This window comes from Neofelis nebulosa, chromosome 11 (assembly GCF_028018385.1).
Source record: "Neofelis nebulosa isolate mNeoNeb1 chromosome 11, mNeoNeb1.pri, whole genome shotgun sequence".
NCBI classification, from domain to species: Eukaryota; Metazoa; Chordata; class Mammalia; order Carnivora; family Felidae; genus Neofelis; species Neofelis nebulosa.
Window position 1 is genome coordinate 85,613,955 of NC_080792.1, and position 243,718 is coordinate 85,857,672.

The window sequence follows — 243,718 nt, forward strand, 5'->3', positions numbered from 1 at the left end:
CTTGACCACCCTCCTCAGATTCAATAATTTGCCATCATGACTCAGAACTTGGAAGCGCCTTACTTGAATTTATTGTAAAGGATACAACTCAGCCAAATGGAGGAAGTCTATAGCACAAGGTAAGGGTGGGGAGTAGCATGGAGTTTGCATGTCCTCTCCAACACTGACGTGTTCACCAACCCAGAAGTTCATCAAACCTTATAACCCCAGCTTCGAACCCCAGGCCCCGGCCCACTACCCCCATTCCCTCCCTGCCTTAAGTCTGGGTAGGGCTGAAAGTTCCCACCTTATAATCAGTCGGGCTTTCTGGTGGTTCGTCCCTTCTTGAGGCTGGGGTCTCATCCTGTAAGTCACCTCATCAGTGTAAACTCAGGTATGATCTAAAGGAGCTTCTTAGCAATAAAAAAAGATACCCCTACCACTTGGGAAATTCAATGGGCTTTAAGAGCTCTGTGTTAGGAATCGGGGACAGAGACCAGATCTGTCTATGTGCTCTACCACACCCCCCATGTCAAAATGTGCAGCTTAGTCACACCTGCCAAATCCCTTTTGCCAAATGAAGTAACCTACAAGGGGGGCGGGCATTAGGCCATGGACACACTTTGGGGCCATTATTCAGCCTACATCACCTCCCAAGCTGTAGTGACCAAGGTCTAGGGCCCGATTCCCAGTGTTGGCGGCTCTAGTAAGCGTGGTACCGAGTTTGGTGCTGCTCTTCCGTGTGTAATTCAAAAAAAATAGTGTCAAGGTACAAATGACATGTAAGGACAGACAATAATGCTCTGGCTTTCCCCATTGTACAAGTATACATTATACAAGTATAAAATGGGAATTTCTGGGGCGCCTAGGTGGCAAAGTGTCTGACCATGTGGTTCCTGAGCCCACGTCGGGCTCTGTGCTGACAGCTCAGAGCCTGGGACCTGCTTTGGATTCTGTGTCTCTCTCTCTGCCCCTACCCCACTTGGGTGTTCTCTCTCTTTCTCAACAATAACACGTTTAAATAAAATGGGAATTTCTTTGGGGAAAAGGTGTGGAATAATACATTCAAAAAATAACCATTGAGTGCAGGTCAATTGGAAACTAGAGGTTAAAGTCAGAGCTTTGGGGATCAAAGGACTTCGTTTTGAATCCTTGTTTTGCTGCTTATTCACTTACCTTTCAGATGATCACAATAGCAAATACTGTGGTCCTGAGTATGTGCCAAGCAGTTAAAGTATGTACTTCTGTAGAATTACTTTATTGTGGTAAAATATATGTAACAACATGTACTATCTTAAACTTTTCTAAATGTACAGTTCGTGTTGTGCAACCATTACCAGCATCCATCTCCAGACGTTTTTGTCATTCTAAACTGAAGTCCTGTGCGACTCCCCTTTCCCTCTCCCCCAGCCTCGGTAACCTCTATTCTACCTGTTCTCTCTATATTAGACGGAGATACAGATATAGATTGGGTATAGAATACTATGAATATCATGAATACAGAGGATACTATGTAGCTCATATAAGTGGAATCACACAGTATTTGTGTCTGGATTATCTCACTTTGCATAATTTCTTCAAGGTTCATCCATGTTCTAGCCGGTGTCAGAACTTCATCCCTTTTTATGGCTGAATCATATTTCTTTGTGTGGGTATATTGCCTTTTGTTGACTCATTCACCTATGGATGCACATTTGGGTTGTTTCTCCCTTTTGGCAACTGTGAATAAAGCTATTGTGGCCATTGACATACAGATACTACTCAAGTGCCTGCTTTCAATCATGTTTGAAATTGCTTGGGGGCCCCTGGCTGACTCAGTCAGTAAAGCATGCAACTCTTGATCTCAGGGTCATGAGTTTGAGTCCCACATTGGGTGTCAAGGTTATAAAAATTCTGAAGATTATGGGCTGCTTGGGTGGCTCAGTCGTTTAAGTGTCCAACTTTGGCTCAGGTCATGATCTCACGGTTCATGGGTTTAAGCCCAGCATCGGGCTCTGGGCTGACAGCCCAGAGCCAGGAGCCTGCCTCAGATTCTGTCTCCCTCTCTCTTTGCCCCTCCCTGACTTGTGCTCTGTCTTTCAAAAATAAACATTTAAAAAAATTTTTTTTAAGTTTATTTATTTTGAGAGAGAGAGAGCACATAGGCTGGGGAGGGGCAGAGAGGAGAGACAGAATTCCAAGCAGGCTCCACGCCATCAGTGCAGAGCCCAACGTGGGGCTCCAACCCACACACTGAGATCATGGCCTGAGCCGAGATCAAGAGTCGGACGCTTAACTGACTGCGCTACCCTGGCGCCCCCCCCAAAAAAAGTTATTTTAAACAGTACCTTTAAAAAAGCGTGGGCACTTGGCTGTTTCAGTCCATGGAGCATGTTACTCTTGATCTCTGGGTTATGAGTTTAAGCCCTATGCTGGGTGTAGAGATTAGTTAAAATCTTACGCGGGGGCCTGGGTGGCTTAGTCCATTAAATATCCAACTCTTGGTTTTAGTTCATATCATGAGCTCATGGTTTGTGAGATCGAGCCCCATGTTGGGCTTTGCGTTGACAATCTTAAGAAAAAGTGGAATTGCTTGATTGTATGGTAATGATGTTTAATTTTTTGAGGGACCACCATACTGCTTTCCACATTAAGAGCTGTACTTTTTACATCCTGGGCACCTGGGTGGCTGACTTCGGCTTGGGTCATGAACTCATGGTTTGTGAGTTTAAGCCCTGCATTGGGCTCAGTGCTGTCAGCACAGAGCCTTCTTTGTTTCCTCTGTCTCCCTCTCTCTGTGCCCCTTCACCCCCTCTCTCTCAAAAAAATAAACATTAAAAATACCATTTAAAATTTTTCTTAAAGGGGCGCCTGGGTGGCTCAGTCGGTTAAGCGGCCGACTTCGGCTCAGGTCATGATCTCATGGTCTGTGAGTTCGAGCCCCGCGTCGGGCTCTGTGCTGACAGCTCAGAGCCTGGAGCCTGTTTCAGATTCTGTGTCTCCCTCTCTCTGACCCTCCCCCGTTCATGCTCTGTCTCAAAAATAAATAAATAAATAAATAAATAAATAAATAAATAAATAAATAAATAAAATTTTTCTTAAAAAGATACATTTAAAAAAAATTTTTTTAACATTTATTTATTTTTGAGACAGAGAGAGACAGAGTATGAACGGAGGAGGGTCCAAGAGAGAGGGAGACACAATCTGAAACAGGCTCCAGGCTCTGAGCTGTCAGCACAGAGCCCGACGCGGGGCTCAAACTCACGGACAGCAAGATCATGACCTGAGCCAAAGTCGGATGCTTAACCGACTGAGCCACCCAGGCGCCCCAAAGATACATACTTTTAACTCCCTTACTACCACTATAGGAAGCAGGTTCTTGTATTTTTCACTATCACTCCTATTTTACAGATGGGAAGACTAAGGTGCAAAGAGGTTAAGTAACTCCTCCAAATGGGATTTGAACCTGGATTGTCTGGCCCTTGGACCCATGCTCTTAACCATGTCCTCTGCTGCCCCTCAGATGATTAAAGCAGAACCTTGTTTCAATTAATTTCCCTACATGTGGACTGCCCTACAAAAGATGACTCGGAATTAATTCATTTAGTGATTTTCTTCTTACTTTATTTTTATTTTCCTTAATTTTTTAATGTTTATTCATTTTTGAGAGAGAGAGAGAGAGAAAGTGGGCCTGACGTGGGGCTGGAACTCAGAAAGCGTGAGATCATGACTTGAGCCGAAGTCCGATGCCTGATCGACTAAACCACCCAGGTGCCTCTAGTGATTCTCCGACTGTGTATTAAGCCCGGACTATGTGCCAAGCACTGTGGTAGACATAATGTGTCTTACAGTCTAGCCAGGGAGACCAGCATCTACGTTTGCATTGGTCATTATTTAATTGCAGTTAACTAGTCCTAAGAGGTATAGTGTGGAAAGACGTTGAGAAAGAGGTGAACTTGTGATGTTTGGGGAGGCCAGGGGAGTTCTCTGTGAGGTCGTGAGATCTGAAGGATGAGGAGTTTGACAAGCTTCCCAGGTGAGGAAGTGCATCTAGGCTAGGGGACAGCAAGTGCCAAGGCCAAGCAGTAGGAACAACGACACAATTGGTAAAGAAATTGAAAGAAGCCGGGGTGACCTTCTTAGATCACAATGGACACTGAGAAGAGGTGAAGAAGCAGCCGAGAGGCGGGGGCATAGGGAGCGGGTAGCGCATGCAAGCCGTAAAACCACCTTACAAATGAATGCGTGAAGTCTTTTGCACAGCATCTTCAGATTCAGCACTAAGAACCTTTATGGAGCAACAACTTTATTCTAAGCACCACGCCAGGCACTCAGGATTTAGGGATTAACCAAAAAACAAATGTCCGTATTGTTAGTGGTTACAATAAAAAGCATGTGTTTCACCCCTCCAGGGTCCGTGGGTAGGCTGTGGGTTGGCTGAACTTCGGGGCTGGGATCTGGAGGGCTCAGCTCCAGGCTAGGGGCTGGTGGCTCAGTTCTGCCACATGTCTCATTTGGGGACCAGCAACTCCCAAAGCGGGTGCCAATGGACACAAAGACATTTTAACCTCTGCTCATCTGCTAAAACTCCATTGGCTGAAGCATGTCACATGGCCAGGACCTCAGTGGGGAGGGGAGATCTATTTGACCTGCTCTGATGGGAAGTTTGGGGAAATTGCCCTATTAGTCTCCTGGGGCGGCGGTGACAAAGCAGCACAGACTGGGCGGTTTAAAACAACAGAAATCCAGTCCCACGGTTCAGGAGGCTGGCAGTGCAAATTTAGAGTGTCAGCAGGGTTATTTCCTTCTGGTGATCCTTGGCGTTCCTTGGCTCCTAGATGCATCACTCCGATCTCTGTCTCTGTGTCTCTGTCCAAATTTCCCTCTTATGAGGACACCAGTCTTTGGATTGGTGTCGAAATCTAGCATAACATCATTCTGACTTGATTATATCTGTAATGTAACCTATTTTCAGAGAAGGAAACATTCACAAATTCTGGATGGACATGAATTTGGAGGGAACACTCTTCCAACTAGTACAGTCTCATAACAAAGGGCATGGCTGTATAATTTTAATAAAGGGAGAAAGTGAAGAATTGAGAAGACACTTTCCAATCCACCACGGGACTACAGCAAAAGCCCAGAGAAGGGAATGATGATGATATCTAGTCTGTGAACTATGAGTATTTTAGTTCAGTGGGTAGAGGGGGGGTGAGGACCATGAGAACTGATGCTGTAGCCCAACAAGAGCTTGATCCTGAGGATTCTGTGGGGCAACAGAGGAAGTCAAGAGAGATCAGGATTTTAGAGCCAGAGGATAATCATATTTGCATTTTAAAAATCTTCTGTATGGACATGGGTCTAGAGGACATGAGGGAAAACTAAAATATGTTAGTAAATGGACGGTTGCAGGAATCTGACCAACTAAGTGATTTTTAATTTTTTTGATGTTTATTATTTGAGAAAGAGACAGAGAGCAAGCAGGGGAGGGGCAGAGAGAGAGGGAGACACAGAATCGGAAGCAGGCTCCAGGCTCAGAGCTGCCAGCACAGAACCCGTTGCGGGACTCCAACCCACAGACCGTGAGATCATGACCTGAGCTGAAGTCGGCCGCCTAACCAACTGAGCCCCCCAGGAGCCCCCCAACGTAGTGATTTTTAACTCATTAGAACCTCCGAAGTGACTTTTTACGGGAAAGAAACTTGCTGACACAAAAATAAGTAACTTCCAGGGCACAAGCTTGAATTACACTAAAATTGTGGGGAATAAAAACCCCCACCGGTGTGACTCTGGAATCCTAATGCTGCTTCAGAGCGAATTCCTTCGTAACAAGGATATTGAAGAGAAAATACCCTTATGCTCATCAGACACAACTGTTTTCAAGTTACTAGGTGCATATCTAGTTCCTATGGATGTATGTAAGTTTCTACATGCATCTGATTTTCTTCATAGAATACTATTTCATGAATATTTTATATTGCTGTCAAAACTTCAAATTTATTCTTTTCAATGGCTGCATACTATTTTATTTTAAATGTACATTATTATCTCACTTCTTAGATTTTACACATGCTATTCTGAAGGCTTGGAAAACTCTACTGCTACCCTTCCCCTGACTACAGTCCTCACTTTTGGTCAGTTTTTGAGCCTCCACATTAATGACATTTGGGGGTTGCATGCAAATGTCAACATGAAGGGGGGAACTGTTCTGTGCATTCTAGAATGTTTAGCCGCATCTCTGGCCTCTATTCACTAGACGTCAGTAGCATTCAACCCCTTCATGATGAAAAAACTCATCCAGGCATTGCCAAATGTCCCCCGGTAGGCAAAAATCACGTAGGTTCTCCACGGTTGAGAACCACTGCTTTAGATCTCCTGCTGGCCCCCAAGTCTCACCCCAAATATGAATCAGGTGTCTCTGCTCTATGTGCTCTACTCCCCCCCCCCCCCCCCCCCCCACAGATAGGACTTCTTGCACTCAGGGAATACTGAATTAATGAAAACATAGAGTGCTTGCTTTTCCTTTTGTGAAAACTCTACGATTGTGTCTTCTGCTCGCTTTTCCTTTGTGTGTGTGTGTGGGGGGGGTACCATTTCTTCCTCTAAGTTTTTGCAGCAGGGGAGATTTTTGCAAATTGGCAAGTCAGATTTTTTTTTTTAATTCTTTTTTTCAACGTTTTTTATTTATTTTTGGGACAGAGAGAGACAGAGCATGAACGGGGGAGGGGCAGAGAGAGAGGGAGACACAGAATCGGAAACAGGCTCCAGGCTCCGAGCCGTCAGCCCAGAGCCTGACGCGGGGCTCGAACTCCCGGACCGCGAGATCGTGACCTGGCTGAAGTCGGACGCTTAACCGACTGCGCCACCCAGGCGCCCCTTTTTTTTTTTTTTTTAATGTTTATTTCTGAGACAGAGAGACGGAGCATGAGTGGGGGAGGGGCAGAGAGAGAGGGAGACACAGAATCCCAAGCAGGCTCCAGGGCCTGTGTCAGCACAGAGCCTGATGCCGGGCTGGAACTCACAAACCGTGAGATCATGACCTGAGCCAAAATTGGACGCTCAGCCGACTGAGCCACCCAGGCGCCCCGGCAAGTCAGATTTTTAAATTCCGGCGCAGCAAGGCCTCTGGTGCCCACAGGGGGGCGCGAGAGGACACAGCAACTTTCAGAGCTCCAAGGTGCTTGATTTTACCAATGAGAGCTGCACCCAATGCTGCCTCATCTTTGGGCTTTTCATCAACGTGGAGGCTGGGTAATTCAAAGGAGCGCCAAGGAGAATTTCTCCCTCTCCGTTTTCAAATACATCTTTCATCCGATTTCCTTTCCCTGCCGCTTCATAGACCCACCCCTGATCTGAAATAATCTTCCTTGAATAAAAAAAAAAAAAAAAAAAAAAAAAAGGAAAAAGAAAAAAAGAACAAGATCTACCAGATCATTTGAAAAAAAAAAAAAAGATTTTAAGTAGGTGTATGTTTCCTCTTTGAGACTCTGATTAGTGAGATGGAAATAATCAATCTCCCCCACAGTTTCTGTCAGTGTGTGTGTCTATTTAGCAGATGTGTGCATGTGTTTTTTCCCTTGGTGCTTTGAAAAACCTTAAAAATTAACATGGATGCTTTGTTTAAAGCTATTTCAAGCTTTATTAAGGCTTTTCAAGGACCACTTATCTTCACTCCACACTCGCATTTTGTGAGCCCAGTAAGGATTACAGGCTCATTTTAGACAGTCAGCTGGTACAGAAAAGCCAGCAGAAGGGAGAGATACTGCAAAATCCCAGAGGGGCCCCAGCTTGAGCTGAGGCCAGTGAACATCACGTCAGCAGCTGGGGCAGCAGGGAGATGGTCTTCATCAACAAGCTTGCTCTCTCTTGGGGAGATGCTTCCCAAGAGAAACTGAGGTCCAACCTACCAACACTATTTTTCCTGCTTTCTCATGCTGCTTGTTTGCTTCCAACTTAGGGTTGCCCAGTCAACACCTTCTCTTTTCTTCCCATCTCGATACCTCAACCTCATTTTTGAATGGAAGAATGGAAAGGACAATTCCAAAGAAAAGAAATCATAAACCATAAGCCTTTTTTTCTATGAGCCTATGAATGGATGTTTCCTGTGTGCATAGGTGTGTGTGTGTGTGTGTGTGTGTGCGTGTGTGTGTGTGTGTGTGTGTGTGTGTGTGTGTGTTGTCTTGACTAAATTTGGATTCTTTGCACCCGGGCTTCCAGCATAGAGTTCTTTTGACCGGGGACTTTCTTTGTCTTTCTGACCATTCTAGAAATTCCCAGTAAATGGTCTTTTTCCAGAGGGGGTTCTATAAATATTAATTCATCAGCTGCCTCATCATGGTACGGTGGCAGGCATGCAGTCCTATGACTAATTAATTACTGTTGCTAAAATATTAAATAACTATTCATTATGCAGTCTAAAGACTTTCAGCCCTGGGTATGTGCTGTTTTCATTAATTAGGGTGAAGGACAATAGTTTCTGGGCATCTTGACTCCTCATCTTGAAATATAAAAATAAGAGCAGGAGAATGTTTCTCTGAGCTACACCAATGGTTATTTAGATTCTAAAACCCGAGCATTTAAAAAATGGTGATGGTTGGCATTAGGTTGGGAAGTTGTAAGCAAAGGAAAAGAAGTGCTTTCTTTACAGCCAAAATAAGGAAGCTGGGATCGTAGAATGAGACAGACCTGGGTTCACATCTGAGCTTTGATAGTCATTGGTTGTCAGACATTGAGCAAAGTACCCAGTGGAGCTTTGGTGTCCCAACTGGAAGAGAGGACAATAATACTCCCTCTCTCCTAGGGTTGTTGTGAAATGTCATTTTATTCCATTGGCCTGTGTCATTGTTTTCATGGCACTGATCTGCTCTGAACTGCTGGACTTAGTATTTCTTTGCTCCTTGTCTGTCTCCCTCACTAGATCGTCGTCTTCCTTGAGAGAAGACTTTTCCGCCTTAGCACAATGTCTGTTATACAGCAGGAATCAAGAAATATTTGTTGAAAGAATAAGAGAAGCATGGCCATCTTTCTGTGGAATATCTTTGACATACGTTATTAGAACTGTCCAGCTCTCTGAGAGCAGGGAGTCCATTTTTCCTGTATTATTTCAGGGATTCAGATATAGCTCCATTCTATATGCTTCCCAGGATTTGACATCTACTAGAGGCTCAACAAATGCTTGTGGAATAAGTATCATAAAATTGAAATTTAACATTAGAAGAGGCGTGAGATTGTTGTTAACAGTGCCGTGAATAAGAATTATTTGTTTAGGAGGGAGGCAGTGCAGGATGGAGCCTGCTGTAGGTTCAAATCTTGATTCTGCCAATTCCTAGGCAGGTGCAAGTCACTTAATTCTGAGCTTCAGTTCTTGTACAATGGGCTGTTCATGAATCATCTGAAGGGTGTTATGGTGGATAAATGAATAGAAGTATTCTGATTCCTAGGTGTTCAATAGCTTGTTTTAAAATTTTTTTTTTTTGCGTTTCTCAAATGTAATACATGCTCTAGGAAGAAAACTGGGAAAACATTCCAAAGCACAAACCATAGGTCCCCCAGTCAGTGCATTGCTGAAATTTACCCATATGTTATCAGGCATGATATCCTCCAGTCTTTTATTCTGTATCTACAGTCATACATGCTGTGTCATTTTAAAAATGCAATTGTAGGGGCACCTAGGTGGCTCAGTTAAGTGGCCGACTTTGGCTCAGGTCATGATCTCCTGGTTCATGAGTTTGAGCCCTGCATCAAGCTCTGTGCTGACAGCTCAGAGCCTGGAGCCTGCTTTAGTTTCTGTCTCCCTTTTTCTCTGCCCCTCCCCCACTCGCACTCTGTCCCTCTCTCTCAAAAATAAATTTAAAAAAAATTTTAAAAAAATGCAATGGTACATAGACATAGTTAAATTCCAAATTTTCCTTACTATTTTAGCCTGATTTTTTCCATTTAGCAATACATTGTAAACATTCACTTGCATTAATATTTTTCACAAATATTATTCTGAATGGCTTCATAATATTTCATCTTACGGATATACCATTATTATGGTTAACCGTTTCCATATTGTTGCATGTTTAGACTGGTTATAATTTTTTCTCTCATAAACAATACGGACCTGTCCATCCCTGTGTGTGCATCCTTGACAATGGGTCTGATTATTTCCTTGGAACAACTTCCTCATAGCTGAATTGCTGGATCAAAGGGAATGCACCTTAATGTCCTTGTGACTCATTTGCTTATTTATTCTTTATGAAAACTACTTTTCAGAGCAGTTTTAGGTTCACAGCAAAATTGAGAGGAAGGGACAGAGATTTTCCACATACTCCCTGCCTGCACACATGCATAGCTTCCTTTATCTTCAATATCCCCCACCAGATGGTACATTTGTTGCAGGTGAGGAACCCACACTGACACATTATCATTCCCAAAGTCCATAGTTTCCATTATGGCTTGCTCTTGGTGGTGTACATTCTATGCATTCGGACAAATGAATAATGACATGTATCCATCATTTCGGTATCAAAGTATTTTCACTGCCTTAAAAATCCTCCACACTCTGCCTATTCATCCACACCCCAAAACCTCGGCAACCACTGATCTTTTTACTGTCTCCACAGTTCTGCCTTTTCCAGAATGTCCTATGGTTGGAATCACATACTATGTCACCTTTTCGGATTGGCTTCTTTCACTTAGTAATATGCCTTGAAGTCTCCTCCATGTCTTTTCGCTGCTTGATGGTCATTTCTTTTTAGCTCTGAATGATATCCCATTCCCTGGATGCTACTGAAGAGCATCCTGGTTACTTCCAAGTTTGGGAAATTATGAATAAAGCTGCTAGAAACATCTGTGTGCATGGTTGTTTTTTTTTTTTTTTTTAATGTTTATTTATTTTGAGAGAGAGAAAGAGAGGGAGAGAGAGAGAGCGCAGGCCGGGGAGGGGCAGAGAGATAGAAGGAGACACAGAATCTGAAACAGGCTCCAAGCAGTCAGCACAGAGTTCGAGGCTGGGATCGAACCCGCCAACCGGGAGATCATGATCAGAGCCAAAGTTGGCGGCTTAACCGACTGAACCACTTAGGCACCTCTATTTTCATCAGGTTTTGAGTGCTTATTGTTTCCTAGACATTTTAGTAACTATGAAGTACCTACTGTGAGGCTCTCCCAAGTGCTTGTGAACAAGCGTGCACCGTGCCGGATTTGTGCACGTATCTCATTTAAATGTGAAAGCAGGGGCGCCTGGGTGGCTCAGTCGGGTTGGGTCCGACTTCAGCTCAGGTCACGATCTCGCGGTCCGTGGGTTCGAGCCCCGCGTCGGGCTCTGGGCTGATGGCTCAGAGCCTGGAGCCTGCTTCCGATTCTGTGTCTCCCTCTCTCTTTGCCCCTCCCCCATTCATGCTCTGTCTCTCTCTGTCTCAAAAATAAATAAACGTTAAAAAAAAATTAAAAAAAAAATAAAAGTAAATGTGAAAGCAGCAGGGAGTGAACCGCTATGTTCTGCCCAGGCTGGGGGCTCTGGCCCCTGCAAGGGGTGCACACCTGAGTAGGGAGAGGAGGGGAGGCGGCGGCTTCTCCCGGCGGACAGCAGACCCAGGGCGCCCCCAAACGGCTAGGGGTAGAGGAGGCAGGGAAGGTCAGTCGGAGGGCAGGACCGAGCCAGAGGCGAAGCACCGGTCCTGCAGACCTGAGAGCCCCTGGCGGCCCGGAGTGGGCGGGGCCAGGCGGGTGGGCGGAGCCTGTATTGTCCGCTCCGCAGGGCATGCCGGGAGCCCCGCCCCCAACATGGCGTCTCACTGACAGTTGGCTGCCGAGCGGCAGAGGCGGGTCCTGCTCCTCAGGGCGGCGGCGGTGGCGGCGGGGCTGGGGTCTCCGGGGCCGGGGGTGGGGGGGGATGGCGGATCGGACCGCCTAGGGCGGAGCTGCACAGGCGAGGCGGCGAGCGGGGCGCTGCAGGCGGGCGCGGCGGCTGCTGCTATGGACTGGTGATCTCGGCGGCTCCTGCTCGCATCTCTCCCGGGCCGGGCGGCTGCTCCTCACCGCCAAGCCCTCACCCGGGGCCATGGGCTCATCGGCGGCCGCGGCGGCTGCGGCGGCGGCGGCCGCGGACTCTGCGCAGTGGCTCTCGGTGAAGGAGGAGACCATCTTCCTGCACGACGGGCTGATCCGGGTCACCGACCTGGCCGAGCTGCCCAGCGAGATCCTCGGGGCCCCGGAGGCCGCCGACACCGACCTGGAGGTGAGCGAGGCTGCTCCCCGGCCTCGGCCAGCAGATTAGCCCACCCGCCCCGCGTCCCCGCGATCGGGGCCGTCGTCACACCTCTGCCTCACCCCGACCCCGAGGTCCCCCGAAGGCTGCCCCCGGCAGGTGTGTGGGCGCGGGGCGGACAGGTGGGGGGCCGCGGCCGCAGGTCCGCAGCCCGCCCGCCTCCCTGCCGCCTCGGGGCCTCAAGCCCGCCGGGGACTGCGTTTGTGGCTTCATTCGGAACGTTCCGACACCCAGCGTTTTATTAGACTGTCACCCGGCACGGCCTTCACGCTCTGGAGGAGCCACCGGCGCCTCCCCGGCTCGCTCTGTCCCCTCCCCCACGGACCCCCCAGACTCACACCCAGGGCACACCCAGGTTGCTTAGCTCTGGGGACATTTTAATTTTAACGCTGTACACCTCGCCCTTTTTCATTCCCAGTTCTGTGTGGATTTTTTTTTCTCCCGGGGGAGGTTGGTGGCAGCTGTCGGTCCGTGATGGGCAATCCAGCAACTTGTCTGTGCCGTGCCTCGGATTGACACGGGGCCTTTGTCAGGGAAGCGGGCGGTGTGGACCGCGAGGGTGATGCTTCAGGGGCCCTACGGTGCGCTCTCCGCAAAGGGTCACGGGCGCTTTAGGCCTCAAGGCCTTTTTTTTTTTTTTTTTTTTTTTTTTTTTGTGAGCTCGAGGGTCGCCGAGAAGCCGAGGCTTACGGGCCGTGGCAGGTGCAAAAGCAAATCTCCGCAATTGTGATGTCGGGTTTGGGGGCAGAAGGAAACCAAATATGCTCGGTTGATGAGAACTTTCCACCGACTTCACTTGGTTTCGTGTTCGCCCAGAGGTGAGAATACTGGCTGTATCGTTTCATCGAGGCCAGCCGATGCTGACGCTTGCACCCCCTCCACTTTGCGGGATGATATTTTGATGTGTAGGTAGCACCGGGGGGTTCATGAAATTCTTAGTGTCGCAAGGAGGACTTTCTGGGGTAGGGCGCGTAGGGCGCGGGGAGGATGGCCTTGTCTTCTGGCTAAAAACGGAATGTGAGGAATCTTGTGTTTTGCGGTTTTGCATGCACTTTGGCTTGCAGCACAAGGAACGTTTATAGAAATGGATTAAAACCCATTACTGTGGGTTTCTGGAAACGGGTAGCGATCAGATCGCGTTGGCCAAGACGCTTGGGCGTGCTTGAGATGCGAGTGCTTTCCCCTGTGTTTTGTGTCTGGATTTGAGCTGGAGCCTGCAGCATTCCCATTGTGAACTCTTAATTGACTTCCTGGCCACCGAAAAGGGAAGATAACAAGTTGGTAGGGAATTCCTAACATGAAATCGTAGTTTTATTATGCCTCATTTGGGCCTATTCTAGAAAAAGGAAGCGTCTGAGTGTCTTATGGGCTTGAAAACTCAAAGGGCATTATGCTATGATGGTGGAATCTTTTTATTTAATTGACTTTGTTGTATCTGAAATGTGGGAAGTGGATGCTCTTTGTTCCTTAGAGACTAAGTTCACAGATCCTACAATTTTATACGTAATGTAATTTATTTATTTTCAGTATTAAGAAGGTAGGAGTAGTTAAAAATACCTAAGCTATTAAGTTGGCTTTCCTAAGATGTTTACTGCATAAATGTATTGAGTATTTGTCAGCTGTTTCCACAGAAGAATGATCTTCAAGAAAGAACCTCTCTGGCTTGGTGAATTTTAAAACACTCTTAAAGAAAATGTAGGTTCTGACCTCTCAGAAACCAGTATGTGTATGGGTGATAAATATTTATGGCTGTCAGTGGTGAAGAACTTTTTTCATTTCTTTCCACGTTATATGGGCTATATAGTATCAGTAGAAATGGATAGCTAAGAATGTTTTTGTGGCTATTAGATTTGTGTTTGTGTGGGCGTATTCGCATTTAGTTATTTAATGACAATCCTAAACGTATCCTGTGTGTCAAACATCATCTTATTAAGTTCCCCAAAGGATCCTGGTAGTTAAATACTGTTACCCGTTGTAACAACTATAAATGTTACACCCACCGTACAGATGAGGCAAGTAAACGCAGAGTGTGTATGTGACTTGCTCAACATCCCCCACGCAGAGCCAGGGCATTAACCCAGGTCTGTTGGTCTCCAACACATCTGCTTCTTATCATAATGTTCTGCTGTTTATCCATGCAGTAGGATACTCATATTTGTAATTATTTAAAATTTCATAACTGGCTAAAGATAGAGTAGTAAACAGGTATCTTTATTCCCTTTCTTTTTTTTTTTTTAAATTTTTTTTAAGTTTATTTATTTTTCACAGAGAGAGAGAGAGAGAGAGAGAGAGAGCATGAACGGGGGAGGGTCAGAGAGAGGGAGACACAGAATCCGAAGCAGGCTCCAGGCTCTGAGCCCTCAGCACAGAGCCCAACATGGGGCTTGAACTCACAGACTGCGAGATCATGACCTGAGCCGAAGTCGGACGCTCAACCAACTGAGCCACCCAGGTGCCCCTCTTTATTCCCTTTCTAGTAATGTGTTCTTTTTCATATTTGAGGAAGCTTAGAAGTTCATCACCTTTTTAAAAACTGACTTTTGAAATGCTGCCACCCCTGCGAAGTCTTCCAAGCCTCTCCTTCCAGTGGACACCTGGCTAACCAGTGGCCATATTTCCACAGGGTTTTCTAGTGACATAGAGTCCTTCAGGTGACAGTTTCGGATCATGACAAATTTGGATTAAGCTGACAAATTTATGGGGAGCCCCGGTGGCTCAGTCAGCTGAGTGTCTGACTTTGGATTTTGGTGCAGGTCGTGATCTCACAGTTTGTGAGATCAAGCCCCTTGTTGGGCTCTGTGTGGACATCACTGAGCCTGCTTGGGATTCTCTGGTTCCCCCCACGCCCCACCACCTTTCTTCTCAGAAATAATTAAAAAAACAAACATTTAAGCCAACAAATTTATGATTGGCAAACTTAATGCATACGTGTGTAGTAACTACAGTAGAGTCTCAGAACCTTGCAACAAGAAGGGACCTTGGAGATAAGTGCTTCCCTCATTTTAGAGAGAAGTTATCTGAGATCAGGAGAGGCTATGACTTGGTAGTGAAGCTAGTTATGGCAGGGCAGACGTGTAGATCTTGGCTTTCCTGCCTTTGAATTCCACTGTTCCTTTCACTGTGTAAGTGCTGCTCAAAGTTAAATGTCAATTTCAAAAAAGAACCCATGCTACGGAGTAGATCAACATTGACTTAGCATTTTAATTTAAGCAAGAGCACAACATTTGAATTAAAATTTCTTCCTAGTTAATTCTAAACAGAAGTTTAGAATTTTTTTTTTTAAGTTTATTTATTATTATTATTTTTTTGGTAATCTCTACACCCAAGGGCAGGTTTGAACTCATGACCTTGAGATCAATGCTCTTCCAACTGAGCCAGCCAGGCCCCCCAGCATTTATTTTTGAAATCAACACATAGAGTGTAATCAACAAATTTCTTCTTCAAGTATTTGTAGAATTCAGCAGTGGGTGGGGCCCACTGTCCTGGGTGTTGAGGACACAGCAGAGGATAAAATAAAATCTTTGTCTTTAAAAAAACTTTTATTTTAGTGGGAGGATATAGACAATAACCAGTAATCAAACACATATTATGTATATGTAATATGTCAAATGATAAGTGCTGTGGAGACAAGTATAGGTGGGTAGGAGGAATGGGGAGGAATAGGGAAGAATGGGGGGAAGGGCTCTGTTTCATGTAGGATGGGCAGGACAGGAAAGCACAAGATGGCATTCAAGCAGCGACCTGAAGGAGGAGAGAGTGTACCATATGGCTCCTGGGGAAAGTACATCCTAGACAGAGGACAGCAGGAGCCAAGTCCCTCAGAGGGAAGCATCCTTGGCATCCTTAGTTTGGTGCTCTGAGCCCAGGAAGCCAAGGGGAAGAGGAGAGTGATAGGAGACGGAGAGCTTGGGATGCAGATCCAGTAGGGCTCGTAGATGAGGACTTTGAATCCATTGCCGTGTATCAGAAATGCAGAGTGAGGTTTCTTCGGGTGTTTAAAATAGCTACCTGTGTTTATTTTAATTTTATGTTGTTGGCAGAAAGTGAAAGCATGTAGGAAATAATGTTTTTAAGTGTGAAATAAACATAAATTGAAGAAATTCTTAAGAACTTAAAAATGACAACTCGAATATTGCATTTTGCATTACGTTTCATAGAACGTTAGTCTTTTTGTTTTTTTAAGGGCATTTACAAGAAAAAAAGCAATAGCTTATTTGTGGAAGTTCCAAAAGATTTCTGCTTCCTATCTCATTTTCCTTATAAACTCCAGTGGGGGCAGGCATCGCATATATGGATGTTGACAGGGAAGCTAATTGACTTTCCCAAATTGGCCAAGATATTTTATACTCTACAGTTGAGATTAATTTTGAACTCAGGCATTTTGGTTAGTGTTATGGATTTTTCACTCTGTTTATAAGGACCCACCCCATACGTGCATACTCACACCAATTCAGAAGACTTGAACATGAATGTTCATGGCAACTTTATTTGTGTTTGCCCAAAACTGGAAAAAACAATCTAAACATCCACCAAAAGGTGAATGGATAAACAAATGCGATTTATACTGAGTGGAAGAAGCTAGACGAACAGGAATTCATATTGTAAGATTCCACTTATATGAAATTCTAGAAAATGCAGACTCATTTATAGTGATAGGAAGCAGGTCAGTGGTTGCCTGGGGATGAAGGTGGGTTGGAAGGGATGGGAAAAGGGGTTATAAAAGAGCACGAGGAAACTTTTGGGTGATGGATATGCTCCCTGTTTTGATTATGGTGATGGATTTATGGTTGTATATATACATATGTCAAAACTCATCAAAGTGTACATTTTAATTGTATGCAGTTTACTGTATGCCTGTTTGATCTCACTAAAACAAACAAACAAACAAACAAACAAACTCCACACAAGCCCAGTATGCTTTACTGATACTATCTAGGAAATGAACCAAGGCTCAGGAGGATTTTTTGTTTGTTGTTTTACTGAGTAAGGGAGGAGTTGATCATCTGGAATAAGTTAAGGCTTTTTTTTTTTTTTTAATGTTTGTTTATTTTATTTTATTTTATTATTTTTTTTTTTTAATTTTTTTTTTTCAACGTTTTTTATTTATTTTTGGGACAGAGAGAGACAGAGCATGAACGGGGGAGGGGCAGAGAGAGAGGGAGACACAGAATCAGAAACAGGCTCCAGGCTCCGAGCCATCAGCCCAGAGCCTGACGCGGGGCTCGAACTCACGGACCGCGAGATCGTGACCTGGCTGAAGTCGGACGCTTAACCGACTGCGCCACCCAGGCGCCCCAATGTTTGTTTATTTTAGAGAGAGAGAGAGAGAGAGTGAGCAGGGGAGGAGCAGAGAGAGAGGGAGACACAGAATCAGAAGCAGGTTCTAGTCTCAGCTGTCAGTACAGATCCTGACATGGGGCTCGAACCCACAAACCATGAGATCATGACCTGAGCCAAAGTCAAGACACTCAACTGACTGAGCCACCCAGATGCCCTGGAATAAGTTAAGGCTCTGAATACTTAGGATACACTCACATGAAACCTTTGAGATGATAATTTAGATTTATAAATGTTGATGTCTTCTCCTAGGAAGATACCACCACCGTTTTTATCTTTTGGTCAGAATCCTTTGGAAGGGGCTTTTGTACTTTTATAGAATTCCAAATTCTCAATTGGGAAGAGTTATAGAATAAGTGAATAAAACTACCTTTGCTCACCAGTAGAATTAATTACCATGTAATTAATGAGCACTGAAAGAAGAGGGGCGCCCCGTCGGTTAAGTGTCCGACTTCAGCTCAGGTCACGATCTCACGGCTTGTGAGTTGAAGCCCTGCACAGAGCCTGCTTCGGATCCTCTGTCTGCTTCTCTCTATGCCCCTCCCTGCCCCCAAATAAATAAACTTAAGAAAGAAAGGAAGGAAGGAAGGAAGGAAGGAAGGAAGGAAGGAAGGAAGGAAGGAAGGAAGGAAGGAAGGAAGGAAGGAAGGAAGGAAGGAAGAAAGAAAGAAAGAAAGAAAGAAAGAAAGAAAGAAAGAAAGAAAGAAAGAAAGAAAGAAAGAAAGAAAGAAAGAAAGAAAGAAAGAAAGAAAGAAAGAAAGAAAGAAAAGCACTGGAAGAAGAGCTGGTGAGCTTGGACAAATGGCTCAAGCAGCTCTCGGTTTGGCTGGCTAGCTATAAAGTTAGAATGAGGTACCTGAGGACTGTGGGAGGCAGAATTACCTAGAGGTCAAAGTCAGGTTTGAAGAGTCAGACTGGGACTGAAGTTCCAGCTCTGCCCCTTACCGGCTGTGTGACTTTGGGCAAATGCCACGCCTTTAGTAATCCCTGGTTTCTTCTTCCACTGCAACTTCTCTGTCATCATTGTCCCCACCTCTACTTACCACCCTGACCACAGTGTCAGCCTGTTGTGTGCCAGGCTCTGTGCCAAGCACTTGACACCCATGATCTCATTCAGCACTCACAAAAACCTTCTAAGGTTGTTACTATTGTTACCCTTACTTTACAAATGAGGAGACAGGGGCACAGAAATGAAGCAGCTTGACAAAGGTCATACAGTGAGTAGCAAAGCTGGTCTGACTCTAGCCCAGGGTCCAGGCTTTAGAATCATGTTTAACTGTCTCATCGTCTGTAAGAGGAGAGCAATAACAGGGCTAACGTAAGGACCAGATAAGGAGGGATGTGCTTATTTATATACTTACAGTGCATGAACTGCCTTTATAAGGTGCTACATTGTTGGAAAGTTATTGCATATTCAGTCAGCTGAGCATTGTATGTGAAAGCAAAACTGTGCCTTCAACAGGATTTTATTTTCTTGTAGTGGATAGTGGAGATGGTGGGGTTTTTGTGTGTGTATGATCCCTCTGGAATTTTCTTCCTTCCCAATTGTTTGCAGTATGGCTAGGCAGATGAGATAACATTTCAGTTTTCCTCCAATTGTATGTCTAAGCTCTTGCTAAATAAATCAGTTTTGATTATTATCTGTCTTCTTGGCCTCCATATTGACTGTCACAAAATGCCACCTGTTGGCCAGGGCTACTGGGTGGATTGTCATGCACCTGTTCTTTCCCAACTAATAAGTTACCTGTGGTGATAATTATGAAAGGCATGTCAAGTCCTGAAAGGGCCCCATGCTTTCTCCTCCCTCCCCTTTTTCCATCTTGTTTTACAACGGTACTTGTGGGATGAACACAAGGAGTGAGGTCTGCTTCCTAAGATGTTTAGTCAATAGTTCTAGACAAATGTAAATAACAGCAGGTGATCAACTATGGGACAAATGCATAGTTACTTCAAAAGGAGAGAAGGCTGCGGATATTATATAACTACTACTTTGATCTTGAATTTTTTAACACAATTTATGTATCCATCAAACAATCTTTTTAATTTAAATTTAAATTAAGAATTTTTTTCAATTAAAAAAATTTAAAACGGAGGTGCCTGGGTGGCTCAGTCAGCTAAGCTTCTGACTCTTTTTTTGTTTTTTTTAAAAAAAAATTTTTTTTCTCAGAAAGTGGTAGTTTCTTTTTTTTTTTTTTTAATGTTTATTTATTTTTGGGACAGAGAGAGACAGAGTGCAAGTGTGGGAGGGGCAGAGAGAGAGAGGGAGACACAGAATCTGAAACAGGCTCCAGGCTCTGAGCTCTCAGCATAGAGCCCGACGCAGGGCTCGAACCCACGAACTGTGAGATCATGACCTGAGCGGAAGTCAGATGCTTAACCGACTGAGCCACCCAGGCGCCCCCCCCCGCCAAAAATTTTTTTTTTTACATTTTATTTATTTTGGAGAAAGAGAGAGAGAGAGACAGAGCACAAGTGGGGGAGGGGCAGAGAGAGTGAGAGGGAGACACAGAGTCTGAAGCAGGCTCCAGGCTCCAAGTTGTCAGCCCAGAGCCCCACCCGGGGCTCGAACTCACAAACCATGAGATCATGACCTTAGCCGAAGTCAGTTGCTTAACGGACTGAGGCGCCCAGGTGCCCTATCTTTTTTTTTTTTTTTTTTTTTTAATGTTTATTTATTTTTGAGAGAGAGAGAGACAGAGCATCAGTGGGGGAGGGGGAGAGAGAGAGGGAGACACAGAATCTGAAGCAGGCTCCAGGCTCTGAGCTGTCAGCACAGAACCCGGCACGGGGCTCAAACCCATGAACTGCAAGATCATGACCTGAGCTGAAGTCAGAAGCTTAACCGACTGAACCACCCAGGCACTCCAAGCATCTGACTCTTGATTTCAGCTCAGGTCATGATCTCATGGTCGTGAGATTGAGCCCTGAGTTGGGCTCTGCACTGAGTGTGGACCCTGCTTGGGATTCTCTCTCTCCTCTCTCTCTCTGCCCTCTCTCAAAATAAATAAACATTAAAAATTTATTATTATTATTTGTTTATTAAAAAAAATTTTAATGTTTGTTTATTTTGAGAGACAGAGACAGAGCATGAGCAGGGGAGGAGCAGAGAAGAGAGGGAGACACAGAATCTGAAGCAGGCTCCAGGCTCGGAGCTGTCAGCACAGAGCCCGATGGGAGGCTCGAACTCACAAACCGTGAGATCATGACCTGAGCTGAAGTCGGACCCTTAACCGACTGAGCCACTCAGACGCCCCCTTCCCAAAATTTTTTAAATGAATACATGAATACATCCTCATAAAAAGTAGAAAAACAGGGGTGCCTGGTGCCTCAGTCAGTTAAGCATTCAACTTTTTAAAAAAATTTTTGTAACATTTATTTATTATTACCATTTTTTAAATGTTTATTTATAATTAAGAGACAGAGAGAGACAGAGCATGGGAGGGGCAGAGAGAGGGGAAGACGCAGAATCCAAAGCAGGCCCCAGGCTCTGAGCTGTCAGCACAGAGCCTCACGTGGGGATCGAACCCACGAACCGTGAGATGGTGACCTGAGGTGAAGTCAGTCACTTACCTGACTAAGCCACCCATGTGCCCCTCGTTTTGTAACTTTTTAAACTAAATGGTATGTTTTAACCTTCCTATATCTCTCTTTATAGATCTACCACATTTTTTTTTTTTTTTTACCTCGTTTTTCTTTTTTTTTTTTTTAAATTTTTTTTTTTTCAACGTTTTTATTTTTTTTTTTTGGGACAGAGAGAGACAGAGCATGAACGGGGGAGGGGCAGAGAGAGAGGGAGACACAGAATCGGAAGCAGGCTCCAGGCTCCGAGCCATCAGCCCAGAGCCTGACGCGGGGCTCGAACTCACGGACCGCGAGATCGTGACCTGGCTGAAGTCGGACGCTTAACCGACTGCGCCACCCAGGCGCCCCTCGTTTTTCTTTTTTTTTAAGTGCTGCTTGGGACTCCCGAAATACTGGTTTATTTAGCCATTCCCCGATTGATGGGTGTATTCGCTTCCTGTTGCTATACTAACAAATCATCGCAAACTTAGTGGCTTAAAACAACACAAATTTATTCTTACATTTACTCTTACGTTTCTGGAAACTGAAGTCCAGAATGAGTCGCACCGGGTTCAAGTCCGCTGCTGGTACGTCTGGTTCCTTCTGCGGGTTCTAGGGGAGAATCTGTTCCCTGGCCTCGGCCACAACTTCCAGTGGCTCCTTCCTCCGTCTTCAGAGTGTGTCAGTCTGGTCTCTGGCCTGTCATCACAGGTCTTGTTTGATGGGCTCCTCCAGCATCCCTTTTGTAAGGACCTTTGGAGTCCCCTTCCCCCGCAGATAATCCAGGGTAATCTCTCCATCTCAAGATCCTTAATTTAATCACATTTGCAGAATCCCTTTTGCCGTCCAACATCACGTTTACGGGTTCTGGGGATTAGGACTTAAATATCTCGGTAGGGAGCATTATTCAGGTTACCACAATGGGTATTTGGTTGTTGTTAGTTTTTCACTATGAAAATTGGTCCTTCAGTACCTATCTTGCGTGTCTGTTGTGCACATGTTGGAATATTTCTCTCGAGTGGCTCCTGAGAAGTAGAATTGCTGGGTCATAGGTGACCATTTTAAGTTTTATTTATTTATCTTTTTAATTTTTTTTTTTAACGTTTATTTATTTTTGAGACAGGGAGAGACAGCATGAACGGGGGAGGGTCTGAGAGAGAGGGAGACACAGAATCTGAAACAGGCTCCAGGCTCTGAGCTGTCAGCACAGAGCCCGACGCGGGGCTCGAACTCACGGACGGCGAGATCGTGACCTGAGCCGAAGTTGGATGCTTAACCGACTGAGCCACCCAGGCGCCCCTTTTTTAAGTTTTAATAGATATTGCCAAATTGCTTTCCAAAGTGACTGTTTTGGTTTATACTCCTGAGTGACAGTGTTTGTTAGGACCCCTTTTCCTTACACCCTCATAGAGATTATTTTAGAACTCATGGATTTGCTTGATTTTATTATTTGCTTAAGCCAATGGCTTTTGCTCTGTAAGAGGAAGCCAGTAGATGTAATTGGGTACCTGGGAATGCATGCTGAACCATGGTCAGCTGAAAGAAGCCAGAGTATTCTGTTAGTGCTGCCTCACTGTTATCCCTTCGCTTCAGAGGACCTCTCTTGTGGCTTGATCTTCCTTGTCTTCTGACATCCACTCATTTTGGTCAGTAATCCAGTTAATCAGACCATGTCCATATTTAGGCAGGGCAGAGCAACTTCTTATTTTGATGATCTGGGGATGCTGCCAGAGGCCAGCATTGCCAGGGAGCTGCCCGCTCTGGGAAGAGACACCCTGGCCCCTGAAGTGTGTTCTTAGTGCATGGTAGTTGTTAGGTAGACTGTTTCGACTCAGATTGTCTTAAAATTTTCTTTTATGTGCAGATACTTCTCTCTCCTTTTCTTTTTTTTAAACTGTATGAAAAGGGGCTCCTGGGTGGCTCAGTCGGTTGTGTCTGACTTCGGCTCAGGTCATGATCTCATGGCTCATGGGTTTGAGCCCCATATTGGGCTCTGTGCTGACAGCTCAGAGCCTGGAGCCTGCTTCAGATTCCGTGTCTCCCTCTGTCTGCCCCTCCGCTGCTTGGATTGTCTCTCTCTCTCTTTCTCAAAAATAAATAAACATTAAAAATTTTAAAAATAAATAAACTATGAAAAATACTTGATATTAACTTTTAATTTAATTTCATTAATTGATTGTATTTTTATGTTATGCAAAACTTTTTTGCTTGCAAAGAAGTAAAAAATGAGTGTTGTAAACAGAGAAACACCCATATGTGTAAAAGAGAAAAGAAGTATCCTTTGATTGTACTATCCAAAAATAGTCATATTAATTAATATTTTACTATTTCCTTCAGTTCACATTTTTATATAAAAACAAAAGTGAGATTATATACTATACACAGTTTTGTATCCTTTAATCACTTATTGGGAGCAATTTTGTCAAATTAGACTTAAAAACATACATTTTTTCTGTGTATTTACTTTTTACTGAATTTGTTAATGTTACAGAGTTCTTGCACTCCCAAACTGTGGCTGAGAATTTAGAGAAAGAAATGATACATGGACAGCCTCACCCACCCATCATATAGTATATTAAAACTTGATTCATGTACATTTTTATAATTTCAAAATAAAAACATAATTTTTGGGGGGCGCTTGGGTGGCTCAGTTGGTTGAGCCTCCCACTTTGGCTCAGGTCATGATCTCACGGTTCATGGGTTCGAGCCCTGCGTCGGGCTCTGTGCTGACAGCTCAGAGCCTGGAGCCTGCTTTGGATTCTGTGTCTCCCTCTCTCTGTGCACCGTCCCTGCTCATGCTCTGTCTCTCTCTCCCTCGAGAATAAATAAAACATTAAAAAAAAATTTTTTTTTAAACATAATTTTTTTTTAGGGGCACCTGGGTGGCTCAGTTGGTTAAGTGTCCAACTTCAGCTCAGGTCATGGTCTCATGGTTTATGAGTTCAAGCCTTGCATCGCGGAACCTGACTGGGATTCTCATTCTCTCCCTCTCTCTCTCAAAATAAATAAATAAACTTAAAAATAAAAACTTTATTTATTTATTTATTGATTATTGTTATTTTTTAAAGTAATCTTTACACCCAACGTGGGGCTTGAACACATGATCCTGAGATCAAGAGTTGAATGTTTTACCAACTGAGCTAGCCAGGTGCTGCCTAAAGACATAATTTTTAATGGCTACATAGTAATTTATAAACATAATTTTTAGTGGCTACATAGTAATTTATTGATGTACTATAGTTGTCTTGTACCTTACTGCTTTCTCCTTACATCTGCTATTTTTTTTAAGTTTATTTATTTATTTATTTATTTAATCTCTACACCTATTGTGGAGCTTGAACTCACGACCCTGATCAAGAGTGATCAAGAGTCACATGTTCTTCCAGCTGAGCCAGCCAGGCTCCCCACATCTGTTATTAAAAAAAATTTTTTTTAATGTTTATTTTTATTTTATTTATTTTTAAATTTTAAAAATGTTTTATTTATTTCTGAGAGACAGAGAGAGAGAGAGAGAGAGAGAGACAGAATATGAGTGGGGGAGAGGCAGAGAGAAAGGGAGACATCCCATGAAGCAGGCTCCAGGTTCTGAACTGTTACCACAGAGCCCAACGTGGGGCTTGAACCTGTGAACCACGAGATCATGATCTGAGCCAAAGTCGGACGCTTGACCCACTGAGCCACCCAGTTGCCCCTAATGTTTATTTATTTTTGAGAGAGAGAGACAGACAGACAGAGCACTAGTGGGGAAGGGACAGAGAGAGGGAGACACAGAATTGGAAGTAGGCCCTAGGCTCTAAGCTGTCAGCACAGAGCCCAGTGCGGGACTTGCACCCACGAACTGCGAGATCATGACCAGAGCCGAAGTCGGAGGCTTAATCAACTGAGCCACCCAGGAGCCCCAGCCACATCTGTTATTTTAAAGATAATTCCAGGGGCACTAGACTGGCTCAGTTGGCTAAGTGTCTGACTCTTCATTTCAGCTCAGTTCATGGTTTCATGTTTTGTGAGATAGAGCCGCACCTTGGATGATTCCAGCTTATAGGAGGCCAAAATTTTTTAGTGTTTATTGTTATTTGTTTGGTAAAGTTTGGTAAATGATACATTTGTAGTAATTATTAGTGTGTTTCTGCGATCCATTACTACAGACAGTTTATAATTTAAGGGGATTTTTATAGTGCTGTATGATTCCTCTCCCGATAATGTTGAATGTTTCTGTGGAGCTTTGAGTTTATAAAGTGCTATTAAGAATAATTGTAGACTAATTAATGTTCCATGATGGGACACTTGGGGTGGACACGCTTGAATCCCTCGTGTTTCTACTGAAACCTGCGGTTGGCTGAATTACTAGGTCATAGCACAGTTTGTAGCAATTTTAGATTAACAACAAGGAGATGCGTAATTTGCAAACCATTTTATGCAAATTGTAGGTTTAGTAATGCTGATAACTACAGATGCATCGTTCAAGTAGTGGTTTTACACCAACAAAATATTAACGTTTAGCGTGTATTTGTAATGGATCTTTCCTGTGTTTAGTATTTTGGCTTTGTGCTTTGTAGTTTGCATTACTGATTTCAAAAGAGCACTAATATAATAGATGTAACCATTTACAAGACAGGATAGAAAATCTGGACCTCCTATCTCTGTTCACATGGTTGCTTTTCTTACTGTTGAAATGAAATAATTAAGAATGTTAAAGGAAAAGCTGTGTCAACATATTTTCATCGGAACAGTGGTAGATAATAGAAGAAATGAAGTATTCTTGATTCTGATTCCTTTGTGATTATCTAGTTGCGGTGTAGCTCAACAATAACCACTGGTTTATTTCATGGAGAGAGGAGCAAATGATGAAAAGTAAAAATACATATGGGGGACTTTGGAGGAAGCATTTTTGGATGAGCTTATAATAAAAAAAAAGTTTTCCTTTCCCTCAGGGGTTCTGAACCTGAAAATAGAATCCGGGCACCATCTATAAGAGTGCAGGGGTCTGTTAAGTAGGATGGGGAAAACTGTATCTTTATTTACTCATACCTAAGGTGAAATTCAGCATTCTCTTCAAATATGAATGTAGTCAACGAACCCCAGTGGTACTGAGAGAACCTGTAACTTTGTACAACTAACACAAATCATAGCTATTTTCATATCACATTATAGATGTTGAACATATCTTGAAATATTGTTTATGCTCACCATCACTTAGAAATTATGGTAAATTGGGGCGCCTGGGTGGCTTATTCGGTTAAACATCGGACTGTTGACTTCAGCTCAGGTCAGGATCTCACTGTTCGTGAGTTTGAGCCCCACGTCAGGCTCTGCGCTGGGCCTGGAGTCTGCTTAAAATTCTCTCTCTCTCTCTTTAGTATTTTTTTGGTAGAAAATGTTATCCTACAAATTTTTCTATTACTTACTGTCTGCAAGCTATTAACTAGTAGTAGTTCTCTTGGATAATCTGATTTTTGCCCATTTGCCTAACACGTGTCATTAAGGAAGCTGTTTTTTAAGAAAATAACATATCTGCTAAAAAAATGACAAGACATTCTTTTGAAATAGAACAGGTTTTTTTCCCACCATATTTTGGGTTTTCCCCCCTTGTCTGGGGAGAACGTTTGTCGGCTGAAGTTATGTGAATAAAAATTCATTAAATAAAACTCATTAATATGCTTTATATCAGGATCTTACACTGCTAGTAAAGAACTATTTTTTGAAAAGTGTATTTATCTATTTGGGGTGCAGAGGGGTAGGGAGAGGGAGGGGGCAGAGAGAGAGAGAGAGAGAGAGAGAGAGAGAGAGAGAATCCCAAGCAGGCTCTGTGCTCCCTCACAAATCGGATCCTGAGATCGTGACCTGAGCTGAGATCAAGAGTTGGATGCTTAACTGACTGAGCCACCCAGGTGCCCCTCTTTTTATGTTTTTAAATATAACTACTGGAAAATATTAAATTCCACTTATGTCTAACCTATTTCTATCGGACGGTACTTCTTTATACAGAGGTCAGCAAACTATGACCATACCTTAGGGTCACATCCAGCGGTCTCTTTTTTTGTTTCATTTTTAAAAAATATTTATTTATTTTGAGAGAGAGCGTGAGCAGGGGAGGGGCAGAGAGAGAAGGAGAGAGAGAATTCTAAGCAGGCTCTTCACTGTCAGTGCAGAGCCCAGTGCAGGGCTCAGTCCTACCAATCGTGAGATGGTGACCTGAGCCAAAATCAAGAGTCAGACACTCAACCGACAGAACCACCCAGGTACTCCAGTAGTCTGTTTTTATAAATAAAGTTTTATTGAGACAAAACCAGTTCATTAGTTTACATATGGTCTGTCTTCATGCCACCGTGCAGAGATGAATGGTCGTGACAGAGACCTTATGACCAGCAAGCCTTCTGGGGATTTTCAATTATACGCTTTTCATTTCATCCTTTCAGTGGTTCTGTGAAGCAGTAGAGGAGATATTATTTTAGGAAAAAAAGGCTTTGAGAAGCCCAGTCATTTGTCCAAGGTCATGCAATTAGGTAGTCCTAGGGTTAGGAATCTAGTTCTGAGTGATTTTCTACTCTACCTCTGCTATTTAGGTAGCACTTGAGTTTGATAACGTGTTATCTCTGAGACAGTAGTTAATGGCTATTATTTTAAATAAGAGCTACACAGCCAGGTCTACAGGCTGCCAGAGTAATCTTCCTAAAGCACAGTTACATTGACTTTTTGCCCAGACCGTCTATGGCTTCCAATTTCCTGCAACTAAAGTAATAATTCAAGGTAGCTATGATTTGGTTCCATTCTACCTTTCCAACCTTTTATCTCATTACTCTCTGTCTCCCCAGGAACCATATATTTCACAAGCTCACTTTCTAAAGATTTTTTTTTTTTTATAACATTTTTTATTTATTTTTGGGACAGAGAGAGACAGAGCATGAACGGGGGAGGGGCAGAGAGAGAGGGAGACACAGAATCGGAAACAGGCTTCAGGCTCCGAGCCATCAGCCCAGAGCCTGACGCGGGGCTCGAACTCACGGACCGCGAGATCGTGACCTGGCTGAAGTCGGACGCTTAACCGACTGCGCCACCCAGGTGCCCCCACAAGCTCACTTTCTATATTCTCTCCTACACAGTCTTGGCTTATGAGGTCCTGTCGCTCTGGGAAACCCCAACTCCAACTTTTACAACCCTACTCTATTCTTCAAGATGCAGATCAAATGCCACTCCTCCACGAAACTTTCATGGTGCCTACAGTTAGAAGCTGTCACCCTCTCTCTGTATTTCTGTAGCACTGCCTTATAAAGTCATGTATTTGTTTGCTTGATCTCTCTTACTACATTATAATCTCTTGGAGGGCAGCTACTTCATAGTATACATCATGGTGTACCTACTAATATAGTTCAAACATTAGATGTGGATTGAACTGAATGCTAGAAAGGGTATTTAGAACAAATTTGAAAGGGTGAGATTTAATAATACCATGTGTTGAGGATACAGGTTAATGGAGAATAAGAATAGGTAATTGTTTTTGATGAACTAAAATAGTGTAGGTAAGACTTTAGGAATTTTAATTGCAGTTATGCTTTGCAATTTATTTTTTGTTCATTTGTTTTTTATGCTTTGCACTTGAGATACGAAGAATGTTGTTAATGCTGGAATAGGGATAAGCAACATGGAGTTAAAACCTTTGAATTTGTATACAGCCTAACAAATTTTGCATACAGAATAATGAATTCCTGAGGGATTTTTGAAAACAGCTACAATAGATAGAGTTAATTGCAAATACCTTGTTTTGATCATCATTCTAAAAATCTTATGAATTTGGATGAATATTTGTTTAACTTAGTTGTTTTATGGTTAGGTAGTGAACTTGAGCACTATTTGTTTTTAAGATCTTATTTTTAAGTAACCTCTGCAACCCAGCATGGGGCTTGAACTCACAACCCCGAGTTCAAGAGTTGCATACTCTACCCACCAAGCCAGCCGGGTGCCCTGAACTTGAGCATTATTATATTTATTTTGAACATTTCCATGTAGAGATTTTTTTCTCCAGAGATTCCAGTGAACTATGTCCATTTACCAGCTTTTATTGAATGACAGTGCTTGAAGACTGGAACTGTTACAAAGTTATTTTATGTAATTTAGTAAAATCTAGTTACTGATTAGCATAATAAGGCTGTTAGGCATAATTTATTTAAAACATTATAAAGCAATCTATAGGGGTGCCTGGATGGTCAGTCGGTTGAGCGTTGACTTTGACACAGGTCATGATCTCACAGTTCTTGAGTTTGAGCCCTGCATCAAGCTCTACCCTAGCAGCACAGAGCCCATTCAGATCCTCTGTCCCCCTTTCTCTCTGCCCCTTCCCTGCTGGTTCTCTCTCTCTTTCTCTCAAAATAAATAAATCAACTTTAAAAAAATTATAAAGTACTTTAAAAATTTTTAATTAAAATGTTGGAATTTTAGAAAATTTCAGGACATCTGCCTGACTCATTTGGTAGAGTATGCCACTTGATCTCAGGGTTGTGAGTTCGAGCCCCACATTGGATGTAGAGATTACTTAAAAATGAAATCTTTTAACAAAGAATTTTAGAAAATTTGCGAGACATAAGAACACGAAGAAGAAAATAAAATCACTTGTATTACTACCACCTACAGATAAGTATAGTTCATATTTTCCTCCAGACATTTTTGTATGCATGTACCCTTACAGACATCTTCTAGGCATTTAGGTTCATTGTGTATACATTTTGTGCCTTGTCCTTTTTACTTAACCTTGATGTTATTTGGGGGGCATTTCTCCATTCTCAATATGGTTGCGAATATAGTTTTTTATACCTGCATAGAATTAAAGTCTGCATGGCATTTCATTATATGAATGTGCCACGATTTATTTGTCCAATCCTCTCTTTGGGTAGTTAGTCAATTCTGTTGAAAAGTTTTAAAAGTTAGAGAAATAGCCTTTATAAATAGTGAGACTCTTCTCTTTCAAGTAGGCCACACGTATATAACCATCTAGGGTTATTTGCCATAAGTCAGAATGTGAGCCTTCAGAACTGTGCTCTAACTGTATGCAATGATAGCAGTGTTTGTTCATTTTTATATGCATAAAGTTCATATTTCCTGTCATGTAATAGAATGCATAAATTATATGTGTGGTCTGTGGTTTCAAGGGGTGCTTTATTTAATTAAAACTTTTAGGAGAGCAACACATGGTTCAAGATTTCAAAGGTTGAAAAGGAGATTCAGGGAGTGCCTGGGTGGCTCAGTCAGCTAAGTTCTGGGTAAGGGACCAACTCTTGATTTTGGCTCAGGTCATGATCTCATGGTTTATGGGATTAAGCCCTGTGTCAGGTGTGCTGAGCACAGAGCCTACTTAGCATGTGTGTTCTCTCTCTCTCTCTCTCTCTCTCTCTGTCTCTCTCTCTCACATACACACACACTTAAATTTTTAAAAATTAAGAAAAAAAAAAGAAAGAAAATAAATTCAGGGAAAGGTCTTCCTAGCTTTGTCTCCTCAGCAGCAGCCAGGGTAGTGAGCTGGTCTGTGTCCCTCAGAGGTGTCCAAGCAGATGCCCAGCAGATCCGCCTCTGACCTCGACTTCTGCTGTGTCCCCTTCTTCCCTTCATTCCGCTGCAGCCACCTTGGCCTTCTGGTGTTTGTCATGAATCAGGCTGGCAGGGCCCAAAGGTTCCCTGCCTCAGGGCCTTTGTTTGTCTCCCTGGACAGAATAAGCCTCCATAAGGCAACAGTCCACACAGGGGATGGTATTTTTGAAACTTTTAAAGTATGAAATAATCGGAAACTTGACGTGTTAGAAAACAAAAACAGCCATATTGCCAATGGCAGCTTTAGTTCTCTTAGCAGACCAGTGGGAAAGCTTTGAAATGACTCAAATAATGAATCCTTTTAGATGCATAGTTATATGCTTAGCACAGTTCTACAGAGTACAGATCGATACTTCGAGTACCACGTTTAAGGAAACAGAGGACTTTTAGTCCAAAGGTTCTCTGGTTGCAAGACTGTGTGGTAATTCTACATAATTGGGTGGGTGGGGGCATCCAGTGATAACTAGAACAGTTCTCCCAAATTCTGATCCTACAGATTTAGCTTTCTCTAAGTAGTTCCATTTGGTGCTGAAATGTCACCCTTCCTGCTTCTGGAGTTAAACAGATACTTACACGATAAACAAATACATGTTTTGCACAGGACTGGTTTTTATTATTATTTTTTTAGGTTTATTTATTTTGAGAGAGAGAGAGTGAGCGCGCGCGTACGTGCGCACGCGCGCGCGCACACACACACACACACACACACACACACACAGCAGAGCGGGGGAGGGGCAGAGAGAGGGAGAGAGAGAATCCCAAGCACTGTCACCTGGGAGACTGGTGCGGGGCTTGGTCCTTGAACGGTGAGTTCATGACCTGAGCTGAAACCAAGAGTTGGATGCTTAACCAACTGAGCCACCCAGGTGCCTGGGACAGGACTTTTTTTGTTTTGTTTTGTTTTGTTTTTGAATGTTTATTTATCTTGAGAGAGAGAGAGGGCAGAAGCAGGGGACGGTCAGAGAGAGAGGAGCAAGAGAATCCCAAGCAGGCTTTGTGCTGTTAGCACGGAGCCCGATGTGGAGCTCCATCTCCCGAACCATGAGATTGTGACCTGAGCCGAAACCGAGTAGGATGCTTAACCGACTGAACCACCCAGGTGCCCCAGGACTGGTTTTTAAAAGCGTATCAAATGCTATAATTATATGGCACTTTCTTGGCCTATTGTTTTTAGAATATCTGCATGTTACCCTGTGGGGCCATACAGAATATGGTACCCTTTGGGATTTAAAGAAGGAAAGTATACTGAGCGCGGTGTTAGATAAATAAACTGGAACCTCAAAATGCAGGAGCCTTCAGAGGATGTGTGGACACAGAGCGAGCCGTGTGGTTAATCTTTTTGGCTTTGGCATTGACACATCGAGCCAACTTTTAGCCCAGCTCTGCCACCTGTCAGAACTTCCACTTCTTGGTTATAAGATATTTTAAGCTCTTTTTCATGACTTAGACTTAATTATCACTATGTGTGATTTTCAGAAACTGATTGGTAAGACAACTGCACCTCCACCCTGAGTGCTGAGTGCGCCCAAGTGAATGTTCTTGCGGTTGGCATTTTCTCCCTCCTGCCCGCCCACAACTCCTCACCCTTGGGGTCCGCCTCCCGGTTAAATTCTCATTCCTTTCCTCTGAGCTTACTCTCCTGTCTTTCAGTCACTCCATGGGTGTGACAAAAATGGCTGTCCTTAGGCAACCAGTCATGTCACATCTTCAGCATTCAGAATCTTACAGTTTGTGGGGCTGAAAGGATCTTAGTATCATTTAATCCAGCTTTTTTTCAGAGGTCCTTTAACCTATTGTGGTCAGTACTAAACGATGGAGGCTTTAAAAGTACTTTGGAAAATAAATAGGTTGCATATAGAGCAGTGCTACTCACAGTTTGGTCTGCATACCATGAGCCCATAATGACAAGAGAAGTACAGAAATTGAGAGTGAGGCATTTAGAAACATAACAGTTTGGCGGGCTGATTTTGCATCTGTTGAACACAGTAAACTTGGGACTTGTAGTTTGTGTCTTTTTTTTTTTTTCTTCACATTATTTTTGTAGTAACTTTTTAATTGTATTTTACAAAAGATTTGTTCTGCAGTGGATTAGAAAACAACAACAACAGCAACCTGGTTCTTTACCTCAGACAGTTTGAGAAGCACTGATATAGGATATTTAACACAGTGTTTGGCACATAGTAGGCCCTCAAGAACCAACAGCTTGCTCATGTCTTCAGAGTGTGCATTTACTTTGGGTAAGGATGCGAGAAATCTGAGTAGCAGGTAAAGGAAATATTATTTTATAGAAATGAGGTGATTAAAATTGGTCGAGCTGTTTTTCAAATACAAGTAATGCAGTTTTTCCTTTTTAAACGTAGCCTGTACATGGAAGAGAGATTTATACATAGTAGAAAGCTAATTTATATTTGCACTGATTCTTGGAGACACTTTATAACATTTAACGTGCTACCCATACCCTCAGCTCTGCAAAGTTGGGGGAACTTAAACTCTGGTAGCTAGCCATATCCATGAATATTTGACTATATTATAGCAGTGCTTATATATTATCTTCTTGGCTAAGAAGAGGGAAAGATCTGTTGAAAAGCACTCAGGTTTTGTCAGCTTCCTCATGTCACTCAGCATCTGGAAGGCACGTGGTTGTATTATTACTTGGCATTCCCATTTTAACGCAGTTGAGTGCCACATGCAGCGGCCCTTCACTTTCAGCAATCCGTGGCTATTCTTTGCAACTAGATTAGCGTGTCCTGTTTTTTTTAACTGAATCCAATGTAGTTGAGCTTATATATGACACAATAAATACAGACTGTCAGAAGCAGTTAGCTTACCGTGGTGTTTACAGGTTTAAGGGACATGTTTTTCATACTACTCAAGATCATGAAATTGCCACTCCTTGTTTAAGGATAAAGGTCATTGCCTGGGGTGCCTGGGTGGCTGAGTTCATTAAGTGTCCGAGTCTTGGTTTTGGCTCAGGTTGTGATCTTCAGGTTCGTGAGATTGAGCCCCATGTCCTGCTCTGCACTGACAGTGTGGAACCTTCTTGGGACTCTCTATCTCTCTCTGCTCCTTCCCCACTAGTGAGCATGCTTTCTCTCTCTCTTAAAAGAAATAAATGAACATTAAAAAAAAAAAAAAAAAAAGAAAGGTCATTGAGCCAGGTGACTTTCCTGAAATGCCACCCCTTTGAAAATTCTGTCTATAAAGTTTACTTATTTGTTTATTTTGAGAATCAGTGCAGAGCCCAACTCAGGGCTTGATCCCATGAACTGTGAGATCATGACCTGAGCCAAAATCGAGTCAGGTGCTTAACCGATCGAACCACCCAGGTGTCCCTAAAACTTCTGTTTATCATCAAAGAATCCTTAGAAACAAGGTCCTTTTGAGTTGGTGGATTTCATTTTGGCAGGTTTAAAACATTATTTGAATGTTAAGGAACCTGAATGAATTGCTTTTTGCTTGGGGATATCGTCTACCTTTTTGTGATACCATTACACATAATGTAATGGGATAAATCTTTGTCCTTATAATTAAAAGAAACGACACGTTATATTTTTTAAAAATCCACGTGGAATATCCCTAATCTGCTTATTTAGATATAGGATAAATATTTTCTCTGTAGGGCAGGATTCCTTTGTTTTGAGCTTCATTTTTATTTGTACAGGGCTCAAATTCTTTATAATTTTTTTTCTTTAATTTTTTTTTTTAACCTTTATTTATTTTTGAGACAGAGAGAGACAGAGCATGAACGGGGGAGGGTCAGAGAGAGAGGGAGACACAGAATCTGAAACAGGCCCCAGGCTCTGAGCTGTCAGCACAGAGACCGACGCGGGGCTCGAACCCACAGACTTGTGAGATCATGACCCGAGCTGAAGTCGGATGCTCAACCGACTGAGCCACCCAGGCACCCCTCTTTATAATTTTTTAAAGTAAGCTCTGTGCTCATCATGGGGCTGGAGCTCACGACCTGGGTCGCATGCTCTAGCAACTGAGTCAGCCAGGCGCCCCAAGGCTTAAATTCTTAACATCTGAGAAGTTTGAAACTGAACCAAGATTTGACATAACCAGCATATATCATGGTTGAAGAGTAAGGAGCTTTGCAGTGATGACTGAGAATAATAAGCTATTCAAAGTGTTGCTCCTTGGTTTTAATAGGACCACTTAATTTATACAGTCAGGTTTCCCCCTCTTTCTGTCTCCTTTAGGAGCCAGGCTGAAGAACTTCAGAAAAAAGAACCGCTATTATTAATCCTTTCTGAGTGCATATTACATTTTGGCAAATGCTGGCTGATGAGATTAAAATTACCCTCCTGCACTTTAAAAGTTACATTTCTGTAATCATGTTAGCAAGCAGGTGGGTCCTAGGGGGACAGGAAATGAAGATTCTTTTAGCCAACTTTTCAAAGTTTAGAATTTATTTCGGGATTTTGCTTTGACGCATGAAAGGATCTAGTCGTAGTTTCTTAAAATAACTCAGTTTATCTATGTTCGGCAGTCACTGTTGAAACCCAAGGAAGAGCCACATTTTGGAAAATAAGGAAGACAAGTAAAGAAACTGGCACTCTTTTGATGTTTTTTTTTTTTTTTTCTGAGAGAGATGATAAAAACTAAGTAGTATGTAGGTGGGTTAATAATCTCAGAGCCTCTTCTCTCAGGTAGCATGTTTAGAATTTGGGGAAACAGTACAGGTTTGATGAAATATCCATGAACTTAGGTACCCAGTAAGAATCCTTCACTTGTTCTTAAGTTGCCCCTTGACTGTAAGGAAGCCATGTGTGCCTCCTTGGAACTGTAGAACCGTCAAGATAGCATTCCTAGAGAGGTCAGCAGAGTTTTAACCTGATAATGGTGGCTGCTGGTCAGGGAGCTCTCCAGTTGGGTTCTTAGTTCTTAGGAAATCCTTCTGCTTATTTCCATAGGGTTGTCCTTCTGGGCTAAGGACAGACTTAGTCTGGTCTGGGCTAAGGCAAGGACTTTGTCCTTGTTTTGGATGTTTGTTAAGATGAAAACAGTGATGCTTCCAGCCTTTGGGCGACTTGAGTTCCGGTAGGATTTCTGAAGTTTTCTTCCTTGCACATAAGGTCTTAATCATGACCCTTGCATGTTTCTGCTGTTGAGTTTTTGAGGATCAATTAGAATTATGCTCTGTGTGTTTAAAACTCAGATTGAGAGTTGAAACAGAAAGGTTCTCCTCTGCTTTCTGTATTTTCAAGTGCCTGAATAGAGCAGAGAAAATTTTTGTTACATGTCTGTGTTATGGCCAAATCCCTGGGGGGCTCTGTGTATTTCAGTAGAGATGACCTGTATGAAGTTCAGCTCTGTACTGGGTTGGGTCATACCCGCCCCCACTGCCTGTTTTCCCTCTGCATCCCTAGCTTAGAAATGTGTTTCTTTTTTTGTTTGTTTGTTTGTTTGTTTTGTTTAATTACAAATTTTTTTTATTTTGTTTTATTTTATATTTGAGAGAGAGAGACAGAGTGTAAGAGGGGGAGGGGCAGAGAGAGAGGGAGACACAGAATCCGAAGCAGGCTTCAGGCTCCCAGCTGTCAGCACAGAGCCCGACGAGAGGCTCGGACTCTGAACTGTGAGATCATGACCTGAGCCGAAGTCAGATGCTCTGCCGACTGAGCCACCCAGGCGCCCCTTAATTAAAAATAATAATAATAATAATAATGTTTATTTATTTTTGAGAGAGAGACAGAGAGACATAACATGAGCAGAGGAGGGGTAGGAAGAGAGGAAGACAGAATCTGAAGCAGGCTGCAGGCTCTGAGCTGTCAGCACAGAGCCTGATGTGGGGTTCCAACTCACAAACCACGAGATCATGACCTGAGCCAAAGTCGGACACTTAACCAACTGAGCCACCCAGGCACCCCCCCCCCCCTTAATTTTGTTTAATGTTTATCCACTTTCTGAGAGAGAGACAGAGTGCAAGTGGGTGAGGGGCATAGAGAGAGGGAGACACAGAATCCAAAGCAGGCTCCAGGCTCTGAGCTGTCAGTACAGAGTCCAATGCGGGGCTTGAACCCACGAACCTCAAGATCATGACCTGAGCCGAAGTCGGTCTCTTAACCAGCGGAGTCACCCAGGTGCCCCCTTAGAAATGTTTTTTTTTTTTTTTTAAATTTTTTTTTAAATGTTTATTTATTTTTGAGACAGAGAGAGACAGAGCATGAACGGGGGAGGGTCAGAGAGAGAGGGAGACACAGAATCCGAAACAGGCTCCAGGCTCTGAGCTGTCAGCACAGAGCCCGACGCGGGGCTCGAACTCACAAACCACGAGATCATGACCTGAGCCGAAGTCGGAGGCTTAACCGACTGAGCCACCCAGGCGCCCCACCTTAGAAATGTTTTTAATAGCCATGAGGGAGGCTAGGTGATGCTAACGTTTTAGTGACTTTTAAAGCCAGCTTGTCCAACTTGCCTTTGTATCTGAGTGATTATAGCTAGTTTTTTTTGCCTGTCTAGGATTTGAAATGTTAGTGAAATAGACATGAAACCTTTTCTGAGAAATCTCTAGCTTCCCCGTCCTTATAGGATTATAATGATAGTCACTTCCTTCTTAGTTTCTAAAATAAATTCACACACAATCCAGTTTATCTAAAAATATACCTTCAAACTAACATTAATATTAGATGGGTTTTTAGATCTATAAAAGATGTGGTTCTAGCCAGAAAATGTTAGATGTGCTTTTTCATAGTAGAGCCCAGTTTCTTTACTCTGAAAGGGAAATGAAGTTTCAGTCTTCTGAGAAGGTGAAGAAAAATCCAGTTTTATGGTAGAAGCAATTTGGTGTTGTAAACTAGACAAATAGAGCTTTCTTCCTTCAAAAACCCTCTGCTTATAAAGGGTTTGCTATAAAAATTGAGCAAAGTGGGGCGCCTGGGTGGCTCAGTCGGTTAAGCCTCCGACTTCAGCTCAGGTCACGATCTCACGGTCCGTGGGTTCGAGCCCCGCATCGGGCTCTGGGCTGATGGCCCAGAGCCTGGAGCCTGCTTCCGATTCTGTGTCTCCCTCTCTCTCTGCCCCTACCCCGTTCATGCTCTGTCTCTCTCTCTGTCTCAAAAATAAATAAACGTTAAAAAAAAATTTTTTTTTTTTTAAATTGAGCAAAGCTTTTGGGGTGCCTGGCTGGTTCAGTTGGTAGAACCTGTGACTCTTGATCTTCGGGTTGTGAGTTCAACTCCATGTTAGACATAGAATTTACTTAAAAAAATAAATTGAGCAAAGCTTTTATTTTTTAAAAATTTTTATTTATTTTTTAAATTTATTTATTTATTTTTTAAATTTTTGAGCAAGAGAGAGAAAGCACGTGTGCACGTGTGCAGGAGGGGAGGGGCAGAGAGAGAGAGAGAGGGGGGGGCGGACAGAGGATCCAAAGCAGGCTCTGTACTGACAGCACAGAGCCCAATGTAGGGCTCAAACTCATCAACTGTGAGATCATGACCTGAAGTAGGACGCTAACTGACTGAGCCACCCGGGCACTCTGAGCAAAGCTTTTAGACCACAGTAAGGAAAAGCAGAGCTCTTATGTAAAGATGCCTCACTTCATGAAGAAAAAAAAGCATAGAAAAAGACTGTCTAGATTAAAGAAAAGACAGGAGGCCTCAAAGCATGGTGGAAGGGACATCACAGCTACCTAGCTTCTCATACTATTGATTAGATTCTTATTTATCAAATTGTGTTCTTGGATATTTATGAGAGACTTTCGCAGGTAGGTTAAGTTTCTGCAGCAAGGAACCATCAAAGATGTTTGGTTCTTAGTATTTGATTACAAAATGTTAAATGTTCCCAAAGTGTGTGTTTTTCTCCCATTCTTTTTTTTTTTTTAATGTTTGTTTATTTTTGAGAGACAGAGAGAGTTGAGCAGGGGAGGGGCAGAGAGGGAAACACAGAATCTGAAGCAGGCTCCAGGCTCTGAGGCGTCAGCACAGAGCCTGATGTGGGGTCTGAACCCATGAACCATGAGCTCATGCATGACCTTAGCCCAAGTTGTGGACACTTATCTGACTGAGCCACCCAGGTGCCCCATTTTCTACCCTTTCTTTGCTCATTACACATCCTATTTGAATCTCACAACATAGTCCAAAAAGTGGAACTTTGAATATATTTTTATGTTTTCATTTTTTTCAAGATTTTGTTTTAAGTAATCTCTACACCCAACTTGGGGCTCAAACTTGCAACCCCGAGGCCAAGAGTCCTACACTCCACTGACTGAGACAGCCAGGTGCCCCTGAATGTATTTTTTATAATTAAAGTGCATCTAAACGAATTTTGTTTTGGTGAATTTTATAAAACCTACCTCAAAGTAATGGGGAAGAGATAAGTATTCTTGCCCTGAATCGTAGCTGGGCAGCTCAGAGATTTCTGATGGCCGTTTACTCTCGTCCTTTCCTCAGAGTCTCTTGCTCTGTCTTACACATTTGCATGGATGCAGAAAGAAATGGAGAAAAGAGCAGCTTTGAATATAGCCTTACCACAAGATGTAGTTTCTGTGCAGACAGAAACTGTATCTCTATATCTCTATATCATGTACAAACAAAAATAACATCGCCAGCAGCTTCACAATAAAGTCTACCCAAAGAGCACATTTTTGTGTGTCATCTAATATTTAGTAATTCACTTGTCAGACATATTTTTTTTCTTTGATGTTTCTGTTCCGAGCCTCCTGTTCTCAGCTTTTCCATTACTTAGGAGGGCTATGAAGAAGAATATGTTTAAATGGTTGATTTCAACTCCTAGGTTAGCAAGGGTTGTACATACCTAGTGATCTTATTTTGCATTATTCTTTTTACTTTTTTCCGTGTTTTTACTTTCAAGGGACGTAATGGGACACAAACTAAACCGATGTCTTATGTTTACTGATGTTATGTCTTATGTTATTTCCCGTCTCCAAGTCATATTGCAACTATGACATAGACCCCGACATATTTTAAGTGAGGCATTCTGTAAAATCAAAACCAAAAAGCTTCTTGATGGGGAAAGTTCTCAATTTCTTCATAATTGCATGCGCATTTGTGAATGAGGGCTCCTTGGTCTTCTTACTACCTGCAGTGTGGTACGTGTGCTGAATATTTGTCAAGTCGAACTAAAGCAATAATGTATGAGAGAATGGGCATGCGGGGCATGTACCTTATTCGTTCACATTTCTGCGAGGTAACTAGGTATGGGTCATTCTGTGTTTTTAAGACTAGGAAAAGTGAGGAACAGAACGATTAGTGGCCGACATGCCTTGGATTAGAATTTCTGCCTCTTAAACACACTGAACGGTATTTTATCTGCTAAGCTACATTACTAAGTAGGTGCATATGTCCCCGGTAATGGTATCTTTCTCGCCCATTGGCCCAATTTAAGCCAGGCAGGGTAGTATAAAAGCTATGTACAAATACTGTTACGAGCTTTCATGATTTATCTGTAGCTTTAACAGGGAAAAAACCCCCAACTAAATACACTACATTAAACCTTTTACTTTTACCCCCTTGCCTAGAAGTGTCTGTTTATTAAAGAACGAGATTCATTTGTATCTATCCAGCCACTACAGATAGTTTATAGACAGATCTGGAAATCTCCATAGTTGTCTTCGTTGGGGTATTTGTCTAAATGCTTCTCTTTCCCAAAGGACTCACCTGGGTTTTCACTATTAAAAGATTATTTAAATTGGTTACCTAGGGAAGATCTCCACGGTGTTGTGAGCAATATTCCGAGAGAGCAGAAGGAGGACCAGCTGTGTGCCCTTATCTGTGTCTCGGCAGACACTAAACAAACTCCACCCTGGCGTGTTTGGTGCGAGCGATAGCGTCAGAGCTGATGCTGAGGCCTGTCCTTCGTGGACGGAGGACCTCCCTTCAGTAAACTTGGATTACTTTGGATGCAAGAGATTTGAATTCTTTGGAAACACTAATAAAGGAGGCAGGAGGGGCGTGCACAGCGGGCTCCTTGATGCATCTGCACAGAAAGCTAGGTACAGATCTCTCAGGTCTGCAGGGTAGAGAATACAAACCCTTACCCATGCTGAGTGGTGGCTGGAATAGGAAATGAGGTGGCCGATGAATGAAGGTGATGATTTATGTTGCTGCTCACACTCAGTTGGATTTCCGACACAGAATCGAGCTCCTGCTTAGGGAGACTAACAGGCCCTTAATGTAGGTAAGCCACAACTTAGCGTTTGGTTCTAATCGACTGAGCTAGCCATGGGAGCCAAAAGAACTGACCCAGCCCTCTCACTGAAAGGTCTCATAACCAGGAGAACAAAGGGTGGTGTAATGTGTGGCCAAAAGGACTGTCTGTGGAGAATACAAATGGAGAGTGTGTGTTGCTGGCAGCCTTAAGCTTTTAAAATTGAATTATTAAAAAAGAAATTGAAGGGGTGCCTGGGTGGCCCAGTCGGTTGAGCGTCCGACTTTGGCTCAGGTCGTGATCTCGCGGTTCATGAGTTCGAGCCCCGCGTCGGGCTCTGTGCTGCTGACAGCTAGGAGCCCGGAGCCTGCTTCGGATTCTGTGTCTCCCTCTCCCTCTGCCCCTCCCCTGATCATGCTCTGTCTCCCTCTGTCTCAAAAAAAAAAAAAAAAAAAAAAAAACAACATTAAAAATTTTTTTTTTTAAATTGAATTATTTTTGATTATGATGAAAATAAAGCCTTAGTCACTTGAGGGACACTATAAAGAAGTTTGATTCCTTTGAAACCTAGAAAAAGGAATTCATCCAAGAACACTAAAGCATAAAGTTTATTAGGTAAAAATATACCGAGAGATTGGGGAGACTTCTTTTACCTCACTGGCTTCATATCCTTAATAGAGAAAAACAAAATAGGTACTTTAACCGTCCAAGAAGCAAATTCTGGAATTTGGAGGCTTATGGGAATATGACAGTACTGCTCCCCAAATCAGCAAAACCAAAAAAAGGAAAGTGACACAAAAGGTCATTTCTTCTAATAACATATGTTGTTTCCTCAGAAATGATTATGACCTTCCTCCTTTTAATAGTGAGAACGATGTGTTTATCTTGGGTTTTGAGTCTAATAAGACATCTGATACTGAAAGAAAAAGTGCCGTATTTTTGTTTCCAATGGTCTTTCCAAAAAAATATAAATATTTTCAGAAATAGGAAATTATTTGAGGTATTCCCATCATTCTATTGCATTCTAGAATTAGGTAGGCTCCTTTAATCAAGTTTGTTTTTTCTCTTTTGCTCTCAGCCCTTACCAAATATAAAATTCTCCTACACTTGCTCGCCCATTTTTTACTCCGTAACACTCCAGGCGCTGTTTCCAGGAAAAGGTTAAAATTAAGAATAATGGATTTCCTGCTGACCACCATGTTTGTACTGCCACAGCTGAATTCTGGGCCAATTTCCTTTGCCATCTGTTCCCAGCGTGGAGAAGTTGAGATTCATATAACAACGAGAGAGAAGCGAAGCTGGATGTTTCATCTGACTTCTACGCCCAGAAGCATGGCTTATCTTTGCCAATTAGACTCTTCGCTGGTGAATAACTTGACATGGAAATATCACGTGGCAAATCTTTAAAATGTTGATCTTACAGTTTCCTGCTAGGCCTCTCTATGTGTAATTTTTTAAAAAGTACTGAAAGTATTTTATTTTGTTTTGTAGCCTCCTTTATTTATGATGAAAATAAAGCCTTAGTCACTTGAGGGACACTATAAAGAAGTTTGATTCCTTTGAAACCTAGAAAAAGGAATTCATCCAAGAACACTAAAGCATAAAGTTTATTAGGTAAAAATATACCGATTTTCCCCCATGATATTCTATACCCCCTATCCCATTCAAAGGCAATTTGTGTTTAGTTGACCCTACCTGGGAAAAAAAAAAAAAAAAAAAAGTTAAAAATCAACCATAACCCTCCACTGTTAAGATTTTGGAACGTGTTCCACTCTTCTCCCCCTTCTATAAATACACAGTATATATACACACATGTATTTATATGTAAAACATACATGTGCACACTTAAAAACCAGGATTATGCTCTTCCTAACATTTTAATACATACAAGTTTTAAGTTTTTGATCCATAGTTCTGTTTGATACAGCGTTCAAGGAGCATCACAAAACCTATTTCAGCGGTGCCTGGGTGGCTCAGTCAGTTAGGCGTCTGACTTCAGCTCAGGTCATGATCTCCGTGAGTTGGAGCTCCGCGTCTGTGCTGACAGGTCAGAGCCTGGAGCCTGATTCGGATTCTGTGTCTCATTCTCTCTCTGCCCCTCCCCCACTTGTGCTCTGTCTCTCAAAAATAAACAAACGTTAGAAAAAAATTATTTCAAGGACATAGAGAATCTGGTTGGTAGCTTATTTTTCTCAATCATAAATTTGATCAGTTCCTTAACTGTTGCTTTAGAGATTGCTTACAAAAGCAGGTAACAGGGCCACTGAGATAAAATATATGGTCCTCCTAATGTATCTCCGTGTAGAACATTGTGTTAATCTAGTTTATTTTATTTTTTTAATTTTTAATTTTATTTACTTAAGTAATCTCTACATCCAGTGCGGGGCTTGAACTCACAACCCTGAGATCAAGAGATGTATGCTCCTCCAACTGAGCCAGCCAGGCACCCCAATCTGGTTTATGTCTTAATGTCAAAGCAATCAACTTTTCTCTGGGCAACAGTGCTTTGAATAAATTAAAAAAAAAAATGCTTTTCCATCTGCAGTTAGAATGCTTGGTGTTTAAAACTTTCGACCTTTATGTTCACTGTGCTCCAACATTTTATCTCTGTCCAAACTAAGAAGGAACTGTTTCTGCTCAAGCCCGGGCAAGGACTTGGCAGAGCCAATAAGGTGATAGCCTGTAACAGCTCCAGCAGGGAATTCTGTGTATTGCCCTGTTGTACGTCATCCATATAAACGGAATATGTTCATAGTTCGTATGGCAAGCAGTTGGCATGCAAGCTCGTAAGTCTCTGGCCAGCACACGGTCCATATGTTCGAAATCAGCGACTCTTAACACCTGCCGTGGGGCCCCCCCTCCTTCTGCCCTGAGCATCGTTGCCTCAGGAAACCACTGTGACTGGGGAGAGTGTGATTTATCTCTCAGCTATGTTGGAATCGAAGGAAACTCGGGGATCGTAGCCCAAGTCCTATCCACTAGGAGTCCGACAGTATTCCTAATATCAGTATGCATATTGATGGCTGGTGGTAGGTGACTGAAGTGTAAGTAAATTCCTCAAATTTACCTGGCTTTGTACTTCAGTCACTGGGGCGTTCCCAGTCCCAGAGTTTCCGTTTTCAGGGCACCTTGGCAGATGCCAGCTCATTTATCTTCAGAGATTCTTTGCAGCTTTATTGAAGTACAACTGACAAACAAGAGATTTTAAAATTTAACGTCTGTCCCCCCGCCGTGAGAAAAGAAATACATATTTTATCTAATAAATGTATATATTTATGGAAAAAGAAACTGAGGTATGAGGAATTTGGATTATAAACTGTAATGCAAGGATTATAAACTATAGTCAGGAGGCCAAGTTCAATCCACAGATAGTTTTTGTTAGGCACGTAGAGTTTTCAGAAATACTTTAATTTGAATGTCTTTAGGAGGGATCTGCACTGTCCAGTTTGCTGTGGACCTTACCATTCGTTGTGTGTGAAATACTAATCTGAATAACTGATGACCTCTTTCTACTAGGAAAGTGCTTATTTAGGAATATGAATCCCTTGTCTCCTTTTCTCCTGTTTTCAAAAGAGAATGACCAAGTGGGGCTGTTACTGGCTACCCACACCCCCTGGCCATCGAGTTTGTGATGGCAAATAAGCCACCAGTGACTCTCAGAGCCATTGTGGGGGCTCTAGAAATTCAGAACTCTGGCAGCCTCAGCACAAAAGCTTTATCTCCTGTTTCATGTTATAAACTGGTCATTTTTCTCTCTTGGAAACCCAAGAATACCTTCAACCATTTTCTTTCTTTCTTTCTTTTTTTTTTTTTTTGGAGAGTACAGTATCTGGCATTTCATCCTAGTAATTTTATGCAAATTTTAGGCTTCATCCTAAACAAAAAGTTTGGGTGGCAGTAGAGGGTGGACAGGGTTTTTCAAGTCATACTTGATAAAAATTAACTGGGATGCCTATTACATGTACAGATTCTCAGGACCTCTGATGGAAGGTGCAGGGGCAGTGTGTGTTTCTAACTGGCGCTCAGGGTGACTCAGCATGTCTGGGAAACACGGTGGTGTGGTTCAGAAAGTGGGCTCTGAGGGGCGCCTGGGTGGCGCAGTCGGTTAAGCGTCCGACTTCAGCCAGGTCACGATCTCGCGGTCCGTGAGTTCGAGCCCCGCGTCAGGCTCTGGGCTGATGGCTCGGAGCCTGGAGCCTGTTTCCGATTCTGTGTCTCCCTCTCTCTCTGCCCCTCCCCCGTTCATGCTCTGTCTCTCTCTGTCCCAAAAATAAATAATAAAAAAAAAACGTTGAAAAAAAAAGAAAGTGGGCTCTGAGCTTAGAGACTACCTTTTAATGCCAGTTCACCATTTTCTGATGACAAGACCTTGGCCACTGGCTTAATCTGCTACACCAGCAATTTCCTCATCTGTAAAATGGGGACAGTATTACTATTTACCTATCGAATGCTATGATTAGGGACTGTATAGTAAATGGGAGCTTTTTAGCCCCGTTTCTAGCACATAAACCTTTGGTAAATGTAGTTGCCTCACCACCAGACTTCCTGTGAGCTCTTGACCTACAGCTTTCTAGAGCCTTCAGGAAAGACTATGTGCTTTCTGTTTGTTCTAAAATAACTTCTTACAAAATAATATACGTTCTACGGAGAAGATTTGAAAAAGCAAAAGGAAGAAAAATACAAATTACTTGTACTCCATTATTTTATGAATTTACTTCTAGTCTCCGTAGACAGGTGTTAGAATGTGATTAATATATAGTTAGTAATTTTCTTTTGTGAAATAATTGTACTTGAATTGCTTATTTTGCTATTTACATTTGTGTCTCTTATATTAAGGTATTTTTTTTTTTTTTGACTTGGTTAGTTTTTGTCCGTTTTTATAGATGTGGTTTAGAGTCTTTTTTAAAAGATTTTATTTAGGGGCGCCTGGGTGGCGCAGTCGGTTAAGCGTCCAACTTCAGCCAGGTCACGATCTCGCGGTCCGTGAGTTCGAGCCCCGCGTCAGGCTCTGGGCTGATGGCTCGGAGCCTGGAGCCTGCTTCCGATTGTGTGTCTCCCTCTCTCTCTGCCCCTCCCCCGTTCATGCTCTGTCTCTCTCTGTCCCAAAAATAAATAAAAACGTGGAAAATTAAAAAAAAAAAAAGATTTTATTTATTTATTTTAAGTTTATTTATTTTGAGAGAGCGAGGGAGCAGGGGAGGGGCAGAGAGAGAGGCCGAGAGAGAGAATCCCAAGCAGGCTCCGCATCGTCAGTGCAGAGCCTGGTGTGGAGCTCACACTCATGAACCATGAGATCATGACCTGAGCTGAAATCAAGAGTCAGATGCTTACCTGACTGAGCCACGCAGGCGCCCCCTTTTAAGGTTTTATTTTTAAGTAATCTCTACACCTAAGATGAGGCTCAAACTTACAATCCTGAGATTGTCATTTTTGTTTGCAGTCTCTTTTCCATTAGTACCTATGGGCCTCTGCTGTGTTGAGCTGTTTATGAACTAGTTAAGTTGGTTTTATTTATTTTTTTTTATTTTTTTTCAACATTTTTAATTTATTTTTGGGACAGAGAGAGACAGAGCATGAACGGGGGAGGGGCAGAGAGAGAGAGGGAGACACAGAATCGGAAACAGGCTCCAGGCTCCGAGCCATCAGCTCAGAGCCTGACGCGGGGCTCAAACTCACGGACCGCGAGATCGTGACCTGGCTGAAGTCGGACGCTTAACCGACTGCGCCACCCAGGCGCCCCAGTTGGTTTTAGAATTTATGTCTGAACCACAGATACTGCTGGCTTGTTTAGTTTCTTACGGTGTGGCTGTTTACTTGGCTGAATTTTGTGCTTAACATAGTCCAAGCTGTTTCAGAAATCCCAGGACCAGTTATAATATAGCCTGGCAGTTTTTGGCCTACAGCTTCAGACGACATTGTAGGATATTTCCACGGTGGTTGTTGATTTTCCTCCTTAAATCCATTGAAAGTTGGGAATGCTTTAGAGTTAAAAAATTTATGTTTTCCCAAGAGTGACAATTTTAAGTAAATGGGAGTCAGAATTTATTACAAACATTGGTTAAGTCATTCTACAGACTTGCCTCAGAAGGCCTTGTGAAGAGAGATCTAGAATTCACATTCAGGCCTGTTCAAATCCGGTCCCGCTGCCTTCCTGCCACAGTTGGCCCCCTGCAGGCATGTTCTGAATCCTTTAGTAACAAAGCCTGAAGATGCCACTACAGAATATATGTAGTAATCATCTTTCAACATCAATGCTATATGCATGTTTCCGCGACTTGTTTTTTCCTACTCGTATCTTAGAGCTTGATTCATGTGTGTATATACATGAATTGTATGTATATAAGTATGAATTATACGTACCTATATTATATCTATATGAATTGCTTAGTCTCATTCTTGTATTTAGCCCTTCTGTTGATAGACATTTTAGGTTGATTTCAATTTTTCTTTAATAAAACAATATTCGGTATCTTTGTACACCAGACGTTTCTAAATCTTCACAAGCACTTATCAACACTTCATACATCAGAAACCACATCATAAATGAAGCTTGTTGAACTGAATTTGGAGAATACTGTTTTATTTTATTTATTTGTAAATAGAATTCAGTAGTACTTGTCAAGTTTTAGTGTTGTCAAAAATTTTGAGAGAATGTCAGTATGACTAGCTACCTATGTGGTGGTCTGGGACATCAAAAATACGAGTTGAACCCTTTTAAAACAAATCCATATAGCAAAAATATTTTTAAGTTTTAGTTGGTGGGTGGGTGCCTGGGTGGCTCGGTCGATTAAGTGTCTGACTCTTGATTTTGGTTCAGGTTATGATCTTAACGGTTCGTGAGATTGAGCCCCGTATCAGGCTCTGCACTGACAGCGTGGAGCCTGTTTGGGATTCTCTCTCTTGTCTCTGTCTCTCTGCTCCTCTCCCGCTCACGTGTGCACGCTCTCTCTCTCTCAAATAAATAAGCTTAAAGTCTTAGTTGGTGGAATTTATTTTGTTTTATATACAAATACAGCACATTTCCAGTGCAATTAAAAAATTGATATATTTTTGGAGGTTATTTTGGAGGATATATTTTGGAGGATATATTTTGGAGGTAGTTTTAAGAGTTTTAATGAAATTATAAAATTACAGTTATAGATTTTGGAAAAAAAGAAGGAATCTCATCTTTCCTTTTAGCAGTGACCGCTGGGTAATATACAGTGTTGTAAGTTAAATGTGCATCAGTGTGGTGAATTACAGTGGTTTTGAAATAACTTTCTAAGATGTAAAGTGTTTTGATTGTGCTTCATGCTGCATTTTGTTTGTTGTCTGTTACATGGCTTACTAAAGAATGAATTCCTTGGGTAAAAAAATCATATTGGAAAGAGAAATTGAACTTTACATATGTTGTGACATTTCAGAACATAGGTATAACATGGTATAATTTGGTATATATGGCTTTGGCAGCAAAAATAGTAAAAAAAATCTCACAAGTAACTTCAGACTGTTGAAATCCATAGTGTGCTATGTCTTTTTCATTGTTGTAGAATATTTTCATGGGTTCATCCTGTATCATTTCTAGGCAGGGACTTTATGACTCAGAAGTGAAAGTAAAATCAGCACAAAGAGGGGGAATTGTATGTATTTTGCTTTAGTAATTGATAAAACTCTTAGAAATTTATTCTATTAAAATTTTTTTTTAAGTTTATTTATTTCTGAGAGAGAGACAGAGACAGAGACAGAGCATGAGAGGGAGAGGAGCAGAGGGAGAGAGGGAGACAGAATCTGAAGCAGGCTTCAGGCTCTGAGCGGTCAGCGCACAGCTAGATGTGGGGCCCGAACTCGTGAACCGCGAGATCATGACCTGAGCCAAAGTCAGACGCTTAACCAACTGAGCCACTCAGGCTCCCCAAAACTCTTAGAAATTTAAAATCATGGTTCCAGATCAAGGCCATAACAAGTAGATGGTTTTTTTCCTTGTTTTTCTGATCATGGGACAGGACGAGTAGCTTTCCCATGAATCTTGTGTATTTCAGATATCAAAAAGTAAAACCATAGGTTAAATATCCATTCAGGCTTTCTAAAGTCCAAATGAGAGGAAAATGTATGAACAAAACTTTGGGATTGATAGTCATAGGTCATTATTTTGGATGAGCGATGTGTTGATATGTGTTAATTTCGTCAGAAAGTTTTGTTTTAGATGTAAATACATTTTAACCAGGAGTTTCTGGATTTACCCCTGATTTGCTAAGATAGGAGATGAATATCTAAGTATTTATATGGTTAAGCTCTGTGTTACCTTCTTTCTAATGGTTTATCCATATATTCCTTGTTCCCTGCCCCCAACAACATATTAAGTCTTAGCTAGAAAAGGTGCATTTAATTTTAGCTATTTGGTTAGTTTTTCTGAACATTTGTTCTTTGCAGACTGAGAGAGACAGATGGATTTGAATCCTAAAGCGGAGTCTTTTGATTTAGTACAAGAAATAACCAGTAAAGTGATAGACAAGGTTTCCAGGCAGTTTTAATTAGTCAGGCACAGCTGTGAGCAGGAATTGACGAGAAGGGCAAGACGCAGTGGCACAAAAGACACAGCCTTTCTCGCGTTTCTTAGACGTACACTTAGTGGTCAGCCATGGTCATTGGTAATTTTTATTGAGTAGTCACTTGGTGCATATTCACATTTTAGCCCAACGTAGCGGACAGTTACAGGCCATGGTTTAGAATTAATCTCTGATCTTATCATCAGAGTTTGAATAACACTGATTCCAGCTTTCTTGTTGATGTTGACCACAGGAAGATGAGGTCAGGAGTCTCAGATAGCAGTGCTGACCTGGCAGTGTGTTTGGAAGTGGTGCCTCATTGTATCTGCTGCTTTTGGTTGTTTTGTTTGTTGGAGGGTGGGGGGAGATGTAGGTGTACTATTAGGTAGCATTGTTGGTCATTTGCTCATTCAATAAATATTTATTGAGCACTTATTATGTGCCAGAATATGTGCATGGGATACACATTAGGGGAACAGAATAGACAAAGTTGTATGGATGAAATTTGAATAAATTTGAAAAAGTTCTTTTTTTTTTTTAAATTTCAGATAATACTAACTAATGCTATTGAGTGCTTACTGCATGCCAGGTGCTGTACTCTGTGCCTGATTTCTGGAGAAACAATTAAAAATGTACTGAGATTTTAGGGTAGAAGATATGAATGAATCTAAGTGTACAATCTATCAGAATTCTTCTGGTACATATAATCATCTGTAAAACTGGTATTTTAAGTGAGCATATGATTAGAATCCCTTCTGTGCACAGTTCTGAGGATCAGCAGATTTTGCCAACTGGGACTTTCTGTATCCCTTATGGGAGAGTTCATCGTCACACTTAATGTCAGGTGGCAGTAGTTAGCTTATTATCGCAGGCGCTCAAATCAAGTGGTTACTGTAGAACAGGGTTTCTCCATCGAGGTCAGGTGATTCTCGGGTGTGGGGCCTTCCCTATGTATTGTAGGCTATTCAGCAGCCCCCACCGGATACCAGTAGTGCCTCTATACTTAGAACAGCCAAAAATGTGTGTAGGCATTGCCAGATGTCCCCTGGGAGGCGGTCTCTACCCAGCTCCCTCCTCTCCCCTCCCTTAAGTCTCTGCATTAGGAGCTAGTTTCCCTAAACAATCAGCAGCTCCTTCCAGAGGCAGAGAGAACTCCAGCATCACCCAAAGCTTAGTTTGTGTATCAGCTCACACTGTTCCTAAACATGTGAAGCACTTGGGCCCCTCACACCTTATGCTGCGGTACTCTCGTTATGCAATGATGCCATCTCTGGGGAAACCGATAAGTGTTTATCAGCAGTGGGGGTAATGATCTTGGTCTGCTTTTCGGGGCTGCAATAATAAGGAAGTACAACATTTTTTATTAAATATATATTAAAATATATTCATTTTGGGTAGAGCTTTTGAATATATAAATAAAACAATTTTAATGTATGTTATTCTGTAATCTTACCACTCAAGAAATGGGTCCATACTGGTATCTTTAAAGCCCCCTGCATGCACTACAATTCAGCCCTTCCTCTCTCCTACATAGGAGGCTACTATCCTGAATTCTGTGTTTCTTTTTCTTCCTTCCTTCCTTCCTTCCTTCCTTCCTTCCTTCCTTCCTTCCTTCCTTCCTTCCTTTCTTTCTCTCTTTCTTTTTCCTTTCCTTTCCTTTCCTTTCCTTTCCTTTCCTTTCCTTTCCTTTCCTTTCCTTTCCTTTCATCAGGGTAACCTCCGGATTTTATTGTCTTCATAATATAACAAAATAGGAAGCTTAGACCTGGATGAGTCAGCCCTTCATCTTCTTATCTCCTCCCAGTTCAGAAAGGCTTGCCTCTCTTAACAGCCATCATTCTCTTAGACCTGCAGGTGGACTCAGCACATCCAAGCCTCGGACAGGCTTCGTTGCCAGTTTAGCCTTTTTCTGGAAAATCGGCTTACTGTGCCCACCACAGCCACTCTGCTCCCTGTTGTAATGCTGCTTTCCCTGGGCGCGAAGAGAACCTTTGCCTTTCTTGTACTCTGTCACTTTGTGGGGCTGGTGCCTACCACACTCTTACAGAAAGTCCAGTGGGTTTTAGGAACCATTCACCACGTTTCTGAGAGGGCTAGAGCATTGTCTTTTGCTTTTCTTTCTTTCTTTTTTTTTTTTTTTAAATTTTTAACGTTATTTATTTTTTGAGAGAGAGACAGAACATGAGTGGGGGAGGGGGAGAGAGAGAGAGAGAGAGAGAGAGAGAGAGAGAGAGACAGAATCCAAAGCAGGATCCAGGCTCCAAGCTGTCAGCACAGAGCCTGATGCGGGGTTTGAACTCACGAACTGCGAGATCATGACGAGCTGAAGTTGGACACTCAGCCAACTGAGCCCCCCCAGGTACCCCTGTCTTTTGCTTTTCTTTATTGTTTTATCATACGTGCGCAACCCTAAACATGATAGAGCTTAGTTATCTTGTGTTTTAAGACCTTATAAATGCAGTTGCCGTATGTATTTTTTTGGTGGCTTTTTTCTTGGCTCCACATGTATGATGATTCTTCTGTGTTGATGTGTGTAGCTGTTGATGTGTGTAAACTGCTTTTAATTTTCACTGCTGCCTAATTAAATGACATTTAACTCTTGTTGATGGATATTTGAGTTTTTTCCAGTTTTGTTGTTACGTTGCTGTGAATATTCTCATTCTTGTCACCTGGTATTCATGTGTAAGAATTTCGGAGGTGGATTGCTGGATTGTGGGCTATATGCATATAGTAGGCTGGATGATAGGTAGCCTCTAAAGGAGGCTAATCTCTGGCACCTGTAAATGTTACTTCTTACGGGGAGAGGTGCTCTGCGATGTCATTATGTTAAGGGTTTTGAGCTGGGTAGATTTTCCTAGCTTTTCAGGTGGGCTCTAAGTGCAGTCACAAGCCTCCTCGTGAGAGGAGAGGCCAAGGGAGATTGCCCAGGGAATAAAAGGAGACCATGTGCGCGCAGAGGGAGCGATGCGGCTACAGCCGAGGAGCGCCAGCAGCCGTCCGAAGGTGGAAGAACCAAGAAACAGATGCCCTGCTAGAGCCTCTCGCGGGAGTGTGGCCCTGCCAGCACCTTGAATTTGGCCTCGTGGTAGCGTGGGCCTTCAGAACTGTGAGCCGATAAATATCTGTTGTTTTAGGCCACTGGTTTGCAGTGATTTGTTAGCACCGCCTTGGGAAACGAAGACGATGCGTTTTCAGTTTAACTGGATGATGCCAGTTTTTCTCGAAGGTGTTTGTGCTAATGTATATTCCCACTGGAAGCGTCTAAGAATTCCTGTTTCACATTCTGGTCAGCATTCGGTACTATTGCACTGTACTGGTGGGAGGTTTCACTGAGCAATTCTGTAAAACCTGGGACAATTTCCCCCTCCCGCCGCTCCCCCAAACCTAGTAAAAATCTTGAAACCTTTAGTTCAGTAGTTAAAAACACTGAGTGCATTAATAAGGGGAAAATGTTGATGTTAAATGATAATGAAGTTGAGGGGTTTGGTTAAACTTCTAAATCTGCTGTAGACAATGTGGTCGTCTGTTCTTGTCTCCTCTCCTAACCAGTAAGGATCTTCTGTACACACTTTTCCTTCTCTAGAAAAGAATCCAGTGATTCTTTGGCACTCCTTGCATGAACTGGCATACTCTTGAGTTTCTGTTTGGTTTATTTCTATTTTTACTCTGTTTCATTTTACAGAATCCTTTTGGCTAAACATAGATTGGTAAAATAGTATTTTGGGGGACAGGCAGTAACCATAACCTACCTACTCGATAAGCAGTATATTTGTGCATATGTTTTGTTTAAAACACTTTTTTATTTTTTTAAAAAAAAATTTTTTTTCAACGTTTTTTATTTATTTTTGGGACAGAGAGAGACAGAGCATGAACGGGGGAGGGGCAGAGAGAGAGGGAGACACAGAATCGAAGACAGGCTCCAGGCTCCGAGCCATCAGCCCAGAGCCTGACGCGGGGCTCGAACTCACATCACAGATCGCGAGATCGTGACCTGGCTGAAGTCGGATGCTTAACCGACTGCGCCACCCAGGTGCCCCTAAAACACTTTTTTAAAAAAATGTTTATTTTTGAGAGAAAGAGCACGAGCAGGGGAGGGGCAGAGACAGGTGGACACAGAATATGGACAAGGCTCCAGGATCTGAGGGACTCGAACTCACAAATGCAAGATCATGCCTTGAGCCGAAGTTGGACCCTGAGCCGACTGAGCCCTCCCAGGTGCCCCGGTGCATATATTTTGAAGGAACAGATGTTAGTCATCAATTCCAGAATACATATTACAACTTTGTTTCGTGAAGTATATTATTTGGTGATAAACCTATTGTTCATAGAAACAATAATTGTACCTTAGAGGTGAATTGCATTTGACACTGTAAATAGAATTTAAAAATGTATTTTCTGGGGCCCCTGGGTGGCTCAGTCGGTTAAACATCTGACTTCGGCTCAGGTCATGATCTCATGGTCTGTGAGTTCGAGCCCCGCGTCGGGCTCTGTGCTGACAGCTCAGAGCCTGGAGCCTGTTTCAGATTCTGTGTCTCCCTCTCTCTCTGCTCCTCCCCTGTTCATGCTCTGTCTCTCTCTGTCTCAAAAATAAATAAACATTTAAAAAAATGTATTTTCTCATTTGATTAATTTGTTTTCTGTTTTTCTTAAGGGTAAGTATATAAGCTGATGTGTTAGGAAAGTGAATTAATAGCTGTTTGTAAACAGTTTTGAGGGTCTGAAGAAAAACTTTCTACTAGCAAAATTAAGTGGTGAATTAAGGTGATTTAGCTAGATCTGTTTTAAAAGACTGCTTGTTTGAATAGAGTCCTAGCGTTGGAAGAAGAAATCTTTGTCATTTACAAGGACTATAACAAAGGGCCTTCCGGTTTCTTCCTGATTATGGCTAACGATGGGCTTCTTACAACCTCTGTAAGAGGTTTTAGTTTTGACAGCCTTTATTATTATTTTTTGGTTTCATTTATTTCAGTAATCTCTGTGCCCCACATGGGGCTCAAACTCATGACCCCGAGATCAAGAGTCCCATTCTCTTCTGACTGAGCCAGCCAGGCACATCTTGATAGCTTTAAAAAACACACAAAAAAACAACAGAGGCATCTGGGTGGCTCATTTGGTTAAGGGTCCCGCTCCTGATTTCCAATCAGGTCATGATCTAACGGTGGCGGGATTGAGTCCTGCATCAGGCTCTGCACTGACATTGCAGAGTTCGGTCTCTACCTCCCCGTTCCCCGTCCCCCCCCCCCCCCCCACTCTCTGTCAAAATAAGTAAACATTAGAAAACCTTATAAAACATTTGGAAAATGGCAAAAAAAACCCAATAGAATTGCATCATGGATCCCTGTATATCCATCACCAACTTGAACGATTTTCAACTCCTGGCCAATCTTGTTTCAGCTATAACTGCTACCTGCTTATCTCTTTCCTGCATTATTTTGAAATCCATGACCTATCACTTTTTAACATCGTGTTTTATTCGTTTCATGTGTACAATACAGCGATTCAACCATTCCATACATTACCTGGTGTTCATCACAAGTGCAATCTGTAATCCCCGTCACCTAGTTCAGCCATTCCCCCACCCACCTCCCCTCTGGTAACCATCAGTTCTCTAGTTTCTTGATTTCCCTTTACTCATTTTCTCTTTCCTTTTTTTATTAAAAATTTCTTTAATTTTAATGTTTTTAAAAATTTACATCCAAATTAGTTAGCCTATAGTGCAACAATGATTTCAGGAGTAGATCCCTTAGTGCCCCTTACCCATTTAGCCCATCCCCCCCCACCCCCGTTACCCTCTATCTGTTCTCCATATTTTAGTCTTGTCTGTTTTGTCCCCCTCCCTGTTTTTATATTATTGTTTCCCTTCCCTTATGTTCATCTGTTTTGTCTCTTAAAAAGTCCTCATTTGAGTGAAGTCCTATGACTTTGGTCTTTCTCTGGCTAATTTCACTTAGCATGATACCCTCCAGTTCCATCCACATTATTGCAAACGGCAGGATTTCATTCTTCTTGATTGCGGAGTAATACTCCATTGTGTGTATGTATATGTGTGTATACACACACCACATCTTCTTTATCCATTCATCCAATGATGATCATTTGGGCTCTTTCCATACTTTGGCTATTGTGGATAGTGCTGCTATAAACATTGGGGTGCACGCGTGCCTTCGAAACAGCACACCTGTATCCCTTGGATAAATACCTAGTAGTGCAATTGCTGGGTCATAGGGTAGTTCCAGTTTTATTTTTTTGAGGAACCTCCATACCGTTTTCCAGAGTGGCTGCACGAGCTTGCATTGCCACCAACAATGCAAAAGAGATCCTCTTTCTCCACATCCTTGCCAACATCTGTTGTTGCCTGAGTCGTTAATGTTAGCCATTCTGACAGGTGTGAGGTGGTATCTCACTGTGGTTTTGATTTGTATTTCCCTGATGATGAGTGATGTGGAGCATTTTTTCATGTGTCCGTTGGCCATCTGGATGTCTTCTTGGGAAAAGTGTCTATTCATATCTTTTGCCTGTTTCTTCACTGGATTATTTGTTTTTTGGGTGTGGAGTTTGATAAGTTCTTTATAGATTTTTGGATACTAACCCTTTATCTGATATGTCATCTGCAAATCTCTTCTCCCATTCTGTCGGTTGCCTTTCAGTTTTTCAGTTTTGTCCTTTTTTTTTTTTTTTTTTTTTTTTTAAAATTTTTTAACATTTGTTATTGAGAGACAGAGTGTGAGCAGGGGAGGGGCAGAGAGAGAGGGAGGCACAGAATCGGAAGCAGGCTCCGGGCTCCGAGCTGTCAGCACAGAGCCCGACGCGGGGCTCGAACTCACGGACTGCGAGATCATGACCTGAGCTGAAGTCAGCCACTCAACCGACTGAGCCACCCAGGTGCCTGCCCTCGTTTGCTTCGTTTCTTAAATTCCACAGGAGTGAAATCATATGGTATTTGTCTTTCTCTGACTTGTTTGACTTAGCATTCTACTCTCTGGCTCCATTCATGTCCTTCCAAATGGCAGGATTTCATTCTTTTTTTTATGGCTGAGTAATAGTCCAGTGTGTGTGTGTGTGTGTGTGTGTGTGTGTGTATATACACACACCATATCTTCTTTTCTCGTTAATCAGTTAGTGGACCCTTCAGCTGCTTCCATAATTTGGCTCTTGCTAAATAATGCTGCTATAAACATAGGGGTATCCTTTTCAATTATTGTTTTTGTATTCTTTGGATAAATACCCTGTACTGTGGTTGCTAGCTCATAGGGTAGTTCTATTTTTAACTTTTTGAGGGACCTCCATACTGTCTTCCACGGTGGCTGTACCAGTTTGAATTCCTACTAGCAGTGCACAAGGGTTCCTTTTTCTCATCTTTGCTGACACCTGTTGTTTCTTGTGTTGATTTTTGGGCATTCTGACAGGTGTAAGGTGAGGTCTCATTGTAGTTCTGTTTTGCATTTCCCTGATGGTTAAGTGATAAGTATCTTGTGTGTGTTGACCATCTGTATGTCGTCTTTGGAGAAATGTCTGTTCATGTCTACTGTCTGCTTTTGATTTTTAAAAAACTTTTAAGTTTTTAAATTTTTTAAATGTTTATTTTGGGGGGGGGGGTAGAGGCAGAGAGAAAGAGAGACAGAATCCTGAGCAGCCTCTGCACTTTCAGTGCAAAGCCTGACGTGGGCTCGAACCCACAAACCGTGAGATTGTGACCTGAGCCAAAACTGAACCAGCTAAGACACCCAGGTGCCCTTCTACTGTCCGTTTTTTGTTTTGGGGGGGGGGTGTTTCATAAGCTCTTTGTATATATTTGTGTATTTGAGGTACTAATCCTTTATTGGATGTCATTTGCAAAAATCTTATTCCGTAGGTTGCCTTTTAGTTCTGTTGATTGTTTCCTTCATTGTGCAGAGAAGCTTTATTTTGATGTAGTCCCAATAGTTTGTAATTGCTATAGAGAAGTTGCTACTGTCAGTGACAAAGAAGTTATTGCCTGTGTTAGCTTCTAGGGTTTTATGGTATCAGGTCTCCCATCACATTTAGGTCTTTCATCCGTTCTGAATTTATTTTTGTGTAGGACATAAGAAAGTGTCCAGTTTCTTTCTTTTGAATGTTGCCGTCTAGTTTTCCCGACATCATTTGTTGAAGAGACTGTCTTTTTCCTTTGTATATTTCCTGCTTTGTCAAGGTGAATTGACCATATAGTTATGTGTTTATTTGGGCTTTTTCTATTCAGTTTCATTGACATGTATGTCTGTTTTTGTGCCAGCACCATACCATTTTGAATCCTACAGTTTTGTAATATAACTTAAAGTCAGGAATTGTGATGCCTCCAGCTTTTCCTTTTCAAGATTGCTTTGGATATTTGGGGTCTTTTGTCATTCCATACAAATCTTAGAATTGTTCTAGTTCTGTGAAAAATGAGGTTGCTATTTTGATAGGAATTGAATTAAATGTATAGATTGCTTTGCATTGTAGAGGACTTTCAACAATATTTGCTCTTCAAATCCATGAGCATGGAATGTCTTTCTGTGACCTATCATTTTATTCATAAATACTTCAATATATATCTAAAAGATCAAGACTCCTTTAAAAAATCCTAACATAATAGTATCTTTAAAAATTAACCATTCCTGGGGTGACTGGGTGGCTCAGTTGGTTAAGCAACCGACTTCAGATCAGGTCATGATCTCACAGTTTGTGAGCTCGAGCCCCGCGTCGGGCTCTGTACTGACAGCTTGGAGTCTGGAGCCTGCTTCGGATTCTGTGTCTCCCTCTCTCTCTGCCCCTCTCTCTCTCTGCCCCTCCCCTGCTCATGCTCTGTTTCTCTCTGTCTCAAAAATTAAAAAAAAAAATGAAGAAAAAAATTAACCATTCCTTAAAATTACATAGGCAGTGTTCAAATTTCCTTTTTTTTTTTTTTTTTTTAAATGTTTTCGAGAGGGAGAGAGGGGGACAGAGAGGGACAGGATCCAAGCAGGCTGTGCTGTGTGAGCACGGAGCCTGATGTGGGGCTCAAACTCCTGAACTGTAAGATCATGATCTCCGCTGAAGTCGGACCCTTAACCAACTGAGCCACCCAGGCACCCCTCCAATTGTCTTAGAATTGTTAATATTTTTTTAAAGGTTGTTTGAGGATCTAAATAAGACACACCGAGATTGATTGATACCTTTTAAACTGTTTCCTTTCTCCCCACCTCTGGCCTTCTGGTTTGTTGACAAAATTTTGTTCTTCTGGAGCATGGTTTGATCAGATTCAAGTCTGATTGTTGTCTTTGTTTTTTTTTTTTTTTTTTTTTTTTTTTTGCAAGACTGCTTCTCAGGTGGTGGTGTATGTTTTTATCAGTAGGCCTATGATGTCTGCTGCTTTGTTGTGATGTTTGCAGCTACTAAAGCCCTGTGCCTAGATCTTTTAAATCGAGATCGCAAAATCGTGCCGGTCTGTCATACCTGCATACTTTGATTAGTCGTAACGCTTATGTAAAGGGAAGTTTTCTTTCCTCAACGGTTTGCTCATCTAGGTGTACGGTTCATATGAGAAAGGCAGGACACCTGTTTGAATCTTTCCTTGTATTAACCACTTTTCAAAACGAGTTGGCTTACCAACATCCTCCAATGGTGATTTCTTTTTCATAATATAAGCTTGTGGGTTTAAATGTATTTTGATGTGTTTGTCCGTTGGAGTTACTGTTTTTGACATGGCAAAATTGCTGTTTCACAAAACGTACTGTTTTTCCAAAGACAGGCGAATGATCAGTAAGCCCATGGGATGTTTAACATCATTAACCGTCAGGGAGGGCAAATCAAAAGCACGTGAGTTACCGTTTCACACCCACTTGGATGGCTCTAATCAAAAGACAGATAATAACAAGTGTTAGCAATGATGTGGAGAGACTGAAATCTTCATACATTGCTGCTGGAAATTTAAAAGGTGCAGCCACTTTGGAGAACAGTTGAGCGGTTCCCCCATAGGGTAAAAACAGAGTTACCATAGGACTCAGTGGTTTTTCTGTTGGGTAAATAACCCCAAGGGATGAAAACGTACGTCTGCACAAAAACTTGAATGTTCATAGCAGCGTTATTCATAACCTCCCAAAAGTAGAACTCCAATGTCCAATCAATGAATGGATAAATATGTGATCTATGCATAGAATGGAATATTCAGTAAACCAGAACGAAGTGCTCATGTATGCTACAACATAGACCAATCTCAAAAACATGATACTAAGTGACTTACGCAAAATAACACGCGTAGTAGCATTCCACTTACATTTAATGCGAAGAATATGTAAATCTAGACAGTAGGTTAGTGATGGCCGAGGCCTAAGTAAGATTTGGGAAAAGAGGAGAGATTGCTACTGGGTACAGAGTTTCTTTTGGAGGTGTTGGAAGGGTTCTAAAATTGTGCTAATGACTATAGGACTCTGAATATACTAAAAGCCATTGACTTTTGCACCTTAAGTGTATAACTTTTATGATGTGAATTATAAACCTTCTATAAAATTTTTTTTAAAAACTACCCAGAATTACACAGAGCCTGCTTCAGATGTAGGTTCCAGGGCACATCCTAGACTTCTTGAAATGGTCTTTGTAGGTGGATCCCAAGAATCTTTAAGATACATTTTTTTTTTTTTTTTTTTTTTTTTTTTTTTTAACGTTTTGAGAGCGAGAGACTGAGTGCAAGTGGGGAAGGGGTGGAGAGCAAGAGGGAGACACAGACTCTGAAACAGGCTCTAGGCTCTGAGCTGTCAGCACAGAGCCCGAGGTGGGTCACAAACTCACGGACCGTGAGATCGTGACCTGAGCTGAAGTTGAACGCTTCACCGAGTCACCCAAGTGCCACCACCCATCCCCCAACCCCCAAGAATCTTTGTTTTAAGTATATCCAGGAATTGTGATCCACGCTCTTCAAATTATTATCCAAGTTCTTTGTTATGCTGTGCATCCCAGTAACTTCCTTTCTCTGCTGCCTCTGGAGCAGCAAAGTCTTCCTCTTCCACCTGACAGCCCTTCAGTTTTATGAACGCTGCTCCCCATTCCAACTCCTCCCTTGTAGGCCACACACCCCTGCTTCCTTAACCATTTCTCATGACATGATTGCCAGAGTAGTCCAATCACCCTCTTCTGGACCCCTACTAGTCTGTTAATGACCTCTTAAAATGAGGTGCCCTGAATTGAACGGGATGTTCCAGTTAAAGTTTGACCATTGCAGAATATAAATGAGATTATTACCTCCCTTGCTCCTGACCCTGGCATTCTACTAATGCATTTTAAGATTGCATTAGCTTTTTTAAAACGGTGTTGGCTCAAATGAAGCACGTGTTTCATTCCATACCTCCCTTACCCCACCGCCAACACTCCCAGCTTTCATCTGGTCCGGTTTTTTCTTTCAGGGTAATGTGGAAAAATTCCCTTTCTTGGTGGTGATGTGGTCTAAAATAAGGACATCCTAACAATTGTTCAGTAGTTGCAACCTTTCAGAGTGCTCCCTGAACATTTGTTTCCATCTTAACTGTGTAAATGGAGGCAGGCGTTGCCCTCATTTTTAGAGATGCAGAAATACAGACTGAGTGAGTTAAAGTAAAATCCCTAAGGGGAAATTGTCATTTGTGGAGTCTGGGCTGGAACCTGGATTCCCTAACAGTAGGAGATCTTGGCTGCCCATTGCTTTCACTGGTGGAGTTATACACACACACACACACCCACCCCCACCCATGGGTTCCATCCCCAGGTATTCTGAATTAATCTGACTGGATTGGGGCCCACTCATTAGTATTGTTTTGAAAGCTCTCATGGGGAGGCTTGATGGGTTGGCTCAGTTGGGTGGCTCAGTTGAGCGGCCAACTTTGCCCAGGTCGTGATCTCATGCATGACTCGTGAGTTCAAGCCCTATGTCGGGCTCTATACTGACAGCTCAGAGCCTGGAGCCTGCTTCAGATTCATTCATTCACTCATTCTCTCTCTCTCTCTCTCTCTCTCTCTCAAAAAAAATTTTTTCTCAAAGCAATTGTAATGTGCGGCCAGGGTTGAGAACAACGACCCTAACTCGTATTCTGGTGTCCCCTCTTCTCATCACACGTATATTCTTCATCTGATGAAAAAGCTCTTATGTGGAAGAGGAAGAATTCTTTTCCATTTCTCCAGAAGGCAGACTTATAATCAGTCCAACCGAGCAAGGGTTACTCAGATGTACAGTGGGAATCAGATGTACCTCCTAAAAGAATTATTCTTGGAATTCATGTATCTTCCCATTAATTTGGCAAATGTTTACGTGCCACTGTGCTAAGCTCTGGTGGTACAAACGTGAATAAGATCTGGTTTCCCCCTGGTGCACCAGGTCGGCTCAGTAGGTTAAGTGGCCAACTCTAGGTTTCAGCTCAAGTCCTTCTCCCCTAGTTTGTGAGTTCAAGCCCTGAATTGGGCTTCGTGCTGAGGGCATGTCTCTCTTCCTCTCTCTGCTCCTTTCCCTCCCTCGTGTGTGTGTATGTGCATGTACACACTCTGTCAAAATAATAAAAACTTAAAAAAAAAATTTTTCCCCTTTAGTACTCAGCTCGTTGAAAGAGAGAGACTGTAAATAACCCACATTATAGTCCTGTGGTGTTACACATATTGGAGTTACATAATTTCCTTTAATTTGATACATTTTCTATATTTAAGAACAGTGATTTTTTTTTTTCCTCTTACTAAAATATATGCTGAGTGTTTGAATAGATCACGGTATGGTAGTCTTTAAGTATGTGATGCAATCAGTTAACAAAGCTCATCTCTTCAGAGATCTTTTTCTTTAGTCCTAACAAATGAATCATTGATCCATTCCTATTGAAACGGCAGATGCATTTTTCCTTCTAGCTTATAGCTGATCCTCTGATAGAGGTATGTACCAGACCTGGTGGACACACATGGAAGCTCATTCTGGAAAGGGGGGGTGGGGGGCGGGGAAAGAGTAAGGAAATCAGATTTTTTCAAAAGCAGGTGACTGAGCTGAATTTTGAAAAGTAGGACCTAGCCCGATGGGGTGAATATTCAGGCAACAAAAGCAGGCAGATGAAAAAAAAAAAAATAGGACCCTGGTCATGGGGAAATGACAAAAGATGAGGAGAAAATCAGGCAGGGCCAGGTCGAGAGAGAACTTTCATGCAAGAATTGGAACCATGATTCCTTAGATCCTGCGTCCTCACCATTCTTTGTTGTTGTTGTTTGTTTATTTAAGTTCTCTCTATCCCCAACATGGGGCTCAAACTCATGACCCTGAGATCAAGAGTCGCGTGCTCTTCTGACTGAGCCAGGCGGGCTCCCTGAATCTTCACAGTTCTGATAATCTCGCCGTCCACAGCAGGAGTGTGAAGATGTGGGGGGAAATCACTGGAGCAGGTTCTACAGGGCTGATCCAAAGCGGAACAACCTGGAAACCAGGCAGGGCCCATTCTAGTTTTGTCACCAAGCTAGGGGCTAAAACTTCTAAATTAAAGCATGCAGCTTAATCGCGTTATCCATTAAAGACCCTTTTTACAAATAGATGTTGAAAGAATTTGAACATGTGTGTTTCTAGGACCGGATGGGGATGTGCAGATTTGGGGTCTAATGTAATCGATAAGTGATCCGCTTTTGATTTAGGCTTTTGTATTAGAGCTAGAATTCCATCCTTCCATCCACAATTCGTTTACTTGGTCCACTTGAGATCTTCTATTCTGTGAATTGCCGTATGCAATTATGCAATTCAGTTTGGCCATGATTGCCATCTTCATAATGTGAAAGACGGGAAAACTTACAGAAGGACTTAAAAATTCACCCTAACATTGGAGAGGGTTTCCGTATTCCATTGCCTTTCCTGAAAAGTTCTGTGTTGAGTTTGCAAGACCAGCCAGTTGATCCGCTTTGAAATAACAACCCGGGTATAAAGTCCTTTTTATGCTGACAGGTACATCTAATGAATTGGTTAATGTAGCCGATCAGGGAGTATAGTAATTCATCTGTTTGGAGCTTGAGTGATCCTGAGTTTCAGTGTATGTGCTGCCAAGGCAGGCACAGTCCTGAGTTTTAAGTATCCTTTCTTTTCGGAGAGTGAAAGGTTTTATTGTTCATTCATAGCTCCCAGTATCTGCAGTGTCTTCCCTGTCCCACTACTCAGTCTTCCCTCCTAACCAGGAATCTAACCAGCCCCTACATTACTTGCTGCCAAAGTGCAACAGATGGAACTAGTCAGCTGATGGTTTTCGTGATTTTTTTTTTTTTTGTCAGATGTCCCCCAAATTTTAAATATATCAGTTGTCACCATTTGTTTGACTACCAGTTATTTAAAAATAGCGTTTGCTTTAGAAAAATCACCCCTGTAGTTATGATTGCTTAAATATGAACTCTTGAACTTATCACTGTTTTGGTTTTGTTTGTTTGTTTGTTTTAATGTTTATTTTTGAGAGAAAGACACAGAGATGGAGAGTGAGCAGGGGGGGAGGTGCAGAGAGGAGGACACAGAATCTGAAGCAGGCTCCAGGCTCTGAGCTGTCGGTACAGAGCCCGGTGTGCAGCTCAAACTGAAGGGCTGCGAGATTGTGACCTGAGCTGAAGTTGGATACTTAACTGACTGAGCCACCCAGGCACCCCTGTTTCTTTTTCTTTCTCTTTTTCCCCCCCACTATTTTTAACAGAAAACCCATGCTTATTACCACAAATACTAATGACATTTTAAATTGAACAAGCGTGTTTTACATAGTCCTAATTATAGGGTATATATAATTAGTTTTTTTTAATGTTTATTTTTGAGACAGATTGTGAGTGGGGGAGAGGCAGAGAGAAAGAGGGAGACAGACTCCGAAGTAGGCTCCAGGCTCCGAGCTGTCGGCACAGAGCCCAATGTGGGGCTCGAACTCCTGAACTGCAAGATCATGACCCGAGCCGAAGTCAGATGTTTAACCGACTGAGCCACCCAGGCGCCCCAGGGCATATATAATTCTTACACTGCTTTTTGTTGGGTTTCAACTTTTTTTAGTTACTGCATAATATTCCATTGTCATATGTTATCTTTTTTTAAGTTTACTTACTTTGAGAGCAAGAGCATAGGCAGAGAATCCCAAGCAGGCTCCTCACCATCCATGCAGAGCCTAACATGGGGCTCAAGACCACAAACTAGGAGATCATAACTTGAGCAGAAATCAAGAGTTGGATGCTCAACCAACTGAGCCACCCAGGTGCCCCTAATATCATGTTTTAATTGAACACTTTTTAAAATTTTTATTTTTATTTTTATCTTATTTTTATTTTTTAATTTTTAGTTAAGGTTTATTTTTGAGAGAGACAGAGAGCATGAGAGGCAGAGAGGCAGAGAGAGAAGGAGACACAGAGCCCAAAGCAGGCTCCAGGCTCTGAGCTATCAGCACAGAGCCCAATGCAGGGCTCAAACTCACGGACTGTGAGATCATGATCTGAGCTGAACTCAGACGCTTAACTGACTGAGCCGTTAAATTTTTATTTTTCGAGTTTCATTTATTTTTAAGTAATTGCACTCAATGTGGGGCTTCAACTCACAACCCTGAGATTGAGTTGCATGCTCCACCAACTGAGCAAGCCAGGTGCCCCCAATTTATTTTACTATGCTGGTTTACCAAAGATTAATTCCTATTTTCTTTCTTTTTGATTTTATTCTTAATCTGTACATCCAATGTGGGACTCGAACTCACAACACTGAAATCGAGTTGCATTGCTGTACCGACTAAGCTAGCCAGCCAGCCACCCCTGAACACTGCCCTTTAGATGTTGAGATTGCTTCTATTCTTTCCACTCTAATAAAACTGTAGTGAACATTTCTGTATATTTTATTTCTGGAATTTTTTTTTTTTTTTTAGGGTAAATTCTTAGAAAGGAGATTACTTTATTTCTTTCAGAGGTAGGCTCTAATAGATCTTTTAATTTCTTGACCCTTTTAGAGCCTTCCATCCCTATTCCAAACAGTGAAGTAGATGGATATTGATATTTACGTTCAGGGGAATACAGTAGTTCATGCCCTAATCTTTTCTGTTAATTATTGGTTTAGTTAATTTCTTTATATATAACATGCTCTACTACTTTAACAGCCTCTCTGTGCTTTTTCTTACTACCACAGTTACTTGAAATGCATGTTGGCATTTCATATTTTACATCATGGCTGGCAGGTGTATGTTCGTGTATTTTTTCATGTGGAAAATGGAAAGAAATTGGCTGAAGTGAGCAGATCCTCTATAACTGCTCTTAGGTCAAATACTGGAATTTTGTTCAAAGCTAGATTTGGCTGGCAAATTCTACCCTGTTGGGCTTTCTAGAATGATTGTTGTTTTAGCTTAAACTTGTGTGTGTCACCTATGATTTTTAAAAAGTACTTTAAGGCTACAAGTCGCTTTGAAAGTCCTTCCTTTCGTTGGGTGACTTCATTATCACCAAAGTACAGTTAGTGACCCTTCCTTCTGATTAAGGATGACGGGGATCTTCCCTGTGTCTTAAATAGCTTTCCCCCTTCTTAAAGAAAAAAGTATTCCTTTTCTAAGGACATTCTGGTCTTCTGTCTACTTTGAGCAGTTACTGAGAGCAGTGGTTTTATAGCAGGATCTGAGACCAATCATTTAATATTCATAAGTACCAGAATAGATCCTTCATAGCGGACTTACTAAAACTCTGAGGTATGAGGTCTTTGAGCTGATGTTTGGCCATGACCTTCAAACTTAGAATTCTGAAAAACAGCCATGTAGCGCACAGTTCTTAGTTTTTCTAAGGGGCCATTGGAATGGACAATGCTGAGTAGTCTAATGGATTTCTGAAAGCATAGTGTGCTTTAGATACTGCTAAATCAATAAACACAAGTCACTTAAGTGTGTATATTATACAATATTTGGTTAATTATAACTCAGATCCTTTCAGAATATTTGTCTTTCAAGTGGAATGCCAAAATATAACCGAAGTACTTATAAAAATAGAATCACAAGAAAAGTGCAGAAGTATATTAGGTTTTTTTTTCCAGCTAGTCTTAATATTTGGAGTTAGGTATAGATTCTGTCATATTTTATGAACCATGAAATATCACATTTTCGAACCTCTTATGTTTAAGATTGATAATAAAAAGAAATAGCTGAATTTAATGTTACTAAGCTCTTTGACTCTTGAGTACTAAAAGCCTGTATTGAATCTTTAACAGTTACTTCATATAAATTAAGGAGATGATCAGTGTACCATAAGTAAAAACGTATGTAGAAGACATGTATTGTATATCAAAGAGTTGTATTCAGCGGAAATTACAAAACAATATTGGAAAGGCTTGTAAAAACGCAACAAAACTTGTTTTAGATGTTCATAGCTGGAAAGACAAATTTAAAGTTTTGTGATTTTTTTTCTTTTTTTTTAACAACATTGAAAAATACCTTGGTCTTTGGTTGATTTTATTTTATTCTTTTTACATTTATTTCTTTTGTGAGAGCATGTGTGTGCGCAAGGCAGGGAGGGGCAGAGAGAGAATCCTCAGCAGGCTCCACACTGTTGGCACAGATCCCAACTTGTGTGTGGCTCAGTCTCACACACAATGAGATCATGACTTGAGCGGAAATCAAGAGTAGGGCGCTTAATCAACTGAGCCACCTAAGTGCCCCTCATTGTTGATTTTAATATTGGAGGTTGGTTACTGACTTTTGAGTTGATATCCTTAAAGGAAAAAAAAAACAAAAGGACAGTCTACCTTCCTTGGATATGATTACAGCTTCAAGGTAGATGGTTGCCCTTGAAATAACAAGCACCTTTAAAAAAAAAAAAATGATATCTTTCTGCTGTGTGAAAAATAAAAGGGTGATTTATGTTTGAATCCAGACAAAAGGTAGAAAAACAGTTTGTGACTTGATGGTAAGACCTTTAATCATTATTTGTTTGATCCAGTTGTATTAAAAACTAAGGGGGCTCCTGGGTGGCTCAGCCAGTTGAGCATCCGACTTCGGCTCAGGTCATGATCTCACGGCTCGTGGGTTTGAGCCCTGCATCAGGCTCTGTGCTGACCGCTTGCTCAGAGTCTGGAAGCTGCTTCAGATTCTGTGTTTCCTTCTCTCTCTGCTCTTCCCCCGCTCGCGCTCTGTCTCACTGTCTCAAAAATAAATGTAAAAAAAGTTTTTTAAACTAAAAACTAAGTAAAAATGGCCCTAGTTCTTAATTTTAACGTGAACTGCAATATAGCTTTACCCAGTAAAACCTAGTTAAATACAGATCTAACCTGGTTGGAATTTTTTTCCTTTTGTTTAAAAATTATCGTACAGTGAAACTGACCTTTTCAGAAGGTATACTGTTGTATGAATTTTAACACATGTATAGATTCACATCACAACCACCACCAGGATACAGAACCCTTTGTTCATTCCAAAAAACTTCTTCATACCATTCCTATATAATCATAATCTGACTGTTCCCCCTAACCTCTGGCAATCCCTGATCTCTTCTCCATCATGATAGTTCTATTTTTTTCCCAGAAAGTCATGTAAATGGAATCAAACCAATGCGACCTTTTGAAATTGGCTGCTTGTACTCAACAAAATGCCATCGAGATTCATTGAAGTTGTGTGTATCCGTTTTTATTGCTAAGTCATTGGTTGAAATTTTATTGTTTACTTATTTAACTTTTTAAATTTATATCCAAGTTTAGTTAGCATACAGTGCAACAGTGATTTCAGGAGTAGATTCCTTAATGCCCCTTACCCATTTAGCCCATTTCCCCCTCCCACAATCCCTCCAGTAACCCTCTGTTTGTTCTCCCTATAGGAGTCTCTTCTGTTTTGTCCCCCTCCCTGTTTTTGTTATTTTTGTTATTTTTGTTCCCCTTCCCTTATGTTCATCTGTTTGGTCTCTTAAAGTCCTCCTATGAGTGAAGTCATATGATATTTGTTTTTCTCTAATTTCGCTTAGCATAATACCCTCTAGTTCCATCCATGTAGTTGCAAATGGCAAGATTTCATTCTTTTTGATTACCTAGTAATACTACACACACACACACACACACACACACACACACACACACACACACCACATCTTCTTTATCCAATCATCCATCAATGGACATTTGGGCTCTTTCCATACTTGGACTATTGTTGATAGTGCTGCTATAATATAAACATTGGGATGCACGTGTCCCTTCAAAACAGCACAACTGTATCCCTTGGATAAATACCTAGTAGTGCAATTGCTGGGTCATAAGGTAGTTCTATTTTTAATTTTTTTTTTGAGGACCTCCATACTGTTTTCCAGAGTGGCTGCACCAGTTTGCATTCCCACCAGCAGTGCAAAAGAGATCCTTTTTCTCTGCATTCTCACCGACATCTGTCATTGCCTGAGTTGTTAATGTTAGCCATTCTGACAGGTGTGAGGTGGTATCTCATTGTGGTTTTGATTTGTATTTCCCGGATGATGAGTGATGTGGAACATTTTTTCACGTGTCAGTTGGCCATCTGGATGTCTTCTGTGGAGAAGTGTCTATTCATGTTTTTTGCCCATTTCTTCACTGGATTGATTATTTGTTTTTTGGGTGTTGAGTTTGGTAAGTTCTTCATAGGTTTTGGATACTAAACCTGTATCTGACCTGTTGTTTGCAAATATGTTCTCCCATTCCATGGGTTGCTGATTGTTTCCTTTGCTGTGCAGAAGCTTTTTATTTTGATGAGCTTCCAGTAGTTCATTTTTGCTTTTGTTTCCCTTGCTTCCAGACACATATTGAGTAAGAAGTTGCTGCGGCCGAGGTCAAAGAGGTTTTTGCCTGCTTTCTCCTCGAGGATTTTGATGGCTTTCTGTTTTACATTGAGGTCTTTCATCCATTTTCAGTTTATTTTTGTGTATGGTGTAAGAAAGTGGTCCAGGTTCATTTTTCTGCATGTTCCTCTCCAGCTTTCCCAGATCCATTTGCTGAAGAGACGGTCTTTATTCCTTTGGATATTCTTTCCCGTTTTGTCAAAGATGGGTTGGCCATATGTTTGTGGGTCCATTTCTGGGTTCTCTATGCTGTTCCGTTGATCTGAGTGTCTGCTTTTGTGCCATGAAACTTTTTTTTTTTTTTAAATATTTCTTTTTAAGTTTGAGAGTGAGCAAGTGAGCAAAGCGGGGCGGGGGAGGGGGAGAGAGAGAGAGAGAGAGAGAGAGAGACAGACAGACAGACAGACAGACAGACAGACTCACTCCCAAGCAGGCTCTGCACTGTCAGCACAGAGCCCAGTGTGGGGTTAGAACTCACACATCATGAAATCATGACCTGAGCCAAAACCAAGAGTGACTGAGCTACCCAGGTGCTCCTGTTGGTTGAAATTGGCTGGCACTGAAGTTCAAATTGCTTACTTTTTTTTTTTTTTTTTTTTTAACTATGAACTGTTTTCAGATACACGAAATACATTTTTTGAATTGGAATTTGGTTTTTATTTATAAGTAGGCTGCACACCCAACGTGGGGCTTGAACCCACAACTCTGAGATCAAATCACATGCTCTATTGACTGAGCCAGCCAGGCGCCCTGGAATGTGTCTTTTTAAACTGAACATTTTTTCACTTCAGTGACTTTCATGTATGGCTAAGCAAGGCAGATACAGGGTTTACATTGTTCTGGAAGTTCTTGTTATTTTATTGGGTTATTTTGAAGGGCAAAATTTGAGGTAGTAAAATTATTTTGCAGGTTTCTGAGAGAAATAAAGTGAACTATATAACCTTTTAAAATGTCAGTGCCAATGACAATTTTTTTTTTTTTTTTTGCTTTTATTTCAAACCTCTTCCCACCCTTTTTTGGTCTACTGAGAAACCGATTCCTCTGGCACCTGATACTGTTTTAATGTGTTTGCTCCTAGAGTGTCCTCGTTTGTTGCTTACAGTAGTTTGTTCATTTTTTAGTTTTTGTCTTTTCAAAACTTGGTTAAATTTTTTTATTTTTAATTTACATCCAAATTAGCATATAGTGCAACAGTGATTTCAGGAGTAGGTTCCTTAATGCCCCTTACCCATTTCTTACCCTTAGCCCATCCCCCCTCTCACAACCCCTCCAGTAACCCTCAGTTTGTTCTCCATATTTGAGTCTCTTCTGTTTTGTCCCCCTTCCTGTTTTTATATGATTTTTGTTTCCCTTCCCTTATGTTCATCTGTTTTGTCTCTTAAAGTCCTCATTTGAGTGAAGTCATCTGACTTTTGTCTTTCTCTGACTAATTTCACTTAGCATAATACCCTCCAGTTCCATCCACATAGTTGCAAATGGCAAGATTTCATTCTTTTTGATTGCCGAGTAATATTCCGTGTGTGTGTGTGTGTGTGTGTGTGTGTGTGTGTGTGTGTGTGTGTATAATATACTACATCTTCTTGATCCACTCATCCATCAATGGACATTTGGGCTCTTTCCATACTTTGGCCATTGTCGATAGTGCTGCTATAAACATGGGGGTGCATGTGTCCCTTTGAAACAGCACCCCTGTATCCCGTGGATAAATGCCTAGTAGTGCAATTGCTGTGTCATAGGGTAGTTCTACTTTTATTTTTTCGAGGAACCTCCATACTGTTTTCCAGAGTGGCTGCACCAGCTTGCATTCCCACAGTAGTTTGTTCATTTTAACCTAGTTGAATTTATATGCGCAAACTTTTGGCATCACAAAGTTTAATTGATTTATTTTTCAAAGTTTATTTGAAAGTGAGCACATGTGTGTGTGCAAGCCTGAGAGGGGCAAGGGTGGGGGAGAAAGCGAGAGTGAGAATCCCAAGCAGTCTCAGCACCATCAGTGCTCAGATATCATAAGATCTTGACCTGAGCCGAAATGGAGTTGGTTGCTCAACCAAATGAGCCACCCAGCAGGCCCTAATTCTATTCTTTTAAATAAATTTTTAATGTGTATTTACTTGAGACGGAGAGCACGAGCGAGCAAGGGGAGAGGCAGAGGGAGGGAGATACAGTCCGAAGCAGGTTCCAGGCTCTGAGCTGTCAGCACAGAGCCTGACGCGGGGCTCTAACTCACAAACTGAGATCATGACCTGAGCCTAAGTCCGACGCTTAACTGACTGAGTTCACCCCCGCCATAATTCTGTATCTTGATAGCTGGTTCCTTCCTTGATTGAGGATTTAGTGGTTTTATTTCCCTAGTTGCTGAAGATCTAGAGAAGCTCTCCTGGTAATTGTAGGTTTTGGCAAGAAGCTAGTAGTGATTCCTCTGTCCTTATAAATCTGAATAAATCTATACCATGTCACCGATTGAAATAATGGATTAACAGTAGTAAAAATGGAGTGTTCTTCAAAATCAAAGAACCATAAGCTATCAATTATTGACTAGGTATATTCGATTTTGAAGATAAAACTTTGTTCTTTTCACGTATAATCCACCTGGTAAGCGGAGTCAGACTTCCATGATAACTCGAGCATTTAATTAAGACTTGTACCTCCATTTTCTAGAGCAAAGTAATTTCTGAATTCCGCACTTCACTATTTTTATGATTTGGGCTCTTTGAGTTACATCTGATATTACTTTTAATTGGAGCACTAGCAGAAACGCCACAAGGAGAAAAATCTCCATCAGCAACTACCTGGCATTATGGCACATATTTTCACATTTGGCCGCAGTTACAATGATTTACGTGGACTGTTTTTAGACACCATTGGCTAGACTTGCTTCCGCAGGTGAAAGCGGTGGTGAAAACCATGCACACGAACTTCTTTGTTTGTTTGTTTCCTCCCTTAGATTTTAACATTTGAGACCAAGAACCCGACGGAATTAGCCGAACGTTTGCGCTCTGTGTGTGGCAATCAGAGCAACGCCTACGCCCGCCTGCTGGAATACCGCCTGAACGCCTTGCGAGGACTGTGGAATGCCCAGCGCCAGCTGGCCTTGGAGGAACAGCACGAGAGAGAGAGTTCGGGTGACGAAGAGACCCTGGCCCTGCTCAAACGCCAGGGCCTGCTGCAGCAACCCGAGCAGGCGCCCTTCACGTCTCGGATGGGGCTCCTGCTGGTCTTCCCCCTCATTCAGTCCCAGAGCAGGACGGACCCCTCCCTCTGTAACATAACTGCCGAGGTGCTATTGAACTGCCTTCGCGACTGCCAGCCTTTGAGCCTGACCAAGGAGCCCGCCGACTGTCTCAATGGCATCGAAACTCTGCTGTGCTCCTGGCTGGAGGACGCTCCCGACACGGGCCGACACGTCCCCCATAAGCAAAAGGAAAATGCTGCTGCCGCTCTGGTGGCTTTAGCATGTGCCAGGTAAGGGCAGTCAGACGTACCGCCTGCTGACGTGCTGCCGGGGGTGGGGCAGAGTAAGAGGGCAGGCCCGTTTGATGAAGTCGTCCCGTCCAGGAGGCCTTCTTGGTTGGCAGCATTGGATTCCCCAGCCTTGACCGCGCAGAAGATGCCTTCACCGAAACTTGGCACCAGGAACCCCCAGCTGGAGGCTAAAGCTCCAGTTTTTGCCGTCTGCTCTCCCGTGATAAAGCTGAAACCGCTTAAAATGGAGAGCCAACCCTTGCGGTTATCTACTCGCCCCTTGGATGATTAGCGTTTTCGGAGCAGTAGTTAGTGGGGGTGGCATATCTGTATCTCTCCTGGGAGGATGGTCAGAAAACTTGTAGTGCTTGTAATTTTTTTTTTTTTCTATGGGTGTCTCCAAGGAGCGTGTCGGCAAGTGAGTGGGTTATTATCTGGACTCAGTCCCACAGATTTGGTCACAAGTTCTGTTTCTGGACCCTGATGCTTCCGTTAATTTGATGGAAAGCTCTCTGTATATGTCCAGATTTAATAACGTGCCATCCTTTGTGTGTAAGCTGATGTTACTGATTTCGTATCAATAGGAAATGTGCTTGGAGTGACTTTTCCAGGAGAGGATTTCCACGTTGTCCTGCCCGATAACTGTATGTTCATTGGCACATATTTGTGAGAAAAAGGTCCACTGCCCTTACTTCTAAGCTAGTTGTCTAGAGACCTGTTAGGGACCATGGTCTGACAGATTAGTGTCACTTATTAATGTCACACTAATTTGTCCCTCTTCAGAATTTTCTTTGAGTTCTTTTTTCTTTTTATCTTCTTTTTTTCTAATGTCTATTTTTGAGAGCGAGCACAAGCAGGAGAGGGGCAGAGAGGGAGACACAAAATCTGAAGCAGGCTGCAGGCTCTGAGCTGTCAGCATGGAGCCCGATGTGGGATTCGAATTCACAAGCTGTAAGATCATGACCTGAGCTTCATGAAGTCAAACACTTAAGTGAGTCACCCAGGAACACACCCCTCCCCTTTCTTTTTTCTTTTCTTTTCATTTTTTTAAGCAAAGTGTATGTGGGAAAATTCTTCTTGGAGGATTGTGAAGTTCTTAGCTATAAGACTTCTTTCCCTGTTTTTATGGCTTCAGAGTTGACCTTCAGGCGGTTGGCTATCAAGCTATTTTTTAAGGCAAGATGGCACCAGTATTTGTCAGTTTCCTTGCCCTGAGCAAACTGTCTTAGCCTAGTTTCAGATCCCTGAAGACTGTAGATTGTGGAAATCCTGACATGAGCTTAATTCTGGAGACATTACTGGGTGGTACTGAAATAAGTTCCCCTGGAAAGGCTTTTTTATATTGGATTGATCTGTATTTTACAAGCCCTAAATAGATTTATTATTAATACAAAAATCTCATTTAGAGAAAATATGCTTTTAGGTAGAACTGTCTTAAGGCAGATTTAGAATGTTAGGAATAATCAGCTTTTGAATTTTAAACATTTTTTTGTAGTTATTGAACATAGGATCATAAACTTTACTTTTTGTGCCCACATTCAATCTGCTAGTTATTGGAATTGCTTCATGTGCTTGAGATTCCAAATTCCACTCAGAAATGTTGAAATGAGTGTTTTTAGTTTCCTCTTGGTGGTTTGTTTGTTTTTTTTTTTTGTTTTTGTTTTTTGTTTTTTTTTTTTTTGAGAGAGAGGGCACAAGTGAGTGAGGGGCAGAGAGAATCCCATAAGAGACAGAAGTGGGGCTCACTGGGGGTTTGTGTTTTACCCAAAGCGGGGTTCAAACTCACAAACTGTGTGATCATGACCTGAGCCAAAGTCAGATGCTTAATGACCAAGGCACCTAGGCACCCTTGTGTTGTTTTTAAAGATTGTTCCTACATTGTCTTGCCAATATTGCCGTCCGTCCTGGACTGTATTTACCTCAGAAGTCCTAAGCTTTTCAGTTGGGTTATCTACTTTAATGAAGTTATTAGGGACCTAATTGAACTTCTGAGACTGATGCTTTCAAAGACCAAACATTTTCAAAACAATATTTTGAAGATGTTTATTCGTTCAGCCAACTAACATTTATTGAACACCTTTGCCAGGAACCTTGCTAGGTTTTAGGAACATAGTGACTCATGGTTTCATACCTTGCAGTTGAATGGACTCTGGGCGATTCACCTTGTAAATAATTATTCCTCACTTTCCGTGTGCAAGGTGCCCTTCTAGGCAGTGGGGATCCAGCAGTGAGCAAGATCATTGGTGCCTAAAATTGCAAAGTTGCCATGCGTAAGATCACTTCAGAGAGGGCTGCTCATTTGTAGGAAGACCTAACAGGATATTTTGCTACAGAATGACTAAGTGGAGGTGGGACAGCATTCGTTAGAGCCTAGGGAAGGCCTTACTGAAGTGGAGCAGAGGCCGGGAAGATGACCAAGAGCCAGCCAGTGACCGAGTGTCGTGGTCAAGAAAAGCAGCAAGTGGCACAACTCGGGTGCTCTTTCTGTGCTTGGTGTAGTCGAGGGGACAGCAAGGTAACCAGCTGGAAGGCAGTGGGAGAGAAAAGGGACAGGAGAGGAGCTTGGCAGGGCTCAGATCCTGGAGGGGCTTAGGAACCAGGGAACCAGTGACTGTGTGGCAGGTAACTATACCTTACAGGTTGGTTTCATGGCCTTAAATGTTCCAGTGTGCTTTTGCCCCTTTATTTCAATCTTGTTGCACCCCAGGGACGTCTCCCTGTTGGAGAAATGAAGAAGTAAAAGTCCATAGGAATTAAGTGACAGGTTTGAGACGGGGCAGCTGGTGAGTGGCCGGACTCCCAGCTTGAGCATTTAGACCCTGTCTGCTGCCTTCCCTCTTTATATTGTATTGCTCTTTGGTTTTGATTCTTTGAACACCAGAAGTAGTGAAAGGGATGCTTAAGAGGAGGACTTTAAGCCTACTCGGTCCAGTGTCCGGTATTCTGTTTCTTTTAGGGTTGAGGTATAGGCTACCCAGCAATTAAAGCCTTGGCTAAGAGAATAAGGCAGCAATCCGAAGTCAGCCTATCTGATACAGGTGATCATTTCGTTCAGGAAATGTTCTGTGGTGATTTATACTTAGGATCTGGCCAGGTAAGTCCCATGCATCTTAAAAGCACCTTCTTTTAGATCCTGCTGACCATATTCTAGATTTCCCAGAGTCTTGAGTCTTGGGAACCAAAAGGAAATTGGGTAGTGGTGAGCTCTGTTGAGTATTACAATCACATACTTCACAGCAAGGGAAGCAGAAGGAACACCTCTGAGCACAAAATCTTAATTGTTTGAGGCCTGGCTGGCTCAGTTGGTAGAGCTTGTGACTCTTGATGTCCGGGTCATGAGTTTGAGCCCCATGTTGGAGGCAGAGTTTACTTAATAAAAAAAATTAAAAATTATTGGCATGTATTCCTCTTCAGTCATATTTAATGTGATGGGGTTTGGGGAGAGTTATGTAAAATGGATAAACTTAAAGATATTTAAAAATTAAGCTTGGAGGTGCCTGGGTGGCTCGGTAGGTTAACCGTTTGACTCTCGATTTCTGCTCCAGTCGTGGTCTCCTGGCTCATGAGATTGAACCCTGCTTTGGGCTAATAGTGTGGAGCCTGCTTGGGATCCTCTATCTCTCCCTCTCTCTGCCTCTCCCTAGCTCCTGTTTCTTTCTCTCTCTCTCTCTCTCTCTCTCAAAATAAATGAATGAACTTAAAAAATAAAAACAAAAACTAAGCTTGGAAATACTGTGAGATTATTTATTAAATATAAATGCCTTCTGTAAAATCTCTCTCCTAGGCTAGAGAAGGACTTGATGAAATGGTGTCCAAGCATAATAGCCACATGTTCTTTGTGTTTGAGCCTTCTGTTTTGAACTTTTGTGTTGGGGGGAACTCGTTTACAGATGCAAGGAGAACATCCTAATTGGCATAATTGGTGCTGCTCATAAAACTTTTTGTATGAGTCAGTGGTAATCTGTACGAATCAATTATATTTTGTACAATATGTCTTCTGATTGGTGGAAACAGACCTCTTCTGGAACCTTCTCACGTGGCTAATAAAATCAACCTTCTTATTTGACTTAGCAGTTGTGACGATTTTCCTTCCTTTTATTTTTAGGGGATCATTGAAGACTTTTGTCCATACGGTCCATCTGTTACAGAAACAGACTGATCTGGGGTCCCTGCCTGTAGCCGATGTACTGTATAGGTAAGTTGTCACTTTGGATCCTTATCTTCTTCCTCCATGAGGGAGATTTGTACATAGTCTCTTTTAACAGGTAGAGCGCTAAACTGCTTAATTAGTGATTCATATTTTAAAATAAGAATATTATCCTATTCATCTTAAGAATTCTGTCTCCTCTTTCCTTTTTTTGAAAGTGTTCCTAGAGCGTGTTGTTTTTCAGTTTCTATTTTGTTTTTTTAAAATGTAATCGCTTACAGTGAATTTTTATTATAGATTTTAAGATCGGTGAAAGTGTAAAGAAGAAACTGAAAATCATTTATAAGCTCATTACCCAAAGATAACCATTCCTAATGTTTTGGTGTATGTGCCTCCCAATCCTTACCCTAACTACCCCCCCCCCCCCCATATATATAAAACCTATACATTTTATACACAACTGTACTTAAAAAAAATTTTTTTTAAATAAACATTTACTGCTTATTTTTGAGAGAGTGAGAGAGAGATAGTGGGAGTGGAGAAGGGGGAGAGAGAGAGGGAGACACAGAATCCGAAGCAGGCTCCAGGCTCCGAGCTGTCAGCACAGAGCCCAACGCGGGGCTCAAACCCACGAGTCGCGAGATCATAACCTGAGCTGCAGTTGGACGCTTAACCAGCTGAGCCAGCCAGGTGCCCCAGTGTTTGTTTATTTTTGATAGAACACAAGGTGGGAAGGAGAAGAAAGAGAGGGAGACCCAGAATCTGAAGCAGGCTCTAGGTTCTGAGCTGTCCGCACAGTGCCCGACGCGCGGCTTGAACCCACAGACCATGATGAGATCATGATCTGAGCTGAAGTCGGTTGCCCAACTGACTCAATCACCCAGGCACCCCTATACACAGCTGCACTTTCATTATGTTTCTGTAAGCATGGATTTGTAATTTTTAAATTTAAAACCATGACTGTTTTTTCCAGATACGTATTTGTTCAAAACTAGTTATCTGCTGTTTGAGATGACTTTCATTTTCTTGCTGAAATGGATCGTTTCCTTGTCGTCATGATTCTCCCATCTCCCCGTTTTTAGGCTGTTGCTTTTGGAAGGGGGGCCTGGCTCCCCCTCCTGTTTGCTCGGTGGCAAACACATAGTATCGTGGGGGTATGAAGACATGTTGCCTGCACCAGATAGTAGCACCGGCTCCAGTTCTGAAAATAAAGGTAACGTAGGGGTTTTGCTCCTGTGACTGAAATGAAGATGTGAAAAGAATGGCCTTGGATCATTGTGGCAAACGATTTGGGTAGAACTCTGTTCTCTTAACTAAAAGCGCTAGGATCCTAGACAGTGAGTTCATTGTCTGCTTTATCAGTAAAGGTGTAAAAGCTGATGCTCAGGGAGGTAAGAAAATGGATAGGTTTGACTATCGCAAGGGAAAGGGATCATCCGTATGCTTTAGCCAAGGAGCCATGAATTACTGCAGTGGACTCCTGGGTATTTGAGTTTGAGCCTGGGAGCCTTAAGTTAAATTTTTATGTCCATGAACAGAAGGTCAGATCTTGCTGCCTAAGCCTGGTGCTGTTTCTTTTAGTAACTTATTATGTGTGCGTTGTTGAACCCTCTGCCCTAAAAGGGGCGGGATTGGGGGGAGACAGATTGTTCAAAGGAGCATGGATTGTTCAGTATCCCCTTTAACAAAATGGGCTGGATTAAAATGTTTTTGCACTTTCAGAAGTTTTCCATATCAGTTTATTGTGATCTCCGTGAAAATGGCGGAACTTCTCTTAATTGACCTTCACTTACCTGACTTGTTGGAGGAAGGTGGCCTCTCCGTTTGTGTGGTAGAAGTACTGAGTGGTGCCCTGGCCCCCCAGGCAGGCTGCTTCTAGCTTCCTCCTGTGGAGGTGCAGGCTCACCGAGAGTCTACCTTGCTCCCAAACCTGTTAGTTGTTGTAGCTGGTATTCTGTCATTAAACAACATTATGTAACTGATGAAATAGGAATTTAAGACGCCCCAGGAAATTTTCTAAGACCTTCAGTTTTCTTCTGGAAAGACTCAAAATGAATCTCTAAGAAATTTGAGATTACTTGCATTTCTCACCCTTGATGGGGAAACTTCCTGGACAGCTTTAAGGGCATGGGATGCAGTCTGAGAGGCAGGCCACCCCTGCACCTCTCATCCTGGGGCCCGTGTCTTTTCGTGTCCACTGTTGCTTCCAAATAGTCACGTGAGCTGGTAAAAGGAACCAATGGTAAAATGGATCTGATGGAGCTAGAGTCAACAGGAGAAGCAAGAAGCCTGTAATACCCAAGAAGTTCTTAAACATTATAGGCTGAAATTTACATCTTCGAATGAAACCCAAACCCCTTTATTTTCTCCCTTTACTTCTTTTAGTATCTGCCTTGGGGTAGTTTCTTACGGAGGATGATGGTGTTAAACTGGTCTGCTTGGTTCTCACTCCCTTGTACTTTTAGTTTTGCTTCCACCTAGAGAATATTTTTCTTAGAATTTAAAAAGGAACCTTATTTTTAATATGGAAACATCTAACAGATCTAGAAGTTGAGAGAATGCTTTAGTCAACCCCTTGCACTCCTCACTTGGCTTCAACAAGTATCACCTCGGGGCCCATCTTCTCTGTCACTTTCACTCCCACCCCTTGTCAGACTCCTCAGAAGGCCCTAGGCCTCTAAAGAGGAATGAATAAATGGATCTTTATAGGTTCCAAGTTAAAATACTTAAGGAAAGAAAATCTTTTAAAAACGATTACTCACTTTAACGGTCTTTTGAAGAACCTAATAGTTACAAGTTGTAGTTGTCTGGGATTTGTAGACTGAATTCTTAAGATAACAGCATATTCATTACTAAATATGAAGGCTGTAGTGTGGGATTTCCTTTAATAGGACAGGTAGTAGACAAACTTAACCATAGTGAAATGGTGAGGAAAATACTGAAAGTTTTACAAGCTGTCTCTTTAGGACAAATTCTTGAGGGTAAATTAATAAACTGTTTACTCTTCTATGGAGTAATACGGTTTTTAGCTGACAGTGGATACAGCTGAGGGGGAACAGAGTCACTGGATGGGAAATCCACAGAAGCAGATTTTAGGTCCACGAGTTTCATTGGTATGCCAGCATAATAGCATTTGCCATTTATGGACCACTGGTGTTGAACCAGGGGCCTGTGGGTGTTCCCCTGTGCTATCTCCTTTTAACCATCACAGTGACTCTTGAGGTACAGAGCAGTCTCATTTTCTGGATGAAGAAACTGAGGTTCAGAAAGGCCTAAGGTCAACTAATACGTGCCCAGAGCTCTTTAAAAGCTCATGGCTTTTTAACCACCGGATCATTTACTGAAAGTCCTCGAGTCTTAGTCCTCTCAGATTAGAATTAGGAGTGCATAACTTTGACTCTATTTTTGCTATTCAAAAAGACAAGAAGAAAACTTCTGGCAGGTAGAACCAGATTCCCCTGCTATTATCTATCTGGCCTCTTTCCCTGATGTTGGTTCCTGATCCCACATACATTCTAGAGGCTTGATTTGGGGGTTTGAGCCATCTTTCCTGGAAGTCACACTGAAGCATTTATTTTAGAAGTGGGAGATTATCTTTCACTGAACCTCCTAAGGCTTTTTCACTAGAAGCATGTTTATAATTTCATTAGAAAAATCATGTATATAATTTACCTGTGAAAAAATGATTTCAGATGCTGACTTAGGGCGCTGTCTCACGGCGGATGGTCTCTACCTGTATACTACTAACTCAGTTGGAAGAGGAGTAAGCAAATTGGGGTCTGGATTACATGGTACTCTCAGGTCAGTTGCATGGAACTTGCTGAATGATTTGGCTGGAACGTTTCCCTTCTTCCATAAATCTCTGTGAGGAAGATACCTGGGGATGCGGATCTTCCCTTTCTGTTCCCTCCCTCCCCCAACCCACCCAAACAAAGACTGACTAGTAACTAAATAAGTCTGGACAATTTCATGTAATTTGATTTTTCTTGGATTAGTAGACTCTTGTTCTGTTAATGCATTTCAGCTTTGTTTTGACTCTAAACAGCTTGGTAGCCCTCAGGTCATTGTTTCTAGCCAGAAATTCCTCTATGATCCAAACTGTTACAATATTCGTGCCTTCTCCATGTTGATGAATGGTCATTTTTCTAGTTCAGTCTTTTTTTAAATTTTTTTTATTAACACTTATTCATTTTTGAGAGAGACAGGCAGAGAGAGAGGGAGACACAGAATCTGAAGCAGGCTCCAGGCTCTGAGCTATCAGTACAGAGCCTGATATGGGGCTTGAGCCCACAAACCGTGAGATCGTGACCTGAGCCGAAGTCAGACCCTTAACTGACTTAGCCACCCAGGTGCCCCTAGTTCAGTGTTTGTGTGCTTGGGTTTGACCATGGATTAGCCCTACTTTTCAGTGGGGATATCAGATCCGTGAATTGCTGCCACAAGAAACCACAGTTTGAGAGGCTTCTATACATTTAATTAGATCTTTTCCCCAACTTTTTTTCTGCTGTAATTTGTTGTGGAAAATGAATATTTACTGTAGTGTCAGTCGCAAAGTTAACGTAATACACGTACTCTCCTTTAGATGTTTTGCGTACTTAGTCATTTTTTAAAAATCGGGTGGAAGATATTTGCCTTAGCGCATTGTGTGGTTCCCAACAACCGCCTGGCTACTCAGCCTGTGTGCTTTCTCCCCCCCCCCCCCCCTCCCGCAGAGGTTTTGTGTACTGCCGGAACGAGGAGCTGGAACCAGGATGGGTCGCTTTCGGCAGCGGCGGTCTTCTCCACCGGCCTGTATCTTTTGATAACAAACCTCACTCCCTTTTCCAAGTCATTGACCAGAATACCCTTCAGGTAAAAAGAAAACCAAGACCTTGTCTGTTATGTTTTGGAGACCGTAAGGGAAGTTCCTGACCTCATCAGAGGGAAGAAGCATACAGTCGAGGTAGTTTCCTGCCACAGCGGCATCCTTCTAATTGTCACCATTGGGGCATTCTGGTTTTTTCTCTGGTGTCTTGGATTGTCCCACATGATCTACGTGAATGTGCTCTAGTTTCTAAGGCCATCACCAAGCTTTTAGGATTAAAAAAAAAATTCTAGAGAGTCAAAGATGTTACACGTACGAGCTATCTTGTTCTTTTGCCAGGTCTACTTTGGGGAGGGTATCCTTTCCTTATTTGATTTGTTCTAAACAGCCTTTCTGAAAGGAGTTTGGATAAAATCATCATGTGATTAGGGATTCAGAGCTCCTCTTGACTGCTTCCAAACATAGCACCCTGTCACCATACTTGCTGGATTATGCTGAAATCACCTGCTTTTGTGTTTCTTCCCCACTCCCATGCATCCCTTTAGATCTGGACCCTATCTTCCCTATCTCTGTGTGCTTACAATGGAGCACAGTGCCTAGCATTTGATTGATGATGATAATAGTAACTGTCATTTATCCGTGTCTGTCTCTGTGCCGAGCCCTGGTCTAGGCAATTTGCATACACTTCTTCTCCTACCTATGAGGTAAAACTGTGGCAGTTTCACTTTACGGACAAGGCAGCTGAGTCTAGGCATTTTGTAAGTGCTCGGCAAGTGGGGTTTTTTTTCTTCTTTTTTAAATTTATTTTGAGAGACTGTGCATATGCACAAGTGGGGGAGGGGCAGAGAGAGAGAGAGAGAATGAGAATGAGAATGAGCATGAGCATGAATCCCCAGCAGGCTCCACACTGTCCTCGCAGAGCCTGACGGGGGCTCAACCTCATGAACTGTGAGATCATGACCTGAGCCAAAATCAAGAGTTGGATGTTCAACCCACTGAGCCACCCAGGCGCCCCTTGGCAAGTGTTTATTGTTGGAGGAAGGAATGTAGCTCAGAGGTCAAGGGGCTTGTCCAGGGTCACACAGTAATTAATGGTGGCATAAGAACGTTAACCCATGGTTCTTAGCACTAGACTGAGCTTTTTATATTACAACTTCCTGCCTTCCAATGGAAGTTGAACAGAATGGTTACAGTTGCCATCTGTGGAGTGAATTCCCTGGGAGAAGTCCCCTCCAGGAGTTAAGTGGAATGTTACTTCTGCTTTTGTCTGTCCCTCAACTGTGCCTTTCCTGGTAAACAGGGACTGTGTCTTCTTCACCATTGCATCTCCAAAGCACACAGTAGCTTCTTGATAATTGTTGGATGAATAAAACGAGCACATTGACAAATAGATGCCCAATTGACTTCATTTTATTTTTTTTTTTTTAAGTTTATTTTGAGGGAGACGAGCCCTCAAGTGGGACAGGAGCAGAGAGAGAGAGAGAGAGAGAGAGAGAGAGAGGGGGAGACGGAGAATCTGAAGCAGGCTCTGCACTGATGGCAGAGAGCCCAATGCGGCTCGAACTCATGAACCGTGAGATCATGACCTGAGCCGAAGTCAGACGCTTAACTGACTGAGCCAGGCAGCTGTCTCCAATTGACTTCATATTTTATCGTTAATGCAGACAGATGAGAATATGTTCTGTATTTATTTGAAATAGAATTATAAGCCTGGGAATTAAACAGATGTTCAATTCTAGAACATGGTTTTTATTTCAAGCAACGTCCATTTCGTCTGTGTTCTTGCGAAAACTCTGATTCTTATCCAAGAAGATCCTGTTGTCACTAACGAGGTTACATGCACTGGAGCAGTTTGGGGGTAACAGAGGCCAATCAGTAGCTGTCAACTTTGTAGCTTGCCTGGCACTACAAGTTCCAACGTGTGGTCATAGCAACCGCATTACTTCTTAACTTCTGAAATAGACAAAACAAGTCTGGAAAAAAAGTTCATATGAAATGAGTTCAAGGGTCGGAAGTAACCTTAGGGAAACTAGTGACTCACCCCGAGGGACAGAATAACAGAAAGTCGCTCTTAGGGCTCCCAGAGGCATCTGACCATCTCTGATTATTTTTGTTTTTGGATTTTGACTTCTCCTGCTCTTGGCATTTTTGAAAAACCTAGCCGGCAGTTTTTTTTTTGTTTGTTTGTTTTTGTTTTTGTTTTTGTTTTTGGGGGTTCTCCGTTTCTCTCATTTTAAGGGCTTTTCTCTGGCAGTAAAAATTAGTATGTAACTACACATTTAGTGTGAAATGATGCAAAGCTCATTCATTATTCTGAAACTGAAGGATGATCAGTATTAGAAACACATGCCTTCGTGTCTAATACAGAGAATTGGAGTTTGTCTCTTTCCTGATGATGGACTCGATGCATTTCACTAAAGCCTCATGTGCTGGGCTAGGGTCTGCCTTCATTTGTTTTACTTTCTCCTTGCTCTTCTCTGCCTCCCTTCTTCCTTCTGCCCTCTTTTTTTAATCTCCATATTGAGTAACTTCTGAGTTAGACTCTGAATTAGCTGCTGGGATATAAAAGTAAGATACAGTCCCTGTACTTTTAATATAATTTTTAGTCTGAAATTCACTTACTAAGGAAATCTCAGTACGGTTTCTCTAAAGCTTTGTTTTTGGTAATTGTTAGATAAAACACACGTGCTTAGCAGATTCAAAGCGTTTAGTAAATATCTTTGGCCTATGTTATCTGTCCCATGGGCTGTTGTATGAATTTTATATTTTTGTCATGTAATTTTCATATGTTAGAGGTATCAGTTTAATTTCTTTTGAATGTTTATTTTTGAAAAAGAGAGCAAGTGTGAGTGGGGGAGGGGTAGAGAGAGACGGGTCCGAAGCAGGCTCTGAGCACACACAGCCCGGTGTGGGGCTCAGAGTCAGGACCGCGAGACCGTGACCTGAGCCGAAACCAAGAGTCGGCCGCTTAACCGACCGAACCACCCAGGTGCCCCGCTGTCAGTTTAATTTGGACCGAGAAGCCCGAGTTCTGATTCTGGACATAACGGCGTTAGTGATGGACTGACGGAACTAACGGGAAGTTCTGTGTCCCGTTAATGAAGTTTTCCTTTTCCATGTCCAGGTGTGCCAGGTGGTGCCAATGCCAGCCAATCATCTCCCGGTTGGCAGCACCATGAGCACTGTGCACCTTTCTTCGGATGGTACTTACTTCTACTGGATCTGGTCTCCTGCCAGTCTGAATGAGAAAACACCCAAGGGGCATTCTGTCTTCATGGACATTTTTGAACTCGGGGTAAGGTTCCCTTTCTGTCTCATTGTGTCTTTGCAGAGAAATTTCGATTTGGTTTCTTTTTGTATTGGTTTAAAAAGGACCCGAGAAAGGTGGAGTAGGCAGTGTGTTCACTCTTAGCTCAAATTTTGGGGTTTTTCTTGGATTTCTTTGAAGGTTTCTTTGTTTAGAATCGTAGGACACGGATAAAGTCAAGCTTTCTGAAGGTTAATCTGGCAACAAAGTGGAAATAGTAATAGTTAATGTGTAGACAGTGGGGTTTTTTTTTTGTTTTTTTTTTAATGTTTATTTGCTTTGGGGAGAGGGGGGCACCAGCAGGGGAGGGGCAGAAAGAGAGGGAGGCACAGAATGTGAAGCAGGCTCCAGGCTCAGAGCTGTCAGCACAGAGCCCGATGTGGGGCTCAAACTCCCGAACCGTGAGATCCTGACCTGAGCCGAAGTCGGACGCTCAACCGACTGAGCCACCCAGGCACTAGACAGTGGGGTTTTTAGGCCAAAATGCCCATGGGGCTTGTTGGAAACCTGGAAGTAAATCGCAGTGGCAAGATTGGGGCTATAGTACATCTTGGGAGTCTCTGAGAGTGATGATAGTTAAAATTGTGAGAAGGCATTCGTTCGATGGTAGCTGAATGCCTACTGTGAGTCAGGCAGCATTGTGTTTAGGTGGTGGGAATACAGTGATGGGCAGGGTGAGCAGGCTCCGTGCTCTAATGGAGCTTGGATTCTGCCTGGTGGGTGGCTTGGGGTGGTAGTGGTGGAGTGACCAAAAATTAACCATAATCAAGTGAGCAAATCAGTGGACAAGATAATTTTAGGTCTTTGAAGGAAAAGTAGTAGTTACCCCTATTCTCCAACTGCTTCCTGGGGTTGAGTAGAACATTCTAGGAAGAAGAGACCACAGGTGCAAAGGCTTGGGCAGGAGCAAGCATGTGTTTCAGGAAATGACAACAGGCTACTGTGGCTGGAATGCAGAGAGAAGGAAGGAGAGCTTGGTGTAAGAGTAGGACCCATGGTAGTCTGGAACTGCACCTGTCCAGTGCAGGAACCCTTAGCCACATGTGGCTATTAGAAAATTTTTTACTTTTTTTTTTTTTTTTTTTTTTATCTTAAAGCACAAGCAGGAGAGGGGCAGAGAGAGGGAGAAATCCAAGCAGGCTCCTCACAGTCAGTACACAGAATCTGACGTGGGGCTCAAGCCCACGACACCGTGGGATCATGACCTGAGCCAAAATCAAGAGTTGGACACTTAAACGACTGAGCCACCCAGGTGCCTCACATGTGGCTACTTAAAATAGAATTAAATAAAATGTTACAAAAAATTTAAAAAAGTGGGGCGCCTGGGTGGCTCAGTCGGTTGAGCGGCAACTTCGGCTCAGGTCATGATCTCGTGGTCCGTGAGTTCGAGCCCCTCATCGGGCTCTGTGCTGACAGCTCAGAGCCTGGAGCCTGTTTCAGATTCTGTGTCTCCCTCTCTCTGACCCTCCCCTGTTCATGCTCTGTCTCTCCCTGTCTCAAAAATAAGTAAATGTTAAAATAAATAAATAAATAAATAAATAAATGAATGAAAACTAAGGCTTCAATTGTTTGCTCACGTTAGCCACATTTCAAGTGCTCAGTAGCCACATGTGACTGGCTTCTGTATTGAACATCCAAGATCTAGAACTTGTCATCATTGAACATTCTGCTGGACAGTGCTGGTCTCAATAATATTTGTAGAGACTTGTAAAAGAAAAATTGCCCCAAGTCAATCTGTGACAAAACCTGTTTTAATGATGTAATTTACAGCCCCCTTCTGGAAGAAATTAGCATTCCTGGGGAGAAAAAAAAAACACCGAAGTAATTTTCGAATGAATTTTAATAGGCTTTAGACTTGCTCTGGGAAACCAATCAGCCATCCCGCCAGCTGACTGTCAGTCAGGAGTCTGGTGTCCTTAAACGTACATCCTCTTGTTTTTCTATCTAGTTTCTCAGCTTCGTCATCATCTTTTTTAAATGTTCCAGCCGCAGTGTCTTTGAATTGGTCTGCTAGAGATTGTACTCCTTGAACACGTGTTCAGAGTTGTCAGAAAAGTTCTAGTACTTGCTGCTTGGAACAGACCTGCCAGCTGGCCAAAGGATGATTTAGGTCTTTATTGTAAGTAGAGTGGGAAAACATTGAAGACCTTCCCCTTTCTCTGATAGGCTTCTGTTAAAGAAAAAACTATCAGAAATACATGCACGTGGACCAGAACTTGAGGTAGCACAGGAGGTAAGGGTTTGGTCTACTTCCTCCTCTTTCCTTCTTCCTCATAACGTGTTTTACTTATTTTCATTCCTCTTGTGGTTATCTCGACGGACAGTGAAGCCTGTGTTTCTTGTTCCTCAGCTGATGGAGGTGGTAATGGCCCTTCCGGTCTTTCCGTGTGGGGCAAGCTGCGGCTAGAAATGCATGTTTGCTCGGGGGAAGAGAGGAGACTCCCCTGCCCGCTTCAGAGAGTCTTGGGAGCGGGAGGCACGAGGTGTGGTGCAAAGCTATGGTGAGAGGGGTGTAGGCCGAACGTTAATAAAAGGAACTGTCCATCCCTTTCCTGGTGTACTCCTTTGTGCTTAGAGACTGGCTGCCCGGGCAGAAGGCTGCACTTTATTTTCTGAATAAGCTGGGTGACTCTGGAAAAAAGACCTCCGTGTACGGACATTAGGGTTCATTTAAGGAAAGGACTTGCTGCCCTAGTGAATCACCCACGAGTGATGTCTTCCAGGAAGCAAGCCTCAACCATGTGCACAGCATTCCTGATCAGTGCTAAACTGTTAAAAAAGCAGATGCATACAGCACAACAACAAAACAAAAAATGAAAACAAAACAACAAACAAAACCCAACCTCACAAAACCCCAAACTTTGGAGAGGTGTGTGGGGAGGGGAAGAGGAATAGATTATCTGTATTTTTGCCAATTTTTTTTATATTTATTTTTGAAGGAGAGAGTGACGGAGCATGAGTGGGAGAGGGGCAGAGAGAGAGAGAGAGAGAGAGAGAGAGATGCAGAATCTGAAAAAGGCTCCAAGCTGTCAGCACAGAGCCCAGCACGGGGTTCGAACTCACAAACTGTGGTGAGATCATGACCTGAGCCAAAGTCAGAAGCTTAACTGGCTGAGCCACCTAGGCACCAATCCCTCCCCCCCCCCCCTTTTTTTTTTTTTTTTTTTTTTTAATTATTGAAGCCAAGTGCTGGGTACGTGGGGCAGGGCGGTGGGGAGAGCTCTTGTGTACATTTAAAAAAGCACCCTATTGGGGCGCCTGGGTGGCTCAGTAGGTTGAGTGTCCGACTTCGGCTAAGGTCATGATCTCGAGGTCTGTGAGTTTAAGCCCCGCATCGGGCTCTGTGCTGACTGAAAGCTTGGAGCCTGGAGGCTGCTTTGGATTCTGTGTCTCCCTCTTTCTCTGCCCCTCCCCCACTCATGCTCTGTCTCAGAAATAAACATTAAAAAAAAATTAAAGCAGATAGCCAAGGATCTCTAGACCAATGAGGAAAGTCTCCAGTATGAAAATAGGAAATCAGAAGAACAGCCACTAGGGTTTACAATATTCTACTCCTAGCTGTAGGAGATACGAGAACATCTTGCATTCGTACAATATAGCACAGGGGCTCCTAAAAAATAAATAAATAAATAAATAAATAAATAAATAAATAAATAAAAGCTCCTGGGAGTTAAAACTATGATGGTCGGGGTGCCGGGGAGGCTCAATCAGTTAAATGTCCGACTTCGGCTCCGGTCATGATCTCACGGTCCGTGAGTTCAAGCCCCACGTTGGGCCGTGTGCTGACAGCTCAGAGCCCGGAGCCTGCTTGGGATTCTGTGTCTTGCTCTTCCCTGCCCTTTCCCCACTCATACTCTATTTCTCTCTCTCAAAAATGAATAAATGTTAAAAAAAAAAAAAAAAAAAAACAACTGTCAACATTTAAAAACAAAATGTAAGAAATCTCTCAAAGGGCAAAAATAAAAACAAATAGAAGAGTTGATAAATGTGGAGGAACAATCCCTCTAAAGTCCTTGTTGATAGGAGTTCCAAAAAGGAACAGAAAACCAAGAGGGTGGCATGATCAAAGAATATGGAAAAAAATGTCAAACTAGAGGGCACAGGTGTCTAGATGAACAGATATCTGACATGGTGAATGAAAAATGCCCAGCATGTGGCATATCATCCTGAAATTTCAGATTATCGTGGTGTAAAGAGAGGGTTGTGAAGCTTCCAGAGAAAATCATGTACAAATGATAAAATCATGTATAAATGATGTGGAATAAGGAAAGCACTACACTATTTAGTAGCATTATTGGATACACAAATGGAGTAGCACTCTCAAAATTCTGAGGGAAAGTGATTTCCAGCCCAGAAGTTAGCAGTCCTCCAAAGTGTCCATCAAGTGTAGAGACAACAGAGATTTCTAGACCTCGCCGTTATACAATCAAAAGCCCATACCTGCTCTGGAGGAAATCGAACTAAAATAGCCCCTGTCAGTGGCATAAAATAGAAAGTTGGGGCTGAAGGAACTTGATCTAGATTAAAAGAACAACCTTTGAATCATTTTTGGAGTCTGAATCAAACCATTAAGGAACATTTTGGAGACAGTTTGGAATTTGAATATAAAATGAGTATTAGATAAAACCAAGGCATTATTCTTAATTTGTTTTTAAAGTATGCAAATGGCATTGTGGTTCTGTGAGAATGTCCACATTTTTTAGAGCTGTGTAGTGAAGTATTTGGAAGTGGAATTAGAGTGTTGACTTTGGCTCAGGTCATGATCTCGAGGTTGGTGAATTCAGGCCCTCGTCAGACTCCATGCTGACAGCATAGAGCCCGGAGCCTGCTTCAGATTCTATGTCTCCCTCTCTCTCTGCCCCTACCCCGCTTATGCTTGGTTTCTCTCCCTCTCTCTCAAAAATGAATAACATTAAAACAAATTTTTAAAAAATAAAACGCTTGAGCCAAAAAAGTGATAGGTCAAGCCTGTGTGGCAATATCTGGATAAGAGTTGAATCTGGAGGAAGGTTCATTGGTCTATTCTCTATTTTTACATGCTTGAAATTTTTCATCAAATAAAAAATTAAGCATCACCAGCCTCTAGTTTAGCAGTTTCTAAAATGCTGATTTGGGAAGCTAAACACAGATATCTGTGCCTATGGTACTTTCACGGAATGGAACACCGTACAGCCATTAAAAAGAACAAGGCTGATCTGCATAGACCAAGCAGGTCAATTTCCAAGTTCTGTCGTTTAGCACAATAAAGCTAGGTTCAGAACACTGTATTCCGTACCTGCTATAAAAAGGTGGAGTTGGGGGTGCAGGTTCCTTCTGCAAGTGTCCTCCTACATTAACAGCTTTCCTCTAGATGGATCGTTCAGCACAGCATACGGATACATCAGAGGATATCCTGTCTTGGGGGGGGGAGAAAACCCAAAAAACTGCCTTGACCCGTGCCCGCCTCCAGTCCCCTGTTTTTGGCTCCCTTTATAGCACTACTCTTGAAAGAGTTTATTCTTCCTGTTTTTATGTTCTTTCCTACCATTCTTCAACATTTTTTTTTTTTTTTTTTTTTTTTTTTGGGACAGAGAGAGACAGAGCATGAACAGGGAGGGGCAGAGAGAGAGGGAGACACAGAAGCGGAAACAGGCTCCAGGCTCCGAGCCATCAGCCCAGAGCCCGACGCGGGGCTCGAACTCACGGACCGCGAGATCGTGACCTGGCTGAAGTCGGACGCTTAACCGACTGCGCCACCCAGGCGCCCCTCTTTCCTACCATTCTGTCTTGAGCCTGCTCTAGTCGGTCGCGTATCTTCACATGCCACCAGAGCAGTTCTTCCACGTTTGCCTGGGACTTGCACCTTATGGAGTTCGAGGTCTACTTTGTGTCTTTTTCCTTGACCTTTTAGCAGTATTTAATTCTTGAAACGGCTTTCTCTTTGCTTGTGGGACCTCCCATAGGACTTCTCCTGCCAGTGGTTACTCCTGCCCTGCCCCACCTTCCCTACTTCTCAACGATTACGTGCTTCCGGACCTATTTCCGGATGCCTTCTGTTGCTGCCTGCTCTTACTCACTGGCTGGTCTCCTGTCGTGTAGCTGTAAACACCTCTATCTATGCTGGTGCTCAAATCTGCTCAGCCAGAACCTGTCCCCAGAGCGCTGGCTGCATATCGATGTGGGTGTTTGTTTGTACGTGCGCAGGATATGAGACTCTTCCAGTCTGATCATCACCGCAAGCTAAATGTGCCCCCAGCCACACTTCTGGTTTTACCCCAGAGCTGCTCTTCCCGCAGGCTTTCCCTTTTCAGTTGATGGCATCGGTGTCCTTCCAGTGCTGGCAAGAGACCTTTACTGTTCCTCTTTAGACGTTTGTTTATTCTGAGAGAGCACACACAGGGAAGGGGCAGAGAGGGGGTGAGAGGATCCCAACCGAGCAGGCTCCGCGCTGTCAGCACAGAGCCCCACAAGGGGCTCAGACTCACAAACCGTGAGATCATGACCTGAGCTGAGCTCGAGTTGGGTGCTTAATTGACTGAGCCACCCAGGTGCCCCCAAATAAGTAAACTTTTATAAAAGGAGAACTTGGCTAATAGCATTGAATTCTGCTGGGAAAGTCAAGATTGAGGCTGAAAGGGGTCTTTGGGTGGAGAATATGGAAGTTCTTGGTGGTAGCCTTAACAGGAGCAGCTGTGGGGGTTAGGAGGGGTGAAGCCAGGTGCAGTTGGTCAAGTATGGTGAAGAGGGTAAGACGACAAGAATAAATCTCTCCAGAGGTTTGTTATGAAAAAAAGGCGAGAAATGAGAGGGAGGTAGTGGAGTGGACCGTGGGGACGTTGAAGTATTTTTAACTTTGTTTTTAAAATTTTAAATGAACAGATAGTAAACTCGTCTGCTTCAAGACTGACAGATTATAGGGCTTAGCCTTAGACCTCTGATAAATGGCCTTGGCCAAACCAGACAAAAACTCATAAAATGAGGGCTTTCAACTAGACGATTCGAACTTTTAGCCCTGATATTCTCCCCCACCCCCTCCAGCTTTATTGGGGTATTACTAACAAAATGGTATACTTTCAAGGTAAAGATTTGACGTATGTGTATATTGTGAAATGGTTACCATCGAGTTAACACCTCCGTCGCCTCATGTGTTCACCACGTTTGTGTGTCTGTGTGTATGGTAGTGTTAAGATGTAACTCTTAGCAACTTCTAAGCTTATGATTACCTATAGTTACCATGCTGTACATTGGATCCCCAGGACGTATTCATTTTCTAACTGAAAGTTTGTACCCTTTGACCCACATCTCCCATTTCTCCCACCCTGCAGCCCCTGGCAACCATCATTCTTTCTGTGAGTTTGACTTTTTATCTTCTGGCGTGAGATCATAAAATGTTTGTCTTTCTCGGGCTGACTTATTCGCTTAGTATAATAGTCTCAAGGCCCATCCGTGTTGTCACAAATGGCAGGATTTCCTTTTTTAAAAGGCTGAATGCTGAACTTCATTTTCTGATTCACAAAAGCTTTTGGTTTCTAAATAGTATAAATATTTGCTACTTAGATGTGGCTCATGATAATCATTAGAAAGGATTAGGTTTGCTCTGAATTATGATTTCACCCAGATACTTGGAAGTACTGGTAAATTTCTCTCCAAGTTTAGTGATAGTTATATTGTTTTGAATACATTGTTTTTAAAAATCTATTTATGGGGCACCTGGGTGGCTCAGTCGATTAAGCATCTCTTGATTTTAGCTCAGGTCATGATCTCATAGTCATGAGATCCAGCCCTGCGCTGTCCACGCAGAGCCTGCTTGGGGTTCTCTCTCTTTCCCTCTTTTTGTCTGTCTCCTGCTTGCACGTGCACGTTCTCTCTCTCTTTCTCTCTCTCTCTCTCTCTCTCTCTCTCAAATGTTAAAATTAAAAAAAATTTCTAGGGGCGCCTGGGTGGCTCAGTGGGTTGAGCGTCCGACTTCGGCTCAGGACACGATCTCACAGTTTGTGGGTTTGAGCCCCTCGTCAGGCTCTGTGCTGACAGCTCAGAGCCTGGATCCTGCTTCGGATTCTGTGTCTCCCTCTCTCTCTGCCCCTCCGCAGCTCATGCTCTGTCTCTGTCTCAAAAATAAAAACAGTAAGGGGCGCCTGGGTGGCGCAGTCGGTTAAGCGTCCGACTTCAGCCAGGTCACGATCTCGCGGTCCGTGAGTTCGAGCCCCGCGTCGGGCTCTGGGCCGATGGCTCGGAGCCTGGAGCCTGTTTCCGATTCTGTGTCTCCCTCTCTCTCTGCCCCTCCCCCGTTCATGCTCTGTCTCTCTCTGTCCCAAAAATCAATAAAAAACGTTGAAAAAAAAATTAAAAAAAAAAAATAAAAACAGTAAAAAAAATTAAAAAAATTTTAAATCTATTTACATAGTTATAAAATTCAAATGGTACAAAAGTCTCTCCTTCACCTTGCCTCCTGATTCAGTTTCCCTTGCTGCAGGCAAGTAACATTAACACTTTCTCCTGTATTCTTCCTGAGATAATATGAACGTGTACAACTATGCATGTATGATTTTTTCCTTTTCTGTTTTTACACAAATAGTAATTTGTTATGCTTTTTTTTTTTTAAGCTCTGTGATCAACGTGGGGCTTGAACTCATGATGCTGAAATCAAAAGTTGCACGCTCTACCAGCTGAGCCAGCCAGGCACCCACACTCCCAATTTTTTTTTTTAAGTTTTTTTATTTTGAGAGAGCGAGCACACATGGGAGGAGCAGAGAGAGAGAGAGAGAGAGGGAAAGAAGAATTTCAAGCAGGATCCACTGCAACATAAGCTTGAGGTGCAATATGGGGTTCAGTCAAACTCACGAACCGTGAGATTGTGACCTGAGCCCAAATCAAGAGTTGGATGCTCAACTGAGCCACCCAGGTGTCCCGGTATTTGGATTTTAAAAAAATTTTTTTTTAATGTTTATTTTTGAGAGAGAGAGCATGTGCGTGAGCGAATTGGGGAGGGCCAGAGAAAGAGGGAGGCAGAATCTGAAGTAGGACCCTGGCTCTGAGCTGTCAGCACAGAGCCTGATGTAGGACTCAAACTCAGGAACTGTGAGATCGTGACCTGAGCCGAAGTCAGACACTTAACCAACTGAGCCACCCAGGTGCCCCACTGGTATTTGGATTTTATTCCAGGGGACAATGGAGAGCTCAGAGAGTTCTGAGCAGGATCTGGTTTTAAAAGTTCATGGTAGATTTTGGGTCAAGAATAAAGCAAGATTTAAAGATTTGGGGCACCTGGGTGGCTTAGTTGAGCGTCCGACTTCGGCTCAGGTCATGATCTCGCAGTCTGTGAGTTCCAGCCTGGCGTCGGGCTCTGTGCTGACAGCTCGGTGTCTGCAGCCTCCTTCGGATTCTGTGTCTCCCTCTCTCTGCCCCTTCCCTGCTCATGATGTGTGTGTGTGTGTGTGTGTGTGTGTGTGTGTGTGTGTGTCTCTCAGCCAAAATAAATAAACATTAATTTTTTTAAAGATCCTTTAAGAGATTAACCAGCTATGGAAGAGTCCACATATTAGTTTTATAATCAGGAAAGAAATACTAAAAACCTATTTTTGGAACCTCGACTACCACCAGTGTTCTTCCTTGTCAATTTTTACGAAAAATCAGTGGAGTTTGATCTGCAAAATAGGCGTGTTGATACTTAAGATTGAGGGAAAGCTAAAGGATTGAAGCCTGGCTAAGATAAATAGGTAATCCTAGCAGGACTAACTAACTGGCTGTGCTTGTCTCAAAATGATTTCTTACGAACTCCGAGTGGAATAGGTAAGTAACCATTACATAAGGTAGACTATAGAAATATTGGAGTATGATGGAAAGAAATGGAATGGAGTAGATACCCTGCCTAACTGAAGCTATTAATATGAACAAATCTCTGACTTTGGGGGTATTTGAGTTATCTTCTGCTCAACAAGCGACCTTAAAACTAAGCGACTCTCAGCAGTAACAACTTACAGGTTGATGGGGCTCAGTAGGGTGGTGGTTCTTCGTTGCACGGAGGAAGCTGAGGTCATACTTGCAGCCTCATTCAGCTTGGAGCTTGACTGGGGCTGTCATGTTCACATCGGCCTCTCATTCTCCATCTTTTCAAGAGCACAAGTGCTCTTCTAGCCTGTGCTATGATAGCCTAGCGCTTGGGGTCACGGGCTTTTGACATTCTCCGACACTTAGATTCTGGCCTTTAAAACTACAGAGTAACTAAATCTCCTTTTTTTTTTTTTTTTTTTTTTTTACCTTTTCAGAACATATTTTTTACATCTTTTGTTCTGAGTTCTTCCTGCTCCCATATATACGTGCTCTCTATAAAAGGCTGTTCTTTAGATAGACTCGGTGACCATTTTACTGCTATTTTGTCCTCTTTATGTCCCTTCTGAAAGATATGGTCAGCATAGTAATGGACATGCTAGATCCCTTCTCTTTTCCCCTGGGTTTATTATTTCCTTTAAATTGTGATCTGGATGACTGAGATACCCTTCATTCATCAGTATTAATTCTGCACCCGCTCTGTTGCTTTGTCTGGGTAGCGGGGTAACAGGCCTTTGTTTTCAAGGAGCTCACATTAGTGTGGGGAGTTCGACAATAAGAAAGCAAATTAAGTAAATAAGAACAAAACCATCTCAGCTAGTGAAAAGTAAAGGAGGCGAGAAAATAAGATGATGTGACAGTGAATGGGGTGGAGGTGGGGAGCCACCCTGGTTTACCTGGCAGATCCGGCCTTTCTAAGGAAGGACATTGGAGCTGAGACCTGAATGATAAGCCACCATCCATCCTGACGGGTAGGGTGACCAACCATCCCAGTTTGCCTGGGACTGAGATTTCTCCAGTCATGGGACTGTCAGTGCTGAAACTAGGACATTCCCAGGCAAACTGAACAGTTGCTCAATCCAGGAAGAGGGAACAGCAAGTCCCAAGGCCTAGAGTTAGGAGGAAGTTTGGCATTTTAGAGGCAGGACAGAAGGCCAGTGCGGTCGAGGGTGTGGTGAGAAAGGGTGAGCAGAGGCAGGCGAGGCTGGGAGGTCTGTGAGTGACAGGCTATGTGGGCCTTGACGGTAGTTTGGGTTTAATAAGCCACTGTGGGGTTCTGAGACTGGAAGGACGTGGTTTTGTTTACATTGGTGAATGATCATTGGCTGGGTGTAGAGAGGAGAGCATAGGGTGCCGAGGTAGAAACGGGAGGCCAGTTGAGAGGCTGGTTCAGCCCTCAGGCTTGAGATGATGGTGGCCTGTGCCTGGGAGGCAGCCAGGAGGGAAGCTTCTTGGCACCACTAAGTCTCCCTCTGCTTACTCCTCTCAGCCTCTTCCCCTCCTTTCTAGGTCAGTAGCTTTTCAATCCTGAAGAGCTTCTTTGCCAAGCAGAGGTTCCCAGATTTACCATTCGTACGCCAAACCGCTCTCCTTTTTGCTTCCCCGGGTGCTTTATCAGTTTCTCCGTGTTTTCAGACAGTGACCCGACTAAGCCACCCAGGCGCCCCGCTTCTCGGTATTTTCAAAGTACTTGAACACAATGGTATAGTTTTTTTTTAAGGTCTCCATTGATTTTCTCATGGGGCCAGATTGGGTAATGCTTTTGAATGCCAAGCTTAGAGTGACTGATTTTTATCTTGGATGCCTTTGAAGGGTTCTTTCCAGAGTTGTGTGACATAAATAGAGCTATGCTTGGTAAAAGTTGCTCTAGCATGGCGGGGGGGGGGGGGGGGGGACGACACGGATGTGTTAAATTTTCAGCGACAGCAGGCTATTTGAGAGGAAATGCCTGGGAGCGGGAGGCAGTCGGAGATGGTGGGACTGAATCTCAGTAGCAGGGATGGGTCTGTTTATAGGAACGTGGGAGTCTTACCACGAAGAGGTGAGATCGGATTCAAGCGAGGACGCTGGTTTGTTTATTCAGCAAGGCATTGAGTACGTCTGAGTGCTGAGGAGGTTATGGTGAACAAGTCAGGCCGAGATCCCTGTTCTCAGGGACCTGGCATTCGGTCGGGGTGGGAGGTAAAAGAGTGAATTAATGAGTAAGATAGCTTTAGAGAGCGGTAAGTGCCATGTGGATAGCAAAACAGGGTGACGTGCTCTGGCCTGGGGAGGGGGGAAGGAGATTATTTTTAGATCAGTAGTCAGGGAAGGGGTCTTTGCGGAGGTGGCATTCTACCTGAGACCTGAGTGATTGGAAAGAGCCAGCCACGAGAAGATGTAGGGACAGAGTGTTCGAGGCAGAGGTCTTAGACACCAAAGGTTGGGTCTAATCCTAGGCAAGCTTCTGTTTGAGTAAGTGGAGATGGGGAACCAAAAAATAAGAGAGTAAGGAGGGTGGGGACCGTGTTGGTTCTGCTCACCAGCAGAGTACCTTCCACACAAGTAAGGATTCATATTAAAAAGACACAAAACAGGATCGTGTTCTGGAAAAAGAAATGGCAACAGCACAGCCCACATGGAAGACAAGGAAGAGGTCCATGGTTTTGGTTTTAGGTTACGCACGGACCGTTCAGCACATCCACTTATTAGAGGGGGCCAGGTTAAGTCGCTATAAAGGGGGAGGAAGTAGGGGCGAGGAAATAGAAATAGCATTTTTTGGACTCTCCAAGAACTCCTCTCTCATATCACTTGTGACTGTATCCTAAGAGTCTCCCCCACTGTGTGCAGCCTTCCCTGGGAATCTTTCCTGGCTGTGCTTCTGAACTTGCTTTCTCTTCTCTTTGCCAGTCTTTTACATTGGACTCCTTTGCCTTTTGTTTGCTTCTGTGAGCCTTGCCTCTCTGCACTCCTATTCCCTCTGGTCTCTGTACCTCACAGCTGCAGGCCAGTCCCACCCAGCTTTGCTGGTGGCATCAGTGTCTGAGGCTCCAGCCAGATCCAGGAGCCTGGGTCTGGAAGGGGGCAGAGAGATGCCGAAACTGGAGGAGATGTAATTTGAGGCATTTGCCAGTGAATGGAAGTGGAGAAAAGGCATGGTACTTCAGTGGGCCACCCAAGTCTTGTGTAAGGTCTGTGTGTGCTTGAAACCACGGAGAAGGAAGACCATAGGGAGACTGACAGCCAGATAACAGCGCAGAAGGGCCTTAATTAAGGGAGCAGTTAGGGGACAGAAGAGGAAGAATTAACCTTAAACTGCATGAGGTGAGTGCACTTCTTCCTCTGAATTAAGAGGAAAGGAAGGATAAGTGAAGCTGGATACAAAGATACTGGAGTTGGAAGAGAGATGAGTGGGAGAAACTTTTAGTAAGTGGTCTGGATCTTTTTAGCAAGAAAGACAGGTGCTCTGCTTGAAGTCAAGCTCGAGATCGGTGCAGGAATTTTGGAATCCTCACTGCAGAGGTTCTGCTGGGCAATCAAGTGTTGAAGGAAGGACTGGCGGGCACCAGCAAGGATCCAGCTGATGTTGGCACGTATTTTTTAGCAGACAAAGTCTGCCTTCCTCCAGGATTGCTGTGCAGTGCCCAAGCAGCTGGGGCTAATGTTAACTGCTGCTCATACAGAATTTGGATTTTAGCCACTAATTATATTTCAAGAAGACATTATCTTCCTGGTTATACTTAATAGCGAATCAAAAACTGATTGATTTGTTTTCCTCTCCTCTTACTTGTACCTGTCAGAAGCTTGTAATTAGCGAGAGCTGCCTGTGGAATTCAATATAAGGAATTTTAATCAACCTTTTGCAGATCCTATTAAACTTGGCTCCCTGCTTTTAGAATCTGTGCTGTTATGAAAAAAGAAAGCTCTTGAACTTAGCACAGCCTTTCTTTTGTTCTCAGTAGTTTCCATAGAACTTAAGTTCTGAGGCGTACATCTACTCAGGTGCAGGCTTTGGAAATACGTGTTTTTTTCTTTTTTTTTACGTTTATTTGGAGAGACAGAGTGCGGGAGTGGGGTGGGAGGGGCGGGCACAGAGAGGGAGAGAGAGAATCCCAAGCAGACGTGGCACTGTCGGTGCAGAGCCAGATGTGGGGCTTGAACTCATGAACCTCGAGAATCATGACCTGAGCTGAAATCCAGAATCGGACGCATAACCACTTGAGCCACCCCGGCGCCCCCTTGGAAATGTTTTCGAGCAAACGGATCGCGGGGATAATTCTCAAGTAGAAATCTGCCGACCTGGGGGAAACCACTATCTCTTAAGGGCCTCTTTTTCTTTAACTACTAGGTTGAAGATGGTGTATATGTAGCCAATCCGCTTCAGGAACGTACAATCCTAATGAGAAAAGAGGGCGAATCTGCAAAAAGCATTAACGAGATGCTTCTGAGCAGACTTTCACGCTACAGAGCTTCTCCATCCGCAACGCTGGCTGCCCTCACAGGCTCCACCATCTCCAACACTCTGAAAGAGGACCAAGCAGGTACGCTGCCCCTCACTTCCACTGCTTGCCTTGTGTAGCTCCATTCAGCTGTTGACATACATTTTAAGACTTAATTAATTTTTTTTAAATTTTGTTTTAACGTTTATTTATTTTTGGGACAGAGAGAGACAGAGCATGAACGGGGGAGGGGCAGAGAGAGAGGGAGACGCAGAGTCGGAAGCAGGCTCCAGGCTCCGAGCCGTCAGCCCAGAGCCCGACGCGGGGCTCGAACTCACGGACCGCGAGATCGTGACCTGGCTGAAGTCGGACGCTTAACCGACTGCGCCACCCAGGCGCCCCTAAGACTTAATTTTTAAAATTTTTATTTTTGTTTGTTTTTAATGTTTTTTATTTTTGAGAGAGAATGTGTGTGAGTGGGGGAAAAGCAGAGAGAGAGGGAAATGCCAAATCCAAAGCAGGCTCCCGGCTCTGAGCTGTCAGCACAGAGTCTGACGCGGGGCTCGAACTCACGGACCACGAGATCATGACCTGAGTCAAAGTCGGATGCTTAACCGACTGAGCCAATCAGGCGCCCAAGACTTAATTTTTTTAGAGCAGTTTTACGTTCACAGCGAAATTGAAAGGAAGGTAGAGAAATATCCCATAAACCTCCCGCCCCCACACACGCACAGCCTTCCTCATTATCCGGAGATGGTACCTTTGTTACAGTTGGTGAACCTACATCGAAACAACATTATCACCCAAAGTCCACAGTTTATTCTTGTTCACTCTTGGTGGTTTGGACAAGTACATAATGACATGTCTTCATCATTACAGGGTTATACACCGTAGTTTCACTGCCCCTACAAGTTCTTTGTGCTCTAGCTATTTATCCGTCCTCCCCCCGGTCCCTGGCCACCACTCCTTGTAGTCCTTGTAGTGTTGCCCTTGCCAGAACGTCCTATAGTTGGAGTCACACAGTGTGTAGCCTTTTCAGATTGGCTTCTTTCGTTAGTGATGTGTGTTTAAGTTTCCTTTATGTCTTTCCGTGGCTTAATATATTCAGCTTGTGATTAGTGAGAGGCTGCCTCTTGAATTTGGGTCGTGAACCCGTGAACCGCGAGATCACGACCAGAGCTGAAGTCGGATGCTTAACTGACTGAGCCACCCAGGCGCCCCTTGGGTAGTACTTTTTCTTGGATGCTTCCAGTGTGCCGTACAAAGCACTTTGCTTCACACAGTTCACCCTTTTATCTCCTTCCAGTCATCCATTTTCTTATTCCAAAGCAATACATGTTGTTGGTGTGGATGTAAATTAACGTGAATCTGTAATAATTCAAAACCGCTCTGTCTTTATAGATACTTCATTACTGTTAATGTAAATTGACTTCATGTTTAGCATATGATTCATAAATGTAAAAAGCTCATGTTTAGCAACGTCCTCACTAAATACAATCTTGGTCAAGCAAGGAAGAGGCAAACCTTCCACAAGATTACTTTTTCTAGAATTTATCATTTAATGTTTGTACTTTAATATTTTAAAATAGATAATGCCTTTATAGAGTTTGAAAGTAAAAACAATATAAAAAGGCACGTGCAGAGAAATCTTACTGTATCATCTTGGCATATTATACATTTTGCTCCCACACTGCCTCCTGTAGCTAACTATATTTATTAGTTTTGACTTACAAAATTTCTTTATGCAAATACAATTAAAGACAAATTTATGTGTTCTTACTTTCCTCCTTTTCTTCATCAAAGGTAGCCTACTAAGCACACTGCTGTGTACTTTTAAGAAGAGTTCTTAACTGAACTAAGCCTTTGAGAGATTCACGAACGTACATGAACCTCTTCTGTAACCTCTTAAGTGTATCCATCTTGATTTTCACCAGATTTTCAAGGTCATCTATGACCAAAAAAGTTAAGAACCATTATTCTTGATGAGTTTACAGATTAAATATCAACCATGTGACTCCATAACAAATCCTAAACTGGAGTAAAAGATAAGGCTAGAAAATACGCCACATGTAGAAAAATACATCTAAGTTAATATGTTTAATGAATTTAATGCAATTTTATGCTTTAATCCTTTTGTATATTGAAATGTTAAGAAGAAGGAATCTTTGTGATTATAAAGCTATCTGATTACTTGTTAGTGTTAGAATTTAAGGCTAGAATTTTATTTTCACAGGTCTCTATTATATCAAATATAAGTAGGGAAATTATTAATAGTTGTTATAACTTAGGTATGCAGATAATTTGAATGGTAGAAATACTTTGTAGAGGACAGTCCTTTTTCTAAAATAAACAGCTTCCTGACCAGCTGAAGGCTTGATCTGGGTTTATCCCTTGGGAGAAAATTGAATCCTACCCTGTGAACAGTAGAAGTGCTAAAGCAATCTTTGTTGGAGGAGAAAATATGGGAGAAATCAAAAAGAAAACTCAGAAGGCAAGGTTATATTTAGAATTCTGTGAAAACTGTTACTTGTATTTAAAACCTGTGAGTTCCTATGTTTATGTACAGTCTCTGCATATTCATTAACGTGATGTTGCTGCATAAAAATTCACCAGTTATTAAGCTAAGTGACTTCTGACAAGCCAGCATTCATAGGGTCTAGAATGTTTTATTCTGGGATAAACTGATACCTATTACCATGTTGATAAGATGTCTATTAAAATATCTTGGTGGAAATGCTCTGCTCACAGAGTTGCTTATTTTCCAATCATTGCCCCTTTTAGGTTTCTTGTGGAAATTCATGCCCCTGAATTTATTTCCTGAGTGAAGAATATACTTGTTGAGGATTTGGAGTTTTAAAAAACGGAGCTGTTTAGAAACAAGCATTCAAAACAAATATCAGACACATTAGGTTTGCTTTTCTCATGTAAACCATCTAAAGACAATTTGACATCTGCCTAGGCAGTTCTATTTTGTGCCCTGAGGGCTCCCTAGGTAAAGCATTCTGACTGACTTAGGAAATCCTTAAATTTGCATTTTCCGATCGGCCAGTGAGGAAGAGAGATTAGCGTGCATTTTATACCTCTTGATTAGAAACAATAATTATTTGTTGAATGATAGTTTATGTCACCGACCCTAAAAAATAGAAAGTACGTAATGGGTTATCCTAAATCATGCAGGTGTAAAATTTAATATTGTGAAAGCATTTGTTAACTAGATATAGGTCGAAATTTCTGGCTGGCCTCATGTTCAGAGCGGTTTGTAACCCAAACCCGTGAAGAATTTGTTCTGTATAAAATGGAAAGAGGTCTACTGGAGTGCAGTTTCCCAGAGGAAACACAAACAGAAGGATTCTTGTTTCATTTTGAGATTTAGTCCATGTGAGGATTCATTCTTTTGAAAGGAGTTTTGAGACATAAAGGCGTATTGAATATTGGGAACACCTTTGAAAATGTTCGGCTCGGGGCGCCTGGGTGGCGCAGTCGGTTAAGCGTCCGACTTCAGCCAGGTCACGATCTCACGGTCCGTGAGTTCGAGCCCCGCGTCAGGCTCTGGGCTGACGGCTCGGAGCCTGGAGCCTGGAGCCTGTTTCCGATTCTGTGTCTCCCTCTCTCTCTGCCCCTCCCCCGTTCATGCTCTGTCTCTCTCTGTCCCAAAAATAAATAAAAAACGTTGAAAAAAAAAAAAAAAAGAAAATGTTCGGCTCATGCAACGGGGGGGTGGGGTGGGGGGAGTCTGGGGCCAGGCTATGGAGCCAGAAGATTATTTCTCCTTAGCTTACCACTTCTTGCTGTGCTTGCTGAATCCAGATATAGCCTTGTTTGAATTTGGGGCCCCCTCGTTATGCTCTAATCAAATCTGTGTGTTAAACACCACTATTTTCACCCCTTTCACCAGCAAATACTAGCTGTGGGCTGCCTCTGAAAATGCTGCGGAAGACCCCCATCTATACGTGCGGCACGTACTTGGTGATGCTGGTCCCACCGCCAGGGGGCGCCGGCAGCTCTGCCACCCGTTCTCTTTTCGGTGGGACAAGTGGTTTGTCGTCTTTAAAAAGTAAGTGTCTTTGATCTGTGGCACTTTGCCCAATTTGTCTCTAACTTAGAAATTTAAGGCTTTTCTGGGTGCCTGGGTGGCTCAGTCGGCTAAGAGTCCCACTTTGGCTAAGGTCATGATCTGACGGTTCGTGAGTTGGAGCCCGCATCAGCTCTGCTGTCAGCGCAGAGCTCACTTCAGATCCTCTGTCCCGCTCTCTCTCTGCCCCTCTGCTCGTTCGTGCTCGCTCTCTCTCTCTCTCTCTCTCTCTCAAATAAATAAATGAAATTTAAGGCTTTTCTGTTAATGATGTTAAACTTTGTTAAAGTTGTTTGCAGAAGCTATTTGATACCAACACAAAAACTTATCAATACAATCATAGGATAGGGGGAATTAAAAATACAATTTTTGTAGACGATATAATAATGTACTTTGCAAAACAATCCTGTAAAATTACTAGGAATAATGAGTTCAGGACAATTTTAGAAAACACTCTGTTGCCACAGTATTTACTGATGACCCAGCAAGAGCTCTACCCAGTATGAATAGAGTTCCAAAGCTCTTAAAGAAGTGTGTGAAGTGCCTCCATTTTAGGGCACGTAAACAGAAGGTTAGGCAAAAAATTTGGAACTTAATTTGGAAATTAATGTTGTCAATTAAGTGTATGTGTATTTTTTATAAAAGAGGGAGGCATACTCTATAAAGTGTTGTGATTTTGGCTTCAGAGTAGACAAATAGTTAAATGGAATAAGACGTAGAATCAAAATCAAGAATCAAAAAATATTTCAGGGCGCCTGGCTGGTTCAGTTGGTAGAACATGCCAACTCGATCTTGGGGTCGTGAGTTCAAGCTCCACGTTGGGTGTAGAGATTACTTAAAAATATTCTAAAAGAATGTTTCTTTTACATGGCCATTTTCTAACTTTCTAAGGGACATCATTTGACCCATCTGAGCCTCAGGTTTCCCACCTACAAAGAATAAAAGGATAGTATCTCACACTGTTGTTTGATGATCATATGCAAGAAAGTTATGTTAGAGTTTTTATAAAAAACCAAAAACCCGAATGTTTCTTTTATATACGGTAACAGTTTTTCTTTGAAATTTGTTTAGAAAAATAAAATGTTTTAAAATCTGTTTGTTTTCATTTCCCAATATTTTCATATTCTGTGCTCTTAAAATGATTTGCTTGGGGCGCCTGGGTGGCTCAGTCTGTTAGGCGTCCGACTTCGGCTCAGGTCACGATCTCACGGTCTGTGAGTTCGAGCCCCGCGTCGGGCTCTGGGCTGATGGCTCAGAGCCTGGAGCCTGCTTCTGATTCTGTGTCTCCCTCTCTCTCTGCCCCTCCCCTGTTCATGCTCTGTCTCTCTCTGTCTCAAAAATAAATAAACGTTAAAATTTAAAAAAAAAAAAAAAAAAAAAAAAATGATTTGCTTACAGCTATCCCAGTAAAGGATTATATTTCACATGTAGACTTTTAAAAAGGCATTTTGTACTCTAAGCCTGAAGATGTAAATTGGACCTCAGCAGTTGATACAAAATCATTTTTCTAATATCAACCTTTGGGCCATTTCAATTAGTTGCATGTGTTTGGGATTTAGATATTCATAATAGCTCAAAACTCTTTCGCCTGTAGAATCCAATTGGTTGGACTTTTTCTCAACAGCTTGTTATCTCTGGCAGTTCATGTGACCACAGTGTCCCCTTTAGCTCTTGAATAAATGATGTAAATTTACTGTTAGTCTTTTTTTTTTTTTTTAATACTAGCTTTATTGAGATCTAACTTACATACCATAAAATCCATACCTTTTAGGTATACTGTTCACTGGTTTTTAGTATATTCAGAGTTGTGTAACCATTACCACTATCTAATTCTAGAACATTTTTATCACTCCATACCCATTAGCAGTCACACTCTTTTCTCTCCTCACCCCAGCCCCTGGCATCCATCAGTCTTTCTGTCTATATGAGTTTATCCCTGGCCTTTGCATATTTATGGAATTATATATATGTTTTTGTGACTGGCTTTTCGTTTTTAAGGTTCATCCATTTGGTAGCACAAAATGATTACTTCATTCCTTTTTATGGCTAAATTATATTCCATTGTATGGATAGACCCCATTTTGTTGAAATTTGGATTGTTTCTCCTTTCTTGCTATTTTGCATAATGCTGCTATGAACATTCTAGTACAAGTTTTTGTGTGGGCATGTCTTCATTTCTCTTGTGTGTATACATAGGAGTAGAATGTTCGTCATATGGTAGCTATATGTTTAGCCTTTGGAGGGACTGCCCAACTGTTTTCCAAATGCATCATTTTACGTTCTCATCAGTAACGTAAAATGGTTCCAATTTCTCCACATCCTCACTGACATTTATTTTCTGTTTTTTTAAAAATCTAGCCATCCTAATGGGTATGAAGTGGTATTTCATTGTGGTTTTGATTTGCACTTCCCTAATGACTAATGATGTTGAACAGCTTTTCTTGTGCTTATTGGCCATTTGTACGTCCCCCTTGGAGAAATATCTATTCAGATCCCTTGTCCATTTTTAAATTGGGTTATTTATTTACCATTAGTCTTATTAAAGTCTTTTTTTAGTCTCTGGCATGGCTTTTTCACTCACTTAAAATTGGCCCCATTTGATTAAAGTAGGACTTCACGGCACCATTTTTTCATGAGGCTATAGCTTACATAGTGATTCTATTCTAGTCCCAACAAATCCGTAAATACGTAAATTTCTTCTGTTTCCTGTTCCACATTGGTCACTGTGGAGGCTACACCATAAGTGGAAGAACTGGTGCTTGCTTTGAGGAGCTCCTCGTCTGGTCGGGAGAAGTGTTGTACATGTGTGGAACAAGGAGAAAATGGTACACAAGGCCGTATCACTGCCTGAGCGGTGGGGAGACGAAGTGCTGTAGGATGTGAGAGAGAGGGTCATTGTGGAGTGAACTAGAAAGGAGATCCGTCCTGAGGTCTTGGGTTTAAGTTGTGCAAAATAGGTATTATTCACGTAAGTGGCCAATGTGGGGAAACCCAATGAAAAAGAGATCTGGGGCAGGTGATTTGTTACGGTGCAGGTTGGAACAGCAGCACGTAGAAAATACGGTACAGTTTAGAGTATAGCTTGAGTCTGGCGTAGTGAGGACCTGGGTTACAGGGGGGATGGGAACAAGAAAGAGGAGCTTAAGAGACAGGGCTAGAATTTTATGTTTGAAAACGGAAAAGAAATGGTCATAGCGAGTACAGCTGTGCTGGTGTAGAGCCTGTAGAAAGGTTTTAACTCATTTAATTTTCACGATAGCTACGTAAGGTGGATGCTTCTCTAATCTCTACTTTGTATGTGAGGAAATGGAGAGGTTTGGTAAATTTCCCAGGGTCTCGCAGAACTGGTACAACCAGAATTCAAACCCAGAAAACCCAGAGCCGTGCCTGTCGTCACCATGCTATCCTATGTTAAGAGAAAAAGCCAAAGTGTCTCCAAGTTCTAGAGCCAGTGCTTGGAGGGACAGCATCCCAGCTCTGTTTGAGTGTCTGCTAACCTTTGTTGAGTAGCAACTGTATATAAGATATTTCTCGTTAGTGGTATTTCCTGGGGATGTTAGTGAGCGTAACTCCTCTTGCAATTACCCTTTTGATAATCTGTATTGAAAAATATATGCAAAAGTTGCCATTTGAAAAACACTTTGAGAAATATGGCTATTTTTTAAAGTTTATTAAAAAAATTTTTAAACGTTTATTTATTAGAGACAGAGCATGAGCAGGGGAGGGGCTGAGAGATGGGGAGACACAGAATGTGAAGCAGGCTCCATCCAGGCTCTGAGCTGTCAACACAGAGCCTGACATGGGGCTCGAACTCACAAACTGTGAGATCATGACCTGAGCCGAAGTCGGACACTCAACTGACTGAGCCACCCAAGTTCCCCAGAGTTTATTTATTTATTTAGAGACAGGCGTGTGCATGAGCGGGGTGGGACAGAAGGAGAGGGAGGGGGAGAGAGAGAGAATCCCAGGCAGGCTCTGTGCTCTCAGCTTGGGTCCAATGCAGGGCGTGAACCCACGAACCATGAGATCGTGATCTGAGCCGAAACCAAGAGTCGGCTACTTAACTAACTGAGGAAAAGTATGGCTCACTATTTAGGAAGATGTGACTGTTTTCTTTTTTGTGGTCTTACGTGTGTATTCTGTCTCCTCATTGTTCCCACCAATAGGCAACAACAACAAAAGGTGTGAGTTTTGTGAAAGTCTTGTTAAGAGCCTAAAGTTTAAACTTTGAAAAGTAGGCCATCACCGTAAGGCTTATTAAACAAGCTTAATGTTTGTTTCCAAAGTCCTTGCCTCTAGCTTGGTGTATAACATTTCGGATGGTCAGTTCACAAGTCGTGCCGATCTCATAGATGCTGCTGGAAGCTCGCTTGGGCGTGGTGCTCTTGTACCAGGATTGGGTAAGACGTGTCCGTATTTCCCTGGAAAATTCAAAATTTTAGCAGTTTCTCGCAGAAAAATCTTGTCATTTCCCTGTGGTTTCTATTTTCCTTGCAAGAAAGAATTTTTTGATACTGTTTAATTTTGAGGATCAATGTAAGAAACTGCCATAGGTGAAATTCTTCCACATAAATTGCTATTGAAGATACTGTCCATTAGGTTGTATGATGGTGCCCTTAACAAATTCCCCTCAAATTCATGCTGTAAGAAAGTTTATTTTCCATGAGGAATCAGTATGCTCCTTATTGTTAGGAAATGAACATTATGTAATATATTGGATTTTCTCTTTGCTTTGGCTCCTAGGAAGCTCATACCTAAGTTTGGGCTTGGTTACTAAGGCTCTTATTGGGTGTTAATGTTCATAAGTCCTGGTTTTGATTTAAGCCACTCAAATCCTTTTTGGAATTAAAACGGTCACATATAAGTCCGTTACTAAGAACTGTCTGTTTCACAAGACTTACTCCATTCTCACGTAGGAGTTAAGCAAAGCAGAAATGGAGTCCTGCCTTCATGCTGATTCCTTCTAATGCTTTGCCAAACAAAGATATGGGAATTAGGGGTATGGATTGTCAGCGGTGGGGAGAATCGCCTTTGCATTCTGTAGCGGTGCTTTTGGGAAGTCTGTATACAGGCCGATGGTGACTTGACCGGTGAATACAATGTGCTCTTTGCAGGTGCCTGTTACGATACAGTGAACAACATGCTGTGGACATGCTCAAACGATTATATCGATCAGTGGTGTAATCCTGGGAACCAGGCCTTCCATTATGTCTGCCAGAGACTTGGAGTCAGCCACATCATCACAGAGCCCAAAGGTGAAGTGCACTCATGGTCTTATAGGAAAAGACTTTTCCTTCACGAAATAAATTAGGAGAGAGCACAGCAGTACTAGTAAGTGGGAACATAGGCCAAGCGACAAAATGTGTCAACAGCCTTCCCACTTTGAACTTAGAAACTGACATCCTTGCTGCCTGGTTGGTTTGTGATTAAATAAATCTGTAAATAGAGGATTTGAGGTAGTCCCATAGACTTTAAATTTTTTTTTTTAATTTTTTAAAATGTTTATTTATTTTTGAGACAGAGAGAGACAGAGCATGAACAGGGAAGGGGAAGAGAGAGAGGGAGACACAGAATCCGAAACAGGCTCCAGGCTCTGAGCTGTCAGCACAGAGCCCGACGCGGGGCTCGAACTCACGGACCATGAGATCATGACCTGAGCTGAAGTCGGACGCTCAACCGACCAAGCCACCCAGGCGCCCCTAAATTTTTTTTTTTAATGTTTGTTTATTTTTGAGAGAGACCGAGCATGAGTGGGGTGGGGCAGAAAGAGGGAGACACAGAATCTGAAGTGGGCTTCAGGCTCTGAGCTGTCAGCACAAAGCCCAATATGGGGCTCGAACCCACAAACCGCGAGATCATGACCTGAGCCAAAAGATGGATGCTTAACCGATTGAACCACCCGGGCGCCCCAATCCATAGAGTTCTTTAGAGCAAACTGTTACATCACTCTGAAATTGTCAGAACCGTGGTGCAAAAAATGATGATTTGTAGTTGCCATGGGTTATTTGGTGTTTTAATGTTTTACACTGATAACTTATTTATAAACAAACTTATAATTAGATAGAATCAAGTATGTATTAATAACTTAAAAGCAAGTGGCTTCAAGGTCAGGTACAGTGGTATAGAAGAGTACATCCTCCCCCCTTACAGTAATGGTGACAGGGACATAATTACCAAGAGCAACTATTTCTAGGCTCTGGAAACTGACCAAAGGCATACACCAAATTGAGAAGCGAATCCTCATAAAACCACTGAACTTTGGGTAAGAGAAGCGGAAGTCTGTGGTATTCTCAGCTGGGAATGGAAGCTCCCGTCCTCCACAGTAATTTCGGTCAGTGCAGTGACCCCCCCCAGGGTGTGGCGGGTCATGTCAGTGACCCCACCGGCATGGGGCAGATCATGTCAGCCGGCAGCTTTGCTGCCGGAGGAGGCTGACTCGATTTGGAGCAGAGCGTGGAAAAGACTCCTGCCCAACCCCGGTGCCAGTAACAATACTCGTCTGCGTGGCACGCCAGCTGAGAAGACCGGTGGCTTAGCTGGCCTGAGGTTGTGGTTTTGATGAGGGCGAGCAGAGAGCCAGCGGACTAGCCAGAGATGAGCTCCTGAGATCCGGGTCGGGAGAAAGCTGCACGGGGCCTTGGTAAGCTACCTGCACATCTGCATAGAAGAAGTTGGAGAGGACCCAGCGTGTTCACACAGGCCTGGCCGAGCACGAGCCTGTATATACCTGTGACGATGTGAGAGGGCCTGACAGAAATCCAGGGAGGAACTGAAAGCTGTATGAGCCTTGACGTGCTCCCCCCAAAAGAGAGACCCAGCCAGGGTGGCTGACTTACCGGCTCAAGGTGTTTGAGCACAACCTTTGACTCAGACTAGGTGACCCCTAGGAAAGCAGGCTTAAAAATAAAAACAATAATGAGAGTAAACAAGTGAAAGAAGGTAAAAACGTAGGAACAAGAATTTAAAAAAACCCAAACCAAACAAATTAGTAGCTACACACTGCAGACACAACTCAGAAGTGGGACTTAGCAGATAAAGACTAAAGTAACCTTTCATACATATACTGAAAGATCTAAAGGAAACCCTGTTGAAAAAGATGACTTAAGAATAGAGAATGTCAACAAATAATTTTTGAAAAAAGAACCAGTTGGAAATTCTGGATTTGAAAAGTTCAGTGACTGAAGAGAAAAAAAATCATTAAGAGGGCTCAGCAGCAGGCTTGAGATGGTGGGAAAAATAAATCCGCAACTTGGACCTAGCTGGATAGAGTCTTCATATTTGAAGAACAGAAAAGGACACTTCTGGGGACTACTGGTCAGGTATTTTATAGAATGTCCTTCGGTTTGGGTTTATCTGATGTTTTCTCATTTTTTTTTTTTTTTAAGTTTGAGAGCACATGCATGTGAGCAGGGAAGGGGCAGAGAGAGAGAGAGGTGGGGGGGGGGGGGCGGGAGGGAGGCAGGGAGAGAGAGAATCCCAAGCAGGCTCCATGCTGTCCGTACAGAGCCCCAGATGGGGCTTGATCAGCAAACCTCGAGATCATGAACTGAGCAGAAACCCGAGTCAAAGGCTGAATGGACTGAGCCACCCAGGTGCCCTGACGTTTTCTCATTGGAACTGAGGTTTTAGAGAGGAATTCCAGAGGTGAAGTGCTTTTGTCATTACATCCTATCACAGGGTTCATAATGTCAACAGGATTTATTATTATTAACCATGTTAAAATTGATCAGTTGGTTTAAATGCCAGCTTTCTTCACTGCAAAGTTTCTATTTTTCCCTTCCCAGTTAGAAGGCAGTCATTAAGCCCACACTTATGGGAAGAGGAATTATGTTCCACTTCCTGAAAGGAAAAGCATCAAAGATGGGCACCTGCGTGGCTCAGTTGGTTGGTTGTCTGACTCTTGGGTTCAGCTCAGGTCATGATCTCACAGTTGATGAGTTCAAGCCCCAAGTGGGGCTCTGCAAGGAGCCTGCTTGGGATTCTGTCTCTGCATCTCTGCCTGCCCCTCCCCGACTTGGGCCTGCTTTCTCCCCAAATAAATAAACATTAAAAAAAAAATCAGAATTTGTGGACATATGTTAATTACCACAGTAATTAATACTTTGAGGAAGGTGATACTTTGAGGCTCTGCAGTTATCTAATCCGATTTTTTATTCTTGAGATAGTTTTGGTAATTTGTGTCTTTCTAGAATTTGTGCATTTCATCTAGGTTTAATTTTTTTTTTTTAATGTTTATTTTTGAGAGAGAGAGAGACAGATTGTGACTGGGGGATGGTCAAAGAGAGAGGGAGACACAGAATCTGAGGTGGGCTCCAGGCTTGAGTTGTCAGCACAGAACCCGATGCGAGGCTTGAACTCAGAAGCAGTGAGATCAGACCTGAGCCGAAGTCGGATGCTCAACCAACTGAGCCACCCAGGTGCCCCTAGGTTTGATTTTTTTTTAATGTTTTTATTTTTGAGAGACAGAGCATGAGTGGTGGAGGGGCATAGAGAGAGGGAGAGAGACAGAATCTGAAGCAGGCTCCAGGTTCCGAGCTGGCAGCATAGAGCCCGATGCGGAGCTCGAACCCACAAACTGTGAGATCATGACCTGAGCCAAAGATGCTTAACTGACTGAGCCCCCCAGGTGCCCCTAAGTTTTCTTACTGTTGGCATAAAGTTGATCATGCTATTTCCTTAGAATTAATTTTCATAGTCAGTGGTAATGTTTCTACTTATGTTCCTGCTTCCGGTATGTGTGTAAATTTACTAAAAATCATTGAATTGTGCACTTAAAATGGGAGAATTTTATGGTATGTAAATTGTATCTGGATAAAGCTATTGGGGGATAAAGAAACAGCAAAAAGAAGAAAAAAGTCAACTATATGTCAGTGCCTCCCTAATGATTCTCTCCAAGCTTCTTGCTTGGAGACTTTCTCTCTAGACTATATATTCACCTCCACTTGCATATCTGATCGATATCTTCAGCTTGTCAAAAACAGACTTCCTGGCTTTCCCCTTCTCCAAATCTATACCTGCTGAATCCCCTGTGTGCTAGTAGAGGGATCACTGTGCCTTCATACGTTGAGCCCACAAATTTAGGGTCATCTAAGCCTTTTTTTTGACACCTCATATCCAAATGGACATCAGCAAATCCTGTCCGGTCCTACCCTCAAGAGGTATCCCAAATCCAACCATTTTGCACCACCCGGGCTGCACTACCTCTTGCCTAGGCATTGGTTTTACTTTGCCAGATTCTCATGGTGGCCCGCTCACTGGTCTTCCTGCTTCCTCCACGGTTGCCCTCCGCCCCTGTAGGCTCGTTTCCGCCCGGCAACCAGTCTCAGTGTCAGGAGTCAGGTCTGTCCCTCCTGTGCTCAGACTCGTCCACCGGCTTCCCATCTAACTCAGCGTAAAAATCAAAGACCTTATTTATTTGGGTAGGTCCCAGAGGCTAGCTTTCTGAAAGTCTTTGGTGAGGACGAGTAGTATTAACCCGAATTCTATTGTCCTAAAAGCAAGGGACTCAAAGACATAAAAGAGAACTGGCCCTCCAGTTAATATACAATTGAAAAGTTTAGTTTTGGCCAAGTTTACCTTTTCTTTGGTTTTCCTTGAGTCCTTCCTCATAGTCCCCAGTGCCCACCATCCTTTAGCAACTCCAAGGTCCCCCTACCCAGGCCTGCCTCTCCCAGATTGCTGCTTTCCTGTTCCTGGTAGGCAATTAATTTCAGCTGCTTTAAGGGGGAAAAGCAGGGTTGGGTTTTTTTGTTTTGTTCTGTTTTTCACTCTGCCTGTTTAGATTACTTTCACATCCATTTCCTGAATGGCTGTGACCGTCCATGGGCTGTTTATTATTATGTAAGAGGATGCTTGTGAATGCTCACAGTTGAACTGATGGCTCTCTAGGTTGTGGGGGCTGAGATAAAAATGTTGAGGTACCGTGGGAGGAGATATTTGTGGACCTGGGAGTGGGGATGCGGTGGGGGTGGTGTTCCATCACAGAGAAGTCATAGAAGGTAGATTTTACTAGATTGGTTGCAGCATGGCCTCTGAGCGGAAATGACCTGAATGCAAATCCCAGCTCTACACTTAGTATCTGTGTGACCCAGGGCGAGCTACTTAACCTCTCTGACCTTGATTGACTCCTCTACAAAACAGGGCTAAAATAGTCTAAGTTTATAACGGTATTGTAAGGTAACGCATGTAAAACATTTAGCCTGTTGTCCGGCATATAGAAAGGGCTCTCTAAGTGGTTAGTCACTTCTGCCCTTTAAAAATGGGGATTTCCTAGGGGCCTCTGGGTGGCTCAGTTAAGCGTCTGACCACCTCAGACCATAATGAGGCCATGATCTCTCAGTTTGTGAGCTCGAGTTCCGCGTCGGGCTCTGTGCTGACCGCTCGGAGCCTGGAGCCTGCTTCAGATTCTGTGTCTACCCCTCTCTCTGCCCTTCCTATGCTCTGTCTCTGTCTTTTAATAATAAATAAACGTTAAATTTTTTTTAAAAAATGGGGATTTCCTAGCGTTTGCATTTTCGCCCCAGCACTCTATGGCAGGGAAAAGGATTCTCCAGAGGTAGTAGAAGAGACGGGAGCCAAGATCCTCTGTCCTAGTATGTGTGTTCCTTTCGTAAGTCAGAGTTCTGCTCCTTGGAGGCCACCCACGGAGATGCCTTTCCTCACTGAGTTTCTTTTTCATTTTCTAGAAGAGGCTATAACCACGAATGAGGTTATAAACCAGTTACTGCACCATGTGGGTGCGATGTGCATACACCAACTCAATCTTCTTGCCACCAACCCCAATCTTCCAATCACAAGTGTCTTGGGCAAGCAGCATCCAATCGAAGCCCACCATCTTAGCAGTATTTGTGACATTATGGAGAAGGCCATGGTTAACGGAGATACTTGTATTATACGCTGTATTCTCGTTGTCTTTCAGGTAAATGCACCGTTTCGACGTAAGATAATAGAGAAAAAGAAACACAAAACTTGGTTTCAGCCAGCTAATTGCCACCAAAAGAGAAATTTAATAACATTCCCGTCTTGCATCATAACCACACTCTAATCCTGTAATTAGAATGATAATCATATTCGTTGCACTGCAGTTAATGGAGTACTGCTATATACAGTGAGCTATAGCTCACTGCAATTAATAGATGTAAAATATTTACTATAATTACGCTATTACACAATAGAAGAGAGTGTGGTGAAAAATCCACCTGGATGTCTGTTCATAAGAGTATCTACTCTGTGCTTTTTTCCGTAGGGATAATTTTATCCCTAGTAGAATAAGCATTTTTAGATCTACCCCTTATGTTTCTGTAGGTGGTATTTAAATTTTTCTTCAGCCCACAAACCGAAAGAAACCGAGACATCATTCGACGGTCTGGATTGCTGCTTTGGCAGTTGTTGATGGCACCGAAGGATCAAATTTGCCCTGAAATTCAGAAGGAAGTCTGTCTTGCCATCAGGTAATCATGATTTTCTTCATGCTTTCTGCAAAATGCGTCTCCTGTGCCACCCTCTACCCTCTGTACTCTACTGGCTGGTAGCCTGGAAGTCTCTGACCTCATCCCATAGTCAGGGCCTCGTGCACAGGGGATAATTTGGCCAGAGAGGGCTTGTGGCCCCACTCCCAGAGGCCCCAAGCCACATAACTATGTGTCCTCATCTTACCTTTTGGATTTTAAAAGAAAGAAACCAATTTTTTTTAACTCTTTGATTGGATATTTTGATGGTTTGCAAGTGAAGGTTCCTGTCATTTGTGGAGAGAGTGTCCCAAAGCGACTAAGAAGCCAGTCTTCTGGCAGCCGGCAGACCTGGGTTCTAGTCCTTGCTCTGCCACTTACTAGCTCGGTTTGAGGTTTCTTTTTCCTTAGCTATAAAATGGGCATAAAAATAACACCTACTATGAGAGTTTGTGAGAGCTTCATAAAATGCAAAGTACCTTTTAAATTCTGCTTAAAACCTAAAACCTTGTTAGAGAAGAGGGCAGAATATATGGGCCATTTTCTGTTTGTTATTTAATGTTGTTTAATATTTAATATTGTTTTCCAAGTGCAATGAACTGTTATCCAGGAATATAGTTTTAATGTGACCAAGTATAATTTAGTGACCAAGGGACAACTGAATGCTTGGTCTGCAAGAACTGTGTGATAGGGGTGAACAGAGAGGGAGGGGATTTTTTTCCTTCCATAGTTGATTATGCTTTGGGTATCTTTTGTAAGTAATTTAAGTTTTTTTTTTTTTTTAAATGTATGTTTATTTTTGAGAGAGAGCGTACGCACGCGTGCTTGAGAGGGGAAGGGGCAGAGAGAGAGAGGGAGACACAGAATCCAAAGTGGGCTCCAGGCTCTGAGCTGTCAGCACAGAGCCTGACGCGGGGCCTGAACTCACAAACCACGAGATCATGACCTGAGCTGAAGTCAGACGCCCCTGTTTTCTAATTTATTTTTTCAACGTTTTTTTTTTTTTTTTTTTTTTTTTTTTTTTTTGGGACAGAGAGAGACAGAGCATGAACGGGGGAGGGGCAGAGAGAGAGGGAGACACAGAATCGGAAACAGGCTCCAGGCTCCGAGCCATCAGCCCAGAGCCTGACGCGGGGCTCGAACTCACGGACCGCGAGATCGTGACCTGGCTGAAGTCGGACGCTTAACCGACTGCGCCACCCAGGCGCCCCTGTTTTCTAATTTAAATCTAGTGTCATGAGGAAACTCCTGGAGGTGATGGCTGTGTTCTGACTATGGTGATGGCTTCATGGGTATACCCATATGTCAAAACTTGTCGTATTGAACGCTTGAAAAATGTTCACTTTATTGTGTGGAAACCTCACAGAAAAAAATAAAATTCTGGCACCACTTGTGATGCCCCTCTTGCCCTTTTGGAAAACCTGAGATTTAGAAATCCCACTTACCAAATGTGCTTTTGGGCACAGTCTGCTAATATCTACCTGGCCCGGCTACACTGACTTTTTTACAGCTCAGTTCTCTCTTACCAGTTCCATATCCAGCCTCAGACAAATTCTCATTCTGGAAACTCGCAGGAGAGGGAGCCTGTTGGTTGCTGATCAGGGAGGTGAATGGACTGGATCATGACGTTGAATTTAGGTTCAGCCACTTTGTTAGTCATGAAACTTCCCTCAGAGTTTCATGTAATCACTGGCATCTTTAATATAAGTGCAAATTAAAATATTTAGAGTTTGGATTTTCTAGAATATTTGTTGAAAAGCTTTTTGACTTTTCTGTCATTTCAGCTCTGGCTTAAATATCTTGTACCCAGGTGAAACCGAAATCAATAACTTACTTAAGCTGGTCTTAACGGAAGGTGAGAATTATCCCCGACTTCTTGAACAGCCATCCCTTTTTTTGTCCTCCAGGAACCAACTGGATTATTATGATAATAGACCTTTCTTGTTTGTTAGTATTTGTTAGTATTTTTTTTTCAAAGTTCACTTTTGAAAGAGAGACAGAATGTGAACGGGGGTGGGGGGCAGAGGGAGGGAGACCTAGAATCTGAAGCAGGCTCCAGGCTCTGAGCTGTCAGCACAGAGCCTGATGCGGGACTGGAACCCACAAATTGTGAGATCATGACCTGAGCCAAAGTTGGATGCTTAATCGACTGAGCCACCCAGGCACCCCTTGTTAATTTTTTTTTTTTTTTAACGTATCTGCACGTACACCAGTGCTTCAACTAGATTGAGAGGAGAAACCCTGTTCTGTGTATCTTCAAGCCTTTATCAACCTTTTTCTATCCATGCCGCTTAGCAGAAGGTGCCTGATAGTAGAGGTTTAACGTGCATTACAGATAATGACTTCTTAGGGGTTGCCAAGTCCGTTTGTTTCCTCCATACATTAAAACCCAACTTTTAAAGTTAGATCAAACAACTACAGCAAAGCTCACCCTGTCAGAGACACTCTGTGTTTATAAGCAGGGTGAGTTTAAGGAATTAGAAATCCCGCTGTGTGACATATGAAGAGGCAAACTACAGCTAGATCAGGATGTGCTGGTTGAAAGAAGTCTGCTTGGTTGTGAGGTTGTTTTTGCTGCTGCTCTTTGTGAGAGTACGTGTGCCTGGCGCCCCTACATCGTCGACAGTGTGCTCATTTGAAAACTTGTTTTAATAGCCTCAGTTTCCTAAGTGTAATCACCAGGGTCGTTCACGGAGCTCTGTTCTGTGTCAGGAGAGAGAAACAGCGGCCTCTCCCAGCTGCGGGATGTGATCTTAACCAATTTAGCTGAACAGCTTCAAAACAACCGATTTGGCAGCGAGGAGGATGAGCATTACAGGTGACCCCAGTCACGCTGTTGACTGATAGCCTTCTCTTTGTGTTTTTCTCAGTAACTAATTTACATTAAATGCGTTTGAGCAACTTAAGTCTCCTATAATATCTAATATGATAATTAACATGTTAAGTTGAAATCACGGATCCATCAAAAGATCATATATCCCACACTTGCCCTAAAAGGCGATGATAGCATTTTTCAGTTTTCTCGGCAAAGTACTCAGTGGAAAGAATGGATGGAACTTATTTAAACATCTTGGTGAAGGGTGCCACCCAACTCAGTGGGCTACGGGAGAGGGCCAGGGTGAGGGTGTGGGTGAGAGCTGGGAAGGGGAGGAAGGTGTTGGTTTTCTTTGCCGTTTACAAAAGTACTCCGACTACGTCCTTGGTTACCATTTTGTTTCTTAAGTTGGATTTAGATAGTACACCTAGTTGTTAGCATTGTTGCTGAGGAAGATGATATACTTACAGAGCCAGTGAATTTTGTATCTCCTGTTTGTCATCTCATTCCAATTGTGTAAAATTTATCCTTTTATTATTAAACCATACGTATCTTATTGTTACATTTTTCCTGCATTTTAAAGACTAAATGATGAACTTTTACACTACATTCTGAAGATTGTTGTACGGGAATCCTGCATCTTAATCACCAAGTGCCAAACTGTCTCTAAAGAGGATTTTCAAAAACTCCTTTCGACTGTGCCTGTAAGTAAAAATGTGTTTAATGAAGCCAAATGGTATCAAGTGTCCCTGTTTTCATGTTACTGTATCGAGGTGTGTGTCTGTGTGTGTGTGTACACGCTGATGTAACGCACTCTCCAAGGCAGTCTTAATTGACGGAGTCAGTGGGTGACTGTGTTTGTCCTGGAAATACAGAACCAAACAAACCCACTTGGATCGCTTTCTCTAAGATTTTATTCCCCCTGCTTTTAAATGTCTTGATGCAGTGAATCGTTTGACTGAATTTGGATGTTTTCGTTTTGTTTACATAGTGAGGATTGTCCTTCCTGTTAACTGTTAATGTAGTATCGTTTTCTAAAACGTCACGGTTCCCCCAGAGACTAGAAAGAACCTAGAGATTCTTTCAAGGTTCTGGTGGACTCTTTTCTAGTGGAAATTCATGAGAGGGGGAGAGGGTGGGAGAAATTCAAGTAAGTATCTGAGTGACTAGTGCGAATTAGGCAGCAGAAGGCAGAAAGGTGAATGTGTCAAATGACACATCAAAAGTCATGTGGAAATAAGTCACCTGAGAAACTAACCTGGTCTGTTTTCTGTACTTTCTCTTCTGCTTCCCTTGTCCAACCCTTATAAACATGAGGATGACATGAACCCTTTTTGCTGTAAGGTGTAGATCATTTAAATGCCCTTATTTGTATTAAAGGCTGCATCCTCCTGCCTGCGCTATCTGATGGCAGTTCAGAACCACCTTCTCAGTAACACTATTTTGATTAAACCCGATGAGAACGAGGACAGTGACAGCTCCTTGCAGGGAGAGACATTGAAGGTACAGGTAAACACCAAGCTTTCTTCTAACGATGCTTTCTACCCAGTGTGTAAAGGGCAGCTCGACTGGCTAACTCTGTGTATTACGATGTCGCATTTCACCCTGTGGCTCTATTGTTGTGAGAGGTAATATTAGGTCACTCATCTCATAGGTTTTTATGTCCTTGCACAGTGGTTACCATATTTGTGACACTCTCATAACGTGTCTCCGTGTGCTCGTGTCACTCTTCATGTGCCTTGGTTATTTCCTCCTTTTTTAAAGGACTATAAAGTATTGCGCTTACAAGTGATCTCGTACACATCTGAAATCTATGCATATAGAGATAAAATAATCCAACATTTGAAATAATTTTGACTTTGTGGCTGGTTTATTACATTCTCTCCATTCAAATAACTTAAAAAGGTGGTAATTTTCTCACAACCTTTATATTGAATAATTTCTAAACCTACGGTTCATTTCATTCTCTGTAATTATTTTTAAGTTAGCTTCTATGTAAACTCAATAATTTGTTCCCACATGGCAATTTATAGCAATCCAAAGATTTTTTTTATAGCAGTGGTGGTTATAATTTTGACAGATGCTGGAGGCTGTTGCTTGCATTGTTGTGTAGAATTTCTTCTTTGTGAGAAAACTAGAGAAATCGATAAGAACTTGGTTCTTCTCTAACGTGTTGACTGAAACACACTGAGAAATTTACCGAGGAAGCGATAGAGATAAAAGCCATTATGCTTCGCCCTTTTCTTACTGCTTTATGCGCTCATACTCTAAAACCCGTACACTTGTGAATTCTTGAGTTGATCTCACTGTATAATCAGTTTTTAAATAGGCAAAAATGCAGGAATTAATCATTTAAATGGCTGATACTGTTGATTAACTTCTCTTGCCTTAGTTTCTCAGTGAAAAAGGACACTAAGTCTCCCTTGCGAGGTTCTGTGAGGCTCAGAGGAGGAGGCATGCAAACCGCACGCACTGTGCGGCCACAGGGGGCGCCGTTAGCACATGGCAGCTGATGGGATCCGTGTGACTTAAACCCTGGTTTAGCCTGTCAGTTCAGAATTCCTTTTCTCTTCATGATAAAAACATCTTAATAATTGCAAAGAAGGCCCCAGAAAAGTCCCAACAATGGAAGCAAGTGTTTTCTATTTGAAAGGCTAAATTCTGTAAATTCTTTAATTAATCCACGGAGAGAAATACTCTTGGTAAAGGCAGAAGAGGCAGAGTTATCCAGTATCTCTGGGAAAAATGAAAAACCCAGATTTCACCTAGAAGGTTAGGTTGGTTGTATTTTTTCTTAACAGAAAATAATTGTAAGCTAAACACTTGTGTGATTTTAACGAGTGCTTTTTAACACACGATTTAGTGTTTGTATGCCCACGAACTCTCTAATAGTTAATTTTAATGTTCGATAGCCTGTAACTGCCTGCTACTTCAATTGAATTTTTAACTTGCCTGTTTTCAAGTGTGATGGTTTACAACATTAAGTAAAAAGGTCACTTGTACTGTTTCAGAATGTTGTGTTTTTGTCTCATTTTATTCACCGCCTCTACACGCGCCTTTTACTGTTCTGTTTTTCTCTTTAGCTACCCTCATACCACCCAAGGCAATCTTCCACCTGGACAGTTTCTGGGCTGGCCACCGGGAGCTCTCTTGTGCTGGAGGGGATGGGAGAAATGCCTTTTCTCCCAGGGACTCGGTGTGCTCCCCGTGAAATACTGCGTATTTCTGTCAGCACTCCAGACCTTAGCCTCCCAAATCAAATTGCCACTTGCCATCCTAGCGGAACTTCCTGCTTTGGGCTGATTCTGGCCACCTCATTATTTTGTTTGGAAATGCATCATTAAATACATCATTTCGTGTTGTCGTTGTGAGTGTATGTTCATCCCAAAGCCTAAAAATAATATTGTGATATTTTCTACCTAGGAGCTAAAGGTCAGTATTTTGGCTCTTGCCACCCAAATCCTGACTGGATGTGATGAAGTGTTGGAAATGCTACAGCAGGTCACAACTGCCCTCATAAATAGTGACCTAGCTGACCGTGAGCAGAGGTGAGGAAATGGGTCGTGAGCTGTGGCCTGCTGCCCTTCAGGAAGCAGAATTGCTTATGAAAGCAAAATCTCTTAGAACAGAACATCAAATGTTCATTTAATATAGAGGGATTTTTGTGAGACTAGGTTGAAATGGCAACTGTTTTCAATGCCAAGTGCAATCGAACTCTTTAATGGTGCTTTTAGGTGAGACTGGGCCGCCAGCCAGAGTCTGAGGGGGCGGCGAGGCTCTGGTGCACAGCCTCCCCGCCGACATTCGGGTCTGCCACCATCATCGCCCCCAAACTGGCCTTTCCTTCCATCATCTAGCTCAGCGGCACATGCACTTGGTGTCCTCGTGATAAGTACTTTAGACAGCCAGGTGACTCAGTGACACAGAAGATTAACTGCCATGCGAAAGATGACGCTGACATGATGTCTTAAAATTTTACTGTGATTTTACTTCTTCAAGTATAGGAGTGACCTCTGTAGAGGGTAATCTTCTCTCTCCCAGTAATAAAGCTCTTTCTTAGCCCTCCCCATGAAAATTTCTGCTAATGGTTTGCCGTTACATCCGTGTGTGATAATGATTTTAATGTTAGAGATGCTGATCCAAAACAACCCCGCAGTGTAATTTTTCCTCTGGTAACCCTGTCTGTCCCCATGTCCCTTGTTTCCTGCCCATTCCCAGAGAGTTGGTGGCCACATTGGAACTGGGGGCAGTATAACCCAGATAGGCATTGCACGAGGGCTTGTTAAGTCGTATGGGGCCCATCGCTGGGGCTTGTGGTACAGATTTGGCCTCCTCACCCCCCACCTGCCCCCCGTCTGCCAGGGAGGAGAGAGAGTCTGAGAGCCTGGGAGATGGGAGGTCTGTTTCTTGTTCCAACCCCAGTACCCCAAGTAGTCTCAGAGAATTTCTATAACCCACGTCTTTCTTTGGGTGAGTCAAATACCTTAATTCTTCTGGCAGAGGATTGGGATATTAAGAATGTGATTTTAGGTAATCATTTTACAATATATACATCTATCAAATAATTGTTATACACCTTAAATTTATACACTGTTCTGTCTCAATAAAATGGGGCGATGTGACTTTAAAGACAAAAGAAAAATCTGTGTTGTAGCTAGTTACTTTCTCTCTGTCGGAGACTGCATACAGCACAGCGATCTAAAGTTCCAGTGCCAAGGGAACTCTGCCTGTGGTAACTACCTAGAGTAGCCATCTGCATGTTAGAACCCACTGATAAAGTGCTTCTGAGGTGCTGTGATACGCACCGTGTCAACTCAGGTTGACAGTGAAATCTCTTACTTGGTTTCTGTTCTCTCCCTCTCCCTCAGTGGTAGAAGGTGGGAGATTTGTGGACCGAACTGCCGTAGCTAGAAGTGCTTAAGCAGTTCAAGGAAATGCAGTTTAAGAGAATTTGTCAGATAAAGAGGACGGTTGCTTCTTCATGTGATTAGGAATTGCTTAAGCCATTGTTTTCTTGAACTTTTTATAGGTTAAAAGGCTTGGAACAAGTTACTAAGGCTACTATGCTTGGTCACCTTCTTCCAGTGTTACTGACTTCCCTGATGCATCCAAATTTACAGACTCTGACCATGGCCGATGCCCTGATGCCTCAGCTGGTCCAGTTGGTACTCTATACCAGTCAGGTACGGTCCCTGGTGTGCTAAAGTGAGCTGCTCTTCGGCCCGCCCACCTCTCACGTTGCGGCTGTGTGCATTTATTGAAGGCAGAGTAAACATGGCCATGTCTTTCAGAAGCCAAGGGAAATAATAGTGGAATGAAGGAAAACATAGTAAAAAAGAAACCGAAATATTAAGGGGAAACGTTTTATTTGACTAAATTACTTACTGCGATCTTGTAGCAAGTATTGATCGCTGGTCAGCTGTGAAAATGCTAATCTGCAATGCTACGGAGATCCTACCATTGTATTCAGCCTCCTGAGGCCTTGCGGGCTATCGGTGACTGATAGAAAGGATATGTGCCATGACAGCATTAAATAAAATGATGTTAAGTGGTCTAAGTCGCAAAGCATTTCTTCATGAAGGAGGACAGACTAGGATTGTAAAAAGATGACTTAAGTGAGAATTCTAAATTTGGCTGTAGTACCATCCAGATAACTGACAGTAAGCACTTTAAGACATGATGATGGTTTTGTGTTTCAGACGGCTTTGCTGCTTAAAACCCAGTGTCCAGTTTTTGCCGAGGTGGGCTGTTCCCCATGTGGTGCATCAGACCAGAAGGGCAGGCTGTTCCCCGATCAGAGGTGAAAGATGCTGCTTCCTTGCTGGAACCCCTGCCTTGTTTTCTTCTGGTGAAAGCCTCGTTCTCCTTTTATGACACTGAATTCTAGCAAGGATTCTGTAACTGGAAAAGAGACTTTAGGGTCACGTTTTCCAGATAATTCTAGAATTGCTTTATAGATTTATAGGATCAGGTGAGAATAAATTCCCCACAGATCAAGAGATTAAAGATTGACAGGCTCTCCTATACCAACGACGGCGATGTAAAATACTATGACTTTGGCAAATAGGTTGACAGTTTCTTAAAAAGTTAAGTGTACACCTACCACATGACCTAGCTATTCCACCTCTAGGTATTTACACAAGAAAAAGGAAAGCATAGCTTCTTACAAAGACTTGTATATGAAGGTTCATAACAGCCTTACTTGGAGGAGCCCAACACAAGAAACAGCCCTAATGTCTATCAACGGGGGAAGGGATAAATGAGTTGCAGAGTATTAGAATATTCCTACGACGGAATCCTACCCAGCAATAAAAGTGAATGAATGGTTGATACATGCGACAATAGGAACGATTTCAGAATCCTTATGCTGTGCAAAAGAAGCCAGATCCCCTCAAAAAGAACATGCTATATGATTCCCTAGATAGGAAACTATAGAAGATGTAAACTCATTTCTAGTGATAGAAAGCAAAAAATGATTGCCTGGATTACCAAGCGAAGGAAGGAAACTTCACTAGTATATACCTATGTTCAAACTTACCCAGTTGTACACTTTAAATATGGGCAGTCGATTACGTGTCAGTTACACCTATCAGAGCAGTCTTCAACAATGCCAATCAGAAAGGGGCGACTTTGCAGGTTTCTCTAGAAGAGCGTGGTATCCAATGCAGCTTTGCGTAGTGACGCAACTTTGCCCCCGTGCTGTCCGGGATCATCAGCCATAGCCACACGCTGTTCATGATGACTTGTGGTGTCGCTCATGTGATCAAGAAGCTGAATCTTAAATTGTTTTCAGTTCAGATTCTGTCTACCTGGCCACACTTGACTCCGTGGCCACCACATTGCTAGTGCAGAGCTGAAAGAAGAGTGTTAATTTCACAAGAGCCAAGTATAGGTCTTAGGAGTTTGTATACCACAGCCTTGGGCTGCAAAGCCCTCGAGGGTTTAATTACAGTAGACAAGAGGACTTTGAAGGCATTCTTCTTTAGCAAAAATTAAAGAAGTCAGGTAGACTCATGGAGTTTTCAACAATTGACATTCAGATATCAACAAAAGGAACCTTGATAGGATACTAATCCTGTGGGATTTGGAAAGTGACCAATCTTAAGGGTCCTTTATAGCATTTTTTTTTTTTTTTTTTTTTTTTTTTAAAGTAACTTGAGAGTTGGTGAGGTTCTCTCCTGGGCTCTCCTCCTTGAAAAGAGAGGGGGAAATGCAAGTATCTTCTCTAGCGACGACAACAACAAAAGAGCCTTAAACATAGGAGCTTTTACAGTGCTTCTGATCACCAGTGATACCTAGCATTTAAAAGCTATGAGGGGGGCGCCTGGGTGGCGCAGTCGGTTAAGCGTCGACTTCAGCCAGGTCACGATCTCGCGGTCCGTGAGTTCGAGCCCCGCGTCAGGCTCTGGGCTGATGGCTCGGAGCCTGGAGCCTGTTTCCGGTTCTGTGTCTCCCTCTCTCTCTGCCCCTCCCCCGTTCATGGTATGTCTCTCTCTGTCCCAAAAATAAATAAAAAACGTTGAAAAAAAAAAATTTAAAAGCTATGAGGTTGTCAGACTGCATGATGTGGAAAAGGAGAGCGACATTCCTTAACCTTTTGTATTTTACCATGTGTACCTCTTCTTTTTCCTCTCCCTGCTGCTAAGCTAAGTCACTTTCTCTGTGTCTGGTTTTAGGATGCTGGAAGAGAAGGAAGAGCCAGGCTTTCTCACTGGTTTAAAGATTCCTGCTCCATGGGCTGCTGGAAAGACCGTGGAAACCGTCCACCCTGTCAGAGACAACTACAAATTTAAAGAAACTGTCCACATCCCAGGAGCTCGCTGCTTGTACCTTAGATTTGATAGTAGATGTTCTTCACAGTATGACTATGACAAAGTAAGCAAGACTGGCTTAGTATTGGTTCCACCGCCAATAGGCTGGTTTCTTAGATGCTTCTTATTTTTCTTTGCTCCTGGTCACCATTCCCGACTTATTTCTGTCTGCAGATGTCTCTTTGGAAAACTTTAAGATACGCCTTGAAGGGTAGTGGTTGGGGAAATAACCAGCATGTCTGTGTTCGAAGAACAGTGTTTTCACAACATGTTGAAAGTGCACTTTCGTAAGATTTTCAGAGTTTAGATCTGAGAGTCAAAGGAAGTTTTCTTTTGCCTATTGCTTACCTACTGCCTTCCTCCGGTGCTCGGAATTCCTGTGGACAGGTGATTTGCATTCGTCTAGAAAGATCGTACTGCCCGATTCTGGGGCTTCTCACGTATTCTTTGGGAGAAGATGGCCTTTTAGAAGAGTTTCAGATGTGCTAGGATCTGTTTTCTTTTTATTATTTGTTCTTTGTTGTCAGTACCTCAGGGCCCACATAGATTTTGAGGAAGAGTAGTTTCTGACGTGTAGTGGCTTGATAATTTTAAGTGGAAGGAAACATTTGAGGGGTTGAAGTGTTTTCTTCTGTTTATGTGGTTGTGTTGCAAACCATCATGTTGAACTTCTGAGGAAAGAGGAATGTGACTGTGACGTGTAACCTCATAAAAGAACAACCGAAGGGTTATCTACTAGCTTTGTACATACGCAGGACTATTTTTATGTAGTTGTATGTAGATTGTTAGCTCCTCTGTAGAGTGTTAGGGTGAAAGGTCTTAAATCCTTCCAGGGGAGATTTTTAGGTTAAATAATAAAGGACTTCTTAACTGTATGTACTCTGAGGTGGTGAAACCCATCACTGAGCAAATGATAGGGTCCCCTTCCCCCTTATCTTTTAGGATAGTGAAAACTGTCAGGTGTCGGGAGGGGCTTAAGATACGTCTCCAAAACTCAGGTTAGCTGGAAGCAGGAGAATTTAGAAAATGGTCTTTCATGGGCCTTTCAAAAAAGAAACGTCTTGCCATCAGCCTGCCCCACTTCATGGCTCCTGACATCAGCTACCCCCATTTCCTAGATTCAGGTGATAGGACTGTTGAAAATAGAAATGGAGAGGTTGCCATATCAGTCGGTGTCATTTTGTTTCTCCTTTAAAACCAGTGATTCGCATCCTCTGACCTACGCTAACCAACACCTGCGGTAGACGTTTAGCGTTAAATGTGGAGGCACAGGGAGGCTTCCTACACAGATAAAAGGAACATTTACTTTTCCAGTGGTCCCTGGTTGGTATCAGCAAAAGGTCCAAAAGGGTAAGAAAGCACAACATGATAAGTGTCAGGGGCTAAAAATGTAGCCTCTAGATCCAAACTGAGCTCTCCTGTGCAGTCAGAGGTGGTCAGAGTGCACATGAGAAGACAGGAGTTGGAGTTTACGGAAACCAGAGCTTCATTCTTCCCAGGGAAGTATTTGAATGCCAAGGGACCTCTAAATATCTCTCCTGCATATTAGAAAGTTGGTTAATTGCACATAAATGAATAACCTTTATTGCAGAAAAGTACTGATCCATGAAAACTGACCCAAGAAGCAGCAGCACCTTTTCTGGCCTAAATTTATGTCATTTTCTTTTTACCCCATTAAGCAACATTCAAAGGATGTATGGCTTATTTTCAATTTGTTGCGTTTTTAAAAATCCTCATGCATCGAGTTTTTGGGTTTTGTGTTGTTTTTTTGTTTTTTGCCTTTATTTCGTTGTGTTAGATATAACCGTCTTTCCATCTGTATTTGCTCACTTTATTAATTTGGGGGAGGACTTCAGGGGGCAAACTGTACCGGTTATTAATGAGTTATACGTCATTACTTAGCATTAAAATAACTACTTAAAAATATGTGTAATAGCTGAGTAGACCTATGTTAATGTGAGGTCCCCAGGCAGTTAAATTGTGGCAATACCTGTTGCATCCAAACTAGTATCAGTTATACCTTAAAAAATCAGGGAATATTCTACTGTAATGACATCAGTGCCTGGTTATGAATGTATTTTTAAACAAACACTTTTTTGCAGCCTTTTTATTTGTAGATGTTGTTTTTGTTTTTCTTTTACAGTCTAACAGTATATTTTCTGTTTTGAAGTTGGTGATATATGCGGGGCCTAACACAAACAGTAGGAAGGTTGCTGAGTATGGAGGCAACACACTGGGATATGGCAGCCGTAGTGTCTTAGGAACTGGCTGGCCCAAAGACTTGGTGAAGGTATGGTATCCAGTCAGATTCACTTCCTCGAAAAGAAAACTGAACTCCCGTTCCTTCCAGGCCCGAGTATTAACTCTAATTCCAGAAAAGAAAAAAAAAAAAAAAAGGTCTGTGGGTGCTTTTGTTGAGCTGGAGCCATCTTGCCGGGTCTGTAAACTCACTGCCTCATTCAGAATGACCGTCCTTGTAGGGCATTGTCAGACCCCTGTTGGCTCCAGAACTGGCATCCGTTCCCCAGGTTACTCCAGGGACTGAGGTGCCCACGCCATTTCCTTCCCTGTCCATTAGATGAAGGCCTGCTAGTTCTTTCAGCTTGCTTGTCTGCACTCTCCCGTGATGGGCACCCTAGGTTAAAAATGTGGAATCCGTGTTTTCGAATGAATTTGGGCCTTTGGAGCAACAGTAATGATCCTTCTCAGATGGATGAGATTCCAGTCATGCTTTGTAATTTGGGCCCTGGAACTACAAAAGATCTACCTAGGCTATGAATATGAACTGAAATGCCCACTAAAACCTGAAAACCTCTCCAAAGTCTGTTCTGGAAGCTTGTGTCTCGTGTGCGTTACCTACCCTCTTTAATTCAGCGGTAGATAGCAAGTTATGTCCAGGGGTGTAGTTTGGATGCATCCAAATCTGCATCGGCACGACACTTTTAATCGTTCTCTCATTTCCTATGTTTTGTTCATTACTCGTGGTGTTGGTTCCGCAATACAGAGCAAGGTCTCGCAGCACTCTGTTCTTCAAGATCCAGGCCGTTTGCCTGCCTTCCCAGCTCAAGTGAGGTGGTGGGGAGGGGGGAGGGCAGAAAGAAGTCTGAGGAATCGATTGAAATTATGGTCAAGATTTAATCTATACTCCGATCCTGCTATTGGGTGATCGTGGCCCGTTTCCCAGATGCCTCGTCCCCAGACTACCTGGTCAGGAGAGACCCCCGGAAGGCTGGTGTCCAGAGGAGAGAGGGGATGGAGTTTGAGTCAAACATGCGATTGAGAAAAGGAGTGAATTATTGCTGTGGCCCTTTTGAAAGTAAATCTCTGAAATTCATTGCTCTCTTGAAAATCATGTGTCTTTTTTTTTTTTTTAAAGTGTATTTTCCCCCCCTTAAATTTTAAGGTGGAAGGAGATACAGTCACCTTCTCCTTTGAAATGAGAAGTGGCCGTGAACACAACACTCCCGATAAAGCTATGTGGGGCTTTGCTTGCACAGTTCGCGCTCAGGTACTGGAACCTAACCACCGCTGTGGGCATAATGTACTTTCTCCTGTGTGCCTTGCTTACAGACGTCATATTTGCCTCGGAGACCGGGCAAAATATGAGCTGTTTCATCCATCTCTTCCATTGGGCAGTAGTAGACTACTTTCATAAGTAGTAGTCTTGTGGACTAAAACTAGCTGTGACCTAAAATCCGTTTAGTGGCACAGACAGAACCCACTGCTAGGGGCTCCATCTTCAAAGCCTGGAGAGGTAATCTGCCTCTAGCATCTTTCCATGGGGTGAAGAAGACTCGAACACCTAATAGAAGTAAGCATTGGGATTCCGGGTTTTTAGAGTGGTAGGATCAGATTTTCATTCTATTCTCAAAGGCTCCGTCTCTGCTTAATTGGGTATGTTATACTCTGTATACGGTCCATTGAAACCCTGTATGCGGGTTCAGTCTACTCCTTTTAGTGCCAAATAGTTACTTCCCTGCCCGTCAATCTATGTGAATTCTTTTCCCAGCCGGAAAAAAATGAGAGAGTGGTAGGAGTTCTACTAGCCCCTTGAGTTGCTTGATTTGTAAAACCTATTTTAGACTTGGAGATGGCTTAAGTTTCACCAAGCTGACACACTCTAGAGCGGAAGTACCTGCTAGAATGGAAGCTCCGTGAGGGCAGGAATCTTTGTTCTCTGCTGTATTGCAAGGGCCTAGAACAATGACTGGTACACAGTAGGTACTCAAATATTTGTTGAACAAACTCAGTATGAGAATTGACAACGTCTTGGTTCGAGCACAGGATGGAGGTGACCCAATGAAGTAGTGATCTATACCTGGATAGGCACAGCAGAGAGGAATCGACCCAAAGAATCTTGCACGTGATTTGTGCTCTCTCTAATATGGAGTCTTATCAGCTCTTCTCTCTCCAGAATTGTGTTCAGCCTTCACTCTGTGCCACCATCTTTCTGCTCATGGTGTTGGGTGCTGTGCCTGTGTCCCATAGCAATAATACTCGACGCTGCTCTGTGAGCCCCTGTGGTTGGGGACCCGTGCAGTGCGGTGCACACAGGTCAAAGCGCTCCGCCGTGCACGCTGACCAGTGTGGTCTGCCCCTGTCTGCGTTGCAGGAGTCGTCGGAGGATGTGTCCGGAGGCCTGCCCTTTCTGGTAGACCTGGCTCTAGGTCTGTCCGTGTTAGCTTGCTCCATGTTGAGAATCCTGTACAATGGACCAGAAATCACCAAAGAAGAAGAAGCCTGTCAGGAACTATTGCGGTCCAAACTTTTACAAAGGTAAAAGGCTCAGATAGGGCTAGTTTTGCTCACAAAGGCGAAAGAACTTCATGTGGCAAACTACTTTGAGTCCGTTTCGCAGCTCATTGTGCATATTGCCTGACAATCCCGAGGGTGTCATTGTCGTTAAGAAAGAAGATGAAAAGTGCCTTTTGGCCCTTACTTTACTAAATTTGAAATTACAGCCTTGAACTGCAGAAGCTTTTCTCCAACCCAAATAGTGCATAATTAAATTCAAGGATCCCCTAAAGGATGAGTAGATGAGTGATAAAGCAAACATATCAAAATGTTTTTTCTAGAATCTAGGCGGCGGGTATATGGATGTTAACCTTGGAATGCTTTCACCTTTGCTGTATATACTTAAAAGTTTTCATAATAAAATGTTGGGGAGAAGGTAAATTCCCAAAGATGTGATTTCATATAATGCTCATTTTCCTTAGCTTCTGGGGAAGGCTTGATGAATACCTAACATATAATGTGATCCTTCAGATGTTTGGTATATCTGCAAACTTTAAGTAGCTCTTTTCAGATGGAAGAGGAGTGAAGATCCTCTTTTCTGTCTGTTCAGGTGCCAGTGGCAGGTGGAGGCCAATGGCGTGATCTCGCCTGCCCTTACTCCAAGCCCATCTCCACTGCCACTGACCATCGAAGAAGACAGAGAATTCACCTACCCCTCTGACGTCCTCGTGCCTCCTGTTGGAAACTACTTTGACCTGCCCCGGATCAGGCTGCCTCCAGGAATCATGATAAAGCTCAGGGAAATTTCTGGGCGTGCTAGACCTCAATTCAGACCAAGTATAAAGTATGTTGCTAAATGGTGCTCTGCTTTTCCCATTGGGAAAAAAAAAACAAAACTGTTTAGACAATGGAAGGTGGGGGGGCGGGTGGTAAATTTTTTATAGTCTAGCAAGTGAGCCTTTAATTGTGCATTTACTTATGAATGCTAACCAGATACTCTGGGGAGTACCCCCAGGTGATATTCCAGGTCCTCAGGTCTCAAGGTGTGGGCCTCCAGCTAACACTGTCTGAGCGCTTGTTAGTTCTGGAGCCCCATCTCCTACCTAGTGGATCAGAACCTCTGAGGATGGGGCCCAGTAATCGATGTTTTGACCAGTTTTCCATAAGATTCTGAGGCATGAGAAGGTTTGACAAGTTATAGGTTTTTCCATGGTGGTTTGACCGTCTACTCCTAGTCCTCAACTTGGGTTTCCTTAGTCCAGAGAGATGGTGAGGGGTCTTTGATGTAGAACATGAAGTTGTGCAGTTGCAAATGTCTTTGTAGTATTCTTGCTTCAAGTCTGGTGGCCTCTGCCCTGTCTTCTGAGACACGATTGCCCATTTCAGGGAGAAAAATTTTAAGAATAGTTGAAATTTAAAAAGAAAGAGACAGAAGTACCATTCATTTTCAGCCCAGCATCCAAATATCACAAGCTGTAATGGTGCATAAATGGAGCTAAAGATCTTTTTTTTTTTTTTTTAAATCCTTAGACCTATTCCAGTTTTAATACAATTCCGACACAAAATATACAAATTATAGAAAATGAAGTCTCTTTAATTTTGATTTTCATTTTATCAGCTTAAGTCAGTTTTGTCAGTTAAACAGTAAATTACTGCCAACTTGATATGAAAGCCATCATAATGTCGTGCCTCTTTATTGTAATAAAGAAGGTGTGGTTTAATGTATTTAATATATTTAAATCAAAGCCTACACCCTCCAACTGATTGAATATGGTATTGTAATTTGAGAGCACGGCATATACTTGACTCATTTCCTTCGTAATCACAGAGAAGTAATTCAGCCCGATGTGATGGAGGAAATGGTGGTCTCCTGTGTTATTAAGCACTTGAATTTGGTCGATGCACTGCAGTCCCTAATAAATTTCCAGTATCAAGAAGAACATGCTGAGGAATATGACTTACTGTGTAAAATTATGGGAGAGACCTTCAAGAAACTCAATGCCATGGAGAGACAGCTGCAGGTAAGTGAAGGCGAAAGCACTTAGATTTCTCCTACAACTGTTGGAAATAATTTCTTTCCTGGAAATGTAATGAAGTTTTAAAAAAAAAATTGTTCTTAATGTTTATTTTTGAGAGAGAGAGAGAGAGAATCCAAAGCAGGCTTGGAGCTGTCAACACGGAACCTGACACAGAGCTTGAGCTCAGGAGCCATGAGATTGTGACCGGAGCCAAAGTCAGACGCTTAAGTGACTGAGCCACCCAGGTGCCCCTGTAATGAAGTTCTAAAAGGGACCTGAGGGGCATGTGGGTGGCTCAGTTGGTTAAGCACCTGATTCTTATTCTCCCTCTCAGGTCTTGATCTCAGGGCTGTGAGTTGAGGCCCCACATTGGGCTCCATGCTGGGCATAAAGCCTACTTTAAAAAAAAAAAAAAAAGTGACCTGAAGTTTTGAAACATTAGGACTAAGATTTCCAAATTTGCAGATAGCACTTGTTTTTGTTTTGTCCCTATTCTCGCATTGTTTTATTTTTTAATGTACCTATTAGAGTGTTGCAGAATTGGAACAGAAATGGCAAAGTGAGGTTGATGACGCCATGCAGGGGAAGCTGGAGAACAACATGCCCTTCTTCTATGATTACCATTTTAATGAGGTGAGCAAGTTGTAGGCTTGATCACTGGGGCTTTGGTATTTACAGTGCAAAGGTATATATCATGTATGTGTAGAGACCAAATAATGATTCTTGTTGAGATGTCGCACACACCAAAATGTATCCATTCTTGACGGAGATTAAATAAGATTGATTAGATCAACGTATCAATGATACAAATAATAAATTATTCATTAGGCTGTTCTTAACTGATTAATAGTTTTATCAGGAAGTTACCAGCAATGTCAAATTTTGCTTCCAAGCCTTCAAAAACAAAAGGCAGTTATAGGTACTGGAGAAGTCCCCAGAAAGTAGTCAGTGCCATCTGTAATCATTAAAATATCAAATAATTACTTACAAATGTGCTCTGGTGTGCAAATAGGGACCAGAGGTGGTGGGTTTTCTGCCCCCCCGCCCCCCGAAATTCTCTGTTCCTTTTAACATGAACGGTAAAACTCAGTTTTTATCCTGCCTACCATCTTTTCTTGATTTTTCCTTCTTTAGAACAAAATGAAAGAACTAGAACTTCTGTGTTCAATGAAGGAAGTCTCCTTTGATGGAAATGATCTTGAAAACATGGTCCTGTCACTGAGGTTAGTGATGTTAATAACTACACAAAGCTAATTTACTACTGTGATGATGTATACTCTTAGGAGATACTTTTTAAAAATCTGATGCGTTCACTGAATATTTGAGTTGGAACTCAGTTTGTAAACATGGAAATTTTTAGCTTAGCCTTCAAAAGTCAGCATAGGTGCATCTGAAACTGGGCAAAGGGAGCTGACACTGGTCCGTTGACAAGCCTGCTCCTTTCTGATAGGGAAGGGGGGAAGGGGAGCGATATTTCTCAGCTTTCTTTGGCTTGGTCTCCCCCTATCTTCTCGTATCCTTATAATTACGAAACTTGGGTTTCGGTGAAGCTGAGAACGACTAAATGCACATTAGCCTTTCCTTCCAGGGAGAAGTTCCTACAAGAAGTGAATTCTCTTACTCAGAAACCGTCGCACCCACTGGCTAAAACGAAGACGTTAGTCAAGAGTTTGATGAACCGAGCCGAGCTGCTGTTACATGTCACCATTGCGGCCCAGTCTGGCCTCACAAGAAGCATCTCGGGGACCCCTGCAGAAACTCCGGGTACAAAGCCAGCCCTGCACGGGCTCTCTGCACTAGCCCGTTTGTAGAAAATACACACCAGCTCCTTAAAGAGAAATCACTCTTGTGTTCTCATAGGAAGGAGAAAAAGAAATTTCAGCATTTTTTTATTCTACCTTTTACTTTCTCATCGAATTCATGTGGTGGCTTGTGAGTCCGTCTGAGCGTCAGGTGTGCCTCCTCACCTGCCTTACTCGGTGTTTCTTGGGAGCATCTTGGGAGCCCAGTAACGTGGATTTTTAGTTTTGGGCTTGTTGCTTTCATAGTAATGTGCATAATTAGTCAACATTATGAATCTTGTAATGCATCACATTTTCCTCTTAAAGCCGAGTTTATATTGCACATATAGTCATTATGTGGAACCTTCTAACATAAGTTTCACTGTTTTTTTTCCTGGTCACATTTTAATTGTTAGCCTGAAAGGACATTCCTCAGGAAAATCAATGAGTCTTCTTTCTTAAGCCTGATCCCCAACACTGGGCATAGCCTGTAATGACCAGTGTTACTACTTTTTTTTTTTTTTTTAATTTTTTTTTTTTTTTTTTTTAATGTTCCTTTATTTTTGAGAGAGACAGAGACAGAATGTGAGTGGGTTAGGGACAGAGAGAGAGGGAGGCACAGAATCCGAAGCAGGCGCCAGGCTCCGAGCTGTCAGCAGAGCCCGATGTGGGGCCCGAACCCATGAGCTGTGAGATCATGACCTGAGCCACAGTCGGACGCTCAACCGACTGAGCCACCCGGGCACCCCAACAAGTGTTATTTCTTACCTTGAGAGAGAGGATGAATAAACAGGAGACTCTGTGTTGTCTAACCCGATGGACCCTGCCAAGCAAGCAAACTGTTTTCATCCCAGCTGATGGGCCCAGGGCTCCCCTCGCATGGGAGAGAAGTCCAGGGGGACTCGGGTTTCTGACCCCCTAGTGAAAGGATACTGTTGGCTGAGAACATCCAGGGATGTGTACCAGGGTGTGTAGTGTGATCACATACTGAGACGGTGTGCTGACCACGTCCTTAGTCACACTGAGCTTTGGCTAATTCAAGGTCCTGTAGAAAGACTTAACCACCCAGTAAGGCTGATGATGCTTTCCAAGAGGTTCTTTCCATCAGAGATCATGAACCAATAGTTTGCTGAGCAATAACATCTTCAAAAACTATTTTTTAAGACTGAAGCTGTCTAACCATTCTTTTTTAAATAATTTTTTAATGTTTTATTTATTTGGGGCGGGGGGGGGGTGGAGAGGGAGAGAGAATGAGTGGGGGAAGGGCAGAGAGAGAGGGAGACAGAATCTGCATCAGGCTCCAGGCTCTGGACTATCAGCACAGAGCCTGAGATGGGGCTCGAACTCATGAACCATGAGATCATGACCTGAGCCGAAGTCAGACACTTACCCGACTGAGCCATCCAGGTGCCCCTAACCATTCGTAAGACCAATTCAAAAATAACCTTGACTTTTTTTTTTTTTTTCTTAGATGGTCTTAATATGTAGTTTTGTCATCTTCCATTAAATATTCTTCTATAATACAACTAGTTTCCTGGATAGCGTTAAGGAGTATATTTTAGAGGAAGGGCCAGTCGGATTCTAGCTCAAGTGTGATATTTACTTGCACCAACTATGATCAAAGCCAAGGTACTAGCAAATGTCAGTAAATCAGCTGAATAAATCTGGGATTAAAGGGGGAACAAAGGCTGTCTCTGAAAAACAAAACAAAACAAAACAAACAAAAAACCAGTATTTGGATTTGTTTCAGTTAAGAAATTTTTTATTCTAGAAATTACTGTCTCTGTCCTCTGTGGCTTTTTAGAACGCTTATATGAAGGTGAACATTGAGAGTTTATGAAATTAAATCTTTCAGCCTTTTTTTGAAACCCAATTTAATAAGAAAGATTCTAGTTTTTCACACTAAAATGCTTTTCTAACCCTAATATCTTGATTTTAAAGAATGGGCCTAAAAGTCACCAGTGTGCAATGCTGCCTGGATTAGAACCTCCTAGAGAATCCTGAAGTCTCCTAGAAAGCAAAGAGTATCTTTCTTAGACTGATAGAGTAGCTGTTGTTGCTGTCCTTACAAATCGGATAGCAGATACGCCAACCTTTTTATTGCTTTCTGTTTCAGCTTGTAAATCAGCTTCAGAAACAAAGGTGATATCTCATGCTGTGCGGCAGCCTGTTTTTCTTCGCAGCATGTCGGCTCCTTCTGACCTGGAAATGATTGGTAATGAAGATTTGGAATTTACTCGAGCAAATCAGAGGTAAATGACTAATGGCCAAGGTTGGATTCCCACGTGAGCTGAAGACAGTCATCAAAACACACTCCCTGAATTTCTGGTTTTGTGATCTAGCGCTGTTTTGCTTTCCCATAGGCGGCGCCACGTGACCAGCCACCGCAGCAGCTCCTTCACACTCCTGCAGTCACTGGCCATCGAGGACAGCAGGGACAAGCCCACCTACAGCGTCCTGCTGGGGCAGCTGTTTGCCTTCATCGGCACCAACCCTGACCAAGCTGTATGTTCATTTTGCTGAATACAGAGGAATACCACCTAATGGCATGGGGGCCTGTGGCAGTCAGCAAGAGTCAGGTGGACTTCCTTCTCATGCATTTCAGGTGTCCAGCAGCAGCTTTCTTTTGGCTGCACAGACGAGGTGGCGGAGGGGAAATACTCGCAAGCAGGCCCTAGTGCACATGCGGGAATTGCTGACGGCTGCTGTGCGCGTTGGGGGTGTGACGCACCTCGTGGGTCCAGTGACGATGGTCCTTCAGGGAGGACCCAGGTTAGTTGTTTCTATTAGTTCATACCATCCTGTCTGGAGTGTGCAAGAGGCATTCCAAAGATTATTCATGAGGCCATATTTTAGACAGGGGTATTTGCTAACGTTTTCCCCTAAAACAATATCTTTATTTTTATTTTTGTAAAAGTATTCCACAATTTTTTTTTAACAATTGCAGCATGTGTAACAAAGTCCCTTTATTCCTCCTCTTCTGAATTCCACCCTGTTAACTAAGAGCTTGTTGTATCAACTACACACACATAAATGGCTGTTTCTCCTTGTACACAGAAGTATGTATGTGTGTGATTTTTTTCCCCTTAATTCAGATTATATTACACTACCATAGAACACTGCTATGAGAATTGTTTTGCTCATATATGTTGGATATATCTCTTTTCATGTCATTACTTCAAGATCTGCTTTATAGTTTAAAAAAATTTTTTTAATGTTTATTTATTTATTTTTTTTTTAATTTTTTTTCAACGTTTTTTATTTATTTTTGGGACAGAGAGAGACAGAGCATGAACGGGGGAGGGGCAGAGAGAGAGGGAGACACAGAATCGGAAACAGGCTCCAGGCTCCGAGCCATCAGCCCAGAGCCTGACGCGGGGCTCGAACTCACGGACCGCGAGATCGTGACCTGGCTGAAGTCGGACGCTTAACCGACTGCGCCACCCAGGCGCCCCCTAATGTTTATTTTTTAAGGAGAGAGAGAGAGAGAGAGAGAGAGACAGACCGTGAGTGGGGGAGGGGCAGAGAATGGGAGGCACAGAATCCGAAGCAGGCTTCAGCACAGAGCCGTCAGGACAGAGCCTGACACGGGGCTTGAGCTCACGAACTATGAGATCATGACCTGAGACAAAGTCAGATGCTTAACCAACTGAGCCACCCAGGTGCCCAACTTTATAGTTTCTTTTTAAAGTTTGTTTTGAGAGAGAGAAAGCACCTGCATGAGTGGGAAGGGGCAGAAAGAGAGAGAGAATCCCAAGAAGACTGCACTGTCAGTGCAGAGCCCAACATGGGGCTCTATGCCGCAAACCGTGAGATGCATGACCTGAGCCAAAATCCAGAGTCAGATGCTTAACTGGCTGAGCCACCCAGGCACCCCTGCTTTATCATTTTTTTTTTAAAAAAAATTTTTTTTTTTTTTTAACATTTATTTATTTTTGAGACAGAGAGAGACAGAGCATGAACGGGGGAGGGGCAGAGAGAGAGGGAGACACAGAATCGGAAGCAGGCCCCAGGCTCTGAGCCATCAGCCCAGAGCCCGACGCGGGGCTTGAACTCACGGACCGCAAGATGGTGACCTGAGCTGAAGTCGGAGGCCCAACCGACTGAGCCACCCAGGCGCCCCTGCTTTATCATTTTTAAGAACTTCATGGACCTCTCTTATATGGATGGCTATGTCTTATTTAACTCCTCCCCTCCTGGCGGACACATGGTTCATTTTCTCTTACTCTCCATTTTTTCTGTTTTGTTTTATTTTTGCATTAATAGCAGTGATGTAGTAACATTCTTACACCTATATTTTTGTGTACTTTTGTGCTTATTTTACTGGATCAATTTCTTTTAAAATTTGTTTTTTAATGTTTATTTATTTATTTATTTTTTTAATTTTTTTTCAACGTTTTTTATTTATTTTTGGGACAGAGAGAGACAGAGCATGAACGGGGGAGGGGCAGAGAGAGAGGGAGACACAGAATCGGAAACAGGCTCCAGGCTCCGAGCCATCAGCCCAGAGCCTGACGCGGGGCTCGAACTCACGGACCGCGAGATCGTGACCTGGCTGAAGTCGGACGCTTAACCGACTGCGCCACCCAGGCGCCCCTTAATGTTTATTTTTGAGAGAGAGAGAGCACGTGCCAATGGGGGAAGGGTAGAGAGAGGGAGACACAGTATCCGAAGCAGGCTCCAGGCTCTGAGTTGTCAGCACAGAGCCCGATGCAGGGCTCGATGTCACAAACCTCGAGATCGTGACCTGAGCCACCCAGGCGCCCCTTGGCGAAATTAATTTCTAAAAACCTAGTTGTAGATAAGAACTTTGGAGAACATTTTGTATTTGTGAGGAGTTTTTCTATACTGTTCCCTACTGGGCTTCAAAGATCTTCAGATAGAAAAGGCGTTTGTCTACAGGTCCTAGAGTAGATGCTTGGGGCTGCTTGTGTCTCCTGACAGCTCTTTGAGGAGTTCTGGCCAATAAGCAGGGGTCAGTGGCTGGAGCAAAATGTGTTAACTAGCAAGAGCTCACATGAATATCTTGAGAAGTTTCTGTGTCCATCAGGAGAGGCCAAGTTATTCTTTGGAAGCAAAACCCTCCCAAATCTCCGTGTTTACAAAACAAAACTTGAGTGCTTGCTCATGTCCAGTGCAGGTGTGCCCCAGCCCATGATACTCTCAGGAGCCCAGTAGAGGAGGCGACCGCTGTCTCAAAAGCTGTCCGTCCCCTTGTCGGAGCTCTGGCTTATTGGCCAGCCTGGTCACATGCTCATCCAACCAAAGGGAAGCCACAAGGCACAGTGAGTAGCACTGGCCACCACAGCTTACTTCCAGAATAATTTTTCTTATCCATTTTTTTTTTTTTTTAATTTTTTTTTTCAACGTTTTTTATTTATTTTTGGGACAGAGAGAGACAGAGCATGAACGGGGGAGGGTCAGAGAGAGAGGGAGACACAGAATCGGAAACAGGCTCCAGGCTCCGAGCCATCAGCCCAGAGCCTGACGCGGGGCTCGAACTCACGGACCGCGAGATCGTGACCTGGCCGAAGTCGGACGCCTAACCGACTGCGCCACCCAGGCGCCCCTTATCCATTTTTTTTTAACGTTTATTTATTTTTGAGACAGAGACAGAGCATGAATGGGGGAGGGTCAGAGGGAGACACAGAATCTGAAACAGGCTCCAGGCTCTGAGCTGTCAGCACAGAGCTCGACGCGGGGCTCGGACCCACGGACCACAAGATCATGACCTGAGCCGAAGTCAGCCGCTTAACCGACTGAGCCACCCTGGCGCCCCATCCAGAATAATTTCTCCACAACCCTGGCATCATTATTCCTTTTTCTGTCAGTTGTTAATGTCATAGGTCAAACATTTGAAAAAATGCAGAAAATCCCAAAGTGTAAAGTAAAAAATCACCTGTAAATCCAGCATCTTAAGATAAAACCTGTTAACACTCTAGTGTATTTGTTCTGTCTTTATTCTAACCATAGATCCCTCCTGTAATGTCTCTAGTGGCTGTGTAGCCACTGCATCGTATTCCCGAACCTTTATTTATGGCTCAATCCCTACTTTTCAACCTTAGGTTTTATTTATTTTTGTTATTATAAACAGTATGCTATGGCCTATCTTTGTAGATGACTCCGGATAGTTCCAGTTTTCAACTAATATTAATTGCTGTAGAATCACCCCCAGGTTGTGTTTTTACACTGGGAAAGTCTTAGTTCATATCAATTGGATTCTCATACTCTGCTAATAATCACAGTGTGAACTTGACAAGGACACTTAGCTAATCTATTTGGGCCTTGATTTTCTCATGAGTACAATTACATTTACAGAATTCAGTGCTGCATAGGATATTGCAGGCCTGTTTCAAATGGTTTCATTATTAAATACGTTTGGGAAATGTTGGGTACCATTCTCTTGCTCTTAGAGTTATTGTGGACCTTAACCTTGTAAGGCTCCGAGTAGTCCTACAGTAGAGAACCCTGCTTGACTTGACTTAGCCTAGGATTCCCCAGACTTCTCTAGAGCATGGGCATTGTGTTTGAGGCAACTTAAGAAATGCTGCCTAACAGTCTTCTGTGGTCCCGCAGTCTGGGAAACACTGGTGATCTCTAACATCCCTTCAGTTCGGGATTCATCTAGACACTCTTGGGTTTCTCAGAACGTGCCTGCTCTTACGTTCACGGTCACTTGCCATGGCTCAGGAAGCCTGCACTTTGGTTCTGTTTCATAGAATTGAAGAATTAACCTGTGGTGGGATGGTCGAGCAGGTCCAGGAAGCCTTTGGCGAGACCATGACCTCTGTGGTTTCTCTGTGTGCTCGTTACCCTATCGCATGTGCAAATAGCATCGGACTCTTGTGTACCATACCTTATACCAGGTAAGCAAGGCTTTTTACTGTGGGTGAATTGCATTGCAGTGTAGTTGCTTAAATAAAAATACTTCTAAATTAAAAAATTCCCTGGGGTTTTTTTGCTTTGATTATCCAGTGACACTATCACTGTAATTAAATGAGTTTACCTCCTGACAGACACCTAGCGTTTCTATGTAAATTCCATATTACTGAATTCCTACATGATCAAAAGCGGCCAATAGGGATTCTGTCACATGGTCAAAAAGTAGAGGTTTGAAGGAAAGAAAAAGGCCTCTAGGAAATTATTTAATATGTTCAGCAAAAGTTTTTTTGCAAATGCACATTTGTTTTCTCAGTACCCTTATGAATCCCCTCGTGATAAAATATACAACTTTTTTTCTGTTATAGCAACCTTCTGTTTTCACTTGGCTATTCTATATGAACAAGCCAGAACTTGAAGTTTCTTATTTATGAAGGAAATCCTCACCGTAAAGAAGTATTTTTGTGTTTGGTTATATGTGGTGGTAAAGAAGGATACTGGCATGTTTTCTGCCCCTTTGATAACCTGGATCTTAAGTGAGAGTTTCCTGAAGGTTGGTCAGTTATGTTTATTTCATGTACCCTTCCTGCCTGGCCAGGAGTGAAGAGAAGTGCCTGGTTCGCAGTGGCCTTGTGCAGCTCATGGACCGACTGTGTAGCTTGAGCAGTCAGACGGAGTCCGGCTCCAGTGAAAAACAAACCAAGAAACAGAAGGTAGCCACCATGGCCTGGGCAGCGTTCCAGGTGCTTGCCAACCGCTGCGTTGAGTGGGAAAAAGAAGAAGGTAAGAAGCAGGATCCTGTTTCAGAATTCATTGATTTCTTCTGTTGATGTGTTTATTTAATTATGGGTTTAATCAATTAATGATTTCAGGAGAGCCTCTTCGTCAGCATGGTTCTCTGGAAATTTATGGCTACACTGACGTTAAATAATATCCTAGCCTAGAGGGCATTGTGCTAAATGAAATAAGCCAGACACAGAAAGACAAGTACTGAATGATCTTGCTTATATGTGAAATCTAAAAAAGCCAAACTCCTGTGGGACGCCTGGGTGGCTCAGTCGGTTGAGCGTCTGACTTCAGCTCAGGTCATGATCTCACATTCTGTGAGTTCGAGCCCCATGTCGGGCTCTGTGCTGACGGCTCAGAGCCTGGAGACTGCTTCAGATTGTGTGTCTCCCTCTCTCTACACCTCCCTGACTTGCACTCTGTCTCTCTCTCTCTCTCTCTCTCTCTCTCAAAAATAATAAACATTAAAAAAAATGTTTTAAGTACAAAGAAAAAAGCCAACTCCTAGAAACCAGGAGTAGAATGGTGGCTGCTAAGAATATTAGGAGGAGCGGGAAATGGGAAGATGTAGGTCAGAGGGTCAAACTTCCAGTTACAAAGTGAATAAGTTCTCCACACAACACACACACACACACACACACACACACACACACACACACAAACACACAGGTAATTAGTGAGGTGGTGGATATATTAACTAGATCGCCGTAATCCTTTCAGAGTATATATACATATCTATAATCATGTAGACCTTTTAAAAAATGCACATTGAACCACCTAAATTGTATACGACTTGTATTTGTCAGTCATACCTCAGTAAAGCTGTGGCTGGGGAGGTGGGGGGATGGGGAATGATAATCACCTGAAAGAGTACAGTAAGCCAGCAAATTGAAAAGATACCTCATTTCCTTTTTGTCAATTCTGCTAACAGTCTCCAAATAAATACTCTTATGAAATGGTTTAGTTGCATTTTCAAGTGCCATTTCCAAATTCTGTTTTTACCAATCCAGTTGAAAAAGTGAAGTTGAATATCCCATAATATCCCAGGCCTGCGTATACAGCTTGTTGACTTCTCTATTTATTCATTCACTGTGCACTTTATTGTTGAGAGCCAGGCGTAAGATGAACAAGACTTTGACTGCTCTTACTCTTAAGAAATAGGGTGCAGTGGGGGAAATAGACCAATGAACAAATGATTACAGTGTGATCAGTGCCATATTTTAGGTGCATGTGAAGTGCAGAGGGAGCACAGAAACAGTGTGTGTAGGCACAGGGATCCAAGACAGCATAGAAAGTTGAGGAAATGACAGCTAATTTGTGTGGCTTTTTACAAGAGCTGCTTGATGCGGGGAGGGACCTCTGGATCTACAGTGAAAATGGAAAGATCCCAAAAGGTCTTTAATTGTATTTGAGGAGAGGTAGGATGGGGGTTTTAAAAATCAACAGGTTTTCGGGGCACCTGGGTGGTTCAGTCAGTTAAGTGTCTGACTCTTGATCTCAGCTCAGGTCTTGATCTCAGGGTCGGGAGTTCAAGCCCCATGGTGGGCTCCACTCTGGGTGTGGAGCCTACTTTAAAAAAAAAAAAAAAAAAATTAGGGGCACCTGGGTGGCTCAGGCAGTTAAGCGTCCAACTTCGGCTCAGGTCATGATCTCAAGGTTTGTGAGTTCAAGTCCCACATCGGGTTCTGTGCTGGCAGCTCAGAGCCTGGAGCCTGCTTCCGATTCTGTGTCTCCCTCTCTCTGTGTCCCTCCTCTGCTCACACTCTGTCTCTCAAAAATGAATGTTAAAAATTTTTTTTCAAAACAAAATAAAAATCAACAGGTTTTCTTTTTTTTTTTTTTAATTTTTTTTTTTCAACGTTTTTTATTTATTTTTGGGACAGAGAGAGACAGAGCATGAACGGGGGAGGGGCAGAGAGAGAGGGAGACACAGAATCGGAAACAGGCTCCAGGCTCCGAGCCATCAGCCCAGAGCCTGACGCGGGGCTCGAACTCACGGACCGCGAGATCGTGACCTGGCTGAAGTCGGACGCTTAACCGACTGCGCCACCCAGGCGCCCCAAAAAATCAACAGGTTTTCATCACAGGAAGAAAATGGTGATTCTTCCCTATTAATCAAAATATGTTCCTTAGTTTTGTGTGAATTCTATTCGGTTTTCATTAAAAATAATGTCTTTTCCCAACATTAAATCATTATTTTTTACGTGCAGATGTTATCTAATGAGGAGACACTATTTTGGTAGCTAATGGAATACTGAGTAGGTTAGAGAAAAGATTGGGCAAGAGGAGGGCTTTAATGCAGGGAGGCTGAGAGGGAGGATTCACCATGCCTGTAGGCTCGCCATGGCTTCCTCGGATTCTCACCTTGCTTTTTCTTTTTTCTTTTTTTTTTTTTTTTCTTTTTCTTTTCTTTCTTTCTTTTTTTTTTTTTTAAACTCTGTAGGTGGCTCCACAGAGGCCGTGCACTCAGGGCTGGCCCGTCAGGTGTCCAGCCTTCTCACCAACCATCTTGCCCGAGCAACTGAGTGCTGTGGGAACCAGGCCGCCGGGAACGATGCCCTCCAGGATGTCCTTAGTCTTCTCAATGACCTCTCAAGGTATGGGAGGCCCAGCCGGAGCTGTGGGAGAAAGCGGCTTTCCTCTTGAATGATTGGGGTTCCTTTGGGTGGTGATTGTCTTTGAAACATCTAAATTATGAGGCCATTCTGACCTGCTCCTGCTTCAAGAACAATAGAGAAGAAAAGCATTGGAAAAATAGTAGTTCCAAAGTGTGAGGATTATTTAGGTGAATATCTACATTATAAGATGATATCATTTGCTTTAATGTTTTGCTGGCAACAGCTGTTAGCTTTTCAAGTAGGTACAGTTGCATTAAGTAACCCCAAGTCCTTACCCTTATTATATAGCAAGGTAAAGAATAATCAGTCAGGACCTGTAACTGACTCGTGTTCTCATACTGTGTCTTCAGAAAGAAGATAATCGGGTGGGGGGGGGGGGTGGCGGTTGGTTGATAACATCCTGGGTGAGTGGTGAGGTCCACAGCAACTTGTCTACATAAGGCTGCTGTTCTTTGGTTTCTGCTCGACTTGGTTTTCTTCTCAGTGAGATGTCACAGGTTCAGCTGGGACAGATTGCACACTGTTGAGGCTTATGCAATACTGTGTGGTATCTTTGGTCTTGAAGCACTCCTTAAAAAGGAATAAAAGGTTAAACGGAAAGTCTCCTAGTTTGGATTTCAGAGTCGTAGTGCCCTGTGAATCATGCTGAACTGTAGCATCGCAATTAAGTAAACATTGGGCATCAGCAACTGCTCAGAAATGTTTCGTTTTGAGTGGTCGCTTGTGAGCCTTCATTAGATATTTACAGAAAAGCTCAGATTCAGATCTCCTTTATAAAAACACAATGCTGCATGTGTGTCTTCCTCGTGAATCCGTTTGTTCGTCCTCATTTAGGGAACTCTCACGTCTGAGCTTCTGCAGACCAACATGCCCAGTGTCGTGCGCCTTTTCTTCCCTCTTTCCAGGAGTCACATAGGTAAAGCCATCCTGAGCCAGCCAGCTTGTGTGTCCAAACTCCTCTCCCTGCTGCTTGACCAGCGCCCATCTCCAAAGCTCGTCCTTATCATTCTTCAGCTGTGCCGGGCGGCGCTCCCGCTGATGAGCGTGGAAGACTGTGGCAACGTGGAGCTCCCACCGTGGAGCTACTCCGTTCCCTCCCTAAACAGTGAGCAGGAGGATCCCAGCGACCCAGCGTCCAAGATAGCCTCATTGCTCTTAGCAAAGCTGGCAGATTACGTGGTCCCAGGTGAGCAGCTCCTGGTCCCAGCAGGGCGCTGTGGCACCCACTTCCCGGGGCAGGCCAGACTGAGCTTTCCACGGTCTATCACCTGTAGCTGCCGCTGTGCCTCCTATGATGAGACAGGAGGAGAAGGGAGAGGAGGGAGGAAGAGAGACTCCAAAATCTGAGCTTGCCCTGTGCCGGGGAGCTGCACAAATAACGTTGTGATTTTTCTGTTTGCTTTTAAAGGATGTCAGACAGTTCTCTCTCCAACTGCTTCTGAACCTGACACTACGTTGACGAAAACCAGTCCCAAGAGTTCCTTAAAAGGAGATAAAGATCCTGGAGAAGAGAGTGAAGCAGTGGATGGCAAGCTGTCTATCTTTATCCACAAGCGGGAAGACCAGTCGTCCCATGAGGTCCTCCAGCCGTTACTGAGGTAACTGATGATTGTAATAGCTCTGTGTCCTCAGACCCTGTAAGCCCCTTATGTACATCAACTATCTCCACCCTCTTGACAACCCTAAGAAGCAACCACTATTCCTGTCATCCCTGTTGTTACAGTGGAGAAACTGAGGCAGAGCTGAATCACAGACGCAGGCCTCTGACCGCAGAGTACAAGCTGTTATCCGTGACTCGGTACTGTTTCTTCAGACCCAACAGAGAGCAAAAGCCCTGTTGAGAATGTATTGTTTGTGCTCAGTGGAGAGCCTGCAGTGTGATTTGGGCTTCGAGAAGGAATAACGCAGGCTGGTTTTAGTTATTGGCATCTTTCAGCCATTGGTCAGTTTAAGGATACCATTGACTGTGAGGTGGAGAAATAAGAGAAACTTTTTAAAACTTTAATTCACTGAAGGTGAATGGTATGATTGCTCGACGGGAAAGTACAAATATACGTACTGTCCAAAGATTACAGACCTCCGGGGCCCTGTTAGTGGGAGCCCGGGCGATGGGAAGGCCTACCACAGCACACGAGGGAGTTGAGGACGCCTGTGTATGTCTCAGGCGGAAGACTTTTTTCTCCAGATAAATGATTGGATGATGGTGTCCTCCTCATAATTGGTCCCTTATCTGCCATCATGGCAGCTGGAAGCACTCCTGGGCTACTGTATGAACCAATAGGGCCGGGCAGGTCCTGCTAGATGCGGAAATCACCGAGAAGCATTCTTGGGCGTTGCAGGATTTTAGAGTGCAAATTTGGTGAAGGAGTGTTCGGAGAGGCAGAGGAAGCTGAGTTGTCAGAAACATCCAGTCATTCACACCAAGGCATCCAATTCATGCTGCAGTTAAAGTCCCCTCACTTTGGGATTTAGATCACTTCCCGAGTGCCTCCCAGGCCTTCTCGGGATCATAGGTTCGGAGTCTCGATTTTGTTCAGCTCCGACCAGCACTAGGTTGCCCCACGGGCATGCAGTGCCACCTTGACCTTGCCCGTAAGATGGCCCCCTCTCTCTGCCTTCCCTTCTAGTAGCTCCGAAGGACGGCCCTTCCGACTTGGCACTGGCGCCAACATGGAGAAAGTTGTGAAAATGGATCGAGACATGACGAAGGTAAACCCGATACGGAAATATTTGCCCTGACAAGACCCACGATTGAAGGGCACTTACCATGCTTTGGGTTTTCAAGAGACACTTAAAAAAAAAAAAAAAAAAAAAAAAAAAAAAAATTCAAGTTACCACAAGGAGGCAGGGTGAGAAATCGAAGTTACTGGCTTAACTGAAGCTGTTTTCAAGAGAACTAGTTAGAATCAGTTTGTCATTAATGTTAAAATATAAAAGAGACCTCTTGGTTTTGACCTAGAAGTTTTTTCTTAGTTCTGTTAAGAAAGTTGTGCAGCCTATGGGCACCTGGGTGGCTCAGTTGCCTAAGTGTCCGACTTCAGCTCAGGTCATGATCTCACAGTCTGTGGGTTCGAGCCCTGCGTTAGACTCTGTGCTGACAGTTCAGAGCCTAGAGCCTGCTTTGGATTCTGTGTTTCCCTATCTCTACATCTCCCCCACTTGCCCTCTGTCTCTGTCAAAAATAAACAAACATTAGGGGCGCCTGGGTGGCGCAGTCGGTTAAGCGTCCGACTTCAGCCAGGTCACGATCTCGCGGTCCGTGAGTTCGAGCCCCGCGTCAGGCTCTGGGCTGATGGCTCGGAGCCTGGAGCCTGTTTCCGATTCTGTGTCTCCCTCTCTCTCTGCCCCTCCCCCGTTCACGCTCTGTCTCTCTCTGTCCCAAAATAAATAAAAAATGTTGAAAAAAAAAATTAAAAAAAAAATAAATAAAAAAATAAAAAAAATTAAAAAAAACAAACAAACAAACATTAAAAAAAAAGTTTTGCAGCCTAAAACTGCAGGACACCTGGGTGGCTTAGTCAGTTGACCGTCCAACTCTTGATTTTGGCTCTTGATTTTGGCTTGGGTCATGATACCACAATCATGGGATCGAGCCCCGCATTGGGCTCTATGCTGAGTGTGGAGCCTGCTTACAATTCTGTCTCTCCCTCTGCCCCTCTCACCCGTTGCACACATGCTCTCTCTCGCTCTAAGAGTAAGAAATAAAAAATGAAGTTTTGTAGCCTAATAATACTTTAAAAGGATCACATGTGAAAGGTTAAAAGAGTAATAGATAAGAAATAAAGACACATAGCTCATAAAAAATAGAAAAATATGCCCACATTTACAAATTACACAACAAAGGATTAAAAATAGTAATATATCCTTTTTCATCTGTCACACGAAGTTAAGATTGAGAATACCCATTGCGGTCAAGATGAGAGTAAATAGTCCTTCTCAAGTATCTAGATACAACCATGCTTTTCATGTTCTGTTGATAAGAAAACAAAGTAGAATCTGTATACCCCTAAATACAGGATTGATTAAACAAATTGTTATGTGTCAATTATACCTCAGTTTTTTTTTAATTTAAAAATTTAAATTATATGCATACAATGAAATACCATACAACTATATAAAGAGCTGGGTAGATCTGTATATACTGATATCAAAACACATGATATTTTTGTTAACTGATAAAAATAAATAGAAAAACTATGTGAAGTGAGATCCATGATTATGTATGCCAAAATTTGCATGGAAATAGGGGCGCCTGGCTGGCTCAGTTGGTTAAGCGTCCGACTCCAGCTCAGGTCATGATCTCATGGTTCATGGGTTCGAGTCCCGCGTTGGGCTCTGTGCTGACCGCTCAGGGCCTGGAGCCTGCTTCGGATTCTGTGTCTCCCTCTTTCTCTGCCCCTCATCACCACTCATGCTCTGTCTCTCCTCTCTCAAAAATGGATAAACATTAAAAAAAAACAAAAACCGCATGGAAACAAATCTAGAGGACTGACAATTGTGTGACTGGGTGAGGACATGGGATGTTTATGGGAAATTAACTTTCTACACATAGTATTTTGACATGTGAATTTTTAGAAATGGGCCCGGATTGCCTTGGTAACCGGGAAGCAGGCTTTAACAGGTAAGGGAGCTGAGTGTGGTGACTGTCTCAAACCTCCCTCCAGGGCGGCTGCTGTGAAGTGATTACAGAAGAGGCCGCAGCCGCTCTTCGGAAGGCAACCAAGTGGGCACAGTCTGGCCTCATCGTCAGCGTTGGGCCACCTGTAGAGTCCATCAACCCAGAGACCGTGAGCGGACTGTCCACAGGCGACAAGAAGAAAACCGCCCAGACCTCCATTTGCCGAGAGAGGAACTCGGAGCTCGCAAGGTAGTCTTTCCCTGTCCGCATTTTTTTCAGAGCTGCTTTGTAATGGACTTGTGGTTTGGGTTTTTATCGTCTGTCATCCCCTCGACCTGCCAGAAAACGAGGACTGAGGGCTTAAAATACCCAGCCGAGGTTGTGGCGGGTAAATAGGGTGGCACTGCTGGCCAAGTGGGCAGCTATAGCCAGAGGGTTGTATTTCTGAGAAAGGCCGCCACCAGGAACACCAGCTACGGCTTTTCTGAGCATTAGTAAACTCAGGTCTTACTGCCTCTGTTTCTTCCAAACGATACTTCCCACCAGCCCAACTGTATACAGTAACCTCTAAGGAGTAGAGAGGAGTGAGTATTGCCTCCAACAAGTCTGCAAGGTGTTCTATTCTTTCAAGCCAGGAATTAGGCGTCTTCCCTCAGTCCTGACAGTTTACGCGGTTCAAGGTTGAGGTGTGTTGTTTCAGAGGATTCTTCAGCTACCGGAAGGAATATGAATGAAGTGATTTTTCTTTTCCTGATGATAATTTAGCATCTCTTTTTCTCAATGAATCCACTTTTTCCTGTATGATTAGAAAAATTTTCCATCTGATGATAACCCTAAAAGCCCCCCATCTGCATTCTTAACCATCCCTGGGCATTGACCCTTTCCCTCCTGACGCTTGCAGGACTGACCCCGTCCGACCCTTCATCAGCGGGCACGTGGCAAACAGCATGGCCGCAGAGGTGATTGCCTTGCTTCATAGCTTGCTGATGGCACCCGAGTCAAATGCTGCTCAGATATGGACCACGACAGCAGAAAAGGTTAGCCCGGTGTCACTGCCTAATCGAGGAAGCGAGGAGGAAGTTTGTGTTCTGTTTCAGCATTTGAATCCTGCCTAGCAAGGGTCCTATTCTAGTAAAGAGAGATTTCCCAAATTGGCCAGACAGACTGGTTAGCTGTTCTCGCACCCCCACCAACACCACATATTTGCTTTGGTTTAGTGGTTTCACCTCTGTTAATCTATGTCCCCTGTCGCTGCCAGTTCTAATTTTGCAGAAGACCGGACTGTATTCTCAGGGAAAGAACGGAACTCCTTGTTTCTCTTTGCTTGTGTTTGGTTGGTACTGACACTAGGAAATCACACAGCCTTGGTTTATTGGATTTGTTACGTGTATTTACTAAGTCCTGAGGAGGTCCCTGTGATTTATACCCACAGACTGCTCTATCAGTAATTCATCACTACAAACAGAAGTCTAGTTTCCTAAAATCTGGGGATCTGTAATCAATTCCCATTTTCCCACTGTCATTTTTCAAGTGAGTGCCTTATAGCATGTCCTCAAAGAAAGTGGGTATTGAGATGTAGGCAGTATGCTGTGATGGTTTTCCATCGGGTTAAGACTTCACAGTGTTTGTCCCATATGCTGAGGTTGTGTGTGTGCAGTCCTAATTCTATAAGGCAGATATGGCATCAGTCAATGGTCATACCTCGTAGTTACTTCATCCCTCCCATAACCGAAGTTCCTTCGGGACACGGGAGCCAGGCACTGTTACAGACACTTCATCACTCTTAGTATCAAAAATGACTAAAGCTTTAACTCCTACTACATGGCTGCTTTTTCAATGTAGGTTCTGTCTCGTGCACTGATGTACATTCCACAGTTGGGGAAATACGCAGAGAGCATTCTGGAAAACGGCAGCAGCAGTGGCAGGAAACTCGCCAAACTTCAGAGAATCGCCCGCCAGGCTGTCGCGGCACTGTGTGCTCTCGGAGGATTCAAAGAGACCATCAAGATAGGGTCTGAGGTTCAGGTAACCAGCCAGCGTTTCCCAAGTCACTGCTCTCCCCAAGTCACTGCATCCATTGATTAATTGATCATCTGTTAGATGGCATCATCCACCCGAATGGACAAAGATCCTTGTTCTTTTGAGCTAAACAAGGAATCTGAGAAACTCACGAATTCTAATCCACACTGTGCTACAGATTACTTAAATATTAGTACAGTGTTATATAATGTTAACTGTAATACTTGTGTCCTATGGTGTCACTAATATTTTAGAGTTGGGAGTTTGAGAGTCTGTCCAATCTTGTGATGACCTTGACATAGATTTTAGGGCCTATTATTTTAACTCCCATTCAGTGCATGGTACCTGCATTGTAATAAACATGCAGTAATTCCTGCATTCTTGTAATGCCAACTGACAACAGCTGTGAATTTGCTCCTCCCCGCCTGTCGCATGAGAGCGTTACGAACACCATCGTTGCTGGTCGGTAGTTCTAATCCATCGTTGTCTCTAGGTTTTAGGTAGAGGAATATCAGGAAGCATCGGAGTAGTGGCTTCTATCAACGAACAGGAAGGTATAGCTACAGTCAGATTCCCACCCATAGACTGTAGAAAGACTTCGCAAGCGTCAGACACATTGACTATTCCATTGTCTAGACTTTGTGTTCCAAGATCAGAGGTAAGGTGATTTTTAAATGCATTATCACATGTCACTGCAAATGGTAACCATACTGTAATGAGCAATATGCACATTCATAGTGCAGAGGCACAAATACCTGGTGATCTTAAATGCTACTTGGGATGCATATTTATGTATCGGGCATAATTATTTAATAGTAACATTTATGTGAAAATTTCACCTAGGTGACGAGATTCATTTCTTTGGTTAGGAATATTCCACAGTGTGTTATATTTTTAATTGTTTTGGTCTAGTTTGCTATTTTCTGTATGGTGATTTTATTTTTTTAACTGAAATTGGGAGAATTAACTCCAGATAATAATGCCCTCATTTCTTATAAACTAACTACTTGAATTTAACTTTCTGCCATGCCCCCCCCCCACCACCATCAGGCACTGCCTCTTCATAAACTGTCCATTACTGAGAAGGTAGTACAGGCAGTCCAGTCCATGTTGCTTCCTCAGGAGGGAAGTCTCTCTATTCATACCTCACTTCCTGCAACAGGAGATGGGTCAGCTCCTGTGATGGCAGTCGTTCGGCTCCTGGCTGAAATAAGAACAAGGTGAGCACCCAGGCCACAGAGGCGGGGCGGGGGGACTCCACTCCCAGCTTAGTGGGTCCACAGGTGAAGTTCATGCCAACGTGAGAACGGAGGCCATTGTCTTGAGCTTTGTTGACTACCTTTTTGTCGCATTCCCCAATTTCTGCAAGTTCTGTTGCATTGTGTAATTTCTACACTTTGAAACACTTTAGCTGTTCCCCTAAGAAAATAAGTAAGCAATCAAGATGTGGTCTATGGAAAGTGTGTCTAAGGCTCCACCGCTTTGCTTTGGTAAAAGTACTTTGTTCTGTCCCGGGAATCCTTCTGCCACTCTACCTTGTGTAAATGGATTGGGCTACATTAGCATACATCTGGTCTGTCGCTTTCCAAACCGATGACGAGAAAACTAGGGAACGCCCTCAACTGTTGGTGTCAGAAGGAAGAGTAGCATTTTCTTGCGAATGCATTTATTTGGCACAAAACAACGGTAACAAGGTTCTCTTTTGGCGATGGGACTTCTTAGAAGGTTCTAAGATGCATTTTGAAGTAGGTGACAGATCAGCATACAGATTTTCCAAGCGTTTGGGTCCCTCTCGTTCCCAGAACACTAATACTGCCCGAGGAGCACAGATGAGGAAGCATTGTTAAGAGATGATGCTGATTTCTCGCGTGGCACTCTGTGTCTGCATTTAGGAGAGACGGCAACCGCTTTCCCCCTCTCTGCTTGTCGGCAGTGTCAGCAGTTACTGTGGGGCACAAGGAAGGTTAGACCCACTCCAGCTCGGGGGAGCGTGGAAAAAAAAAAAAGCAAGAGGGATGGGGAGTGTGAATCTTTTTGTAAATTACGGGACAGAATTGGTTGAAATGCTTTTCACAGTTAACTTGTTAGAGAATGAATATTGATGACCTTGAAATATTGTAAATCTTTTAACATTAAGAGCATGCCTGGTCATGGCCCAGCTTTTAGAAGACAGCTTGTTTTGTGAAGAATTCATACAACAGTGTCCCGCAGCTGTTGAAGTGCTCAACCTAGTAGCCCAGGAGTGCAGTGCGGGTAAGTACCTGTGGCTTTCCTTTCCACCCGACTTTATTGAGTTTGTCAGTACGTTTCCAATTTGATGATGGAATGCTAACATTTGTGTATACGTGCGTGAACTTATTTTTTTTTTTTTAATTTTTTTTTTTTTCAACGTTTTTTATTTATTTTTGGGACAGAGAGAGACATAGCATGAACGGGGGAGGGGCAGAGAGAGAGGGAGACACAGAACCGGAAACAGGCTCCAGGCTCCGAGCCATCAGCCCAGAGCCTGACGCGGGGTTCGAACTCACGGACCGCGAGATCGTGACCTGGCTGAAGTCGGACGCTTAACCGACTGCGCCACCCAGGCGCCCCACGTGCGTGAACTTATACACACGCACGCGCACACACACACATCAAACTGCTGAGCTCTGCAGACAGCACTTATCACAACTTTTATCTCAGATCTAGAAATGTAAACAGCTTTTACTACATGCAAAGTAGGAAATCAGCATTAAAAAAAAAATTTTTTTTTTTATGTTTTTATTTTCTTTTTGAGAGCCAGAGAGTGCTAGCAGGGAAGGGGCAGAGAGAGAGGGAGACACAGAATCCAAAGCAGGCTCCAGGCTCTGAGCTGTTGGCACAGAACCTGACACAGGGCTCAAAGTCCCGGATGGTGAGATCATGACCTGAGCCCAAGTCAGACGCTTAACCGACTGAGCCACCCAGGTGCCCTGGAAACCAGCATTTTTAAATTTAACTTGAGGACCATGTCAGTGTCCTCCATTAATTTCATTGCATTTGTTTCCTTGCTAGAACTATCTATGAACCCATAAGGCTGCAGATACTTTCTGACCATTGTCACTGGCTACATTTGAATTCAGTCAGGAGTTTGCACTAACATCCATCTGTGTGTGTGTGTGTGTGTGTGTGTGTTGAAAAGTTTAAACAAACACAAAAATAGGTACACTAGTATAATGAACCCTCAAGTTCAACAGTTACAACTCATAGTCCTGTTTCATATATGCTATACCCTCCTGGATTATATTTTTAGATATCCTTTTAAATATTTTAGTATGTGTCTCTAAAAAAGACCAACTTTTTTTTTTTCATGTTTATTTATTTTTGAGAGAGAGAGAGAGAGAGAGAGCAAGGATGAGTTGGGGATGGACAGAGAGAGAGGGAGACACAGAATCGGAAGCAGGCTCCAGGCTCTGAGGTGTCAGCACAGAGCCCGACGCGGGGCTCGAATTCATGGACTGTGAGATCATGACCTGAGCTGAAGTTGGACGCTTAACCGGCTGAGCCACCCAGGCACCCCTAAAAAATGACCCTTAAGAAAATAACCACAATACCATTATCACATCTGAAAAATTAACAGTAGTTATTTAATATTATTATCTGGTCAGCATTCAAGTTTCTAATTTTCTCATAAAGTCATACTTGTTTCTGTATTTGTTTGCATCAGGATCTACATAAAATTCTTACATTGTAACTTCATTGCTATGTCTTTGAATTTCCTTTCAAAATCTAGATTCCCCTCATCATGTTCTTTTTTGCCTTGCAGTTTATTTTTTTGAAGGGTTTCCCACAGTCTGGGTTCTGTGGATTGTATCTGTGTGGTGTCATTTAATGTGTCCTCTTGTCTTCACCGGTCTTGTAAATGGGTAGTTGGCCTGGGTGTTTTTAAGGGAAAACGTGTGGTTTGTCCCCAAGGATATAATTGGACTCCACATGAAATTGTTCCCAGTCAGATTAGCGTCCTCCAGTGCGCTAGAGCTGGCCTTTTCATGAACTGTAACTAATAAATGAGCACCTTTAACTCCCATAATGGTTTTGGTTTTATCCTCCATGTGTGTGAGTCATTTTTATTATCCGTATTATTTACTATTTCTCATTTCTCTGTTGCTTTTTCAGACACTCCCTTATCTCTTTACTGTCCTTACATTTTTGGTTTTTTTCACATGGCACCAATTTCTGTGGGTTGGTCTCTGCTCTCTTTACTCTGTATGTGTTTTACTCTTCAAATTTTCCTCCTTTTTTAAGGATAGTGCTGTGGAGCCAGCTAATAAACCTCAGAGAGACCCCGAGCATAAGAATAAGGACAGAAGGAAAAGAATTTGCTAGGCTTCTCGGGGGAAATTGCTTGTGACCAAATGTTTGCCTGTAACTTGGCTTTGTACTTGTGGTTGGGCCTTAGTTCCCTGCCTCTGCTTTTTAATGTTCTTAGCCTAGGTTGCATCGTAAGACATACATTAGTGATTTTTTAGCAAGCATATACTTGCTCAATAAATCAGTCACTTTTCTGTAGGACTCTGAGTATCCTTTTATACATATTATAGAATAAGGGAGTTTTGATCTGTGAGATTAACTTTGGTACTTAATGTATAAGCTAAGAGTTGTCGTAATTTGGAGCAGTGGTCTCAAATGGTTTTAACAATAACCCACCTAACCCATTTTTCCTAATGGAAAAGAACTCTGTTGCCACAAAGAGTTGGATAGAAATAGGTAGGAAGTACTTATTGCCACAAAAGAGACGACTGTGAGCTTATACACATCAATTTATATCCGAAAATGATGTCTTATGTCAAATATAATTGTCCTTAATAATTCATTTATTAGGTTACCAGAAAGAGCTCTGAGGTTTAAAGTACATATGAAAGTTTGCTGGCTTCTCAGTCCTTTAACCTTGAATAGTCAACAAACCTACCCTGGACCTGGGTTACTTTGGATTGTAGTTTAGATTACATCTGGGTTACAGTGGATTCTTCTAGCCCACAAGAGAGTCTTAGACTGTCCTTACAACAAGTGCTGTTTAATAAATGACTCAAGACGGTGGGTAGAAGGGAAAGAATTCTTCAATTTTTATTTTTTAACGTATCAAGATTTTTTATTTTGTGTATGAAAATGTCATGTGAAATTTATACACACTATCTGAATCTTTCAAATGAAAAAAATTTTTTTCAATGAATTTCTTCCAGTATTTTACTTCATCTGGAATGAAGCAGAAGATTTGGCCATTGTCATGTTGACTTACCCCATCTCAATTTTATAGCTTCCCTAATCCAAGGAAAAGAATACCTAATTCCATTTGGTCTCAGCACTATGCTACAGAGCTTTTTCCCATGAAGAAATATTTCTGTGAAGTTAACTGGATCCCTTGGTTGAAATAGCATAGGAAACATATTGATACTGAAGAAAAAGCATATAGAAACCCCTAAATTCCCACCTTTTATTCTTGCAGAAGCCAGAACTTCTCAGGTTCAGGTGTGTTTCCTTCTCCCTACCTTGTTAAATCTACACATTCCCTGAGCCAGAGGTTCCCCTCAGACTCTGAAACCTCATACGAATCCCTGGGAAGCAGGTTTAAAATGCTTTCCAAGCTCCACCCAAAAGTCAGAATCATCAGTTGAAGGTGAGCCTGGGCAGTTGTGATGGGAGGGGCCCCCGACCTGCTCTAAGCTTTGCCTGACCCACCTTCAATTTTGTGGCTTCTGCTTGTGGGCGTTCCCTCCCTTGCTATCCAGGCCTCTCAGCTCTTTCTCTTAGAGGGACCCCCAGCCTCATGAATACCCCACATTTAAAACCAGTCATTATTTCCTCTAGAGTCAGCTCTCCTTTCTGACTTCCCAGTTTTAGGTCATACTCAGACTATTTTTGAGGCTCAGATATGGAGTCAAATGTGACAGAGCCCTCCTTCCTATCCTTCCATATCCAATCAGTTGCCATGTTCTATTCTTCCTTTGAAATGCTCCTGAGATTTAGCCCTTTCCTCCCCATTTCCATTACCAGCTTCATAAGCCAGGTGCTTTTTCTCTTGTGTTTAGTCGTGTGTTATTCTCCCAACTTTTACTGCTTGCATCTTGCCTTTCCACGTCACAGTTAGCTTCCTGAAGGCCTGCTTTGAGTGGCCCTCAAGAGCATGGAGCTGTCACCGAGAGGCTGGCTTTCCTGAGCATAGTTACCACTGTGAAGTTGTCATTTACAGATTGGAATGAGTTCACAGCCAGTTCTGGCTGTTACTTGTTACTCTGGCTGTAGTACAGTCAGTCTTGCCTTTCCTGAATATGAAGTGTAGAAACTTTTTATTCTCACAGTAGATAGCGTAAAAACTCCTCTTCTGTTAAGCCTATCTTATGGTAGATGTGCCTCACCCCCACCAGGTAGTTGCCATTCTTCCCCCTAAGAATTGCTTTTCCCTTACCTGATAGGATTCTAGCCATCATCCTTGAAATATCTGCCCGACACTGGCTACTGCTTTATTGTAAGGACATTGTTGCCCACGTCACTCCCTGGATCATCTGGTATTTTGTATATAAATTTGAACAGTAATAATCAGAAAGTGTTTATCAAAGTTAGCTGGGCTCTTTATGACTAGTATACATATGTAACGGACTTCATGAATCTTGTAACTGAATGGTTTCCTCTTTGATTTGTCCCCTGGGAAGCATACCTGAACATGTGTCCCACTCCAGGTGTAAAGAAAGGACAGGGGCCACACACCCCATGGCCTTGCCTCGCTTCTTCCTCCACTTTAAATCTGTTTGGTCTTTGTCTCCTCTTTCCTGTTGCCTTCTAATCCGTATCATTGGGTCGCATTAGGTGCCAAGTGTCTGTCGGTGAGGTATAAGTCAATAAATTTCTCACCAATATCCTAAACAACCTCTGCGCTTTACTTCCATTGGACTACTTTTTTTAAGGGGGGAAGAGCGCAAGGGGGTGAGCGGCAGAAAGGGGGGGCGGGGTACGGGGACAGAGGATGGGAACCGGGCTCTGTGCTCACATGCTGACAGTAGTGAGCCTGACGTGGGACTCAAACTCACGAACAGTGAGATCATGACCTGAGCTAAAGTCGGACGCTTGACTGACTGAGCCACTCAGGTGCCCCTGGACTACTTTTTATTTCTCCTAGGACCTCTTTTTTTTTTTTTTTTTTTTTTTTTTATGAGGTATAAGTCACATACCATACAATTTACCATTTTGAAGTGTTAGTGTGTTCACAGAGCTGTGTCTTCATCACTATCTATTTCCAGAACTTTTTCATCCTCCCACATACAAACTCTTTGCCAATGAAACAGTAACCCCCCTTTTTCCCTCCCCCAGCTCCTGATAATCTCTAATCTACCTTCTGTCTCTATGGATTTACATCTTCTGGGTATTTCACATCAGTGGAATCGTACAATATTTGTCCTTTTTTGGTCCAGTTTCCTTCACTTAGCATAATGTTTTCAGGGTTCATCCATGTTGTAGCAGATCTCAGAGGTTCATTACTTTTTATGGCTGAATCCCATTCCATTATGCATAGACCTCAATGATGAATTTACGAATACTTGTGTTTGTACTTTTTGGCTATTATGAATAATGCTGCTGTAAATACGTGTATACGAGAATTTATGTGGATGTATGTTTTTATTTCCCTTGGGCCTATATAGGGGTGGAATTGCTGGGTGATATAGTAATCCTGCATTTAACTTTTGAGGAAGTGCTTTCTATTTTGAGGAATTGTTTTCCACAGTGGCTGTGCCATTTTCCATTGCCACCAGCATCGTATGGGGGTCCTAATTACTCCACACCCTCACCAACTTTGGAGTTACCTGTCTTTTTTATTAGAGTTCGCCTAGTGGGTGTGAAGTGATATCTCACTGGGGTTTTGATTTGCGTTTTGCTAATGACTGATGATGTTGAACATCTTTTTGTGTACTTTTTGGCCATTTTTCTTCTTTGGAGAAATGTCTGTTTGAATCCTTTGCCCATTTTAATTGGGTTGTCATTTTGTTGTTAAGTTGTAAGAGTTCTTTACAATTTTAGCTCTGTTAGTTCCTGATCAGATATAATAACGTAATTCTTTTCTCCCATTCTGTGGGTTGTCTTTTCACTTCATCGGTAGTGTCCTTTGAAACACAAAAGTTTTTCATTTCAGTCAAGTCCACTTTATCTCATTTTTCTTTTGTTGCTTGTGCTTTTGGTGTCCTATCTCAGAAGCCGTGGCCTAATCCAAAGTTGAAGATTTACACCAATATTTTCTTCTAAGAGTTTTACAGTTTTAGCTGTAAGGTTTTTTCAGGTCTTTGATCCATTTTCGCGTTAATTTTTGTGTGTCAAACGAGGTACTCCTAAGACCTCTGACTCCTGACTCTCCAAGACCATTTCCCATATTGCCAGACCACCTGGAATTTCCTTCCTTCTCTGCTTATTGAAACCCTGTCTTTTCTAAGACTGAACTTAATGCTGTCTTTATGAAGCCATCTTGGGTCCTGGAATGAAGTGATCACCCCCTCCTCCCTGCCTGTGTTTGTGCTTAGATCATATCACATACTGCGGCCTTGGACCATGTTCGTTCTTGTATGTGTAAATGCATGCACACATCTCCTCTGTCCTCCCAGAATGGGAGCTTTGGTTCATGTATCTTTGGATTCTCCAGCATCAGCACTGTGCCTTGCCCATAGATGTTAAATAGATATTAGGTTTTTATTTTTATTTTTTAAGTTTATTGATTTTGAGAGACAGTGCTAGTGGGGGAGGGAGAGCGAGAGAATCCCAAGCAGCCTCTGCACCATCAGTGCAGAGCCGGATGCAGGGCTTGAACTTGTGAACCGTGAGCTCGTGACCTGAGCTGACATTGGATGCTTAACCACCTGAGCCACCTGGGTGCCTCAGATACTAGATTTTTTATTATTTTTTTATTTTTATTTTTATTTTTTTTACATTTTTATTTATTTTTGATAGGCAGAGGGAGAGAGAGCACAAGTGGGGGAGGGGCAGAGAGAGAGGGAGACACAGAATCGGACGCAGGCTCCAGGCTCTGAGCTGTCAGCACCGAGCCCGACGCGGGCCACGAACCCACAAACCGTGAGATCATGACCTGAGCCGAAGTCGGACGCTTAACCGACTGAGCCACCCAGGTGCCCCGATACTAGATTTTTTTAAAAAAATAATTTCAATAATGGGAATAGAACTTCCATTTATTGTGTGTTCGCCCTGTGCCGGGGACTTGGCTAAAGGCTGCACTTGTGTCACTTCATTTCATCTTCGTGACAACCTTGTGAGGCACAGGTGCCATTGTTAACCCCCATTATCAGAAGTGAGATGGTACATATCTGAGTGATGAAGCCAGATTCTGGATCCAGGCAGCTCAACTTCAGAGCACGTGCACTTTGGCCACCTTGCTGTGCTGCTGAGCTGTGTGTCGTAGACAAAGCTGTCTCAGGATATTTGCTCTTCTGTCAGAATTTTGAGTGATCTCAGAAGCCGCGTATCACCTTAGCCCTACTCCAGAAGGGTTGGCACTCTCTCGGGGTCTGTGGGACTTATTTTCACGTATGCGGTGGATTCCCCTCCAGGAGAGCGACTGGCAGTTGTGGAGGTACAGTGTGAACGGCTGCGGATGCTCTACCGGGACTGCGCTCGGCCCCCACCGCCTCCACTGCAGGCCGACCGGAGACAGGTGAGCCCCGTGCCGTGCGCGGCCACAGCGCACCGCGTTAAAGGATGCCGACCGGCACGTTAGTAACCTTTAGAACGAGCGTTCACAAAGCCCTTTGGAGGGACGCACTCCGTGATGACGTGCTGTCATCTTTGAATGTCCGAGCACATTGATTTGACATCCTGAGTATTGAAAGATCGTGGCAAAGGAGCAGAACTCCATTTGTAAATAGTCTGTCTTACAGAGGAATAAGCATATGTATGTAGAGAGAGGCTGAGAGGTGATTAAAAAGCAAAAGTGGTGAAGTGTTGAGAGTTGATACCTCTGTGAATGTTCTTAGCTTATTCGTAATAGCCCCAAAGTGGAAACAACCCAAACGTTTATCACCTGATGAACGAAGATGCCTTCATCGTGTATGCATATCGGGTATATGCGATGGGATGTTATTCAGCCTTGAAACGTAATGAAGTAGTAACACATGCCACAATGGGAAGAAACCTGAAATCATGCCAAGCCAAAGAAGCCAGCCACAAAAGACCACGTGCTACGGGATGTCCTGTGTATGAAGTGTCCAGAACAGGCAGATCTAGAGACAGCAGATGGGCAATGCCAGGGGCTGTGGGGGAAGGGGTACGAGGAGGGACTGCTAGTGGCTAGGGGCTTTAGGGGGACAAAAACACTAAAAAGTTGATGGCGGTGACAGTTGCTCAACTCCAGTAGACTAGAAACCACTGTATTGTATGTACACTTTAAACAGGTGAATTGTATGTTACGTGATTTATATCTCGAAAAATCTGTGCATCTAGGTAAGAGTGTACAAAAATTGCTGTTGTGATTTTTCTGTAGATTTGAAATTATTTCAAAATAAAAAATTAGAAACATACAGAAGACGAAGCGTCCCCTGAAATCTCAACATCTGGTTAACATTGTCACGATAGCCACGGGATGTGTCACCTGTACTTTTTCGTGACCACGGGGCTGTGCTGCGCATACCGTCTTACCATCTAACTTTTCTCCCTCAGTAACTCCATAGTCCAGCATACACTTGTGCCTCAGTTTCCCCATGCAGGCTTTTCTTGTTGCCCTGCATTGTCTCTAGTTTCCACCACAGTGATTTGATGAACGACACTGGAGCTAATCACTGTATGCATCTTTCAGCCCTTTCCTTAGGATAAAAACAAAACTCACAGGTTAAAAAAATGTGCTTTTGTCAACAGAGTAGCATGAAGTTTAGGACTAGATTTATTAAAAGTTATGAAAGAAAAAGACAGTTTTTTCAAAAAAAGCAAATGTAATATTACTTCTTGGCTTTGAGCTGAATAGTAAATCACAGGGATAAAAATTGTGACCACTGATGGGTCTGCAGCTTGGTGTGTAATCGCACAAGCAGGAAGACAGGGCAGGGGTGAGGGCCTGCACACATCTGTGGAAGGAGAAGGAGAGATGTAGGAATGAAAACCTCATTTTTCATCACAGAAGCGATATCCTGAAGGGAATTAAAAATGGCATTCTAAGGATAGAAGGAGAAGAGAGGTAAGTTTCAGAGCGAACCGTTAAAGAGCTGCAAGAGTGATGGTTTCTAGAGAACAGCGCTGGGTACAGCAATGGAGACTGCCTTTCTTTTTATTTTTTTTTTTTAAATTTTTTTTTTCAACGTTTTTTATTTATTTTTGGGACAGAGAGAGACAGACCATGAATGGGGGAGGGGCAGAGAGAGAGGGAGACACAGAATCGGAAGCAGGCTCCAGGCTCTGAGCCATCGGCCCAGAGCCTGACGCGGGGCTCGAACTCACGGACCGCGAGATCGTGACCTGGCTGAAGTCGGACGCTTAACCGACTGCGCCACCCAGGCGCCCCTGCCTTTCTTTTTAAATAAAGGAAGTTTTCCTTTGGAAAAACAAGCTACGTTCTTAAAAGATGTACCTATATTATAATGCCACTAAGTAAAAACTTTTCTTCGTTGAGGGGGTACAAAGATTTGTGTTTGCAGTTGTATTGAATGAGACGCTTTCCCCCGTCACAGCCCAAAGAGATCACTTGGAGCCCCTCGAGAGTGTTCCCGCCTGTCCGAGCCTGCATGTTCTCGTCACGCCTGACTTCTGTCACCTTCCTGGCTGACCCCAGCGCTGGGGGCGGTCTGCCCCGGGGCACATTTATCTATGCCACCTCACCACTGCCAGTGCAGGTGAGAAGTCACACGGTCTCTCGCCTCTTCCCTTCATATTTGAAAGAAAAAGCAAGTTCCAGGAACGCAAGTTGAGCCCTCTGATTGCCTGCCCGCTTCTGGTGTTTCCTCAGGCCCCATCTTTTTACTGGGAAATTGAAATTGTTTCCTATGGAGATACTGATGACGACACGGGACCAATAGTTTCCTTTGGCTTTGCCACAGAAGCAGAGAAACGAGATGGGGCTTGGACCAATCCAGTGGGGACTTGTCTTTTCCATAAGTAAGTGGCTACTATTGCTGTTATTTAAAAAAAAAAAAAAAAAAAGTAGTGGGTGTGGGTGTTTAATACTGAAATGATATCCTTGTAATCTCAATCTCCAAAAGTGTATAAAATACCAGTTGGAAGTAATTCAGATTGAGGGAAAGAGAACAGCTCTTAGGAGTTCTCTTCGAATTACTCTGATGCCACCGAAGCCCCTGGGCCCGTTTGTGACTCAGCCGCCTCTGTGTTGGCCAGGGAGCCTTGTCTTTGACTTTCCTTCGCTTTCGTTCATAGCAACGGCCGAGCGGTGCACTACAATGGCTCCAGTTTATTGCAGTGGAAGAGCGTGCGCTTGGATGTGACTCTCTCTCCTGGTGAGTGAAGCAGGAGCCTTTTTTTTTTTTTTTTTTTTTTACACTGCGTATTTCTGCTATTCCCTGGTTTTGTCTAAATAGGTTGAAAGTAAATTAATTTAGCAACTGGAAGTGGGCAGTTGGTTAGTGAAAGCCAAGTACTTGTCATTGCTGTCTGCTAGCGTGTGCCCCAACCGCTCATTTCGTGAGGCCGTTTTCATTGAGGAGCCTCCACCTGGTGAGGCAGGAGTCACATCCACTTTTCATTCGTGTCCATCTGTCCATCGTTGGAACAACCTGAGGTTTTGCTTCTGTTTGAAGTTTGGTCTCTTGTCAGCTTTTCATTGATGTGCAGATAAATAGGCTAAAAAAATAAAAAAGGAGGGAGCTCTACCACTAGCCCTGAGGCACTTGGAAAAGGCACTATCGGTAGATAACGTGCTGTAGACTTTGTTCTCGGGAGCCTAACGTCAGGTCCCGCTTCGGCAAACCTGCCCGGATGTTTCAGTTACGTAGTCGATTCAATTAAAAAAAAAAAAAAAAGATTTTCCTCTTTTTAGCCACCATATAAGTCACTTGCTCTGTGTGGATGAATTGGGATCAATCCTGCCTGATCCAGCAGAGGAACAAAATGTAGGCACTGTCCTATTGCCGTTAGGAGCCCCCCAAACAGGGGCATCAAGGTGGCCCAGTCAGTTAAGCGTCTGACTTTGGCTCAAGTCATGATCCCGCGGTTCATGGGTTGGAGCCTGCTTCAGAATCTGTGTCTCCATCTCTCTCTGCCCTTCCCCTGCTTGTGCTCTCTCTCTCTCTCTCTCACTCACTCAAAAATAAACAAACACTTGGAAAAAAGAAGCCCCAGATGTGTTGGCTACATGGTTTCGGACAGTGCATCTTAGTATCAATGAAGCCGAAATCAGTGTACGTGGTCGATGGTCTGGGCTGCTCAGATGGGGAAGAGTAAGTCACTCCATCCACCAGATAACCTCGTATAGCTGACTGGGGGTAATTTTGCCATCACTTAACTTGGGGAGCTGGTTGTTAAGTTGCACCTTCCAGGGGGCGTAGCATTTTCGGGTATGGTCAAGTTACGACTTGGAGATAACTTCCGGGCAGTTACTTGTCTCTTTCTGGAGCAGACCTCTGACATTTCAACTGAGTACTTAAGTGTTTTAAGCACAAAGGAGGGTTTGGGGAGAATATGGGAGCCATAGATAGTCAGGATTTTTATTTGTCACTTTCATTTGTTTTGTTGGGTCCCATTTTAGTTGTTGAGAACTTTTGGACGTGGACCTCATGTAAACATGCTACCTTCTCAGAGAAATATGTCTGGGTAGGAATCGAGAATTCACTTTTTTACAACAGAATCTCAACTGGGTGCCTGGGTGGCTCACTAGGTTAAGCGTCTGTTTATATTTTTAAGACCATATCTAAATCTTTCACAAATTCACTTTATGCCATAAGTAATTCTCTATGTGTCAGTAGAAGAAAACTTACATTCCTCTGTTTAAAAAAAAAAAAAAAAATCGTACCAAATGCTTTCCCTTTTTGTCTTGGCTACCAGGAAAATAAAGGCTAAATTTAATATGTAATTGTGGGAATTGATTTAGACACTAGTTATTTTCTTCTGATAGTTTTGATTTTTCCTTTTAAAATTATTTCTGTTGTGTTACTTTATAGTAAGTACAATATGTAACTCCATGCCTTTTTCAGTTGTAACTAATGGCATAAACAAAGCTAGTCCGAGATAATGTGGCCTGATCACCCTTTATTTATAATCAGTAAAAGGGAAAACAAGATGTTTCCTTCCTGTTCTCTGCCATAGGTGATGTGGCAGGAATTGGCTGGGAGAGAACCGAGGGGACGCCACCTCCTCCGGGGCAGCCAGCCAAGGGCCGGGTGTACTTCACATACTGCGGGCAGCGCCTGTCCCCGTATCTCGAAGACGTCTCTGGTGGCATGTGGCCTGTGGTTCACATTCAGAAGAAGGCAGGTTATCTTACTGGGAAGGAAAACAAGTTCTCCTTAGTAATTTGGGCCGTGCTCCATCACACCGGGGAGGGCAATCTCCTTGACGGAATCCACCATTCAGTTGCTGATCTCATCCAGAGGCACCCTCCCAGACACCCCCCATAATAATGTTGAGTCTGGCACCCCGCGGCCAGTCAAGCTGACGATTCAATTAACCATCACAGTACGATTGCAGATCGTAGACTTAGGGAGCAAATGTGACCCTGAAGAAGCAATGCCTGAGCCAGGTGTAGGCTATTAACTGGTCTTAACTTGGCAAAGTTGGAGGGAAACAATGTCCCCAGTGAAGGGAGCAGCTTGTGCGGTGGCATCAGACGGAAGGGAACAGTGCTGGGAACAGGAAAGGTCGCTGTCTGAGTAGCAACGAGTGGGAGAGTGAGGTGTGGGAGGGCGGGCGCACCGGCCTGGGCAGAGCTTGGTCTCCGCTCCAGTGCACGTGGTCACGCCGGCCCCTCTGCCTCACCCCACATGCTCTCCCAGAGCCGGGGCCATTCTTCTGATGACCTTCACCTTGGAGTGTTAAATACACAAAATAAATCAACAACCCTAGCTCCTTTCAAATCCTTTATTTGACCTCCTTCCCAGAACACCAAGACTCGCGCTAACTTTGGCTCCCGCCCATTCGCCTACGCGGAAGGGCAGGCCCACCGCAACGCCGCAGACCTGTGCACCGATCTGGCAGAAGAGATCAGCGCGAACTTTGAGGCCCTGCCCTTTGCCATGGCATCTGACAGTGACAACGACGCTGGCACCAGTATTGCGTCAGACCCAGGCACTCACGGGCCGCCGTGCCGCATTGCTGCTGTGGCCACTGCTCAGCAACGTAAGCCGTCTCCTCCCAGGGCCCCACTGCTTCCTGGGAGTACAGATGCTGCTAATTCATAAATTCTCACTTGGGCAAGCTCTGGTGCCCGTCGGATATGGGGCGATGGGCCCAGTGATATAAAATGGGGAGCAGAAGCAGCATGGGAGACTAGAAAGCACATTCCCACATACGGGAAGCCTGCCATGACTCAGTGCTGGCAGAATATTGCCACCTGGAAACGCAAGCCTGAAAGATTGTCCACTTTTTGTAAGACAGCTAAAAACCCTAGAATTTTAGGGGTGCCTGGGTGGCTCGGTTAGTTGTCTGACTTTGACTCAGGTCATGATCTCACAGTTTGAGTTCGATCCCCGCATCTGGCTCTCTGCTGTCGGTACAAGCCCACTTTCCATCCTTTGTCCCCCCCCCCCCCCCCCGCCCCTCCTCCTCTCTTTCCTCTCTCTTTCTCTCTCTCAAAAATAAACATTAAAAAACCTCAGAATTTTATTTGAAATCTTTTATCTTTTGTTTTAAAACTGAGGCCATCAAAGACTAATAAAACACTAATTGTGGAATCTATGTGGTGGGTATTAGATGTACACTAAAAAACTTTCCTGATTATTTGAAAAACTTCATAATCAAATAAAACCGAGCTTCCTGAACTAACGGTATCTGCAGACTGTATCTGGCCCTTGGGATACGGGTTTGCAAACTGCTTTTAAGACTGTTTACTTCTTTCTCATGACGAAGAACTTTCCAAATTCTTCTCCGAATTGAATGAATTATACCCATAAAAACGATCTTAGGATTCAGGATAACGGTACATGATTTGTTATTCCTTGGCTTTGTGTTTCGAAATCCCTCCCCAGTGCTGCGAGTCCTTCATGCAAATGAAGATACTGTGGTTTGTCTGAGGGGCAGAAGTTCGTGATTTTTCCAGCCTGCTCTTCCTCAGAATTCACTGTCACTGTGCTCTGTTACAGAATACGATAGTGACACTTCCTGTCATTATAAAGTAGAACTCAGCTATGAGAATTTCATCACCTCTGGCCCAGACCCCCACCCGCCTCCCATTGCGGATGACGAAAGTGATGATGAGGACGATGACGACGTCCCACAGGTGCGAGGCCCGTGGCCCTTGACCAGGACAGGCCCGCCGGGAACGATTTTGATGTGAGGGTACAAGGCCGGAGCGGTTACACTTCCCGCTGCGTCCCTGTGTTTGAGCAGTGGCTCTGGAGCATTCACCTTGCAAACCATGTATCGGTAGCGAAGCCTTTTGGGCTCGTTTGCCCAGTACTCCTCTGGGTGTGGGAGAAATGAGGTACCTTGATGCCGCAGTGAGGTCGGGGATCGCGTGGTGCTCATTAGGCTTTAGAGGGAAGGGAAGGGCTTGCCGCATGCAGTCCGGCTGTTTTCTCCCCTGGCATCTGAGGGGGTGTTTCTGCGACTGGCCTCAGAGTTGGGTGAGAGCTGTGCGTCCGGGAGGGGGCTGGCGCCCACCCGAGCTACTCCTCTTCTGTTGATGCGTTTGCCTTCTCCTTCCAGGAGGACCACTACGCCCTGCTGGTGAAAGCCTGGGAGACCAAGGTGTTTCCTACTATCCGAAGACGCTTCCGCAATGAGGCGGAGCGGAAGTCGGGCCTGGACCAGATAAAGGGTGCCTTGCAACTAGGTCTGGTGCTTTACGCTTTCCTCGGGAGCCACTTCGTGACTTGAAGAGACGTGCTTAGATGAAAGTAGATGTAAACCAGGAAAGGGGGGCTCGCCTGAAGTCAGGCCAGACCTAACCGGGTCCTCTACCCGTGCCTTTACTGAACTCTGCGGTCGCCGGCTTTCCTTGCCAGGCTTTTCTTTGCTTGTCCACGTAACTCTGTACATGGGGGTGTCGATAGGCCGCTGAAATGGAAGTGAAATGGTCATACCGGGAAGTTGATGGCCAAATGATGTGGGCTCTCCAGGCGCAGCTATGCCATTTACTGTCCCTACGACCTTAGCAAAGCTACTTCACCTTTCTGAGCTTTCCTCACCTTTGAAAGGGAACCAGTGATGGTAACCACCTCATCTGTGTATAAGACTTAACTGCCTTATACAGATAAAGCTCCTCCAAAAGCCACGTCCAGAACATAGGAAGCATTCGGTTCATATGGTTCCAGATGCCACCGTGATGGTGGCAATGGGCATTTTTCTCCCGCTGGCACAGTTCATCCAGCAAAGAATAAGGCAGAGCTTGACCCCAGACAGTGAGTCTTGAGTACAGGTAGCTAATTTCTCTTCAGTTTTCCTCATCTTGTGAAATACCTGTTTTTTTCCCCCAACATGGAGGTCCCGGGGCGGGGGGGGGGGGGGGAATGTAAGAAGTTTCATTTTTGTCCTATGTGAGCAGCTTTGCTCCTTTTTCAACTTGTTCTGAGACTAGGACCCAATAAAGATACCCACCCCCCACCCCCACCCCCACCCCAACCAAGACCTTTATTTTTTGGCCAGTTTATATGCTGAGTCCCAGATTTCCAGTGATTTCTTTTTTCCCATATTGGCACCAGGACTAATCAGTTATGTGTACAGCTGTGGCTTTGTTTTTATTTACTTATTTCCTTAATGCTTTCTATCCCCAAAGCTAAGATCTTGTTTAAACATAACCTTAGCCATACCTCCTGTGACCTGGTGGGATTGCTGCCGACCCAATTCCAGGGCAGATAGTATTCTCCTCTTCCGTCAAGAGTTTCAGGCAGAGGGAGCAACATTAGGAAAGACGCTCAGTGGGGGTGAGCTTGGGTGATTGGGGGACCAGCAAAAAGGCCAGGCAGCAGGTGTGGCCGAAGAGGAAAGCACGAGGGAGGGGCAGGGACAAGCGTTGGGTGTGCATGAGGACTGTGGATTTTATTCTGTGTGAGACAGAAGCTCTTGGGAGGTGGTGAGCAAAGGAGCCACGTAATGCGATGTAGTAGATCCCAGAGATAAGAAGAGAGTTTTTCTTCCCCATTCATTCTCAACATCTGAGCGAAATGCCCTTTTGTGTTCTGCCAGAGTGCAGAACAGATCTTCTGCTCAGACAGCTCGATGCCAGATTTCGTCGCTGCCCACCTTGAAGCACGTGTGCAGCCATTCAGAGGTGGGAGGGCTTTATTCTAGTGGCTTTTATTCGGCCATTAATTCATCACTTACCCATCCCAACATTCAGCAAGCGACTCCCAGGCATCGGGTCCCTGGCTGGGGAATCAAGAGAGCCTCTGGGAACAAGACGGAGAGGGTCCCCTCTCTCACCGCGTATATCCCAGGAGGCAGCAGCAGACGACATGCGGTCAGGGCTGGGCGGTAGATCAGGAGGCCCCAGCATGTGTAGGTAGGGCAGCCCGATGCAGCGTGGCTTCTCTACCTGGTGTTTAAGCGGAGATCTGGAGCTAACTCGCCACCAGCAGGCTTACCGTGAAAGACGTGAAGCGCCGTTTGGCGGGGGTGGGGCTGATACTTCCTGCTGTTGGGAGAGTAAGAAAGGGGGAAAGAATTCACAGTATGCAAATGGAAAGCTCTTGTGTATGATCATTGGTTGCTGTGCCTTTATCTTGACGAGGTTCTGCTTCAACTTGGGTACCTTTTCTTTCGCCCTTTGGTGCCGGAGTCATCCTTGGTGTCTGTGGCCGAGTGTGCCTCCTCCTCCTCCGCTCCCAGTTCGGTTAGGGGCAAGTATAGACAGCACAGCAGAAAATGTGACCATCCAAAGGCGGCCTCTGGACCAGAGGCAGACTGATGGCTCCCCCAGAAGTACCTCTGGCTCCTGAGCCAAGGTGTTCTCTCGGGTTCCATCCGTGTGGCCATGACTAGTCGTATGAACTATATTAATCCAAACATAAAAGATTTACCTTTTGAACATACCCTCCTTCAGTGTAGCAGTGGCAGAAGTGAAAAGGAGGGGTGCGGGTGGCTCGTGGTCCCCGAAGGACCACCTCTGTGCGGTGAATCAGCCTCCTGTTGTCAGGTCCCCAAGGAAGGTTAGCGAAACGACCCCCGCACCGAGCGTGATTGAGCTCGGCATTCTCCCCGTGTTCCCGGACTCCTGCTTAGTAGATAGCAGAGGATTTCTTTTCTTCTCTCCCCCTTCCCTTTGGAAAATGTTGCCAAGATTATTCTTCCACAGTCTTCCAGTATCAGGCCACATTTCTGGCTTCTTGTGACAATTCTTTCTCTCAGCATCCTTCTCTAATTGCAGCCTCCTCAACTGTGCTCAGAAAATTGCTGTGCCTTTTCCCTACAGCAAGGCTGGCAAATAAAGGAGTAGGAGGCGAGTGTGATGGAAATAAGCCTTGTGCGAAGGCAGATGTGTCCACACCCGTGTCTGTACCCACACTTCCTGAGCCGCGTGCGGGCTACGGCGGCAACAGCAGACAGAGACACTGTACCCGCCTCTCTGTGCTCCCCGTGGTGCCATCTCACCAGGGCTTTGGAGACTTGTGGGCTGGGTGTATTAATTAACAGTGGCTGTTTGTGCTGAACATAATGATGTGTTCTCCCTCTGGGAAGGAAGAGCAGGGCGACCTCCGGTACTGAGTAGAAGCTGATGTAACTCTTTTGTAAGCAACACGTGTTTGCTGTAGTAAAAATCACACACAGTATAAAAATGAATAAAGTAAGAAAGAAACCTTTTCCTCACTTCCTTCTTACTGTCCGTTTGTCCTGTACTTAGTTCTTAGGTCATCGTGCAGCCATGCCCTTTGTGTCCGATCACTTTTAACCGCTCTGTACTGATAAATGATCTTGTTATTCCTACTTTGGGATTTCCCAGCAGTGCAGCAGGAGGTGTTCTTGTATCTTTACACACTCGTGCTTGTGTTTCTGTGGGAGAGATTTGAGAGGTTCCTACAGGCAGGACAGGGAGTGTTTTAAACTTGCTAGACCCTGCACAGTCACCTTCCTCAAAAGACTGTGTACCCCCACAGACGGCGTTGGGGAGATTCTCTCGGTATCAGTCCGTGTCATGGTTGATCTGAAGACCGGGTCCTCTTTGGAGAGTTTCCAGTGTGGTTAATATTTTTTAGGCATGGTGGACATTGCCCGGCAGACGGTCGAATTCCTGTACGAAGAGAACGGTGGCATCCCAAGAGACCTGTATCTTCCCACCATCGAAGACATTAAAGACGAAGCAAACAAGTTCACGATTGATAAAGTTCGAAAAGGTTTTGCTTTCCCTCTTACTTCATCTACGAAACTGTGTGTGGAATGAGAAGTTGGGTTTTCACTCGGCCTCAGCTGGCCTCCTGTACATGTCCCAAACTCACCGGCATGTGCAGTCAGATGGCACACTTATGCAGAGGGGGATATGGGGCGTGGGTGGAGGGTTCCAGGTAGGCCTGGTTAGATCATGGCTGCTGAGCTAATTAACCAGGAATGTGTAGTTGCCCTGTGCTTTTTAGAATTTTAACAGAATGTGTTTGTTCCTTTGATTAGACATCTGTTGCAGATTTTGAGGAAATGAAAATCCAGAAAAGCACAGACAAAAATTGAAACCACTCATTATTAGCCCTTCATAAAAATATCAGAGTATCAGGCACAGGGGCAGAAGTGTATATTTGCTTTTCTTTCTTTCTCTTTTTTAGGTATAATTCACATACCATAAAGCTCACCCTTCTACAGTACTCAGTTTTTAATATACTCACAAAGTTGTACAACCACCAAACCATTACCTCTAATCCCACAACATTTTCATCCTCCAGAAAGAAGTCCTGTCCTCCACCATTTCCCACGTCTCCTTCCCCTGAGCCCCATTAATTTACTTTCTGTCTCTCTAGATTTACCTCTTCTGGACATTTCCTATAAATGGAGTCCTACAGCATGTGGTCTTTTGTATCTGGCCTCTTTCATATAGCACAGTTGTTCAAGATTCATCCATGTTGTAGCATGCATTAGTACTTTATTCCTTTTTATGGCAAAATGATATTCCATTGTATGGATAGTACCCCATTTTTTAAAATCGTTCATCAAATGTTGGACACCTGGGTTGTTTCTAACTTTTGGCTTTTATGAGTAATGAATGCTACTGTGAACCTTGGTGTTCAGGTTTTTTGTTTTTTTGGTTTTTGGTTTTTTTTCCAGACCTATGTTTTCATTTTCCTTGGGTACATATGTGGGAGTGGGATTGCTGGGTCATAGAATAAGTTGAACTTTTTGAGGACCTTCTGGATGGTTTTCCAAAGTGACTGCAGCATTTTACATTCCCACCAGAAATGTGTAAGGGTTCCAATCTCTTCACATCTTGCCAACACTTACTATTGTCTATTTTTTTTTTTTTAATTACAGCCATCCTAGTGGATGTGGAGTGGTACCTCATTGTTGCTCTGACTTCTGTTTCCCTAATTCTAATGGAAAATCTTTCCATGCGTATCTTTCACTTTTCCTTAGAGGAAGGTTTATTCAAATCCTTTGCCGATTTTTTGGTCGGCTTCTTTGCTTTTTATTATGAGAGCTCTTACAGCATTTAGTTGTGTAATTTTTCAGACCGAGCTTTGTACCTTTTTTAGTTGCAACTAAACCGAGGTATTGTTGGATGCTGTAGCGCTGTCTTAGGCCCTAAAATACAGGATCCCAAGATGACAATGTTATTTGCTTCTGAAGAAACTTCTTCCTCTGCCTTCCTCAGGTCTCACGGTGGTGACCCGCTCTCCAGACAGCAACAACGTAGCCAGCAGTACTGTGGGAACTGCTCTGCCCAAGTTCGCCATCCGAGGGATGCTGAAAACCTTTGGGCTTCATGGAGTCGTGTTAGATGTTGATTCAGTGAGTAAAACAGCCTTTCGAATACACGGAGACTTTCGTGTCCAGACTCCAGGTGCCTTAAAAAGCGGTCACGTAGATGGATTACTCCCCAACTAGGGATGAAGAAAGCAGGCCGAGTGCTCACACCAGCAGTTTGCCCGAGGTTTTCTCGAAGGCCCGGATCCGGGGATCAGAGCTGATAGATGATAAGCTCTTAACACTCAGCACTGTCAGCACCTTCAGACCACACTGTCTCTGCCATTATTTTCCGTCAGCCGTGTTCAGACCATCCCTATATTATACCTGCCCAAGTTCCAAGGGAAAACTCTCCCATTGTCCTTGATGAATGGGTGATCTGTCATTGTCGTGACTGTTACAGACACAAGTCAAAGAAGTAGTTTTATGATTCTGATCACGTCATCTCACTGGTCCTCTCAGCCTCAGCTTCCCGATATGTAACATGGATCTATTAAATCCATGGGGCAGGGGTGGGGGGACGCGGGTGGGGAAGAAGGAACAGAAGATGCATGAGGGCAAAGCCAAAGCCTTCTTTTGAAAACAAGGTCCTGTGTGAAAGCGATGACCCTGTTTCTGAGGTTGCATGCACGTGCTGACACTGGAGAAGTTTCCCATGCAAGAAAACTGATGAATGCCGGTAGTTTAAGCCTAAGAGGCTGTGATGAAAAAAAAAAAAAAAAAAGGATCTGTCCCTATGAACATAAACTAGAATCTATCTAGATAGAGATACAGATACAGACACTGGTAATATTAGGTACCACTAATGCTTTGAAATGGAAAATTTTACATTTTTTACTGACTCCATTGTACTTCAACTTAATTTTGAATCATGAAATTTTTAAGAGAGGCTATCTGACTGGTGGTTTACTAGGGTGAACTTCAGAAATCTCCAGGGGTGCCTGGGTGGCTCAGGCAGTTAAGCATCTGACTTTGGCTCAGGTCATGATTTCATGGCTCAGGAGTTGGAGCCCCGCATCAGACTCTGTGCTGACAGCTCAGAGCCTGGAGCCTGCTTTGGATTCTGTGTCTCCCTTTCTCTCTGCCCCTTCCCTGCTCACACTGGCTCTCTCCCTCTCTGCCCCTCTCCTGCCTGTGCTCGCTCTCTCTCTCTCTCTCTCTCAAAGATAAACGTTTAAAAAAGGTAGGAGGGGCGCCTGGGTGGCGCAGTCGGTTGAGCGTCCGACTTCAGCCAGGTCACGATCTCGCGGTCCGTGAGTTCGAGCCCCGCGTCAGGCTCTGGGCTGATGGCTCGGAGCCTGGAGCCTGTTTCCGATTCTGTGTCTCCCTCTCTCTCTGCCCCTCCCCCATTCATGCTCTGTCTCTCTCTGTCCCAGAAATAAATAAAAAACGTTGAAAAAAAAATTAAAAAAAATAAAAATAAAAATAAAAAAGGTAGGAAATTCCATTGGTGATACTGCCTTCTGATACACATTTCTGATCCTAGTTATCAGAAGGTACATAACTGACACTGGCTTTTAGCAACTGGAAATGTGTACAAGTAAAAATTTAGAAAAATAGAAATTTCCTTAAAATAATAATTGTTATGGGGGCGCCTGGGTGGCTCAGTCGGTTGAGCGTCTGACTTCGGCTCAGGTCATGATCTCACAGTGCGTGAGTTCAAGCCCCATGTCCGGCTCTGTGCTGACAGCTCAGAGCCTGGAACCTGCTTCGGATTCTGGGTCTCCCTCTCTCTCTGCCCCTCCCCTGCTCACACTCTGTCTCTCTCTGTCTCTCAATAATAAATAAGCATTAAAAATTTTTTTTAAATAAAAAAAATAATTATTTCTCCAGTAGTTTCTTTTTGTTTCAGCAATCCTAAATAAAAATGTTTGTATTTGAATCCAAAATGTATATGCGTGAGTTAGCTCTTTTATTGCAGGAAAATAAAAAGTAATCAGATTCCCTGCTTTTGCAAAATCACTAACCTAAGAACAATGAACGTAAAATAATATGTACTGAATTATTACTGAACTATAGCACTGTTGTGTTTGAATCTCTATCTCATGGGGCGCCTGGCTGCCTCAGTTGGTGGAGCTGCAGCTCTTCATCTTGGGGTTGTAAGTTCGAGCCCCACATTGGGTATAGAGATTACTTAAGTAAAAGCTAAAGGGGTGCTGGGGTGGCTCAGTCAGTTAAGGGTCCGAGTCTTGATTTTGGTTCAGGTCATGATCTCACGGTTTGTGGGTTCGAGTCCCACATTGGGCTCTGCACTGATAATGTGAAGCCTTCTTGGAATTCTCTTTCAAAATAGATAAACTAAAAAAAAAAAAAATGATCTAAATTCATTTCTAACTCATGAATACATGCCAGTTAAAATTTTAAAACTGGTATGAAAAACCTAAACACACTATCAGTCAGTACTAACCATATATCTTTGAACTTCTAGACTCAATCAGTGACATGAAACTAACATTTATTACTACAAAGCTTTGGTTTTGTTTTTTTTGTTTTTAATTTTTTTTCAATGTTTATTGAGAGAGACAGTGCAAGCAGGAGAGGGGCAGAGAGCGAGGGAGACACAAAATCCCAAGCAAGGCTCCAGGCTCTGAGCTGTCAGCACAGAGCCCGACGCAGGGCTCGAACTCACGACCTGAGCCGAAGTTGGACGCTTAACTGGCCAAGCCACCCAGGCACCCCAAAACTTTGGTTTTATATATAATACACTTACGTGTATTTTAAAACTTGGAGGGGAAAGGTCAGTGTCCAAAGAGTCCAATAGACATTTCCTTTAACTATTGTAGGTAAACGAATTGGTGCAGGTGGAAACTTACCTCCGAAGTGAAGGTGTGCTGGTCCGGTACTGGTATCCCATTGACATGCTGGAAAGGCCCCCGGCGGGCTACCGAAGGACCGCCACCAACGGGCTGGTCACGCTGGACAATACCAACCTTCAAATTCACAGGTAAAACTGAGCCCTTCTTTCCAGGGGATCACAGAAATTTGCTTACTGTGTTTTACCACATGTACCATTCATTCATTGTTGACAAGGTTTCCTTCAAAGCTGAGAGAGGGAAGCTATAAAATAACGGCAAAAGTGCAGGAGTTGGGAAGAAACGTGGGATCCCGTGTCACCCAGCCTGTGCCACGGGCACTTGAGGGGTGGGTGGAGATGGCGAGCGTGTGGGAAAGCTGTAAAGAGCAAGGCCAGTCCAGACACCGTGCGAACCGCCAGCTTATTTCTCGGTGTTCGTTCCTGAGCGCCTGCTTTGTGCCTCACACCGGGCAGAGATCTCCAAGGAAACGTGTGCCCGCGCTGTGTGGGTTAAAACCCAAAGACCATTCGTCTCTCTCCTCTAGTTCAGACCTTCCGTGCCTGTCCACCTCCCTTGGGGGAGAAGTCGCCACTAACCTGCCTCACGAACCCCTCCGGGGCCTCAGAGCCTCCGCTCTCCGCGGACTTTGCGTCAGCGCTGCTGGCCTTCCCGTGCCTCCTACACACCCGCTTGCGTCGTCGGCAGCGCCTCGTGTGTGCTTTTCACTTGGCCTGGGGTGCTTTGCGCAGAACTTTGCACGGCTGTCTCATTCTTGTCATTCAGATCTCAGTACGTCCCCCTTGCCGCGAGAGTTCGCTTTACCATCTAAAGTAAGCACGGAGCCACGTGTCGTCATAGCACCGCCTTTCACTTCTCTTCCAGGACCTGAGGTTTTTGCTTGTTTTTAAAATTCATTTCTTGGGTTGTCTCCTCCTCCTAGAACGTGGGGTTCTTAACAGCAGAGACTGATTCTTTGCTAGAGCCCCCGGTGCCGAATGTGGGCCCTGGCTCACGTTGTAAACTCAAAATATCTATTGAAAAGGAGCCCAAAACATATGCTTGAGTATCAGTATGATGCTATTAAAAGCATTTAAAGCTTTATTTAATCGGTTGTATTTTTAGCAAATGTCTCTGATAGATGTAATTAAGATGTAAGTTAATGACCTTTGACTAGCAGCTGAGTGAAAAGGCACAGTGCTTTGTAGAGTTGCAGGCAGGCTACAGATGTAGGATGTTTATTCTCAGTATTATGGCTGTGATCTTGGTATTGGGGGAAATATGAACCATGCTGTATGGGTTCGTTCGATCAGTAAAGTGACTGAAGGGGGCGCCTGAGTGGCTCAGTGGGTTAAGCTTCCGACTTTGGCTCAGGTCACGATCTCACAGTTCATGGGTTCGAGCTCCACATCAGGCCCTGTGCTGACAGCTCCAAGCCTGGAGCCCGCTTTGGGTTCTGTGTCTCCCTCTCTCTCTCTCTGCCCCCCTTCCCCCGCTCATGCTCTGTCTCTGTCTCTGTCTCTCTCTCTCAGAAATAAATAAATGTTAAAAAATAAATAAATAAAGTGACTGGCTTTCTGGTCCCAGCATGGATTGTCATCACAGGTATGCTGTGTGAAGTACTCGCGTGGGTTTGAGGGAGAGAACTTAGAAAACCAGCGGTAGAAGACTCAGTGGTGGCTTCAGAGACGTTAACCGTCTGCAGGGTCAAAGCAGGGGCCGCCGGGCCGACCCAGAAAAATCTCATTCCGACTGCAGCCTCTGAAATCTGAGGAGAAAGCTGTTGGGGAGTCAGTAAGGACTTGGAGCGTGCTTGCTCAGACGGCCTCTGTTTTGCTGCCCTGACCCTTCTGAGGGGTGCGAGTACATACCCTCCTTGCAAGGAGGGTGGAAACGGGCGGAAGTGGTCGGTGGCAAACTCTGGCACGAATTGATTACAGACTGGTGGGGATGAGAAAGAAACCACCCAGATGCCACATCTTGGCTGCTTCTTGTTTATCTTCGTAGCCGTGCAAACTCATCAGGTATTACGTGGCTTCATTAATTGCCGTTGTGCCCAAATCTGAGTTAGGACAGACCAGTGTTAAATTTAGTTCAGCTCAGCGGGCGACACAGAATGAGCCCTGATGCCTCCAAGTGGGTTTTAAACCGACACTTCCTAGAAACAGTAGGGCTGCTTCTAACTTGCTTTTTTAGCTTAGTGCTTAATACCAGGAGACTTTTTAATAATGGCGACTAGCTAAAGAAACACAGGGAGGCTCCCCTACGCTTAGTATTAGATTATTTGCCAAGAGATGGAATTCTAAATGAGACCTGCTTAGTCACTAATCAGCTGTTATTCAAGGTGAATGGCAATCACTTCATAAACTGATGACACAAAAAACGTTCGCAGTGGATATTTTTGAACCGCTTTAGTGAGCTGCAGTTCACGTTCCAGATAACTCACGCGTTTAAAGTATACGAGGCAGTGGTATTTAGTATAGAGACAGAGGTGTGCGGCCACCACCGCCATCGATCTTAGAACCTTCTCATAACCCTAGGAAGGAGGCCTGTACCCATGCTCTCCTCTAGCTCAGCTCGGTTCCATTTCAGTGGATTTTCTTGATTCTGGACAATCTGTAGAAACGGAATCACATAATATGCAGCCGTTTGTGTCTGCCCTTTTTTCTTCTTGGCAGAATGTCTTCAAGGTTCATCCACGTCGAAGCACGAAGTATTGCATCCACTTACTGCTGAGCAGTATTCCACTGTGTGGACTTACCATCCCTCACCTGATGGACAGTGGGGTTGTTTCCACGTTTTGGCTGCTAAGGATAATGCTGATGTGGACATAAGTTTCTGTGGGGACCTATATCTTCATTGCTTTTTCCGCGGTGATTTCTGAGTAGAGAAAATCCAAACATACTTTAACGTGGCTTTTTATTTAAGACCCCAGGGACTGACCTGGCCTACAGAACACAGAGCCAGAGGAGAGGGCTGTGGCCCAGCCCGTGCAGGGGCCGGGGCACCGGCACCCAGCGCCTCTCCCTGCTTCCCCCACAGAGAGCTGCTCCGGTGCGAGGCCGCGCTGGCCAGGCTGTACTGCCGCATGGCCCTGCTCAACATCTTCGCCCCCAAGCTGCCACACTTGTTCACCCGCCTCTTCCACATCCCTGCCATCCGGGACATCACGCTGGAGCATCTGCAGCTGTTGTCCAATCAGCTCCTGGCCCCTCCCCTCCCAGGTGAGCCTCGGCTTTGCGGCTGCCACTGGCGCAGTCAGCCCAGGGGGGGAAACAGCCCCGAGGGTGAGCCCGGCCCCAGGCAGGAGCCGTGGTGGTGAGGTACTCACCTGCCGCGTGGCACGGTGCCTTCGGACTCGTGGAGGTAAGCGGCCCTGAAGAGTCCCGGTGACCTTGGCAGTGTTTTCTCACTCTGAAACGTGCAAGTGTGCTACATGATGTATTGAGTCCTTGCTATATTAAGCATTCATAGAGCTTCCCAAACAAACTGTGGATCAAGGAAAATTTAGCATTATTTAGGAAATCCTGTCACTGCACCATTGCCGCAGACGTTCTCTCTGGCATTATCCAAAAAGGAAAATGCTCCTGTTACCGAGCTCCTGCACGGCACACCCGAGTGGTTTGTTGTGACTTCCGGTGGAGCCATTTTGACGGGCCAGGTTGTGTGTATCTGCTGGCCTTAGGGCCCTTGGCCAGTCCCGATGCTGTGTGTTGGTTCCCCCGGTGAACGCTAAGCGATGGATCCGCTTAGCCCAGTCCAAGACCGAGGAGCCCCTGCATCTGTCCCGGCACCTCAGCCTCCACCTGCTCCCCTCGACCTCCCGGCATCTGAGATAGGAGCAAGGCGTGAGAGGGCGGATGGCACCCGAGGCCTGATGGCACCTCCCAGCTGTGGGGTCCCGGCCATGTGTGTGTGCTGGGGTCCCCTGGCCTACCCCAAGAATTCAGAGGTTCTGAAACATACCCAGAAAGCTTTAAAATGTATGCGGAAGAAGCTCTGCCCTAATGGCCTGACGCGCGCCCTACAGACTCCCTTAGCGGCTCCTCGGGGCCTCCAGGACGGGCCAGGGCACGCCAGTAGGTCAGGCTATGGGAACCCCTGCATCGAAGCTGCTCTACTTGTGTTTAATAGACTTGGGTCTCCACTTAAGATTTTATTTTAGGAATCGGTTTTGTTGCTTAAAAGAAAGCAAAAACATAGACCACTGACGTGAAATCCCCCGCCGGCCCGCCGGCCTGCGGGATCTGATCGGCAACATCTTAGCCGAGGTGCCGGGTCCGAGCTGTCCCGGCCTGGCTATCTGGACGGGTTGCTGGCCGGTTCCCAGGCTCTCCCGGGGAGCCATGGGCCGCTGTGGTTCTGGTGCACTTAGGTCTTCTTTCCTGGCCCCAGATGGCACCATCAGCTCCAGCTCCATCCTCCTGGCACAGTCCCTGCAGCACTGCGTGCGCTCCCAGAACTGCTCGGCCACAGACCTCTTCTACCAGGGCAGCTCCCACATAGTGAGAGAGTGGCTCAGCGTGGCCATCACCCGGACCCTGCACCAGGGCGAGGAGAGCCTGTTGGAGCTGACGAAACAGCTCTGCTCTTTCCTGCAGGTACCAGCCTGACACTCAACTCTCCCTGAACCGGGGTTGTCACCTTTCATTGGAAGGCTTCTGGGTTTGCTGAGAATGACCCTCTCGCTTCCCCAACCGCCCCCGCCTTCCGAACCAGTCTCCTTTTCCTCGAGGCTTTCCCGCCTGGTCCCATCTGCATTGGCCTTTGCCCCAGGTGGCTTTCTGGTCCTCCTGAGCCTGTGACCACGCATGCGTTGGTCCTGCCCCTTGCCTGGGAGTTGGGAGGTGAAATGTTCCCCTGTGGGTACCCTGTGCCTTTCCTGATTAAATGTCTCTGCAGACAGCCCCGGAGCAGTTCCCCTCCGAAGAGTTCCCCATCTCAGAGTCCAAAGTCAACATGGACGTTAACTTCCCCGGGGCGGCTTTCGTCGTGGTGTCGTGCAAAGAAAGTCAGTCTGGATTCCGCAAAGAGTAAGTTGCCCCTTCTCCGGGAGAGGTGACGGGAGAGAAGAGAAAAATGGATTCTGGTGAAATGGACAGAAGAAAAACTCAGATTGTTTTATTGTTTAATGCATACTATATTTGAAAATAAGCTATAGTTCTTTCCATATTTCTGTGTTTTGGAAATTAGTCTTTATAAAGAACGACCTTCTAAAATATGGTGGGAATGGGGGCACCCGGGTGGCTCAGTCGGTTAAGCATCCGACTTTGGCTCAGGTCATGACCTCACGGTTTGTGGGTTTGAGCCCCACGTCGGGCCCTGTGCTGACAGCTCGGAGCCCGGAGCCTTCTTCGGATTGTGTCTCCCTCTCTCTGCCCCTCCCCCACTCACACCTCTGTCTCTCTTTCTCTCAAAAATAAATAAACATTAAAAAAAAATTTTAATGGTGGGAATGACTCACAAATGCCCGATCCCGACCCTCCTTCTGGGGCCGAGTCCGCTCCCCATCCCTGGCGCGTACGCCCGGACCCCGCTGACTCTCCTCCCTTCCTCTCCTCCACTCCTCAGCTCCTCCCTGTACAAGGCGCCATGGGCACGGGTGCTCGTCTACGGGCTTGGCCACAAAGTCAAGCGGAACGGCCAGCTAAACCTGATCGAGGCCGTGTGTTATCCGAGGGATGCATCTCCGGCCAACACCGGCCTCACGCCGCCGCCTACCGCCAACCAGTACCCCTCTGTGATCCTGTCCACGGACAAGGTCCACATCAAACTGGGTAGGTCTCTGAATTAGCTCTTGGTGATCAGAACAGCTTGAGGTTACTCTCTGCTCTCTTTCTCTTTGAAGATAGAAAGGATTTTGTACCTTGCTGTGTTCCAGTGCCCAGTCCGTAAAGAGCAGAAGTGCTTGGGATAGTGTATTTTAGGGACAGGAGGTGAAGGGAGCGCCCTTCCTGCCCAGGGAGGACCTGCACCTGCTGCCTGGACGTCAGTGGACAGTTCCTTTCTTATCGCCAGTGGGTGCTCTTTAGAGTGACGGGAACAGAGCAGCCTTGTGATTTAGCTACAATACTCCCAGCTGCCTTTCTCAAGTTCTCCGTGAAACCAAATTCTCTCCGGTGCGAGTGGCTCCCCTGGGGTTCAGGCCACAGTGAGCGTCTGCTCCCCGCCCCCCAGTCTAAGCGGTGAACCGCCTGGTGGGAGGCCTAGTTGGTGTTGTCTCCCCAGCATTCTTTGCTAAGCCTGCATGGTTTTAGGTTGAGGTGAGGCTAAACCTGTGCCCTGGGGCCAGCTGACTGTCCGGAGCAGACACACAGAGGAAAGGACGACCTGGTCACAGACTTCCACCTCACTTCCTCATCACGTTTGATAAGGAAAGACGGACGTGTGTTTGTTAGACACGATGAAATGTATTAGAGGGGTGCCCAGCTGGCTCAGTTGATTGAGCATCCAACTGTTGATTTTGGCTCAGGTTGTGATACCAGGGTCGTGGGATCGGGCCTCACATCAGGCTCTGTGCTGAGAGTGGAGTCTGCTGAAGATTCTCTCTCTCTCTCTCTCTCTCTCTCTCTGCTCCCTCCCCTGCTCGCTCTCTCTCTCTCTCAAAAAAAAAAAAAAAAAAAAAAAAAAAGGCAGGGGGGTTGGGGCGGGGCCTTCGGCTTTTCCACAGCCCCTGTCCTTGTGTCGCTATGGAATGAAACAAAAGGAGACTACCTAAGTGATTTGGTTATTGCTAAACAACTTTATGATCTCATTTTATTAGAACCGATTTTTTCATAGCGTTTTGCCTATACTAGCTGTTTTTTAAACTTTATAATTATAAAACAGAAGTTCTCTGTCTTCTCATTCCCCAGTGATCACTATATAAACATTCACCGCTAAGTGCAGGCCAGTCACTATGGTTCCTTCTGAACTTGTCCAGAGATCTCCAGGCCCCTGGTGCCCTGACTTCTGTCTGGTCAGGACTTGTAGCGGGCCTTGGGGTACGGTGCAGGATACAAGTGGGGGATCAGACCTCAGGGCCTTTTTCCTCTCACTGTTGCGTCTCGGGCCAGATTCAGGCCACGGCAGTGACATAGGGTAATAAGAGAATATCAAAGCCCAAGGCCCTGGTAGTGCTAGTCTGGGGCACCCCTAGCTGGTCCGCTCTGTAACTTAATTATAAGCTTAATGGTCTCACAGGATTGCAGCCACACCAAACGGCTGATTATTTCTTTACCAAGATGGGAATGTTCTAATGAAGCACCGTTAGAGTCTGACTTAGTATTTCCATGCTGGGTCGTTCGGCTGGTGGGTATCTAACCAGCTGGGGAGTGTCTCCTTCCCTGTTCTCGTTGCTGCCCTTTGTCCCGTTGTTGTACCAACAAATGGACTCCTCGGAGGGATGGCCTCTGGCTCCTCCTGCACCTGCAGCTGACGGTCTGGAATGGGGTGGGGGGGGTGGTTACGTTTCCTTTCCCCTCCAACAGATGAGCAGGTGGGCTTTCCGGCCCTGTTCTTCCACGCACACCTGGTGGGTCCTTTTCTTAGGTTTATTTTGGCTTCAGTGCTGCCAATTATGAGCCTTTCTCCTTGGCCCCTCTTCCAGGGGTGTCTCCACCGCCCGGAGCCGTGCTGGTATTGCATTCTTTGCCTCTGGAGTTCCCTCTGGCCATGGCCTTCGCGGAGCAGCTGCTGTCCTGGAGATTAGAGGATAGCGAAGGGAGATCCGAAGATGAGCCCGACACCATCCCAACATCTGTCCTCCTACAAGTGGTGGAGCTGCTGGGTAAGGCCTCCCTCCCCCACCCCCAGGATCGGGCCTGGGCCAGCTGGCTCAGTGCCAAAGGGAGGGGCTTGCACGCTGGTGGCCTCTTGTCAGGTTGCAGTCATTGGAAGAGGGCTTGCAGAGTGGACAGTAGGGTATAGCTTAGTCTTCTAAACACGTGACGTGCGGGGTGTTTTCATTATTTTGAGGGGCAGCAACTAACCATGAAAATAAGATTAATTTTACCATACTTCACTGTAAAACCCAAATATGGGCCATTTTTGTAACTTTGGAGGTAAAAGGTGGTATGGAAGTGAATGACATTGCAAAATCAAACATCATGACTTCCTAGTTGCAGAAAGGTTGAAAAGGGGTTGCATTTTGGGGCGCCTGGGTGGCTCAGTTAAGCATTCGACTTCGGCTCAGGTCATGATCTCACGGTCCATGAGTTTGAGCCCCGCATCAGGGGCTCTGTGCTAACAGCTCGGAGCCTGGAGTCTGCTTCGGATTCTGTGTGTGTCTCTCTCTCTGCCTCTCCCCTGCTTGTGCTCTGTGTGTGTCTGTCTCTCTCAAAAATAAATAAACATGAAAAAACGTTTTTTTAAAGGGGGGGGTTGCATTTTGGCAAAACTCACAGAATGGTAAATTTTAGAGTTTTACATTTTACCATGTGTAAATTTACCTCAAATTCTAAATAAATATTGAACTTCATTAATGATATGGCTGCTTAAGCGTTCAGGGATAAAACAGACTGATGTTTGCAACTTAATTTGAAATAATCAAATCCTAAGATAAGTTTCTGGATGAATAGATAGGTAGAAACGTACATAAGAGCAAATTTAGCAAAATGGTAATGGGAGAACCCAGGTGGTGGGCGTACGGGCATTCACTGTGTAAGTAGTTCAGCCACCCATGTATTTGAAATTCTTTTATCATAAAATGTTGGACGGGAAATGATACTGCAGACTTAAATGCTCTCAGGGGTCAGACAGATGACGTAAATGGGGGAAATAGAAGGAAAGTGGGCCCGGGCACCTCATGTTCCATCAGACAATCACTGAGCCCTGCCACTCATTGCTGCATTATTTCAAAAACCGGTAATGCAGACATTGATGTGAATTTTGCAGTTTTTATATGTTGGCAATGAAATCAAATTCTTTAAAATACACTGGGTGAGGGAACAGGGAAGGTGAGTGGGGAACCACTGTAGGAAGGAAATGTCTGTGACCAGCCTCCACTCACCGGCCATTTGCAGTCTTGGCGGAGAAGAATTCTCTCCAACACTGTCCTCTTATATAAATGGCAAACAGCAGAGGAAGGACAACGGAAGGACGTCACATGAGCATCTGAGGGTGACCTTTGTTCTCTTGAATGGCTTCATGAGTGCCCACATGGCATGACAACCCTGAGTTCATTTCCAATTAAAGTTACGAAATGGATGCCTGGGTGGCTCAGTCGGTTAAGGGTCCAACTCCTGATTTTGGCTCAGGTCATAATCTCACAGTTCATGAGTTCAAGCCCCGCGTTGGGCTCTGCGCTCACGGCGCAGAGCCTGCTTGGGATTCTTTTCTCTCCCTCTCTCTCTGCCTGTCCCCAGCTTGTGCCCTCCCTCTCAAAAATATATAAACAAACTTAAAATAGTTGCAAAATAGCATCTCCCCTAAGAGATCAGTCAGTTTAATCCCCTCCCCTTATAGGTGCTGAGCCTGATTGGAGAGACTCTTTTTTTTTTTTAATGTTTTTTTCAACGTTTTTTATTTATTTTTGGGACAGAGAGAGACAGAGCATGAACGGGGGAGGGGCAGAGAGAGAGGGAGACACAGAATCGGAAACAGGCTCCAGGCTCCGAGCCATCAGCCCAGAGCCTGACGCGGGGCTCGAACTACGGACCGCGAGATCGTGACCTGGCTGAAGTCGGACGCTTAACCGACTGCGCCACCCAGGCGCCCCGATTGGAGAGACTCTTGATAAGTCAGCTGACCTGGCCCTTGGGGCTCCGTGCCCACAGCATGAGTGTGTGAATTGAAGATACACATCTGGCACAAAGGGATCTTGATAGAAACCTGTGACCCATCTTGTCCTAGACAAATTTCCTGAACCTCAGTCCTTGTCATGCCTTCTTTATGTGATTTCCACCATGTCTGTGAATCATGCTTGTCAGCGTTTATTGATTTTCTGGCAATCAGCTCTTTTCTCTTTTTTTTAAACTTTAAGGGGAGTTTTATGTTGCTACCTTAAGTGGCAAATTAGTATCTCTTGCTATAACCAGAAGGTTAAAAATACAAATGGTTACTGTTAGGAAATTCTGACTGTTGCTGCCTGTCAGAGGCTCTGGGTCTGTGGCCCACTGTCTGTCAAGGATATATATATATAACATATATATGTATTATATATATATAACATATATATATATATATAACATATATATAACATATATATGTATTATATATATATAGCATATATATATATAACATATATATAACATATAAGTATTATATATATATAACATATATATATATATCATATATAACATATATGTATTATATATATATAACATATATATATTATATATATAACATATATATATATGTATATATATAATATAATATATATAATATATACACCAACTCACAGTAAGGCTTTCTTGTTGAAAAAACTAGGGCTGGAAGAGGAGTTAGGATACGTTGTCAGTGTGGATTTCTGTGCTAGCTGATAGGATTGGATTGTGTGCCACCCAGAGTAAGCGTCTCATGGTTTGGGAAGTCCTGTTCTCGTGACTTGTCGCTAACTCGCTTGATAACCTTATGAGAAAGAAAATGACTTTTTTTTGGTGTGAGCCATAGACGCCGGCTCTGCACGACCGTGTGGCACAGGGGTTAAGGCCGCAGGCTCTGGGGCCAGCCGGCCAGGCTTCAGCTCTTGGAGCCTCTGCTTCTGCTTCATGTGTGAGATGGGGGTGAGTAGCGTAGGTCCTGCCTCTCTCGAGGTTGCCGGGAGGGCTGAGTGCGTCACGTGGCCGGGAACAGTCCCTAGTACGGAATCAGGGCCGTCCAAGTGACCGCTGCTGCTACTGTTTTCTGTTTGCCTCAGGAAACTTCCTGTGGACCACGGACATGGCGGCCTGTGTGAAGGAGCTTGTTTTCCATCTCCTGGCGGAGCTGCTGCGGACGGTGCACGCCCTGGAGCAGAGGAAGCACCCTGCTGGCCTGTCCTCGTCCATCGCCCTCCAGCTGAACCCCTGTCTGGCCATGCTGATGGCCCTGCAGTCGGAGCTCCATAAGCTGTATGACGAGGAGACCCAGAGCTGGGTCTCGGGCGGCACCTGCGGAGGCTCCGGGGCGGTGGCGGCCGCGGACCACGGCAGGTTCTCCACCTACTTCCACGCGCTCATGGAAGGCTGCCTGGCGGTGGCTGAAGTGACCCTGCCCACGAACATGAGTGTCACGGCCAGTGGGGTGCCCTCGACGACCGCCCCCAACCTCAGCGACTCCTCGTCCTCCTCGTCCTCCTCCCCGGGACAGACGCCACAGAGCCCCAGCCTCCTGTCTAAGAGGAAGAAAGTCAAGATGAAGCGGGAAAAGGCCTCCTCCTCTGGGAGGCGCCAGTCCTCGCGCTCGGCGGAGTCCGACTCCGCCATGCTCAGCATCGGGGGCAGCAAGCCCGAGGACATGCTGTGGTTTCATCGAGCCCTCACCCTGCTCATCATTCTCCGGCACCTCGCCAGGAAGGACCCGCAGGGCCTGGGCGTGACGAGCGACGCCGTCGCCGACGCCTGCCAGGCGCTGGTAGGCCCCACCGCCCACAGCCGCCTGCTGGTCATCTCTGGGATCCCCACCCACCTGGACGAGGGCATCGTCAGAGGTGCTATCCGCAAGGCCTGCAGTGCCCACGGCGGGGTCTTCAAAGACGAGATCTACATCCCCCTGCAGCACGAAGACCCCAGGAGGCCGAAGGACAAGGCCGAGGGCGGCGATGGAAAAGCCGAGGCGGAGAAGACCCTCGGCTTCCCCAGCACAGACAGCCTGGAGGTCAGCACGTCCAGCAGCCTGACCCCTGCCCTGAGCGTGAGCGCGTCCGCTTCCACCAGCCAGGCCTCCACCTGCAGCTCCCAGGGCATCTCGCAGACAGTCAGTGACCTCTCCGTGGATCCGCTGCCCTCGGGCCCTGAGCCGCCCATCCCTCCTGGCGTATTGGAGCCCCACGTGGTGTCCAGCCAGGAGAGTCTAGACATTTCCCTGTGCAGCACTGGCAGTCTGGGCAGCCTGGGCAGCCTGGCGGAGCCACTGGACAACGCAGAGACGGCCTCTGTGTCGGACATGGGCTCCGCGTACACGGTCACGTCCCTGGACAACCAGCCCCTCGCAGCACGCCCCATCAAAGGCTTCGCGGTCGTGGAGGTAACGGCGCTGACGCTTCGGCAACCACTGAAATCATGAGCGGCTTGAACCCCCGCAAGCCTCTTTAAACCCTCCAACGTCCTTTCTGAGGGATTAACTGCTAGGTGACCCGGGGGCACTTAGGGAGCTCCCTGAAGCGGCTCTTGGAAACCGCAGTGACTTACTATGTTGATTATCTGTGTTTGAGGTCACATCTCTGCGAGCGATGTCAAGTCTGATCTCATGAAGTCCTGCGGTTCTTGCTGAGTGTGGGAGGGAGGCAGAGGGGTCTGAGGGGCCTGCCTTTCCTGGCGGATGGGCTCCATCAAGTGCGATCCAGCTCAGGCCTGCCGGTATAGCGTTGAGCGGCCTTGGGTCGTTGTAAATGTTGCCATTGGCGGGAGGGATCTTCACTGATGAGCGTGAGAACAGACCGGCCGTTCTGCTGGAGAGATTCTGAGTTTCCAGGTCACATTTACACGTCAAGATCCCGTCTGCTTCTTGGGCCTCCTTGTCTAGAAATCCCACCTCCTGTGTCTTCCTGCACCCTTGTGTACGGGGACTCAGGCTCAGAGTAAAACTGTCCTAGCCTCACTGGACACGGAGAGGAAGGCCCTCAGAAGGAAACGTGCCTCACCTTCCTCTTCCAGGGAGCTCTGACAGGAAAGCTCAAGAACCTGGTGGTTGGCTTCTTCCCTGGAATCTCTTCTCTTAATCTATGCACCCTCTGCCTGGGGGCTTTTTCCGAGCCGAGCATGGACTTTAGCTCCCTGGGCATCAGAGTAAAGCCACAGACCTGGCCAGGGTGTAGCGACAGAGATTTCCACTTGAGATGTTCCCTTCCAAGTTAGTGCTATTGGCATGTGGCGGAGACTTTACCAGGAGGAGGCCAGCTAGCAGGGTCAGACCGCACTCACGGCACTGAAGACGAGGACAGGGTTTCAGGGAAAGGCGGGAAGGAAAACAAGGCCATTCATTCCTCTCCTCCAATGCTGACCCTTTCCTTTGTTCGCACAGATAAGATCCCGAGCCAAGATTGAGAAAATTCGAGCAAGTTTATTTAACAACAATGACTTGATCGGTTTGTCAAGTTTGGACGGTGAAGATGAATTGATGGAGATGTCAACGGAGGAGATTCTCACTGTATCTGTAGTAAATCAGAGTCTGTTTGATACTCAGGGGAGCCCAGGGCTAGAAGATTATTTCAATGATAAATCAATTAAAGGTGGGTTATGGATTTTTTTCTTAATGAATAGACTGTTTTTTGAGCAGTTTTAAATTTACAGGAAAAAATGAGCAAAAGTCCTCTCCTCCCTTCTTTGTACCCAATATCCCCTGTTTTTTTCCTAATATCCCCAATTTTTTTTGATGTTGGTTTATTTTTAAAATTTTTTTTGTTTGTTTATTTTTGAAAGACAGAGACAGAGTACAAGCAGGGGTGGGGCGGAGAGGGGGACACAGAATCTGAAGCAGGCTCCAGGCTCTGAGCTCTCAGCACAGAGCCCAACATGGGGCTTGAACTCACGAACCACGAGATCGTGACCTGAGCCGAAGTCGGACGCTCAACTGACTGAGCCACCCAGGTGCCCCTCAATATCCCCTATTTTTAACCTCTTACCTGAGAAAGGAACTTTGGGGGGCACCTCTAGGGGTTGGTGATTTGAGAAATGATGTGGAGGGTGTCGTGGATTTGGGACAAGAGGTTCTTTGCCCGGCTCACGGCAGTTGTCAGGGTTCTGAGGGCCATCGGGGCACCGCTGCGTTCCAGCCGGGAGACCGCCGGGAGCGGCTGTGCCACGACTCTCTTTGGGCTCGAGAGTGGACTTGCATTCAAGTCCCATTTTGCTTTTTATCTAGCCAGGCTTCCCTCTGTTCAAGTTCAGATGTATTCATTTTGTTCCGTCCTGTGGAGCTGGAACATACCAAGCACGTCGCTGGTGATCGTTTGGTCATTTGCTTGAGGACAGTAAATGTCTCCACCTCTGCTCTAATTCTTGGGGAAGAAACAGTTCTAGCTCTTTATTCACCAAGTCCCACTTTGTCATTCTGACGACTCTTCGGGGTGGACCCTCTGTGGCTTCCCCGCTTCTTTTGTGTGATACGGAGTGTTCATCCAGGACGTGGGCCCCGAGGCCCCGCTGAGCAGAATCTCGCAGCAGACTCCCGTCTGAGGCCGACGGCTCGCCTCACTTAGAAACAGTGGTTATTTTCTTGTTAGGATTACAGTCTTTTGTGTGGTCTTTTTTTTTTTTTTTTCTAGTCTTGCTCAACATTTTTCATCCGTGTCCTTTTTTTCTAAATCTTGAATATTTGAAATTTCATAGTAGTGTTATAGAATTTGTTTCATGTTCCACAAATACAAAAATATGATACCAAATATGGGCTTTGTTGTTGCCCCAATCATAAAATTTTGAAATATTCCCTCAGGGCTGGGACCAGGGTGAGGGAAGTGAGGTCTTGGGCACAAAATTTAATGGGCTCCAAAAATCTCTGTAATCTAGATAAATAATATTTTGGTTCTATATATAGAAGTCAAAGTTAATGCAAAAAATCCACAACGAACAAACTGGTAAAGTTAAAAATTTTTTTTTTAAGTTTGTTTATTTTAGGGGCGCCTGGGTGACTCAGTCGGTTAAGCATCCAACTTTTTTTTCTTGTGCTCATGGACAATCTTCTTATATCTAAGGGAACTTTCTTTTCCCACTTGCTCAAGTCTTGAAGCACACTAATAATGCGAGATGTGCTCGACAGCTCGCGCTTTGCGCTAAAAGCACTTGCAGACTCGGTACTCTCTTGTTCCTTCGGGACTGCCCGTCACAAACGTGTGGTTGAAGTTAAGGTAGATTAGACTGCTGCGCTAAGTAGCCCTAAGAGGACAGTGGCTCAGACCCAGTGGAAGTGTGTTTCTTGCACATGGAAGAATCCAGGGTGAGTGCTGAGGTCCGAGTCCCAGGGGGTTGTCGTGTCCGTGCAGCCGGTGGAGGGGATGAGCGCAGAGGAGGGCAGACTGGCCCAGGATTGCTCCCGTCTCCTGTCCCAGGACCACACCCAGCAGCAGGGCGGGCCGCGAGTGCGGCTGGGGTGTGTGCCCACGAAGGGGAAACCAGGTTTTGGTGGCCTGCTCCTCACTGCCACTAAACGTCTATTACCCACGTTCCAAGATGAGCTGTTTCTGAGCAAATGCTGCGAGGCTCCTCCTGACGTAGCACGTTCACGGCAGCATTGTTTCGTCCTCCCCCGTTTTGTAACAGGTGAGAAGCTGGTGCCCGGTGCCAGGGAGGTGCTGACGGAGATATTTAAGAGCTGTGCCCATTCGGAACAGATGCTGAGCCTGACACCGGCGAAGCCCATCAAAGTGTCGGACATTTATCTTAGCAAGGAGCAGATCAACTCCCAGACCCCAGGCAACCTCCTCCACCTCTTCTTCACCAACGTCCGGCCTCCGAAAAAGGTGCTGGAAGACCAGCTCACGCAGGTAGATGCCCCGCCCCGCCCCGCCCCGCGTGCCGGGCCTCAGGTGCGCCCTGGGCTGAGCCCGAGGACCCTCCCTCCCTCTGGTGCCCACAGATCCTGAGGAAATACGGCGTGCCGAAGCCCAAGTTCGACAAGAGCAAGTACAGCAAGGGCGGGAAGGAGCAGCACCCTGTGAAGGTGGTGAGCACCAAGCGGCCCATCACCAAGCCGCCCGCCAAGGACAAGGCTGTGCTCAACAGTGTCAGGTGCGCGTCCGAGGGGCCTGGCGTGTGCGTCCGCCAGGGGACACGGGGCCGCCGCCTTGACGGTTTTCCCGCAAGGCTGTCCTTGCTCCCCAGAGGTGCAGACACCCTGGCTCTTCTTTGCTGCTGCACTGTCTTGGTCCCCGGCTTTGTCGACTCAGAGACACAGTGTTCCATTTTACCCATAAGTGTAGTAAAATCTGGACCATGCAGGCTGGAAAGCAGGCCAGTCTGAAGTAATACGACATCCAAAATGTACAGAATTGTTAAAAAAAAAAAAAAAAAAAACACCTGACTTCTTTTAACCACACAAAGAATGCATAGGTAATACAGAAAAACTGTAAAATGCATATTAAAAACATATCGTTACTTCATATATAACAACCCGCTTGTAACAGTTAAGTGTATAACCTTTTATTGGTGCATATGTATTTCTTAAATTTTAAAATAGTACAAAATTCAATAGTATATGCAGTCAAAAGCGACACCTCTTCTCCATCTAAGCCTTCCTGCCGCCCTCCGTGAGATTGCCAGTGTTACTTCCATAGCCTTCCAGAACTCTCCTGTGTACACACAAGCACATGAGCGTTCTCCCAGATGTCTCCATACTGTATACAGGGCCTACCCCCTTGCTGTTTCCATTTACTACTAATCTTGGGGATGACCCCGTATCAACACAAAAATAACTTCGTGCCCTTTTTTTTTTTTATAGCGCCATAGTATTTCGTGTGTGGGTGTGCACACATAATTAACAGAATTTTCTGCAGACTTAGGCAGATGACTCTCAGGAACTCAAAACTGAATCTTTGATAGCAAAGTGTGACCTGGCAGGAGTCTCTAGAGGAATTGTTTAAAGGATCGGAAAAATCAACTGTCCTTTCGTTAATTAATTATATATAAGTGGTGCTTACAAACCAGAACCGTACAATAGACTTTTCTGTGATGGAAATCTGTGCTGTTTCCCTGTCTGTGCTGTTGAATGCGGTAGCCACTAGCCACAGGTGGCCACTGAGTGCTTGATGTGGCCAGTATGATCAAGGAATTGAGTTTGTTATTTTATTTTAATTTAAACTTTGGCTACATCTGACTAGTGACTGCTTCTTTGTGCAGCTCAAAAGTATGTAGAAGGAACATTCAAAAAGCATCTCCTTCAGATTTTTCATAGTTAAGGCATCATTTTGTCCTAATTTGCTCAGTAAACCCCTTGGTGAGAACAGAGCTGGTCTTGAGCCCAGCCCTGTGGGAACTGCAGGCCGTGGAGGGTGCTGGGGCGGGGGGGGGGGGGGGGGGGGGGTGGGCGGGAGTCTGAACTAATGCGCGTGTGAGGCTCTGCATGTCCTCTGTCAGGACAAGGTGTAGGCACAGGAATTCTGACTGCAGTGCTTTGGTCTATAGCAGGACTGCCTTAAGTGAGAAGAAGCCAACTGTGAAGCCAAAGTCCCCAGAAAAGAGCAAGCCAGATGAGAAGGACCCAGAGAAGTCACCCACCAAAAAACAAGAAGGTGAATGAGTAACTTGGGCCTGGAGACTGGGAGGCCCCTGGACCCAGCATTTGTCTGACTGGCTGGGCTCCCTTGGGGTTTAGGTGAGGCAGGGCCTCAACGCCATCTTTGTGAGTTTATGGAGGTCAGCACAGCAGCTCCCAAAATACCATGTATCCAAGGTGAAAAGTAGATGATGGCGATTGAAAGTAAGGATCTGGAGATCTGCTTAGAAATTCGCTTCCAGAAGGCACTTCCTGGGCATTAGAACTTGAGCTTCATAAAGGCCCAAGCAGAGCTGGAGAAGAGTCAGGCTGTGGCTCGCTGACCTCATGAGGTCGCAGGTTGTGCCAGGTCAGTGACGGACCCTGGAGGGGTGGGAGGTGGGCGCTACGTGGATCGGGCCCTGCCAGGGACGTCTGAGGGCACGTAGTGAGGCCCCTCCAGTGGGAGGTTCTACCAAACTCCTAACAGTCTGCACGCTTCTCCATCAGTCCCTGAGGAGAAGTATCTGACCTTGGAAGGATTTCACAAGTTTGTCATTGACCGGGCCAAGCAAGACATCCGTAGCGTCTGGAGGGCGATTTTATCCTGTGGTTATGACCTTCACTTTGAGAGGTAAGAAGTTATGTCTCTCAACCCAGTTGATACCTTGTAAAAAATTGTTTTTAGGAGCACCTGGATGGCTCTGTCAGTTCAGCGTCCAACTGCTGATTTTGGCCCAGGTCACGATCCTAGGGATATGGGTTCGAGCCCCCACGCTCAGTGTGAAGCCTGCTTGGGATTCTCGCTCTTCTCTCTCCCTCCCTCCCTCTCTCTCTCCCTCTCTCTCCCCCACCCTGCTCTTGTGCTATCTCTCTCTTAAAAAAAAAAAAAAAATCGTTTTCAGCCACCAGATGTATTCCCAAGAAAATCCTTCCAGGGAACCATTCTGTCTGCCTTTCTTAATGCCTACTGAGTTATTTTCAAATTTTTCATAATTATTAAAGTGGGTGTTGGAACCTGTTTGGAAACAGACTCTGTTCTAAACAATAAATTCATTTTCTCACAGTTCTGGAGGTCAGGGGCTCAACAGGGTTGGTTTTTCCTGAGTTCTGTCCTTGCCTTATGGACAGAAGGTCACCTTCTCACTGCGCACACACAGGCCGCTGCCTGCCCGCTTCTGATGAGGACACCAGTCTGCTGGTCTGGGCCCTGCCCTTATGACCTCCTTTAACTTCATTAGGAAAGGGGTGGGGGGGAGATACGCTTCAGCCCCTAACAGGAATGATTTCTCTTTCCAAAGACCCTTTGTTCCTCAGAGTCCTGCGTTGTCTCCGAGTCTCCGTTGCCCACTCTCTCTCCCTCCCAGGTAGGAGGAGCGCAGCGAGGTCACTGCCCGCCAGGTCCCCAGGGCCAGACAAGGATGGTTTCCCCTTTCTAGCCACGAGGGAGTCCTAGGCAGGCGTGACGTCTGCAAACTGGAAGACACCTGCCTACCCTACTCCGGTGCTCACCCCTGGCGCTCAAAGCAAGGTGTGCCCGGCGTCAGGGAAAGAATGGCTGCCTCGAGCATGCCTCTTAAAAAAAGCCACTTTCAGGATTCAGAAGCCGTTTGCTGCTCGGTTCCGCCATTTTGTTCCTTCACGGAAGGCTCCGGGTCCATCCCTGGATGGGCCTGCATCATGGTGGCAGGAACGAGTTTCTTACTAAGCCAGTAGGAGAGAGAACTCTGGGGCTTTTGAAAAGTAGAATCACCTGTTTTGGACTAGAAAGTGCATTTGAAGTGGGAAGGGTGCAAATGGGACTACAAACGGATTTCCAAGTGACGTGTTTGTTGCGGCTAAAGGGCTCGTTCTGGCGTGTCACGGGGCCGCCCTGTGCCCTGAGCCCCTTCCGACACCGGGCCCAAGGGCGGCCAGTGTGGGGGTTGTGAGGGGATCCCCACAGAGGAAGCTCGCTCTCTAAGCGCTGCTTGGGTAGGACGGAGGCGGCCTGTCCGGAGAGGTTCTGCCATTGCCCCGAGGAAGGCCCTCCTGGCAGGATGCACCCTGTGCGGCACGTGGCCCAGTTGAGGTGTTGCGAGCTCCGGAGCTAAGGCACCCATCCACCCGCCAGCCTGCCTGCCTCTCTCCGGTGAGCAGCTGAGTTTGTAGGTTAAGGACGTGCGCACGTAATAAAAAGCCCAGGCAGTATAGGCAGGCACAGGAGAGAGGGCCTGTGATTCGGTGCCCAGGGGGCTTCCGTAAACGTGTCTCCCAACATTTTCTGGGGGTAGAGTTTTTCAGTGCTACGGAAGTGGGATCAGACCAGACCTCTGCCTTTTTCGTTCTTCCTCGTCATTCAGTGTCACCGCAGCAGAGGGCTCCGCGGTCCCGTAGCCGTGGGCACTTGCGTCGCGTGTGATGTGGCTGCAGTTAAAGCGCTGCCCTCACAAACGCACCTTTGCCTGTTGGCGTAGCTCCCGGCGCCAACCCTGGGATGGGGCCGCTGGGCTGGCCGAGGGTAACGGCTTCAGTGAGGCCGGCGGCCGGTGGCTTCTCGGGCCCTGGCCGTGCGCGCCCTCGGCGAGCTCTCATGAGGCCAGCGCCGCCGCTATGGCTCCATCGTATAGGTGAGGAAGCCGAGGCTCGGAAAGCAGGCTTCTTTGTGGCCCGGGTCGCCAGGTGGCCGAGATTTGAGCCCAAGGGCTCCCGAGCCCCAGCCCGAGCCAGGCGCCCGAGCCCCCCGCGCAGGAGGGAGCACCTGGGGGGCGCGCGTCGCCAAACCCCAGGAGGGATGTGCCCTTCCGGCCCCTACGGCCTGCTCTGCTCCCTCCTCTCTGCTCCCTCCTCCCGCTGGGTCGCGACCGGCACCCCGAGGAGGAGTCCCGCGGTGTCCCCGGCGGCCCCGCCCCACCTCGCCCTTCTCCCCCGGCCCCAGGTGTGCCTGCATCGATGTCCGACACGCGCACAAGGCCTCAAGGAAGTGGACGCTGGAGATGGACGTGGCGCTCGTGCAGTACATCAACCGGCTGTGCCGCCATCTCGCCATCACGCCCGCGAGGCTCCACCCCCACGAGGTGTATCTGGACCCCGCAGACGCCGCCGACCCCAGAGTGGCCTGTCTCCTGAGTATGTGGGTCCCCGGGGGTCTGGCTTTCGGGGACTGTCCCCTGCGCCGCCGCCGCCGCCGGGGTAGGCGCACCTGCCGTGAACCCCGTGGGCAAAGAAGAGGGAGAGAAAGGCACGAAGCTGGGACTGTGGCCGAGCTAAAAGTTTACAAGGCCTCACTGTGCTCGTTGCAAGGAAGCCGCGGGTGCTGCTGGGAGACCACGCCGCATCACCGCACCCGGGGCCTCCGCCCAGAGGTCGCGGTGGATGCCCTGCTGGAGTCGGTGGCGAGGGGGCGGGGCTCAGGGTTGGCCGTGCGCGTTAGAGGCATTATCCATTAGGAGAGCGCGCGGCGTGTCTTTACTAAAAGCTAGGAGTGCGTGTGCACGCACAAATGCACCCACAGAGGTTCTCCGTAAATCCCTCCGTGGAAGGTGACGGCTGGGCTTGTTTCTGTGCCTGTGCGCGTGTGTGCCACAGGCGGTTTTGAGTCTGCTCACTCTTGCTCAGCCGCACGGCCTGGGCCTTTGCTCTCTTCCTGATACTTCCAAGGTAAACGTGGGCCAGACGTGGTCCCGATGTCCATCTCTCCCAGCTGGAGAGGAGACGGACGTGAGCGTGAACAAGTAAGACAGTGTGCCAGTATCTCCGTGTCCTGGTCTTGACATGTGTCGCTTTTGGGGGAAAGCAGATGAAAGGTACCCGGGGCTCTGTACTATTTTTGCGGCTTCCTAGAAGTCTCATTATTTTGAAGTTGAAAATTAAAAATAGCAGCTCTGCAGGGCCCTAAAGATAGGCCAAGGTGGGAGGGGGCGCCCTCGGATTCCCTGAGCGCCCGAGCCTCCCTTCTGGCCAGGCAGGGCCTCCCGCCTTTGCTTCTGCTCGGCACAGGCTCGGGCAGATTGAGAGCCACGCTTGCTGGCGTCTCTGGGTGTCGGGGATGAGCTCCCCTGCGGGAGCCTCCCGGTCCCCCCTAAGTGCCCACTCCTGATGGCCGCTTCGAGTGATGGGGGCCACTTGAGTCCGTTTGTGACCGAGAGTCTCGGCCTGACCGCCCCCCGTGCCCTGCAGATGTGCCCGTCGAGAGCCTGCGCCTGCGGTTCGCCTTGCTCCAGTCCCTGAACACCACGCTGGAGACCTTCTTCCTGCCTCTGGTGGAGCTGCGCCAGACCCCCATGTTTGCCCACAGCATCGCCGCCCTGCTGAAGGAGGCCAAAGGTCAGTGCCTGCGCCCGCCGCCGCGGCCAGACCCAGCAACTGCCCGGGATGACCCTTCTCCTTTACATGTGACCTACGTGTGTCCCCAGGAACGGCGCTCCCAGCCAAGAGCGGTTACTTCAGCTATGCTCTGAAAAATTAAATTCTCTAAAGTTTTCAAGGGTTCCTGACTGGCTCAGTTTGAAGACCTCGCGGCTCCTGATCTCAGGGTCGTGAGTTCAAGCCCTATGCTGAAGGTAGAGGTTACTTAAGTGAATAAAGCTTAAAAACAAGAAGTTTTCAGGTTATTTAGAAATATATAAGGCTCTGATTCGCTATCTGCCAACTAGGTGTTCCTGGACACAACAGAGTCAAGGTTCGTGCGTTACCATTTGAGCAGATACTGTGAACTTGCCTCCCGGAAGGTCAGGACCATGACACCTGAGTGCCTCAGGGGCCTGAAGGGCATCCCAGGAGAGACTAGACAGACCCAAAGGGGACAGCATGTCCTCCGCCGGGCCTCAGAGGCCACAGGGAAGGAAGGCGAGCAGCCCCATCCCAGCCTCTCTCCCACATTCCTCCCCGCAGGGCTCATCTTTTACGACACGAAGGTGACGGTCATGAATCGGGTGCTAAACGCCACCGCACAGAGGACAGCTGACCATGCAGCTCCAGAGATCACGTTGGACCCCCTGGAAATCGTGGGAGGTAAAGTTAGCTGTACAGGCCGGAAAATACAACATAGCTGTGATCGAACAAAGGATTTAGTTGATTTGCACAGAAAAGAAACCTCTAGAAGAAGGGAGTCCAGATATCCATCTGGCTGCTTCGTCTTTCTCCTCCAGTGTCCCCGTGTGTGACTCCCACCTTCAGGGTCCCCTAGTGAGCCTGCCTTCCTGGCAGCAAGAGCGAGGGGAGGAGCTCTCCACTTCCTGGAGGCTCGCCTTGGCTTCCCATCTCCCGGGAGGCCTGCCACGTGGCCACACCTAACTGCAGGGGAGGCTGGGATGTGTACACTTAACTCTGGTTGGCCGTGGGCTTGCTGGAGTCAGGGTTCTGGCATCGAAGAAATTGGGGCGAGTGGCTACTGGGGAGGCAGCCAGGAGTCTGCCACGACACGTGAACCCACACGTGCCACAAGTGACACGAACTGGAGGGGAGAGGATCACAGATGGGGAGGACACCCTCCCTTCCCCGGGGACAGAGGGAAGGCTGGGAGCCACACGGCCAAGGCACGAAGATGTTCCAAAAGCGGAGAGAAGGCAAGGCGGCGGACCAGGGGCAGGGGGAGGGCCAGAAGGCAGCCGAAGGCCCGGCCAGGTGTCTGTCCTGGGCTGGAAGAGCAGAGGAAGGAGAGGGAGGTGCTTCGGGGCGGGGGCTGGGGGGGGCGTTACTGGTTCCTCTCTCTTCCCAGGGGAGATCAGAGCTTCTGAAAACTCCTACTTCTGCCAGGCTGCCAGGCAGCTGGCCTCGGTGCCCTCATCCCAGCTCTGTGTCAAGCTGGCCAGTGGCGGTGACCCCACCTACGCCTTCAACATCCGCTTCACCGGGGAGGAGGTCCACGGCACCAGTAAGTGGCGGCCCCCGCGGGGCTCTGCAGCCAGTTCGGGCGGAGGCTGTGTTGAAAATGAGAACATTTTTGGAGTTATTTTTAGTCTAAACTGCCCACAGTCCCCCCCCACTGGCGAGACTAAGGAAGCTGTGTCCTTGTTAGCCTGCTCTGCAGAAGCCAGGACGACCGAAGGGCTCCCCAGTGCCCCCGTCTCCCATGGGACACATCCGAACTCTGAGCCCAGCGGCCCTTCCCGGGGGAGAGGGCCGACCCAAACCGAGGGTGTCTCTGTTGTGTCCGTTCGGCACGAAGGGCACCCCCCTAGTGCTCACCAGAGGTGGGGTCCCCAAGCTGGGACGGCACTGGGCGGAGGTCCCTGGCAAGCGCCGGTTCCCCCCCCCCCCCACCCCCACCCCGGGCCCGGGGGCCGGTTTCGGGGGCCTGGCCAGAGCCACCAACCGGCACTGTAGCGTGCTCCGGGCACAGCCGGCTCTCAGGACCGCGTGCTCAGCACCTTCCACTCCTCACAGCACCAACACTGCACAAGAGACCGGCCTCGTCCCACTGGACCGGTGGGGAAACTGGGACGCTGCCAGCCCAAGTAGTGTCCCCAAGGTCAGGCAGCCAGCTGGGGTTCAAAGCCAGGTCTGTCCGATTCCCAAGCCCAGCCCTTGGCGGCTTCAGCAGGCCGGGGTCTCCTGCTTCTCCGTGGAAGCTGAGTGAGGACATCTGTCCCCAGGCGCGTCCCGTGCGTGGCTCCGACCAAGCAGTGGGCACGCACAGCTGTCCTCTGAGCTTCCTGACCTTAGGACATTGACAGGGGGTGCACAGGGGAGAGGAGACCCAGCCACAGAGAGGAGTTGGCAAGAAAGCCGCAGGCACGTTTGGAATGACGGCAGCAGAGATGCTGATGATCGCCGGTTGCCCTTTGCGGGCGTTCGTGCGTCAGGCTGTTCAGCCGGACGCTGCTCACTGAACAGATAGACAGACACTGGGCACCTGGGCCTGGGGGGAGGGAGCGGAGCGCGGAGTGGCACGGGCAGCCCCACTCCTGGTACAACCCGGAGCGACGGAGGTGGATTAAACGAGCCCGCGGATCCGTGTAAGCTCACGGCGGTGCCAGAGACGCAGGGCTCTGCATCCGGTCTCTCTGACTCCTTGAAACTAGCCTGCGACGTAGGTACGGTGACTGTCCCCCTTTGACGTATTGGGTCCCTGAGAAGTGATGACCTGGGGTCACCCAGCCAGTAAGTGGCCCGGTGGGACTTGACCCCAGGTCTCCCCGCCCTCAGGCGAGCGCTCTCTCCGCCGCAGCCGAGTTCAGGCCGGCAAAGGAGCTGCCGTTCCGGGCGGGCGGGCAAGGCGGGCCGGCGGGGCCCCCCGATGCCCATCAGCCTCCATGTGTCCCGCAGGCGGCTCTTTCCGGCACTTCCTGTGGCAGGTGTGTAAAGAGCTGCAGAGCTCCTCACTGTCCCTCCTGCTCTTGTGCCCCAGCTCAGCCGTCAACAAAAACAAGGTGAGACGGCCGAGGCGCGGGCCATGGCGGGGCAGTGGCCGGGACCTGTGTTCCGGGGAGGAGGAGAGGCGCCCGGCAGTCGCTGCATCTCTGCCTCTGTGTCCAGGGCAAGTATATCCTGACCCCCAGCCCCATCACCTACGGGGAAGAGCAGCTCCTGCACTTCCTGGGCCAGCTGCTGGGGATTGCGATTCGAGCAGACGTCCCTCTTCCCCTGGACCTCCTGCCTTCCTTCTGGAAGACTCTGGTGGGTGAGCCTCTGGACCCTGACCAAGACCTGCAGGAAGCAGACATACTCACCTACAATTACGTCAAGAAATTTGAGAGCGTAAGTGAGTGAGGCATTTATTCTGGGGACGGCAGAACTCCAGAGCAGTGTCCCCGGGGCTCGTGGCTGCCTCTGTGATCTGCCATTTGCTGGGCCTCCAAACCCCGGGAGCCCAGGCTTCCAGCCGAGGACCGACTGGGGTCTCCCAGAGAACGTTAGGGAACGTCAGCTGTCTCTGCCAGGCTTGCTTTGTGGGGACAGAAGCCTCGCTGGCTTCTCTTCCTGCTTGATGGGGCACGTCGGTCACTGCCCATCTGCTGCTGTTGGGCCTCCCAAGGACACAGGGGTGAAGGGTTCCCGGCAGCTGACCGAGCAGGCAGGGATGTCGGGGTGGGGACTCCTACAAGTGGACCCACTTTCACTTTTAAGAGCTTGGTTTTGGGCGCCTGGGTGGCCCAGGTGGTTTAAGTGTCCGACTTCGGCTCAAGTCATGATCTCCTGGTTTGTGAGTTCAAGGCCCGCATCAGGGCTCAGAGCCGGAGCCGCTTCGGATTCTGTGTCTCCCTCTCTCTCTGGCCCTCCTCCGCTCACACTCTCTCTCAAAAATAAACAAAAGAGAGTTTGGCTTCAGGGCCTCAGAGCACAGGAGACCGGCTCTTGGGGGTCACCTGGGATTGGCCAGGGACAGAGTTGGGAACCTAGCTGTCCTCTTCGTGCCTGGGGACACAAAGAGGTAGTGAGAGCTCGCCATGTCTGACCGGCCCCCTGGCGGGGGTGCGGTCGGCGCTCAGGCTGCCAGCTGGGCCCGTGGGAGCCCTTCAGGTCTGTCCACCGGTTAGCGGTCGCGGTGGCCTGCCGTGGGCCGGGCTCTGGGCTCTCCCCCCAGCCGTAGGAAGCTTCCAGGTTGTTCTCCCGATACGCGAGGCCCTGTTCCGAAGGGCTGTGTGCACGAGTCCTCGTGACAAGGCCGGGAGGACGGGAGGCTCAGAGAGGAGGGTGTGCTGGGAACAGAGCCACCGGGGGAACCTAGGCCCGTCTGGCTGAAAAGCCTCCTCAAGCTAGAGACAGAGTGTGGTGGTGCCCCTGCCCCGGCCCTCCCCCTCGGCTCCCCCGCTGCCTGTGTTCACAGGGGAGCAGACTGAGGCCGGGCCCGAGGCGGCTCTTGACGGGAACCCCAGCCGAGGGAGGCACAAAACTTGGGCCCTCCGAGGGGCCTCGTGGCCAGGCTGTCTGTTGTCCTCCCCTGAGCCGCCACTTGAGGGCAGCCGGCATGAGGGCGCACCAAAGCCAGGATCTCGGATTAGTGGCAGAAATGGGGCTGACGGGGAATGGGGTCCCTGCCCGGCACTGCTCCAAGAAGTCCTCCTGGGGCTGTGGGTAGCAGCAAGGGCCTGGGGTGCGCGGGGGGGATATGACAGTGTCCAGGAAGACCGTCCAGCCGAGACTTCTTTCTGAAGGCTCTGGGCAGAGCCACAGAGCGTGTTGGGACACCAGGCTACAGCAGGGTTGGGGCACACAGACCAGGCAGAGAGATTCTGAACTTCTGGTACTCGTTCCAGTCACCTTCAACATGCCAGAAGGGCAAGTTTGTTCTTCTCTGGGCCAGATCCCAGCATCTCCTCGGTAGCCCAGCAGGCACCTCAGTGTCTTTTGGACCCTAATTTTGGTGTTTTTAAATGATTTGCTTTTAAAACTAAATATGGATCGGGGCGCCTGACTTCTGCTCAGGTCACGATCTCGCAGTTTGTGAGTTCGAGCCCCGCGTCGGGCTCTGTGGTGACGGCTCAGAGCCTGGGGCCTGCTTCTATGTCTCCCTCTCGGCCCCTCCCCTGCTCACACTCGGTGTCTGTCTCTCTCTCAAAAATGAACACGTAGGGGCGCCTGGGTGGCTCAGTCGGTTGGGCGTCCGACTTCAGCTCAGGTCACGATCTCGCGGTCCGTGAGTTCGAGCCCCGCGTCGGGCTCTGGGCTGATGGCTCGGAGCCTGGAGCCTGCTTCCGATTCTGTGTCTCCCTCCCTCTCTGCCCCTCCCCCGTTCATGCTCTGTCTGTCTCTGTCTCAAAAATAAATAAACGTTAAAAAGAAAAAATGAACACGTAAAAAATAAATAAAACTAAGCGTGGATGTAGGTTTGGCTTCAGGCAAGGCTGAATCCTGGTGCTCAAACAATGTCCTCAGTAATTGGTTTCAAGATGGCCCCTAGTAGTACAAGATGTACATCTTAGAGTCGTGTCCACACCAGTGAAAGTGCGTTGCTGCTTCCAAATGGTAACAGGAAAAGCCCTCCAATTTGGGTTTCGTTAGGTCTCAGGTGGCCTGGGCCACATACCTAACCCTGAACTCCCGGCAAACCGATTGGCCAGGCCCGTGCCATGTGCACGTTCATAATGGCCAAGGGTGGTCCCCGTGCAAACAGTGCCGACTAGAGATTGGGGTTCCGTCTTCCCGGGGCCCCTGGGGGCAGGACAGGCAGTTAGCCTCCGTCTGCCTCCGCCCTCCAGATCAACGACGAGACGGAGTTGGAGGCCCTGTGTGCCGAGATCGCCTCCCAGCACCTGGCCACCGAGAGCCCCGAGGGTCCCAAGCCCTGCTGCAGGTTCACGTACCTGACCATGACGGGCGAGGAAGTGGAGCTGTGCAGCCGCGGCCGGCACATCCCCGTGGCGTGAGTGTGTGCGCGAGGGGAGTGGTGGGGCGGGCGGCCCGGGCCGGGTCAGGTGATGGATCTCACCAGAGGGACGGCTGTGGGGCAGGACGCGGGGTGCCAGGAAGGGTGGCGTGCGTTCGGCAGCAGGACTTTATTAAGAAGGCCCCAGCCGCGAGGCGGGTGACGGACGCCCGGTAACCGTTTCCCCTCGCCCGGCCCCCCCCCCCCCCCCCCCCCGCAGGTGGGAGAACAAGGACATCTACGCGGCGGCCATCCGGAGCCTGCGGCTGCGGGAGCTCCAGAACGCCGAGTGCGTGACGGCCGTGAGGGCGGGCCTGGGCGCCGTCATCCCCCTGCAGCTGCTCACGACGCTCAGCCCGCTGGAGATGGAGCTGCGCACCTGCGGCCTGCCGTACATCAACCTCGAGTTCCTCAAGGTCGGTGGGCGGGGGCCTGTCCTGGCCCCCCCCCCCCCCCCCCGTGTCCCAGTGCCCTGTTCTCATGTGCCCCCCCCCGCGACCCCCCCCCCCCCCCACGTCACAGCTGGGGAAGCCGGAGCTTGAGTCACTTGCCCGGACGCGGTGGGGTCGGTCTCACCCCCAGACGGCTGGCCTCCGGGGCCCGGGTCTTGAGCCTCATCCCGAGGTGAAGACCGTTCTTGCCAAGCCCCGTCCATTCCTCAGGCCACACCCCGGCCTCCCAGGCTGGCTTCTTGCTGGCGGTGAGACCTTGAACAGTGACTTCACATCTGGTGGGGACGGTGACAGGACCTGCCCGGTGTGTTTACGGGGGGCGGGGGGGGGGGGGTGGTAACGCTCGTGGAGCCTCTGCTCTGGGCGCGGTCTCCGGGCCGCAGCCACGCGACGGGCGCGGGCACGACTACCTCCGTGGCCTTGGTCGTTGTCGTGGTCTCATAACCTATGTCCCGCGGCCGTTTCCCCGCCGCAGCCACCCGGTCCGGGGCGGTGCGGGGTGAGCAGAGGCCGGGACTGCTCACATCCGGGGGCCTTTCTTCCCCAGGCCCACACCATGTACCAGGTGGGGCTGATGGAGACAGACCAGCACATCGAGTTCTTCTGGGGGGCGCTGGAGGTGTTCACGCAGGAGGAGCTGTGCAAGTTCATCAAATTTGCCTGCAACCAGGAACGCATCCCCTTCACCTGCCCCTGCAAAGACGGGGGCCCTGACACAGCCCACGTGCCCCCCTACCCCATGAAGATTGCTCCCCCAGATGGCACAGCAGGTACCGCCTTCCCCTTGTCGTGTTCCGAGTGGGACGCACAGGCCCTTCTCTCAGTGGGAGCTGGGGCTGCTGGGCCCTGCAGGAGGGAGGGACATCATTGGCCAGCTGAGCCCAAATGGAAATCGGGGGACGGGCCTGCGCAGGGGAAGGGGTTGTCATGTGCCTCCCAAACCTGACTTTGGCCAAGAGTCAGTACAGGCCCCAGGTTGGCCTATGTTCTGGGTTTGTTTTTTTTTTTAAAGGATTCACCATTCTTTTTTTCAAGTTTTATTTATTTTTGAGTGAGAGTGCAAGCGGGGGAGGGAGTGGGGGCGACATTGTACTGACTGCAATGAGCCCGATGTGGGGCTTGAACTCATGAACTGTGAGATCATGACCTGAGCTGAAGTCGGACAGTCAACCAACTGAGCCACCCAAGTGCCCCTACATTCTGATAACTTTAAAAAGCTAACGGGGCTTTTTAGAAATGTTAATTTTCCAACTTCTAAACGTAGAAAAATAAGAAAACGACCCTTTGCTGACTGAACAAACCTGTCTACCACCAGATTCCCTCACAGGTCAGCCATCTGCTCCCTGTGCCAGACAACTTCCTGTGCCATTTGCTCCTCCAGAATCTTCTCTTGCCCTGCCCCCGCGCCCCCTCCTGCTTGGGCCTTGGTTAGCTTCGAGCTACCCAAAGAAGCAAACCTGAAAGCAGGGCGGCCAGTAGGTCTCCCTGGGATCAGAGCCCAGCCTCTAACACTGGCCTGGTGGGGGTTTTATTTTTGCAGGTTCCCCAGACTCTCGCTACATCCGAGTGGAGACCTGCATGTTCATGATCAAACTTCCCCAGTACTCCTCTCTGGAAATCATGCTGGAGAAACTTCGTTGTGCCATTCACTACCGTGAAGACCCCCTAAGTGGCTGAGGGGAGGGAGCCCCGGAGTTAGTCCGTCACCGAGGCACCGCTCCGCCGGCTTGGGAAGCCTGCCACTGAGGGCACATTCCCTCCAGGCCCTGCGTGAGGAGTTGGCGACGTTTTGCTTTTCCGAACTTTTGTCCACGTTCCAGGGCTTCCTGGAAGACTTAACCTTTTGTATTTGTATGTTTTGTGATGGGTTGGTTCTTTTACACCTGTTTGTGGTATGTTTGTAGGATAGTTTAATTCCCAGGCAGCCTGTGTCTCATTTGATCTTCCCGGACATTGTCTCTCATGGCCACCGGATTCTGATGCCATAAGGCCCCAGTTAGTTCCACATCATGGAACCACCCAGCAGGAAGGTGGTGGTGAGATACCTGCGGCCGGCCACACAGAGCATCCTGTTGTCTCTTCACAGCATCTTCACAGACAGGTCCGTGGCCCTGCCCCTCCTGCCTTGAGCTGGAGTTGATCCTGGACGCAGCTCCCCCAGGCCTCCTTCCATCTTGAAAGGGTTGGGCCCCAACATGGGAGACACACGGGGAGCTTTCTGTGTTAATCTTCCAGCTTTCGAACCTTGTTTATGGTCTGGGTTTTTCAGAGGAAAAGCACCCCGGTGGCTGCCCGTCCCTTCCCCCTCAGCCCTCTGCTCTCCGTCTCTCCTGGGCCCCTGACCTGACAGTTTCCTGCTGAATGTTCCTCAGGAGACCAAAGGGTTCATTCTGACCTTAGTTCACAGCCAGGCGTGTCCCAGCTCCAGGAGTCCAGGACGCCTAGAGGAGGAGGGACGGACAGTGCTCGGGGGAGGGGGGGCTTTTTCTGAGACTGATTGAACAGGAAAGCACATGATTCAAGCCTCCCCCCCCCCTCCCCCCCTTGTACTCAGAAACGGCCCTTCCTCACCACAGTGTTGGTGACAGGAGGAACGGAAGGGCCACACGCCCATTTTAAAAAGAGCGGCTGACTGAGGTGCTCTGCTCAATTCAGGGTCTACTTCGGTGACCAAGACCTTCCAAGGACCACTATGCGGTCCTTCTGCCCCTCTGGCCAGGCCCGCCCCTTGTCCCCTCGCCGCCCCATGTGAGCGTGTGTGCCAGGGTGGAGCTGCTCCAGGCTCCCCCGCTGCCCCAGTGCATTTGTGCCCCAAACAGGTCTTTGTCCAATGGTACTTTGTTCAAGAGCAGCATATGCCAGCTTGTTGGACACTGTCATTTTGGGCCTTGCCAGTTCTCCTGGAATTGCATCACTGTATTTATTGTATAATATTGTGAATACTGAAGGTTCTGAGTGAGTGCTGACTAGAAGGTTCTGGAGTGTGCATGCTGGGGAGAGAAAGCTGTGCTTTTCCTTTCTCTGCTGTGGCCCTGGCCTGTTGGGAAGATGTATGGATTTTAGAGTTAGAGCCATTAGCAGCCATCTCTTCCCTCTTATTCTAAGGAAGTGCGTTAAGGACCATTACTGAAGTGATTCCCCAACCTAAGGAAAAGCTAAAACTGGATGCATCAGTTATGTTTGATGCAGGAGCAGTCCTGTCTGGAGAGGAGGGCCTGCACGCAGGCTCCCTGCTTGGAAGGAAGATGGTTGGCTGCTGCCTCCTGGGGGCCGGAGCCCCATTGCCTGGGGGTCAGACCAGGACGTAGTCCTGACAAGGATCCTCCTATTTCATTTCTGCATAACGAGAGCCTTTGGATTATTAGAAGTGGTTCTTCCTCTCTGTATTTTTAAATTCTTGGTCCCCTCCAACCCTTCCCATCCCTTAAATGGACTCAGAATTGTTAGCTACCTCCCCAAGGGGGGTTTTGGGAAGCTGCTTTTGGCCCATCACTTGATTCGATGACAGCTGTGAGTAAGATGTCTGCTGCTAACACGCTTCTCCCAGAGAGCACATTGAGAGGTCCAGACTGATCCAAACCTTGGCCCTAAAAAAAAACGTGTGCTGTAAAGTTACTTGATGTATATTTATTATAATTATTTATGGTTGCATTTAACAAAGTTTTCATTCAGTTTGAGGCTATTTACACCATTGCTGTGTAAAGGAAGCTCACTACAGGAAAAAAAAAAAAGTCACACCAATAAATAACCTTCATCTAATTTTGACTTACCGTAAGAGTTGTGTGGTCATCTACTCACTGAAAAGATACAATGACTGACCTGCTTGGACTGGGCGGCTCTGATCCTTAAGTGCGGTCCAAAGGTTAGGAATTTGTTTCTAATTATTGTCTCTACACTTGATGTGATTCTTACTCCATCATGCTTACCAACTAATCCTCCCCCCCCCCCCTACCTCCCCCATTCAGCCCCTCGCACCGGGTTGTCATACAGAAAGGATGACTGAAGGGATGGAAATCCAAGGTCAAAGCTAAACCTCACCCTGCATCTTCTGCCCCCCTGCTCACACTGGAGCTAGTCTGAACTCTTAGGCCAGTGGGAGGGTTTTCCTCAAGCGGATAATTGCAGTGGAAGGGGGTGGGAGCCAGCAGTGGATTTAGAACTGTACAAAAGGGAAATGCAGAGAAGATAAAGACTTAGGGCTGCTTTCCTAAGGTTGATGTTCAGCTCTCTTGCACAGCCGTCCTTTGCCACCCCCACAGGGAGCTCTGTGGTCTGCATGCAGGAGAATCCAGTCTCCCAGACATGGTCCTGCTCCGTGGGAGGGGGAGGTCCTCACACAGGCCCATTTAGTTCTTCTCTTGACCCTACCTTTCTTACACTTAATAAATGCCAACTTTTAGCGAAAGTGTCCCACTTACGTCTTTATTATAGGAAGACCAAGGGTCCTCTTGGGTGAGGAACAACTCCCCTCAGGGTGCTGGAAACAGCAAAAGCCACCACTCACAGCTAAGAGAAGCTGGGGTGGATGGGGATGCCTCGTGTGGAGAGTCCCAGCTGAGCACAGCAAGAATGTGCTCTCCAGGATGGCTGAGGCCATCTCCTTTAAGAGTTGCTTCTTTAAAAAACTATGTTCAAGATTACGCTATCCAATAATAGAAGACATTCATCCTCATTAGTCATCAGGGGAAAGCAAATTAAAATCACAAAATCTATACAACCACCCCCAAAAAGGAAAGACAGTACCAGGACTGGGGGAAGACGTGGAACCAACAGAACTCTCCTCTGGATGTGGGGAATGTAACCTACAACTACTCTGGAAACCTGGGTGCCCTCCACTACGCCCCCCCCCTTAGACCAACAATCCCACCTCTAGGTGTACGTCCACCAGAACACCCACCCATAATCACCAAAAGACGTGTAAAAATACTCAGCAGCAATAATAGTAGCCCAAACTAGAAACAAGTTGAAGGTCTGAAGTAGAAAAAGTTACGGCACACAATGGAATACCATACAGGAAGGAAAGCAGACTGCTACCTGCAACCTATAGGTGAGTCAGAAACACAGTGTTCAGCAAGAGGAGTCAAGCATAAAAAAATACTTCATGGTATGAGTACTTTTAAATAATGAGTTCATTTAAATGTTGAAAATAGAAAAAAATAACATCTTAAAATGTCAAGATTGTGGTTATTCTGGGTCCCAGAGAGGAGGATAGAGAGTAGGAGGGGTGTTCTGGTGTCCTGGTAATGTTTTTGATATGGGTGGTGGTGACAGGTGTTGAGTGAACCCTATGCTAACCATGCACTTTTCTGTAAGGATGTTCTACCGTATGGATAGTTTCTTAAAAATACAAGTGCACCAGCGTGTCTGGCTGGCTCAGTTGGTAGAGTATGTGACTCTTGATCTCTGTTTAAGCCCCACGTTGGGTGGTGGTACCTACTTAAAAAAAAAAAAATCCCAATGCCTCTGTGCCAAAAAAAAAAAGCACAAAATGAAATCAGGAAATAAAAGCACACATTCCATCCTCATGAAACCAAAAGAAATCATTTCAGTCCACAATTTCTCAAAGGACAGCTACTGATGGGGCGCCTGGGTGGCGCAGTCGGTTAAGCGTCCGACTTCAGTCAGGTCACGATCTCGCGGTCTGTGAGTTCGAGCCCCGCGTCAGGCTCTGGGCTGACGGCTCAGAGCCTGGAGCCTGTTTCCGATTCTGTGTCTCCCTCTCTCTCTGCCCCTCCCCCGTTCATGCTCTGTCTCTCTCTGTCCAAAAAAAAAAAAAAAAAAGGACAGCTACTGAAAGAATAAATGACTTAAGAGGACATCATGGGCAGCAAGCTTCTTGTAGGTCCCTTGGAAAAAACCAAAACGTTGCAAAGCAAAGAAGGAATTAGAGGCTCCACTGCCAAGGGAAAAACAAGGATTGGAAATTCATGTAGGAAGCAGTTGTTCAAGCCCACCACTCTGCAGAAAGTCAGAAGCCCTATTTGGGAGAATCAAACCCAGCAGCTAAGACCCCAGCCCCACCCTGAGTTTACACAGCAGACTGGAAGACCCCTTTCAGGAGGAAACCAGAAATAAGACCTATAGATTCTCACAGCAGGGGGTTCTTCAGTGAAAACACCAGCTTGTTACCCTACAGTGAACGTGAACAGTTAAAGAAGCTTCTCGTCTTTAGTGCCCCAGTCTTAAATCTAGACAGGCAAGAAATAGATGAGGAAGAGTCTATAACATGAAATACCAAACAAAAATAGATAACACAGACTAGAACAAGAAACAACTATGGCACGAAGTATGCAAACGGACTGCATTGGGGCACCTGGCTGGCTCAGTTGGTAGATCAAGAGTCACTCTGGGTTTCAGGGTCGTAAGTTTTAGCCCCACGTTAGGTGTAAAATCTTACAAAAAAGAAAAAGTTACTTCAGGGACACCTGGCTGGCTCGGTAGAGTGTGTGACTCTTGATCTCGGGGTTGTGAGTTCAATTCCCACATTGGCTGCAGAGATTACTTAAAATCTTGGTGTGCCTGGATGACTCAGTCAGACATCTGTTGATTTTCAGCTCCGGTCATGATCTCCCGTTTCATGAGATCGAGTCCTGCATCAGGCTCCATGCTAGCAGTGCACAGCCTCCTTGGGATTCTCTTACTTGCTCTTGTAAATAATAAACTTAAAAAAAAATCACTGCATCCCTTTAGGAGAGAAAAGGCTGTGGGAAAGAATAAAAGGTTTGGGAAATATCAGAAATCCATTTAATATAAAGATGAAAGGATAAAGTTGAAGAAACCTCCCATAGGGCAAAAAATATGAAAAGAAAAAGGAGCACCTGGGTGGCTCAGTCGGTTGAGCATAGGACTTCAGCTCAGGTCATGATCTCACAGCATGTGATTTGGAGCTCCGCTTCGGGTTCTGTGCTGACAGCTCAGAGCCTGCAGCCTGCTTCAGATTGTGTCTGCCTCTCTCTCCCTGCCCCTCCCCATCTTGCACTCTCTTTCTCAAAAATAAACATTACAAAAGATTTTTAAAGGAAAAAGGGATCAGTCTAAGACGGTCTATCCTACTATCACTGGAGTTCTGCAAAGAGAAAACAGGAGACATAACCAAAATATAAGAAAATTCTGAAAAACAGAAGGTCACAAGTTCCAGACAAAATGATAAGTATCCAGCTCTTTGAATAGAAAAAGAATCCACACCACTTTACAACATGGGGAAATTTAAAAATACCAGGGACAGACACCCTAAAAAGCTTCAAGGGGAAAAATTACATGTAAATCAGAATGGCATCAGGCTTTATAACAAACTAGAAAGATAACACCTTCAAGACACTTCTAATTCTAATCACAATAAATGAACAGAAGCCAGATTTCCCTATCACAACAACTAAAATAAAAAACCTAACATATGTATGGTTCTCAAAACAAGCAATAAAAAAAACTGAGAAGAGAAAATAAATATGGTGGGCCCTACCATTGCCTCAGCTTATGGTCTGGATAGTTTTCAGAGAGCAGCAAGAGGAGGGGAAACCCAAAGACGAACTCAACAGTCTCCTAGAGTTCAGAAAACAAAGCATGAAAGGAAACAAAGGCAGCTAGTTTGCAAGACAGAGTACTAAAGAGGAAGAGACTTAGAACTCTGTAGATCTCTTGAGAGTCCTCAAGTATTCAACTGAGTACTGGTAAGCTCAAGCATATAAGGAAACTGCCAGAGGCTTGGAAAAGAACCAGCCAAAAGGATTAGAGCTGGCAAAGAACAGGAAATAGTTCCTATTCCCACTAGCCAATGTAGAAAACTTTGTAATTTGTGGGACTTTGGTTTTGCCTTAGTAGTGAAGTAAAATTAGCCCTAATTCCTGTTCAGGTCCCACCTAATAAAGCTTAAAAGTTTGACCCAGAAGGATCAAGCTGTCTCCAAGTGGCCACATATAAAAACAAAGCTCAAAAATACAGGAAATACATGGGACACCTGGGTGGCTCAGTTTGTTGGGCATCCAATTCTTGATCTCAGGGTTGTGAGTTCAAGCTCCATGCCTAGCATGGAGCCTACTTTAGAAACAAACAAGTAATACAAAAATACCCAGCATGTAAGTAGGTAAAATTCAGAATGTCTGGCATCCAATAAAAAAACCACCAGACATGCAAAGAAACAACAAAATAGCACCCAGAAAAATCAACTGCAACTGACCCAGAAATTATACAAATGATAGAATTCGCAGGCAAGAGCATTAAAACAGTTATTACTGTATACAAAAGGTTTACGAAGCTAGGGGAAAAAAAACAATGAACATGTTAGGTAGAACCATGGAAAATATAAACAACACAAACTGAATGTCTAGAGATAGAAACTTCAATGTCTGAGATGAAAACTGGATAGATTAGCGACAGATTAGACTGCAGAAGGTTTCAGTGACTTTGGAAGCACACAAATGACCCATCTGAAAACAAAAGAATCCAAAAAAGTGAGGAGTGTCAGTAAGAGATGGCACTTCATTTGGCCCATAATATAGGAGAATAATCCCCCAAAGAGAAGAAAAATGGGGGAAAATCTTGAGATAACAGCTGGAACTTTTCCTTTCCCAAATTTACTTAAAAACTACAAAGATGTAAGAAGCTTAATGAACCTAAAGCACAAGAAACAGAGAGCGGTGGTGATGGTTGTAGAACAATGAATGTACTTGATGTCACAGAACCATACAAAGGTGCATCACAATCTAATTGTGTAAAATCAGTGATAAAGAAATCTTAAAAACAACCCCCACAAAGACACATTCTGTACAGAAGAACAAAGATAAGGATGGTAGATGTCTCAGTAGAACCAATGCAAGGAGACGGCAGAGTAACATATCCAAAGTATTGGGAGGGGAAAAGCTATCAACCTAGAATTCTATACCTTTCAAATAGTGAAGGAGAAAATAGGCAAGTACCTAGAGACAAATCAGGTTACTGCTTAGGGAGTGAGTGCTTAATGGGTATGGGATTGCCTTTAAAGATTAAAATTCCTGAACAAGTAGTGGTGATGATTGATTGCACAACACTGTGAATGGATTTAAGGACACCTAATTGTATACTTTAAAATAATTAAAATGTTAAGTTTTGGGGCACCTATGTAGCTTAGTCGGTTAAACATCCGACTTCGGCTGGGGTCATGAGCTCACAGTTCGTAAATTCAAGCCCAACATCTATGCTGTTGGCGCAGAGCTTGCTTCAGATAATCTGTCCTCTCTCTGCCCCTCCCTGCACCCCCCTTCAAAAATAAACATTTTTTTTAATGTTGAATTTCATTAGATGTATTTTACCACAATTTTTTAAAAGTGAAGAAGAAATAAAGACCTTTTCAGACATAGAAAGGCTGCAAGAACACAGGCTAACCTGCACAACAAAGTCCTTCACACAAAAGGAAAATGATACCATGTGAGAATCTGGGTCTGCACAAAGAAAAAAAATACAAAAATATTAACTACATGGGTAAATACAAAAGACATGTTTAAGTCTTTAAAAGATAATTGACTTAAAAAAAATTTTTAATGTTTATTTTTGAGAGAGAACGAGTGAGCACACACGAGCATGAGTCGAGGAGGGGCAGGGAGAGAGGGAGACACAGAATCCAAAGCAGGCTCCAAGCTGTCAGCACGGAGCCCGATGCGGGGCTTGAACTCACGAACCAGGAGATCATGACCTGAACCAAAGTTGGACGCTCAATCGACTGAGCCACCCAGGTGCCCCTAATAGATAATTGAGTACTTAAACAAAACAACAAGGTATTGGGGATTTATGATGAATAAATAAATGGAGGGGAGGAGCACCTAGGTGGCTCAGTTGGTTAAGCATCTGACTCTTGATTTTGCCTCAGGTCACGATCTCCCAGTTTGAACCCTACGTTGGTCTCCTCACTGACACTGTAGAGCCTGCTTGGGATTCTCTCTCTCTCACTCTCTGCCCCTCCCCCCCACCAAAATAAATAAATTAAAAAATAAATATATGACAATGGCACAAAGGCTAGGAGGAAATAAATTAAATGTTATTGTAATACCAATCATGAAGTAGCACAATATTACTTAAAGGTAAACTGCGATACTGTGATAAATCAGAGGTGTATGTACTATAAACCCTAAAACAACTACTTAAATAATACAATAAAGTTAAAACTAATAGGCCAACAAAAGAGATAAATGGAATCATAAGAAGTATTAAAAGAAAGCAAAAAAAAGAGAAAAAAGGCACATAGAACACAAAAGATAAATAGCAAAAAGATTTATTTAAACTCAACTATCAGGGCATCCGGCTGGCTCAGTCGGTAGCATGTGACTCTTAATCTCAGGGTCTTGAGTTCAAGCCACATTGGGTGTGGAGACCAGTTAAAAGAAAAAAAAGTATTCTAAACCCAACCATATCAATAATTACATTAAATGTAAATGGTTGACACACCCAAATTAAAAGACAAACTCCTCAGACTGGCTCAAAAACAAAAACCCCAACTATATGCTGCCTCTGAGAAACCCACTTTAAATATGTAAACAAAAATAGGATAAAAGTAAAAGGATGGAAAAAGATATACTATGCCAACACAAATCAGCAGAAAGCTGAAGAATGTTAATATTGCTATCTTAATATCAAAGTGTATCTCAGAGCAAATATTACAAAGAAGGTCATTTCATAGTAATAAAAAAGCCAAACAAGAACATAACTATCTTAGGCATTTATACATCTAATAACAAGGCTTCAAAAGAATGAAGCAATTACAGAATCATAAGGAAAAATAATCTTCAATTACAATACAGATTTCAAAAAGAACTATCCCCCATCCCCCAATAATTAAGAGAACAAGCAAACAGAATATCAGTAATATAAAAGCTTGAACAACACTACCAACCAATTTGACCTACCTGTCATTTATATAATATTCCATCTAACCAAAATACAATGCACATTCTTTTCAAGTACATACAGGACATTTATGGCCTGGAGAATATTCTAAGGATAAAACAAACCTCAATAAATTTGAAGAGATTCAGTTCATACAAATTATGTTCTCTGACCACTAGAAAATTAGTAATCAATAACAAATCTGGGGGCAGCTGGCTGGCTCAGTCATAAGAGCATGTGATTCTTGATCCCAGGGTTGTGAGTTCAAGCCCCACATTGGATGTAAAGATTAAACTTAAAAAAAACAAAAACAAGGGTGGGAGGGAGGGGAAGGTGGGTGATGGGTATTGAGGAGGGCACCTTTTGGGATGAGCATTGGGTGTTGTATGGAAACCAATGTGACAATAAATTTAATATTAAAAAATAATAAGGTAAACATATAATTACCACTATGAATTAAAACACTCAATTTTGACATCTTGAAAAAAAAAATCTAGAGTGCCTGGGTGGCTCAGTCAGTTAAGTGTCCAACTTTTTTTTTAATTTTTAAATTTACAAACAAGTTAGTTAGCATATAGCACAATAATGATTTCAAGAGTAAAATCCAATGATTCATCCCCTACATATAACACCCAGTGCTTATCCCGAGTCTCCTCCTTAACGCCCCTTGCCCACTTAGCCCATCCCCCCACCCATAACCCCTCCAGCAACCCTCAGTTTGTTCTCTATATTTAAGAGTCTCTTGTGTCTTGTTCCCCTCCCTGTTTTTTATTATTTTTGCTTCTCTTATGTTCATCTGTTTTGAATCTTTAAAAAATTATTTAATGTTTATTTTTGAGAGAGAGTGTGTAAGTGAGGGAGGGGCAGAGAGAGAGGGAGACACAGAATCCGAAGCAGGCTGCAGGCTCAAAGCTAGCAGCAAAGAGCCTGACAAACTCAAACTCACAAACCAGTGAGATCATGACCTGAGCCGAAGTTGGCCACTGAACCAACTGAGCCACCCAGGCACCCCATGTTTTGAATCTGAAATTCCACATGAGTGAAATCATATATTGTCTTTCTCTAATTTCACTTAGCATAATACACTCTAGTTCCATCTATGTTGTTGCAGATGGCAAGATTTCACTCTTTTTGGTTGCCAAGTAATACTCGTGTGTGCGTGTGTGTGCATGCGTGTGTACCACATCTTCTTTATCCATTCATCTGTCGATGGACATTTGGACTCTTTCCATACTTTGGCTATTGTCGACAGCACTACTATAAATATTAGGGAGCACGTGCCCTTTTGAAACAGCACACCTGTATGGATAAGTACCTAGTAGTGCAATTGCTGGGTTGTAGGCTAGATCAATTTTTAATTTTTTGAGAAAACTCCATACTGTTTTCCAGAGTGGCTGCACCACTTTGCATTCCCACCAGCAGTGCAAAAGAGATCCTCTTTCTCTGCATTCTCACCAACATCTGTCATTGCCTATGTTGTTCATTTTAGCCATTCTGACAGGTAAAGTGGTATCTCATTGTGGTTTCTATTTGTATTTCCCTGATGATGAATGAATGATGTTGAGCATTTTTTCATGTGTCTGTTAGCCATCTGGATGTTTTCTTTGGAGAATTGTCCATTCATGTCTTTTGCCCATTTCTTCACTGGATTATTTGTTTTTTGGGTGTTGAGTTTGATAAGTTCTTTACAGATTTTGGATACTAACCCTTTACCTGATATGTCGTTTGCAAATATCTTCTCTCATTCTGTTGGTTGCCTTTTCGTTTTGCTGTTTCCTTCACTGTGCGGAAGCTTTTTATGTTGATGAGGTCCCAGCAGTTCATTTTTGCTTTTGTTTCCCTTGCCTCTGGAGACGTGTTGAGTAAGAAGTTGCTGTGGCTGAGGTCAAAGAGGTTTTTGCCTGCCTTCTCCTCTAGGATTTTGATGGCTTCCTGTCTTACATTTAGGTCTTTCATCCATTTTATTTTTGTGTATGGTTTAAGACAGTGGTCCAGGTTCATTTTTCTGCATGTCACTGTCCAGTTTTCCAACACCATTTGCTGAAGAGACTGTCTTTATTCCATTGGATATTCTTTCCTGCTTTGTCAAAGTTTAGTTGGCCGTAAGTGTCTAACTCTTGATTTCAGCTCATGATATCAGGGTTTGTGAGTTTGAGCCCCAAGCCCCACATCAGGCTCCATGCTCACAGTGCAGAGCCTGCTTCGGATTCTCTCTCTGCCCCTCACCCAATCGTGTGTGTTTACACTCTCTCTCTCAAAATAAATAAAATTTTAAAAAATCTGGAAAATATCCAAATAGTATAAACTAATAGCCCAGAGGATAAAGAAATCAATGTATTCTGAACTGGATGAAAACAAAAAGACACCAAAGTATATGAAATGCAGGTAAAGCAGTTCTTAGGGAAATTTATAGCACCAAACACTTATATTACAAAAAAAGAAAGGTCTCAAATGAATGATCTCAGCTTTGACCTTAAACTAAACAAGAAAGAAGCTCCAAGTAAGCAGAAGAAAGCAAATAAAGATCAGAATCGAAGAAAAAACAAAAGATCAGAATGGAAAACAATGAAACGGAAACAGAAAACCAGTAAAGAGAATCAACGGAACCCAAGTTGATTTTTTGAGATCAATATAACTGATAAATCTCTAACCCAGGGTTGCCATGCTATGGCTCATAATCCAGCTGCTTGTTTTTGTAAATAAAGTCTCACTGGAAGCCTCACCCATAGAGCTGTGTTTACTCTCTAACAGCATTGCTGAGTAACTGCAATTCGGACTATATGGCCTAAATATTGACTATTTGGCCTTTTAAGAAAGAAAAAGTTTGAGGATCTCTGCTCTAGCCAAACAGATCGGGAAAAGAGAAAACAAATGATCAACATCAAAAAATGAGAGAAGTGACATCACTACAGATTTTACAGATATTTTCAAATAAGGTTATATTATGAACACCTTTATGCCAATAAATTAACTTACTGAAATGGACAAATTCTTTGAAAGACAATACCAAAGTTCACTCAAGAAGAAACAGAAAACCTGAATAGCTATATCTGTTAAAACTGATAAACTGTATCATACTTATTTACGGTTTTTAAGAAATTGGTCTATTTCTCACAGTCCCTTTTTAAGGGCTCATCTGATTAGGTCAGGCCCACTCAAAATGATCCTTTATTCATTCAGAGCCAACTGATTTGAGGCTTTATTTACACCTTCATGGTTTTGTCATACTATATCAATCATAGTCACAGTCCTGCCAACACCCAAGGGTAAGGAATTACATGTACACCATGTAAATGAACATTACATATATACCATGTACACCAGGAATTCTTCAGGGCCAACTTAAAATTCTGCTTATCACAAATAAGGAAACAAATTTATTCACTGAAACATTTTTAATAATAAGATTTTGAAAACAACCTAAGCAACATACATAGAATAAAACACAGTACATCCACACAATGAAGCGATTTTTTAAATTGAGCCATAACTGACATATATACAAAGAGGTAATCTTGAGAATATGTTATTAAGTGAAAAAATCAAAGTTCAAGAGTATAATATGCTACCTCTGGTGTAAGAGAAAAAAAAGAAGAACATACACATGTGTTTGGTTATTTTGGCAAAAAGAAACAAGAAGACAGTTTAGGGGGAGAAAAGTGAATAAAACAGAAACTAGTAAGATTGGTTGCCCACAGACAGTGAGTGAGTAGAAACAAGGTGAAAGCCTGGAGATGTTGAATGGGAGTAGAAGGTATGAGTGTTTGTGACTTTTTTTTTTTTTTTTTTTAATTTGAGAGAGAAAGAGAGAACACGAGAAGGAGATGGGCAGCCGGGGGGGGGGGGGGGAAAGAGAATTTTTTTCTATTTTTTTTAATGTTTATTTTTTTAGAAAGGGAGAGAGTGCACGTGCAAGCACTTACAAGCCAGGGAGGGACAGAGAGAGAGAGGGAGACACAGAATCCGAAGGAGGCTCCAGGCTCTGAGATGTCAGCACAGAGCCTGATGCGGGACTCAAACTCACAAACCATGAGATCGTGACCTGAGCCAAAGTTGGACACTTAACCGACGGAGTTACTCAGGTACCACCCACCCCCTCCAGGGGGATTTTCAATCATGCCAGAAATGGTACAAGTCTCTCAGTCTTTCCAGCTTCTTTCACCTGACACAAGAAGGTCTCTGAGCTAATGGGACTGATTTTAACTGACATATAATATACAAAAAAATCCCTATAGTTATATATTCTTTTTTCTAATCTAGCTTGTTTCTCTCAGAATAGCTCAGACCTGGATTTGAGTCCTAGCACTGCTGTGAATTATCTGCATAGCCTTATGCAGGTCACTCCTTTTTACCTATGAAAAGGGACAATTTTTCCCTCTTTCCCCACCCCCACTAGGTTGTGAGGGGAAAAACAAAGGAGCTCAAAATGACCTGAGGTCCTATGCAAACTGTGAGGTGCTGAAGGGTAATGAATAATTCTACTAAGACTCAACCGCTATGAGAAAAGAGGCTTTTAAGGAATCTGCCTTTCTCGATTCAGTTGGAGGCAACTCCGCCCCCATGCCAAATCACAACCAGAGCTTCAGAAACTGCCAGTTTCTTTGAAATCCAATAGAAAACTATATAATGAATGTCTGGCACTGAGAAGCAGCTTATGCTAGAACTGCTAGGGCTCCAAGAAGCACAGAGAAAGCCTAGTCCTGCTCACCTTTCCCCATACTCAGGGCCGACTCTCGCCTACTCTGTCTTCCCTCAGGTCTCTACAGAGGGCAAAGGAGAAGGAACCACAAGACTCCACTGAACTCCAAGTACAAACTTTATTTCTATTACAAGGATGTTAATAATAGTAGTAGTAGTGGTGGTAGTAGTAAAATAAAAAGAGGGGAGGAGGCTCTGATACTTGGTTTTCAGAGCAAGCCACGGAGCTTAGGCCTCAGGCCTGATCCCGGCAGAGCCCAGCATGGCCCTGGTGGCAAGAGGGAGCCCCCAGCCTTCTCCAGCCGAAGGCAGTAAAGAAAAAGGAGCCGTGCTCCCCACCAGAAACAGAAGGCAGTTGTGCCAAATGCCGAAGAAGCAGATTAAAACAAAGCCTCTAGTGCGCTCACCTCTAGCTCAACTCATCTCCAAAAGCCTTGTTCCTAACATATTGCAACTGGCCTGAACACTCTACCAAGTGCCTCCATACATACCAGAGGCCCAAATTCTGGAGTGTGGAGGGCCAGTACACAGGAGAGGTTACCTAAAAGTTCCCAGATCGAGGCCCCAGCAGGGAAGAGAATCACTCCACTGGTGAGTACCAGGTTTCCAGAACCTTTTCTCTCCTCTTTCCACCAGGACCATACAGCACCAAGAAGCAGTGGTAATAGTATGTCAAAAGATGGAGCCCTGGTGGGCTGAGAGGCCATACGGTGTATTTCTGTGAGGCCAAAAGGCAGGCAGCAGCTAAAGCTGAAACATTTCTCAACAGCCTCCCTGCTAACCCTCCCCCAAACCTTCAAACTCCCACAGCACAATCTCAAAAGACACAAAATGGCCATAACCTAGAAAAAGTTAAAATCTGTAAAATCTCCCCTGCCCATAGAGCCCAAGAGGTGGGGCCTGAACGGCGGCAAGTGCTGCTGTGCAGAGAAGATGGAACCAACGTGCAGGTTCTTTGCCGACGCCATTACTCCTCCTCTTCTTCCTCCTCTGCATCCCCAGCTCCCTGCTGCTTGGGGGTTTTTGCCTGAACAACAGAACACAAAGTAGAAAGCAGGAAGTGAAAAAGCAGTCCTCCTCCTTTAGAGCCCTGGAGATGTCAAACTTCTATGGAAACCTCCTCATCCAAAGCCAAAAGAACAGCCCTTTGGCCACGAATGCCTGACCGCTCACCTCTGACTTCAAGAACCACACCAGTTCCACCCATTTCTGAGTCCTAGCTAAGCATCAAGGGCTGGATCCCCAATTACCTTTGCAGTTCTGTTGCGGTAGTTGGCGGCTGTGGAGGTGACCCGCGAGTTCCTGCCACCCTCACTCCTACCACTGAAAGAGAAGGGATTGGAAACTAGTACCTGAGAGGTTGCTGAATAAGTCAGAAAACTCGGGAGAGAACAAAAACAGCTGGAACCAGACAAAAGCAGCTTTCTGCCAGCAGACCAAACAAATGAACAACGGAAAACCCACCAATAGCAAAAGAACATGTTGGAATCAGGTCACAATACACACAAAAGTCCACACACTCCCGCTATGTTCTCCCGAGCTATTCCCAAGCTCCACTCCTGGGCTACTGATTCTTACCTTGCTCCGTATCTCCCGGAAGGCCCACGGGGGAAGGAGGGTACGAGGTTTTCTGGGTAGAGATTTCGCACCGGGTGAATCACTGGAGCATGTCCAGTGGCCATGGCCGAGTTATGGCTGTTTCGATTCCGCCCCCGGCTGTCTTGGCTGTCTAAGTTGTTGAGCTTCAGTATGCGAGGAGGACTGGGCTGGCACCCAGGTCTGGGGCTTGATGTGGATGTTGACAGTCGGTTACAGGTAGCTGTCATATTGTTAATGGGTCTGCTGGGGGGAAGAGGGTAGGTGGGCCCTTTAGCCATTTCCTGCTTGATATCATCCATGTAACCAGAAGACAGATCTCCTGAGAAGGAAAAAAAGCACCAGTTTTAGGGAAAAGCCTACTCTTGCTATTAGTGCTGGATTTGGGGCAGGAGTAATAGAATTCTGGGTAGAAGAGAACTGCCTTAGCCCTAAAGACTGCTGAAACCCACATCTTCAGGACAGGTTTGGGTCCTGACTTATTTTGTCCACACTTATTACCTGGGTCCTCAAACACAGTCTTCCTGAGTATTCAACAATGGTGTGCCAGCAAACCTCGAAAAATAATTTGTAATTGGCTTTGTAATGGTTAGGTTTAAAAAACTGGGGCGCCTGGGTGGCGCAGTCGGTTGAGCGTCCGACTTCGGCCAGGTCACGATCTCGCGGTCCGTGAGTTCGAGCCCCGCGTCGGGCTCTGGGCTGATGGCTCGGAGCCTGGAGCCTGTTTCCGATTCTGTGTCTCCCTCTCTCTCTGCCCCTCCCCCGTTCATGCTCTGTCTCTCTGTCCCAAAAATAAAAAAAAAAAAAAAAAAAAAAAAAGTTGAAAAAAAAAAAAAGAAAAAAAATAAAAAACAGCTTACTTGCCTAGTCATGCGGATTTTTTGGGGTTTTTTTAATGTCTATTTTTGAGAGTGTGCATGTGCTCTAATGGGGGAGGGGTAGAGAAAGACAGAGACAGAGGATCAGAAGCAGGTTCTGCGCTGACAGTAGAGCCTGAAGCAGGGCTTGAACTCACAAGCCATGAGATCATGACCTGAGCCAAAGTTGGACACTTAACCGACAGCCATCCAAGGACCCCCAGACACGCGGTTCTTAAATAATATTATTACTAATGAACTTGAGTACCCTAAACTAGAAACAGGGACCCGGTGCAGACACAGTAAGATCTGAAAATTATTTCCAAATTATCAACTGCACAGATAGAAGACCTACAGCTGAATAAGCACTGATGAGCCTTTCTCATGGCTGTCCCCAAAGCCATTACCCTATAATACACTTGAGACAGCTCAGTCTAACATGGGACTGCAACTAGCCTCAAGAGAGACCCCAGTGAGATCCTACTGTGCTTGGGAATTCAGAATTCAGGTAACCCCCATGTTAGAGTAGCAGATGACAAGTGGTAAGCAGGCCTGAGCCAGCAGCAGACCTGTGGCCTTGGCTCAGCCCTGGCTAATACCCTGGTGTCTGACACGCCTCTTGGGCAGCTCTGGTGAAGTCTCTGGATGCTGGAAATCCTGTCTAGGAATCCCCTCCGTCACATGGTTGTTTGCTGTGGCTGGACGTTGGTCACACTGGTCCTGACAAGAAAAAACAGAATTTGTACTTCAGAATTGGGTTAGCCCTAAGAGAGGGAACAACAGGAGGAAAGGAAAGGAATGGCAGGTTGGGCAAACACACCTTATGGGGGGAGGGAGGAGACAGATACAACTTCGACAACCACCGTGAAAAAGGGCCCAGGACTAAGAGGAAACACATCTGGAATGGCTCAGTCATTCCCATTAGCACCTAAGGCACTAAGAGAAGCACTCTGATTTCTACTAGGATAAGGGAAGGGTTGATCTCAGGAACCCAGAAAAGCACATCAATACTTTGATCAAAGAGGATCTACACGGTTACTTCTTTCATAGTATCTCCTTGGAGACCACAAGCAGTTACTTATGTACTGCTTGATCTAAAAGCAGATGCTTTCTTATAGAAACGTGTCATGTTCTAGCAACAGCCATATCAGACCAACTACATAAATGACGCTGAACACAGCCCCAGGAGTAGCTTCTCATAACCAACAAGACTAGACAGAGAATATATTTTTTACCAACAGGCTGGAATCCTAGACTGCAAAGCTGAAAAAGCACTTTATTTATTTTCAAATGTTTGTTTATTTTTGAGAGAGAGAGAGAGAGAAAAGAGACAGAGCACAAGTGGGGAAGGGGCAGAGAGAGAGGGAGACGCAGAATCTGAAACAGGTTCCGGGCTCTGAACTGTCAGCACAGAGCCCGTCGCGGGGCTCGAACTCACAAACCGCAAGATCATGACCTGAGCCGATGTGGAACGCTTAACCAACTAAGCCACGTAGGAGAGCTCCTGAAAAATAACTTTAGACTGTCTAGTCTAATTCCCTCATTTACAGACATCCCCAGTGAAGGGACAGAACCTATCCAAGGTCAAACATAAAGGTAAAGCCAGAACCAGACCTTCAGGTCTCCTGGAATTAGAGACTCAAATGCCACCAAAAGGAAGAAACTGCCTTGTCAAAAATAAAATGTTGGTCAGTGATCTCAGGGAATCTCGCATCCAAATCTTGTTGGCAGGTCCAGGATGCTTGCTTAAATGGAGTCCTGGCTCCTAGGTCCTCAGCTAATGACATTATGGTTTTAGTTGACAGAGGTAGAGAATGTCTGAAAGCCTGAGGTAGTAGACCCCTTTGATAGCTCACAGAACAGGGCATGGCCAATAGCCAGGTCAGGTTTACATGCAACTTAAAAGCTAAAGAAGCATTCTCAGTTCTAAAAGTCTCAGGTTTACTCAGAGGATCTGCATGGAATGAAGTGGACAGGTCCTCTAGAGACTCTTACCTGGTGATGGAACAGCACCTCCTCCTCCAGCTGTACCCCACAGAATTCACACGGGATGATGACGCTATCCTCTACAGGGGGTGAATTGCTCAGGCCCATCAAAGAGTCTAACTGGTTACTTGCAGCCTGCTGCAAAAACTTTTGGAAGATGACATCAGGGTCCTCCACCTCGTTGGGGGGAGTGCTGCCCATACTGAGTGAAGGTAAGGCACAGGAAGGGTTACAGCTTGTCTGTCTCAAAAAACATAGATTAAAAAAAAGCAGAAGTTAAGGAAAACACTACATTCCTAAATCATTATCTAAAAGTCACAAAATGTTAATAATGCTTAATACTGGGGAGAGAGACTAAAAAGGGTGAGTTAGGGCAAACGCAGATGAAACACTCTACTTTTATTTTTAATATTTCTGCTGTTTTGTATTTTTTTTACTGTGTTCATGTTATTTTTTCTTTAGATATTTCATTTTTGGGGTTCCTGGCTGGCTCAGTCAGAATATCTGACTCTTGATCTTGGGATCAGCAGTTCAGGCCCTATGTTGGGTATAGAGATTAAATACATTTCAAAAAAAAAAAAAGATTTTATTTTTAAGTAATCTCTACACCCAACATGGGGCTTGAACTTATAAACCTGAGATCAACAGTCACCTCTCTACCAACTGAGCCAGCCAAGCACCCCAGTGATTATTCTTTTTATTTGGGGGGGGGGGGGGGGAGGCGGTTGTTTTTGATTATTCTTTTTAAGTTGAAAAGATTGAAGATTCTCCCCACAACCACAGAATAAGAGAGGCTGTTATCCCTATTAACGGGTTTTCTTATGCTGCTCCCAAGACAAAAACTGGATGTATTCAAATACTGTTACTATTCCACTTATGGAGGGGGCACATATGTTCCACCTAGAGCACAGGGATTACTTAATAGTTATGGAAATCCCAAATCAGAGACAGCAAGACTGTGGGAAGAAAAATGGTTCCCTCCACCAGGTAATCCTCAAACACAAAGGCTATTCTCTAACCATTCCTAAATGGCTCAAGAACTTTCAACCATTCAAAAAGAATATGACACCTTTCATATACCAGGTATTGAGAGATTCAGTAGCTAGGAAAACACAGAACCTCCTCAAAAAACTCAGCCTAGTGGTGCAGACCAACAGGGCATCAGGAGCCCATACCACAGGGTGACAGGCTAAAAGAAAAGCAGGCACAGCACTTTCAAAGAGTGGGACTTCTGACCTAGCCTTCAGAACTTAGGATAGTTTCCTGAAAGTCATGCGAGAACTAAGTCCATGAGCAAGGAGTCTGCACTGTTGAGTGTGTTGGGGAGACAGGATGGATGGCCACACACCTTGCAGGCAGAAAAAGTGCAAAAAAAACCCTTAACCCTTCCAGGGAACTGCAAGGACTTCAGTATGCCTCCAATACATCAAAATGTGGCATGAGATGAGACCAGCTTATAAGATGGTCAGTAGAGACGTACACTAGTGACCACAGAATGGGAGGAGCAAGCGGGCCTGCTGGAATGAACATTACTTTTTCCAAGAGGGAACAAGGCAGAGTTTTCAAATCTGTAGGTCAGTCATGCCACGTTAAGAAATACAGTTGCCGGGGCGCCTGGGTGGCGCAGTCGGTTAAGCGTCCGACTTCAGCCAGGTCACGATCTCGCGGTCCGTGAGTTCGAGCCCCGCGTCAGGCTCTGGGCTGATGGCTCGGAGCCTGGAGCCTGTTTCCGATTCTGTGTCTCCCTCTCTCTCTGCCCCTCCCCCGTTCATGCTCTGTCTCTCTCTGTCCCAAAAATAAAAAAAAAAAAAAACAAAAAAAACGTTGAAAAAAGAAATACAGTTGCCACTTCTGCCACAGGTGCATTAAAATAGTTTGCTCAAGATCTCATGTGGTCTCCAACACCAACGATGACCTGCACATATTCCTCAAGTAATTCTCAACACACCTGATGGTCAATCAGCAGTTCCTCTGGGTAGAGCTCCTCACAGAATTCACAAGGCAACATGGTCCGGTCAGCCGTACCTAGGTATCAGGCCATACAGTCAGACTCAATGAACAAAAACAAACTCAATTCAACCTCTTATCTCCCTTGTGAAGTTTTGTATAAAAGTCCAACTTCCTTTGACATTTCTTATATATAGCAATTTGTGGGGCTATAAATCCTCAAAGGGAAACCATCTAAGAGACAGGCGCTAGGCAAAAAAAACTTCCACTATGAAAAAAGAGATTGCTTTGTCACCATTTCCTGAGTAGGAATAAAGTGATTACTTACCCACTACTCTAATTAAGGAAGAATTCAAATGTGTACTAACTCTAGGCACTAATCTAAAGGCTTCTGTGCAGTATTTCTGTCCCCCAAGAAAACTTATGGAGATCCTACATTACTCTCATTTTACAGATCAGTAAGTTGAGGCCTGCTTATGACTGAAAGACAAATATCCTGAAAAACTCTCCCAGGGGCACCTGGGTGGCTCAGTCAGTTAACCATCGGACTTCGGCTCAGGTCATGATCTCACCATTCATGAGTTTGAGTCCCAACTTGGGCTCTGTGCTGACAGACAGCTCAAAGTCTGGAACCTACTTCACTTTAGATTCTGTGTCTCCCTCTCTCTCTGCCCCTCCCCCACTCTCATGCATTCAAGCGCACACGCTCTCTTTCTCTCTCTCAAGAATAAAATGAAAACAAACAAGCAAAACTCTCCCACTACAAAATACAAAAAAAAAAAAAAAAAAAACCTCAATAAAAGTAACTTAAGAGGGCAAATAAATAAGAGGTTTAAGCCCAGGATTCCCCAAACACAACAGCTTTGGCAAAACTGCTGAACTGGAGGGTGAACAATGAGAGGATGACCTAGGTCTTCACTCTGGGTAGGAGAAAGAAGTCTCCACCAAGAAACAGTAACTAAGTTTGGCCTTTACATGGGTTTGAGTCTAGAATCTACACTTCTGGTTTTATATAAATTCATGTTTATAATTCTTAAAAACCCAAGCCAACCTAAAATTCAATTTAAAATGATCTCAGTCAGTAGTATCGCTAGGCACCTGCCAGAAACATATATAAATACTCTTAGAAGAACACGGCAGAAAAACTGTTAAAACACATGTGCACACATGCAGGAGGCAGCAAGCCACCATGACAGCAGAAACAACAAATAGCAAAAAAAAAAAAAAAAAAAAAAAAAGACTTCAGATATATTTTCAGACACTATAGAAAAATAAGTATATTTAAAAATGTTTAAAGCTATGTTTAAAATGGAATTAGGACTATCCCAGATATAAGAGATTATTTAAAATACAAGACACAGTGAAGAAAAAAGAACCAAATGGAACTCAAATAGAATAAATGAAAACTATATAATCACTGAAGTGAAAACCTCAATGGACATATTGAACAACAGATTAGAAAGCAGACAGTTAAGAAGTTGCCCAGAATGCCCCACAGAGGACAAAGAAACAGAAAATGTAAGAAACAGGGAGGACAGAGCAAAAACTAACACATCTAAACAGAATTCAAGAGAAGACTACAAACAGGGTGCCCGGCTGGCTCAGTTGGTAGAGCATGCAACTCTTGATTTTGGGGTCATGAGTACAAGCCCCACACTGGGCATAAAGCTTACTTTAAAAAAGAAAGAAAAAAGAAAATGAAGAGACTACAAAGAATGGACGACAAGCAATAGTCAACAAAGTAACAGATAACAATTTTCCATATAGATGAAAAATACAAATCAGGAAAGCTAGCAAAACCCTAGAGATGTAAAGCCAGAGAAACTGCATAACCTAAAAGCCAAAAAGATCTTAAAATCAGCCAGACAGAAAAGAAAGTTACAGAAATTTTAAAAAAGTTTTTGAAATTTAAAAAAAAAGGAAAGCTTATAGAAATAACACTAATAGATGACTTCTCTATAGCCAACAACAGAAGCCAAGAAATAGAATATCTTCCAAGAATGAAGACAAAATAATTGGCAAGCTAGAATTGTTATTACCAGAGAAACTATCACATAAAAAAAAATAAAGATATTTTCAGACAAACAGAAATACAGAATTTGCAATCAACAGACACTTCCAATAGAATTTCCAAAGAATATACCTTAGGAAGAAATTTATCCTAGAAGGAAGTTCTGAGAAACATGCAAGAATGGGTGAGCAAAAAAAAAAAAAGTAAACATGTAATAAGTACAAATAAATATAATGAGTATATAAAACAAGAAATGCCTACATCATGGTGTCAAAAAGAAAATAAAAGAGAACACTAACACATGGGTTTTTGGGTTTTTTTTAATGTTTTTTGGGGGAGGGGCATACAGAATCTGAAGCAGGCTCCAGGCTGAGCTGTCTACACAGAGCCCAACATGGGGCTCGAACACACACTGCAAGCTCATTACCTGAGCAAAAGTCAGACGCTTAACTGATGGAGCCACCCAGGTGCCCCCACATCAGTAATTAAAAAAAAAAAAAAAAAAAAAAAAAATTTAACATTTATTTATTTTTGAGAGAGAGAGAGAGAGAGAGAGAGAGAGACAGAGTGCAAGCGGGGGAAGGACAGACAGAGAGGCAGATACAGAATCGGAAGCAGGCTCCAGGCTCTGAGCTGTCAGCACAGAGCCTGACACGGGGCTCAAACACATGCACTGTAAGATCATGACCTGAGCCGAAGTCAGACGCCTAACCTAAGCCACCCAGGCACCCCAGTAATTTTTAAGTCATAAATGGATAATCCTAATTCTGAGGGCACTGTATTAATCGGGAGAACTTTATCACTAAGATTCAGTCTTTGTTAAAATAAACATGTTGAAATTTCCAGGGCAACCATGACAAGAATAGCGACAGAGAACATAAATCCCATACGAGAGGAAAAATGGAATGAAACAAGCAAACAAAAGTCAATAAAACAATCTAATAAACAACCAAGAAAGGAGAAAATAAAGGAAACTACACTGAACCCAGTCTTCACTTGTGACTACTATGCTACTGCATCTTACTTTCTTCCATGCCATGAAAGTCAAGTCTGAACAGTTGACAAGGAGACTCACATTAAAAGACGCTGCTTAGGTGTGCCTGGGTGGCTCAGTCGGTTAAGCGTCCAGGTAAGTGTGCGACTCTTGGTTTTGGCTCAGGTCATGATCTCACAGTTCATGAGATGGAGCCCCAAGTCCAGCTCCACACTGATGGCACAGACCCTGCTTGGGATTCTCTGTCTGCCCCTACCATGCTCACGTGTGCACACGTGCACGCTCTTTCTCTCTCTCAAGATAAATAAAGTTAAAAAAAAGATACTGCTCAGAGTTTGGAAAAGGCTTTCTTTGGGGCTAGGGCATTTTCCTAAGGGAAGAAACAGCAACTATTAGGTAAAAAACAAATCAAACGTGGGGCCCTGGGTGGCTCAGTCGGTTAAGCGGCCGACTTCAACTCAGGTCACAATCTCGCGGTCCGTGAGTTCGAGCCCCGTGTCGGGCTCTGTGCTGACAGCTCAGAGCCTGGAGCCTGCTTTGGATTCTGTGTCTCCCTCTCTCTCTGCCTCTCCCCCACTTGTGCTCTCTCTCTCTCTCTCTCTCTTGAAAATGAATAAAATGTAAAAAAAAAAAAAAAAAAATCAAAGGTATCAGCATACCATAAAAGGTTGTTGAAATGAAAAGAATTCAAAGCTAAACATTACAACGGGAAGCCTTGTACTGCTCCCCAAAATGCAGGATGCCTCTCTAATGAAACCAGCTTTTAAACAATCTCATTATATTACACATTCACATCCTTTTATACACAAGGACTATAAGGTCACCTAATTACCTGCTGAAAGTGGTAACCTCGGGGGAGAACCAGGAGACTGTTTTCAGGGGGTAAAGACAAAACTTAAACTCCCTCTTACACTCTTTCACAACGTTCATTTTTTTAAATTATTTTTACCTTTCTTTTTTAACAGATTGGGATATAATTTACATATAATGCAATTCACCTATTTGATTTATACACAATCATTTTTATTACATATGCAAATTGTTTTAAAATATTTTCTACTCACGGGGATGGAAAGTATAACATAGGGAATATAGTTAATAACTTGTAATACACTTACTGTAGTAAACATTTCATAATGTATATAATTGTTGCATCACTAGGTTGTACACCTGAAACTAACTTAATGTCAACTATACTTCAATTGAAAAAACCTTCTATAATACAAAGAACATTTTCTTAAGGAAGAAAATACAGCCTAAAATAGTGTTTTTCCAATCTGTGGGGACATCACCCTCTAAGGAGCCAGACTCATCCCTTTATTCAATCTTTGAATTTACGTGAATTTACATGTTAACCAGTCACTATCTAGAGTAGATCATAAAAACAAAATATTTTACATATATTTACTATTAAAAAGAATTTTTTTAATGCTTTCTTATTTTTGAGAGAGAAAAAGTGTGAGCAGGGGAGGGTAGGCAGAAAGAGAGAGAGAGAGAGAGAGAGAGAGAGAGAGAAAGGGAGGGAGAGAGGGAAACACAGAATCCAAAGCAAGCTCCAAGCTCTGAGCTGTCCGCACAGAGCCCAACGTGGGGCTCGAACTCACGAACCATGAGATCATGGCCCCAGCCGAAGTCAGAGGCTCAACCGACTGAGCCACCCAGGCACCCCTATTTTTTAAATTAACTTATTAGAGGGGCGCCTGGGTGGCTCAGTCGGTTAAGCGGCCGACTTCGGCTCAGGTCATGATCTCGCACTCCGTGAGTTCGAGCCCCGCGTCGGGCTCTGTGCTGACAGCTCAGAGCCTGAAGCCTGTTTCAGATTCTGTGTCTCCCTCTCTCTGACCCTCCCCCGTTCATGCTCTGTCTCTCTCTGTCTCAAAAATAAATACACGTTAAAAAAAAAAAAAAAAAATTTTTTTTAAAAATAAATTAACTTATTAGAAACTACAAAAATTTTTTAAAAGGAAAAATACATCAACACCTATCCAAGTTTCTATTAACACTACCATTTACTTTCTTTAAGCAAGGCATACGACACTCTACCATTTACCTCTTTTAAACAGGACCAATTCCTATTTTATCCAAATCAACAAAATGTTAAGAATTATCCTACTATTGGGGCGCCTGGGTGGCGCAGTCGGTTAGGCGTCCGACTTCAGCCAGGTCACGATCTCGCGGTCCGTGAGTTCGAGCCCCGCGTCAGGCTCTGGGCTGATGGCTCGGAGCCTGGAGCCTGTTTCTGATTCTGTGTCTCCCTCTCTCTCTGCCCCTCCCCCGTTCATGCTCTGTCTCTCTCTGTCCCAAAAATAAATAAAAAAAAAAATGTTGAAAAAAAAAAAAAAATTTAAAAAAAGAATTATCCTACTATTCTTGGAGTCACTATTCATACAGTGGTATGAAGAAAACTCATAGCTGACAGCTGTGTAATTTTACGTCCCCAAAATCTCTTACAACTCAAGCGTTTTAAATATGTAGGACATGCAGGGGCGCCTGGGTGGCGCAGTCGGTTAAGCGTCCGACTTCAGCCAGGTCACGATCTCGCAGTCTGTGAGTTCGAGCCCCGCGTCAGGCTCTGGGCTGATGGCTCGGAGCCTGGAGCCTGTTTCCGATTCTGTGTCTCCCTCTCTCTCTGCCCCTCCCCCGTTCATGCTCTGTCTCTCTCTGTCCCAAAAATAAAAAATAAAAAAAAATAAAAAAAATAAAAAAAAACGTTAAATATGTAGGACATGCATCCCTCAAACATACTGTTCTCCAAACTAGAGACCCAAAGTGATGGTTTACTGAACACAATCCAACTTTTATTTTTATTTAAAAAATTGGGGGTGGGGGAGTGGGCGCCTGGGTGGCTCGGTCGGTTGAGCGTCCGACTTCAGCTCAGGTCATGATCTTGCAGTTTGTGAGTTCGAGCCCCGTATCGGGCTCTGTGCTGACAGCTCAGAGCCTGAAGCCTGCTTTGCATTCTGTGTCTCCCCCTCTCTCTGCCCCTTCCTTGCCCATGCTCAGTATCTCTCTCTCAATAAATAAATGTTAAAAAAAATTCTAAAAAAATAAATAAATAAAAGATCTGGGGGGGGGGATAAAAAATGTTTAAATAAATGTTTATTTTCTTGAGAGAGAGAGAGAGAGAGAGATATACAGAATACAAGAAGCAGGGGAGGGGCAGAGACAGAGGGAGACAAAGAATCCGAAGCAGGCTCCAGGCTGTGAGCTGTCAGCACAGAGCCCAACGTGGGGCTTGAACTCAAGGACTGTGAGATCATGACCTGAGCTGGTCAGATGCTTAACCAACTAAGCCACCCAGCTGCCCCTATTTTTATTTAAATGTTTATTTATTTTTTATTTTTGAGAGAGAGTGCAAGAGGGGGTGGGGCAGAGAGAAAGGGTGAGAGGGGATCGGAAGCCAGCTACATGCTGACAGCAGAGAACCTGATGTGGGGCTCAAACTAACGAAATGTGAGATCGTGACCTGAGCCGAAGTCAGATGCTCAATGGACTGAGCCACCCAGGTGCCCCCCAACTTTTGTTTTTAAAAGTTTAGTTTTATTTTTTTTTAGGAACCTCTACATCCAACATGGGGCTTGAACTCACAACCCAGAGATCAAGAATCGTAGGCTCTACCGACTGAACCAGCCAGGTGTCCCAGAATTTTTATTTTTATTTTAAAAGTTGTTTGTTTGTGTGTTTTGAGAGTGAGCAAGCATATGCGAGCAAGTAGGGGAGAGGGAGAGGGTGAAAGAGAATCTTAAGCAGGCTCTGTGCCCAGTGTGGAGCCCATCATGGGCTTGATCTCCACAAACTGTGAGATCATGACCTGATTCAAAATCAAGAGTCAGGCACTTAACCAACTGAGACACCCAGGCGCCCCCAGAATTGTTTTTAAATGCAGGCAGGGAGGAGAGCAAAGTTCTTTATAGAATCATAACTATTTAGAACAAAGGATAAAAACAAAATCACTATTGCACAATTGTCAGTTATACCTGATTCAAGCAAGAAACCTTAGTGAATACAAAAAACTACTAAATAAAAGATGGTGTAAATATCTCATTCCCCCACAATCTCAAAATAACAATCTGCATGTAGCTATTATAAAGATAAAAGCTATCCATATAATGAAGGTACCTGACAGACTTCATTTTAATGAATAATAGGATAAACTGACATCTTGAGAAGGACAGCATCACCAACATAGCAATTCTGCCAAAACTGTGTAACCTGAATCTAAACATGGGAAAACAATCAGACAAATCTAAATTAGGAAAGAAATATTCTGCAAAACAACTGCCCTGGACTCTTCAAAAGTACCAATGCACTGAAAGAAAGAAAGAAAAAAAAAAGACAGGTGGAGGGGGCTAAACTAAATTAACCTAAAAAGAACACAACGTATAATCCTGGATTTTGAAAACAAAAAAGCTCCAAAGAACATTATGTATAAGTCGGGAACCTCTGTTAAATTTCCTGAGAGTGGTATTTGTATTGTGTTTACATAGAATACCTTTGTTTTTAAGATACATGCTGAAGTATTTAGGGATAAAATGTTATGTCTGCAACTTATTCTCAAATGATTCAGGGGTAGAAATAAAAACATATAAAATAAATGGAAAACACTAAAACTGGCAAATATAAACAAGGGGTATATAGATAGGAACTGTACTATTCTGACAATTTCTACGAATAAAAAGTTGGGGAAAGCAAAACAAAAAAGGCAAATCTTATCTGATGGAAAACTTACAATTGTATATAAATTATATGGTGTTAGACAAAAAAAAAACCTGTAGAGACAGAGACTAGTGCAGAATAAACAAACCTACCCTTTATGTCATTCAGAGCATTGGGACCTTCAAGGGACTGGTCTGCACCACATACAGCCCTCCAGAAGTCCTGCTCAGCCATGCTGTGGGCCTGCCCTTCATTTTGCAGACTTAGGGCCAACATGAAGTCCAGGTTTGCACTATCTTCACCACCCTCTTTTGGGGGCTGCCGGGTTCTATTCCTTTCCTGCCTTTCTTGTTCTTCCACTGGATGGGAGAAAAAAAATAAAACAGTACTCAAAATACATTAGAGATGTTGCTACCCCTCAGCTCAAGTGCATGCCGAGCAACTATTCAAGGTTTACAGGCATCTATGCAGGAACAAAAGAGGCCTAGCCTTCCTGTTCTCATAGGACTCCAAATATTAAGTCTGCTGTGATAAAAGTCTCCACTATTATTTTGTTTTATTAATACCCAATACAATGGGTGTCCAGCTAGCTCAGTTGGTAGAGCATGAAACTCTTATTAATACCCAATATTATTGAACTATAATTATGAAACAAGCACCATGCTTAACATTTTATATATTCTCGCACTATAGCAGAATGGTTTGAAGCATGGCGTCAGATTGCCTGAATTCAGGTCCCAGCTCTGCCACTTACGTACCCTCAAAAGACTGTTTACGACAACTAAATCAGTTAATACATATAAAGCACTTTACAAATGCCTGAAGCACATCAGGTATACTCAGTAAATATTAGCTATTAACAGCACTGTCACTGTTATCATTATCATCAACCCTAGCTGTAATCCAACAGTAATCCAACAGCAAAGAGTTTCTACTGTTTCCCATCTATAGGAAAGTTATTCTTCTTAATGTTACCTAAATAAATAGAAACCTGATTGCAGTTTAATGTTTATTTTGAAGGAGAAAGAGCATGCATGCACGCAAGCAGGGAAGGGGCAAACAGAGAAGGAGAGAAAGAGCATCCCAAGCAGGCTCCACACTGCCAGCGCAAAGCTCAACATGGGGCTCAATCCCACGAACTGTGAGATCACCATGAGGCAAAATCAAGAGTTGGATGCCCAACTGACTGAGCGATTCAGGCGACCCAATCAGGTTTCTATAATTAAGATCTATCTGCCCCCAAAGCACTCTTCCCATTTGCCCTGAGATTCTGACACCATTCCAGTTTTCTAAGCCAAACACAACTCACACAGATTATTCTGAATTGGAAAATGGGCTGTCATGTTCCTTTGGTTGGTAGTCCTGCTATGGAAAAGGTCCAAGTCAAAGGCTCTCAGCGGTCTTCGGGGTAGCCTCATAGGTGGGTCCAGAGCCTCAATTTGTCTGAGGAGCTGGGATGCAATCCAGATTCCATCTTGACCCCAAGACTCATCATATGCATTAGGAGGCATGGCAACCTCATCTCTTTTTTCCTCTCCGTCTCTCCCACAAACTTCAGGATGAGTCTTCAGATCTTTCACCAGGACATTGCGCCCACAACTGCCACATAACTCCGTCCGGGCACCACAGTAATCTTCATGGTCCTTCAGTTTGAGAACAGAAAGTTCCAAATCACAGTGCTGGCAAAGGGCAAGCCGTAAAGGACACTCAGTTTCCTGCAACACAGGGTAATGAGGCAGTTAATATGCAGATCTAAGAGAGCCTATGTTTTAATCAGGGCAAGGAAAGCCAAAAATATATATTTACTTCAATATTCTCTTCCAGCCCTAGCTTTGCCTGCCATGCTTTTCTATGCATTTAAGAGTCACAGCTTCCCTCTTGGTCCCTGTCACCAGGTTCTACAGAGGGAAAGAAATTCTTAAAAGGAATCTACTCAGCCACCCTATCATCATTTTGTGCACACATTACAAAGTAACCTAAAATCAGAGGTGCCCAGGAGCAAATAGCAAAAGCATAGCAATTCAGATGTTTGTCAAAGTCACACCAGCCTAATTTCCCTTTACCATTTCAATCTCTTAAATACCTGGTAATGAGGAAAACAGGCTGTTCTTTAGAAAGACACTGATTTCTCTAATCTGCACATTTGTATATAGCACTGGCTTTAAATTGATTGAATAAACCAGGAATTACCAATGAAGATGACCCCAAGAGTATACAGACTCAGCAGATGAAGGACAAAACTTTTATACTTATTTTGAAATTGTAAATAAAACGCTTTTAGGTCAGTAATCTCAGTAATGTTGGCCCTATGATAACGCACTCTCTTCATGGTGCAGGAAAACTAACCTCATGCTTCTTTAATTGCCTCTTCTCCAACTTCTTATTACATTTGCAGGTCACCTATGATAAGAAGTGACAATAAATTGGCTTTGTGACAACATAATCACTTGCTACTGCAAAACAGCAAGTATAATACATTTATGAACATTTGAGTACTTGGGTGGTTCACCTGACAATGTTCTGTATCCATGTGACTCTCCATGTCAGATTTGGGAAACGGTTCCTTGCAGATAGGACACATACCAATGTTCCTTTGACAGTGGATCTCATGGATGGTAAAATTAAACACAGGAATTTCTTTCTTGCTACAGAAACAGATCAAAGTGAAAGACAAGCATTACTGACTTCTGCACAGTGGTATCACATGGAAATCTGGCTTGTCTGATCTTTAGTCTCCATTACTTCTCTTTAGTCTCCATTACTTCTCTTTAGTAAATCTAGTCTATTATAAGCTCTTAAGATTGTCACTACCCCTGCTTTTCAAGAAGTCCTGAAAGTTTTGAGTCTTCTGCACAACAATGAGTTATCAGTACTATGTACTACCTTTACAAGCTCAGCCTCACTTTCTACATGCCAGAGCTAATCAAAGCCAGCAACATGAAGTCAGACACCAAGAAATGAGCTGCGCTTCTCTATTGTTTTTTAAATGTTTATTTATTTTTGAGAGCACAAGCAGGGGAGAAGCAGAGAGAGGGAGACAGAAGATCTGGGGCGGACTCTGCGCTGACAGCAGCGAGTCCAATGTGGGGCTCAAACTCACGAACCATGAGCTCATGACCTGAGTCAAAGTCGGACACTCAACTGACTGCCACCGAGGTGCCCCAAGCTAGGCTTTTCTAAAACCATCCATGATCCCAAGCACAATGATACACTCCAGGACTGTTTAAAAACAAAAACAAAACAAAAACAAAAAAAACAGAACAAAACAGCCTACCATTTATTTTCACTCTCAGTCTGAGGTAGGTTTAATCTCATTAGACTTTATTCCACTAAAAGTCAAACCAAAAAGAGCAGATGCCAGCATTGGGATAGCCAGTGGGGAACAGAAAACTGCCTCCCTGGGGCACCTGTGTGGCTCAGTTGGTTGGGCACCTGAGTTCAGCTTAGGTCGTGATCTCACGGTTCAGACCGGAACCCCTCATCAGGCTCTATGCTGGCAGTGCAGAGCCTGCTTGAGATTCTCTTTCACTCTCTCTCTTCTCTGCCCCTACTTGCACTCTCTCTCTCAAAATAAATAAGCAGAAAGAAAGAAGGAAAGAAAGAAAGAAAGAAAGAAAGGAAGGAAGGAAGGAAGGAAGGAAGGAAGGAAGGAAGAAAGAAAGAAAGAGAAAAAACTGCCTCCCTTATATCCCAGATGCCTTTCAAAGTGGGCTAGATACTAGTCAGGAACATGCTCTCTGTCCTTGTTGATATAAAGTTCACTGCAGAACTGTACAAAAATGAAGTCCTGAATCCCTTCCCCCAATCTTGTCTCCTCACTCACTTTTTGCCATTCTCTTTTAGTTTAAGGAATCCAATTAAATATCTAGGGGCGCCTGGGTGGCTCAGTCAGTTGAGTGTCTGACTCTTGATTTTGGCTTAGGTCATGATCTCATGGTTCATGAGTTTGAGCCTGCGTTGGGCTCTGTACTGACAGTGCAGGGCCTGCTTGAGATTCCCTCTCTCTCCCTCCCTCTCTGCCCCTCCCTAACTCGTGCCCATGCCTCTCTCTCAAAAGAAATAAATTTTTAAAAAGTCTTGGGGTGCCCAGGTGGCTCAAGCAATTAAGTGTCCAACTTCAGCTCAGGTCATGATCTCATGGTTTGTGAGTTAGAGCCCCTCATCAGGCTCTGCACTAACAGTGTAGAGCCTGCTTGGGATTCTCTCTCTCCCCCTCTCTCCCTGCTCCTCCCCAACTTGTGCTTTCTCTCTCAAAATAAATAAACTTCAAAATTTTTTTCCTTAAAAAAATATTAAAAAACAAAGTCTTTACTTTGTCATTTGGATGTGACCATCAGAAAACTCCCAATTTTAGTCTAGCTAAAAATTGTATTTAGAAAATGTGTCTATGGGGGTGCCTAGGTGGCTCAGTCAGTTAAAAGTCTGAATCTTGATTTCGGCTGAGGCGCCTGGGTGGCTCAGTCGGTTAAGCATCCGACTTCGGCTCAGGTCATGATCTCACGGTTTGTGAGTTCGAGCCCCACGTCGGGCTCTGTGCTGACAGCTCAGAGCCTGGAGCCTGCTTCAGATTCTGTGTTTCCTTCTCTCTTTGCCCCTCCCCTGCTCATACTCTGTCTCTCTCGGTCTCTCAAAAATAAATACATGTTAAAAAAAATAATAAAAAAAAAAACATTTTAAAAAAATAAAATAAAAAATTAATTTAACTGCCAAGATAGTCACACCAAACATTCCAACCAGACAAAATACCAATATAGTTGCTTCCTACCTACAGATAAAAAACAAGATGTTTTAAGTAAGAAAATGAGAACACAATTCCATATCTAAATAAAACTGCTAAAAAGCCTTAAGGATGGAGGGACTAGCAAGTTAAAGATGAAATTTCATTTTATTTGATTTTTTAAAGTTTATTTATTTTGAGAGAGAGAACAATCGAGGGACAGATGGAGACAAAGGGAGAGAGAGAATCCCAAGGTTCCTTGTGGTCAGCGCAGAGCCCAACATGGGGCTCAATCTCACAAATTGAGATCATGATCTGAGCTGAAATTAAGAGTCAGACGCTTAACTGACTGAGCCACCCAGGTGCCCCTCATTTTATTTTAAATGTTTGTTTATTTTTGAGAGAGCGTTCAAATGGGGGAGGGGTAGAGAGAGGGGTCAGAGGATCCGAAGCTGACTCTGCACTGACAGCAGCAAGCCCAACATGGTGGCTTAAACTCATGAACCGCAAGATCATGACCTGAGCCGAGGTCGGATGTTCAACCAACTGAGCTACCCAGGCACCCCTAAAATTTTATTTTAGATAGAAGTGACTGAAAGGCAAGCCAAGGCTTCCAGAAAAATTCCCATCAGCCTTCTAAATGCTAAACACAAGCTAGAAATCAATTCTTTAATACATACAAAAATAAAAGTCTAAGCCTTTTTGTTTGCTTTTTGAGGGAGAGGGAGAGAGAGAGAGAGAGAGAAAAGCAGGCCTCACCCAAAGTGGGGTTCAAGCTCACCTGATGAGGGGCTAGAACTCACGAACTGAGATCATGACCTGAGCCAAGGTCAGAACTGAGTCACCCAGGCGCCTCCCTCCCTTTTTTTTTCATTGGTTTTAGTAATCTCTACACCCAATGTGAGGCTTGAACTCATGATCCTGAGATCAAGAGTCGCATGCTCTTCCAACTGAGCCAGCCAGGTGCCCCTAAAAGTCAAAGCCTTCTAACACTGAAGTTCCTGTTCCCTAGAACTACTCCCCACAATCAGAGAAGGGAGGTAACATGCAAAAACATCTTCAATAACAAACTACTCTTTTTACTGGTCTAGTGGATCTAAGGGCAGCTCACATTTTTAACTTTTTAAATTTTTTATTATTTTTAGTATATTCTATGTCCAATGTGGGGCTCAAACTCAGGGCCCCAAGATCAAGAGTTGCATGCTCTACCAACTGAGCCAGTCAGGCAAGGCACTCCAGCAGCTCACACGTTAAAGATTATCTTAACTTTTCTTAGGGAACTATAGAAATATGGCTCTAAAAACAAAAATTTTAAACCTGGAATTCAAATAAGGTTACTTAGATGAGAGGCCTGTGCTGGTTTAGTCACCCTTCCATGCTAATCTTTTTTCTTTAAATAAATTGCTTTGGCTTTGAATAACCCTCTTTTCATTAGCTTTCCATTAACTTACCCTTTTTTTTTAAAACTCCCTTAGCATAGTTATTTATATATTGTCCTGGCCTTGAGATTCCTTCAAATTGAAGTGGACTCATAAAGAGTATCGTAACTGATGACACCGCCAGTATGTTTTCTTACATAATCACAATATTTTCTTGTGATCATTTGCATAACTGATTATTTCATTAACAGTAATGGCATATGTGAAACACAAAGCTCAAGTAGTTTTTAAATTGGCAGAAAGTGATAATGGCATAGTAGAAAAAAAATACCCCATAAAGCAAGTGCCCTCTTAGAAATGAATCTTAATTCTGTTCAGGGAAGGAATACTGCAATCAGCAGTTGCTCTGACTATATCCTAATTTTGCTGAAAGCCCTGAGCAAAAATTGAAAGAGGCAATAAAAAAATAAAATTGTTGTTAGGTGGCTCGAACCTTCCATCAAGCTGAGTCAAACTATTTTCCTTATTCAACATCTCTCCCCTTCTACACTTCCCTTAATTTCGTTAAGTTAAACACAGCTTTTTTTCTTTAGCATTCCATAAGAGCACTTATATGTCACTAAAATACCAAATTCTCAAGAAATTATTAGCTACACTTCTAAGTTTCATTTCAGGAAGAAAAAGCTGCTCTTTCATGTCACTCACGTGGGTTACACACGCCAAAACAGAAAGTTTAATATTCAAGACTACACCCAGTCTTCACAAACAGTTCTGGAATCACGAAGTGACAATGATTAAGCTGGACTGCCGAAGACTTTACCCAGACTTTTTTTTTTTTTTTTTTTTTTTAAGTGGGGGAACATTCCTTTGGCAAAATCCTTTCTAAAAAGTTGAGTGGCTCTGGTTGAACTGCTCTCACTGTTAGATGTAGAGCCAAGCTCACTAAACCTCTTCCCAATCATCCCCAAGACAGCCACTGTAGCCACACAGGGAAATCTTTGCAACGCATTTGAAAAACACTCATCTACTCCAGACATTGCATTATATTTTTAGTATCTTTTTAAAAACGTATGAGGGGCGCCTGGCTGGCTTAGTCGGCAGAGCATGGGACTCTCGATCTCAGGTCTAAAGGTTGTGAGTTAAGTAGGGCAGTGCCTACCTAAAAAAATAAAAATAAATTAAAAAAAATAAAAATTTAAAAGTCTGATGTTTTTCAGAAAGACAAAAAATAAATTTGCTGATTTGTACATCAGAAAAGCGAAGCTCCAAAAACAGTCAGTGGGGTCATTTGCCAAGTCATTAACTAAAGGTAGGCACCAGAGCTCCAGACTCCCAGCTGCATCACACCAGTCTATAGTCATTTCTCTACACTATCTGAACCCACCATCTTCTCAAATTAATAAAACAATGTTATATAAAATTGTTAAAAAGGCTTTAGTCCCATATATTTCCACAACATCTGTGGTCTCAATTTTAACCTGCCAATAAATAAACCAACCCTTTACAGAAGCAAGTTTGTTCTCATTCCAATAACATTTCCTAGATTTAATCTCTTACCAGTTGTCACACAGTTGAGTGTCCTGGTCATCTAGAAATTCAGCCATCTTTAGCTCTTCCTGAAAACTATAAAGGAAGAAGTGTAAACTTTCAATTTCGTTTCTGCTTTTAGGATGACATGCAAAACACAAAAGCAAAACACAAGTACCCAGAAAAATGTTACCAAAACCAGTACATTAAAGCATTTTATTTAACAGCTCATACCCTTGGATTTTACCTTTTTATTTTTTAAGTTTCATTGTAAAATAATTTGACTTGCAAAAACAGCACCAAAAAAACTCCTGTATACCCTTCACCCAATACATTTTAAACAACCACAGTAAAATTATCAAGTGCAGGAAACTAACACAATATTAATAAACCTATAGATCATATTCATGAATCATCCCACTAATTCCCTTTTTCTTGTTCAAGATCCAATCCAGGGTCACATAGGGCATACAGTTATTTCTCCTTAATCTCCTTTGATCTACGATATTTAGCTTTTCATCTTTCAGAACCTTGTTAAGTGTCCTGGCTAGGTATTTTGTAGAATTCCCTTCAGTTTGTTTGACTTTTTCTCATGGCTAACACATCTTTAGCAAGAATACCACAGAACTGATGTCGCGCTCATTGTCAGTGCATTATATCAGAAGGCCCATGACGTCAACAATCTTATTATAGATGATGTTAACTTCGATCCTTAGCTGAGAATGTCTGCTGGGTTTGTGCACTGTAAAGTTTTTCCTTCTTTTTAAACAAGATGTCAGCACAGAGAGCAAAGTGCTGGCAATTTTTTTTTTATCACTATTTACTTCAGATTTACAGTGACACAAAAATGGTCTTAAACACTGCCCCGAAAGGGCTCTTTCTTTGATGGATCTGACGGTTCTAAAAGAACTCACTTTTCAAAGCACATACTCATTCAACATACTGAGACGCCGTGTGCCACGCACTGGGCCCAGGCACTAAGAACACTTTACAAATTCAAGAAATATACTGTCTGATCTAACAGATCGACTTAGTAATGGAGAAAAAATAAAGAAACGGATAGACATCGAGCATTTCTATGGAAAAGCAGGTAGCAGACAAATGGAGATGAAGGGAGTCTACTTTGGATAAGGGTGATGAGAGAACTTTCTGAGAAGATGACATTTAAAGCAAGACCGGGAGTGTGAAAAGGAAGTAAGAGGATGGGCGTGGGGGAAAAACCCAATGGGGCAGAGGGCCTAAAAGGCAATGAAAGAGAAAGTAAAGGGAGATCTGGAAGAGCATAATGAAAAAGGGGACTGATTCAAGGCCTTATCAAACAGAGCAGAAGGGGTACTGGATTATATTCCAAGCCCAAAGGTAAACCACGGATGGGTTTTAAATTAGGGAGTCACATGAGTCAAGCTAACCGCTCTGATAGGAAATGTAAAGGAGGGATGGGAGGCACCTATCTGTGACAATAAATCACGGTCCCAAAGCGTAAAGGCGAGATACTTCTCTAAGGGCGGTCTGACTGTTTCTGGGCGTCCTCTAGAAACTAAACCAAGACCAGAGCCTCGGATGCGGAAAGTGCCCTCTGTCGGCAAGGAGAATGGGGGTGGCGTGCAGGGCTCAGAGCGGGGCCCCCCTGAGGGTCGAGCTCCGGTCCTGACCTTCAGGAGACACGGGACTTAACCTTCCTGGGCCTCAAATTCCTCAGGCAGACAACTGACAATACTTCAAAGGGTCGTTGCACGGAGATGAGCGAATGCACGGAAGTGCTCTGCTAGGGCAAGTCTTCGACCTTAGGAGCCCCCTTCTTAGGCATTGGGAGGGGGGGGGGGCAGCTGCCCCCTCGGAGTCCAGACCCTGGAGGCGGTTTCCAACCGCCCCTTCACCCGGGGAGGCCCGGGAGTTCGGGGATGGGGCATGGAGAGGGCATCAGCTTCGCAAATAACAGCGGTTAACATTTACTGTGCCTCTGATGATCCTAAACGCTCTGCACGTTATCTTCTCCTTCAGACCACAGCCCCAGGAGGTGAAAGTCATTATCCCATTTCGGAGCCCGCGAAAGCAGAAGTGAGGGGAGACAGCCGCCGCACGGTTGGTCGGAGGGGGGACTGGAGCCGGCAACTAGGCTAACGCGACCCCCCGCCCCCCCCCCCCCCCCCCCGCCGCCCTACACACACACTCGCGGCTCCGCCCGGGGCGCGGTGCCCACAGTGGCGCTCCGGACGACGCCCACTTCCCAGACGCCCGGGCCCAGGCCTCCGAGGGGCGGCGCCGCCGGGGGCTGTCTAGGCTCCGGTTCCCTGAGGACAGCGCGCGGCCTCCCCCACTGGCATGAGGAGACGCGGCGGCATGGCCATCTTTCTCCTTACGGCCGCGACCCCCGGGGCCCACGGTCCCCTCGCTCACACACCCCGCCGTCAGGATGCCGGCCTCCTCCCTAACCGGAGGCCACAGGGGGCTCCCAAGGCGCGGGCCACCGCTACACTCACCCGAGACGAGAGCAAGGACTTGCAGCGGACCCGCTAGCCACGGACGCACAGAGCCGCCTCTCTCGGCCCCCGCACTGAACAACGGCCCCCGGAGCTGCCTCACCACTTCCGACCTCGCGGAGGAGCGCGCCCATTGGCCACAGACGGCCCCAGCTGTCGGCCCATTGGGTGGCACCGCTGTCGCTCCCAGGGCTCCGCCTCCTACGCGCCCATTGGCGCCTCAGAGCTCCACCGGGGTGAATCCCTGCAAGTCCCAGCCCCTGCACATCTGGGATGAGCAGCTGAGCTCTGAGCTGTGACCCTGGTTCTGCGGGCCCAACGACTGCCCCTGACACAGCTAATAATATTTGCATGAATAATACTGCACAAACATTACCAATACGCCTAAAATATTAGGATAATTAATAGCATTTGTTCTCTTGTCATGAGCCATTAATACTTATTAGTCATTCTTGTTGCTATTATAATGCCCTGTGCAAGACCTCTGCAAGGCTCTATACGTATTTGAACACTTAGCATTTTGCAGTGGAAGAGGGAGCATCTGAGTCGCAGGTTTGACTCCCTAGTTTCTCACCTGCTGCCTGTATGGATACTCTGAAGTCCTCTTCCCTCATGAA

The 243,718-nt window shown here is 44.6% G+C and overlaps 2 protein-coding genes across 8 annotated transcripts; one reads left to right on the forward strand and one right to left on the reverse strand.

The window, feature by feature from the left end:
* The first annotated feature begins 11,826 nt into the window (after positions 1-11,826).
* HECTD4 (HECT domain E3 ubiquitin protein ligase 4) lies at positions 11,827-207,177 on the forward strand. 6 transcript variants are annotated; one of them, XM_058691661.1, is made up of 76 exons: positions 11,827-12,181; positions 71,990-72,507; positions 76,613-76,702; positions 77,737-77,867; positions 80,347-80,455; positions 81,367-81,505; positions 84,583-84,753; positions 98,900-99,092; positions 102,886-103,044; positions 107,349-107,462; positions 108,177-108,317; positions 113,748-113,980; positions 114,367-114,512; positions 116,294-116,364; positions 117,222-117,327; positions 117,908-118,028; positions 118,705-118,833; positions 120,748-120,872; positions 122,354-122,507; positions 123,024-123,124; positions 125,001-125,199; positions 127,279-127,425; positions 128,539-128,643; positions 129,748-129,911; positions 130,480-130,713; positions 131,698-131,890; positions 132,416-132,520; positions 133,022-133,110; positions 133,476-133,651; positions 135,785-135,920; positions 136,032-136,173; positions 136,274-136,440; positions 140,388-140,534; positions 141,146-141,330; positions 143,777-143,930; positions 144,857-145,137; positions 145,360-145,549; positions 146,579-146,660; positions 148,616-148,818; positions 149,471-149,606; positions 150,412-150,594; positions 151,082-151,246; positions 151,639-151,808; positions 152,726-152,841; positions 160,146-160,249; positions 162,252-162,413; positions 162,527-162,675; positions 162,952-163,031; positions 164,836-164,999; positions 165,627-165,864; positions 166,827-166,963; positions 167,392-167,518; positions 170,877-171,014; positions 172,475-172,611; positions 175,350-175,510; positions 178,401-178,582; positions 179,754-179,959; positions 180,261-180,391; positions 180,930-181,135; positions 182,947-183,126; positions 186,196-187,502; positions 188,499-188,706; positions 190,733-190,956; positions 191,049-191,200; positions 192,593-192,699; positions 193,173-193,296; positions 195,580-195,770; positions 196,821-196,967; positions 197,535-197,654; positions 198,361-198,516; positions 199,911-200,014; positions 200,121-200,342; positions 202,784-202,947; positions 203,171-203,366; positions 203,950-204,172; positions 204,943-207,177. In XM_058691661.1, the coding sequence occupies exons 1-76, from the start codon at positions 12,005-12,007 to the stop codon at positions 205,077-205,079; spliced, it is 13,281 nt and encodes a 4,426-aa protein (XP_058547644.1). In that variant the 5' UTR covers positions 11,827-12,004; the 3' UTR covers positions 205,080-207,177. The 6 variants fall into 6 exon arrangements, with proteins under 6 accessions (XP_058547644.1, XP_058547645.1, XP_058547647.1 ...); XM_058691662.1 differs by having other exon boundaries at positions 192,596-192,699; XM_058691664.1 differs by having other exon boundaries at positions 127,306-127,425.
* Positions 207,178-213,626: 6,449 nt separating this feature from the next.
* On the reverse strand, positions 213,627-243,224 carry TRAFD1 (TRAF-type zinc finger domain containing 1). 2 transcript variants are annotated; one of them, XM_058691683.1, is made up of 12 exons: positions 243,102-243,224; positions 240,652-240,717; positions 235,508-235,643; positions 235,345-235,398; positions 234,308-234,713; positions 233,151-233,357; positions 225,339-225,415; positions 223,400-223,630; positions 222,004-222,124; positions 220,530-220,869; positions 220,202-220,274; positions 213,627-219,978 (listed from the first exon to the last, which is right to left on the reverse strand). In XM_058691683.1, exons 2-12 carry the CDS (start codon positions 240,696-240,698, stop codon positions 219,919-219,921), a joined length of 1,752 nt encoding a protein of 583 aa, XP_058547666.1. In that variant the 5' UTR covers positions 240,699-240,717; positions 243,102-243,224; the 3' UTR covers positions 213,627-219,918. The 2 variants fall into 2 exon arrangements, with proteins under 2 accessions (XP_058547666.1, XP_058547667.1); XM_058691684.1 differs by having other exon boundaries at positions 240,652-240,731; positions 243,112-243,159.
* Between the last annotated feature and the right edge of the window lie 494 nt (positions 243,225-243,718).

Excerpts from the sequence above, each read along its gene's own strand:
- TRAFD1 (XM_058691683.1), bottom strand. The coding sequence starts at position 240,698 with ATGGCTGAATTTCTAGATGACCAGGACACTCAACTGTGTGACAACTG. Across the intron at positions 234,714-235,344 it reads GGCAATTAAAGAAGCATGAG|GAAACTGAGTGTCCTTTACG; the intron begins GTTAGTTTTCCT and ends CCTGTGTTGCAG. Across the intron at positions 220,275-220,529 it reads TCCGGGAGATACGGAGCAAG|TGGTAGGAGTGAGGGTGGCA; the intron begins GTAAGAATCAGT and ends CTTCTCTTTCAG.
- HECTD4 (XM_058691661.1), top strand. The coding sequence starts at position 12,005 with ATGGGCTCATCGGCGGCCGCGGCGGCTGCGGCGGCGGCGGCCGCGGAC. Across the intron at positions 141,331-143,776 it reads TGAGTGGGAAAAAGAAGAAG|GTGGCTCCACAGAGGCCGTG; the intron begins GTAAGAAGCAGG and ends TAAACTCTGTAG. Across the intron at positions 197,655-198,360 it reads CCCCCTGGAAATCGTGGGAG|GGGAGATCAGAGCTTCTGAA; the intron begins GTAAAGTTAGCT and ends CTCTCTTCCCAG.